This window comes from Carcharhinus amblyrhynchos, chromosome 35, assembly GCF_965287045.1.
Source record: "Carcharhinus amblyrhynchos chromosome 35, sCarAmb.v2.hapA, whole genome shotgun sequence".
NCBI lineage: Eukaryota > Metazoa > Chordata > Chondrichthyes > Carcharhiniformes > Carcharhinidae > Carcharhinus > Carcharhinus amblyrhynchos.
This window is the reverse complement of record NC_137358.1, coordinates 3,765-284,383: the sequence shown is the minus strand read 5'-3', so window position 1 is coordinate 284,383 and position 280,619 is coordinate 3,765. Positions and strand designations below refer to the sequence as shown.

The 280,619-nt window shown below is 44.2% G+C and overlaps 4 protein-coding genes across 7 annotated transcripts; 3 read left to right on the top strand and 1 right to left on the bottom strand.

The window, feature by feature from the left end:
- Positions 1-15,138: 15,138 nt before the first annotated feature.
- On the top strand, positions 15,139-22,537 carry LOC145361760 (galanin peptides-like). The gene is made up of 5 exons (XM_080217714.1): positions 15,139-15,219; positions 16,378-16,432; positions 19,761-19,859; positions 20,356-20,430; positions 22,476-22,537. Exons 1-5 carry the CDS (start codon positions 15,139-15,141, stop codon positions 22,535-22,537), a joined length of 372 nt encoding a protein of 123 aa, XP_080073840.1.
- A 16,644-nt stretch (positions 22,538-39,181) lies between these two features.
- On the bottom strand, positions 39,182-41,679 carry pth2 (parathyroid hormone 2). Its single transcript, XM_080217718.1, has 2 exons — positions 41,573-41,679; positions 39,182-39,647 (listed from the first exon to the last, which is right to left on the bottom strand). The coding sequence occupies exons 1-2, from the start codon at positions 41,677-41,679 to the stop codon at positions 39,182-39,184; spliced, it is 573 nt and encodes a 190-aa protein (XP_080073844.1).
- Positions 41,680-72,859: 31,180 nt separating this feature from the next.
- LOC145361488 (glycogen [starch] synthase, muscle-like) lies at positions 72,860-162,369 on the top strand. Its single transcript, XM_080217300.1, has 16 exons — positions 72,860-72,917; positions 73,010-73,191; positions 83,094-83,285; positions 86,462-86,650; positions 103,665-103,809; positions 112,418-112,535; positions 114,054-114,174; positions 115,947-116,053; positions 119,645-119,704; positions 125,241-125,319; positions 127,638-127,751; positions 133,215-133,341; positions 137,332-137,427; positions 137,755-137,918; positions 142,952-143,032; positions 161,463-162,369. The coding sequence occupies exons 2-16, from the start codon at positions 73,081-73,083 to the stop codon at positions 162,174-162,176; spliced, it is 2,418 nt and encodes an 805-aa protein (XP_080073426.1). The 5' UTR covers positions 72,860-72,917; positions 73,010-73,080; the 3' UTR covers positions 162,177-162,369.
- Positions 162,370-165,328: 2,959 nt separating this feature from the next.
- LOC145361697 (circularly permutated Ras protein 1-like) lies at positions 165,329-270,574 on the top strand. Of its 4 annotated transcripts, none has more exons than XM_080217609.1 (20): positions 165,329-165,505; positions 188,901-189,059; positions 189,140-189,535; positions 193,295-193,465; positions 203,028-203,114; positions 206,546-206,634; positions 209,777-209,956; positions 212,976-213,023; positions 219,870-219,959; positions 227,439-227,590; positions 228,875-228,956; positions 235,985-236,112; positions 240,445-240,529; positions 241,635-241,741; positions 245,574-245,686; positions 250,732-250,843; positions 253,639-253,779; positions 255,019-255,112; positions 261,840-261,908; positions 269,912-270,574. In XM_080217609.1, the coding sequence occupies exons 2-20, from the start codon at positions 188,945-188,947 to the stop codon at positions 270,002-270,004; spliced, it is 2,352 nt and encodes a 783-aa protein (XP_080073735.1). In that variant the 5' UTR covers positions 165,329-165,505; positions 188,901-188,944; the 3' UTR covers positions 270,005-270,574. The 4 variants fall into 4 exon arrangements, with proteins under 4 accessions (XP_080073735.1, XP_080073739.1, XP_080073738.1 ...); XM_080217612.1 differs by lacking the exon at positions 165,329-165,505 and adding an exon at positions 179,131-179,281; XM_080217610.1 differs by lacking the exon at positions 165,329-165,505 and adding an exon at positions 179,414-179,557.
- Positions 270,575-280,619: the final 10,045 nt, after the last annotated feature.

The following is a 280,619-nucleotide window of genomic DNA, read 5'->3' as shown; positions in this document are numbered from 1 at the left end:
GACCCCCACTCTCTGCCTCCTATTTGACAACCAATCCTCTATCCACGCTAACACCCTACCCCCAACTCCATGTCCCCTGACCTTTTGCAATAACCTCTTGTGAGGTACCTTGTCAAACGCCTTCTGAAAATCCAGAAAGACCACATCCACCGGCTCTCCTCTATCCACTGCCCTAGACACATCCTCATAGAACTCCAGTAAATTTGTCAGACACGACTTCCCTTTAATGAAACCGTGTTGCGTCCACCCTATCAAGCAATTCCCTTCAAGATGCCTCGCAATTTCCTGCTTAATGATGGATTCTAACATTTTACCTACCACAGACGTTAAACTAACCGGCCTATAATTCCCCGCCTTTTGCCTGGCACCCTTCTTAAACAACGGCGTAACATTAGCCGTTTTCCAATCTTCCGGCACTTCCCCAGAATCCAGCGACGTCTGGAAAATAACCACCAAGGCATCCACTATCACCTCCGCCATTTCTTTCAGAACCCTCGGATGCATTCCATCCGGTCCTGGGGACTTGTCCACAATCAGCCCCTCCAGTCTGTCGAGCACCACCTCTCTAGTAACAGTAATGTCATTAAGACCCTCCATTCCTACCACCTTTCCATCGCTAACACCCGGCAAATTATTCACGTCCTCCTCCGTGAAGACAGAAACAAAAAAGTTATTCAAGACCTTCGCCATATCCCCATCCCCTACCACTAGCTCCCCTTTCTCATCCTCTAAAGGATGAACGTTCACCCTAGCCAGCCTCTTCCTTTTTATATATTTATAAAAACTCTTGCTATCCTTTTTTATATTAAGTGCTAGCCCAGCTTCATAGCTTCTCCTACCCTCCTTTATCAACTTCTTTGTCAATCTTTGTTGACATTTAAACCTTTCCCAATCCTCTTCTCGCCCACTGCTCTTAGCTACTCTAAATTCCTCCGCTTTTAATTTAACACTTTCCTTCACCTCCTTCGTTATCCACGGCTTATTACCTCTCTTCCTACTGTCCTTTTTAACCATCGGAATAAATTTCTGCTGAGCACCAAGAAAGATCTCCTTAAAGATCCTCCACTGCTCCTCAGCAGACCTACCTTCCAACACATTCCCCCAGTCCACATTCGCCAATTCTTCTCTCATCCTACCATACTCCCCTCTATTCAAACAAAGGACGCGCGTCCGGGAACCCACTTTCTCCTCCTCCATCTGCACCAGAAACTCCACCATACAATGATCACTCTCCCCTGTTTAAAATAAGTTTAAAGCACTTTACTCTTTGTAGAACTGTTTAAAGCATTTATTTATTGTATTTACTGCTTTAAGAATTCTGAGGGTGTGGTGAAAAGGCATTTGTGGACCAGCCTGCTTAATTATCAAGGGGCCACACGGTGAAGCCTTCCATTGTTTGCTGGAGCTGAGAGAGAGAGAGAGAGACAGAGCTAAGATTTTACCTGTTCAAAACCTGTTTAAAATAAGTTTAAAGCACTTTACTCTTTGTAGAACTGTTTAAAGCATTTATTTATTGTATTTACTGCTTTAAGAATTCTGAGGGTGTGGTGAAAAGGCATTTGTGGACCAGCCTGCTTTAAATCAGCGCCAGGTTTAAAAGGAGGCCTGGTGTAGACAGCGGGCAGCGTCTGAGCGGGCAGCGGAGTGAGGGGGAAGCAGAGTGAGTTAATAGGGCTTAATATCAAAAAGGGCTGGAAGGAAAAAAGGCCAGGTGAGTTTGTTTGAAAAAAAAACAAGGAAAAAAATTTTTTCAAAACTACTACAGCAAGAAACAAGGAAAAAAAAATTTTTTTCCCATAAAAAATTACAGTGAATAATGGAGGGGCATGTGATGTGTGGTTTGTGTATGATGTGGGAACTGGCAGACCCCAGGGTCCTTCCCAGTGACCATGTCTGCAGTAAGTGCAGGTTGCTGGAGGAGCTCCAGCTCAAGGTGGATGAGCTGGCCTCTGAGCTACAGACACTGAGGCTCATCAAGGGGAGAGAGGGTGCCCCTAGACTGGCTAAATCTAAGGGTCAGGGACAAAAGGGGGCTGCTGGGAGGAGGAGGAAGGGGGGTGAGGAGCGGAGGCCTCAGCCTCTTAATCTGCATAACAGGTTTGAGGTTCTTGCTTCCAGTCTGGAAGAGGACGAGGCAGGTGAGGTTGGTGAGCAAACTGCACACGGTACAGTGATGCAGCAGGACATAGGCAAAGAGAAGGGGAAAAGGAACGTAGTAGTGATTGGAGATAGTGGGGTGAAGAGTATTGACACTGTCCTTTGTCACAATGACAAAGTGCACAGAAGGGTGTGTTGTCTGCCTGGTGCTCGGGTACAGGATGTCACAGCTGGGCTGCAGAGGAACCTGGAGTGGGAGGGTGAGAACCCGGTCGTTGTAGTACATGTGGGTGCCGGCGACGTAGGCAAAGTGCGGACTGAGGATCTGCGGAGGGAGTATGAGAAGCTGGGAATGGAATTAAAAAGTAGAACCGACAAGGTGGTCGTCTCTGGGCTACTGCCTGAACTGAGTGCAGACGGGCATAGGGTTGACAGGATAAAGGAAGTGAATGGGTGGCTCAGGGATTGGTGTGGGAGGAATGGGTTCGAATTTATGGGGCATTGGCACCAGTATTGGGGTAGGTGGGACTTGTTCGGGCGGGATGGGGTTGGTCTGAATCGTGCTGGGACCAGAGTGTTGGCGAATCGAGTAAAGAGGACTGTAGACAGGGCTTTAAACTAATTAGGTGGGGGGAGGGTGCGAGGGTAGGTGACGCTACGAGGTCTAAAGTTAAGGATAGGGTACAGGTAAGGGAAGAGGCCGAAGATGTCCCAATTGGTGGCGTTACGGCAAATAGGGTCCAGGTGAAGGCTGGGATGAAAGCGCTTTATCTGAATGCACGAAGCATTCGGAATAAAGTGGATGAGCTGGTGGCGCAGATCGACACAAATGGATACGATCTGGTGGCCATTACAGAGACGTGGCTGCAAGGTGACAGGGACTGGGAGATGAATGTACAGGGCTATCAAGTGTTTAGGAAGGATAGGCAGGAGGAAAGAGGGGGTGGCGTAGCTCTGCTGATTAAGGATAGTATCAAGGTGGTAGCAAGGGATGATATCGGAGCCAAAGAGCAGAACGTGGAATCGTTGTGGGTGGAGATTAGGAACAGCAAAGGGAGGAAGACGCTGGTGGGTGTCGTCTATAGGCCCCCGAATAATGATCTGGAGGTGGGGCGGGCTGTTAACACGCAAATAAGTGCGGCGTGCAGGAATGGGACGGCAGTAGTTATGGGAGATTTCAATCTGCATATTGATTGGTCGACCCATGTTGGACGAGGTGGGCTCGAGGAGGAGTTCTTGGAATGCTGCCGGGATAATTTCCTTGAACAGTGTGTGTTGGAGCCGACGAGGGAGCAAGCTATCTTGGATCTGGTGCTATGTAATGAGGCAGGTAGAATTAGGGACCTTGCGGTGGTATATGGCTTACATTTCTTTTTGTGAATAGAACAGCATTGTATGGAAAATGTGTAAATTTGCCTTGGACCAATGGCCTTCAGAATGGCACCTATGATTTTTCAATATTGCAGCAAAAGTGTCAGTGGCAGCAACAACTGGAACCCCGAGAACGTTTAAGTGCAGTCAACCCCAGATACTTCCAGACCTAGGAACACAGTTCAATTGATGGCAAAGTAATCATTCTTAGGGTATTGTTTGCAGTGTAGCTACATCAATTGTAGTGGTAGATCAATACAATAGTTTGGCAACCAGAATTGTACACAGTACTTTAAGTGCGGCCTAACCAAATCGAGTATAAAAGTTAGTTGTATGAAATGTTGGTTAGGCCACATTTGGAATACTGTGTCCAATTCTAGTTGCCACACTGCCAGAAGGATGTGATGGCTTTGGAGGGAGTATAGAAAAGGTTACCAGGATGTTGCCTGGTATGGAGGATATTGTGGAGAGATTGAATAAACTGGGATTGTTCTCCCTGGAAACATGGAGGCTGAGGGACGACCTAATAGAAATTTACAAAAATTTTGAGGGGCATAGATAAGCTGAATCATTGGAAGATCTTTCCCAGGGTAGAAATGACAATTACAAGGATGCACAAGTTCAAGGTAAGGGGGGAAAGGTTCAGTAGAGATGTGGGGGAGAAGTTTTTACACAGGGGGTGGTGGGGGCCTGGAATGCACTGTCATGTGAGTTGGTTGAGGCAGACACGTTAGTGACATCTAAGACTTATCTGGGTAGGCAGATGAACAGGCAGGATATAGAGGGATACAGGCAGTTGGTCTTGATAGGACAACGTGATCAGCAAAGGGCCTGTTCCTGTGCTGTATTGTTCTTTGTTCTTTCTTATACAGCTGCAACATGATATTCCAATTCCTACACTCAATGACCCAACCAATGAAGGCCAGCTTGCCATACGCCTTCTTGACCATCTTATCCACTTCAGTTGCCACCTTCAGGGAACTGTGGATCTGCACACCTAGATCCCTCTGTACGCTAACATTTCTAAGGGCTCTACCATTTCCTATATATTTTCCTTCTGCAATAGACCATCCAAATCACATCACCTCACATTTGTTTGGGTTAAATTCCATCTGTCAACTTTTGGCTCAGGCCTCCAGCCGATTTATATCCTGCTGCATTCTCTGACAATCCTCCTCACTATCTGCTACTCCCCAGTTTTTCTATCATCTGCAAATTTACTAATCAGACCACCTACATTTTCCTCCAAATCATTTATATATATTACAAACAACAAAGGCCCCAGCACCGATCCTTGTGGAATATTGCTTGTTACACATTTCCAGTTAGGAAAGTACCCTTACATTGCTACTCTCTGCCCACTATGCCAAAGCTAATTTTGTATCCATCTTACCAGCTCACTTCAAATCCGATGTAGCTTCACCTTCTGTATCAACTTGCCATGAGGAACCTTATTGAAGGCTTTACTAAAGTCCATATATACAACATCCATTGCCCTGCCCTGGTCAATTTTCTTGTCACTTCCACAAAGAACTCTAACAAGACCTCCCCTTCACAAAACCATGCTGCCTATTTTTAATAAGCCTATTCTCTTCCAGATGTGAGTATATCCTATCCCTAACAATCTTCTCCAATAATTTCCCCACCACTAATGTAAGGCTCACAGGCCTGTAATTTCCCTGGATTGTCTCTTCTGCCCTTCTTAAAAGAGGAACAATGTTAGCTACTCTCCAACCCTCTGGTACCTTGCCCGTGGCTGAAGAGGACACAAAGATTTTGGCCAAGGCCTCAGCAATTTCTTCCCTCGCCTCTCAGTATTCTGGGATAAATCCTATCTGGCTATGGGGACTTGTCCACCTTAATGTTTTTCAAAACCTCCAATATCTCTTCCCTGTTTTTCTAATCATGTCCTAGAACATCAATATCCTGCTTTCTACAACCACATCCTTCTCCTTTGTGAAGACTAATGCAAAGTACTCGTTAAGGTCCTCACCCATCTCACCTGGCTTCACACACAAATTCTCTCCCCTGTCCTTGCATGGACCTACTCTAAATCAGACACAATTTACCCTTCATAAAACCAAGGATTCTTGGATGGATTGCGCTTTGACTTTCCAAATGTTCTGTTATTACTTCCTTAATAATGGATTCTAACAATTTCCCAACAACAGATGTTAAACCAAATGGTCTATACTTTCCTACTTTCTGCCTTTTTTCTTCGCAAAAACCCAGTCTGCAGGTGCAGCAGGTGATCAAGAAGGCGAATGGGATGCTGGCCTTTATAGCGAGGGGGATAGAATATAAAAGCAGGGAGGTCTTGCTGCAACTGTACAGGGCACTGGTGAGGCCGCAGCTGGAGTACTGTGTGCAGTTTTGGTCGCCGCATTTGCGGAAGGATATATTGGCCTTGGAGGGAGTGCAGAGGAGGTTCACTAGGCTGATACCGGAGATGAGGGGGTTAGCCTACGAGGAGAGATTGAATAGACTGGGTCTGTACTCGTTGGAGTTTAGAAGGATGAGGGGGGATCTTATAGAGACATATAAGATAATGAAGGGGATGGATAGGGTAGAGAGATTCTTCCCGCTTAGAAAGGACAGCAGGACTAGAGGGCACAGCCTCAAAATAAGGGGGGAAAGGGCAGTTTAGATCGGAGTTGAGGAGGAACTTCTTCACTCAAAGGGTGGTGAGTCTCTGGAATTCTCTGCCTGTTGAAGTGGTGGAGGCTACCTCGCTAAATATATTTAAGTCACGGGTAGATAGGTTTCTGATCGATAAGGGAATTAAGGGTTATGGGGAGAAAGCGGGAAAGTGGAACTGATCCACTTCAGATCAGCCATGATCTTATTGAATGGCGGGGCAGGCTCGAAGGGCTAGATGGCCTACTCCTGCTCCTATTTCTTATGTTCTTATGTCCTCCCTCCCTTTTTGAATAAGGGAATTACAATAGCATTTTTCCAATCCATTGGAACTTTTCCTGCATCCAGGGAATGTTGGAATATTATAACCAATATGCCACTTCCTTTTAGTACCCTAGGATGTAGGCTATCAGGCCCTCAGTCCTTGTCTGCCTTCAATCCCAATAGTTTGTTGAGTATTATTTCATATGGGTGGCACAGTGGTTTGCACTGCTGCTTCACGGTGCCAGGGACCCGTGTTCAATTCCCAACTTGGGGTTACTGTCTGTGCAGAGTCTACACGTTCTCCCCGTGTCTGTGTGAGTTTCCTCAGGGTGCTCTGGATTCCTCCCACAGTCTGAAAGACGTGCTGGTTAGGTACATTGGCCTTGCTATATTCTCTCTCAATGTCCTCAAACAGGTGCCAGAGTATGGCGACTAAAGGATTTTCACAGTAACTTCATTGCAGTTTTAATATAAAACTTGTGACACTAATAAATAAAAATAGTCCAGGAATTTCCTCAGGACAGAGGTGAAGTTAACTGATCTGTAGTTTCCTACTTCCTGTCTGCGTCCTTTCTTGAATAGAGGAGTCACAGTTGCCATTCTCCAATCTGACTTGACCTTTCCAGAATTGGGGAATTTTGGAAAATTAAAACCAATGCATGTGCTATCTCAGCAGCCACTGCTTTTAAAAGCTCCAAGATAAAGTCCATCATGACCAAGGGGCTTGTCAGCTTTTGGTATTGGCTTTATACCATTTTTGTAATTGTTTTAATTTCTCCCCCTTTCACCTCTTGATTCACAATTATGGTTGAGATGTTCTTTGTATCCTCTGCAGTAAAGACAGAAGCAAAGTAGTTTCTCAAGTAATCCACCATTTCTTTCTTTTCCATTATTGATTCCCCATTCTCTCTCTCTCTCTCTCTCTCTACAGGACCAAAGATCACTTTACCTTTTTTCCTTTTTAAGATACCTGTGAAAACTCTTACTATCTGCTTTTACATTTCTAGCCTTCTTTCATTCATTCTCTAATTCTCCCATACTCTCACCATAACTACTGTCATACCTTTTCCCCCCATTATTTCTTCCTGTTTACCCTGACCTGCAGTGTGGTTACTTTTAGGGAACCTATAAACCACTTCCACATGTGACTTTTTACCTTTACTATTTCTCATCTGTACCAAACTGATTTTACGTCTTGACCTCCAGAACTAAGATACCTTCTCTCTCATCATCCTAAATAAAACTACTCCTGCACTTATTCCTTGTTTCCTTTCCTCCTTAAATGTCACATACCCTTAAACATTCAGACTGCAGTCTTTGTCATTTTGAACCACATCTCTATAGTGGCTCACAGATCATAGGTATTTATTTCTAATTCTGCTGTCAATTCATCTGTTCTGTTGCAAATGCTGCATGCATTCAGATACAAATCCTTTAATTCTTCTTTTTTTTTGTAATTTCTAGTCTTATCTGCTGACAATGGTTAGTTTTGTACATTCTGTCCCTCCCTGCCACACTCTGAACATTACTTCCCTTATTCCTACCTTGCCCCTTTGCTTTGCCTTCTCTATTTAGCTTATCATATCTCCTCCACTGCAGACCATTCCCTGTCTCACGAGTTAATTTATCATCCTCTGTCCCATCCTAGTTATATTGCTCACCAGAACACTTTTCCCAGCTGGGGAAACAACAATGATTATTTTATGGGTGATGCCAAGCTGCTTTTAAAGAATCCTGAATTGAATCTTCCACAGACTAGTTCATTAATGAACTTCAGGGAAATAAACCTGACACGTCATGTTTTATTTCGCCTATTCTATGTGTGACCTTAGTCCACATTACAGGGCTAATTGTACCTGCTCTTGACTTTTTAGGTGGCGAAGCCGCAAGTTTGCAAGGTGCTGTTGAAGAAGCCTTGGCTACTAGATCAAGAATGCGTTATTTTCCAATGAACTTGGAAAAACACACGGAGGAAAGTTGGCACTTTATTGTAAAATGTCACTTCCATTTCCCCACCAGGTTTTAACTAACTCCACACAAGTGTGCCAGTAAAATGCCATTAGTTTTCTATAAAAGCACATGGGCAATTTACACATGTGAAAGAATCAGCTGGGGTCTGGGTTGGCCTAGTTCGGGCTGGTAGGTTGTTCAGGTGGAGGGGTGATGGGGGGGTGTTAGTGCATGTTTCCATTTCCAATGTCTGCAACAGGCTAGAATTAATTGGAACTGGAGTTACATCTCAGGAAATGGGTTCAAGTCAGGGGTAAAAGATATATTGTGTTAGCTAATTTAACAGCTATCTAATAGCTAATCTATTGGCTATCTAATGGCTATCTAACTGCTATCTAACGGCTATCTAATGGCTATCTAATGGCTATCTAATGACTATCTAAGGAGCTGATCATGAGGATGTTTACACCATAGCTCAGATTTAAATTAGGAGAAATATCAAGAAAGATAAAAAGTAATGCAAAAATTTAACATTAAAAATTGTCCATTTATAAACCTAAGCAGGCTCAGGCAAAGTTCTAGCTATTTTTGTGAGGTTGGCATTCCACAAGTTAATTAGATTAAAGGCACAATTCAAAATATGAAGAATGAAGGTAGTTTATCTGAGCAAAAATCTTGTTTAGGTCAAAACCTGAGTGGAAGGTCTCTTAGTCACTGCCGACCCACTCTGATCCTCTGGCACTGTCAAATTATTATCTGGTGTTTATGAAGTCACTTTAATTGCTCACATTTAATTACAGTTATTACTGCAAAAATTACCTGAGGGAATAATGGGACAATTACTGAAAGAAATGTTCATCCATTGTGATGCATTCAGCGTCTCTTTTGTTAGTGGCACCAGTAATTCAGCCAGTGAAACAATTACTGAAATAATATGACTACTACCTGTGAGTGGAAGAAATTCATCATTGTATAGTGAAGAACTAACCTGATTCATTTATCGGGAAAGCCACTCAAATGAATTAATATAACAGAGAAGAAAACAAAAACTAGGAATCGGGAGAAAACTCTTCACTAGTTGGAGTCATACCCAGTATGAAAGAGGATGATTGTAGTTGGAGATCAATCATTTCAGTCCCAGGACTTCTTTGCAGGAGTTCCTCAGGATAATGTCCAAGGCCCAACTATCTTCAGCTGCTTCATCAATGACCTACCTTCCTTCATAAAATCAGAAGTGGAAATGTTTGCAGATGATCGCACAATGCTCAGGACCATTCATGACTCCTCAGATACTGAGCAGTCCATGTTGAAATGCAGCAAGACCTGGACAATATCCAGGTTTGGGCTGATAAGCAACAAATAACATTTGAGTCACACAAGCACCAGGTAATTGCCACCCTCAACAAGAAAGATTCTGATGAGAAGAGAAAACACTGGAAAGTCTCAGCAGACCTGGCAGCAGCAGAGAAAAGAGCTGATGTTTCGAGTCCAGATGACCCTTTGTCAAGGCTTCCAAAGAACTCTCCCTAACATTCAATGCTATTAGCATTGCTGAAAGTCCCACTATCAACATCCTGGGAATTACCATTGTCTAGACAAGCCATATAAGCACTGTGGCTATCAGAGAAAGTCAGAGGCTGGAAACTTTGTGGAGAGAAGCTCATATATTGAGTCCCCAAAGTCTGTCCATCATTAACATGGTAAAAGCCTGGACTGTGATGGAATAATCTCTATCTGACTGAGAGTACAGCTTCAACAAACTCAAGAAGTGTAACACCATCTAGGACAAACAGCATGCTTGATTAGCACCCCATCCACCTCCTTCAACATTACTCCCTTCACCACTGATGTACAGTAGCAGCAGTGTGTACCATCTACAACATACACCTCAGCAACTCACCAAGGCGCCTTCAACAGCACCTTCCAAGCCCACAATCTCAAACACCTTGAAGGACAAGGGCAGCAGACACATGGGAATACCACCATCTGGAGGATCCCTTCAAGTCACTCACCATCCTAACTTGGAAATATATTGGCTGTTCCTTCACAGTCAAAATCCTGGAATTCTCTCCCTAACAGCACAGGGGCTGTAACTATACCACATCGACTGCAATGGTTCAAGAAGGCAGTTATTACCACCATCTCAAGGGCTAACAGGGAAGGACAATAAATGCTGGCCTTAGCCAGTGATACCCACATTCCATTTTCTCTTGATAGCCATGTGCTGGGTTGCCAATGAGGGCACAAAGACTGGAGAGAATCAGAAAACGTGAATCTAACCGGCGAGATCGTGATTTCGATTTTCAAACCCCTTGCTACTGGAGTAATGTGAAAAATGCAGCGGAAGCCTGGGGCCCTCATTTAAATACATTAGCATGTCATTAGCCAGGACTATCTCACTGAATATTCAGCGGGCGCCAACATGACATCATACTGATGCCATTTACAACAGCTTTATATAAATGTAAACCTGGCAACTTCACTTCCTAAGGAGATATCAGAACTCAGGCCGCCATCATCCTCCAGGATGTAAATTTCACAGCTGGGGGTGGGGGAAGGGGTCAGTCTTGTCATCTCTTAAGGAGAAGTCACTCACAAGCCTTATAATGATGCATTGCATAATGACTGGGCACCCTCTGAGTGCTTTTTTGGAGCATTCCTTCAACAGTCCAGGTGCCGGAACCACATCTTCAGCAATCCAATTGCCTGCTCAATCAGGACACCCATTGATGCATGAGCCTCAGTGGGTGCTTGTGGCCTCTGCAGTGGTATCATCAGCCACTTCCTGAGGGTACCTCCTTTCCTTTTGAGTGCCCCAAGATGTAACTGTCATCAATGCTTGCTGAGAAATGGACACACATTGCATTATGTACATCGTGTGGTCACAAACGAGTTGGATTTTGAGAGAGTGGTATCCCTTACAATTCATGAATGGCGCTGCATGCCAACATGGAGACCACAGCGCCACATGGGTGCAATCAATTACACCCTACACTTGAGGCATGCCTACTAGGCTGGCGAATCCCATGGCCCTGTCATTCTGGTTCATCTGGTCCTGGTCCAGTTTATACACATGTGGGCCCTCGTGAATAGAGCATCTGTTACCTCTCTTATGAATTTGTGTGTGGCACACATCTCCAGTTCTGCTGAGCTCCACGACTTGCCGCTGCTCTTACTCTGTCCTACATTTATTCAGTCTTACTTCTTCCCCAATCCCTACACTTATTGGCCTGCTGTTCCGGTTCCCACCCTCCTGCCACACTAGCTTAAACCCTCCTGAGCAGCACTGGCAAAATCCTGCCCAGGATACTGGTACCCCTCCAGTCTGCAATCAGCAAAAAATATGCTTGCGAAGCATCTACAGTTTGTTGATATCTTTTAGTGCCTGGCTTCTGCGGTTCCACTAAACTTCTGAAGAGATTAACCATTTTCTCACCATCAGAAACATCAGCATCCTAATATCTTCTGTTATTTTCTTTGCCTGTGCAGAATAGTCAAAACGCTCAATATAGAAGTTCCATTTATCCACATTTTCAGCAAAGCTTCCCACAATGCTGAAAACTCCCAGTTTCCTGAGTAATGGTGTTTCCCTGTATGTACACTTTGCAATGTGTTTCCAGCAGCTACCTTCATTTTTTCCATTTAAACAAGATAGCAACCAAGCTCCAGTCACTTTTTAAAACACTGAGCTCTCCGTTTGCTCTGTGGAGGATCATTACTCAAGCCCGTTATATGCAGAGTACGTACTAAGAACTTCTCTTCAGTTTTCTTTTCCAGACTTTGTCACTAATTTTCCACCTCTCTGTTCAAAATCCTTGTCTCACAACACCAGGTTAAAGTCCAACCAGTTTATTTGATAGTAATCCCACAAGCTTTCGGAAATGACGTTCCTTCACACCTTCCGCACACCTGACGAAGGAACAGAGTTTCCGAAAGCTTGTTTAGTTTTAAATTTGAAAGTTTTCTGTCAAATAAACTGGCTGGACTTTTACCTGGTGTTGCGAGACTTCTTACTGTGTTTTCCCCAGTCCAACGCCGGCATCTCCACATCATAAAATCCTTGTTACCAATTTTATGTTGTAAAATGGAGAATTGACACTAGGAAACACGGAGGATTAAAAATAACAGAGCTTTATTTAGTGTTAGAATATTAGATTTCTTTTAGTAATTGTCCCATTATTCCCTCAGGTAATTTTTGCAATAATAACTGTAATTAAATGTGAGCAATTAAAGTGACTTCATAAACACCAGATAATAATTCAACAGTGCCAGAGGATCAGAGTGGGTCTGCAGTGACTAAGAGACCTTCCACTTGGGTGTTTGACCGGAACAAGATCTTTGCTCAGATAAACTGCCTTCATTCTTCACAATTAGAATTGTGCCTTTAATCTAATTATAATAATTTCTGGCATGCATGTTGTGTTCACTACGTGGCTGCTTCTTCACTCTGGCAGTTTCCCATGCTAGCGACCAGTGATGTTACTTTTGGTGAATACATACATGTGTTAATATACAGCTACCAAAAATCAATATTAATATATAACATCCCTGGGTGCATGAAGAAGGTCATTCACCTTGTGGCACAGTTGCCCCATCCACTTCTGAAAGCGAGCTGGCATTCACTAAGGCTGCCACTGCTTCTCAGGCAGGGGTGGTGATCTTGTTGGAAGTATGTCTGTATGAATGCCAGTGGAGGACATCCCACTTCTGCTCCACGTCATCCAGGAGTTTGATCAGGGCTGCCTCTGAGAATCTTGGCATTGGTTTCCTGGAATCCATCCTCCCACATGGGCCTGGAACAAATGCTCGGGAACACTATGGAGGCACTTAAATGGAACCTTCCACATATTGCAAAGATTAAGTGGTCCCAGGTCGAGCAAGTCAGGGACAAGCTGCCAAAATGCAGCGTGATTCACGTCGCTAGAAATTTCTTTTGAAATGGAGGCTGCAATATTGTGTGCAATCGCCTGCTGCCGAGTTGATTCGGACTGGTTTTCACACCAAGGCCAACACTGAAAATATCTGTGAAGATTCCCTCCTTTTTCATTTAGCTTATTTTTGTCTCTTTAATCCTTCACATTTATAGACACGTTTTCGCATTTTTTTTTCTGCAGGAATTTTTATCTTCTATTTGAATTTCCATGCTTGTTTTCTTTCCCCCAATTTCTCACACCAGCTTTCTTTCACTGTCTTGACATTCCATTCTTTCCACTATTTTTCTTTGCCATTTCCAGATTTAGTTTCACATTTTAACTAAACTGTCTCACTTCTACTTTCTGTCTCGCACCACTTTGTTTTTTAGGATGGTTGTGATGGCTCTGACACATTTTGACACTGATACTCGTCCTCCTCCGGTTTACTGAAAAAAATCTTTAAAAAGGCACTTTAAAAAAGGCACTTTCCTGTTAACCTCCAGCCTGAACATGAGTCAATTATCAATAATTACCTCCATTTGCTGACAGAAATTATATCTGAAATGTAGCACATGCTTTAATGACAAGCCTTTTATGCTTCTCAAAACCTGGGTGCATTTACGTAAAAAGAAAAAAACACATAATGAGGACGTTAATTTTTTTCCACAAATAAATAGGCTTCCCCGCCTCTCCTCAGCCATTCGCACATTGCCACTCCGAACTTTGCTGTTCCTAAATCTGGGCTTTGTGCTAGACTATTTTTCAAATAATTATTTGACAAATCTCATTTTTTAAAACATTAGTTTACATTTTAGAGAAGAAACTTCAAATTTTTTCTACATCTAGATAAAGGTAAAATGATTTTATATATTTGAGTATTTACGTGTAAAGTTACTAATTGTTGTTATTTCCACCAGACTATTGTTGCTGCAGATATTGTGTGTAATTGACCCCAGGCTGGCGACACAAGATTGCCAGAGACTGATTGTATCAGATGAGCAAACATTGTGCTTGAACTGTGTACAATTGTGTCTGCAGCAGGTGTACAAATTGAAGAATTGAAAAATCAGCTGATTTTATTGGCTTGTGAGTTGCTGCTATTCTCAGGAGACTGTTTAATGTTGAGATTTCACAGTTAAAAGTGGAGAGTTGAAAGATTTGTCACCGAGCTATAGATTCTGCCCATTGAACTGATTATTGGTGACTACTTGGAAGTTAGTGTACAGTATCATCCACTGAAGTCTGCATATTGGAGGTCAATAGGTAATTTCATCACTCCCATTCCACAACAATTATATCCATTTAATTGCTTTCTGGACCCTTTCCCATCGAGAAAGAGCAGCTGATGGTGCATGAGCTCTCCATCGCTGTTTTCCTCACTGTGTCCCCTCTTAGCATAGCATTCCATCACCATACTCTCCCGAATGATACTTACTCTCATTATAATCTCTTCCCCTTTACCGAATTCCCGTCCCTGACCATTCACTCCTCACTGTACTCCTCTCATTGTACACCCCTTGCCATTCCTCCTCTATGTATTATCCCCTCATTGTACTACCCCCTCACCGAATTCCACTTCACCATTAGCTGAGCTGCCTATAAACTTTGAAGCAATAAACCAGTAATTCACTTAAATTAGAAATGTAGTGCTTTTTTTCAATAGCAATACTTTTAAATGAAACTGATCTAATTCTGGTAAAAGAGTAGAAACTCTGTCCTTTGGGGCCAAGTCAGAGGGACAGGAAGAGGCCATGAGCAATTTCTCTGAGTTTTCAGCTTACATTCTTTGTTAAATCCAACACAATTTGAGATTTGACATAAGCTTGATGACAAACTCCGGTGACAGTGAATCACCTTTCACTTTATTGCAGATCTACAATTTAATACTATTTTCTTTTCTCTTCAGATGTATAAAGGCAGGACCCTGATCTGTATGTCTCTGATCCTTTGTGGGTTAGTAACTGAATGCTTTGGATTAATTATCATGGTAATTATATTTATTCTCTAATGGACTGTTATTGGGGCTGAATTTGAATCAGAACAGGGATAGGAGTAGAGTTTTCTGTAGGAACAGATCAGTCTGAGATTGCTCCACAATGTCAATTAAACCAAACTGGCTGAAAAGTTTCGATAAGTGTTTGAAAATGGGAAGATTTTCTCACTTTTCCTTCAGTGTCATTTTAATTGTAGCAGGTCAGGTGTAGGAAGAATCGTGTCAATATGTGACTCCTAGGATCAAATATAAAACTCTTGGGGAATATTATGGCCTTGATGTTAACTCTGTATCTTTCCTGACTCACCAGAAATATCAGCATCTCCAAGTTAGAATAGAACTAGAAATTTACTGGAATCTCACTGGACTATCATCATTGCTAGCAGAGACACCTAAAGATAAAGTTTATTTATTAGTCACAAGTAATTAGTCTCAAGTAGTTATATTAACACTGCAATGAAGTTACTGTGAAATTCCCGTTGTCGCCACAATCCAGCACCTGTTTGGGTCAATGCACCTCACTGGCACGTCTTTCAGAACATGAGAGGAAACTGGAGCACCCGGAGGAAACCCATGCAGACAAGGGGAGAATGTCTGTACAGAGTCTGCACAATGACCCAAGCTGGGAATCGAACCTGGGTCCGTAGTACTGTGAAGCAGTAATGCCAACCACTGTGCTACCGTGCCGCCCCAACCTAGTTGGGCTAGTTAATTTTTTATCATGAGGTTCCTCACTGTGGGAGGACTCACTCACTCATGGCAAAACCCATTGAGATGGCCCTTACTGCGGACATGGTCTCTCTGTGATAAGAGGTTATTATAAAAGGGGCTTTCTTTGTAGAGTTGACCTCTCAAAGTTGACCTCTCTCTGGAACTAGGTTTTGTAGAGCTGATTTCTCTTTCTCCTTCTCTCTGTCTCCAGAGTTGGACCCTGTAGAGATGAGGGGGTAAGGGACTGTTCAGCAGAGTGAGTGTTAAGTTGAGCTCTGTGGAGAATTTATTTTTATCTGAGATCTGTGGATGTGTCCTCCAGTGTGGTAGTGCATCTCAGAAGAAACAGTAAATTAGTGGTGAAGAAAAGAAAGAAAATTATGAATCTTAGGAAAATGAAAAAAAAACCAGGAAAGTTCACCTGCAAAATCTGTTTTTCAGCCCAAAGACAAGAGAGGTTGGACATTGAACAGTGCCGGTTATCTGTTAGGTCCACGTGAGTAATGTCGTCACCACTTCAGACTCCATTCTGCTTATCCTTAAAACATTGCATGGATGCTCCAAGGAACAGTATAATCTAATGCTCAGTGATGTGTTTCCTTGTAACTAAGGGAGAAAGTACAGAAACATGGTTTTATGTAGTGTCCTCATGACATGTCATGGCATTTCACAATCGATGAATTATTTTGATGTACAGAAGTAGAAAGGTGAATATCCAGCGAATCAGCTCATTGTTGTTTTCAGGCTGGGCCACACGGCAAATTTCTACCACTTAAATAGTAAAATGCAGAGGGATTAACACAGTCCGTCCAACACTGCAGCACCCTTTCAGTGCTATGAAACACTTCCATAGATTATATTCTCAAATCCTGAAGTGATACCTGAGTACTATATGTGTGACTCAGAGCTGAGAGTGCCGAGCCAAGCTAACACTACTGCAAAGCACAAAATGCTGAAGACCCCGGAGACTTGAACTAAAAGCAGAAAATGCCAGAAACACTCAGGTTAGGCAACGTGTATGGAATGAGATACAGAATTAGTGTTTCAGGTCCTGCCATTGGTTGTTCGAATGTATAAGAAAGTTAGGTCTGTTCTGAATGAACTAATGTCAGAGTTAAAAGTTATTTGCTTATATTTATATTTATTTTCCTTGATTTGAAAAAGTTAACATATATTTGGAATATTCCCCTTTAGTTTTTATAAAATGGTTTATAAAAGGTTTATAAGATGTTGAGAGGTATAGGTAGGGTGGATTGTCGGAGGCTGTTTCCCAGGGCTGAAATGGTCGCTATGAGAGGACACAGGTTTAAGGTGCTGGGGAGTAGGTACAGAGGAGATGTCAGGGGTAAGTTTTTCACTCAGAGGGTGGTGAGTGAGTGGAATCGGCTGCCGTCGGTGGTGGTGGAGGCGAACTCGCTGGGGTCTTTTAAAAGACTTCTGGATTGGGAGTTACAGATAGTTCTATGGCCTGGTAGGTATGGATATGATCGGCGCAGCTTGTGGGCCGAAGGGCCTCTTTGTGCTGTAGTGCTCTATGTTCTATGTTAATTTGAGACACATTTTGTCCCATTTAGATGTTGCAAATAGGAACAGAGTTTGTCTGGCTGAGAGCACCTTTCCTGAGGGATAGAACTTCATGCATTTTATCTAAACACTAAGAAGACTCCAGCAAACTGTCATTGGAACAAATGTGTAAATTCTTCCTAGTTTGCGGTGTATCCCTTTTTAGTCACATTTTTTCACAATGCCTTAAAGAGATGAAGCCATTTGAAACTTCTGACAATGAATTTCCCGGAAATGTAAATGTTGCATTAATTGTTATTAAACATATTAACTCCCCAGCCTTTGGGAAAGGTGGAACTGGGGCAGTTCAAACAGCCTGAAGGAGACTGGTCTCCCTGTTGCAGCGACTGTAGTTTAAGACTGCAGGCCAGAAGAAAGCAGCCTTGAATCAGGAATGAGTAACAATTAAACCTGCCTGGATGAATCATCTTCTCTCTATCAACCTCCAATACCCTTCCTCATTAACACTCATCCTCCTTCAACCTCCCTCCCACACTGTCCCTCACACACACTGCCTCCCACGCCCTCCCCCACACACCCCCACAATCTCTCCCACACCCTCAGACACCCCCACAGTCCCACACACACTCCCCACAGTCCCTCACATACTCACATACAGCCCCTTAGTGTGCAGGGATGCATAGGTCAGTGGGATTAGTGGGTATAATCTGTAGGGATATGGGGGTAGGGCCTGGGTGGGATTGTGTTCAGTGCAGACTCGATGGGCCGAAGGGCCTCTTTCTGCGCTGGAGGGTTCTATGATGATTCTATGAGCTAAGACTGTACTGTATACCCTCCCTCACACACCCCCACAGTCCCTCACATACCCTCCCCCCCAACCCCCTCCCTCACACACTCTCCCTCACACACCCTCCCTCACACACCCTCCCTCACACACCCTCCCTCACACACCCTCCCTCACACACCCTCCCTCACACACCCTGCCTCAAACACCCCGCCTCACACACACACTGTCTCACACACCCTGCCTCACACCCTCCCTCACACACCCTCCCTCACACACCCTCCCTCACACACCCTCCCTCACACACCCTCCCTCACACACCCTGCCTCAAACACCCCGCCTCACACACACACTGTCTCACACACCCTGCCTCACACCCTCCCTCACACACCCTCCCTCACACACCCTCCCTCACACACCCTCCCTCACACACCCCGCCTCATACACCCCGCCTCACACACCCTCCCTCACACACCCTCCCTCACACACCCCGCCTCACACACCCCGCCTCACACACCCCGCCTCACACACCCCGCCTCACACACCCCGCCTCACACACCCCGCCTCACACACCCTCCCTCACACACCCTCCCTCACACACCCTCCCTCACACACCCTCCCTCACACACCCTGCCTCACACACCCTCCCTCACACACCCTGCCTCACACCCACACTGCCTCCCACCCTCCCCACCTCACACACCCTACCTCACACACCCTACCTCACATACCCTCCTCACACACCCTCCCTTACACCCTCCCTTGCACATACTGCTTACACACCCTCCCTCACACACACTGCCTCCCACCCACCCTCCCTCATACACCCACACTCCAAGACACATCCTCACTCTCCTGCACTCACTCTCCCTCACATGCCCTCACTCATTCTCTTCTCACTCTCAAACCCTCACCCTAAGTCAATCTTGTCTTCACTCATCTTTACCCTCACTCACCTTCTCTCATCACCCTCTCTCTCACTCACCTTCCCTCACAAACCCTCACACTCCCTCACTCACTCTCCCTCACATATCGTCACACTCTCACTCACCCTCTTCTCACTTACCCTGCCTCGCAATCCCTCATCCTACCTCACTCAAACTTGCCCTCACTCATAATTGCTCCCACTACCTTCTGTAGTCACCCTTTTTGTCAGTTGTCTCCCCTCACACACCCTCACCTTCCCTCACATATCCTCATGCTCTCTCACTCACTCACTCTCCCTCACACACTCTCATCTCCTCTCTCACTCATCTTCCCTCATTAGAGGAGCTAATTTTACTGGCAAATGGGTGGATATTTTCTGAGAGTGAAGAAAGTTGCTGGAAAATTGAAATTAAAACACAAATTTGGCAAAATCACATTTGATTCCATCAGGAACTGATAAACTAAACAATTGGTTAACATTTTGAAGTGAAGTTATTGTGTCTGATTCATTAGTGAGTGGAAGTGGGTGCAGTGACTGTGGCTCTTTCAATCATTAGGGATGTTTGAAATCTCTATCCTTCCTTTTCAGATGCTGCGAATGGCCACAGATCACTGAATGACAAGGGGGGCCTTGCTGGGAAGAGAGATACATTTGACGACAATTACAAATCCGTTGTAACAAGTTTTGGTAAGAATGGCTTCACTGAATTGTTTCTGCACCTTTATGGGGTGTAATAGCTCCTAAGAGCTCAGGCAGTCTGCAGTCAATCTCCTTAGAGGACGCAGATTGGAGGGGCTGAGGGAGACCCTCTGTATGGGTCACAAGGGAGTCCATTTAGCTCAGTTGGCTAGACAGCTAATTCGTGATGCAGAGCAGTGCCAACAGCACCGCTTTAACCCCTGTACCGGATCAGGTTATTCTTGAAGGTCCCACCTTCTCAACCTTGCCCCTTGCCTGAGGTGTAATGATGGTCAGGTTAAATCACCATCAGTCAGCACTCCCCGCTCAAAATGGAGAGCAGCCTCTGGCCATCTGGTGTCAGAGACAATTTCATACAGACAGCCCTTGGTGGAGGCTTTGAATAGAACTGACAGAGATTGTCTGGAGGGTTTATGAACTGCACTGTTGACTGGGAATGATAAAATGAGTGGTGTTACCTGATAATATCTTCTTGTGTTTTAAGATAATCCACAGAATTCAGTTGATGAAAATGCCCTTCAGACACTGATAGAATTCCTGAGCTACTTGCGTCTGAGAGGTGAGTTTAAAAGAATTTTAAAAACATACACTGGTAAGGAGGGTGAACCATAGTTCAGTGTCCTTCAGCGTGTTGACATGTTTTGCAATGTCATATTGGACCATTCAGGTATTTGTTCGTTTCCACCTGAGTAACCGAAGCAATGCTTTAATTCGCTGTCAGGCTCCTGGACTAGATTCAGGAAATCTGCCAGAGTTCCCTTCCCGCTCCTGATCTCTACACCGTGACCACTTATGAATATTGCGTCAGGAAGGATTAGGACAGGCTGGCTGTTCTATTGGGCAATATATCAGGGAATCCCAAGATTTATTGAGACACAATCCTCGAACATCAGGATGTACTTACGGTTGGAAAATCAGGAAGTGCATTTTTTTGTTGGCAGTCAGCTGGATTGACAGGCTGTGGGAAGGTCAGCTCACTGCCAGGCTGCAGCTGGGGAGGAAGGAAGGGCCAGATGGTAGAAGTCAGACAAGGATGTGGGTGGTGTGATTGGAAAGATTAGGAGATAGGGGAGATGAGAGAAGCTGGGCTTGTGTAGAGGACAGGTGAGATGGCCAGAGGAATCTGAGAAAGTGGGTTAAGAACATAAGAAATAGGAGCAGGAGTAGGCCATCTAGCCCTTCGAACCTGCCCCGCCATTCAATAAGATCATGGCCGATCTGAAGTGGATCAATTCCACTTTCCCGCTTTCTCCACGTAACCCTTAATTCCCCTGTCTATCAGAAACTTATCTATCTGTGACTTAAATATGTTTAGCGAGGTAGCCTCCACCACTTCAACGGGCAGAGAATTCCAGAGATTCACCACCCTTTGAGTGAAGAAGTTCCTCCTCAACTCCGATCTAAACTGCCCCCCCCTTATCTTGAGGCTGTGTCCTCTAGTCCTGCTATCCTTTCTAAGCAGAAAGAATCTCTCTACCTCTACCCTATCTATCCCCTTCATTATCTCATACGTCTCTATAAGATCCCCCCTCATCCTTCTAAACTCCAATGAGTACAGACCCAGTCTATTTAGTCTCTCTTCATAGGCCAACCCCCTCATCTCTGGTATCAGCCTAGTGAACCTCCTCTGCACTCCCTCCAAGGCCAATCTATCCTTCCGCAAGTGCGGCGACCAAAACTGTACACAGTACTCCAGCTGCGGCCTCACCAGTGCCCTGTACAGTTGCAGCAAGACCTCCCTGCTTTTATATTCTATCCCCCTCTTTATAAAGGCCAACATCCCATTCGTCTTCTTGATCACCTGCTGCACCTGCAGACTGGGTTTTTGCGACTTGTGCACAAGGACCCCCAGGTCCCTCTGCACCGTAGCATGCTGCAGCTTTTCACCTTTTAAATAATAATCCCTCCTACTATTATTTCTGCCAAAGTGGATAACCTCACACTTGCTAACATTGTACTCCATCTGCCAGGTCCTCGCTCACTCGCTCAGCCTATCCAGATCCCTCTGCAGACTTTCCACACCCTCCACACAATTTGCTTTTCCACTCATCTTCGTGTCATCAGCAAATTTCGTCACCCTACACTCAGCCCCCTCCTCCAGATCATCTATATAAATGGTAAACAGTTGAGGCTCCAGCACCGATCCCTGCAGCACTCCACTAGTCACCAACCGCCAATCAGAATAGCACCCATTGATACCAACTCTCTGCCTCCTATTAGACAGCCAAGACAGTTCAGAGCAAGAAAATCAGAGGGGTTGTTGACAAGGTTAGAATTTGGAAAATTCTAGAATTGTGGGAGTGGCCTGATTGTAAGGGACTTGAGAATTATGCCAACTATATGGGTGGGACCCAGGGTCATGCTAAAGGGCCCAGAGTCACAATAAAGATCACAGAGTCAATGTGAGGGGCACTGCTGATGTTGAAATGAGTATAAGACTAGATACAATAAATTAAAAAACAGTATTTAGATAATCAAATTCTGATGTTAAAAGTCTGTAGATTGTAGGAGGAGGGAAACCTGGTAAAATAATAGTTTAATTCTTCAATGAGTTGATTTAATGGACTGTTTAAATGTTTTAATACTTTGTCACTATTTTGACAGAATCTGGTGTACTGGATAACTCCGCAGTGTCATTCTCAGCAGACCAGACACAACAAGCATAAGCTTTTGGATTTTGATTCCTCGCATGTAAAACTACTAATGTTTGAAAGAGAATCAGCCCCCATCCTATTGTGATTACTTACACGGATTCAAAGGTTTGAGTTTTGCTGTTGAAAAATGTTCCTAAAATAAAGTAAAGCAAAGAAGTTGAACCTTTCTTCAGTTTTTATCTTTTTGCCTTTGTGTCTAAGTATATCTCATTTATCTCATTTTAAAACTATAGCTTTACACCGAAATGCTCTGAACTCTACCATGGCTGGGATTCTGCGGTGTTACTGAAGTGAATGGAGTTTTGAATGAAATACTGAATTCTCTATTCACACTTGTAGTGGGGTGGGCTGGACAAGATCAGAGAATCCCGCCCTTAATCTGTAACCATGGTCAGAGATCAACCCAGACAGAGAAGCGAAGGATAATCATTGTAGGAAAGACTAGTTAGCTCAGCTCAGTTCATACATGCAGAAAAACAAGTATAACTCCATTGAATGACCCTACACGTCTATGCTGTATACAAAAGCCTTTTTCATTTCCTGAAACATTAAGGGGCCTTTACAGATGTTAACCTTAACTGTATCTTTTATCACTTTGTTGCCTTGTTTTGCAATGCATTTAGTTAATTCCTGCATCGTAAACCATCACATAAACTTTGAGAAAATCATATCTCAGGTCAGTCGATTCAAGATCAGGAAGGCTAATTTTCTCTAGTCTTTCATTCTAGTTTTGATACTTGAGGTTTGGGATCAGCCCTAGTTTTCTTTATTGTTTTGTGTCCAGGGTCCTTTTAGTATCAGTGACCAGAACAGGACACAATGCTTAGCATGGCTGTGGCCGTACTGGACAGTGCTGAAGGCCGATATGTCCTGATGGAAGTTGAAGGAGAATTAGAACGTTGAGCCTGGGCAGAGTGACAGATGGATCAAGAGACTTTCTTCTCAGTTCTAGTTGCTGTAATCTGATCTAACATAAACAGTTGCTTCTGCTGAGTGTAAGGATCCTTCCAATGAATGTTATTTCAGCTCATTGCGAGCTGATGGGAGAAGGGTGTTCCATTGTTCACAATTAAATAGGAAATCTCAAGGAGGATAGTGCAAGGAGTAGAAAATGTTGCATAGCTGCAGAAGAAATATTTTTCTTGTTTAAATTGATGTATGATGTTAGGGTGGTGTGCAGGGAGCTAAACCACTCGTCTGTACTGTATCTGACAGGGAGAGGTTGGAAGGACATTATAAGAACTTTACTCATCATCTAATCAACACTGGAGAATCCTCAAGGGCTTGGTGGAACACTGCATGGGAACATCGCTTGTCAGTACTTGGAAATGAGTAGCCTAGGTATTTCTATTTCTGTGTGTTACCTTACTTGAAGTAAATTTAACTATTGCTTTTAGCTTGAATGAAAGATGTCTGATTGTGTGGTATTAACTGCTTTTCAAAGTAGAGCAAGAGTTTGTGGGACAATGCAACATGTTAAGGAGCAATGCTAGATTCACTACAATAATAACTTCGAGTTATTTAGGGCTTTTAACTGAGTGAAGTGTCACAAGGTATTTCATTGAATATTGCAGAATTCTTCCAATGTGGAAGGATGTCAATTGGGCCATCATGTCTGCACTGGATCTCCAAAAGTGCATCATGATTTGGTGCCATTCCCCTGTCTTTTCCCTGCACACCTACATATTGTTTCTCACAAATAATCATCCAGCCGTGATCTGGTTGAATGGTGGAGCAGGCTCGAAGAGCTGAATTAGCCTACTTCTGCTCCTAATTCCTCCGTTCCTATCTAATGCTTTCTTAGATGCCTCCATTGAACCTGGCTCCACCACACTATCAGGCAGTACATTACAGATCCCTACACTTACTGCGTGAAAAAGTTTTTTCTAACATCACATTTGCTTCTCTTGTAAGTCAGTTTAAATCTGTACCCTCTTGTTCTTGATCGTTTTACGAGGAGGAATATGTGTCTAGGGCGGTGGATAGAGGAGAGCCGGTGGATGTGGTCTTTCTAGATTTTCAGAAGGCGTTTGACAAAGTACCTCAGAAGAGGTTATTGCAGAAGGTCGAGGGACATGGAGTTGGGGGTAGGGTGTTAGCGTGGATAGAGGATTGGTTGTCAAATAGGAGGCAGAGAGTGGGGGTCAACGGGTGCTATTCGGATTGGCGGATGGTGACTAGTGGAGTGCCCCAGGGGTCGGTGCTGGGGCCTCTGCTTTTTACCATTTATATAGATGATCTGGAGGAGAGAACCGAGTGTAGAGTGTCGAAATTTGCTGATGACACCAAGATTGGTGGAACGGCAAATTGTGCGGAGGGTGTGGAGAGTCTGCAGAAGGATCTAGATAGGCTGGGCGAATGGGCCAGGAAATGGCAAATGGAATTTAATGTTGGCAAGTGTGAGGTGGTCCACTTTGGTAGGAAGAATGGTAGGAAGGACTATTACTTACGGGGCGAAAAACTGCAGCAGGCGACGGTGCAGAGGGACCTCGGGGTCCTTGTGCATGAGTCGCAAAAACCCAGCTTGCAGGTGCAGCAGGTGGTCAGGAAGGCAAATGGGATGCTGGCCTTCATAGCGAGGGGGATTGAATATAAAAGTAGGGAGGTCTTGCTGCAGCTGTATAGGGCATTGGTGAGGCCGCAGCTGGAGTACTGTGTGCAGTTTTGGGCACCGCACCTGCGCAAAGATATTTTGGCCTTGGAGGGAGTGCAGAGGAGTTTACTAGGCTGATACCGGAGTTGAGGGGGTTGAGCTATGAGGAGAGGCTGAATAAACTGGGCTTGTACTCGTTAGAGTTTAGAAGAATGAGGGGAGATCTCATTGAGACGTATAAGATGATGAATGGGATGGATAGGATAGAGGTGGAGAGACTCTTCCCGCTGAAAAAAGACAGTAGGACTAGGGGGCACAGCCTCAAGATAAAAGGGGGGCGGTTTAGAACGGAGTTGAGGAGGAACTTCTTCACTCAAAGGGTGGTGAATCTCTGGAATTCTCTGCCCGTTGAAGTGGTGGAGGCTGCCTCGCTAAATATTTTTAAGACGCGGGTTGATGGGTTTTTGATAAGAGAGGGGATTAAGGGTTATGGGGAGAAAGCGGGAAAGTGGAACTGAGCAGCGACAGATCAGCCATGATCTTATTGAATGGCGGGGCAGGCTCGAAGGGCTGGATGGCCTACTCCTGCTCCTATTTCTTATGTTCTTATGTTCTTAATAGTTTCTCCTGATCTTCTCAGTACAGCCTACACACGACTTCAGACATCTCTATCAAATCTCCACTTAGCCTTCTTCTCTCCAGGGAAGAACTCTCCAATCTATTCTCATCTATCATCCCTGGAACCATTCTTGTAAACCTCTTCTGCACTCCCTCCAATACGTTCACATCCTTATAGTGTGGCACCCAGAAGTGAACACAATATTCCAGCTGAGCTAAGTAGTGTCTTGTAAAATTCTAAAATGAAGTATGTTGTTTATCCACATCAGGAAATATTAGGTCAAATGATCAAAAGTTTGGACAAAGAGGTAGCCTTTAAAAAGCATTTTAAAAGAGGAAAGCATTGTAAATTGACAGTGATGTGTATATAGGAACACAGGAGCAGGAGTAGGCCATTTGACACTTCAAGCCTGTTTTCTCATTCAGTAAGGTTCTGGCTGATGTGATTGTGGTCTCAACTCCATTTTCATGTCTGCCTCTTAAAACCCTTGACTCATTTGTCTAGAAAACCATCTACTTAACTCAGCCTTCAGTAGAATCTGTGACTCAGCCTCCATACTTTCTGAAGATCTCTGAGAAATAAAATCTCCTCATTTCAGTTTTAAAAGGAAGATCCCTTATTCCAAAAGAGGCCAAATACTGGAGATGCTGGAATCTGAAACAAGAACTGAGAATACAGGAAAAAAGTGAGCTTTTTCTGGCATTCTCTGTTTTTGTCTTCTTTTAAAACTGTGTCCGCTAGTTCTAGTCTCATGTTGAGCATCAGGATTTTCCAGAATCCTGGGAAGAGGTTCCTGAAACCAGGAAACAACTTCTATGAAACCGCCACCCACCAATAGACTCATTGGGTGGGATTTTACAGCCTCGCTTGAGTGAGACTGGAAATTCAGTTCCGAGGTCAATGGACATTTCCGTCGTCTGCCCCTCACCTGTTCCAATTCTGTGGCGGGCGAAGCAGGAAAATTCCAGCAATTATGTCCATGTGAACTATCAGAAAGGACTTTACATTGGGATTGTCATATTCTGTAATGCTCTGTATAAATTGTAGTCATTATATGTAAATAGGTTCTTCCTTGTTTGTATATATGTTCTCAGTTGGGGGACATTATGGATTTAAGGGAGAAGGGTGTGATATGTGTGTAAATAGTATAGAGAGGGCTCAGATCCTGCAGAGATGGGCTGAACACTTTGAAGCCGTCCTCAACCGACCGTCATCTATTAACGATGAGGCAATAGACAGGATTCCACAGGTCGATATCAACAGCGCCATGGATGACCCACTGGTAGCAGCCAAAGTCACGAAAGCTGTCAGCCAGCTATCCAGTGGCAAAGCCCCAGGGGCAGATGCCATACCTGCAGAGATCTACAAAGCTGTTGGTCCTGTACTTACCGAGAAGCTCACCAAGATGTTCCAGTCCTTTTGGAAGCAAGGATCCATTCCTCAGGAACTTAAAGATGCTTCCAACGTACACCTCTACAAGAGGAAGGGCAATCGGCAAGCATGCGACAACCACCGAGGAATCTCGCTGCTCTCCATCACAGGAAAAACCCTTGCAAGAGTCCTGCTAAGACGCCTGGTCACTCATCTAGAGCTAGGCCTGCTTCCAGAGACACAGTGTGGCTTCCGCAAAGGTCGTGGGACTACTGACATGATTTTTGCTGTGCGCCAACTTCAGGAGAAGTGTCAGGAGCAGAATCATGAGCTCTACACAAACTTTGTTGACCTCGCGAAAGCCTTCGACACTGTAAGCCGACAAGGCCTGTGGAGGATCACGTCAAAGTTCAGCTGCCCTCCCAAATTCATTCAGATGGTACACCAGTTCCATGATGGCCAGAGTACTGGATAGCGGAGAATCCTCTGGGGCATTCCCAGTCACCAATGGCGTCAAACAGGGCTGTGTGCTCGCACCCACACTGTTCAGCATGATGTTTACTGCCATGCTGAATGATGCCTTCCAGGACAGTGTTGCTGGAATCAGCCTCAAGTAGAGTGGCTGGGAAGCTCTTCAACTTGAGGAGACTTCAAGCTATTACCAAAGTGAAAGAAACTGTTCTGAGAGATTTCCTCTTTGCCGATGACTGCACCCTGCATGTTGGCTCAGATGATGTGGGTATGCTGGCGTTGGACTGGCGTAAACACAGTGAAAAGTCTGACAACACCAGGTTTTAGTCCAACCTATTTATTTGATAATATACTCACAAGCTTTCGGGGTTAGCCCCTTCGTCAGGTGAATGGAGAGTTCTGGCCTCAGACAGAGCATATAAAGCACAGACAGTTTAGAGATCACTGATTAGAATGCGAATCCTTACACCTAACCTGCTGTTCAAGACCTGCACTTCAGGTCTTGAACAGCAGGTTAGGTGTAAGGATTCGCATTCTAATCAGTGATCTCTAAACTGTCTGTGCTTTATATGCTCTGTCTGAGGCCAGAACTCTCCATTCACCTGACGAAGGGGCTAACCCCAAAAGCTTGTGAGTATATTATCAAATAAATAGGTTGGACTAAAACCTGGTGTTGTCAGACTTTTCAGTGTGTTGGCTCAGAGCCAGAGATGCAAGTCAGTATGGACAAATTTTCAACGGCTTGTGACAACTTTGGACTCACCATCAACATTAAAAAGACCAAAGTCATGCACCAGCCTGCTCCTCATGCATTGTACACAGAACCCATAATCACAACCAAAGGGCAGAAACTTCAGGCAGGGGACCGGTTCACTCATCTTGGCAGCACCTTCTCCCAAGCAGTGACTATTGATACAGAAGTTAACTGCAGAATAGCAAAGGCAAGTTCTGCTTTCGGTAGACTGCGCTCCAGTATATGGGAACGTTGAAGAATCAGTCCAGCAACAAAACTGAAGGTCTACAGCGCCGCGGTACTCATGACCCTCCTTCCTGTATACCTGTGAAACGTGGACTGTGTTTCGAAGGCATGCAAGACAGCTCAGTCATTTCCACATGACTTGTCTTCACAGAATATTACGCATCAGATGGCAAGACAAAGTACCAGACACTGAAGTTCTCTCTAGAGCAAGTCTGCCATCAGTCCACGCATGGTTGATGAGAGCGCAGACCCGGTGGGCAGGTCATGTCATCCGTAATGCCAATGAGCGCATATCCAAGCAGCTCATTTTTGGGGAACTCTCTGCTGGAAGACATAAGAACATAAGAAATAGGAGCAGGAGTAGGCCATCTAGCCCTTCGAGCCTGCCCCGCCATTCGATAAGATCATGGCTGATCCGAAGTGGATCAGTTCCACTTTCCCGCTTTCTCCCTATAACACTTAATCCCCCTGTTTGTCAAAAACCTATCTACCCGTGACTTAAATATATTTAGTGAGGTAGCCTCCACCACTTCAATGGGCAGAGAATTCCAGAAATTCACCACCCTTTGAGTGAAGAAGTTCCTCCTCAACTCTGATCTAAACTGCGCCCCCCCACCCCCCCCCCCCACCCCCCCCCTCCCCCCCCCCCCCCACCCCCCGCCATCTTGAGGCTGTGCCCTCTCATCCTGCTATCCTTTCTAAGCGGGAAAAATCTCTCTACCTCTACCCTATCCATCCCTTTCATTAGCTTATACGTCTCTATAAGATCCCCCCTCATCCTTCTAAACTCCAATGAGTACAGACCCAGTCTATTTAGTCTCTTTTCATAGTCCAACCCCCTCATCTCCGGTATCAGCCTAGTGAACCTCCTCTGCACTCCCTCCAAGGCCAATATATCCTTCTACAAGTGCAGCGACCAAAACTGCACACGGTACTCCAGCTGCGGCCTCACCAGTACCCTGTACAGTTGCAGCAAGACCTCCCTGCTTTTATATTCTATCCCCCTCGCTATAAAGGCCAGCATTCCATTCACCTTCTTGATCACCTGCTGCACCTGCAGACTGGGTTTTTGCAACTCATGCACAAGGACCCCCAGGTCCCTCTGCACCGTAGCATGCTGCAGCTTTTTGCCCTTTAAATAGTAATCCCTCCTACTATTATTTCTGCCAAAGTGGATAACCTCACACTTGCTAACATTATACTCCATCTGCCGGATCCTCGCCCACTCGCTCAGCCTATCCAGATCCCTCTGCAGACTTTCCACACTCTCCATGCAATTTGCTTTACCACTCATTTTCGTGTCATCAGCAAATTTCATCACCCTACACTCAGCCCCCTCCTCCAGATCATCTGTATAAATGGTAAACAGTTGAGGCCCCAGCACTGATCCCTGTGGCACTCCACTAGTCACCAACCGCCAATCAGAATAGCACCCATTGATACCAACTCTCTGCTTTCTATTAGACAACCAATCCTCTATCCACGCTAACACCTTGCCCCCAATTCCGTGCACCGTAACCTTCTGTAGCAACCTTTTATGAGACACCTTATCAAACGCCTTTTGAAAATCCAAAAGCACCACATCCACCGGTTCCCCTCCGTCCACCGCACTAGTCACATCCTCATAGAAATCCAATAAATTCGTCAAACACGACTTCCCCTTAACGAATCCGTGCTGCGTCTGCTCTATCAAACCATTCCTTTCTAGGTGCCTCGCTATTTCATCTTTGATGATGGATTCAAGCATTTTTCCAACTACAGACGTTAAACTAACCAGCCTATAATTCCCTGCCTTTTGCCTGCTACCTTTTTTAAACAGCGGAGTAACATTAGCCGTTTTCCAATCTTCTGGCACTTCCCCGGAATCCAGCGAATTTTGGTAAATAATTACTAAGGCATCCACTATCACCTCTGCCATTTCCTTCAGAACCCTGGGATGCAGTCCATCCGGTCCTGGGGACTTGTCCACCATCAGTCCCACTAGTCGATCAAGCACTACCTCTCTAGTGACAGTAATCGCATTCAGGCCCCCAACTCCTACCATCCTTCTAACTTTAATATCCGGCAAACTATTCACGTCCTTCTCCGTGAAGACCGAGGCAAAAAACTTATTTAAGGCTTCAGCCATTTCCTCATCTCCCACCACTAAATCACCCCTCTCATCCTCTAAGGGTCCAACATTCACTCTAGCCAGCCTCCTCCTCTTTATATATTTGTAAAAACTCTTACTGTCCTTTTTTATATTTAGTGCTAGTTTAGCTTCAAAGTCTATCTTTCCTTTCTTTATCAACTTCTTCGTAATTCTTTGTTGATTTTTAAATCTTTCCCAATCTTCTAATCGCCCACTACTTTTAGCCACTCTGAATGCATCAGCTTTTAATTTAATACTCTCCTTTATTTCCTTCGATAACCATGGCTGGTTATTCCTTCTCCTACATTCCTTCTTTACCATCGGAATATATTTCTGCTGAGTACCGAAAAAGATCTCCTTAAAAATCCTCCACTGTTCCTCAGCCGTCTGAGGAACACTTGCATGGAGGGCAGAAGAAACGTTTCAAAGACACACTCAAGGCCTCCCTGAAGTCGCTTGACATTGGAACGACCACCTGGGAAACGCTGGCACAAAACCGCCCTACCTGGCGCTGCCTCACCCACAAAGGCTGTCAAGCTCACGAAGCAAGGTGTATTACTGAAGCACAACTTAAGCGCGAGCTGCACAAGTCCAGAGCCACCAGTGCAACAGCTACAGCGTCTACACAAGTCTGTCCAATATGTGCCAGGACATTCCGTGCCCAAATTGGCCTGATCAGTCATCTTCAGACACACTGCACCCAGCCTCAAAATGACTAATGGTGTCAAGTTCCTCATCGACAACGACGGACGAACAACCAACCAAATATGTGCTCAGTTGGGGGACATTATTGGATTTAAGGGGGAGGGGTGTGATATATGTGTGCATAGTATATGTCGGGGCTTGGGGTGCAGACTGCCCCTTTAAGAGTCTGAGTCAGGTGACCCCTGGGTAATTAGCTCCTCCCAGTGTGGGAGCCTGTTGGGATGTCTTAGACCTGACCGTGATTGAGTTCACACCTTAAGTAAAGAGCTCCCGATGTTCAAGTTATCAGGTCTACCTTGCGATTGTTTATGCATCCTTAGTCCGTAGGGGCATATATATCTTCTGCTTCTTTTCCCAAACTCTCTTGTATTTTGTTTTTTCTTTTTTAATGTTTAATTCTTAATTTGTTTCAAATTGTTAACCAAAGCTTCTTTGGTTCTATATCGGTTCCTCAGATCCACCAAGATTTTTAAAATCTCTCATTTTTAATAAGTTAGCAGAATCTCTCCTTAGTACTTCTGTTTCCTGCTTTTTTCTCTCATGTACAATCATCAGTTCTACGTCTAATAATAAAATCCACAAACTTTTGATGTTTCTGTTCTACTTGTATTTTGCTTTGGACAGGAGCTAACTCAGGAAACTGAGGAATGAAAAGATAGATTTAGGTGAAAGGACATGGTGAAAGTGCTCTGCTGTCTGTGTGAAACAGACAGTTCCATAACCAGTGCTGGACCTTTATAAAGGGCATTGCTTAACCTTACCAACCCCATGCAATTTCAAAATCCATTTGCCTTTGATGTATTTGATGGGTTTGGTCCCTGTCGTTGAAAAGGGCAATGTTTGAGACTATGTGATAAAACAGAACAATTTCATTTTGCAGAAAACACCTTTACAACAAAATTTACCGATGAATATCTAATGCAACAATAATTTGTAACAAAATTAAGGGAGCAAGTTTTACCGTACTGCCTGCCACGGGAATCAGAGTGGGCGAGGGATGGACCACGGAAAGGTCTGTTGACCTCAGACTGGATTTTCCTGTTTTGGGGCGAGTGCAGCCAGAAAATCCTGATCAATATAATATTTAAATTTGTTATTTCATGGGATGTGAGTATCTGTAGCAAAGGCAGCATTTATTGCTCATTCCTAACTGCCTTTGAACTGAATGACCTGCTAGACCATTTCAGAGTCAACCACATGGTCAAGCAGGTCATTCAGGTCTGGAGTCACATGTAGATCAGACCAGGTAAGGATGGAAGGTTTCCTTCCCTGAAGGACATTAGTGAAATAGGTAGGTTTTCACAACAATTAATGATCGTTTCATGGTCATTAATGTTCAGAGAAGTTCAAATTCCATCATCTGGCTTATTGGGATTTCTCCAGAGCATTAACCTGGGTCACTGAATTACTAGTCCAGTGAGGTTATCACGATGCCACAATCTGTAGTGTTGAAGAGCAGAAGGATCTTGGGGTCCGGGTCCACAGGACTCTTAAATCGGCCTCGCAGGTGGAAGAGGTGGTCAAGAAGACGTATGGTGTACTTGCCTTCATTAATCGAGGGATTGAGTTTAGGAGTCGGGAGGTAATGCTGCAACTTTATAAGACCCTTGTCAGGTCTCATTTGGAGTACTGTGCACAGTTCTGGTCGCCTCACTATAGGAAAGACGTAGAAGCTATTGAAAGGGTACAGAGGAGATTTACAAGGATGTTGCCTGGACTGGGAGGCATGCCTTATGAAGTTAGGTTGAGGGAGCTGGGTCTCTTTTCCCTGGAGAGACGAAGGTTGAGAGGCGACCTGATAGAAGTTTATAAAATGTTGAGAGGAATAGATAGGGTGGATTCTCAGAGGCTATTTCCCCGGGTTGAAATGGTCGCTACGAGAGGACACAGGTTTAAGGTGCGGGGAGGAAAGTACAGAAGTGATGCAGGGGTAAGTTTTTCACTCAGAGGGTGGTGAGTGAGTGGAATCGGCTGCCGTCAGTGGTGGTGGAGGCGAACTCGCTGGGGTCTTTTAAAAGACTTCTGGATGAGTATATGGGGTTTTATGGGATTGGGGGTTATAGATAGGTGTTGATGTGATCGGCGCAACTCGTGGGCCGAAGGGCCTGTTTGTGCTGTAGTGTTCTATGTTCTATGTTCTATCTCTGCTGGTCAATTCCTTCCAACAAATTTCATTCTTCATCCATGTTATTTAGACAACATTCCAGGATGCATCACAGTTTACCATTCACTTCCACGCACACTGTTCCTCGTAGTAATATTCAATGTTTAGCCTATTTTCTGTTTTAAAATATTCAGCACATTAAACCTTGTAACTGAATAAGTGTTAATTCATGTTTTAAGGTTTTGTTGGTGTTTTTGTTTAAACTGAGCTGATGTGAATGATTGAAGGGTCTCGGGGTAAATCTGCTTTGACATTTTAACAAAACCTATTGCTAATGCCTGAAAAAATTAAATGTAATAAATTGCTGTTTAGAAAATCTGCTCTTTTATGAAATCCAGACAGTTTATTCTGAGCATATGTCCTTTAGCATCAAACACAGTTATTGGAACAACTTCTTCCTCATCGTGTCTCTGCCCACTGTTAGAGGAGCTCCATCTCCATGCACAACTATAAATGATTCATTTTCCACACTACCCATTCCTAGGTGAGACCGTATGCCACTAGATATTAGAAACGGGATCAAAATGGACAGATTGATTTCCTAAAGAACCCAGACCCTTCACATAACCCACTGATTACCTCTCTACATTGACCATTTGATAATATTCTGTCTTAATGTAAGTCAGCTTACATTAACCTTGCAATGACGTTACTGTGAAAATCCCCTAGTCGCCACATTCAGATTTACCCCGAGACCCTTCAATCATTCACATCAGCTCAGTTTAAATAAAAACACCAACAAAACTTTACAATATGTATTAATATTGATTCAGTTACAGGATTTAATGTGTTGAGTATTTTGAAACAGAAAATAGGCAAAACATCGACTATTACCAGTATTCAGGTGCACTGAGGAAGAATGTAGCATGGCCAATGCACCTAACCAGCATATCTTTCAGACTGAGAGGAAACTGGAGAACCTGGAGGAAACCCATGTAGACACAGGGAGAACATACAAACCGCACACAGACAGTCACCCAAGCCAGGAACCAAACCCAGGTCCCTGGCACCATGAGGCAGCAGTACTAACCATCGTTCTACCATGCCTGCCGCTCCTGCTAATCTCCTTAGGGAAACAATGGGGACACTTAATTTTGAATCATTCCAATGCAAAATATGGGGATGCATTTCAGAAAGAGGATGGAAATCATCTCAGAACAAAGATCAAAGTCAACCAGGCAGTGGTTCTCACAGCACTTCTTTCTGGATGCAAGAACTGGACAACCTACTGAAATCACATAAATAACTAGAAGCATTTCATCTTCACTGTGTGAGGTCTATTTGCAGCATTGGGTGAGTAGCAATTGGAAGGATTGTGACCATCAGTCAATATATAATGAAGTAATTTACTTACAAGCAGATGAAAATCAAGAGTACTTTTACGATGTTAACATTCCCAGTTCTAGGATCTACAGTGACTTCAAAAGCCCACACTCTGCATCAAGATCTCCATACTCATTCTCCATTGGGTAATCAAGTTGTATGATCCTCCTGGGGCCAGCTAGTACAGGGTGGCAGAACAAAATACTCAGCAGCAAGGTTCTTGCAAAGTTGTGTTTATTAGACCTTGAAAGCATGTTCACCAAGCTATGTTTTGCTGGGTTAGTCCTGTCATTCAATACTTTACAGTTAGCTATCCATGGAAACCCACAGTGCAGGATGTCCCACACTCAGATATAAAGACAATGTTGGTGGATTGCAGCAGGGCATTTTATTGTTGGCACTGCTGCCACTGTAGATCAAATAGAACTGAACACTGTATGGTCATCGGTAATCATCCCCCCTTCTGATGTTATGATGAGGGAAAGTTAATGAATGTGATTGGGTCTAGAAATTGTTGGAATGTTCTGGGACTGAGATGATTGGCCTCTAACAACCACAGCCACCTTTACTTTTACTATGTACAACTTCAATCAGCAAAGTCTTACCAGTAGTGTCCTTGATGCCAATGTAGTCAAATGCCACCTGATGTCAAGGCAGTCAGTCTCACTTCACCTCTTGAGTTCAGTGCTTTTGTCCAGTTTTAGACCAAGGCTGTAATGAGGCTAAGAGCTAAGACATGTGAGCAGGTTACTGTTGTGTAAGTGCTGCTTGATAGCACTGTCACCTTATCTCTATGTTTGAGAATGGAGATACTTGCGAAACTTCCATCTCTAATTAGTTGTTTAACCGTCTACCGCCATTCACAACTGTCTTTGGCAGGACTTCAGAATTTAGATCTGACCCATTGGTTATGGGATCACTTAGCTCTGTCTATTTCAGCTGTTTGGCATGTTAATAATTTGTGATGTAGCTTCACCATGATGACACTTCACTTTTAGGTATGCCTTGTGCTGCTTCTGGCATGTTTTCTGCACTCTTCATTTAATCAGGATTCATCCTCTGGCTTGATGGTGATGGTAGAGTGGGGGAATACACTGGGCCATGAGGTTGCTAATGACCCCTCAATTCTATGGTCCACAGTACGCATTGCACCATAGGAAAGCACGGTACTCCCTCTGCCTGTGGGTTAGCCTCGGTCAATGGATCAGCCAGGATTGAATGGATTGGGTTAATTTGCATTTTCCTGAGTTAGGGATAGATTGTTTGGAATAGTGCGAGTTTGTAGGAGTCACTTAAATTGGCCATGTTACCCTGGACCAGTATGTGTTGGATTGGTTAAAATTATTTAGCTAAGATTGACTTAATTTGGACTACTTGATCTATCATGGGTGAATTGGAATGGCTTGATTAATTGCAGTTCAGATCAGAGAACGTATGGCATGGAGACAGGCCCTTCAGTCCAAACTGGTCTATGTTGACCAAAATACCCATCTAAGCTAACACCATTTGCCTGCATTTGGCCCATATTCCTCTAAACCTTTCTTATCCATGTATCTGCCCAAATGCCTTTTAAATGTTGTCCAGGTTAATCTGGACTGATTGGTTTAAATTGGGCTGCTTAGCTTACTCTGGGTTGATTAACCACTTGGCAATCACCAGGCAAGAGTCTTCTTTTCCTGTTGGTGAACACTTCAGCGGTCACGGACATTCACCCTCTAATCTTCGGATAAGTGTTCTCCAAGGCGGCCTTCACAACACACGACAGCGCAGAATCACTGAGCAGAACTTGATAGCCAAGTTCCGCACACATGAGGATGGCCTCAACCGAGATCTTGGGTTCATGTCACACTATCTGTAACCCTCACGACTTGTCTGGACTTGCAACATCTCACTAACTGTCCCGGTTGGAAACAACACACATCTTTTTAACCTGTGCTTAACCCTGTCTCCACTCACATTGTCTGTACCTTTGAGACTTGATTACCTATAAAGACTCGCATTCCAACCATTATTTTGTAAATTGAGTTTGTGTCTTTATATACCCTGTTTGTGAACGGAACTCCCACTCACCTGATGAAGAAGCAGCGCTCTGAAAGCTTGTGGCTTGAGGTACCAAATAAACCTGTTAGACTTTAACCTGATGTTGTGAGACTTCTTACTGTTGATTAAGTTAGCATGAGTTTGTCAGGTGAACCTGTGTCAGCCTTTTAATCCAGGTAGTCACTGAGTTAGCTCCAGCTGTAGGCCTGTTAATCCAGGTAGTCACTGGGCTAGCTCCAGCTGGTGAGCTGTTTTATCCTGAGTTAATCAGACTGGGTTAGTTTGAATAAGCCTGCCTGTTAAGATTAGTTTGCAGTGATGAGTCATCTTACTCTAGTGGGACTTTTGGCAGCAGGAGGTAGTGACGTTGGAGGAAAGAACTCAGCAGGAGAACTGGTTGGTGCTTTGCAATGTCTTTGACAAGCTGAAGGGCGGAGCCCGATGCCATGATGTTAGGTAGAAAACAAATCCAGTTTATGAATAGCAGTATGGCAGGTGCCTGGGAAAGCTTGCGGTCCCTCAGGGTGGCTAAAGAACCAGGAAAGGATTTGTACACCTTGTCATCATTGAATCCCTACAATGTAAAAAGAGGCCATTCAGCCAATCTAGTCTGCACCAACCCCACAATCCCGCCCAAACCCTATCCTCATAACCCCCCACCTATTCAACCTAACTCGTTTCCCCTGACATTAAGGGGCAATTTAGCATGGCCAGTCAACCTAACCTGCATATCTTTGAACTGTTAAACCAACTGTCAGTACCCCAAGTCTGAGTTCGGGGGGTTTGAGTTTAAGAGTCGTGGGGTTATGTTGCAACTATACAGGACCCTGGTGATACCACATTTGGAATATTGTGTGCAGTTCTGGCCACCTCACTATAAGAAGGATGTGGAAGCATTGGAGAGAGTGCAGAGGAGATTTACCAGGATGCTGCCTGGTTTGGAGGGTAGGTCTTATGAGGAAAGGTTGAGGGAACTGGGGCTTTTCTCCTTAGAGTGGAGGAGGATGAGAGGCGACTTAATAGAGGTTTATAAGATGATGAGGGGGGATAGATAGAGTGGACGTGCAGAGACTATTTCTTCGGGTGGATGTAGCTGTTACTAGGGGGGGCATAACTATAAGGTTCATGGTGGGAGATATAAGAGGGATGTCCGAGGTAGATTCTTTACTCAGAGAGTGGTTGGGGTGTGGAATGCATTGCCTGCTGTGATAGTGGAGTCGGACATTTAGGAACTTTCAAGCGGTTATTGGATAGGCACATGGAGCACACCAGAATGATAGGGAGTGGGATAGCTTGATCGTGGGTTTAGACACAGTTCAGCACAACATTGAGGGCTGAAGGGCCTGTACTGTGCCGTACTGTTCTATGTTCTATGTAAGCCTCAAAGAGAGTGAGAGAACAGGACTCAGCCAGGAGCAGAACGAGTTTGGTGAGTGACTGTATTAACAAGCTGAATTCCTGAAATCAACATTGATTCTTCTCTGGGAGTTACATTTTCTCTTCAGAATTGATACTGCCAATGGATTTTTGTGAAGTACATGTGCTTAAATTATGCATTAGATTGCTTTTGATTGAATAGGCCATGCAGCCCATCATGCTAATGTCAACTCTTTGAAGGAGCTATCCAATTAATCCCATCACCTGCTCTTCCCCATAGCCCTGCCAAACTGTCACATTCAAATATAATTCCCTTCTGAAAACTATTGAATCTATTTTCACCATCCTTTTCAAGCAAAGCCATTCACATCAAAAAAATGCCTTCTTCTTCCCTCTGGATCCTTTGACCCTGCTGCCTGTGCAATATGCTCTCCCTATCTACAGGTACTTTTATCATTGTATTTTTAATTTTGAACACATTTTTACTTTCTTTATTCTAATGAGAACAATCCCAGTTCACCAGCTGGGATCATACACACAAATGAAATTCCAAATCCCAGGGCAGCCACCTCACGTCCCCTGTCCCTGCATCCTCCCCACTCCATGCTGACACCCTTATCCCCATCTCCTCCATCCCAGTAACTCTGAACCCTGCCCTATCCCATTCTACACTCAAGGCTTTAGGATCTAGTCTTCAGTTTCAATCAAAGCAATTTTGTGAATGACATCCAAAAAGAGGTGTTTTCATGAGATGATAATTGAAAATATAAAACTTGCAAGTTTATGGTGTCTTTTAAGCGAAGTTTATTGCAGTTAGATAATGAATTACATTTCTGCATTTGAAACACTCACAAACACCAATGATCCATAAATTGTTCTACATCTACTTTTTATTAATCACAAGTTGTCTCATCACAGAGTTCAGCCATTTCTGCCGCTGCATTGCTGTCAGGAACTTGCTCTTTTCTCGAAAAGCGACATCATCAGCCACAACAATGCTCCTCTTTACTTCTTCATTGGTACTTGGTTCCAGCCAATCAGATGACAAGCTTTTGCCCAGGGTAACCCTGGTCAGACCTGCATCATCTGCAAGTGTCATGTGTGATTGACCACCACGATTTCTAGAAGCTACTGGGAATTTTGTAAACCAACCTCGTCGTCTTAAAGTGGGAATCCACCAGGATTCTGGGAGTCCTTTGAGTGTGCGAAATGATGACATCATCTCAATGCCCCAATCACGCAACGAGCGAGATGGACTCAAATCTGGGATAAGCTGCAAACTGCTCTCCACTTCTTTAGCCCCCGACAGTCCCTGCAAAGTTCCACTTTTCCAGGATCTAGGTAGGGAACTACAATAATACAAGATCATTCATCGTCAATGTATCTAAGCTCTATCTCAGTCCCAGGTTTCATTATACTAAATATTATGTTACAGAATGGTTGCAAGTGTTATTCATACTTTCCCATTTCTCAGTAAACTTGTTCCTCTGTCCAATCCACCACCACCCTCTTCCCCCCACCCATGCCTCCTGGAACAGGCAGAAACAGACATGGGCCTGTAAATAATGCAGGTAACAAACTGGAAAATCTGGGATTGTTATCCTTAGAACAGCAATAGGTAACAAACAAATTAATAGAGGTGTTCAAAATCATGAAGGAATTTGATAGAAATTGTTTTTGGTGACAGAAGAGTCACTAACAGAGGGATGCAGATTTAAAACAATTGGCAAAAGAACTAGTAGCGATGTGAAGGAATAAAGCATTTTTGCAGCAAGTTGTTGTGACTTGGATTAAAATACATTAAATGGAGTGGCAAAAGTAGATCCTCAGGTCTGAAGAAAATTCAAATGGACTTGAGACATTAACTTTGTTTCACTCACTACAGATGCTGTCGGACCGGTTGAGTTTTTCCAGCATTTTCAGTTTTAATAGGAATAAGAATGATCAGACCACCCAGTATTAAACTAGGCACTGGACTTGATAAATTTATTTTATGCTCAGTCAACCCCATAAAATCATCCTCACTTTCATCTGGGGACTTGTATTAAAATTGGGAGAGTTGACCCTCAGACTACTAGTGGCTCTGGGAGAACTCAACATTGACTCAAGACCCATAAACTCTCATGCAAGAGGTTAAACACGGACAAAGGAACCTCCTCAGAATTTCCACCGACTGCCCTCCTTGATTAAGATTCCAGGCTGTGATGTATTTCTGGGAATTCCTTCTTTGTACAAACCACCCAGACCCTTAATTCATTCTTTACATTGAAAGTACAAAGGATGTAACTAACTGTTGTTTGACATTGATTTGGTACTTACTGATTAGCTACTTGTCAAAGACCATTTGTCCTCACATTGAACCATTGAGCAATACAGCATGGAAACAGGCCCTTCAGCTCACCATGGTGCCCTCCAGCCAGGACAATTGTTCACTATCTCTCTAATCTTTCCCATCCATGTTCTTATCCAAATACTTTTTAAATGTTGCCATTGAACCTCCCTCAACCACTTTCTCCAGCAACTCACTCCATACATGCACCACCCTCTGCGTGAAGAAGTTGCCCCTCAGGTCCCTTTTAAATCTTTCCCCTCTCACCTTAAGCCTATGCCCTCTAATTTTCAATTCCCCTATCCTGGGAAAAAGACTGTGTTCATTCTATCAATGCCCCTCATAATTTTATACGCCTCAGTAAGGTCATGCCTCATTCTCCTATGTTTCAAGGAATAAAGTCCTAGCCTGGCCAACCTCTCCTAACTCAAGCCCACTGGTCCTAGCAACATCCTCATAAATCTTCTTTGCACTCTTTTCAGTTTATCAATGTCTTTCCTATAACGGGGTGACCAAAACTGTACACAATACTCCAAGTGCAGCCTCACCAATGACTAATACAACTGTAACATAATGTTCCCAACTCCTGTACTCAAAGCTCTGACTGAAAAAGGCCAGTGTGCCAAATGCCTTCTTTATCACCCTGTCTAACTGTGATGCCGCTTTCAACAAATTTTCAACTTTCAAAGGTCAAGGAACACCATGAAACTTAGCTGAAGTCTTTCGACAATTTTTGGAAACCAAAGTCAGATTAAAAAGGGAAGAGTGTGTTTTTCAGGCATCTGAAGTAATGGACCTCAGTTACAGAGTTAACAAAGATGGACTACATCTCAGACAAAATTTCAGGCCAAAGAAAACTCAAACCCCACCAAATATTTTGAGATAAATTTATATTGCATGGAAATTGTGCAAAATCAGCAATTGATGTCCTGACAGATGTTTTACCTTTGAGTGTGCCTGAGCATGGGTGGAACAGCTCCTGGACAGGGAGCCAGGACATGGCTTAGAATCAGTCCCAACAGTAGCACCCGACCAGTGGGCAGAGGCTCCATATCCTGAGGAGAAAAGGCAGAAAGTCAACTCCACCCAAACATTATTTACATCTCTGAATTCTGATAAAAGATGAGACAACATTTAGAGGAGATGTATTATCCTCTCAAACAATCGAGTTAAATCCAGATGAGGCAGAATTTCACTGCCTCGCCTGTAACAGAATTGGAGCTGTCAAGGGGCAGATAATGGAAATGTCCATTGATCTCAGGCAGGATTTTACAGTTCCAGGACAAGTGAGGTTGTAAATGATGTCTGTAATCCGGGTGATATTTAAATACACACAGGCGTAATCCCACACAAATACCCGCATACACGCATCCTGACGAACACTCAGACTCACACTCAGAATACTCTTTGAGACACATCCCCAGACACAAATCCTGACCTGTACCCAAACATCCTGACAACATTCCAACACACTCTGACACACGAAGTTAAAAAGTTGAAGTTTATTTATTAGTCACAAGTAAAGCTTACATTAAACTGCAATGAAGTTACTCACCACACTCCAGCGCCTGTTTGGGTCAATGCACCTAACCAGCACATCTTTCAGAATGTGGGAGGAAACTGGAGCAGCTGGAGGAAATCCACGCAGACATGGGGAGAATGTGCAAACTCCATGCAGACAGTGACCCAAGCTGGAAATCGGACCCAGATTCCTGGTGCTGTGAAGCAGCAGTGCTAACCACTGTGCCACTGTGCCGCCCCAATGAAGCACCATGAACCTGACATGATCCAGACACAAACCTGACAAATTCAGAAACACACCCCTGGTATCCTGGTAACGTCTCTCACATGCACACATACACACATGCACACACACACATACACATTCTAAAATTTAAAGTTTATTTTTTGGTTACAAGTAGGCTTACATTAACATTGCAATGAAGTTACTGCGAAAATCCCCTAGGGACCACACTCTGATGCCTTTTCAACTATGCGGAGGGAGAATTTAGAAGGCCAATACACCTAACCAGCACGTCTATCGAACTGTGGGAGGAAACTGGAGCACCCAGAGGAAACCCATGCAGACAGAGGGAGAACGTGCAGACTCGACACAGACAGTAACTCAAGCCGGAAATCGAACCCAGGTCCTTGGTGCTGTGAGGCAGCAGTGCTAACCCACTGTGCCACCGTGCTGCCCCATTCTCAGACTTACACTACTTCTGCTCAAGAGCAATTAGGGATGGGCATCAAATGTTAGCCTAGCCAATGACGGTCATACCCTGTGAAAGAATTTTTAAAAGCATCCGCACCTTGGTCTAGACAAATAACCAAACAACCAATCAGACACACCCCAGGCACTGTACCTAATCAAGGAGGCCTGCTAGCCCCTTGTGTATCTTCTGGCTTTCTGAAGGAGCAGTTCGCATACCGTCTTTTCCTGGTAAATCTGCAAATTTTCCCTCAAAACCCATGAAACTATTGGATTGCTGTAAAAACCCAGCTGCTTCACTAACGTACTTTAGGGAAGGGAATTTGCCTGTCTTATCCAGTTTGGCCTACATGTGACTTAGACCCAAAGATGTAGAGTGCTCTTAACTACCTCTGAGAGGGCTTAGCAAACCACTCCATTATGACAAATCACTACAAGAAATCAAATACGAATAAAGCAGGATAGACCACCCAACATCCACCCAGGCAATGGAAATGATGAGGGCACTTCCTGCTCAGCCAACCCTGTAAAATTCTCCTCACTGACACATAAGGACTTGTTCCCAAATTGGGAAAGATGTCTCTCGGACGAATCGAGCAACATTCTAACATTGTACGCTCGTTGAATCATCAAACTCTTCCACCAGCACCCCTGGGTACATCCTTTCCCACCATCTGCACAGAGGTGGCAGCACAGTGGTCTGGATGGAGTGACACTGAATGTCTTTGATATTGACTGAAGTCTCATTCTGTCAGGTCAAACGTGAAAACTTTCCACTGATTATCACCTTCTGCCCTCCCTCAACTGATGAGCTAGTACTTCTCCATGTTGAACTCCACTTGGGAGAAACACTGAGCATAACTAGGGCAAGGATGTATTCTGGCTACAGAACTTCAACAACTGTCACCAAGAATGGCTCATTGTCACGATGTCTGATTGAACCTGAAGGGTATATCTATTAGATTGGGCCAGCAAGTCATAAGAGAACCAACACTTGACCTTGTCTTCACCAATCTATCTGCTGTAAATGCATTTGTTTGTGACAATATTGGTTTGAGTGATCACTGCATAGTCTTTGTAGAGGGAAAGCTCCATCTTCACATTGGGATGCTGTCTAAGTACAGGATAGATCTATCAACTCAAAACTGGGCATTTGTGCAGCACTAAAGGCCATGAGTAGCGGCCAGCTCTGAAGTAAAGTTATATTGGACTTAAAATGTTAACTCTGGTGCTGTGACCTCTGTCCCCACCCACTGGTGGGATCTACTGGTCCTGCTGATTTCACTGGAGATTTGTCTGGCTTTCCACATCTGCGGTGGAACATGCCATGTGGGAGCCAGAAAATAAATCTTGGTTTCTCTCTCCACAGATGCTGCCAGACCTGCTGAAATTTCCAGCATTTTCTGTTTTTATTTCAGATTTCCAGCACCTGCAATATTCTGCTTTTACTTCAGTGGAAGAGAACATGCCAGGAGGAGCACCAGACACAATGAGATGTCAATTTGCTGAAGGACTGCATACGTACTAAGCAACAGAAGCTACAGACCGAGCTAAACAATCCCACAACAAACAGTTCTGCCTAAACATCTGCAGTCCTGACACACCCAGGCATGATTATCCATGGATAATGAAAGAACTGACTAGAGGAGGAGGCACTGCAGATAGCCCCATTCTCAATAAATGGGAGTGTCCAGCACATCAGTGCAAAATTTCAGGCTGAAGCATTGGCAATCACCTTCAGCCAGACGTGCTGAGTGGATGATCCACCTCGGCCTCCTCCTGAGATCCCCAACATCATGGATGCCAGTCTTTGGGCAATTTGATTCTCTCTCAAGAAGTGGCACTGGATACAGCAAAGGCTATGGACCCAGCTATAACACTGAAGACATGTGTTCCAGAACTTGCAGCACCCTAATCAAATTGTTCCAATACATGACAACACTGGCATCTACCCAGTAATGTGCAGAATTGCCCAGCTATATCCTGTCCACAAAAAGCTGGACAAATCCAATCCAGCCAATAACTGTCCTGTCTTGTTTTAATTATCAGCAAAGGGATGGAAGGAGCCATTGACAGTGTCATCAAGCTGCACTTACACTGCAATAACTTGCTCATTGATACTCAGTTTTTAACCTAATCATAGTCTTAGTTCAAACATGAACAAAAGAGTTGGACTGCACGGGTGAGGTAAGAGTGACTGCCCTTGATATCAAGGGCATTTGAGCGTGGCCAACACACCTAACCAGCACGTCTATCGAACTGTGGGAGGAAACTGGAGCACCCAGAGGAAACCCATGCAGACAGAGGTAAGAGTGACTGCCCTTGACATCAAGGGCATTTGAGTGTGGCATCAAGAGACTCTTGCAAACCTGAAGTCAATGGAAATCAGGGAAAAACTCTCCCTTGGTTGGAGTCATACCTAACACAAAGGAAGATGGTTATAGTTGTTGGAAATCAATCATCTCAGTCCTGGGATATCACTGTAGCAGCTCCTCAGGGGAGTGTCCTAGGCCCAACCATCTTCAGTTCCTTCATCAATGATTTTACTCCCATCATAAAGGTAAGAGATGCAGTTGCTAATAGCTGATTGTGCAATGTTCAGCACCATTCGTGACTCCTCATATCCTGTAGTAATCCATGTCCATAGGCAGCAAGACCTGAACAATATCAACCTTGAACTGATGAGTGGAAAATAACATTTACACAATGTAAGTGCCAGCAATGAACATCACCAACAAGGGACGGTGTAACCATCACTCCAGGACGTTCAGCATTACTATCACTGAAACCCCACCATCAACATTCTGAGGGTGAATAATAATTAGACTAGCCATATAAATATTGTGGCTAGGAGCACAGAGGCTGGGAATTCTGAGGTGAGTACCTGCCCTTCCAAAGTCTGTCCATCGTCTACAAGGCACAAGTCATGAATGTGATGGAAGGCTTTCCACTTGTCCTGGTGGGTGCAAGAGATTTAACACCATCTAGGAGAATGCAGGGTTCTTGGTGGGCACCCTATCCATCACCTCAAAAATTCTCCCTTTACCACTGATGCACAGTGACAGCAGTGGATATTATCTATAGTACGAGGTGCATTGTAGCAACTTACCAAAATTTCTTCAACTGCACCCTCCAAACCCATGACCTATAACACCTCAAAGAACAAGGGCAACAGATCCTTAGTAACACCATCACCTGTAGGTTCTTCTCCAAATTGCACACCATCCTGACTTGGAAATGTATCACCGTCCCTTCATTGTTGCTGGGTTCAAAATGCTGAAACTCCATATCTAACAGTACTGTGGATATACCTACACCACATGGACTGCAGCGATTCATTCACTGTATCTGAACTGCTCTCAAGAGCCTGTTGTAATCCACTTGGTGGTCCATAATGCAAAATAGCCACATTTGCATGAAGAAATAGGAGACCAAATTTCACTTTTTTAACATTACTTCCATTAGAATCAAAGGATTACAAATTAAATATGAAGTAGCAGGTAAATCATGGTCAGTTCAATCTGTAAATGAAACAGTGGAATAGCAGATACAGTCAAAACTAAAATTCACGGAATTTTGAGTCAGTCCATTTCACCTGTACAGCTAACATAGTCACCCACAAAGTTCCTGCAATAGGATTTTAGTTCCTTTCCTTCAAAGACTTAGCTAATTTCCTGGAGGCAGCCACCTTTGTGTATACAAGATTTTCCATGTGGTACACTTCTTTACAGAATCTTCTCAGCTCTCAGCTTCCACCAGTCCTGGTAGCATGGATCTATTGGAACCCCTTTCTCTGGCTCTCAACGTCCAGTAAGAAATCTCATAACACCAGGTTAAAGTCCAACACGTCCCATACAACTTCCACATTTTAACATCCTTTAACGTTGCAAAGGTGACTAGTACTTGTTATTACCCAAAAATTAGAATCAAACCCTTTACAATTGATACAAACTCTTAAAAGTTCATTTTCAAATATTTTCCATAACAATCACGGATTCCCCAAATATTTTAAAGTAATTGTTTATTTTCCTTATTGGTTACAGTTTCCAGGTCAATGTCTGTTCACATGTCAATGGCTTTGTTTGAATTTCTTTCCCCATGGAACTGGACCACATGGGCATGTCTCTTGAGTTTAGGTGTTTATCAGGAATTTTAATGGCACATTTCAAAACATAACCATCTGGTGAAGTTCAGTGTTTATGACAAGTCTAAAATGACAAATTCACAGAAGGGCTTTTAAAGTGCTGGATGCTAATAATCAACAGACTACTACATAGAACATAGAAAAACTACGGCACAAATAGGCCCTTCGGCCCACAGGTTGTGCCAATCATATCACTACCTACTAGGCTTACCTATAACCCTCAATCCTATTAAGTCCCATGTACTCATCCAGAAGTCTCTTAAAAGACCCTATCGAATTTGCCTCCATCATCACCAACGGCAGCCGATTCCACTCATCCACCACTCTGAGTGAAAAACTTACCCCTGACATCTCCTCTGTATCTACTCCCCAGCACCCTAAACCTGTGTCCTCTTGTAGCAACTATTTCAGCCCTGGGAAATAGCCTTCGAGAATCCACCCTATCTATACCTCTCAACATCTTATACACTTCTATCAGGTCACCGCTCATCCTTCGTCTCTCCAAGGAGAAAAGACCGAGCTCCCTCAACCTATTCTCATAAGGCATGCCACCCAATCCTGGCAACATTCTTGTAAATCTCCTCTGCACCCTTTCAATAGCTTCCACATCCCTCTTGTAATGAGACGACCAGAACTGAGCACAGTACTCCAAGTGGGGTCTGACCAGGGTCTCATACAGTTGCAGCATTACCTCCCGACTCCTAAACTCAATCCCTCGATTGATGAAGGCCAGTACATATGTCTTCTTGACCACATCCTCCACCTGCGAGGCCGATTTAAGAGCCCTATGGACCCGGATCCCAAGATCCTTCTGATCCTCTACACTGCTAAGACTCCTACCCTTGATATTATACTCCTTCAGCCCATTTGACCTGCCAAAATGGACCACTACACATTTATCCAGGTTGAAGTCCATCCGCCACTTCTCCGCCCAGTCTTGCATCCTGTCTATGTCTCGCTGCAACTTCTGACATCCCTCCAAACTATCCACAACACCACCAACTTTCGTGTCGTCGGCAAACTTACTAACCCATCCCTCCACTTCTTCATCCAGGTCATTTATGAAAATGACAAACAGCAAGGGTCCTCAAACAGATCCCTGGGGCACTCCACTGGTGACCGACCTCCATGCAGAAAAAGACCCATCTACAACCACTGTCTGCCTTCTGCAGGTAAACCAGTTCTGGATCCACAAGGCAACAACCCCTTGGATCCCATGCCCTCTCACTTTCTGAAGACGTGTTGCATGGGGGACCTTACCGAACGCCTTGCTGAAGTCCATATAAACCACATCCACTGCTCTCCCTGCATCAATGCGTTTAGTCACATTTTCAAAGAATTCAACCAGGCTCGTAAGGCATGACCTTGACAAAGCCTTGCTGACTACTTTCAAGCATACTAAACTTCTCTAAATGTTCATAAATCCTGTCCCTCAAGATCTTCTCCATCAGCTTACCAACCACTGAGGTTAGACTCACCGGTCGGTAATTTCCTGGGCTATCCGTATTCCCTTTCTTGAATATAGGAACAACATCCACAATCCTCCAATCCTCTGGAACTTCTCCCATCTCCATTGACGATACAAAGATCATCGCCAGAGGCTCAGCAATCTCTTCCTTCGCCTCCCACAATAACCTGGGGTACATCCCATCCGGTCCCAGCGACTTATCTATCTTGATGCTATTCAAAGTTTCTAACACATCCTCTTTCTTAATGTCCACATACTCAGTCTTTTGAGTCCACTGCAAGCCTGCAGTACAACCACCAAGATCTTTTTCCACTATGAATACCGAGGTAAAGTATTCATTAAGCACCTCTGCTATTTCTACCAGTTCTGTACAAACTTTCCCACTTTCACATTTTATAGGTCCTATTCCTTCACATTTCATCCTTTTACTCTTCACATATTTATAGAATGCCTTACGGTTGTCCTTAATCTTACCCGCCAAGGCCTTCTCATGACCCCTTCTGGCTCTCCTAATTTCCTTCTTAAGTTTCTTCCTACAAGTCGTATACTCCTCCAAATCCCTAACATTACCGAGCTCTCTGAACCTTTCGTACGCTTTCCTTTTCTTTTTGACTAGGTTCATTACAACTTTCGGGCACTACGGTTGCCGTAACCTACCAAAACCTCCCTGTCTCATCGGAACATTGTCGTGCAGAAATCCAGACAAACATTCCTTGAAAATCTGCCACCTTACTTCGGTACTTTTTCCCGAGAATACCTCCTTCCAATTTACTCGTCTAATTTCCTGCCCTAGGGAGGGATTTTCCGCTCACCTCAAGGCTGGAAGTTTCTGCCCGTGGTCAGTGGACGCTTGCATGGTCTGCCAATTTTTCTGTCCCGTCTGCTACGATTTCTATGGCGGGCGGGACAGGAAAGTTCCTCCTCTAAACTATGGTAGATCCGTCTTCTCTGGGTATCCAACAGCATTTTCTAAGAGGAGTCACTGGTTGTGATCAGGAACCAAAACTCTGACTCATTTTTACTCACCGCGCCCCACCCAATACAATAAAACTTGCCAGATATATGCTTCCTTACAATTGTCCAGGAGACAGCAGGTAAGACCAGACAAAGCAACTCTGGGATGTGAATCAAATGTACTCTAGGCAGAGATAACTTCACATTGAATAGTTAAAGTTGTCATTGGGCAGGTTTATATGAAGGAGTTGGGGATCAGGGGGTTACAATGAGGCTTGAGTAAGGAGCACAGATAGAAAAAGGCTCCATTTCTAGTGGTCAATGGCTTCACTTGAGCCTCTCAATTGGATCACCATGAGATATCCAATCCACTTCATATCGGTTCTTCCTCCTATCCATATTGGTAAAGTCGTGAAGAAAAGAATTTACTCACCGCTGAAACGTTTTGTTTCTTGTTTCGGTACAAATGGTGGTGTTGGTTGTTTGGGTGCTCAGAACTGACATTCTCTGCCTTGCTTGGTTTATATAAGACTCCAGGATAATGACATCAATGTCTTCATAAAGGAAATAAATTGCTAACAATGTCATGCTTTAAAGCTTGAGGAAACAAATTTCAAAAGACAACTCAGACGTAACAAGATGATGGGGCAGCTGTGGGACTTCCTGTGTGAGGAGAGTCAGGGACATTTATTATAAACTTCTCTGACCTTCAACAATTCTCAGTGACCATGATTTTAATGAGTCTGGAATATTTCAGATCCTGAACAGCACTTGAAATAGATGCAGAAACAATCTTATTCAAATCTTTGATACAAACATGAAATGGAGGTTATTCCAAATCTTGGACTCGATGATGGTGAAAGATCTTGTTACATCTCATTAAAAATTGTTTTGTATGCCTGTATTTTGTCGTAATTGAAAGCTGTCTTTACGTGAGGAAAAGATGTGAGTCATTGCCATTAACCCAAGGAAGAGACACTCGGTCTGGAGTTAGTATAAGCTCTTGACATGATTTCATTTACTCTGATCATTAATTCATGTTTCTTCAGAATGATATTTGCTTTATAATGAAGTGCAGATGAACTGAACATATTTTCAACAAAAAGTTTGCATAGCTGATCAGCTAGAATCACAAGTTTCATTCAGAAAAGTTAATGTTGTGAGTGCTGGTTTTTATCTGTTAACTTTGCATAAATGCCTCTGACAGATCAATGAAACAAGACTCCACTAAAAGTCCCTCAGGTTATCAGAATTACTTCAGGATCAATGACTGGAGCCTCACATTAGATTTCAATCTCCTTAGCTACAGATGACAAATGGCTGCTAAGGTTAAAGATGGAAATTGCCTGAGTGGCCTAGTAGGTTAGTAGGGTTTGTGCTCGACCAATTTTTGATGTGATGTCCCAAAGGCCATTATATGAGTTTACTGCCAAAAGCTCTAACTTCATCTGGGGTTGGACATGTGCAGTTGGGGCCAGACACTGGCATGACCAGAGATTTTAATACCTATAAATACACTCAGCAGGAATGGATTGCCAATAGGCAAAGCAAGTTGCCAATGAGTGGGACAATCTTGTCAAGAGGTAGGACCACGTTATCAGGTGGAGGGACCAGGAATTTGAGACAGGGTAAGATTGTGAGGAGCCGAAAGGAACCTTCCTGATCCTCTTTATACAGCACAAAATTCATCCCTTACCAGAAGAATATATTGCTGCAAACAAAGAATTTTTAAAGTAGAATTCCACAGAATGCTACCTTCAAGAGAAAAGAGAATCAATCAGCCACAACTGCAGAGTGACTGCTTCAGTCAGAAGCCAAAGTAATCGGGGAAAGTAACCAGCCACCAGAGAAAGTGATCTCTTAACGTGAACAAGCATTCAGCCAATCTGTGAAGATTGTTTTCAGACTTTATTTATTTGGCCAAGTTTCAACATTTGTTACTGTGTAAAGTTTTATTTATTTTTCTTCATGTCTGAGAAAGGCGTGCATGTGTCTGTGTGTGTGTGTATATGTGTGTGTGTATTATGTTCATTTCTGTATCTTTACCCTAGCAGGTTTTAATAATAAGACTAACTCATTACTTGTTAAAGCAAGGAATCTGACTGGCTTAATTCTTAAACCAAACTGTACATAGATGGAGTGGTAATATCACACTAAAAAAATCAAACTCTGCTGTAAGCAACCCCCCCGAGTGGGACAAAGAGAAGTCAGCTTCCTCTTCTTAACCTGTTTGTAGTAATTCACTGGGGGTTTCTACACCTACCATCCATTGGGTAGTGCATTCCAGACCATCAAGCCCATCCTACCAGGATACATTCTGTGCTCTTCCCACCCTCAATCTTTCTTCCAGGTGCTGTTCAATATGGAGAAGTACTGATTCATCAACTGAAGGGTGGTAGCTGTTAATCAGCAGGTTTCCTTGCCTGTACCATGCCATCACTCTTGATTGTACACCAGAATGTCACTCTCTCTGGTAGGTCTGTCCCACTGGGGAGACAGACCATACCCAAGAATGGCGTTGGCCTTTGCAGATAAGTTAATCTTTGAAATATCAATGAAATATCAATGCTTAGCCCTGTGAAGCCCTGCAGGGAACAACCTTCCAGTCATACAAATACTGCCAGCCCTTTGCTTCCTGCCACTTCTGAATTCAACTTGTCACTTTCCCATAGATCCTCAGCTTTTGATTTTCTGATCAGTCTGCCTTGCCAAGATCCATGTAGACTGCATCAAACATACTCGTCAACCCTTCTTCCTAACCCTCAAAGAATTGAATCAAGTTAGTCAGATGTGACCTTCCATCAACAAATCCATGCTGATTGTTCTTAATTCAATGTTTCCTCCCAAGTTTATACTATCAAAGGGTGGTGAATCTCTGGAATTCTCTGCCCATTGAAGTGGTGGACGCTGCCTCGCTAAATATTTTTAAGAAGCGGGTTGATGGGTTCTTGATAGGAGAGGGGATTAAGGGTTATGGGGAGAGGGCGGGAAAGTGGAACTGAGCCACAACAGATCAGCCATGATCTTATTGAATGGCGGGGCAGGCTCGAAGGGCTAGATGGCCTACTCCTGCTCCTATTTCTTATGTTCTTATGTTCTTATCTCTCAGAATTTTTTCAATGACTATCTTTAATCACTCAAGCTCTCCCTTTCTCTCTGCTTCAATGTAAAATTCTTCAATATGACACCAGTAACCTGGGAGGATTAGAAAATGATGGTCAGAGCTTCCACTCTGGAAGATCTACACGACATAACAGGCTACAAGGTGAAGGTGTTTAGAATCGCTGGTACCAATGCACTCCTCCCCGATAAGCTCAATGTATTCTATGCCTGTTTTGAGCAAAAGGTCAATGAGAGCATGCCCTCCACCCAGGAAGCCTCAAATGAACTCATATCTGAAGTCACCAGCATAGGCATCAGATCAGCCTTCTTGAAGGTCAACCCATGGCAAATGAATAGCTGGCTGGGGTACCCAGACCAGCAGTCAGATCCTGCACAGACCGGCTGGCTGGGGTATTCACAGACATTTTAACCTCTCTTTACACCAATCTGAGATCCCTATCTGCTTCAAGAAGACAATCCTCATCCCTGTAGCAAAGAAAAGCCAAGCAGCATGCCTTAATGACTATCGTCTGGTGGCCCTGACATTAATTATTATCAAGTCCTTTGAAAGGTTAAAAGTTAAAAGGAAGGAGAACTCAGAATACGTTATTAATGGAGATGTTAGGATTCAAAAAGAAGATACAAACCTAGCATTAAGGGCACTTTATCTGAATGCTCGTAGCATTTGAAACAAGGTAAATGACTTGACGGCACAAATCATCGTGAGTGAGTATGATTTGGTGGCCATTGCAGAGACATGGTTGCAGAATGGTCACGACTGGGGTATCAGACTGGAGGGATGGACAGGAAGATAAGGGAGATGGTCTAGCTCTGATATTTAAGGATGACATCAGGGTGGTAGTGAGAGATGATATAGGTTCTATGGTAAAAAAGTTTGGGTGGAAGTTAGGAATAGTAAGGAGATAAGATCACTGATAGGCATAGTCTATAGGGCACCAATAATAACATCATGGTAGGGCAAGAAATAAACAAAGAAGTAACTGCTGCATGCCAAACTGATACAGCAATTATCGTGGGGGATTTTAATCTACATGTTGATTGGTCAAACCAGGTTTGTCAAGGCAGCTTAGAGGAGGAGTTCATAGAATGTATCTGCAATAGCTTCCTTGAACAGTATGTAATGGAATCTACGAGGGAGCAAGCTATCCTAGATCTGGTCCTGAGTAATGAGACAGAATAATTAATGATCTTATAGTTAGGGATTCTCATGGAAGAAATGATCACAGTATAGTTGAATTTAAAATACAGATGGAGCATGAAAAGATAAAATCCAATACCAATGTCTTGTGCTTAAATAAAGGAGACTATAAAGGGATGAGGGAGGAATTGGCTAAGGTAGACTGGGAGCAAAAACTTTACGATGGGACAATTGAGGAACAGTGGAGGACTTTCAAAGTGATCTTTCACAGCACTCAAAAAAGTATATCCCAGTGATAAGGAAGGACTGTAGAAAAAGAGATAAACAGCCATGGATATCGAAGGAAATAAAGGAGGGAATCAAACTGAAAGAAAATGCATACAAAGTGGTAAAGATTAGTGGGAACTTAGAGGACTGGGAAATCTTTAAAGGTCAGCAGAAAGCCACAAAAAAAACTATAAAGAAAAGTAAGATAAATTATGAGAGTAAACTAGCTCAGAATATAAAAACAGACAGCAAAAGTTTCTACAAATGTCTAAAACGAAAAAGAGTGGCTAAAGTAAATATTGGTCCTTTAGAGGACGAGAAGGGGGATGTAATAACTGGAAATGAGAAAATGGCTGAGGCATTGAACAGGTATTTTGTGTCAGTCTTCACAGTGGAAGACCCAAATAACATGCCAAAATTTGATGACAGGAAGGCTATGGCAGGTGAGAACCTAGAAACTATTATCACAAAAGAGGTTGTGTTGGGCAAGTTCTGGGGCCAAAGGTAGACAAGCCTCCTGGCCTTGATGGAATACATCCCAGGATACTAAAAGAGATGGTGGGAGAAATAGCAAATGCACTAGTGGTAATTTACCAAAATTCGCTGGACTTCTGTGGTGGTTCCCACAGATTGGAAAACAGCAAATGTGACGCCACTATTTAAAAAAGGAGATAGACAAAAGGCAGTAACTATAGGCCAGTTAGCTTAACTTCTGTAGTAGGGAAAATGCTTGAATCTATTATCAAGGAAGAAATAGTGAGACATTTGGATATAAATTGTCCCATTGGTAAGATGCAGCATGGATTCATGAAGGGAAGGTCATGTTTGACTAATTTGATGGAATTCTTTGAGAACATTGTATGTGCAGTGGACAATGGGGAACCTGTGGGTGTGGTGTACCTGGATTTCCAGAAGGCATTTGATAAAGTGTCGCACAAAAGGGTGCTACGTAAGATAAAGGTACACGGTGTTACGGGTAATGTATTAGCATGGATAGAGGATTGGTTAATTAACAGAAAGCGAAGAGCGGGGATAAATGGGTGTTTTCCTGGTTGGCGATCAGTGACTAATGGTGTGCCTCAGGGATCAATGTTGGGACTGTAATTGTTTACAATTTACATCGTATAGTGTGTCAAAATTTGCAGCTGATACTAAGATGTGTGGCAGTGCAAAGTGTGCAGAGGACGCTAAAAGTCTGCAAAGGGATATACTTAGTCTAAGTGAGTGGGAAAAGGTCTAGCTGATGGAGTACAATGTTGGCAAATGTGAGGTCATCCATTTTCGTAGGAATAACAGCAAAATGGATTATCTAAATTGTAAAAAAATTGAGGATGCTGCTGTGCAGAGGCACATGGGTGTCCTTGTACAGGAATCACTAAAAGTTGGTTTGCAGGTACAGAAAGTAATGAAGAAGGCAAATGGAATTCTGTCCTTCATTGCTAGAGGGATGGCGTTTAAAAACAGTGAGATTATGTTGCAGCTGTATAAGGTGCTGGAGTACTGTGTACAGTTTTGGTCTCCTTGAGAAAGGATATACTGGCACTGGAGCGAGTGCAGAGGAGATTCACTAGGTTGATTCTGGAGTTGAGAGGATTGGCTTATGAGGAGATTCTGAGTAGACTGGGGCTATACTCATTGGAATTCAGAAGAATGAGGGGAGATCTCATTGAAACATATAAGATTATTAAGGGAATAGATATGATAGAAGCAGGGAACTTGTTTCCACTGGCGGGTGAAACTAGAACTTGGGGGCATAGCCTCAAAATAAGGAGAAGCAGGTTTAGGACTGAGTTGAGGAGGAACTTCTTCACCCAAAAGGTTGTGAATCTGTGGAATTCCCTGCCCAGTGAAGCAGTTGAAGCTACCTCATTGAATGTTTTTAAGGCAAGGATAGATAGATTTTTGAATAGTAAAGGAATTAAGGGTTATGGTGAACGGGCGGGTAAGTGGAGCTGAGTCCACAAAAAGATTAGACATGATCTTATTGAATGGTGGAGCAGGCTCGAGGGGCCAGATGGCCGACTCCTGCTCCTAGTTCTTATGTTCTTATGTTAGTCATGGCATGAATCAAAGTAGAATTTTTTTATTAGTCCCAAGTAGGCTTACCTTGACACTGCAATGAAGCGACTGTGAAAATGCCCTAGCCGCTACAATCCAGCACCTGTTCGGGTACATTGAAGGAGAATTTAGCATGGCCAATTCACCTAACCTACAAATCTTTGGACTGTGGGAGGGAACTAGAACACCCGGAGGAAACCCACAAAGACATGGGGAGAATGTGCAAATTCCACACAGACAGTGACCCAAACAGGGAATCGAACCTGGCTCCCTGGTACTGTGAGGCACCTGATGAAGGAGCAGTGTTCGGAAAGCTAGTGGCTTGTGCTACCAGTAAACCTGTTGGACTTTAACCTGGTGTTGTGAGACTTCTTGCTGTGAGGCAGCAGTGCTAACCACTGTGCCACTGTGAATCAATTCCAGCCTCCGAGATTTCCTGGGTCTGCTCCAATTTGCCTATTGTTGCAACAGATTCACAGCAAATGGCCCTACACTCAACCCTGGAACACATGGATAACAAAGACACCTATGTCAGACTCCTATTTATAGGCTACAGCTCAACACTACTATTCCTACAAAACTCATTGCCAAACTCCGTGGTCCAGGGCTCGGCACCTCCCTCTGCGACTGGATCCTAAACTTCCTGAAGCAGACTGCAATCAGTAAGGATGGGCAACAACACCTCCTCCGCAATCATTGTCAACATCAGTGCCCCACGAGGCTGTGTCCTCAGCCCCCTACTATACTCCTTATACACGTATGACTGTCTGACCAAATTCCCCTCTAACTCAATTTTCAAGTTTTCTGATGACACTACCTCAGTGGGTTGGACCTCAAACAATGATGAGACGGAGTACAGTAAAGAGATAGAGAACCTGGTGAACTGGTGCAATGACAATAATCCCTCCCTCAATTTCAATAAAATGGAGATAGTCATTGACTTCAAGATGTGTAGTGGAGGGAATGCCTCTGTCTACATCAATGGGGATGAAGAGGAAATGGTTGAGAGCTTCAGGGTTTTAGGTGTCCAGATCGCCAGCGACATGTCCTGGTCCTTCTGATGCTATAATTAAGCCCAGCACCGCCTCTACTTTCTCAGGCTAATGAAATTTGGTATGCCTGCTACGACTCTCACCAACTTTTACTGATGCACAATGGAAAGCATTCTTTTCTGGTCATATCACAACTTGGTGTGGCTCCTGCTCTGCCCAAGACCACAAGAAACTATAAAGAGTCCTGAACAAAGCCCAGTCCAGCATACAAACCAGTTTTCTGTCCAATGACTCTGTCTACACTTCCCGCTGCCTCGGAAAAGCAGCCAGCATAATCAAGGACCTAATCCTAACTCTAACTCGCTTTCACTTTCTGTCGGGAAAAAGATATAAAGGTCTGAGGTCATGTACCAACCGACTCAAGAACAACCCTGCTGCCGTCAGACTTTTGAATGGACCTACCTCATATTAAGTTGATCTTTCTCAACACTCTTGCTATGACAGTAACTCTACATTCTGCACTCTCTCCATTTCTTCTCTATGAACGGTATGTTTTATCTATATAACGCGCAAGAAACAATACTTTGTACTTTATACTAATACGTGTGACAATAATAAATCAAATCACTATTTCTTCCCTTGCTTCCTTAATAGCTTGAGATACATTTCAACCACATTGGAGGATTTATCCAATTTTCACATTTCCTGGATCACTATGTTTATCCCATCCTGATTTCAGACTCTGCCTTCTTAACTACTATATGCTTTGTCCGTCCTTTTTGTGAAAATTGAACCAAAGTTACTTCTTTAGTCTCTATCAGCCATATTTCTTATTTTTTTCTCTTGCTCTGCATGCTTTTCTAAAACATCTTTGGGTTTTCCTTGATTTTACTTGTCAATATTTTTCATGCCACCTTGTTGTTTTCTAAATTTCCTGTTTGATTTCTCCCCTGCACTTTTTATATACCTGCAGACTTTCTTCAACTCTTGGTAGCTGACATAAGCTTTGTTTTCCCGTATCCTACTCTTTGGGCGTGATCTTATGACCCTGTACCGCCCGACTTTTGGCAAGGCGAGGTACTAGGATCGGGCGAGAGATGAAAAACGGGAGGTTTCTTGCCTCCCCCAACCTTACTGGCCCTGTTTTGCCGGCGGAATTGGCTTCACGCCCTTGAAGTTAACTTAAATATTAATGACATGCTTAACAATGCTTAGCATGTCATTAATGAGTCCCAGATGCTATCGTCCAGGCTCACTTACCTTAACCACTTGCTCGTTGAGGTTCTCCCTGGCAGAAATCCCAGATGGCCCCCACCAGCAAAAGCCAACATGATGGCCTTGCCAGTGGGATCAGAGGCCACTGAATCCCCCCCTGTTGGTTGTGGGCCGGGCTGGACTGTGCCCATCAGGCACCCTGGCACTGCCCACTAGCTACCACAACTGTGCTAAGAGCAGTGCCAAGAGGGTTGGGCTTGAGCGGGGTTGGAGCCTGTGGGGGTGGGGGGAGGGAAAGGATGCTCCACAGGGGTGGGATGGAGCAAAAGGAAGTCTGATGGGTTGGGGGGAGGGAAGTCTGCAAATGGGGGCCATCTCCGGGGGGAGGGGTAAGAAGAGAACTCTGCAGGCGAGGGTGATTGGGGAGGAGGTGGTGGTTACTACATCCGTGAGGCAGGTGAGGGGAAGCTAAAGGAGATCTCTGGGAGATTGGGGCCCCAGCACAATGGCACCCCGAGAGCTCAGCAGCCAGCTTTCCGGTGAGCTCAGGCTCTGCACTCCAGCTCCCCCCCCCTCAATCACGAGAATCACATCCTGGCACTTCTTTAGCGCAAAACAATGAGGCCCAAAAATCCAGTGCAATTCTCTCCCATTTTCTCACTCATTGGGTACTTGGAATTTTTTGGTTAAATCACATCCTTGGACATGCAATGTAGTCTAGATTTGTAAGTCTCTTTGCAGCTCATCCAACAATCCTATGTTTGTAATGTTAGCCTAGTTTCTGAAATAAACTATAAACTCTACGTAACACGGTCAGGGAAAGAAAACCTGGTAAAATGAGCAGAAGGGAAAATCTCCAACATTGTTGAATTTGGAAATAGTTTTTAACCTAAGGAAATGGTGGGATACTGAGGGCTCAGACTGTGTGACAGCCAGTCAGTAATGGGGTTGTGTTTAATGCCGGGCCCCCTAAATTCACAGATAGAGTAATCCTGACTCTGCCTTCTCCGGACTGAGAACACTCTGTCTGTGCACAGATTCAGGACAGCATGTCATCTAACTCAAAGAGGCACAAGACATTAAGTGACCCCCTTCCTCTCTCCTCCCAGCAACTGCCACCTGTGTAAACTAGTGAGGAAACGATAAACTGTTCTGAATGATTCCTGACAATTACTGATTAGTGTTGGTAGGTAGTGGACTGGTTACTGAACTTTGAAGTGAATAAGGGAGGCACAGTCCATCGTATGGAGTCGGGAAGGTTGCAGTCATGGAGTGGGCAGGCAGTTTCTGATTACAAGGCAGATCCCCCAAGTATTGAATGGAAAAAATTTGCAGGAATATGGGAATAAAGTAAAGGGAGGAGGGTAAATTCAATGTCTCTATCATAGAGCTAGTACAAGCACAATGGGCCAAATGGCTTCCTCTTGTTCTACGTCATTTTACGATTTGTTCTTTCAGTGAGATGGACGGATTACACACTGTGACTTGTACCAAGGGGTTATAACAGTACATAGACTCAAACGTAGTGTTCTGCTACTCTTTCACTCACCTTATCTGATTGCCTCCCCAACTTAAACCTTTCTTAATTCAAATTTACAAGAGTTTGAAAAGATAGGAGCAAAAACTCGAACAGAATTCAATTCAGGAACAAATACTTCAGAATGTAAGCCTGCACATTATTTGTGACCTATGATAAATTAGTAATAAAACATCAAGTCTGTGATGATCTTGAACAGACAAGATCATAAATAAAAGTCTGGAACTGCTCTGTGGAATCAAACAGACAAAATGCTGGAGCGTGTATCGCCACAGCTGGATCCACAGACACTGGTTAACTCCCATAAACTAGCTGATCACTAGCTGAGCACCCTGAATTAACAGCTTGCTAAGTAACTGCCTGCTGGTTAGTTGCTGTTGGTCAACTATGTTTTGGTTAACTGTCAATGCTTAACTGCCCACTAATAACCTGCCCACTGATTAACTGCTGCTGGTTAACTATGTACTAACTAGCTGAGCACTGGGGAATTGTCCTTAAATAACTGCCTGCTGGTTAATTACTGTTGGTTAACTGTGTTTTGGTTAACAGTTGCTGGTTAATGGCCCATTAATTAATTGCCTGTTAACTTAATTAACTGCCAACTAATTATCTACCCACTAATTAACTGCTGTTAGTCAGTTGTTTGCTAATGAACTGGCTGTTTATTAACTGCCTATTAATTAATGACTAATTTACTGCCCATTAGTTAAGTTCTCACTGGCTAACTACTTTGTTCAGAGGATGCCATTGGCAAGATCTCTCATTTCTCATCCCATCTGACCGACAGGTAGTGGCGAGGTAATAAATTGCTGCTAGTTACCTACCCACTAATTAATTATTCATTGGTTAACTGCTGCTTGTCAGCTGCTGGCTAATTAATTGCAACTTGTTAACTGCCCATTGGTTAACTCCCTATTGGGTAATTCCTAGCGATTAACGACCACTGGCCTGGATTGTGACAACAAATCCTGCAATGTAAATACAATTTCTCTTCTAAAATACAAACACAAGCAAGTTAAACCTTACTGTATTTTCCTGGTGATACAGCAGAACAGCGTCTCCCTCTTGTCTGAACAATCCCAACACGGAAAAGATGAGAAAGTGGGATTGTTGGAATGAAAGTGGCTGAGTGATGGGAAATGAGATCCCGATGTTCGATCAGTGATGACAGTGAGGCAATATTCAAGTCTTTGTCGCACAGGTTAGATGTCAGGTGGGATTGAGCTGACTGAAAGTGACTGTTCCATTAGTCCTCCTGTCACCACTCTCAGACTGAATTCTAATATAGACCCACCCCTTCCCCCTCACCTGTAGCATTATCTCTGGGAATTGTTCAGTTGAGGTGGGGGATGTGGAGATTTTTCCATTTGTGTTGAGAGACTTGTGAATTATTTCTTGCATTATATCATCACTGACACAGAACTACTTTAATATTTCATTCTTCAACTTATTTATTGTAATAAAGGTGTATTCTGCTGAAGATATTGTTAAAATAATATTTCACTTTTTTTCAATTAGGACACAGGAACGTATTAAAGTAAAGAAATGAATTAGGAGAAGTTGGAACCAAGGTATGGGAGATTTTAAATAATTTGCATCAGGTTTTATAAATGTTTTATAAATGTTTTGAAGTGAGAATGGAGCTGAAGAGGAAGAGAATCTGGAATAAATGTTTGATGCAATTGTAGATGAAGAAATGGTTCTGATAAGATAGCAGAACTGGAGATGGAACTGTGTCTGGATGCTGCTAAAAGAAGCTGTTATAAAACATTCAAGAGCCATTTGGATAGATACATGGATAGGCACGGAATTGAGGGATGTGGACCATGTAGAGGCAAGAAAATATTCGAGAGGCATCTGTGTCAGCACAGACTTGGTGGGTCGAAGGGCCTGTTTCTGTGCTATACTGTTGTTTGCTCTATGTGACAATAATAAATCAAATCAAATCTGCCTAATTTTTTGCCAACTCACTTAACCTCTCTATATTCCTTTGCATACACTCTGCCTCTTCCTGACTTACTTTCCGACCTATGTTGTTGCCATCCCCAAATTTAACAACATCAATCTCTTCACCCACGTCATTGCTGTGAATTGTAAATAGTTGAAGGCCCAGCGTTGATTCCTGTGGCACTGTACATGTACATCTTACCAACATGAAAAAGATCCTTTTATCCCTACTCTCTGCTCCCTGTTAGCTAACAAATTCTTTATCCATGTTAATGTTATCTCTTATACAATGCAATCTTCTATAATGTAGTAACCTTTGGTGTACCACCACTGCGGCACAGTGGTTAGCACTGCTGCTCACAGTGCCAGGGACCTTGGTTTAATTCCCGATGGGGTCACTGTCTATGTGGAGTCTGCACGTTCTTCCCGTGTCTGCTCCAGTTTCCTCCCACAGTACAAAAGCCATGCTGGTTAGGTGCATTGGCCATGCTAAATCCTCTCTCAGTGTACCCGAACAGATGCCAGAGTGTGGAGACTGAGGCATTTTCACAGTTACTTGATTGCAGTATTAATGTAAGCCTACTTTTGACAATAATAAATAAACTTTACCAAACTTTACCTCTAGAAATTCAAATCACAGAAATCCTACAGTGCAGAAAGAGACCATCTGGCCCATCGACTCTGCACTAACCACAATCCCACCCAGGCCCTACCCCCATATCCCTACACATTTACCCACTAATCCCTTTAACCTAAGCATCCCTGGACACTAAGGGACAATTTTAGCATGGCCAATCAACCTAACCCCCACATCTTTGGACTGTGGGAGGAAATTGGTGCACCCGGAGGAAACCCACGCAGACAGCAGGAGAATGTGCAAACTTCACACAGACAGTGACCCAAGCCGGGAATTGAACCCAGGTCCCTGAGCTGTGAAGCAGCAGTGCTAAGCACCTTGCTACTGTGCCACCCAAATGGCCCATTTGATGGGCTGATTGGCCATCTCCTCTGCTGTTATTTTCTATAAATCTATAGCAAATCTCCTCACTTTATCCAATGAGAACCTCAGAGGGACCATTCATAATAGGCAAATGAAACATCCAAATAATTCTGCCGTTGACATGCAGGTGGAGAATGTCCCAATAACATCATCTAGATGCAAAAGCACATGAAAAAGTATCCAATATTGGGTAGGCTCCTGGAAATGCTTTTAAGAGAAACATCTTTGGACCACAAAAGAAGAATCCTGGCTTCACACCTTTTATATTGAAAGAATTTGAATTAACAGTCCAAAAGGAAGTATTGCTAAGGGGAATTAGGGTGATCATCCCTCCATGCTTATGAAACCAAATCCTGGATCAACTGTACAAAGGTCATCCAGGGATGGTGCAGATGAAAGAGCTCACACAAAGTTATTTTTGGGGTTGGGATTTGACTCAGAAATAGAAGAGAAAGTTAAGCAATGTCAGTCATGTGCTAGAATTCAGATTTCCAAAATAACCTTGGCAGAGGATACTATCGACTTTGTGAGATCCATTGAAGGTAACCTGTTTCTTGCCCTAGTGGACACTCACTCAAAGTGGATGATGAAATCCACCCTAACAGAAAGGACTGTCGAGGAGTTGGATATGTTGTTCGTAAGATTTGGACGGCCTGAACAACTAGTCAGCGATAATGGAATGCAATTTACATCCCAGGAATTTGTGGATTATCTCAAGATCACTGGTATACAATCCATAAGAACTGGCCCATCTCATCCATCCACTAAATTGGCTTGATGACAGATGACAGAAGATGCTTGTAGAGGATTGTTTTACAGACTAAAGGCCTGGAACCAGCAGTGTGCCTCAGGGATCAGTGCTGGGTCCACTGTTATTTGTCATTAATAGGATGAGAAAGTTTGCAGATGATATAAAGATTGGTGACATTATGGACAGTGAAGAAGATAATCTAAAATTGGATCTTGATCAGTTGGGTCAGTGGGCCAGTGAATGGCAGATGGAGTTTTAGATAACTGCGAGGTAATGCATTTTGGTAGATTGAACCGTGGCAGGACTTACTCAGTTAATGATAGGGTACTGGGGAGAGTTATAGAAGAGATCTAGGGGTATATGTTCATAGCTCCTTGAAAGTGGAGTCACATAGGGTGGTGTAGGAGACATTCAGCATGCTTGGTTTCATTTGTCAGAACATTGAATACAGGGTGCCTTGTACAAGATATTGGTACAGTCTGCTCACCCTATTATGAAAAGGATAATATTAAACTAGAAAGAGTACCGGGCCGTTATGGTTTGAGGAATAAAGAGAGACTAGATAGACTGGCACTTTTTTCCTTGGAGCTTAGGGGTGATTTTACAGAGGTCTGTAAAATAATGAGGGGCATGGATCAGCTAGTCAACATCTTTTCCCAAAGGTAGGGGAGTCTAAAATTAGAGGTCATAAGTTTAAGGTGAGAGCGGAGGACACAAAAGGGTCCAGAGAGGCAATTTTTCATGCAAAGGATGGTGAGTTTCTGGAACAAGCTGCCTGAGGCAGTAGTAGCAGCGGTACAAAATTTTAAAATGCTTTTTTAAAAAGCATTGACACAGTTGCATGGGTAAGACAGGTATAGAGGGATATGGGGCAAATGCTGGCAATTGGGACTAGCTTAATGGATAAAAACTGGGTGGCATGGACAAGTTGGCCTGAAAGGCCTGTTTCCATGCTGTAAACCTCTATGACTCAATGACTATGATACTAAGAGCTTGGCGGAGAGGTTAGTACAGTCCTTGAAACATGTCATCAAACCGTCAAAAGATGAAGGTTTGTTATCCTATCAGAACACGACTCACGTCACCACACAATGTTGTTCCGGAGAAGGAAACCGATGACTAAATTTGATCTACTCACACCACCTGATACAACTGCAACAGGAGAGCAACAACAACAAGCACAAGTTACTCGCTGTGAACAACGATTGAAACTGAGGAATTTTAAATGGAGAAAGAGTTTTGGTGAGAAACTACAAGTGAGCAGTGGGTATCTGCAACCATTCCAGCTGAGACAGGTTCGATTTCTTATACAGAGCAATCTGATGATGAGAAAATATGTCAGAGGATCAAATCCTTACTCCAAGAAGTGAATTAGTGGAAACAGTGTCAGAAAGGTTTATGTCAGATATGCAAGGCTTTGAAATCTCTGAACCAAAGACTACTACAGAAAGTTCAGGTTCTACTCCAGAAAAACAACCAATATCTCTGGAAACTGGCAATGAAGCAACTACACAAGGTGAAGTATCTGATGTTCATGAGGAACTGGCCATCGAGGATATCAAAGATCAGACTCCAGAACATCAGAGCTTACCAAAATGAAATCAATGTCTATCAAAAAGACTCTCGTATTAATTGTACATTTGTAGATAATATTAGTTGGTAATGTGACTGATGTTCATAGTGGATAACCATTAATATTTAAAAGTTTATTGTACTAGTAAAGGAGAGGGCTGTTATGTATGGTAAAGCAATGCGTCGCTGTGTATTAATCACATGATGTGCTGAGGCATTTGTGAGTTTTTATCTCTCTCCCTGTTGGGCTTCAATCTGGCAACAGTTCTTAAATAAATCTGTGCTGATTTGGTTCAAACACCACAGTGTAGCACCTTATCATCTTTTGTCTTGTTAGTACTAATGGTCAAAACATCTAATATATAGCAGGAATAGTAGGCTGTAAACCAAATGATAAACACTGCTTCCACAGCCAACAAGCCCTGGAATGGGACTTGGACCAAGAGCTTCTAACTCAAATGCCAGGGCGAGCCACAGTACCTCTTGTGTTTGGAGATTGATCAAGCACCTCAGGTTCCCCATGATGACACTATTTGTCTAACTGACACAGTGTCGATTACATCTCGTGTGTGGTTTGCTGTTTCGTCAGTCTTGACAGCTGAAACTGGTTAATCACAGATTGGATTTGAATAAATTGAGGTGCCTACGGCCTATGCTGTTTGTTTTAATGTCAGTAATAGGGATGGGAGCTAGAAGGTGGTTGGCTGGGTTAACTATGCTTTTCTATTCTTGTAATTCACAACTTGTTGTTGGTAAGAAGCATTTAACAAAGGGATACAAGGTTATTAACTGAAAATGATTGTTATGAATTTGCTTGCAGATAAATCTAAAACTTGTATTTTAATTGCTTCTTTAGTCATCATCTACCTTGACTGCATTTTTACTAAAAAGGCTGTACAATCTGGGGTTGGGAACGACTTGTAGGTACTGTAAATATATCTTAATTACACATTCCTACTTTAAAAGATCTAACATTGGTGTTGGAGTTCCACCTGGCTGCACTACTGCTGGTTATGAATCACTTGGTGATGTGTGTAATACCAAGAAGAATGATGTCACCAAACCTAAATAGAGCTTCTGGGGTAAAAGCTTAGATATGAGACACTCAGGAAAATCTTTACTTGAGAATCCTATTTCCTTTTTAGTTCCCTTAACCTGTGAAGGTGTTTCTCTTGGAGCAAAGACTGACATCAAGTCCTGCTTGTGAGACTCTAGTGTACAATCTAGGCTGACTCCTCAGTATTGATTGGATTAAGTATTAAATAAATGAAAGATCCAATATCTCTACTTGAAGGGGTATAGTTGTCCCTCAACCATAATGGATTATAATGTCACTTTTACTTCTATTTGTGGACCCCTCAATTGTGCAAACTGATTGCTGCCAATCATATTTTTGTGGTTTGTATTATGTTCACGGTTACTTTTAGTTTAAACAAGAAGAAGAAGAATGATCTGTGTTTTAGGAAGGTTGGAATTGGAAGGGAGGAAACTTGAGCAACGCATAGACCACCTCAACTTCTGGTTGTTGGGGTGTCTACACTTGCCCCAGAAGAATTGAATTATGTAAAGTTCCTGATTTGCTTAAAATAAGGTTGTAAGAAGGGAGTTGCTTGGTGGGATTTGTAAATGTGGTGGGGGTGTGGTTGGGGTGGGGGTGTGGTGGGGGTGTGGTGGGGGTGTGGTGGGGGTGGGGGTGTGGTGGGGGTGTGGGGGGTGGGGTGGGGGGGGTGTGGTGGGGGGGGTGTGGTGGGGGGAGGTGGGGGGAGGGGGGGGTGGGGTGGGGGGGTGTGGTGGGGGGAGGTGGGGGGAGGTGGGGGGGGTGGGGTGGGGGTGGGGGGGGGTGGGGTGGGGGTGGGGGGAGGTGGGGTGGGGGGGGTGTGGGGGGGGGTGTGGGGGGGTGGGGGGGGGGGGTGGGGGGGGGGTGGGGGGGGGTGTGGGGGGGGGGGGGTGGGGGGGGTGGGGGGGGGTGGGGGGGGGGGGGGGTGGGGGGTGGGGGGGGGTGGGGGGTGGGGGGTGGGGGGGGGGTGGGGGGGGTGGGGGGTGGGGGGGGGTGGGGGGGGGGGTGGGGGGGGTTGGGGGTGGGGGGGGGTGGGGGGTTGGGGGGGGGGGGGGTGGGGGGGGGGGGGGGGGGGTGGGGGGGTGGGGGGGGGGTGGGGTGGGGTGAGGGGGGTGGGGGGGGCAGTGTGTGTGGTGGTGGAGGTGCAAAAAGTGAATGCTAATGGAGTAGAATTATTCACATGTTCACAGAATCAAAGGTGAAAAAATAGTCTAAATTTCTATTTGGAACATACTAGAGCATTGGTGGTTTGCAGGGAACTGTCCTTTAAGGATTTTTATCTGCTTAACTCAGTTGAGTGGTTCAGCTTGGGGAAACCAAGTTTGTGAGTGGAGGCCTTAAGCCCTGAGTCAACAAAATGAGTTATAGAGCAGGTGACAATTGGGCCTTAAGCCCTGAGTCAACAAAATGAGTTATAGAGCAGGTGACAATTGACTGGGTATGGAGGTGTTTCTAATTTTTTTGATCCTTGAACAGAAGTTGAAGTTCAAGTTTACTTCTAAATAAGTGGATAGCCTCCCAAATCTGAAGAGCTGAGACTTTTTGGGGGAAAGTTATGATGGGTGATGGAAGGTTCAGTTGATTTTGGTCTGCAAAGTGTACACTTTGTACAATAGTTTACTTAATTTTAGTAAAACAAATTTAAAACGTGGAACCTTGTGGCTTCATCTTGCAGTAAATAATGAATTTTGAATTTCTCATTAAAGATTAATTTCTGCCAAGATTGTAACTACATCTTGCTGTATTAACACAAGTTTGCAGCTATCTTGGTTTGTTTTGGTTAGTCCTGTAGATGTTTTTAAGCTTTATGATCATGTAGTAGTTTAGTGTTTCTGTGGTGGCTAAAGTATAACAGTTTTGTTAGAACCCATTTGACTTCAGCTATTGTACCATTTTTCAGATTTCAGGATTGTGCCTTGCAATGGTGATTTGTCACGACTTGCTACACTTGTCTGGCTGCGACCTGCCCACTGTCTGTTTGAAATGTGGGCTGCACAGAGAGCTGACCAAATAACCACTGATCCATTCTCCGCATTCATTATTGTGGAGATTTTAAGAGCAGGTGAGCTTAATTTAATCTTTGGAAACATTTTTGTATTCCAAATCCAAGAGGTCAACAACCAGATTCTCATGCTGAAATCCATCTCATTTCCTCATCTGAAATTGTTAATTAGTCCTACAGTTTTGAACATGTTCTTATTAACAATGGCCAGAAAAGGAGTTTGTTTAGGAGTTAATTTCTGCATTCTTTGCTTGCAAAGGATTGAGTAGGACTAAGATATTGGTATCAATAACTTTTTATACTGAGATGTCTGTATTTGAAACTGTCCTATAGATGTGATTGTAGCCCTTTGTATGGCTGAGAGTTACTAACTTGTGCTTGGATTAATCTGTTACCAATTACTCACTTTCCCTCAACAGAAACTTTTGTGGTTAAAAGAACAAGGCTCAGAATTCACATTTAGGTGGCATGTTAACAAAACCCAATTTTAATTGATTCACCTTCCTTTGGCAGACAATAGCACTTTTGTTTTGACCCGGAAGTATTCTGTTCCCTCTTGCACCTACTTTTCTCCTGAGCCAGCAGAATTGGCCTATCAGATGGGACCTAGCATTGCTTGTAAGAATGGCAGCTGCATTGAACATGTATTGCCAGGACAGAGCTTCAGGTAAGTGTCTCCAAACAAAGATAACATGCTGACTGTATTATGTGCTGCTCCAATTTTCGTCCCATCAGACAGATGAAAAAATTGCTGCCGAGTGGAGCAATGTTCAATAATTCATTCATTTGGGTCATTGTTTCCACCAACCTTTAAACTATGTTTCCTCTTGTGGGGCATAACTAGAGATCAACAATATCGGATAGCAACCAAAAAATTAAATGGTGAATATCTCCTTTTAACTGAATTTAGAGCTCTTATCTGAGTGGTTGATGGGGAAGGATAAACAAGTGAGGACACAGAAGAAATAAGGCTTGTGATAATGGACAGTAGTAAATTTGAATAGAGGATAAGAACAGTTTGGGTTGAATGGCCTGGTTTTGTGCTCTATGCTCTAATTCTGCTGCAGCAAATCAGCTTCCTGCTATCTGTTGAGAAGTGGGGCCATATTTTGCAGATTAAAGATTTGCTTCTGGAGTGAGTGGGCCTGACTAAAGTTTTAATTTATTAGTGTCACAAGTAGGCTTACATTAATGCTGCAATGATTTTGCTGTGAAAATCCCCTACTTGCCACACTGTGGCATACACTGAAGGATGATTTTAGCATAGTCAATGTGCCTAACCAGCACATCTTCCATCCCACCCTTATTTCACCTCCTCTTTCCCTCCAAACCTCAACTTGCTACTGAAAATCTGGTCTGCGGTTTCTTTAGCCATTGGATCATGATTTTGGTTATTCCTAGATTGATTTTTGATAATTGAAATAAAATGCAATAATGACTGCAGTGCAATTTGATTCCATAACATTCCATTGCTTTTTTTTTCAGGGTTCGTTATGTTGTTTTGGACTCGTCTGCAAAACCCTTAGTCATGACTCAGTGGTCGGATTCCATAACAACTAGAGGCAAGTTGGCAGTTTTATGTTCTGGAATAGTTGATTACCAAGAATATGCTGTCACTAAAGTGGAGTGATATTAAAAAGGGCACAGAGGTTTAACTTAAATTTGAGATTTCTTAAATTTTGATTTTGATTTTTGCACAAATGAGTTCCTTTTCCTTCTGCACAATCTATTCCCACCCAACATGTGCTCCATGAAACTAGAGCACTGACTTAACCTTGCATTTTCTTTCTGCAGATGACCCTCCAACCTATCTTTCCATCCATGTTTGGGATGCTGGAATGCGATCTGGAAATATGATTGTGATCACTGTGCTGCTGGTGGTGGCACTTTTCCTCTTCCTCTTGCTTCTTGGGTTTGCTGCCACAATGACTGTCAAATGGAAATAAATTGTTTTTTATTGGGCTGGATCAGTCATTTGAATATTCAACTTCTAGAATATGTTGAATTGTTACATGGCTATACAGGTGGTTTGTCTTAAAGTTTTTACCCCTCCCTTTGTGCTTGGTTAATTAGATGTACAAAATAAATCTGCTCATTCATGTCGGACCTGTAATTTCATCAATCCAAGCCTCACTGAGGGTCATGGGGGGAAGGGTGATTTCGGTGCTAAAACTTCTCTCCAACATCCATAGGTTTTGAGGTAATACCCTGTTAATCATCTAAACATGTCAATCTTTAGACAAATAAGATGCTCAGTTTTTAATGTGGTTCTGGTAGAAAACTTCCAAACTAGCATCAATTATTTATTATAATTCTCCTGGAACCTCAAAGGCAGGAGATTTATGCAAAAGTCAAGCAATCCTTTCTCCTCTTGTCCAATTTAACAAACTAGTTACTAAATTGTTAACTAGTCTAAAGGAATGACTGCAAAGCTAAGTTTCTAAAGAACAAGTTATGATGTGTGATAGTGAAATTCTCAATTTGAGTTAATATGTATTCTCATTGTTGAAGAATTTAGGGGTGTGCTGTCTTGCCTGTGCTACTTGTAATTACATGAAATTCCACTCATCTTGCATCTGTTTTTTTTCCCCTTTAAAAGCTGCCACTGTTCACTATCTTGCTGAATATTTCCCACTATAGTTCTGTTCCTGTAGTGTGGGGGACATTGTTACAGTCACTATCCAAACATAAATAGCGAGGGGATTTCTTAATGGTAGAATAGGCTTGAGGAACTAAAAAGCCTACTCCTGTATTTGCCGATACCAGGAGTTCCTCAGGCTAGTGTCCTTGATGCCCTTCCCTCCATTATGAAGTCAGAAATGGGGATACAGCCTGTGCCCATACAGCTCAACACTCAGCCTTGGCTTAGCACCACACAAGTGGCAGGTATTGACTATATCCAATGAAAGATCCAACCATCATCCCTTGATGTTCAATAGCATTACCATTGCTAAATCCTCCACTATCAACAGCTTGCAGGTTATTATGAACCAACGACTGAACTACACCAGCCATATAAAAGCCGTGGGCTATGAACGTGGATCACAGGTTGGGAATTCTGCAGTAAGGAGCTCCAGTCCCTGTGGTCTGTGCTACCGTTGACAACAATATCTTCCCAAACCTATGTCCTCCATTACGGCAAAGGGCAGGGGTAGTAGATTCCTGATAATACCAGAACGTGCACGTTCCCCTGTTTTAGCACTGTATCGGCTGTTCTTTCATTATTGCTGGATCAAAATCCTGGAATTCTCTCTCTCTCTAACATCCCCGAGTCAACACACAGCACACGGACTGCAGTGTTTCAAGAAAAGCCAGTGCTAGCTACACTTGTGCGAAAATCAAGAAAAACTGGAAAGTGACAATTCTTTTAAGTTGAATTGTTTGATATTTCCTGGCCTTGGGAAGATGTAGCTAACCTCACTAACCCTCAAGTCTCAAACTCATTCCCGCAAATTATTAACAGCTCAATCAACATCTGCTCAGATTATTGCCACATCCTCTTTCAATATAGTTGCACAATTAAAAATGAGCCTTTAAGAGATGAGCGCTGCCCTCGGTGTTTATGAGGTTTGATCTGATTGATGTGCTAGTCATATTAGGGGCGGAGCCAGTTGCTGTAAGTCCCGCCCTCCCATCAACTTGATTGGTTAGACGTTCTCACCCGGGCCAGTGATTGGTAGGGAAGGGGGTTTGTCAGTCATAATCATAGGGCGCTCCTGATTGTCACTGACTCCTAAGTGCCAGTGTCATCCCTTCTCTACCCGCTCCGGCTCACAGTGCAGCATTGCCCAGGGACTGGCATCTCTCCATGGTCACAGTGTAGCATTGCCCAGGACCTGGCATCTCTCCATGGTCACAGTGTAGCATTGCCCAGGACCTGGCATCTCTCCATGGTCACAGTGCAGCATTGCCCAGGACCTAGCATCCCCCCCGGGTCACAATGTAGCAGTGCCCAGGGCCTGGCATTTCTCCATGGTCACAGTGCAGCATTGCCCAGGACCTGGCATTCCCCCCCCGGGTCACAGTGTAGCATTGCCCAGGGCCTGGCATCTCTCCATGGTCACAGTGCAGCATTGCCCAGGGCCTGGCATCTCTCCATGGTCACAGTGCAGCATTGCCCAGGACCTGGCATCCCCCCGGGTCACGGTGCAGCATTGCCCAGGACCTGGCATCCCCCCGGGTCACGGTGCAGCATTGCCCAGGACCTGGCATCCCCCCGGGTCACGGTGCAGCATTGCCCAGGACCTGGCATCCCCCCGGGTCACAGTGCAGCATTGCCCAGGACCTGGCATCCCCCCGGGTCACAGTGCAGCATTGCCCAGGACCTGGCATCCCCCCGGGTCACAGTGCAGCATTGCCCAGGACCTGGCATTCCCCCCGGGTCACGGTGCAGCATTGCCCAGGACCTGGCATCCCCCCCGGGTCACAGTGTAGCATTGCCCAGGACCTGGCATCCCCCCGGGTCACAGTGCAGCATTGCCCAGGACCTGGCATCCCCCCGGGTCACGGTGCAGCATTGCCCAGGGACTGGCATTCCCCCCGGGTCACGGTGCAGCATTGCCCAGGACCTGGCATTCCCCCCGGGTCACGGTGCAGCATTGCCCAGGACCTGGCATTCCCCCCGGGTCACGGTGCAGCATTGCCCAGGACCTGCAACCCCTTTTCCTTAAAACTTGTGTTCAGCGCTTCTTCTGCTTGTATCTTGTTGTTCTGATGCATTTTGATTGCTCTTCCCAGTGGTCTGGAGATGTCCATTCCTGGCGAAATGTCCGGCGGTGAGCTGGAGGACTCCACGATAGTATCCCGTGATGACGTTATCCTGATCGAGGTGGCCTGGGAAGTGACCAACAAAGGTAAGGAACTGTCCACCTGTGGATCAGATACAGTCTAACTGCACCGACACTCTCAGACAGTTTAACTGTTTTCCGGCTCTGTCCCTCTACAGTTGGAGGTATCTACACTGTGATTCAAACCAAGGCAAAGGTTACAATTGATGAATGGGGCGAGAATTACGTGATGATGGGTCCATATTTTGAGCATAACGTGAAGACACAGGTGGAGCTGACGGAACCACAGAACCCTGCTATCAGGCGGACCATCGAATCAATGAATTCCAGAGGCTGTAAGGTATCACACTGACAGAGACGTGAAACTAGAACTCACTTTGTGTTTAATCGCATCAGACACCGAGAATTACAACTTCAATTCGCATTTTCACAATACTATCAAAAAATGTACAAAAGAAATGATTCAATATTCAATGAAATGGGAGTGGTCTGGAGCCCCCTACATATAAGCTTCCAAGGTAAGAAAATGAGGTGGAGATGCCGGTGTTGGACTGGGGTGGACACATAAGAAGTCTCTCAACACCAGATTAAAGTCCAACAGGTTTATTTGGAATCACAAGCTTTTGGAGCACTGCTCCTTCATCAGGTGAGTCCTCCATCCAGGAGGCCTGGGAAGTGATCAACAAAGGGAAGGAACTGCCCACATTTGTGTCAGAAATAGTCTAACTGCACCAGAACTCGCCTGATGAAGGAGCCCGCGATTCCAGATAAACCTATTGGACTTTAACCCTGATGTTGTGAGACCTCTCACTAGGATAAGAGGGAGAAAAAAAAGCTCATGTCAGACACCAGCAACTCAATACTAGAGAAAGCCGAAAGAAGTGTAGGAAGTAGACGGTATAATCAAAAATAAAGAATGGATACAAAATATTGTCAGAAGGCAAAATTGAGGAGAATTCAAAAATGCTTTATCAATCCACCAATTAGGATAAGAAGGAAAGAATTGGACTCATAAAAGACCAAACATTAACATGCATATAGGCAGTAAATGTGGGAATGGCTCACAAAAGAGGGGGATGATGCAGAAGCAGGAGTGATGAAAGTTAGATATGACAAACAATAGGAAGTGAGAATGTACAAAAGGAATTAGCATTCAGGTAAATGGGATAAGTCACCAGGGTGGGTGAAATGTACTTTAGGCTGTTATTAGAAGCCAGGGAGGAAATTGCAGAGGATCTGACCATCATTTCCCAACCCTCACTCAATGCAGGTGTGGTGCTAGGCAGTTGAAAGTCAGCTAATATTGTACCTTTGTTTAAAAAGGGAGCCAGGGATTGACTGAATAATTAAAGTAAGAAGTCTCACAACACCAGGTTAAAGTCCAACAGGTTTGAAACCTGTTGGACTTTAACCTGGTGTTGTGAGACTTCTCACTGTGTTTACCCCAATCCAATGCTGACATCGCCACAAGATGAATAATTAAAGGCTAGTCAGTCTGATCTGTGATGGGCTGACTATTGGAATCAATTCTGAGGGACAGGATACACTGTCCCTCAGAAACAGATTCATCAAGGATGCATTTTGGTGGATTGAACCAGGACAGGACTTATTCAGTTAATGGTACGTCAAGGGATACAGATTCATAGCTCCTTGAAAGTGGAGTCAAGGTGGACAGAGTAGTGAAGAATGCATTCAGCGTGCTTGGTTTCATTGGTCAGAACATTGAATACAGGAGTTGGGACGTCTTGTTGAAGTTGTACAAGACATTGGCAAGGCCGCACTTGGAATACTGTGTACGTTCTGGTCACCCTATTATAGAAAGGATATTATTAAACTAGAAAGAGTGCAGAAAAGATTTATTAGGATGCTACCGGGACTTGATGGATTGAGTTATAAGGAGAGGCTGGATAGACTGGGAATTTTTTCCCTGGAGTGTGGGAGGCTGAGGGGTGATCTTATAGAGGTCTATAAATTAATGAGGGGCATAAATCAACTAGATAGAACATAGAACATAGAACACTACAGCACAAACAGGCCCTTCGGCCCACGAGTTGCGCCGATCACATCAACACCTACCAATCTATAGACCTATCTATAACCCCCAATCCCATAAAACCCCATATACTCATCCAGAAGTCTTTTAAAAGACCCCAGCGAGTTTGCCTCCACCACCACTGACGGCAGCTGATTCCATTCACTCACCACCCTCTGAGTGAAAAACTTACCCCTAGCATCACTTCTGTACTTTCCTCCCCGCACCTTAAATCTGTGTCCTCTCGTAGCGACCATTTCAACCCGGGGAAATAGCCTCTGAGAATCCACCCTATCTATTCCTCTCAACATTTTATAAACTTCTATCAGGTCGCCTCTCAACCTTCGTCTCTCCAGGGAAAAGAGACCCAGCTCCCTCAACCTAACTTCATAAGGCATGCCTCCCAGTCCAGGCAACATCCTTGTAAATCTCCTCTGTACCCTTTCAATAGCTTCTACGTCTTTCCTATAGTGAGGCGACCAGAACTGCGCACAGTACTCTAAATGAGGCCTGACAAGGGTCTTATAAAGTTGCAGCATTACCTCCCGACTCCTAAACTCAATCCCTCGATTAATGAAGGCCAGTACACCATACGCCTTCTTGACCACCTCTTCCACCTGCGAAGCCGATTTAAGAGTCCTGTGGACCCGGACCCCAAGATCCTTCTGCTCTTCAGCACTACTAAGACTTCTGCTCTTGATAGTGTACACGTTCATCCCGTTGGTTCTGCCAAAATGGACGACTACGCATTTATCCACGTTGAAGTCCATCTGCCACTTCTCCGCCCAGTCCTGCATCCTATTTATGTCCTGCTGCAACTTTTGACATCCTTCCAGACCATCCAGAACACCACCGACCTTTGTGTCATCAGTGAACTTACTTACCCATCCCTCCACTTCCTCATCCAGGTCATTTATGAAAATGACAAACAGCAAGGGTCCTAGAACAGATCCCTGGGGCACTCCACTGGTGACTGACCTCCATTCAGAAAAAGACCCATCCACAACCACTCTCTGCCTTCTGCAGGCAAGCCAGTTCTGGATCCACAAGGCCAAAGGCCCTTGGATCCCATGCCCTCTCACCTTCTCAACAAGTCTTGGATGGGGGACCTTATCAAACGCCTTGCTGAAGTCCATGTACACCACGTCCACGGCACTTCCTTCGTCAATGTGTTCAGTCACATTATCGAAGAACTCAACTAGGCTCGTAAGGCATGACCTCCCCTTGACAAATCCATGCTGACTATTCCTGATCATGTCAAACCTCTCCAAATGCTCGTAAATCTTGTCCCTCAGATAGGGACAAGATAGATAGTCAATATCTTTTCCCAAAGGTAGGGGAGTCTAAAACTAGAGGACATAGGTTTAAGATGAGAGGGGTGAGATACAAAAGTGTTCAGAGGAGCAATTGTTTCACACAGAGGGTGGTGAGTGTCTGGAACAAGCTGCCAGAGATAGTAGTAGAGGTGGGTACAATTCTGTCTTTTAAGAAGTATTTAGACAATTACATGGGTAAGATTGGTATAAAGGGATATCGGCTAAATGCAGGCAGTTGGGACTAGCTTTGGGGTTTAAAAAAAATGGGCAGCATGGACAAGTTGGGCTGAAGGGTCTCTTTCCATGCTGTAATCCTCTATGACTTTATGATAGTCAGCATTGAATTATTAAGGGAAGGTTGGGTCTGATGTGTTTGATTGAATGTTTGGATGAAGTAACATGGTAGATTATTGGGAGTAGTGAGGTAGATAAGGTCTGCATGAATTTTAGCAGAGCTTTTGTTAAGGTCCCACATGACAGACTGGTTAAAAAGAAAAGCCCATGTGATACTGGTGAATGAATCAAACTGGTTACAAATTTATCTCGATGGCAGGTAACAAGGGTTAATTGTTAATGCATCTTTTTGTAACTGAAAGCCTATTTCCAGTGGAGTTCCACAGGGCTCAGCTCAACTCCCTACTTTTTGTAGTATATATTAATAATTTGTAGGGAGCATGATCAAGAAACTTGCAGATGACACAATAATTGGCTGTGAGATAGTGGGTGGGACAGTGGTTATGCCTTACAGTTCCAGGGACCTGTGTTCGATTCCCGGCTTGGGTCACTGTCTGCATTGTCTAAGCAGAATCTGCTCATTCTCCCCATGTCTGTGTGGGTTTCCTCTGGGTGCTCTGATTTCCTCCCACAGTTGGAAAGGCGTGTTGGTTAGGTGCATTGGCCATGTCAAATTCTCCCTCAGTGTACCTGAACAAGTGACAGAGTGTGGCGACTAGGGGATTTTCACAGTAACTTCACTGTAGTGTTAATGTAAATCTACTTGTGACACGAAATAAACTTAAAAAATTACAAGGAGATTTCTGGAGACTGCAGAGAGATGTCAATGGATTGATCAGGTAGACAGAAAAGTGGCAAATGGAATTCAACCCAAAGAAATGTGAGGTGATGCATTTGGGAAGGTCGAACAAGGCAAATGAAGACACACAATAAATGGGAGGAAACTGAGGTGTAGAACAAGTGACAGAATTGGAGTGATATTTTAAAAATCTCTTGTGGGATTTTGATGTTGCTAACAAGGCCAGCATTTGTTGCCAGTCCCTTGTTACCCTTAAACTGAGTGGCTTGTCAGGCTATTTCAGAGGCAGTTAAAGGTCAGTCACATTGCTGTTGGTCTGGAGTCACATGTAGGCCAGACCAGGTAAGGATGGCAAATTTCTTTCCCTAAAGGTTATGAGTGAACCAGATGGGCTTTTACAACAATCAGTAATGGTTTTGCGGTTACTGAGATTATATTACAAAGAAAAATAGAGCGCGGGAACAGCACTTTGGCCGATCAAGTCTGTGCCGACACAGGTGCCTTCCCACTCTAATATTTTCTTGCCTCTGTGGTCCATATCCCTCTATTCCCGGCCTTTTCATGTATCCGTCCAGGTGCCTCTTGAACATTGTTATAAAATCTGCTTTCTCCACCTCCTCTGGCAGCGCGTTCCAAGCATTCAGCACCCTCTGTGTGAAAAATCTGCCCCTTACATCTCTTTTAAACTTCCCCCCTCTCACTCTCAACCTATGCCCCTGAGTAATTGACCTTTCGATTCTGGGAAAAAGACTCTGACTATCCACACTACCCAAGCCTGTTATAATCTTGTAAACCTCTGTCAGGTCCCCCCTCATCCTCCGGCACTCAGTGAAAATAATCCAAGTTGTTCAACCTTTCTTCATAGCCCGTGTCCTCCAAACCCATTTTTCAGCACTTGGTCTGTTGCCTAGTCTGTAGCCTTGCTGCTATTTTGTATCAACGTTCAATGGTGTTTCATCTAAATGCTTCTTAAATGTTGAGAGGGTTTCCGTCTCTATTACCCTTTTCAGGCAATGAGTTCCATATTCCCACCACCCTCTAGATGAAGAAGTTTTTCCTCAAATCCCCTCATCACCCATTACCCTAAATCAATGCCCCTCGATTATTGACTTTCCTCCTGAAGGGAAACATTTCTCCCTGTCTACCCTTTCCCTGTCCCTCAAAATTTGTATACCTCAAAGAGGTCCGCTCAGCCTTCTCTGTTGTAAGGAAAACAAGCCCAGTCCTCTGCATCCTCTCTAGTGCAATCACATCTTTCCTATGGTGTGGCCAGAACTGCACGCAATACTTTACTCCTGGCCTAATGAACATTTTATACAGCTCCATCGTTACTTCCTGCTTTTCTATTCAGTGCCTTGGCTGATAAAGGCAAGCATCCCATACGCCTTTTCAACCATGTTATCCTACCTATTCAGCTGCTTTGAGGGACCTTTTCGATACATCTGATCCTCTGCACTTCCTACCATTCGTTGTGTATTCCCTTGTCTTGTTTATCCTCCCAAAATACATTACCTCACTCTTCTCAGGGTTAAATTCCATTTCCCACTGTTCTGACCGGCAATTCTAGGTCATTCTATAATTTAAGACTTTTCTCCTCACTATTTACCTCAGCACCAATTTTTGAATCAGCTGTGAACTTAGTGATCATATCCACCCATATTCACACCTAGATCATTAATGTATACTACAAACAACAAGGGACACAGCACCAATCCCTGCGGTACACAACTGGACACAGGCTTCCACTCATGAAAACAATCTTTGACCAACACCCTCTGCCTCCTGCCATTAAGACAAATTTGGATCCAATTTGCTAAACTGTTCTGGATCCCTTCCATGCTGACTATCCTTGATTTATTCCTTGTCTCTTCAAGTGGAGTTTGAATCTGTCCTCAGAATCCTTTTTTTATTAGTCAAGATATAGAATATAAGAGCAGTGTGGTTATGCTGGAGTTGTATAAATCATGAAGTCACATCTTGAGTACTGTGCACAGTTCCGGTCACCTCATTACAGAAAGGATGTAATTGCATTAGAGAGGATACAGAGGAGATTTACCAGGATGTTATCCGGACTGTAAAATTACTGCAATGAGGAAAGATTGGATAGGCTGCAGCTATTTTCCTTGGTATAGAAGAGGCTGAGGGGAAATTTGATTGAGATGTTCAAAATTGAGGGGCCTGGATAGAGTAGATTTGGAAGGTCCTATTTATTTTAACAGAGAGATCAGCGACTAGAGGGCAGAGATTTAAAGCAATTGGTAGAAAGAGGAGGAGAAATGCTGAAGATGTATTACAGCCAGAGGGTTGTGAGGATCCAGAACCCCTGCCTGAAAGGTTAGTAGAAGCAAAAACCCTCAAATCATTTAGAAGGTATCTGGATATGCGTCTTAAGTGCTGTAACCTGTGGGGCTTGGACCAAGTGCTGGAAAGTGGGATTAAAGCAGGCGGCACATTTTTTGGCTGGTACAGACAGCCAAATGGCCTCTTTCTGTGCTGTAAACCTTCTACAATTATACAAATGTATCAAGATGTACATTCGGAGCAGGAGTAAGTCACCTGCACCCTGGAGCTCCAACATTCAATAAGATCGTGGCTGATCTGATTGTAACTTCAACCCTACCTTCCTGCTGACCCCGATGACCTTTCACTCCCTTGTTAATCAAGAATCTATCTCGCTCTGCCTGTTTAATTCACCCACCGTAGCCCTAGTTTCCATGACCAATTCCCTAGATGCACTTCCTACGGGACCAATGTTCGCTTTGTTAACACTTTTATTTAAATATCTATACAAAATTCTGACTGTCTGTCTATATTACTGGCTAACTTTCTCATTCTCCAGTTTTGTTCCCTCCTTATCAATCTTTTGGTCATTCTTTGATGTCCTTCCCAATCTTCTGACTTGCCAATTGTCTTTATGCAAATATATGTATTTTCTTTAATACTATTTTTAACCATTTTACCAAACCACAGATGATGGTCCCTCCCTTTGGAATTTTTCTTTCTTCTTGGAATGTATCTATTTTGTGCTCTCTGAAATATCCCTTTAAATGGGGAGGTGATGGTCGAGTGGTATTATCGCTAGACTATTAATCCAGAAACTCAGCTCATGTTCGGGGACCCGGGTTCAAATCCCACCACAGCAAATGGTGCAATTTGAATTCAATTTAAAAAGTCTGGGATTAACAATCTACTGATGACCATGAAACCATTGTCGATTGTCATAAAAACTCATCTGGTTCATTAATGTCCTTTAGGGAAGGAAATCTGCTGTCCTTACCCTGATCTGGCTAACATGTGACTCCAGAGCCACAACAATATGGTTAACTCTCAATTGCCCTCGGGCAACCAGGGATGGGCAATAAATGCTGGCCCAGCCAGCGATGCCCATGTCCCATGAAGGAATAAAGTGAAATGTCTGTCACTGAACCTCTATTGATCTATCCCTTAAGCATATTTTCCAGTTCATTTTCATGAGTTCTGCTTTCATGTCCTTGTATTGCCCTTATTTAAGTTTAAAATGCTAGTCTTGGTTATACTCTCCTTTAAACTGAATGTAAAATTCAATCATATTATGTATGATTGCTGCTACCTAGGTACCTTCACTATGAGGTTATCAGTTAATCCTATCTCATTGCACTTTATCTCATCTCAAGACTGTACAGACCTTGTACAGTCTGCATGCTGGTTGGCTTCAAAACATGCTATCCTAAGAAACTGTCCTGAAAGCATAGAATGAACCCTTCGCATCATAGAATCCCTACAATGCAGAAGCAGGCCATTCAGCTCATTGAGTCTGCACCAACTCTCAAAGCGTACCTTACCCAGGTCCACCCTACTGCCCTATCCCTATAACCCTTCACATTTGGTATGGCTAAGCAACCTAACTTACATATCTTTGGCCTCTGGGAGGAAACCAGAACACCTGGAAGAAACCCACGCAGACATGGGAAAACATGCAAACTCCACAGAGACAGTCACCCAAGGTCAGAATTGAACCCAGGTCCCTGGAACAGTGAAGCAGCATTGCTAACCACTATGCAAACTACGCTACCTTTGCCCATCTGGTTTTTCTAATTTATGTTGTATTAAATCCCTTGTGATTATTGCTGTATCTTTCTGACAAGCTCCTATGATCTCTTCTTTTGCACTTTGTCCTACCGTTTACAATGAGGGGGCTTGTGCACCATTCCCACAACTGACTTCTTGCCTTTACAATTTCTCATCTCAGCCCAAACTGCTTCCACATCCTGGTTTCCTGAACTTGGGTCATTCTTAACTTCCTGTCCTTCTTGGAGGTCAAATACCCTTCAACATTCAGCTCCCAATCAATGTCACCTTGAAGCCATGTCTCTGTAATGGCTGGCCAAATAAACTTGCTGGCCTTTAACCTGGTGTTGTGAGACTTCTTACTGTGCCCATCCCTGTCCAACACTGGCATCTCCACATCTGTAATGGCTATTAGATCGTACTTACTGATTTCTGTTTGCACCATCAATTCATCTGTTTTCTTTTCAATGATACATGCATTCAGATGCGGAACCTTCAGTTATGTCCTTTTTTTTATTTTTGCAGCATAGAAGCTTAGAAAATAGGAAGAGGAATAGGCCTTTCAGCCCTTTGAGCTTACTACACCATTCATTATGATTGTGGTTGATTATCCAACTCAGTAACCTGCTCCTACTTGCCCCATATCCTTTGACCTCACTATAAATAAGAACCTGTTGGGAATTGTGGGGAACTTGGATTGGTCCAGGGCAAGGCTCCAAGTTTGGAGTAATGAAGTTTCTTTACTAAACCCTTTCTTTGATTTATAAGTTGGAGTAAGTTTTGTTATATTGTTATTGTCAGCATTTGAAGAGTTCCCTCTGAAGAAACAAATATAATCCTAACCGACTTAGTCTCTCCTCAGATGACAGACCTGCCATCCCAGGAATCAGCCTGTACTCCCTTCGCTGTGCTCCCTCTATAGCAAGCACACCCTTCCTCAGACAAGGACACTAAAACTGCACACAATGATCCAGGTGTGGCCTCATCAATGGCCTGTCCAGTTGCAGTAAAACATCCCTATCCCTATACTCAAATCCTCTTGCAATGAAGGCCAACATACTCCTTCCTCCCCCACTTTTTGGAATGTTGTTACAGTTTCTATTTCAACAAATGCAGTAACAACTTTGTGTACAGCAAATTCTGACAAAGAGCTGGGAGAGAAATGATCAGGCAATCTGTTTTGGTGGTCCTAACTGAAGGATAAATAGTGACCAGGTTGCCTGAACAACTCTTTGTTCTTTGGAAAAAGTGCCAGGATATCTTTTATATCCATCTGAGGAGGTAAATGAGCCTCGGTTCATCTTTTCACCTCTAACAGTATAGCACCCTTTAACTATAGTATTATCAGAAAGGACAAAGGATATTTACATCTTGGACTCAGATGTTAACTTACAATCTTCTCACTCAGGGTGGCACAGTGTTTAGCACTCCTGCCCCATAGCATCAGGGTCACTGTCTGTGTGGAATTTGCATGTTCTCCCCATGCCTGCATTGGGTTTCTTCTGGGTGCTGCAGTTTCCTCCCAGAGTCCAAAAGACGTGCTGGTTAGGTGCATTGGCCACGCTAAATTCTCCCTCAGTGCACCTGACCAGGCATCGGAGTGTGACCACTAGGGGATTTTCACAGTAACTTAATTGCAGTGTTAATGTAAGCCTACTTGTGATTAATAAATAAACTGAAAACGTAAGCGCTGGTATGATCAATGGCTGAAATTTATTTCCCTCGTGGATATAATTTCAAATAGAAACAGAGTTGGGGCAGCACCACAATAATCAAATCTCTTTAACAATTTGTCCCTCTCCCTTTCTCTGCAGGTCTACTTTGGGCGTTGGTTGATTGAGGGCAATCCTTGTGTTATCCTGTTTGATGTTGGAGCCACAGCTTGGAGCTTGGACCGTTGGAAAGCAGAATTATGGGAATGTTGCTCCATTGGGATTCCCTGGTATGACCGAGAAGCAAATGATGCTGTTCTCTTCGGTTTTCTCATCACCTGGTTCCTGGGAGAGGTCAGTGAAATCCACATGGGGTCATAATCCCATAGAATAGCTCGAATCATAGTCACCCCAGCACAGAAAGATGCCTTTTGACACAATATGCCAGCTAATCCCACTCTTGTGCTTTCTCCATGAAGCTGAGAAATTTCCCACTACTCAGGTACTGAGGAAGATGATGGCTTCGTGGTATTATCGCTAGACTATTAATCCAGAAACTCAACTAATGTTCATGACAGATGGTGGAATCTGAATTCAATAAAAAATATCTCAAATTAAGAATTTACTGATGATAATGAAATCATTGTTGATTGTCGGAAAAACCCATCTTGTTCATAATGTCCTTTAGTGAAGGAAATAAGAACATAAGAAATAGGAGCAGAAGTCGGCCATCTAGCCCTTCGAGCCTGCCCCGCCATTCAATAAGATCGTGGCTGATCTGAAGTGGATCAGTTCCACTTCTCCCGCTTTCTCCCCATAACCCTTAATTCCCTTGTCTGTCAGAAACCTATCTACCCGTGACTTAAATATATTTAGCGAGGTAGCCTCCACCACTTCAACGGGCAGAGAATTCCAGAGACTCACCACCCTTTGAGCGAAGAAGTTCCTCCTCAACTCCAATCTAAACTGCACCCTCCCGCCTTATCTTGAGGCTGTGCCCTCTAGTCCTGCTGTCCTTTCTGAGCGGGAAGAATCTCTCTACCTCTACCCTATCCATCCCCTTCATTATCTTGTAAGTCTCTATAAGATCCCCCCTCATCCTTCTAAACTCCAGCGAGTACAGACCCAGTCTATTTAGTCTCCCTTCATAGTCCAACCCCCTCATCTCCAGTATCAGCCTAGTGAACCTCCTCTGCACTCCCTCCAAGGCCAATATATCCCTCCGCAAATGCGGCGACCAAAACTGCACACTGTACTCCAGTTGCGGCCTCACCAGTACCCTGTACTGTTGCAGCAAGACCTCCCTGCTTTTATATTCTATCCCCCTCGCTATAAAGGCCAGCATTCCATTCGCCTTCTTGATCACCTGCTGCACCTGCAGACTGGGTTTTTGCGATTCGTGCACAAGGACCCCCAGGTCCCTCTGCACCGTAGCATGCTGCAGCTTTTCACCTTTTAAATAATAATCCCTCCTACTATTATTTCTACCAAAGTGGATAACTGCATATTTGCTAACATTATACTCCATCTGCCAGGTCCTCGCCCACTCGCTCAGCCTATCCAGATCTCTCTGCAGACTTTCCACACCCTCCACGCAATTTGCTTTTCCACTCATCTTCGTGTCATCAGCAAAGTTCGTCACCCTACACTCAACCCCCTCCTCCAGATCATCTATGTAAATGGTAAACAGCTGAGGCCCCAGCACCGATCCCTGGGGCACTCCACTAGTCACCAACTGCCAACCAGACTAGCACCCATTGATACCAACTTTCTGCTTCCTATTAGACAGCCAATCCTCTATCCACGCTAACACCTTACCCCCAACTCCGTGCACCCTAACCTTGTGAAGCAACCTTTTATGAGACACCTTATCAAACGCCTTTTGAAAATCTAAAAACACCACATCCACCGGTTCCCCTCCGTCCACCGCACTAGTCACATCCTCATAGAAATCCAACAAATTCATCAAACGCGACTTCCCTTTAACAAATCCGTGCTGCGTCTGCTCGATCAAACCATTCCTTTCCAGGTGCCTCGCTATTTCTTCTTTGATGACAGATTCTAGCATTTTTCCAACTACAGACGTTAAACTAACTGGCCTATAATTCCCTGCCTTTTGCCTGCTACCTTTTTTAAACAGCGGCGTAACATTAGCCATTTTCCAATCTTCTGGCACTTCCCCGGAATCCAGCGAAGTTTGGTAAATAATCACTAAGGCATCCGCTATCACCTCCGTCATTTTCTTCAGAACCCTGGGATGCATTCCATCCAGTCCTGGGGACTTGTCCACCATCAGTCCCACTAGTCGATCAAGCACTACCTCTCTAGTGACAGTAATCGCATTCAGGCCCTCATCTCCTACCATCCTTCTAACTTTAATAAAATCTACTGTCCTTACCCGGTCTGGTCTACATGTGACTCCAGAGCCACAGCGATGTGATTGACTCTCAACTGCCTTCCAAGGGCAACTAATCCTGGCCAGCCAGCGGTGCCCATTTCCCACAAATGAATAAAATAAAATTCATCCAGTTCCCTTTTTAAATCCAAGATTGTATCTACCTCTACCACACGTAGACATTGCGTTTTAGATCCTAATGACATGCTGTCTTAAAAATAACAGAGAAGGATAAATTGAGTTGAGATACAGAACAATCATGATCTAAATGAATGTTGGGACAGGAATGAGAGGATGAATAACCCTCTTTGTTCCAATGGTACATTCTAATACACTAGTGAACATTGACAATGTCTCTGGCCCTTGTTTGCCTCCATACTGGATAAGTAAATAGGAGCCGCAAGATCTGGCACTAAAGCTGCTGTAAATAATTCAAGTTGTAAAATACACACTTTAGGACAGTGGAACTGATCCACTTCAGATCAGCCATGATCTTATTGAATGGCAGGGCAGGCTCGAAGGGCTAGATGGCCGACTCCTGCTCCTATTTCTTATGTTCTTATGGGGAGGTGGAAGATTTAATTACATTAAATGGTGCATTAATTTATTTTAAAATGTTGAACTTTGATTATGGAAGTTCCTTGTGATGGTGGACCCAGATAAAATATCTAGCTCAAGACTCAAAACAACAGCTAGCTTAGAAGAAATGTTTATGTAATGTACCAGTAAGACCTGGACTATATGACTACATTGCAAAGATGATTATTAATGAGTTATTAACATTGGAATACCTGATTATATTAAGAAGACTAGAATAGACAACTATATTAAATAGTAACATCTATATTTCATAGGAATGTATGAACAGTTGCCAAAAAAGAGCAGGAAATAGGACGCAAGTTTGGTATTCTTTGTGAGCTGAAATATACTGCAGTGTCTGCACTCTTTGATTCTGTTTACTCAGTCTATTTTGGAAATAATTCTGAGACATGCATGAACCACACAATCTAAAACATGAATACATGATTACCAAGCGCTGACAGAGAGAAACATGATGCGTAAGACTTGATAAGATTAAAGATGTTAGATTTTTTACTTTTCTAGGCTTGACTCATCTGGTTTCTTTCCTGTTTAGTTTGTTGATCAGTGTGGCGGGACCTGCCCATTTATCATCACTCACTTCCACGAATGGCTGTCTGGTGTCGGTTTGATTATGTGCCGAAACCGCAAGATTCCTGTTGCCACAATTTTTACGACACACGCTACGTTACTGGGACGCTATCTCTGTGCTGGAAATGTTGACTTCTACAACAATCTCACTAATGTGCGTAACATCCTTACTCGTTCATTCAGTCAGGAACAGTTCCAAACCTTCCCAGATATTCTCATGCCTACAATACTTCTTCAGTTAAAGTGGTTTTAAGTGTAGAAATGTCATATCTTTGATATCTGCTGGATCTTTGGATGAGGTCCCTCAACATTTTGTTGCCTGCTTTGAACTTTTAGAGTTCATTTTTTCTTGTTCTCTGTTCAGTGAAGTATTTTTGAAGTTTGTAGGCTGCTGGTCAGTTTGGTAGGCATGAACAAGTTTTTGTAGTCAACATTTAATTTATTGGCTTCGAGAATTATTTACAAATGTATCGGCAAGGTACTGGAAATTCACTAATTCCCTTGTTTAAGAAGGGAAAGAGGCAAAAGATGGAAAAGTTAGCCTGAACTTTATTGTTGGTAAGATTTTAGAGTCTGTTATTAAGAATGAGATTTTGGAATATTTGGAAGTGCGCAGTAAAATAGGATGAGATCAACATGGTTTCATCAAGGGGAGGTCATGCCTGACAAATCTGTTAGAATTCTTTAAGGAGGTGATGAGCAGGTTAGACAAAGGAGAACCAGTGGGTGTCATCTACTTGGATTTTCAGAAGGCCTTTGACATGGTGCCACACAGGAGGCTGCTGAATAAGATAGCCCATGATGTTAGAGGCAAGATACTGGCATGGATAAAAGATTGGCGACCGGCAGAGAATGGGGATAAAAGAGTCCTTTTCAGGATGGCAGCTGGTGACTAGTGGAGTTCTGCAGTGGTCAGTGTTGGGACCATAACTTTTCACTCTATACATCAATGATCAACGTGAAGGAACTGAGGGCATTATGGCTAAATTTGCAGATGATACAATGATTGGTGGAGAGACAGGTAGTATTGAGGAGGAAGGGAGGCTGCAGAAGAACTTGGACAGGTTGGGAGTGTGGGCAAAGAAGTGGCAGATGGGATACAATGTGAGAAAATGTGAGGTTAAGCACTTTATTAGGAAGAATAGAGGTATTGCCTATTTTCTAAATGGGGAGACAATTCAGAAACCAGAAGCACAAAGGCATTGGGAGTCCTAGTTCAGGATTCTCTTGAGGTTATCTTGCATGTTGAGTTGGTTGTTAGCATTCATTTCAAGAGGACGAGAATTCAGAAGTTGAAATGTACTGCTGAGGCTGTATTAAGCTTTGGTCAAACACATTTGGAATATTCTGAATAATTTTGGGCTCTATATCTACAGGAGGATTGCTGGCCCTGGAGAGGGTCCAGAGAAGGTTTGTGAGAATGATCCAGGGAACAAAAGGCTTGACGTATGAAGTGTGTTTAAAGACTCTGGATCTGTACTCAATGGAGTTTAGAAGGATGAGGTGGGGGGGTGGAGCATCATTGAAACTTACAGAATACAGAAAGGCCCAGATAGCGTGGATGTGGAAAAAATACCTCCATTGGTAGGAGAGACTAGGATCCAAGGGCACAGCCTCAGAATAATGGGATGACCCTTTAGAACTGAGTTGAGGAGGAATTTCTTCAGCAAAAGGATGGTGAATCTATGGAATTCATTGCCACAGAAGGTTGTGGAGACCAACTCTTTGAGACAGATAGATAGGTTCTTGGCTGGTAAGGGGATCAAAGGTTACTGGGTAAGGGTAAGAGAATGAGGTTGAGAAACATATTAGCCAAGATCAAATGGCAGAGCAAACCCAATGGGCTGAATGGCCTAATTCTGCTGCTGTATCTTATGGTTTACTGCAAATGTATTTTAGTGATTATAGGTTATTTTTGTTTTACGTTGTTATTACTATTGTATATTTACATTGTCATTACTACATTATCACTACCCCATCTCCCCCTTTGGGTCATTGTCTACAAAGTTTCAGGCTGTCTGGGGGCTGAAAATCTTTTTTGCATCTGCCCTACTCTGTGGCTGCTGGTTCTTCCTGTACGTTTGGAAGTTGTTCTGGTGTCTGAGTATGTTTTCATGTTTTTCTTCCATTTTTTTCGTGTTGAACTTTGTTGGCGTGGCTGTTGTACTGGTTGGCGTTTGCTATGTGAACTCATTTTTTGTGAGGCAGACAAACATTCTAGTCATCTTCTTGTTATATCTTTTGCTTCCTCTGCTGTTAGAGTCAGAGGTTTACAGCATGGAAACAGGTCCTATGGCCCAACATAAACCCCTAAACTAATCCCAATTGCCTGCATCTGGCCCATATCCCTCTATACCCATCGTATCCATGTAACTGTCTAAATGTTTTTTAAAAGACAAAATTGTACCCGTCTCTACTACTACCTGTGGCAGCTTGTTCCAGACACTCACCACCCTCTGTGTGAAAAAATTGCCCCTCTGGACACTTGTGTGACACTCCTCTCTCACCTTAAACCTACGGCCTCTAGTTTTAGACTCCCCTACCTTTGGGAAAAGATATTGACCATCTAGCTGATCTGTGCCCCTCATTATTCTATAGACCTCTGTAAGATCACCCCTCAGCCTTCTATGCTCCAGAGGAACAAGTCCCAGTCTATCCAGCCTCCCCTTATACCTCAATCCATCAAATCCCAGTAGCATCCTAATAAATCTTTTCTGCACTCTTTCTGGTTTAATAATATCCTTTCTATAATAGGGTGACCAGAATTGTTCACAGTATTCCAAGTGTGGCCTTACCAATGTCTTGTACAACTTCAACAAGACATCACAACTCCTGTATTCAATGTTCTGACCGATGAAACCAAGCATGCCGAATGCCTTCTTCACCACTCTGTCCACCTGTGACTCCACTTTCAAGAAGCTATGAATATGTACCCCGAGATCTTTATTCTGTAACTCTCCCCAATGCCCTACCATTAACTGAGTAAGTCCTGCCCTGATTCAATCTACCAAAATGCATCACCTCGCATTTATTTAAATTAAACTCAAACTGCCATTCATCAGCCCACTGGCCCAATTGATCAAGATCCCGTTGCAAACCAAGATAACCTTCTTTACTGTCCACTATGCCACCAATCTTGGTGTCACCTGCAAACTCACCTGCATGCCTCCCATATGCTCATCTAAATCATTAATATAAATGACAAATAACAATGGACCCAGCACTGATCCCTGAGGCACACCGCTGGTCACAGGCCTCCAGTTTGAAAAACAACTCTCTGCAACCACCCTCTGGCTTCTGTCATCAAGCCAATTTTGTATCCATTTAGATACCTCACACTGGATCACGCAAGATTTAATATTATGCAACAACCTACCAGTACTACCATGTAAGGCCTTGCTAAAGTCCATGTAGACAACATCAATGTTATGTAGGTGCTGGGGACTCATCTTGATGTATGTGAATGTTAACATTTCAAAATTGGATCCCTTGTTTCCACTTGCTTCACAATTTGATTCAAATCTTTGGCTACTTTTTCTCTTCTATTAGCTCTTTGAGCTTGCCTATCTTTTCAGTCAGCTCAGTATCTACTCTGGTACATGTCTGCAAAACTCACATATATAAGTTTGACAACTTCACCAGGGCATTCAGGGATTCTGTTCGGAATCTTTCTTCCACAGTCACTGAGTGTCCCTTGGACTCTCTTCATTTCACTCATTAGAACATCAATCTGTTTTGTAGAGTTTCTTTCTGAATTTGCTCCTTGATATTGTACATCTCAACTGAATGCAAGTTCAGTAAATTAATCAGTTTTGGTTGTTAACTTTGCTTTCAGGTAATTATTCTGATGCACCAACAATTCTTTTTCTTGTTCTTGGCATTTTGTCCAGTGCTTACTAGAGACTTCTGATGTTTAAGTTTTAATTGAAGATGTTTGTTGCACGTGCTTCTACAAATTCATCACTCAAGTGTTTCAAGTCCTTTTTGTGTTCTATTCTCTTGAAGCAGCAGTCCGGTGTTTGCATCAGTTCTTATTTTCCCTTTCAAACTCACCTCTCATACATGAAAGCTGGTTCTCTACACTAATCAGCTTTTCTTCAGCACAGTACAAGTCTCCCGCACTATTCTTTAAGCTCACATTTGGTCACTTCTGCTCATTGTTTCTGAATCTCTTTGCACTCTTGTGTGAAGCTCTACTTGATCTTGCCATTCTAGGTTCTTAATTTTCATCTCTTCACACAATAAATTTGGAAATTTATTGTTCCAAATGTGCAATCATTTATCCAGCTCTGTAGACTTTTTATGCTGCCTCTTCCTCATGGAACATAGAACATTCTTGATTCTTTTCCGCTAACTGCTTTGTTAGTTCCATCAGAGTGGCAATCCATTCATTTTACTTCACTTTGTAATTTCCTAGAGAGACACATTTTTGATCTGAGGAATCTGTGCAGCATCTTTGCAAAGCTGTTACTTTTTTCTTGTTCGGCTTTTGCCTTTCGCTTTGCAGTTCGGTGCATTATTTTGTCACTATTGATTGTTCCAACGCAGCTTTCTCTGAAGTGGTAGTCAACTTTTTAAAAACTCTTCCTGTTCTTCTACATTGGCTCCTCAAAACGTCTTTCAGACCCGCATGTTCTTTGACGCTTTCTGCCTGCTGTTGTCCCTGGCTGTATTTCTGATTGATTTTCCTCAACTCCTGTTTTGATTTGCCAACAGTGGAATTCACAGTTGCTATTTCCTCTAGGAACCTGTAGGAAACCTCAAACTTGTTTGTTTGAATCTTGAACAATTTGGTTCATTGAAGACTTTAGTTTATTAAATGTTTTCAAAGGTACAGCTTGTATTTTGTATTTCGAGTCTTCAGCTTTTACACAATCATTGACAAACTCAGCAGGTCCAGTAGCGAGAGAAACGAGTTAATGTTTCAAATCTCTATGACTCTTCTTCAGAGCTCAGTTTTCAGAACCATAGTTTTAGTATTCTCCGAATATCCCCTACCTGTTCTCCTTAATATCTTAAACTTTGACCAAACCACCTTGTAATCTGTAGTTTGGCCAATCTCCTTGTAGATGAATCCCTTGAGGCCAGGTACCAATCTAGATAATCCATGTTATACTCTCCTGGATCACTGTATCCTTCCTAATCCGTGATGGCACGGAACTGCTCACAGTTGTCCAACTGTGGTTTTGTACAGCTACCTCACCTTACATTCTGTTCCTCGTGATATGTAGGCTAGCATTCCATTAACCTTTATAATTTTTTTTGTATCTATTCATGATATTTTAATCACCTGTGTACCTGGATCTTCTCATATATAACATAATATATATATACAATATATAATATATGGATCCCCCATTATGTCTCATTTCTCACCCTTTAGGAAGTACCCTCTTTTATTTGGGCCAAAGTGGATGCTCTCACATTGACTAATACCGTCAGTCTTAAAGTTGTAGCATTCCTGAAAATCACAACTTTAAATTCAGCAAGTTTCAATCAATCACAGGTTCTCCTAGAAATCAGAGTTTCCTTCAGACGTACACACTCAGCAGTAGGACACCAGGAAGTACAGAAGACCAGGAAACTTGTAGTGCTTGTCCATAGATTCCTGAAGACAGCAAGTCAGGTTGATAAGGTGGTTAAGAAGGCCTTTATTAGCCAAGGTGTAGAATATAGGAGCAGAGAGGTTATGATGGAATTACAGGAGTTGTTTATTTAGTGTCACAAGTAGGTTACATTATCACTGTAATGAACTTATTGTGAAAATCCCCTAGTCACCACACTCTGGCACCTGTTCAGGTACACTGAGGCAGAATTTAACGCGGCCAATGTACCTAACCAGCATGTCTTTCGGACTGTAGGAGGAAACGGGAACACCCAGAGGAAACCCACGCAGACACTGGGAGAATGTGCAAACCTCACACAGACAGTGACCCAGGGCTGGAATTGAACCTGGATCCGTGGCGCTGTGAGGCAGCAGTGTTAACCACTGTACAACCGTGCCACCCTGGGTCCCTGGCACTGTGAGGCAGCAGTGTTAACCACTATGCTACCGTGTTGCTGTGAGGCAGCAGTGCCACTGTGCCGCTGCTGCTGAGTGATGAAATTCCTGCTAAGGCAGGCCAGTAATTCTGATGGTTGCAGCTCCTCCAATGACAGGCCTAACTATCAGCAGCAAACATGGGAAAGAAACAGGCTGTGATTGGAAGAGCAGCAAATGATGGCAGTTGCAATTCTGTAATGGTGAAGAGACTCAGGCAGATGGGGCCTCCAGACACCACCCTTTCCCAATGCTCCGGCTGCTTTGCCTCCTGCTGCCCTCTGGCCTGTGTCCTGGCTTCTATCTCTAGCTGCGTCCCCCTGGTTTTCCTCGCGTTCCTCTGCCTCACCTGGCTCCTTGGTGCTGCTCCACCTCTCTCCCTCTCCTCTGTGAGGGAGGAGAAACATGGGGATAAGAACATAAGAAATAGGAGCAGTAGTCGGCCATCTAGCCCCTCGAGCCTGCCCCGCCATTCAATAAGATCATGGCTGATCTGAAGTGGATCAGTTCCACTTTCCTGCTTTCTCCCCATAACCCTTAATCCCCTTGCCTATCAAAAACCTATCAACCTCCGTCTTAAATATATTTAGCGAGGCAGCCTCCACCACTTCAACGGGCAGAGAATTCCAGAGATTCACCACCTTTTGAGTGAAGAAGTTCCTCCTCAACTCTGATCTAAACTGTGCCCCCCCCCCCCGTATCTTGAGGCTGTGCCCTCTAGTCCTGCTGTCCTTTCTGAGCAGGAAGAACCTCTCCACCTCTACCCTATCCATCCCTTTCATCATTTTATACATCTCAATGAGATCTGCCCTCATCCTTCTAAACTCTAACGAGTACAAGCCCAGTCTATTCAGCCTCTCCTCATAGTTCAACCCCCTCAACTCCGGTATCAGCCTAGTGAACCTCCTCTGCACTCCCTCCAAGGCCAAAATATCCTTGCGTAAGTGCGGCAACCAAAACTGCACACAGTACTCCAGCTGCGGCCTCACCAATGCCCTATACAGCCGCAGCAAGACCTCCCTACTTTTATATTCTATCCCCCTTGCTATGAAGGCCAGCATCCCATTCGCCTTCCTGACCACCTGCTGCATCTGCAGACTGGGTTTTTGCGACTCATGCACAAGGACCCCCAGGTCCCTCTGCACCGTAGCATGCTGCAGCTTTTTGCCCTGTAAGTAGTAGTCCTTCCTACTATTATTCCTACCAAAGTGGATAACCTCACACTTGCCAACATTGTACTCCATCTGCCAGGTCCTTGCCCACTCGCTCAGCCTATCTAGGTCCCTCTGCAGACTTTCTACACCCTCCATGCAATTTGCTGTTCCACCTTGGATTTCATGGCCAACAGTAACCTGCAGCTAAAGGAGTGCATGTTCACCCGGGTACCCAGCCACCAGCTCCCCCAGTCATTGTCTGTTCCGCCTGTGAGAGTCTGCACTCCTCAGCGACTGCCAACAACTGAGTTTTCATTTGGAATCAGATCCTCAGAGGCAGGGCTCAGTCCGAGGAAATGGGGCAGATCAGTTTGGATGGAGAGGGGGAGTGGCCAGCCTTGGAATTCACTGCCACAGAAAGCTGTTCAAGGTTGTTTTCAAGAAGGAATTAAATATTAGCTGTTGGGGTGAAGGGGATCAAAGGATATGGGGGGGAAGGAAAGATCAGGCTATTGAATTGGATGATCAGCCATGATCATAATAAATAGTGGAGCAGCCTCAATGGGCCGAATGGCCTCCTCTTTTTCTTGTATTTTCTTTGTTTCTGTCTCAACTCCAAGGGACGACTTAAGAAGTGTGAGATTGAGTGAGGGTAAATGGGTGAATAGTTGGGTGTGGTCCAGACTTACTCCCAGTCTTGGGATGTCCATTCATACAGCGTTGTAATGTTCTATTCACCCTCATCCCCACACACCAACAGATGCACTCACAGTGAGGGAGGCTGTGAGGCTGAGTGAGGGAATGAGGGAGCACCCTGAGACTGAGTGAGGGGGCGCCCTGAGGCTATGTGAGTGAATGAGTGAGGGAGCACCCTGAGGCTGAGTGAGTGAGTGAGGCAATGCCCTGGGGCTGGGTGAGTGAGGGAGCGCCCTGAGACGGGGTGGGGGAGTGAGGCAGTGCTCTGAGGCTCAGTGAGTGAGGCGGTGCCCTGAGACTGGGTGGGCGAGGGAGGATGCTGGCAGGGGCCCTGGGGCTGTTGGGGGGCGGGGGAGGAGGTGGAGGTGGGGGCAGGGGCCCCGAGGGTGGGTGGGTGAGGGAGGGAACGAGCACACTGGTACTGGATGATTGAGGGAGCGAGTGAGGCAGTGCCCTGAGGCTGGGTGGGCCGGACACTCTTGTCCTTTCACACACTTGTGGTCATTATTTCTTACTCATTTTTGACATTGTCACTTAATTATTGTGACTTCGGTTTTGCTCAATAAGTTGCTTTGTTTCCTACATCAGCTTTTGTTTTTGAAATTTGAAATCATTTGTAATATTGTGTTAAACTTTATCTTTCCAAAGTTTGCTGATTGCTGCCTTTACCCAGTGAGTGAGGCCTGACCTGTTTGACAGTCATCAGGCCCCATCTAGTGGCATAGGCTGGTTGGTGCAGCTGAAGTTCTGCACTGATCAACTCTTGCCACTTAATGGAGCCGGCAGACGTTCCCTCACTCACCCGGGGGGACGCAGTACCCTTCGTCGTCCAGTATTTCCCTGGAGCAGAGAAGCTCCAACATCTTCTCCAGAGCCTTCAACATGTCATTGATGAAGATGAACATCTCGCCAAGGCCATCCCCACACCCCCATTTCTTGCCTTCAAACAACCGCCCAACCTCAAACAGACCATTGTTCACAGCAAACTACCCAGCCTTCAGGAGAACAGTGACCACAACACCACACAACCCTGCCACAGTAACCTCTGCAAGACATGCCGGATCATCGACATGGATGACATCATCTCCCGTGAGAACTCCATCCACCAGGTACACGGTAAATACTCTTGCAACTCGGCCAATGTTGTCTACCTGATACGCTGCAGGAAAGGATGTCCCAAAGCATGGTACATTGGGGAGACCATGCAGACGCTACGATAACGGATGAATGAACACCGCTCGACAATCACCAGGCAAGACTGTTCCCTTCCTGTTGGTGAACACTTCAGTGGTCACGGGCATTCAGCCTTTGATCTTCAGTAAGCATTCTCCAAGGCGGCCTTCACAACACACAACAGCGCAGAGTCGCTGAGCAGAGAATGATAGCCAAGTTCCACACACATGAGGACGGCTTCAACCGGGAACTTTGGGCTCACGTCACACTATCTGTAACCCTCACAACTTGCCTGGGCTTGTAAAATCTCACTAACTGTCCTGTCTGGACACAATACTCTTCTCCCCACTCACATTGTCTGTACCTTTAAGACTTGATTACCTGTAAAGACTAACATTCCAACTATTATCTTGTAAATTGAGTTTGTGTCTTTAAATGCCCTGTTTGTGAATAGAACTCCCACTCACTTGATGAAGGAGCAGCAAGCGTTGCAAAAGCTAGTGGATTTTGCTACCTAATAAACCTGTTGGACTTCAACCTGGTGTTGTGAGAATTCTTATTTGATGGAGCCCAGGACTGGTGAGCTCTGAAGATGCAGCATAAGGACTTGGGCAATGACAGGCTCGGAGGCAAGGCTGAGAGTCAATGAGGCTGGGAATAGCTGGGAGTTAGCCAGGACAGGGAGGAAGAGAAATTGAGGATGAGAGTGCAAGGACTGCAGGAAAAGTCAGAAATAGTTCCTGGAAGTGGAAGTTTGTGGCAAATGGTGTTAAAGTGAAAGCAGGTACGTTAAACAATATATAGATACAACATAATTAATGATGCTAAAGGGAAGCAAAACTGAGTGAGTTTCAAAATCTGTTTATCCCACTTTTGCCAATTAGTTTGGTCAATTTCTTGCTGATCTGGTCAATCATTTGCTTTGAATTTCCTGAGGTTCCACAACTCTGCTTCTTTCTCTCTCCCTTGGGACTTCCCCTGGGAATTCTGTCAAGGCAGATCTGAGTCCCTCAGAGAAAGGAGATGTAGCAGCTAGTTCCATTGATGTTCTGGGAGCTCCACAGTCTCTGCAGAAGGGTCAGCAGAAGATTATTCTTATTTTACTGAACTTGGCAATGCTTTTTCTTAAAAATTCAAACTACTTCTATCTGTTCAAATGGCTCTGTAGGAAGTGAGCTGATTGACAGTAGACAGAAAGTTGGGATAATAGGTCAATGCTATAATTTGTAGGGTGACCCACAAAGATCTATTCTATTTATCAACAACTTAGATGCAAGGATAGATAGCCGCATACCCAGATTTACTGACAGTGCAAGGATTTTCATGGCATGAATCAATTCCAGCCTCCCAGACAATCTGGATCCACTACAGTTTGCCTACCACTGCAACAGGTCCACAGCAGATGCCATTTCCCTGGGCCAGCAATCAACCCTGGATTACAAGGACACAGATGTCAGACTCCTATTTATTGATTACAGCTCGGCCTTCAACACTATTATTCCCACAAAACTCATCTCCAAACTCCGTGGTCTGGACCCCAGCACCTCCCTCTGTGACTGGATCCTAAACTTCCTAACTCACAGACCGCAATCAGTAAGCGCAGGCAACAACACCTCCTCCACCATCATCCTCAACACCGGTGCCCCACAAGGCTGTGTTCTCAGCCCCCTACTATACTCCTTATACATCTATCACTGTCTGACCAAATCCCCTCCAATTCGATTTTCCAAGTTTGTTGATGGCACCACCGTAGTGGGTCGGATCTCAAACAATGACGAGACAGAGAACAGGGATGAGACTGAGAATCCGGTGAACTGGTGCGGCAGCAATAATCTCTCCCTCCATGTCAACTAAGGAGATTGTCATCGACTTCAGGAAGCGTAAAGGAGAACATGCCCCTGTCTACATCAATGGGGATGAAGTGGAAAAGGTCGAGAGCTTCAAGTTTTTAGGTGTCCAATCACCAATAACCTGTCCTAGTCCCCCCCATGCTGACACTATAGTTAAGGAAGCCCCACCAACACCTCTACTTTCTCAGAAGATTAAGGAAATTTGGCATGTCCGCTACGACTCTCACCAACTTTTACAGATGCCCCATAGAAAGCATTCTTTCTGGTTGTATCACAGCTTGGTCTGGGCTCCTGCTCTGCCCAAGACTGCAAGGAACTACAAAAGGTCGTGAATGTAGCCCAATCCATCTCACAAACCAGCCTCCCATCCATTGACTCTGTCTACACTTCCTGCTGTCTTGACAAAGCAACCAGTATAATTAAGGACCCCACACACCCCGGACATTCTCTCTTCCACCTTCTTCCTTTGGGAACAAGATACAAAAATCTAAGGTCACAAACCAACCAACTGATGAACAGCTTCTTCCCTTCTGCTGTCAGACTTTTGAATGGACCTACCTCGCATTAAGTTGATCTTTCTCTATACCCTAGCTATGACTGTAATGCTACATTCTGCACTCTCTCATTTCCTTCTCTATGAACGGTATGTTTTGACTGTATAGCGTGCAAGAAACAATACTTTTCACTGTATATTAATACATGTGGCAAAAGTAAATCAAATCAAGATGATGGCATTATAAATAGTAGAGATCATAGCTTCTCTACAATGCAGAAGGAGGCTATTCAGCCCATTGAGTCTACACTGACAACAAACCCATCCAGGCTGTATCCCTATAAACCATAGTATTTACCCTGCTAGTTCCCCTGACAATAAGGGGCAATTTAGCATGGCCAATCCATCTAACCTGCACATCTTTGGGCTGTGAGAGGAAACCAGAGCACCCGGAGGAAATTCGTGCAGACACGGGGAGAATGTGCAGACTCTGCACAGACAGTGACCCAAGCTGGGAATCAAACCTGGGTCCTGGTGCATGAGGCAGCAGCGCTAACCACTGTGCCATCCATTTATGGAAACATAAAAGTAGAAATATGAAATTTACCAGGTCTACAGGACAGTTGGAGAAAATGGAGGGAGGTTAAATAAATTTAATAATTCAGGATAAATGAGGAATTTATGGGGGTGGTAAAGTTAAGAAACATAAAATAATTTCAGACTGTAGTGTGAGTTGTGTATAATCCCAGGTAGCAGTTGTGAAGTGGTACATTGTAAATATATAAACTTTAGACAAGCATGCAGCAAAGGTTGAATAGTTTTAATGAGAGATTTTACCTTCCATACAGATTGGAACAAGCAGACTAGAACATGTAATTCTGTTGAATTTCTGGAATGTGTCCAGAATAGTCTGTTGTAACATTTGGTCCTAAAATTGACAAAAGACAATGCCATATTAAACACATCACAGCACTGGCATCTACCTGACAATGTGGAAAATTTCCCAGGTATGTCCTGAATGCAAAAAACAGGACAAATCCAACCCGGCCAATTACTGCCCCAACAGTCCACTCTTGATCATCAGTAAAGTGATGACAAGGTCATTGACAACGCCATCAAACGGCATTTACTCAGCAATAACCTGCTCAGTGATGCTCAGTAAGGGTGCTGCCAGACCATGCAGCTCCTGATCTCATTACAGCCTTGGTTCAAACATGGATAAACGAGCCAAGCTCCAGAGATGAGGTGAGAGTGACTGCCTTTGACATCATTGCAGCATTTGACTGAGTGTGGCATCAAGGAGCCCTAGCTAAATTGGAATCGGGAGGAAACTCTCCACCCGACAAGATAATTGTGGAGATTGGAGGTCAACCATCTCAACTCCAGGACAACTGCTACAGGAGTTCCTCAGGGTCGTGTCCTCGGCCCAACCATCTTCAGCTGCTTCATCAATGACCTTCCTTCCATCATAAGGTGTTTATTGTTAGATTATCACAATTTTCAGTATCATTTGTGACTGCTTAGATACTGAAGCAGTCCATGTCCAAATGCAGCAAGACTTGGTCAATATCCCGACTTGGGCTGACAAGTGGCAAGTAATAGGCATCGATCGTCTTCAACAAGCGATCTAACCGTAGCCTCTTGATATTCAATGGAATTAGCAATGCTGAACCCCCACCACTATAAACATCCTGGGGTTACCATTGACCAGAAACTTAACTGGACTAGCCATATAAATAATGTGGGATGCTCTGTAGGAGACTCACTGTGGGATTCTATGATGTAGGCTCGAACCCTCTTAACATTAAAGTGGCTGAGGCCTATGCTTGCTTTTGGTGGCACAGTGGTTAGCACTGCTGCCTCACAACACCAGGCATCCAGGTTTGATTTCTGGCTTGAGTGTCTGCACGTTCTTCCCACAGTCCGATGAACATGCTAGTTAGGTGCCTTGGCCATGCTAAATTCTCCCTCAGTGTACCCGAACAGTGTGGTGACTAGGGAATTCTCACAATAACTTCACTGCAGTGTTAATGTAAGCCCACCTATGGCGTTAATAAGTAAACTTAAATAAACTTTAAAGTGTGCCATTGAGTAAGACAGGGTACCTGTAATATGTTCCCACCTGTAACCCCATTTGTAATTCTGCTTGTAGGAGATGGGTCACGCGGGCTCGGGGGCCACGCGGGCTCGGGGGTCACGCGGGCTCGGGGGTCACGCGGGCTCGGGGGCCATGTGGGCTCGGAGGTCATGCAGGCTTGGGCCTTGCAGCCTTGGGTTAGCGATATGCTTTGCTGAAAGTTTGCACAGTCGGATCAGAAGTTTCCCTAAACTCCTTTGCTTTATTCTTTTTATGCTTTAAGACACTCTTCAAAATCCTGTTCTTTGACTAAGCTTTTGGTGATTTATTTGAATATTTCCATCTGTGGTTCCATTTCAAATCTCCATACCTGACCATTGTACACATGAATAACTCAATGTGTTTTACTTGTGCTAAAGTTACTTCATAAATAAAAATAATTGTTGATAAAATTTCAGACAAGAATATATGTGGTAATACATTAGTGAAAAAGAGTAAAGAATGAAAATATTCTTAAATAATAGTCAATGGAACAGCTGATCATTAAAATGTCCAAGTCAAGAGCTGAAATTCTCCCAGGGAAAATGAGATTTGAGATGAAAATTGGGATTGTGGGAGCCCAGAACTGAAGGCTGAAGAGAAGATCTGTGTTCAGACACTCACCTTGGGGTCAAACACAACACCAAAGTCATGTGCAATTTTATTTGGCTTCAGACAATGGTCAAGGAGTAGAATGGAATTGGAACAGAGATTGTGGGCAAACTTTTCCCAAAAAATGACTAAAATGTCATTTTGGGCAAGAAATTTGCACTAGGAGTGCTGGCGTACATCAGATCACAAATTTCCTACACTTTGTCATGTTTTGAGAGTGGTGAATTTTGTATTGGTTCTGAGAGGAACAGGGCCTCAGTCTGCTGGTAACACTGGCAAGCCTGGCTTTGTACTGCCAGTGCTAGATTGGCACTGGCCAACCTTGTCCACGATTACCGGAGCCTCCCAGTTCTCCTGGTGTGGCCATCACACCTGGTCTCCATTTTTGGACGGCAGTAGTGATTCTTGCCAGGTTCCTGCTCTACCCGAGCATTGGAAAACCCTGGGAGCGTGGACAATCTGGCCTGAAACAGACCCTGCAGTTTTATAAGCTTATTTAAATAAGTTGATCTGGTTCCTGCTCTTTCTGGGTGGGGACCAGATTCTGTCTGGGAGTGGTGGATGGGAAGATACCAACAAGGTTTGGCACCGGCGAGGAATGTCCGCGATTCTCTGGCCCTGCTTTGCTCGGATGTGTTCTGTGCCGGGTGCAGCTGGAAAATTGCAACCTGTGTCTTCCACTTATCTGCCAATTCTTCCAACCAATTATTTACCTTTTAAGTTTGCTACTTAAAATTTAATATCGTTATCAAGCTTTGATATCCAGTCTTTAGCTCTAGGTTGTTTATTTACATTTAATACCTAGGGAGTTTTACTAGCTGTATGTTTATGAGATATTAATTAATCATATCCATTTGCTGAATCCCTTGAATCGTTTGTCTGTCTGTTCCATCACACTCCCTTTTATGTCATTTCCAATCTGTTTCTGTTGGAGTGCTATACAAGATACAATTTATTAATCCACATAGACTATCTCATTCCTTTGGCTACACATTTTGTTCTTTCCAAATACTCTATGATGCTTGTAATCACATGACTACTCTCCTGATACAACTGTTAGAGATTTCTGATCAGATTCTTCCCTTTGTAGATATTCATTTAGAGCTAGTGGGAGATGATGGTGTACGTAATGTCATTGGACTAATAGTCCAGAGACCCAAGCTAATGGTCTGGAATGTGGCAATATCACGGCAGAAAGCTGTGCTCAGAAATAGTGACCATGAAACTGTCACCAATTGCAAGTTAGGCCTTTGGCTTTGTCGTTATCAGGAGAAAGTAAAATTACTGGTAAAGTACTTTTGGAACTGAATATGGGTGACTTGGTTACTGAAGAGGGATTAACACAATTACAATTTATGGACAGACTCGACAAGAAAATTAATTTGTTGGGAGCCGATGAAGTATAATTCATTTTGCTAAATTTATGACAATCAGTCCATGAAAGAGTATTTTATGGACTTTGATTGGTTGTATACGAGATAGCTCGGTCCAACTTTGGCAATCCTGGAGTCTGTGCTTCCATTCAGGTAACTGGATAATGCGTAGATTTCACATTTGGATAGAATTCTGGTAGTGACGGTGGTTCAATTTCATGGAAGAAAATCCTCTCTCAGACCGAAAGGCTGCTGCCTTAGGAAGGTTTTGGGAAAGCAGTTATTTCCAGCTACTTTCAAATAAAACACAGGCAACTCTATAGGCTTACAAAGAATGAAGTGGTCTGAAGATGGCCAATTTGAGAATCAAGACACAAAGCAGATCTGTAGGTGCTTGAACTCAATAAATAGACAGGAAATGATTAATGAGGTGCAATTGTGATTCCAAATAGGCCAAAATGAAAATAACTTGTGTCCTTGAGGTAATCACAAAGCAGGTGATACCATTGCTGCAAATGTTAAGGATGATTGACCTGAAGGAATTGTATTATTTATTGGGAGCTTGAGTCTAGTGATGAACATTTTGGTTGCTGTTTCATTCAATTGTACACTGCTGGATATCCTGTGGATTGGTTCAATTATTGTTTGGAAACTCTCGGCAAGGGAGATTGCATAAGGAAGAGTATGAAAACTCCACCTGCTTTAGGTTTGGGAAAAAGAGCCAACTAAAGTCTTTCAAAAGAGTGGTCATCCAATATAAGTGAATTCCTTTAAGAGCTGATGGAACGTTCAAAGCCCGGAGTTTCCCAAGGATAACAATGAAAACATCTACAACTCCGCTGAGAATCCAGAATTGTTTCCTTCATTATCAACAGGAGAAAGTGAAATAAATCTTCCAAGATTGTTAATAAAGAACTGGAAAGACCTCCAACAAATTAATTAAGAATTGAACCTTACCATGTTGACTGATAAACAATTGATAAAATTCCAGAAATGTATTTCTGTGGGATAAGTATGACATCAGTTCTAACATGGTCTCTCATGAGCTACTTTTATTCTGTAATATCCATGCAGATTTGCTCTGTTATCTTTCTCCAATTATTTGGAGGCCTATAAAATACTTACTGTTAAAATAAATGTACCTCCTTTACTTCTCAACTTGAACCAAATAGATTCTGTCCTTTCTCCCTTGGGGACATTTATTCTTATCTCTTTGCAGTTTAGTAATTTTGTTGCTTGGTTTTATCTCTTCTTGTTGAAAGATTGTGAAATATTTGTCTTACTTTTGTGAGAAATACATTTCTAAAAATGGCTCTCTCTTCTACTCATTGGATGATTAAGTCTGTGTTATGTGGTTCTGGAATTTTATTAATTGTTTATCAGTCAACATGATAAGATTCAATTCTTAATTAATTTGTTGGAGATCATTCCAGTTCTTTATTAACAATCTTGGAAGATTTGTTTCACTTTCTCCTGTTGATAATGAAAGAAACAATTCTGGATTCCCAGTGGAATTGTAGATGTTTCCATTGTTATGCTTGGGAAACTCAGAGCTTTGAACGTTCCATCAACTCTTAAAGGAACTCACTTGTGTCCACTTACTGGGCATTAGTACATTGCTGAAACCCATGTGATGGTGATACTGATGGTCTTTGTTTCAGTTTGATGTAGATCGGGAGGCAGGAGAGAGGCAGATCTACCATCGGTACTGCATGGAACGTGCAGCTGTGCATTGTACTCATGTCTTTACTACAGTGTCACAAATCACAGCAGTGGAGGCAGAACATCTACTCAAATGCAAACCTCGTGAGTGAAGCACATTATTGTTCATCAATTAGGGGAATATCTAATGTATTACTGAGTACAGTTCTAGTCACCCTATTACTGAAAGGATATTATTAAACTAGAAAGAGTGCAGAAGAGATTTACTAGGATGCTACCGGGACTTGATGGATTGAGTTATAAGGAGAGGCTGGATAGACTGGGACTTTTTTCTCTGGAGTGTAGGAGGCTGAGGGGTGATCTTATAGAGGTCTATAAAATAATGAGGGGCACAGATCAGCTAGATAGTCAATATCTTTTCCCAAAGGTAGGGGAGTCTAAAACTAGAGGGCATAGGTTTAAGGTGAGAGGGGAGAGATACAAAAGTGCCCAGAGGGGCAATTTTTTCACACCCAGGGTGGTGAGTGTCTGGAACGAGCTGCTAGAGGTAGTAGTAGAGGCGGGTACAATTTTGTCTTTTAAAAAACATTTAGACAGTTACATGGGTACGATGGGTATAGAGGGACATGGGCCAAATGCTGGTTATTGGAACTAGCTTAGGGTTTAAAAAAGAAAGGGTGGCATGGACAAGTTGGGCCGAATGGCCTGTAATCCTCTAAGACTCTTAGGGCTTGATTTTACCATTTTCATTCTAAGTGCTGAATCTGGGTGCAATTCAGATCTGACTTTGAAATCTGTTCTCACGCCCTCCTATATGCTCTCAGCCTGGAAAAAAATCACGAGTTGGAATCGCACTGTGTGTGTGGGTGAGGGGGGCCCGAAATGCTACAGCTCCGATCGAAGGATTGAACTCCGCATACACAATGATAAAAAAAATTGAAACACGCACCCCTGTCACATTGCTCCTGGACCACAAAAAGTGGATAAAGTGGCTCAAAGCAAAAAACAGGATATTGCCCCAGCCCCACAACATAACTGTCCCCCTTATTCACCCAACCCCCCGCTACCCACGCTAATCATGACCCCCTGCCCCTTCCCTCCCACCCCCCCGCAAAGATCGCCTGCAGAGTGGCAGCAGACCCCCCGCCTCCCTGTTTCCCTCACCCCATCAGAGAATGATCGGGCCTCCCCACCCCCCTCGCCCATCCTCCCCCACTGTCCTCCCCCCAACAGTGATACATGTGACCTGCCTCCTTCTCCACCCCCCTCACCAGACAGAGATCTGGTTTGCCTCCCTCCCCTTCCTCACCACCAATCTGAGTCAGTGAGCCGTTGGAAGCTCTGAACTTACCACGTCGGAAGCTGGAGTGCCTGAAACAGAGGTTTGTGGACCAAGTCTGTTTCACACCGAATCTGGATGGGCGAACGCAGTAGTAAAGGGGGAAATACTGGTAAAGTTGGGCGGGTAGTTCATTAATTCAAATTAAATGCATGCAAATCGCCGTTGTGCCCATTTTGGGTGTGATTCGGATTGCGTCCATTTTCAGGCCCTGGTAAAGTGGACATCTGCGTGGACGTGGGCACGGATCGCGTTAATGGCCTTATGCCTGACTTCTCCAAGTTACGGGTGTGATGCAATGGTAAAATCAGGCCCTTTGTGTTTAAATGATCAAATTTAAGAGCCTTGTTATCATCTTGTGTGAATTATTCTAATAATACTCCTGCTCTACAGCGTCAACTTTAACGAAAGCCAAAACCATATTTTTTATGATTGTATAGTGTATTATCCTTATTTGTCTTCCTGTAACAGTTTATTTGACATTGATGGCCAGATAAACTCTTTCATGTTCAACCAGCTGTAAGGGTACTCCATTAACAAGCAAGAAAATAACTAACTTCATAAAGTAATAAATATAGAAACTTCATTCTGCCACTGCCTGGACCAATCCCTGGGCCATAAATGCTCCCTCCAATCCCCATCTGCTTTCTATTTATATGGGGTCAGCTGACCACATCATTTTGATGTTGGTTATATTATAACAGATTCCCCTTTCTTTAAATTAATCTTGGGTAACCATCCTCGGTTTTCTCAACAATTTTCTGGTACCTGCACCTCTTTTATAAAAACAGTTAGATAATTGTAGATTTGCACTAACTCAGTTTGGCTTTGAAATGTCCTTTATTTAATGCTGGCCAAATTGATTCTCAAGTCGCTTTTCTGTTACACTTTTTGTAGAGAGTCAGCGTTGTCCCTAAGGGCTGACTGTCCGCATAACACTCAACTGGTACCTTCTTTCCCGACGTTGCCTCTGTTAATGTGTCAGACAGATACATCCCCACATCAGCTGCCTCTACCAAAGCTAAGGTTTCCGCAGTCAATGTACCTTTGACCATCATTTTTACTTCCCAGGCCAAGGGGCAACATTTTTCTTACCTACCAAGAATATTATGAATATGGCACCATTCGGATGTCCATCAGGTAGATTGGCATGTGAAGCATTAGTAAACACAACTTCATCTCTTCCAGTTCTCCCAGTGTCAGGAATTGAATTACACATTCCTCTAGTTTTAGCTTTTTAAAATTTCAATTTGGCTGCAAAATCTCTCTGACTGAAGCATGTCTCAACATATTACTTTGCTCCAGGACATTATAGCTCCCATCCGGTTCTGTCTGTCTGCTTAGCCAATTTAACTGTCCTATCATACTTCTCAACTATTCAGTTTCTTTTTCATTGGCCGATTCCTCTTTTTTTCCCATTTGACCTTTCTCTGGTTATGGGAATAGGATTAATGCTGTCTGGATATCCCTGTTGATTTATCATTTTCCTGGATTTACTTTGTTGTGTATTGAGACTGAGATATCGAAAAGCATCGGCAGTTTGACTCCCCACTTTAAATTCTGTCTTCAACCTATTAATTACCTCCTCAAATTTGTCTGTGCCACCCCATGGGACATCATCAACATACGTCACAAAAACTCTGGCCAATTTTCCTCCAGACTTCCAGTAGAACATTGCAGGATTCACTGTTAACTGGACACAGCCAGTTTTCAGCAATACAGATTATACAGAAAAATATTTTAAAAAACGGCCTGATAGGTTGCTCAATCCTTATACACATTTGTTCAGTTTCCACAACCATCCCTGTGTATTAGCTGCCTCTTTGGACGGCTTCAAAGAATATTATTCTTTGAAATGTTTGGCCTTACAGAAATGCTGTGTTGTTTTCTTTTGACTTTCCCACTTATTAGGGACTAGGACAGCGAAAACCAATTTCAGTGTCACTTTCCCTGACGTGAGTGAATTAACCTGAATGTGTCTCTCCTCCAAATGTTGCTCGTACTAATCTGGCCTTTGCTTTATACATCCCATTGTGTAAAACTTTCTCTGTGTAAACCCACCAATGGGACAGGGCAAGCTGCCCTTCATCTGGTACCTTGGTTACACCCCAAGCTCTTTCCAACTGTCCAATTCTCTTTGTTTGGCTCCTCTTATTTCTATAAGTTCCATTTTATTGGCAGCCACCAACACCTCCCTATCATGGGGACTTCTGCTCCTATTCCTGTCAGTGATTTGATTCCTAGCCTTTCTCATTAAACTCTGGCCTCTACTGCCATGTTTGTCCTTGTCAGGGCTGCTACTCTCAGACATCTGTTCTTTGTTAATCGAACTTCACTCGCAGATTTGTCACCTTTCCTTGGGTTCACGAGTGCTCACTGGCTCCATCATCTGAACATAAGCCTTGCATTTTTGCCTTCCATCTTTCCAATCTATAGCTTTCACTGTTTGCTCTTGCTTTTGGCATTTGAGCCAATGTTCATATTCTCCTGAGGTTTTTCCTGCTCTGATTACAGTGGCATCCCTCCATTCACTCAATCCTTTGGGTATGTATGATACCACTGTGACCGCTTTGAGTAGCTGAACCTTTGAAGTAACAGCCTCATCTCACTGTTCTTTACCTGATCATCAGGTTCCCCCTCATCTACAGCTGTTTGATTGTCGTAATGGTCAAGTTGTGTGGGTGTGAGGTACAAGGTGTCCCTTGTATTTCTACATCTTGTTCAGATGCTCCAAATTCATAATCAACTTCCACTACTCTTGAAGAGTAGCCTTGCAGTGTCTGGTTACTATGTTGTAGTATAACTACTTTGCCATCATCCCTATCACTTTCCTCTCTTTCATAGTAGACCATATCACCTTTCTCGTTATGTACGCCGATGGTCTTATGCGATGCCTTTGAGCTCATTGTATCCACTCTGAAACCTTAGCCTTAATGAAGACCTTTCTTCCTGCATGAATGTGTGGAGAAAATAGAGCTAATGCTTGTCCCTTCTAATACCAGAGAAGCATCCATCAATACTGCTGGTAGTTTCATTTACCTGCTGTATACCAGTTGGTTTGGACTGTAACCCCCACCATTTGTAACGTACTGCCCATGCTATTGTAATCTGCAATTTACAGCCCGGTTGATCGGCCAAAATCTTATGCAGCATATCACCCAACGCTGTAGGGTGGCACAAGTGGCACAGTGGTTGGCGAAGCTGCCTCACAGTGCCAAGGACCTGGGTTCGATTCCCGGCTTGGGTCACTGTCTGTGTGGAGTTTGTACATTCCCCCCATGTCTACATAGGTTTCCTCTGGGTGTTCCAGTTTCCCCCCACAGTCCAAAGATGCGTGGGTTAGATGGATTAGCCATGCTAAATTGCCCCTTAATGTCAGGACGACCAGCTAGGGTAAATACATGGTGTTTGGGGATAGGTCTGGGTGGGATTGTGGTTGGTGCAGACTCAATGGGCTGAAAGGCCTCCTTCTGCACTGTAGGGATTCTATGATATACTTGTATGATTCCAATCAGAGACCATTGCAGAATGGGCTTTCTGCTGCTGTGTGCATCACCACAGTATTTAAATTTTCACTCATATCTTGGAACTCATCATTTGCAAATTCACATCCTTGTTGTCCGTTAAGAATCCCCAACTTTGTTCCAATCCAATAAGTCCTCATTTTGTCCACAATCATCTTTGCTATAAATCACTGTAGACATACTGAACCAGGTGTCAATATCCACCAAGTTTAGTAAATAAATGCCTTTCTTTTCATCCCAAATCTTCAAATCCATTGCCACTACTTTGTTGAATCTCCAAGACAATGGTAGACTCACGATTAGACACAAATAAATCCTTCTATATTTTGTCCAAATCTCACATTGGACTGATATTTGCTATTTAGCCATTATCCAGCACACCTCCATCCTGAGGCCGTGTTTTCAGTCTCTGTGGTGCTGATTGTGTAAACTGTTACCATGTTTCAAAAGAATCTTCCTTTTGTCCATCAAACTGCTGTCTGTAATTGACACTAATACATCATGAATCCTCTGGTTAGATATTTTCAGTTCATTTAAGGGAAAGCAATAGTGGCTTGAGCTCAAGATGCAGATCTACACATCTTCCAAATACCGCAGCTTTGTCACTCTTCAGATCAATAGTCAGCTGAGCTTTCTTCAATTGCAGACCTGCTTAATAACAAAGGCATGTCACTTAAAACAACATCTGTATTAATGAACAAACTGATTCCTGCAATTCTACAGGGGAGAACAACCCTTTTGGAAGAAGGTAAAGTATTATCATCTCCAAATCAAAAACAGGCGGAATTGTTACATTCTTTAACTTTCTTTTGATCTTTATGATCAAGGGACCCTTATTAGCAAATTAGCCAATCTTAGCCTTAGATGGTTGATGTTCATCTACTATCCAACACTGCACAGTTACAAGAGTCTATCATCAGTACACTCATTACTGGGCTCAATTTCCTGTGACCAAAGCAATGCATTCATGGCCCTTACCTTCATCGCTGTCAGTTTCTACACATACTGTTTCATGCGTGGCTTCAAAGACACAATTTCTTCTTTTTGGACAATTCATTATGTAGTGATACAGGGAATCACATTGGGAACAGTGATTCACCATCCCTTTACCATTTCTGGTTTCCAATGTGGGTGCCATAAACATAGACATGGGTCAAGGGTGGAAGAGGAAAAGCACAATGTTAAAATGGCAGCGTGGTCTCGTTAGGCCGAAGGGCCTGTTTCCTGTGCTGTGTTGTTCTTTGTTCTTCAGTTTATCACCCTCATGTCTTTTATCACCCTCCCACGTGTATCTTCTCCGTTGTCAGACTGGTTATATCCAGTTTCAACATCAGCAGTCTGCCTCTGTTTGGGGGCCTGTGTTTACCATTTGATTGAGCATACGGCTGAGCTACCATCATATCCTCTACTCTGGGAGCTATAGCATTCTGATCTGCATTGGAAAAAGTGATGGGGAAGATTGTTTCCCAAAACACTTTTTCTAATGTTACCATTTGATCAAAGAGGGATTCTGGTCCCTTAAATTGTACTCCAGGCATTACTGGAAGACTATCCATCCAAGGCAAACATACACAGTCCAACAACTTAAAGGTTAATACCGCATCTGGAATCGTCAAATTAAATTTCATTAGCCTGTTACGGCCTTTACCAAATTCCAAGATATTTTCCTCCAGGAACTGATTTTCTTGTCTCCTAATCCTATCAAAAATCACCCACCCTTCATAATTCTCAAAAACATATCTTTTTGATAAAACTTATCCAGGTATTGCTATAGGGGCTGTAACCCTTTTTTTATTTAGGCATCTGCAGTCCAGTTAGAAAATACTTTGCTTCTTATCTTACTTCTAGCCAGAAGTGAGAAAGTTAATGCCATACCTTGCTTTTTCTTCAGTATTGCGGTGACAAGGGTCCATATTTCCACCTCTGCCTTCCATTGCTGGTACGATTAAGCATCCGAAATACAGGGGGACAATCAAACCTTCTGTCATGGTTGTGTCCAGCATCTGTGGCACCTCTTCAGGCCTTACAAAACAAAAACCAAGCTACGATGGGTTTTCCTCTGCTACTAGAAAGGAATAATTTGATCAAGGATAGTCAACACAGTTCTGTGAAGGGTAGTCGTGCCTCACAAACCTTATTGAGTTCTTTGAGAAGTTGACCAAAGAGGTGGATGAGGGTAAAGCAGTTGATATGGTGTATATGGATTTCAGTAAAGCGTTTGATGAGGTTCCCCACTGCAAGCTACTGCAGAAGGTATGAAGGCATGAGATTGAGGGCGATTTAGCGGTTTGGATTAGAAATTGGCTAGCTGTAAAAAGACAGAGGGTGGTGGTTGATGGGAAATGTTCATCCTGGAGTTCAGTTACTAGTGGTGTACCGCAAGGATCTGTTTTGGGGCCACTGCTGTTTGTCATTTTTATAAATTAACCTGGATGGGGGTGTAGAAGGATGGATTAGTAAATTTACAGATGACACTAAAGTCGGTGGAGTTGTGGACCGTGTGGAAGGATATTGTGGGTTACAGAGGGACATAGATAAGCTACAGAGCTGGGCTGAGAGGTGGCAAATGGAGTTTAATGTGGAAAACTGTGAGGTGATTCACTTTGGAAGGAGTAACAGGAATACAGAGTACTGGGCTAATGGTAAGTCACTTGCTAGTGTGGATGAGCAGAGAGATCTCGGTGTCCATTTGCGTAGATCCCTGAAAGTTGGCAGCCAGTTTGATAGGGTTGTTAAGAAGGTGTACGGTGTGTTAGCTTTTATTGGCAGAAGGATTGAGTTTTGGAGCCGTGAGGTCATGTTGCAGCTGTACAAAACTCTGGTGTGGCCGCACTTGGAGTATTGCGTACAGTTCTGGTCGCCGCATTATAGGAAAGATGTGGAAGCATTGGAAAGGGTGCAGAGGAGATTTACCAGGATGTTGCCTGGTATGGTGGGAAGGTCTTATGAGGAAAGGCTGAGGGACTTGAGACTGTTTTCATTAGAGTGAAGAAGGTTAAAAGGTGACTTAATAGAGGCATATAAGACGATCAGAGGATTAGATCAGGTGGACAGTGAGAGCCTTTTTTCTCGAATGGAGATGGCTAACACGAGGGGGTATAGCTTTAAATTGAGGGGTGATAGATATAAGACAGATGTCAGAGGTAAGTTCTTTATTCAGAGAGTAGTAAGAGTGTGGAATGCCCTGCCTGCAACAGTAGTGGACTCGCCAATATTAAGGGCATTTAAATGGTCATTGGATAAACATATGGATGATATTGGAATAGTGTAGGTTAGATGGGCTTTAGATTGGTATCACAGGTCGCTGCAACATCGAGGGCTGAAGGGCCTGTACTGCGCTGTAATGTTCTATGTTCTAATGTTCATCCAGCGGTAAGGATACTCCAGCATGCAATAAAATAACTAACTTCACAAATTAAATCAATGTAAATGTTTAATAAAAAAACTTCATTACACCACCACTTGGGCTTCACCCTGGGCACAAATGATCCTCACAATCCCCGTCTGATTTCTATATTTAAACCTTCAGCTGACCACATCATCTTGCCATTGGTTACATTGTCTACCAGATCACAGCATGTTACCATTATTTACTTTATAACATTCCAGTGCGATTTCCTTCATTGTATATCTTCATTAGATTGTCTTTGTTTGTTTCTACTTTGGCCCCTGTGGTAGATAAGAGCCTTGAGATTGGCTCCCTGTGATTTGCTCCTGGTGTACAGGTTGGCTCCAGTGTCCAATTGTGTAGTCAAAGGCATTACTTCAGGTACAGAGTAACTGAATTGTGAAGGCCCTTCACAGGATCACCAAGGTAACAGTGACTCTTTCAGTTAATTATTCTTCAGTGTTGAACCTTTCAATATTCAATTCCATTTTCTTTCCATAGATGTAGTGACACCAAATGGACTGAATCTGAAGAAATTTTCTACAATGCATGAGATTCAGAACTTACACTCAAAGAACAAGATGCGGATTCAGGAGTTTATCAGGGGTCATTTCTATGGGTAAGATGAGGCGTTTCTTTAGTCAGATTTATGTTAAAAATCTAGTGTGATACTTATTGGCACAGTTTCTGCTAAACAGCAGACATTGAATTGCATTATTCTCCCTCACTCTATATCTGTTAAGATTTTTCTTTGTATTTATTTAGTTTTGTGAAATGTCATGATTGATTAAACTTTAATTGTTATTGCGGTAATGCATTCTTTTTGTAAATCATTGTATGAAAACCTCCAGCCTCCTCACTAGGCTTTGAGTATTAATGTAGGTTCCTGCCCCTTGTTAAATAATCTTTCACTTTCTATCTATCAAACTCTTTCTTTGAAAACTTCTGTTACATCCTTCTGCTCTCCTCAATGCCCTACTTACACTCTCTCATTATTAGTATCAGCTGAGTAAACTTATTGTTCATCTATCTCATAGCTCTAACCCATTGTCCCAGAATTTTAAAGGTTGATTTCCAACAGTGTAAATCAGGCCTCAAATTAAAATGGGAATAGCTGGAAAAATAAGATAGAGACAGTGGCCCAGAAATTTAAAGCAGGCAGCAGCAAAGGTAATGACACGCTAGAGCAGCTGCACGATCTATAAACTTCCACTCCATCTTTTCAACTCTTTCTTGGCTTTGACTTGTTTCATTGTCTCATGTGACATCATCTATTGGTGTTGGACACAGGTTATCTCATCAGGATTGACTCTCATCTCTCCTTCCCTTTCTTCTGATTCTATTGAAATGTATGTTTGAGTTCAGATGAAGGACTGAGCATCTGTATTCCTCACCTCTGCTAATTCTGTACTTTCAATATGTATTGCTTTTGTTTCAGCTATTTAACCATATGTTTACAGCTTATGCTTTGGCCTTGCCTTGGAGTACTGGAGTACCGCAGCTGGAGTACTGTGTGCAGTTTTGGGCGCCGTACTTACGCAAGGATATTTTGGCCTTGGAGGGAGTGCAGAGGAGGTTTACTAGGCTGTTGCCGGAGTTGAGGGGGTTGAGCTATGAGGAGAGGCTGAATAGATTAGGCTTGTACTCGTTAGAGTTTAGAAGAATGAGGGGAGATCTCATTGAGACGTATAAGATGATGAATGGGATGGATAGGATAGAGGTGGAGAGACTCTTCCCGCTCAGAAAGGATAGTAGGACTAGGGGGCATAGCCTCAAGATAAAGGGGGGGCGGTTTAGAACAGAGTTGAGGAGGAACTTCTTCACTCAAAGGGTGGTGAATCTCTGGAATTCTCTGCCCGTTGAAGTGGTGGAGGCTGCCTCGCTAAATATTTTTAAGACGCGGGTTGATGGGTTTTTGATGAGAGAGGGGATTAAGGGTTATGGGGAGAGGGCGGGAATGTGGAACTGAGCCACGACAGATCAGCCATGATCTTATTGAATGGCGGGGCAGGCTCGAAGGGTTAGATGGCCTACTCCTGCTCCTATTTCTTATGTTCTTATGTATCTCCACCCTAGATTTGTGCTCTGTAAGTATTGGGTATTAACTCTTAAATGTTTTTGCCTTGATTCTTTCTAGTCATTTGGACTTTGATCTGGATAAGACTGTCTATTTCTTCATTGCTGGGAGATATGAATTTACCAACAAAGGTGCAGATGTATTCCTGGAATCATTAGCCCGTCTCAACTATCTCCTCCGGGTAAAATAACCTTTCTGATTTCACATTCTATATGTGTCATTATGATGGCAATTGGAGAATGACGAGATTCTGTTGGCTGTTTGTGGTTTGTGGCTCATTCTGCCCTGTAATTAATTGTGTTATTTTAGGGATCTTTGTTCTCAAAGAGAAGTCACTGCTCAATGTAACGATAACTCAGGATAACTCATAATCCTCTATGAAGCCACAGCTCAAAAGCAACAGACTCTGATTAGAACAGAGCAGGAAAATCCAAAGTTGGATCTTTAGTGTGTGTTGAGTATCGAAATATTGAGGACAGTATTATGATCACTGCTAAACTTGGTGGTATTAGCACAATCCTTCATGCAGATCAGGAGATTGGGGGCCTAGACTAGTGCATCAAGGACACAAATTCAAATAGCAGCAGGCATTTAAATTCAATTATTTAATAATGAAACTGGAATAAAAAGCGATCATGTAACAAGGGATTATCATAAAAACCTATCTGGTTCACTAATGTCTTTTAGGTAAGGAAATTTGCCGTCCTTACCTAGTCTGGCCTACACGTGACTCCAGACTCACAGCCACGTGATTGACTCATTAATTGCCTTCTGAAATAGGCTAGCTAGCCACTCAAAACACTACAGAAAGGTAAAAGTAAAAAAAAAAGAGACTGACCACCCATCATCAATTGGCCCACATGATCTTACCAAATCTGCTGCACCAGTATCTGGATACCGGAATTGGGAGAGCTGTCCCATCAACAGCTTGACATAGTCATACTCATTGAATGAAACTGATATCCAACATCCCAGGCTACAATTTGCAACTCTTTTTTCACATGCTGGTAATTGCCTTTATTTAAGTTTATAACACTAGTTTCAGTCCCAAGTTTCTCATCCATAAATTGAAAAGTAAAATTCATCATGTTATAATCACTCTTGCCTGGATAATCTTTTGCCTTGAGATCATTAATCTTTTATAACGTCATCCTGAAGGCAACCTTTGCCAGTTTGATTCATCCAATCTATATGAAGATTAAAATTGCCCATGATTTTTGAAATACCTTGGTTACAAGCCCCCATTATTTTTTGATTTTTACTCTTTACTATAGCTTAACTGCTGTCAGGGAGCCCAAAACCTGTTCCCACCAGTGGCTTCTTTCCCTTGCTTTTTTTCAAATCTCCACCCAAGCTGATTCTACATTTTGGTTTTCTGAACCAAGACTATTTCTCACTATTATACTGATCTCATTCTCTATGATGTGGAGATGTTGGCGTTGGACTGGGGTGGGCAAAGTAAGACGTTTCACAACACCAGGTGACAGACCAACATGTTTATTTGGGAGCACGAGCTTTCAGAGTGCTGCTCTTTCCTCAGTGCTCTGAAAGCTTGAGAGCACTGAGGAATGGAGAATTGGGTTCACAAACATGGCATATACAGACAAAGATACTTTTGCAAGATAATGGTTGGAATGCGAGTCTTTACAGGAATCAAGTCTTTCCAGGTACAGACAATACGAGTAGAGAGAGGGATAATCACAGGTTAAAGAGGTGTGAACTGTCTCAAGCCAGGAGTTTACAGAAACTAATAAAACTAATAAAGAGAAAATAGAATATGAGAGTAAGCTAGTGAGAAACGTACTAAATGTTTTGAAATGTTGGCTCTATTCTCTCTCCACAGATGCTGATGGACCTGCTGAGATTTTCCAGCATTTTCTGCTCCTGTCTTTCAATTTCTTGTTGGTTTTATGAAAATGACGCACTATAAAAAAAAATTCTCTTTTGTTGCAGGCTCATCAAAGTCGTATGACGGTGGTTGCATTCTTCATCATGCCTGCACGAACCAACAACTTCAACGTGGAGACATTGAAAGGGCAAGCAGTTCGTAAACAGCTGTGGTGAGTAGTTACATCAGAAAGAACTTATACAGTAAATCCAGCATATAAATTGACTGTTTTTCTTGGAGCTATCTGTAACTTCCTTACATATTTGCTCTTCAATTTTCTGCTGACTTTGGGGACCTATAGTACAGTGCGATCAAAGTGATATAGAACATAGAACATAGAACATAGAACACTACAGCACAAACAGGCCCTTCGGCCCACAAGTTGCGCCGATCACATCACCTACCAACCTACAGACCTATCTATAACCCTCAATCTCATTAAACCCCATATACTCATCCAGAAGTCTTTTAAAAGACCCCAGCGAGTTCGCCTCCACCACCACTGACGGCAGCCGATTCCATTCACTCACCACCCTCTGAGTGAAAAACTTACCCCTAACATCACTTCTGAACCTCCCTCCCCGCACCTTAAATCTGTGTCCTCTCGTAGCGACCATTTCAAACCGGGGAAATAGCCTCTGAGAGTCCACCCTATCTATTCCTCTCAACATTTTGTAAACTTCTATCAGGTCGCCTCTCAACCTTCGTCTCTCCAGGGAAAAGAGTCCCAGCTCCCTCAACCTAACTTCATAAGGCATGCCTCCCAGTCCAGGCAACATCCTTGTAAATCTCCTCTGCACCCTTTCAATAGCTTCTACATCTTTCCTATAGTGAGGCGACCAGAACTGCGCACAATACTCCAAATGAGGCCTGACAAGGGTCTTATAAAGTTCCAGCATTACCTCCCGACTCCTAAACTCAATCCCTCGATTAATGAAGGCCAGTACACCATACGCCTTCTTGACCACCTCCTCCACCTGCGAGGCCGATTTAAGAGTCCTGTGGACCCGGACCCCAAGATCCTTCTGCTCCTCAACACTTCTTATTTCTCCCCCTTCTTATTTCTCAGTTTTTAAATTTGATTTTGATTTGATTTACTATTGTCACCTGTATTAATATACAGTGAAAAGTATTATTTCTTGTGTGCTATACAGACAAAGCATGCCATACATAGAAAAGGAAAGGAGAGAGTGGAGAATGTAGTTTACAGTCATAGCTAGGGTGTAGAGAAAGATCAACTTCATGCAAGGTAGGTCCATTCAAAAGTCTACCCATATAGACTCAGAGAGCAAACCCTCAGATATATCCCCTCTCAATACTGCTGTGTTGTTTTCCCTAATCAAAAACGCAACTCCCCCGCCTCTACCTGTTTTATCTTTCCTATAGCTTCTGTACCCTGGAACATTGAGCTGCCCGTCCTGTCAATCCCTTAGCCAAGTTTCAGTCATAGCTATAATATCCCAGTCACATGATTCCATCTACCTTGCCCCTCAGGTCTCTTGAGTTGAAAGAAATGAAGTTTAATCTGGACTTCCCTTCTCTGCTCTGTTATTGCCTGATCTGTCGGGTACTAGGATTACTGAAACTACCTTTACTATTTAATATGCTCCCTTTAACTTCTGTGCTGCCCTCAACCTTCTCTTCTGTCTCCTTACTGCTTTGGGTCCCAGCCTCCTGACAAACTAGTTTAAACCCTCCTGAGTGGCTTTAGCAAATCTCTCCACCAGGATAATAGTCCCCCTCCAGTTCAGGTGTAACCCGTCCCTCTTAACAGGTCACCCCCTGCCCCCTGTACCAGCTCTCAAGCCACACATTCATCTGCCTAATCTTCTTATTCCTATTCTCACTAGCACATGGCACTAGCAGTAGTCCAGAAGTTACTACTGTCGAGGTCCTGCATTTTAGCCTTCTGCCTAACTATATTCACACTTCAGGACCTCATCCCTTTTCCTACTTATGTTGTTGGTACCAATATGTACAACGACCTCTAGCTGCTCACCCTCCCCCTTAACAATGTCCTGCAACCACTTAGAGAAATCCTTGACCCTAGCACCAGGGAGGCAACACACTCCATGGAGTCTTGATCGTAGCCACAGAAATGCCTGTCTGTGTCTCTGACTAGCAAGTCCCCTATTACTACTGCTTGCTTGCTCTTTGCCTGACCCTACAGCAGAACCAGGTGTGTTGCCACAGGCCTGACTGCTGTAGGTATTTTTCCCTGAGAGGCCATCCCCCTCAACAATTTCCAAAATGGTATACCTGTTTGAAAGGGGAAATAGCCACAGGAGACTCCTGCACTACCTATCTGCCTGGCGGTCACCCATCTACCTGACTGAACCTGTGGTGTGATAACCTCCCTGTAACTAGTGTCTATCACTCCCTCTGCCCCCTGTGTGATCCACAGTGCATCCACCTGCTGCAACCGAACAATGTGATCTGTGAGGAGCTGCAGCTGGACACACTTTTTGCAGACAAAGTTGTCAGGGAGACTAGATTGTGCTCTGAATTCCCACATCTGGCAGGAGGAGCATACCACTGTCCTTTTAGTTAGAAGGATAAAAGAATCTCAACTCACCTTTCCGTTGCTTGTGGTCCTGACAGTGACTTTGTATGGTTAGAGGAGGAGGTAAGGAGGGAAACACTGAAGTAGTGTTTGGGTTTAACTTTCCCTTGACAGCAGTTCCTTCACAAACTACTATCTGGGAGCAGTGACTGCGCCAATGCAAATCTTCCCCACGACAGCCAGTCGGGATCAACATAGAAACAAAGAAGATAAGAGCAGGACGAGGCCATTCAGCCCTTCAAGCCTGCTCCATCATTCATCACGATTATGGCCGATTATCCAACTCAATAGCTTCATCCTGCTTTTTCCCCATAACCTTTAATTCCATTTACCCTGTGTGCCTTTTCCAGCTGCCTCTTGAATATAAGAGATCTGCTGGACCTTGATTGATCAGCCTGCAAAAAATGCCAAAGATTACATAATGCTTGCTCCGTGAGCTCAAGGCTGTAATGCATTATATCATTTCAATGGGGTTTGTAGCACCTGTGTTTCACAGACAGAGAATCATTTGACAAGGTTTGATTGTAGGTTTCACAATGTTCAGCGATTCGCAACAGTCTATTTGTTCAGAGTTCTGTCCTTTTCTTCCTTCATGCCCAGCACTAAAGGTCAGTATTCCATTTGCCTTCCAAGTTATTTGCTGCATGCTAACTTTCTGTGATTCTTGTACAAGATCACTCAGATTCCAATAATGCAGCATTCTGCAGTCTCTCTCTATCTCTGCTTTCTATTCTTGTTATCAAAGTGGACAACCTCCCATTTCCTTACGTTTCCTCACATTATCCTCCATCTGCTGGCTCAACCTATCTATATCGCTTTGTAGATTCTTTGGGTGGAATCTTGTAACCTGCCCCTTATTGAGTTTAATGGGTGGATTTAGGATGGACAGTGGTGGGGTGAGTTACTACCTTCCTCTCTCCATTCCAACTCAGTCTATGTCAGAAAGGCCTATGAACAAATGAACTCTCATTAGTAAATGATAAAATGTGTGCTATGTTGTTGCAGTGTGTCCAGCATGAGAAATTTCTGCAAAGGGTAGATTTCAGACTTTGGGGGCAGGATTACAGGCCACGCTACAGACTGGCCTTTGCCTGCACTGTAGGGATTGCATGCTTCAATGGTACAATGTCGGTAACACAAAGTTTCTTGTGGATATACTGTTTGATTGACAACCTCAGTCTGCTTTTTCTTTGCCTCCAGGGACACAGCAAACACTGTGAGGGAGAAATTTGGGAGGAAGCTGTATGAATCCTTGTTGGTGTAAGTATTGTCATGCAAGAGTGATGAAAGCATGCTAATATGAGATTAAATTACTAGAACTAAAGTAAAACATCTCTGTTATAAAGAAAGACAGCCTCGATTTCCATTCTGGTCAAGGTGGAACCCTCCTGGTTTTAAACTGACTCTTTACACCCAGTTTTCTGCAGTAAACTCAATTGGTTCATGAGTAAATTTGGATGGTTCCACTGAACATACTGTTTAGCACATAAGTGAAATGTAGAAAAAAATGGACAATTAACAGGGACTGTCTGAATTAGCAAAAAATCTAAATGTTTTTCAGAAGCTTCAGAAACCAATCTCAACCTGTTAGTCATTTTTGCCGATATATTGAACGGCTAAGGGTGAGGAAGCAAGACATGACAGTTGAACATTAAAATAGTCTTCCAGTAAGTGACCGAGAAGCCGAGCACCCCACATTATTTTCCAGTTGTTGAAATGGTAATTGTTAATTTCTGCCAACCTGCAGTGCCAACAAAGGTCAGCATTGCCTGGAGCTATAAGGACATGGTGCTAAACCTCCATTTAGTGGATTAGTGGAATCAATCCACTAATTAATTCCACCAAAAATTAGTGGAATTCCCAGCCAATTTTGTGTAATAGCTGCAGATTTCACAAAATCACACAACTGTTACAGCACAGAAGGAGGCAATTTGGCCCATCTTTCTGTGCTGGCTCTCTATTGGAGCAACTTACCCTGATGCTGTCTCCTTGAGCCATGCACATTCTTCCTTTTCAGGTAACAAGCAAATTCCCTCTTGAATGATGCGGGTGCCACTAAAATAGGTGGGATATTCAGTTGTGAAAATTAAATAAAAAATTTACAAATGGATAAGATAGGTTAAGTCAAAGGGGCAGATGGAATTTAAGTGTGAGGTTATCCATTTTGGTTGGAAAAAAATTTATTTATTATCTAATTATTATCTAAATTATCTGAATTATTATCTAAATGTAGAGGGATCGAGATGTCCTCGTGCATAAATTGCAGAAAACTAGTATGCAAATACAGCGGGTAATAAGGAAGGCAAATGGAATCTTGGCATTTGTTGCTAAAGGAGTAGAATACAGGAGTCGTGAAATGTTGCTGCTACAATACAAAGCCTTACTGAGACCGCACTTAGAATATTGTATACAGTTTTGGTCCCCTTACTTGAGGAGGGATGTAGTGGCATTGGAGGCAGTTCAGAGGAAGTTGAGTCCAGAAATGAGGGGATTTTCTTCTGAAGAGAGATTGGGCAGTTTAAGCCTCAACTCCCTGGAGTTTAGAAGAATGAGAGGAATTTTAATTGAGGTGTACAAGATAAAGTTTATTTATTGGTGTCACAAGTAGGCTCATGTTAACATGACAATGAAGTTACTGTGAAAATCTCCTAGTCGCCAACTCTGGTGTCTGTTTGAGTACTCTGAGGATGAATTTAGCGTGATTAATGCACCCAGCATTAATCTTTAGGATTGTGGGAGGAAACTGGAGCACCCAGAGGAAACCCATGCAGACATGGGGAGAATGTGCAGACTCCACACAGACAGTGATGCAAGCCGGGAATCTAATCCTGGTCTTTGGTGCTGCGAGGCAGCAGAGCTAATCATTGTGCCACTGTACGGTGATAAGGGCTTTGACAAAGTAGATGTGGAGAGGATATTTCCTGTTGTGGGGCGATCTAGAACAAGAGGGCATAGATTTAGGATAAGGGGTGGCAGATTTAAAACCAAGATGAGGAGAAGTTACTTCTCTCAAAGGGTTGTTAGTCTATGGAATTCATTTCCCCAGAGTGCAGTAAATGTGAGATGTTGAGTACATTTAAGGAAGAGGCAGTAGCTTTTTAATTAGTAAGAAATGGGCCGGAAAGTGGAGCTGAGGCTGTGATGAGATCAGTTATGATGGTATTGAATGGTAGAGCAAGCTCCAGGCACTGAATGGCCTACTCCGGCTCCTAGCTCTAGTCTTTTGATGAATGTCTCTGTTGAACTGATTTCCACATCCTAACACACGCTAACCACTTGTTGCGTGAAAAAGTTTTCCTCGTATTGTTAATCCGTGCCCTCTCATTCTCGACCCTTCTGCCAACCCTTATTCCTATCTTCTCTGCCCAGATCCCTCATGATTTTGAACACATATCAAATCTCTCAACCATCTTTTTTCCAAGGTAAACAGTCCTAACTTCTCTAATCTATTTCCTCATCTCTGGAAAAAAATCTCATGAATCAAAACAGAAAATGCTGGACTATCTCAGTATCTGTGGCAAGGGAACAGTGGGTTCAGAATGACTCTTTGTCAGAAGTCAATATGAATCTTCTCTGTATTCCCTTGAACTGTCTGCAGTGGAGTGGCCTGGTGTGACCCTTGAGGCAGGTTTATTGGCCCATCACATTCTTCAAGTACATAGGCAGGTCACAGTTCAACTGCAAACCTTCTCAAAGCCCACTCAGCCAATCACAGGCTGGTCCCAGCATGTACTGACTGCCAATAGGCTCACCTATTGGGATTGGATGGGAAGTTTTTGATATCTTTGTTCCTGGCTGGGGAGCAGAAAACTAAGTTCAGTGGGAACGGGTGGCTTTGTGGTGATGGGAATTGAGAGGGGGCTGGGGGATTGTTGGTCTGCTCGACTCAACCTCAAGTAAGGACAGCAGATTTCCTTCTATAAAGGGTTGGTCATTAGATTTTTAATTGCAGATTTTTATTGAATTCAAATGTCACCATCTGCTGTAGTGGGATTTGAAGCCAGATCCCCAAAAGGAGTATGCTGAGTCTCTGGATTACTAATCCAGTGACAATACCACTCCTCCACTGCCTCCCCATTTCTACATGGCTGTGAAGCAGACTGTTCTAATTATCCAATGGCGGGGCCCTTAAATTTGAGGGAAAATGTAATTCTAATGAGTTGTATTTTTAATGAGAATTCATGTGTCACAATTGGTTACAGATATGATTCCCTAACCTTTCACCTGCCCCGAGAATTAGGAAAACAACATCCCAAATGAATTTCCCACCAGCAGGATATTGGCTTTTGCCATCACTGCGAATATTGTGTCTCTGTCGCCACTAGACTGGAGGAAGTGAAAAATTCCATCCGATGATCATTCACTTAATGGGTGGAATTTTCCCATCATTTGCCAGAGTGTCAGTCTCTGACTGAAAGCCGGTGTGTATCTCTCCAGATACATAGCTGAGTTTTAAGATCTGACCTTGGGCCACTCGGATATAAAAAATAATTGGGCATTTAGTTGACACTGTCACTTATTGTGATGGGGTCTGATAGAGCCAGCAAGGTCGGCTCCTCACAGACTGGATTGCCACTCTTAAAGAACACCCTGATCAGAAAAGAGGTTAAACTCTCTGCAGACTCCTCTGCCCCCCTGCCCCTGCCCCCCCCTCCCCCCACTTCAACAACCACAAAGATATCGAGGGCTCCTCCCACCCCCACAACATAGGCTCAACACCGCACCCCCCCCCCCCCCCCCCACCCCCCACCCCCCACCCCCCCAACCTCCACAACGTGGGCTCAACAGCCTCTCACTGCCAAATGTAATGGGAGTCTCCCTCCAACAGGGTTCCCCAGAGGGCCAGCCCCTGTAGCAACCTCTAGCTGGGCACTGGCTGGACATGTCCCTCTTCCCTAACCCTTTCTAGGCGAGAACCTCGTTACGTCACAGTGTGGAAAATCGGGAAATGAGATCTTGCTTGTGAGAGTCTCGGTCTCCGACTGCCAGTATTCTGTGTCTGCGTCACCGTTCTTGCTGGTGCAAAAGCAGATGCAAAATCACCAGCAGAGTTCCAATGAAACTGATGATTTAAACTGGGGGAAGAGACTGAGAGAGCTGGATTTATTACATAATTATTTGAAGATAGCAGGACAAAGCTACTGAAAAAAAAGTAGATGGGCTGCTTGGTTTTAAAAACAGACATCAGCTCGATTTTCCTGCCGTTACTACTGGTGGGACACACCCCCCCCAGCTCCATTGATGGTAACCCCCTCACAGTGGGTGTCAGACAGTCAGGGGTTGTGTGGGTGTTGATTCTGAGTGCCTCCATCAGGTGCTAAATGCTGCCAATGAGGTATGTCCCCTATGGTGCCACAGGAGGCCTGGGGGAGGCAAACGGATCTGACACAATCCCTGGAACGTCACTAAATTACAGAGGACTCATTAGTATCAAGTGACTTATTAATGATCCTAATTGACATCCCAGATTGGGCCCTTCCCGGCCTCATTTTAATGTTTTTCCTGATGCTGGGAGCCTGATGTAGATACTTTTGCCAATTCTCCCAATGTCTCCCCCTCCTGCAATATGCCAGCTCCCAAGGCTTAATTAAATTTCACCCATCCAACTTTGAATCTTACATCAATGATTTTCTGAGGATTAATGCTGAGGTTTCCCATCCAACCTTCAAATCATATCTTGTACAAAGTCTCGTTCTTCTATCATCTCTATGTGCAGACCGAGATTAGTTCCCAGTCTCCATATACCTCTACTCTCTATAACGTCCTCAAGCCTGTCAACCATGCGCAAATTATAGAATCCCTACAGTGCAGAAGGAGGCCATTCGGCTCATCAAGTCTGCACCAACCAAATCCCACCCAGACCCCATTCCTGTAACCCCACATATTTACCCTGCTAATTCCCTGACACTAGGTCAATTTAGCATGGCCAACCAACCTGACCCGCACACCTTTGGACTATGGGAGAAAACCAGAGCACCCAGAAGACACCCACACAGACACGGGGAGAATGTGCAAACTCCACACACACACTGACCCGAGGCCAGAATTGAACCCAGGTCCCTGGCACTATGAGGCAGCAGCGCTAACAACTGTGCCACTGTGACATCTGCTTTTGGGAGAGGTTTGTCTCTCTTTTCCCCTGCCCTCTTGTATCTCTCCATCCTTTCATCCAACCTTAAGACATTTAGGACTAAAGCAATAGAATTCTTTCCTTAAATCTCTTTGGCTCTGTACCTCCCTCCCTTCCTTCCTTCCTTTAAAACACTTCTTAAAACTCACTTCTTTGTCCAATTTTTTTGGTCTTTCTCCTGATATCCCTTCTTTGGCTTAGTGTCAGTTTTTGTCTGTGATGCATCTTGAACTTCAGTCAAATTGTTCTAACTCTCTATGGCGTCCTGTTATCTCATGCTCATTTATCTAATGCCAATATAGGAGTAAATTGGCTAAAAAAAACTGGAGAAGAGGTTCATAAATATCTGATTGGGAAAAAGATTCGAGGTGGGAGGGTTTGTTGAGACCCAGGTGGGAGCTCAGAAGGTGATTCTGCAGGTTGTAGGAATCTTGTGAACAGGTGACGTTTGGCCAATCAGTTAGTCCGAAAAGCTGATTGACTGTAATGGTGCTTGTTAAAATAACAAATTGTTTCTGTCTGTCTGTCTGTCTGTCTCTCTCTCTTTCTCTCTCTCTCTCTCTCTCTCTCTCTCTCTCTCTCTCTCGAAGGCTGTGTGAAAGGAGCAAGCTTGATAGGCTGAATAAACTACTCATTCCTTGCTTCTTTCTTTTTGTTTGAGTGCAGTGGAGAGTTACCACAAGCAAATAAAATGATTGATCAAGAGGATTTTGTTATGATGAAGAGAGCTCTGCTCTCTACCCAGGTGAGGAATACCTAGTAAAAGATATGGCAAGGTTAGGAGAGAAAATAAGATCTGTCCAATTAATTCTGTTACCCAGCTCATTCTCCAAAGTCCTGCAAATTGTTACCTAATTCACAATAAGGTCACAAATTAATTCCATTCTTCTCACCTCCTGCCATTGTCTTAAATTTTCTTCCCATTGTCATGATCCTCTGTTAGTGGAACAAATTTGTCTTTATTTACCCATCAAAATCCTTCATTATTTTGAGTATCGATATTCAATCACCCACAAACTTTTTCTTCTTTAAAGTTGATTTATTAGCGTCACAAATAGGCTTAAGTTAACACTGCAATAAAGATACTGTGAAAATCCCCTAGTTGCCGCAGGCTGGCACTTATTTAGATACACTGAGGGAGAATTTAGCATGTCCAATCCACCTAACCAGCATGTCTTTCGACTGTGGAAGGAAACTGGAGCACCTGGAGGAAACCACCCCAGACACAGGGAGAACGTAGAGATTTCACACACACAGTGACCCCAAGCTGGGATTTGACTCCGAGTCCCTGGCGCTGTGAGGCAGCAGCGCTAACCACTGTGCCACCCTCTAAATTCACCTGCAGTTTCTGTAGCTTTTCTGGGTTTCAGATCTGTAGTAAATCTCCTCTGTATGAAGGGTTTGACATTTTTTCTAAATGGTCAACAAGAGGCTAAAGAGAGTGAGGAAATTGGGAAAATAATATCAGCATAGGTAAAGAATCGGAGAAACTCAAGGGACAAAAGTGTGACAAACCCAGGGACCTGCTGGCCTACGCCCTAGGGTTTTAATGGATTTGGCTGCAGGGACAAATCACTTAATGTTTCTCTGGGTTAGATTTCACCTGTCATATATTTCCATTTCAGTAATCTATCTTTATTCTCCTGAAACCTGGCACTACACTCCTCATTGCTTCCTACAGTTTCATGTTTTGCGTCATCTACAAACTTTGAAATTATACGTGACATGCAAGTCTAGGTAATTAAAACGTATCAGAAGGAGAAGTGATCCCAACACCAATCCTGGAGAATATCACTGAACAGTTCCTTCCATTCTGAAAATCAATTCATTACTGCTTCGAATCACAGAATATATGGCATGGAGACAGACCCTTTGGCTCAAACTGGTCCGTGCCGACCAAAATGCTGTTTTAATAACCTGTTCCCACTTTCCCCCTAACCTTTAATCCTTTAAGCCCCGAAAGCCATATCATTGAAACCAACAATGTTTTGGCCTGAACTGCTTTCTGTGGTAGTGAATTCCACAGGCTTACCACGCTCTGGGTGAAGAAAATTCTCCTCATCTCGCTCCTAAATGGTTCACCCCGTATTGTCAGACTCTGACCCCTGGTTCTGGACATCAGGAACATTCTTCTTGCGTCTGCCTGTCTCACCCTGTTAGAATTTTGTAGCTTTCAGTGCAATCTCCCCTCGTTCTTCTAAACTCCAGCGAATACAATCCTAACCAACTCGATCGCTTCCCATACATCAGTTCCATCATCCCAGGTATCAGTCTGGTAAACCTTTGCTGCACTCCCTCCGTAGCAAGAAAATCTTTCCTCAGGTAAGACACAATACTCCAGATGTGGCCTCATCAATGCCCTGCATAACTACAGCAAGAGATCCATGCTCCTATACTCGAATTCTCTCTCCACAGATACTGCCAGACCTGATGGGTTTTTCATGCATTTTCTGTTTTTATTTCAGATTTCCAGCATCTGCAGTATTTTGATTTTCTTTTAGGAATTATATAATCACTGATAAATGTAGTGAAAAGCTAAGGCCCCAGGATCTGTTGAGGGAACACTACTAGAAACATCCCAACAATTGGAGTTACCTACTGTATCTATGACAGGCTAATTATTGCCTGGAATTTTAATAGTTCTTATTTTGTGAAGTCTCTTTTTGTGGAACTTTGATAAATGCCCTCTGGTGGTCATTATCATTAAAATTAAACTCCCTGTCTACCCCACAAAAGAATAAAACTGTCTTCATCAGACATGACTTATCCTTTATAAATCTATGCTGGCTCCCTGATCAGTTCATATTATCCAAATGAACTGTCACATTCCCTTGTAACATCTAGTACATGGGTGAAAAAAATTAGTAAATGGATTTGAGGTACAGATTAACCCTGAACTAACTAAAAATCAAACAGACCTTAGGGGCAGAATGGTTTCTTCCTGTCCCTGAAAAGTTTCTGCCTTATATTTTAAATTTGGCAGATTTTATAAAGATGGAAATGTGCTAATCTTTGGAGTAATATTCAGTGGTTCTTTAAGTTTATATTTCTTGCTATTTTCAGCGCCACTCATTGCCTCCAATTTGTACTCATAACATGCTTGATGACTCTACGGATCCAATTCTGAACACGATCCGGCGGATAGGTTTGTTCAACCATCCCAACGACCGAGTGAAGGTGAGCAACTGGACTGGGTGCGTTTTTCAATTGAAGCCTTCTCAACTCTTACCTCAATATTAGTCCACTCCATTGGAGGCTTTTAATTCCAGCAACATATTATGATTATGTGTATTTTCATTATGTTTTTGTGAGATGTGGACATTACTGGCTAGGGCAGCATTTACTATCCATCCCTGATTGCCCTTCAGAAGGCGATGGTAAACTGCCTTCTTGAACCACTGTAGATTAGGACGAGAGCTCCAGGTTTTATGATGTTTTGAAGGTACTTATCCCTCACCCTGCTGGACTTCATCCTAGGATCTTAAAAGAAGTGATTGCTGAGATAATAGATGCATTGTATTGGCTAATTATGTGCTGGGTGCTAGTTAGTATGGCAAGAGGAATGGGTTGAATAAACACTAAACGGGTTGGGGCTGCAGTGCTTTGTAAAGGTTACTGGTGTCCATCATCTGCTTTGGAAACTGAAGCATGTCAAGGTCCCAAATAAAGTTCTGGATACAGCAGAATGTCCTGCTGAATGTACAGACATTCCTGCTCCAAAATGGAAAGAAGTCCTAGATCATAGGCAGCCTGGGGGCTATGTGAACCTCACAGTCTGAACTCGGAGACTGGAGAAGTGCAGTGGGCATACAGCAGGAGCAATCATTGGAAGCAAGCTGGATTCCAGCTGCAAGGAGGGGCAAGGGCTGTGTTCTCCACAGGAAAAATGCACAGCTTGTTATGTAGAGTTGTCCTACATATTCCAAGATGGGCTCTGTACTGGGCTGTAGAGGGTATTATGGTGGTGGTTACCTGCAGGTGCTGGTGCACACAGCATGCAGATGGGATGGATACAGATCCACGTGAATCATAGACGCCTCTCAGCTGTGGATTGCAGGGGAAGTGTCAATTTCTGACATGGCAAGATCCAAGATTAGTGGGAGAGGCTGAAGAAAAACAGGCAATATCTCTACCTGCAGCGGAGGTATGTGGTCAGTGAGACAGAGGGTGGAACTGCATCCTGTAATACAGATCAATTCTACCTGAGAAGGGTATGATGAAGTGTGGGAGGACCAATTAATAGGGCTCGGGGGCTCCTTTTTGGAATGCATACTGACTTGGTGATGCCACTACAGTGGACAGGGTCCAGATCAATAACACAGGACACAAACCTCATCACCCAGGAAGCAGCAACAATCCAGATTTCTAAATTTGTGCTGTTAAAGGGATAGGCACAACTCAGTAGCCCTGTGTCAAATTTAGAAAAGCTACAAAGTGGAAGGCAGGAATGCAGCCTGGAGTGTAAAGGAGAGAGTGGTGTTATAATTCAGGTTAGAAACTCCAAAGTATTTTATGAAGCCTGTATGGATTGTAAGTTTTGCACTTTGAATGTGGCTAGGATAAGCATGATATGTTTTACCTCGGGTATGATTCCACTAGGGAGCTTTTCTCATACAAAGTTTATTTAAGAACATAACTAACATATATGGAAAGAAAATTAGCAACAGCTTTAATCAGTTACAAACAAAACCAAACAAACACATGATAATGTATAACCCTTAACAAATATATCTAAAATGTTCTAATCAAACAAAATTTCCCATAGATGAGAAAAACCTTTCCACAGGTTTAACACAGCAAAGGCTAATGCTCACGTGATACTGAGACTGAGTCCTTTGGATGAATGCTGCAGTTCTATCGATTCACACGCAGACAAGCTTAGAGTCAGAACAGCTTCTCAAACACCAGGGAGAGACTCTGGTTGAGTCACCAACAGCAAATTCTGTACTCCAGGAAGGCAAGAAGCAGAATTTCCAAAATCAAGCAGAGAGTGAAACAATTCTTTTTAGCTTGATATCCCTTCTAAATCAAGATTGCTGCCAGCCATAAGAGACAATGAAACCTTAAATTCACTAGGAAGGGAAAAAAACTGTCCAGAACATATGACCTTCCTCCAAACAATACAGGGTCATAAAAAATCCCAGACTAAAAATAAAAACACCCCATTTAAACCACTGAAGGACTAATAAAAAGACTTCTAGCAGCCAGCCCAGCAGTAATGAAACCAAAACTGCTTATAGCTGCAGAGAACATGATTTTAAAAAATTTCTTAAAGATACACTAACATCACAGTGGAGAAGACACATCAATTCTGCCATCCCATCAGTGAAGGAGAATTACGGTTTAATAATTAATCCCATTCATCAGTGGCCAAATGGATTACATTCATTTACTGTTAGCTAAATGAATACTTATAATTTTCACAGAGTCAGGGAATTGTTATGATGCAGTAGGAGGCCATTTTACTCATTGACGGCACCAACTCTCCAAATGAGCATCATGACTTAGTGTCATTCTGCTGCCTTTTCAACACCCCCCCCCCACCCCCCATGCATTGCTTCTATTGATGTAATCATCTAATGCCCTCTTGAATGGCTCAATTGAACCTGCCTCCACCACACTTCCAGGTAATGCCTTCCAGATCAGAACCACTCTGGGAGATCGGGGGGAGGGGAGGTTTGGGGGTGGTGGTTTTCTCTCTCATTTTATGCGGTGTAAATAATGATAGGAGCACATTATGATGTAAACTTTGTTCTCGACAAAGATAGCCAGGCTCGGAGATTCATGAGCTTTGCAGCTGGAGTGCACCCCTGGGTGTGTCTGGACTCGCTGGCAAGTGCTTCAATTCCATCATGTGCAGTTGGTGTGTGACAATCGAATGTCAATGTTTCACATGGTGCACGGTTCCCAGGAACTTACCACGTCTCTGACATCCTCAGTCACCCTCAGGTGCTGGGGACCTTTAAGAGACCAGAAGGTTTGCAGGGCTGATGACACCATGTGCCACCCTCGGACTCCAGCTGAGGAAAGAGCGCTGATCATTCCACCACATGCCACACTACCAGAAGGAGGTGGATGCTTTGAATAGCGTTCAAAGAAGATTTACCCAGGATGCTTGGTCTCAACAGTGTTGGCAATGAGGAGAGGTTGAGTAAACTAGGATTTTTTTCACTGGAAAGACAGACGCTGAGGGCTGACCTGATAGAAGTCTACAAAATTATGGGAGGCATAGATAGGTTGATAGTCAGAGCTTTTTCCCAGGACGGAAGTGTCAATTACAAGGGGGCACAGGTTCAAGATGAAAGGGAAAGTTTAAGGGAGATGTGAGGGGAAGTTTTTTTATGGTGGGTACCTAGAACGCACTGCCAGAGGAGGTGGTGGAAGCAGGCATATTAGCAACATTTAAGAGGCATCTGGATGGGTACACGAATAGGGAGGGATATAGACCGAGTATGGGCAGAAGGTTTTTTAGATTTAGTTAAGGCATCATGATTGGCAAGGGCTTGGAGGGCTGAAGGGCCTGTTCCTGTGCTGTACTTTTCTTTGTTCTTTGTCTTTGTTCTCATGCAGAGGGATTCCTCCATTGTGCATTCTACTCTGATGAGTGACTCTCCAATCTCTGCCTGATGTTCCATTGCATCCCTTTGCACCTCTACCAATGAGCTGGAAGCTAGTCCTCTGATTGGGACTGAGCTGGTGGCTGGTCTCCAAAAGCCCCCCAAATGCCTGAGGCCCAGGCCATTTCTGCCTTTGACTATCAGAAGTGTTCTCCACAAAATCATTGGGTCAGAGATGGGATCAGGGAGTGGGCTAAAATCTGGCAAATGGACTGTAATGTGGGCAAATGTGAACTTGTTCAATTTGGCAGGAAGCACAGATGATGAAAGATTGCTGTGGTATACAGGGATCTGAACATCCTAGTGCAGGAATCAGATAAATTAGCCTGCATATACTGCAACTGATTAGCAAGGCAAATGGAATGTTGCAATGCATTGCAAGGGGAATGGAATATAAAAGTTGGGATGTTTTGTTTCCGTATAAGGTGTTGGTGAGACCATACCTGGAGTACAGTGTACAGTTTTGATGGTCCTTATTTAAGAAAATATGTAAATGCATTGCAAGCAGTTGAGAGAGAGAATATCTTATGGGGAAAGCTTGGACAGGCTGGGTCTGGATTCATTACAGTTTAGAAAACTGAGATGATCTAATCGAACCAAGTAAGATACTAAGGGAATTTGATAGTCTGAATGCTGAAAGGAAGTTTCCCCTTGTGGGAGAGACTGAAACTAGGGGACACAGTTTAAAAATAAGAAGGACCTCATTTAAGATGGCAGTGAGGAAATTTATTTTTGTCTGAGGGTCATGAATTTTTGATTTGATTTATTACTTTCACATGTATTAGTATACAGTGAAAAGTATTGTTTCTTACATGCTATACAGACAAAGCATACCATTCATAGAGCACATAGGAAAAAATGAAAGGAAAAGGTGCAGGCTGGAGTGTTACAGCGTAGAGAAAGATCAATTTAATATAAGGTAGGTCCATTCAAAAGTCTGATGGCAGAAACGAAGAAGCTGTTCTTGAGTTGGTTGCTTTATGACCTCAGACTTTTGTACCTTTTTCCAGACGGAAGAAGGTGGAAGAAAGTTTGAGCGAGCATGGGATCCTTAATTATCTGAGATAGTGAGAAATCTAGATAGAGTCAGTAGATGGGAAGCTAGTTTGCGTGATGGATTGGGCTACGTTCACGATCCTTTCTAATTTCTTGCAGTCTTGGTCAGAGGAGGAACCATATCAAGTTGTGATACATCCAGAAGGGATGCTTTCTATGGTGCATCTGTGAAAGTTGGTGAGAGCCAAATTTCCTTCACCCCCTGAGAAAATAAAGGCATTGGTTGGCTTTCTTAACGAGAGCATCAGTGTGGAGGGACCAGGACAAATTGTTGGTGATTTGGACACCAAGAAATTTGAAGCTGTCAGCCATTTCCACTTCATTCGTGTAGATGTAGTCAGGGGCATTCCTCAACCATGCTTCCTGAAGATTGGAACTTGTTGGATTCAGGATCACTGAATATTTTTAAGGCAGAGGTAGACTGATTCTTGATTAGCAAAGGAGAGAAAGGTTATGAGGAGTAGGTGTAAATGTGGAGTTGAAGCCGCAATCGGATCAGCCATGATCTTATTGAATGGTCGAGCAGGCTTCTGGGGCCAAATGGCCTTCTGTCCTAATTTGTATGTTCTCTTCTTGCCACTTGCATGCTCACTGTGTTTCCTCCAGAGCCCTTCACACTCGATCCTACCTGTAATTTCTGGTGTACATGTATGTTTAAAAATGTGCAGTGAAAAAGCAGCTTTCTCTTTTATTCCCCAAAGATGGAACTTAACACACTTTTTCCCAGGGCCCACTGGTGCAGTAGCAAGATATGAGCAGCCTACACTTCAATTCCATATATGTATGGCAAGCAACTCAACACTTGTCTTGAAATTGGCATTTGGACTCACAAACAGTTTTCATTATAAATGTGAAATGGACCAATAGACTGCATAGCAAACGGTGAGTGATAGGTAATATCTGTATACGGTGGTGCACGGGTGTTCAGTCTGAAAGATACGGAAATAAACATTTTCTCATTGTTTAGGTGATTTTCCATCCAGAATTCTTGAGTTCCACAAGCCCACTGCTCCCACTTGACTATGAAGAATTTGTACGTGGCTGTCACTTGGGGGTATTTCCTTCATACTATGAACCATGGGGTTATACACCAGGTGAGTGCTGTGGTACATGCTCAACACTTAAACTGGACTTGTAGTTGGAAAGAGGAAATGTCCTGTGTGGCACAAGCCGTAATCGGGGAGCTTTCTCCCAGGACAAACAGTCAATTATGAGGGGACACAGGTTTAAAGGAGGTGTACGAGGCAAATTGTTTACACAGAGGGTGGTGGGTGCCTGGAACTTGTTGCCAGGGGCAGTAGTGGAAGTGGATACAATAGTGACTTTTAAGGGCCGTCTTAACAACAAATACATGAGTAGGATGGGAATAGAGGGATATGGTGTCCAGAAGGGTAGGGTGTTTTAATTAAGTCAGGCAGCATGGTTGGTGCAGGCTTGGAGGGCCGAAGGGCCTGTTTCTGTGCTGTAATTTTCTTGGTTCTTTGCTACTGGATTTAGCACGTTTACAAAAATATTGACCATTATTTCTACTAATATCGGCCAGGAATTTTCACACAGGCACATGTGCATTTCACATGGAGATTCAGAAATTCCTGTCCCAAGGTGTGCTGCCCTTCAAAAAGCTCCCTGGAAAGAGTATTATTGTACCATCTGGTTCCACATTCAAATGTATTGGAATAATGTGAAGCTTCTTTACTGATGGTGTAGTAAACTTACTGCAAAAAGTTTGGTTGGCAGCAACTTATTGTCTACAGATAAATGTAACTGTAACAGTTATGGAAGATCCAATGAGAATAGTATGTGCAATAGTTTGGACTAAGTGAGAAATCTCAGACTTTCCATTAGCTGAAAGACTGCAGCTGCTAAAAAGGCCACACAAGGAAAGAGGAGAAAGGCAGAATTTCAGGTAGGACACTTCTGTGACATGTTATTAACAAGCTGTAAATCTTCTTCTAGTTAAAAAAGCCAAGCTTTTTAGGGGGTGAATTGCATAGATGCCCTTAAATAACCAAACTTAATGATTGGAGATGAAGCTGGCCACCTTGGACAGTATTAACGTTAAAGAATCATGGCATCTCACAACATGAGCATCCTCATTCACAATGGGGTGTTGGTTGTCAGAGACCAGCTACACATTGAGGAAGTGGTGTCTCTTTTGTTAACCTAAACACGGGATGATGTAGCCATGTGATCCTTGGAATTTGAGGAACAGGACCACAGTTGTGTCCTGCTGATTCGGAACATCCAGAAAACTCAAAGCATTGACTTGCTCAAACAAACAAAACATTAGTCACTTGCCTGCTCTGGCTGGCTGGGAATCAGGTAAAAATGTAACCCGTGGGGCGTGGGTGGGATTGTTGTCAATACAGTGTCAATGGGCTGAATGGCCTCCTTTTGCACTGCAGGGATTCTGTGATTCTATTCTATGATTCTAAAACATAGCTCTGTCTGACACTAGAATAGCTCCGAGGTTTGGTTCATGTTTTCTGTGTGGGTGGTACTGACCCACATTAACCTTTTACCTGGGTAAACTTTTTTACTACAAAGATCAATCATCTCAGTTCCAGGACGTTACCTCAGGGTAGTTTTCCAACACAAGCATCTTCAGCTGCTTCATCTATGATCTCTCTATCGCAAGGTCAGAGGTGAGATCACTTCTTGGCCTTTTGGCTAAGCTCACGTGTTAGATCAAGGCCAATGGGGGTGCAATGTCCTTTTTTGTCGGCTTGAATCTTGTATGTCTCTCTTGTGGGGACCATGAATTGGATTCAATTTGAACTTGGAGCAAGCCAAGAGGTGGGTTTAGGTCCATCCAGTCCACTCTGTGCATTGACTTGGTAACTTCAGAATGGAGTAAAAATGTTTTTTAAAAAAAGACAGAAGTACCATTTACAACTCCTCAGAGACTGAAGTAGTCCATCTTATTATGCAGTTAATCATGAACACCATCCAGACTTGGGTTGATAAGTAGCAAGTAATATTCTTACCAGACAGATCCAATGAATGATCCAGCCATATTTCCTTGACATTCAATGGCTTAACTATCGCTGAATAAAAGTTGCCATAGTCAGAGGACCATGGCTGCTCTCCATATTTAAGAGGAAACTGACTGGTGGTGATTAAACTGATGATCACCACACCTCAGGCAAGGGCAAGGTTGTGGAGGCAAGGCCTTTAGGGATAATCTCAGCCAAGAGGGAAATTAAACTCGTGCAATTGATGCTGCTCTGCATCACGGAACCAACTATCTACCCAACTGACGACCCAACCCCCCACTGAATAACCAACCATTAATCATTAGCGTTCTTTGCATAGCCATTGACCAAAAATTGAACTGGAATAAACACATTAATGTTTTAGTAAAGCAGATCAGAGACTTGGAACTCTGTGGCAATCAACTCCTGATTCCATCATCTACAAGGCACAGATCAGGAATGTGATGGAATACTCTCCACTTGATTGGAAGAGAGTTTGCCCAATAATGCTCAAGAAGTTCCATACCATCCAACACAAAACAGCCCACTTGATTGTCCCAACCTCCACCTTAAATACTCATTCTCTGCACCAGCAATACATACAGGCAGTAGGCTGTACCATTTATAAGTTGCACTGCAGCAACTCACCAAGGCTCTTTTGACAACAATGTCCAAACCTAGGACTTTGACCGTCTAGACACATAAGGCCAGCTGACGTGAAATCAGTACTACCTACAAATTCCCACAAGAGCAGGAATAGAATAAGATTCCCCTCCAGGTTGCACATCTGGCTTAGAATTATATCACTATCCTTCACTATTGCTGGGTTAAGATCCTGGAACAATCTTCCGAACAGCACTGTGGGTGTACTTGCATCACATGGGGGAAGATTTTCACACAGACAGTGGTGGGTGCCTGAAACACACTGCCAGGGGACATGGTGGAAACAGGCACATTAGCAACATTTAAAAGTCATCTGGATGAGTGCGTGAATAGGGAAGGAATAGAGAGATACGGTCTGAGTAAGGCAGAAGGTGTTTTTTAGTTTAGTTGGGGCATCATGATCAGCACGGGCTTGAAGGGCCAAAGGGCCTTTCCTGTGCTGTACTTGCCTTTGTTCGGACTGGAGCAGTTCAAGGAGGTAGCTCATACCACCTGCTCAGGGACAATCAGAGGTGGGTAACAAATGTTGCCTAGCTAGCAATACACGTATCTCATGAAGGAGTAAAGAAAAGTATAACACAATAACAGAGGATATTTGCCTAAAGGTGAAGATTGGAATCCAGAGTGATTTATGGCACAGTGAGGCCACTCTGGCCATGAAGTCTGTGTTGTCTCCATTTCCCAATTCTATCCCCATAGCCCTGCAAGTTTGTCTCCTTCAAATGCCACACATTCTTTTTAATTTAATCTTTCTGAAATCATTGATTGCCTCTGTTTCCACCATGTGGCCAGTGAATTCCAAGTCATTATCACTCACTGAGTAAAAGTGATCTCGCTCACATTCTCCCTGAATTTCATGCTCTATCTGTGTCCTTGTACCATTAGCTGAAGAACCAGTTTTTCTTTGTCTACCTTATTCTAATCTGAGATAATCTTGCACACCAAAGAAAAATAAGAACATATTTTATAAACAAAAACTAAAATCCTGGCAGTCATTATGGAAAATAGCAGAAAGTAATTTGTTTGGGTATAGCTTCAAGGACTCTGGTGCTAACTCGCTCTTGAACAGACTTTTAAATTCCCTATACAGCTTCATCAACCCTATTCCCTGCTTCATCAATCACGGTGTTTGTAATCTATCTTAAGACAGATCCCAGACAGATTTCAAATAGACTGATCAAATTGTCGGATCAGAGAATGTGTGTTAACTGGCCCTGTGATCAGTCTGATCAAAGTCACATGTGGTGTCTGTTGATGAATGGGATAGGGATCAGGAATCTAAATCAAAACATTGAGTCTAATTTTATAGCCCCACACACTGTAATTAGCATAGACTGGTGATTGAAGCTGGGAGGGTTTTGGTTGGTATGATTCCATTGTGTAAGAATCACTTTTTAATGTTTATATGGTTTTAATTCTGTTTCTAAACAATCCTTTCTCTCCTAGCGGAATGCACGGTGTTGGGAATTCCTAGTATTTCCACTAATTTGTCTGGCTTTGGCTGCTTTATGGAACGACACATCACAGATCCTTCTGCATATGGTGAGCTTCTGTAATCAGTGCCCTTTGGCTCTATCAGTATTCAGGCCCACAATAAACCCCTCCAGTCTGGGTGCCCTCTTTCCATTATTCTCTGAATTAAATACTCATAGATGTGTCGGTTCCAATTGTCTAGAAAAATTAATCTTTGAACGTCAGAAAGAGAGAAATTACATCCTTTTAGATACTAAGTGCTTTAAATAGACATGAGTTCAGTGATGTTCAGAGAATCCAAGAGAGACCTGCTCACCTGATGCTCAGAAACACCCTACTTGATCTTACCTATCTGAGGAAATTATAAAGCTAAAATTACTGACACTTTTCTGACAGGGATCTATATTCTGGATCGCCGTTATAAGAGCCTAGATGAATGCTGCAATCAATTAACCTCATTCCTCTACAGCTTCTCCCAACAATCACGTCGGCAACGGATCATTCAGAGAAATCGTACAGAACGACTATCTGATTTGCTGGATTGGCGCTACCTTGGCCGGGTAAGCACACACTTGGAAGAAATCAGACAAAATTGTAGAGATTTTAGTAAATAACTCAGTTCCTGTAAATTACGAGCTGTGGCTGGGCTTCGGTTCCAAGGGCACCTGGTGGGATCTTACCAAGTGATGTGTAGTGAATAAAGTATCACAGAGACAGCTACGTAATGCTATGGATTAGTTGGAAAATTGGATCAGGAATTAGTTGCATTTGCATTGGCAGGATTTTATTAATATAACTGCAGTGAGAACAGTTGTTAGTGGATTCCCTAAGGAAATGTGTTCAAATCATTGCTTCTTACCATCTATATTAATAATCTAAATGAAGTTGTGAGGATATCTGTCAGGGTACTGGACCAGAACACCAAGGTATATTCTGTAAAAAAGACTCGACCTGAAAATATTTTCTATTTTGGCATAAATGTGAAGATAGGATGTTTTGCTGCTTTCACAACAGTTTTGGGTGTGAAGGGGGCAGTGCCAGCCTGTGCCCCCGGCAATGTCCAAGGGGCAAAATCCCAATGTCCAGGGGCACCTTGACACTGCCCATCAGGCATGCGCAGCATGGTGGCAAAATGGTTAGTACTGCGGTCTCACAGCACCAGGGACTCGGGTTCAATTTCAGCTTCAGGGCACTGTCTGTGTGGACTTTTGCACATTCTTCCCATGTCTGTGTTGGTTTTTTTCTGGGTGCTCCAGTTTCCTCCTACAGTCCAAAGATGGGTTAGGTTGATTGGCCATGCTAAATTGCCCCTTAGTGTTGGGGGAATTAGTGAGATACATATGTGGGGTTATGGGAATAGGGTCTGGATAGGATTGTGATGGTGCAGACTCAATGAGTCTAATGGCCTTCTGCACTGTTGGCATTCTATATCAATTGCATTACTATCATCACAAAAACTCTGACAGATAATTGAATGATATGTGTTGGCATTCAGAGTTTAAATGAGAAAAATAGATTATACGCCGGCCTAGGTTCAATGGGGGAATGGGTGTTCATAGTTGAAAGTTGTAATGTATGTAGTGAGGAGTAGAACAAGCTTGTGTAGGACAGTGTGTAGAAAGTTTCAGAGCAGAAGAAAAACCATGGTGCTGTAGTTTGTGAATATCTGAAGGTTTATAATTCACTTTAAACAACAGAAGTGAAGGGTGAGATTGATGTAATTTGTAGCTTAATGATAACACTTTGTCTTCAGAATCAAAACCACCCCCTCAACATAAGCAGATAATTAAAAGTGACACAGAGTGCAAGCATTGTCAGAGACCAGTACCAAGGGAGAAATCCACTGATGGAGGGATAGGACAGAATCAGTGCTGCTACACTGTTGGAAGGAAAATATCAAGGGAGTGCTGCACTATCAGAGGGTCTGTGCTGAGGGAGTGCCGCACTGTCAGAGGGTCAGTGCTGAGGGAGCGCCGCACTGTCAGAGGGTCAGTGCTGAGGGAGTGCTGCACTATCAGAGGGTCAGTGCTGAGGGAGCGCCGCACTGTCAGAGGGTCCGTGCTGAGGGAGTGCTGCACTATCAGAGGGTCAGTGCTGAGGGAGTGCCGCACTGTCAGAGGGTCCGTGCTGAGGGAGTGCCGCACTGTCAGAGGGTCAGTGCTGAGGGAGTGCCGCACTGTCAGAGGGTCAGTGCTGAGGGAGCGCTGCACTGTCAGAGGGTCAGTGCTGAGGGAGCGCCGCACTGTCAGAGGGTCAGTGCTGAGGGAGCGCCGCACTGTCAGAGGGTCAGTGCTGAGGGAGCGCCGCACTGTCAGAGGGACAGTGCTGAGGGAGTGCCGCACTGTCAGAGGGTCAGTGCTGAGGGAGTGCCGCACTGTCAGAGGGTCAGTGCTGAGGGAGTGCCGCACTGTCAGAGGGTCAGTGCTGAGGGAGTGCCGCACTGTCAGAGGGTCAGTGCTGAGGGAGTGCCGCACTGTCAGAGGGTCAGTGCTGAGGGAGTGCCGCACTGTCAGAGGGTCAGTGCTGAGGGAGTGCCGCGCTGTCAGAGGGTCAGTGCTGAGGGAGTGCCGCGCTGTCAGAGGGTCCGTGCTGAGGGAGTGCTGCACTGTCAGAGGGTCAGTGCTGAGGGAGTGCTGCGCTGTCAGATGGTCCGTGCTGAGGGAGTGCTGCACTGTTCCACTAGGCAGCTTTTATCAAATTTTATTTAAGAATACTGTTAACACAAAATAAAGCAATTCACAATAATTTCTACCAATTACAAACAGGGGATAAAAAACAAGCATGATATTGTATAACCCTTAACAGCTTCAAATACTCTTCTAACACACGCACCTCTAAAAACATACACCCATATTCCAAGCTTAATACAGAAAATAAGTATGCTCACATGGTGCTGGGTCTTGCAGCTTTGCAACACTTGTTGTGACTTAGACCTTTCAATAGAGAATTGAAACTTTGACTTCCCCATCCTGGAGCTTCAGCACACTTTGAGGTAGATATAGAACCACTGCTGGCTTCTAGCTTTTCTGTGGAGATGTTGGCATTGGACTAGGGTAAGCACAGTGAAAACACAACACCAGGTTAAAGTCCAACAGGTTTATTTTGCAGCACGAGCTTTCAGAGTGTCAGTCCTTCTTCAGGTGAGTGAGGAGTTGTAAACACAAACAGGGCATATACAGACACAAACTCAATTACAAGATAATGGTTGGAATGCGAGTCTTTACACGTAATCAAGTCTTAAAGGTACAGACAATGTGAGTGAGAGAGGGTTAAGTACAGGCTAAAGAGATGTGTATTGTCTCCAGCCAGGACAGTTAGTGAGATTTTGCAAACCCAGGCAAGCCATGGGGGTTACAGATAGTGCGACATGAACCCAAGATCCCGGTTAAGGCTGTCCTCATGTGTGCAGATCTTGGCTATCAGTTTCTGCTCGGCGATTCTGTGTTGTCGTGTGTCATGAAAGCCGCCTTGGCTTACCTCGGGTAAGCGTTCTCCAGAGGCTGAGGGGAGATCTGATAGAGGTCTACAAAATTATGAGAGGCAAAGACAGTGGATAGTCAGAGGCCTTTTCCCAAGGTGGAAGTGTCAATTACAACAGGGGGCACAGGTTCAAGGTGAGAGGGGGATGTTTAACGGGGATGTGTAGAGTAAGTTTTTCATGCAGAGAGTGGTCGGTGCCTGGAACGTACTGCCAGAGGAGGAGGTGGAAACAGGCAGATTAGCAACATTTAAGAGGTAACTGGATGAGTACATGAGTAGGAGGGAATACAGTAAAGGCAGAAGGTTTTTTTGAGTTTACTTAGGACATCTTGATTGGCATGAGCTTGGAGGATTCGAGGGCTATTCCTGTGCTGTGCTGTACTTTGTTCTTTGTTCCGAGTATATTCCTTAAAGGCATGGGGGAAGAGCAATAGTGATGGATCATTCTGTAGTTAGGGGTATGGGTAGGAAGTACTGTGGCATTCGGTATGACTCTGGGATGGTGTGTTTCCCGCTGGGGCTGGGGACCAGGATGTCACTGGCTACAGGGCATCCTGAGGGACGAGGGTGATAGGGCAGAGGTCATGGTACATGTTACATAATAAGATCATAAGAAATAGGAGCAGGAGTAGGCCATCTAGCCCCTCAAGCCTGCCCTGCCATTCAATAAGATCATGGCTGATCTGAAGTGAATCAGTTCCACTTTCCCGCTTTCTCCCCATAACCCTTAATTCCCTTGTCTATCAGAAATCTATCTACCCGTGACTTAAATATATTCAGCGAGGTAGCCTCCACCACTGCAATGGGCAGAGAATTCCAGAGACTCACCACCCTTTGAGTGAAGTTCCTCCTCAACTCCGATCTAAACTGCCCTCCCCCCTCCTTACACGTTGATACCAATGTCATAGGTAGAAAGAGGGATGAGGTCTTGCACCAAGAATTCAGGGAGTTCGGCAATTGACTAAGGAGCTGGGCCTCTTGGATTATAATCTCGGGCTCACTCCCAGTGCCATGAACTAGTGAGTACAGCAATAGGAGGACAGTGCAGATGATTGCGTGGCTTTACAGTTGGTGTAGGATGGAGGGTTTTATATTGCTGGATCACTGGGATCATTTCTGGGGAAGGTGGGACCTGTACAAACAGGATGGTCTACATTTCAAAAAGAGGAGACTTACATCCTTGTTAGTGGGTTTGCTCATGCTATTGGGAGGAGTTTAAACTAACTCACGGGGGAGGGCACACAGACTGGGGTTTTGATCCCTTATGTCCAGTTATAAGTTCCTGGTCAATAAAACATCCACTTGTGGGGTGAAAAATTAACACTGACTATTAATGTAACGAGAGCATATTGTGGTTGGAAGAGAAGGTTAATTAATACATTTGTATGTATACACATCTATAAAAACATGATGTCACTCACCTGATGAAGGAGTGGTGCTCCGAAAACTTGTGATTCCAGATAAACCTGTTGGACTTTAACCTGGTGCTGTGGGACTTCTTACTATAAAAACATGATTTTAGAAGCTGACAGAGTGAGCTTGTTTTATATGCCTGGTTGTTTTTTTTTCAATGGTACATGCTTGGGTCTTAATGTTCCAGCACCCAATTTCAAATCGAACCATTTAATTCAAATTGCCCCTTTTAATTTCTCTTTCCTGTATGTATAATTTAGAATTTCTGCATTAAATTTCATCTGCCACGGTACTGTGAATTTCACCTGTTTGCTATCCCTGAAATTCACTAACATCCGCTTTGCTCATTACATTTCCAAGCTTTGTTTTTGTGCATTTTATGATTGCCTCTGGGGATTGGAAGAAATTTTGTCAGATATTTTCCACAATTAGTTTGGTTTTTTTTGCCTCAGCCAAGAGATTGTGTGGCTGGTGAACAGGGCTGATATTGTGCATAAATTACTCCATGCCCGAGTTGAACAAGCTTGGCAATCCAGCTGCTCTTTCCTGCATTGAAGAAAGTTAATTTGGGTTGCATCTATCTATATTTGAGGACATAATTTAGCATTGTTGGTCATTATACTAACTCCCATTGACCTAACTTACCGTGCAGGGTGCATTGTTGATTAAATTGTGCATGTTGTCTTTCTCTCTCTTTCAGTACTACGCCCATGCCAGATTTATGGCCCTTGCCAAAGCCTTTCCCAGTAACTTCAGCGAAGATCTAGCAGAAATTTCTGCAGTAAGTACTTCTAGATTAAAAATGCACAACCATTGGGAGACAAAAACAGAGCATACTGGTAAATTTCAGTGGGTCTGACAACATTGGCGGAGAGAGAATAGAGCCAATGTTTCCAGTCTTGGTGATTCAATATTTGTTTCAGTGGGTTTGAACAATGTGCAAGTCATCCTATTCATGTTCAGATGAAGGATCCACGACAGCCATAAAAGAACCGTTTCAAGTTACAATTTTTAGATGCACCGACTGGTTTCCCTCATGGTTAAGAGTTGATGTTCCTGCTATTGGCAAAGTGTTGATGTAAATGGAGATAATCAGAGCAGACAATGGGCATGAGATAGGGTTGCCACCTCTAGTTTGAATAATCTGGGGAGTTTTGATTATGTGACTTCTGATCACATTGGCATTCAGACATGTGGCACCACTTGTGGTCTTTAATCCCATGGCATTTGGTCACTTTTCACAGATATTCTTGCATTTACCTTGAGTTTTTTTTGTTGATGCATGGAGATGTAGGTGTCACAAATGAGGCCAGTATTTATCCTTAGTTGTCCTTGACAAAATAGTGTGAGCTGCCTTCTTGAAGCGCTGCTATCCGTGTGATGTTGGGGAAGGAGTTCCAGGAACTTGACCAAACGATGGTAAAGGAATGATGGCGATATGTTTCCAAATCAGTATTGGTGGGGGGTTGGGGGGGCGGGTGAGCATCTTCTAGGTGGTGTGTTCCGGAGCAGATTGACTTTGCAGACTAATTTGGACAATGTACTTTATGTATTGAAGCAGTTTATGAATCAAAACTCTTTGGGTTCAGATGGTGGATATTGTGGAGTTTTCCCCTCAGACAGAGAGCCCTTTTGTTTTTGTGGAACTTGTCCTGTAATTACATGCAGCTAATTGAACTGGGGAAGTTAATCATAGGAGCAACTAAACAAATGGGCACAAGTAACAAAAGTGCCGAATGCAGTTGTGGCAGAGTGCACTTTAAAACTGATTAGTCTGATGTTGGCCAGTTGCCTAAAACAATTGGAACCTGCTTTCTAATTGAACAGCCCCTCTGACGCCAGCCAAAATAATTTTGACTGAACTCCCTTTGGTTCACCACTTTAATTCCATCCCATTCCAACATGAGCCTTTGATTGCATCTTGTTTTAATTCTTCACTCTGCTCTGAGCCCTCTGTCTGCAGCTGCCTACACTGTTTGAATAAAGCTCGGGGAACATCACCAAATTTGGGCATTTCAGCTTTCTGGACTTGATATTGACTGCAGTAACTTGGGATCAGAACCACCCACCCATTACTTTTTCTTAGACACACACTCTGGTTCTGTTGCCATTTCCAGCTTCTGTCCATCCATCTCTTGTTTTTTTTCTTGTCTCATTACCACAGTCCCCAATCTCCTTGCTCCGTCATTTTGTTTAATCTCTCCTACTACAGACCTTCCCTTCTGAAGCAGTGATTACACCACTGAGAGCTTTTTTGCAACACCTGCACTCCCAAAGCTTGTAATTTCAGACCCTGGACTACAATTCACTAATAAAAGTTCACATCATCACATGGATTTTTCCACACTACCACTGCACCAAGATACCCTCAAACAAAATAAAACTGCAAGAGGAGTGCATTCGCTGAAAGCATTTACTAAACAAGAATAGTGAAATCCAGCTTGCACTTCTAAGCTATCATTCAGCCCCTCTCCAAAGTGGTTTAGCATCATATGTGCAAAGATTAGTCCAAAGATGTGTGGGTTAGGTTGATTTGGCCATGTTAAAATTGCCCCTGAGTGTACTAGGATGCTTAGGTTAGAGGGATTAGTGGGTAAAATATGTGGGGATATGGGGGTAGGGCCTGAGTGGGAATGTGGTCAGTGCAGACTCGATGGGCCAAAGGTCCTCTTTCTGCACTGTAGGGTTCTACAATTCTTCTATCTCTTGTCAGAGCACAGCCATTGGAAATGTTACCTGGGAAATGTCTGCCCCTTGTTTGCAACAATAGCTTGTATACAGCACCTGTGTTGGATGTTGTCAATGTCCATTTCACAGATGGTGCCTCTGCGTTGATGGGCAATACTTAGATTTACAGTATGTATTAAAACAAGTGCTCCAAAACTGGAACTGGAGCTTCTGGAACTTGTAATCAATTACCATGGCAGCAGAAGGCACAACCTCAGGATTTGATTCTCGGTTCTAAACAATTCCACGTTTAAACTCACTGCCTGATATATGATTGAAAATCCCTGCTTCTAGCTCCTGCTTCCCTCCCATCAGACATTGACTCCTGGTCATGGATTCCCATTCCTTGAATACAGGGCGTGGACTCTCAAACCCAGCCAAACATTTGCTCTTTAGCTGGAAGATTCTAGCCTTTGGGATTGGAGATTGTTAGATTATTGCCCAACTGAAGCACATTTTTAGCAATCTCATCCTTTACCCAGTCAAAAACATTTGATATTCAAAACTAGCCAGATTAAATTAATTACAATGGCAACTTTCCATCAACATTGGTTCAGTGTAAGCCTTTGAGGAGATTCTTAAAATTAAATAGTGCTGTTATTTATTCTTCCGCGGGACGTGTGTATCTTCTGTGTTTATCACCCAACCCTCATTGCCCTTTAGAAGGTGGTGCTGAGTGCCTTCTTGAACCGCTGCAATCCCTGAGATGTAGGTACACCCACAGTACTGTCAGGGAGGAAATTTCAGGATTTTGATCCAGTAACAATGAAGAATCAGCGATAGTCTCATCTTAAGATGATTTGTCATTTGGAGGGGGATTTGCAGGTGGTGGTGAAAACATGTATCTGCTGTCCTTGTCCTTCTGATAAAAAGTCTCACGACACCAAGTTAAGGTCCAACACTCACCTGATGAAGGAGCAGTTGATTCCAAATAAACCTGTTGGACTTTAACCTGATATTGTGAGACTTCTTACTGCACCCACATTAGTCCAACATCAGCATCTCCGCATCTTGTCCTTCTAGGTGATAAAGGTCATAGGTTTAGAAGACGCTGTCAAAGCAGCCTTGGTGAGTTGCTGCATTGCACTGGTGGAGGAAGTAAAAGTTGAATGTGGTGGATGGAGTGCCAATTAAGTAACCTGCTCTGTCCTGGATGGGACTTCTTGAGTGTTGTTGGAGCTACAGCCATCCAGGCAAGTGGAGAGTATTCCATCACACTCCTGACTTTTGCCTTGTAGATGACACAAAGGTTGGTGGATTTGTGGATAGCGATGAGGACCATCAGAGGATACAGCAGGATGTAGATCAGTTGGAGACTTGGGCGGAGAGATGGCAGATGGAGTTTAATCTGGACAAATGTGAGGTAATGCATTTTGGAAGGTCTAATACAGATAGGAAATGTACAGTAAATGGCAGAACCCTTTAGAATATTGATCGGCAGAGGGATCTGGGTGTACAGGTACACAGGTCACTGAAAGTGGCAAATGCAGGTGGAGAAGGTAGTCAAGGAGGCATACGGCATGCTTGCCTTCATCGGCTGAGGTACTGAGTTTAAAAATTGGCAAGTCATGTTGACACTTTATAGAACTTATTGAGGCTGCACTTGGAATATAGTGTTCAATTCTGATCGCCACACTACCAGCAGGCTTTGGAAAGGGTACAGAAAAGAGGATGTTGCCTGATATGGAGGGCATTAGCTATGAGGAGAAGTTGGAGAAACTTGGTTTGTTCTCACTGGAGCGACGGAGGTTGAGGGGAGACCTGATAGAAGTCTACAAGATTCTGAGACAAAGTGGATAATCAGAAGCTTTTTCCCAGGGTGGAAGAATCAATTACAAGGGGGGCGTAGGTTTAAGTGCGAGGGGCAAGTTTTAAAAGAGACGTACGAGACAGATTTTTTACACAGAGAGCGGTGGGTGCCTGGAACTCGTTGCTGGGGGAGGTAGTGGAAGCGGATACGGTAGTGACTTTTTAGGGGCGTCTTGACAAGTACATGAATAAGATGGCAATAGAGGGATATGGTCCCCGGAAGTGTAGGGGGTTTTTGTTGAGTCGGGCAGCATGGTCGGTGCAAGCCTGGAGGACCGAAGGGCCTGTTCCTGTGCTGTAATTTTCTTTGTTCTTTGTTCTTTAGTGGACAGGCTTTGGGGAATCACGAGATGAGTTACACTCTACAGAATTCCCAGTCTCTTACCTGCTCTGGTAGCTACAGTATTTATATGGCTGATCCATATAAGTTTTTAGATTCAGGCCGATGAATAAGCAAATTTTATAACTGTTAAAAATTTACTAAGTGTTATGATCCCTGTTATAACTGGATGGGAAGAATCATAGGGTGCAGAGGAGATTTACAAGGATGTTGCCTGGACTGGGAGGCATGCCTTATGAAGTTAGGTTGAGGGAGCTGGGACTCTTTTCCCTGGAGAGACGAAGGTTGAGAGGCGACCTGATAGAAGTTTACAAAATGTTGAGAGGAATAGATAGGGTGGACTCTCAGAGGCTATTTCCCCGGTTTGAAATGGTCGCTACGAGAGGACACAGATTTAAGGTGCGGGGAGGGAGGTTCAGAAGTGATGTTAGGGGTAAGTTTTTCACTCAGAGGGTGGTGAGTGAATGGAATCGGCTGCCGTCAGTGGTGGTGGAGGCGAACTCGCTGGGGTCTTTTAAAAGACTTCTGGATGAGTATATGGGGTTTAATGAGATTGAGGGTTATAGATAGGTCTGTAGGTTGGTAGGTGATGTGGTCGGCGCAACTTGTGGGCCGAAGGGCCTGTTTGTGCTGTAGTGTTCTATGTTCTATGAAACAAACAAGTCAGAGGGAGTGCAGCTGTATTAAGTTTCAAGGGAGTAAGGCCAGACTGGATGGTCCCAACTTTAACACCAGGAGCATTGCAGGTAAAACGGGTGAGTTGAAGACGATATTGTCACGTGGAATTCTGATATAGCAGCTATCACAGAGACATGATTAAAGGAAGGACCCGATCGGCAACTCAACATACGAGGATAGAAATTCTTCAGGTGAGACAGAGGAGGTAAAAGAGGAGGAGGCATTGCATTATTAGTTAAGGAGTCAGTTATTGCAGAAAGGAGATTTGATCCCTCGGAGCAGGCATCATATGAAGCTTTGTGGGTAGAGCTTAGGAATAAAAAAAGGGGCAGCCACATTGACAAGTGTTATAGACCCCCAGAGTCAGAGGGATACTAGGGAGCAGTTTGTGGAATTGTGTAAAAACAATAACAATAGGGTTATGTTATTAGGTGATTTCAATTTTCCCAACATTAACTGGGATATATATTATGCTAAGGGCTCGGATGGAATAAATTTTGTGAAATATGTACAGGAGAATTTTTTAGATCAATATGTGGAAGGAACTCGTTACGGACAAGGAAATAGACAAGCTGCCAAAAATTAGTTTTGAATGGAGGTGGGGAGAAAGCAGATTTCAGTAAAATAAGACAGGATCTGGCCAAGGTAGACGGGGAACAGCTACTAATGGGGAAATCTACAGAAGAACAGTGGGAGTCGTTCAAAAAGGAAATGGGGAGGGGACAAGTTTATCATGATCCCTCTAAGGTGATAGGTAGAAATAACAAGACCGGCGAACCATGGATGACCAGAGATAGTCAGGATAAAAGAAAAAATGGGTTTTTATCAGATACCAGGGGAATAAGTCTGTGGAGGCATTGTGAAGTACAGAAAGTGCAGGATGAAGCTTAAGAATGCAATTAGAAAAGCAAAGAGGAAATATGAGAATGCTCAGGCTGGTAAAAGTAGGGAAAATCCTAAGATATTCTACAAATATATCAATAGGAAGAGGATAACCAGGGAAAGAGGAGGGCCCATTAAAGACCAAGGAAGCAATCTGTGGGTGGAGCCAGAGGACATTGGTAGAGTGTTAAATGAATACTTCACATCTGTCTTCTGCCAAGAGAATGAGGATGATGGTATGGAATTCAGGGAGAGAGACTGTGAAGTTCTTGAGCAAATGGACAGGAGGAAGAACATAAGAACATAAGAAATAGGAGCAGGAGTAGGCCATCCAGCCCTTCGAGCCTGCCCCGCCATTCAATAAGATCATGACTGATCTGTCGCTGCTCAGTTCCACTTTCCCGCCCTCTCCCCATAACCCTTAATCCCCTCTCCTATCAAAAACCCATCAACCCGCGTCTTAAAAATATTTAGCGAGGCAGCCTCCACCGCTTCAACGGGCAGAGAATTCCAAAGATTCACCACCCTTTGAGTGAAGAAGTTCCTCCTCAACTCCGTTCTAAACCGCCCCCCTTTTATCTTGAGGCTGTGCCCCCTAGTCCTATTGTCTTTTTTGAGCGGGAAGAGTCTTTCCACCTCTATCCTATCCATCCCATTCATCATCTTATACGTCTCAATGAGATCTCCTCTCATTCTTCTAAACTCTAACGAGTACAAGCCCAGTTTATTCAGCCTCTCCTCATAGCTCAACCCCCTCAACTCCGGTATCAGCCTAGTAAACCTCCTCTGCACTCCTTCCAAGGCCAAAATATCTTTGCGCAGGTGCGGCGCCCAAAAATGCACACAGTGCTCCAGTTGCAGCCTCACCAATGCCCTATACAGCTGCAGCAAGACCTCCCTACTTTTATATTCAATCCCCCTCGCTATGAAGGCCAGCATCCCATTCGCCTTCCTGACCACCTGCTGCACCTGCAAGCTGGGTTTTTGCGACTCATGCACAAGGACCCCGAGGTCCCTCTGCACCGTCGCCTGCTGCAGTTTTTCGCCCCGTAAGTAATAGTCCTTCCTACCATTCTTCCTACCAAAGTGGACCACCTCACACTTGCCAACATTAAATTCCATTTGCCATTTCCTGGCCCATTCGCCCAGCCTATCTAGATCCTTCTGCAGACTCTCCACACCCTCCGCACAATTTGCCGTTCCCCCAATCTTGGTGTCATCAGCAAATTTCGACACTCTACACTCGGTTCCCTCCTCCAGATCATCTATATAAATGGTAAAAAGCTGAGGCCCCAGCACCGACCCCTGGGGCACTCCACTAGTCACCATCCACCAATCCGAATAGCACCCGTTGACCCCCACTCTCTGCCTCCTATTTGACAACCAATCCTCTATCCACGCTAACACCCTACCCCCAACTCCATGTCCCTCGACCTTCTGCAATAACCTCTTGTGAGGCACTTTGTCAAACGCCTTCTGAAAATCTAGAAAGACCACATCCACCGGCTCTCCTCTATCCACCGCCCTAGACACATCCTCATAGAACTCCAGTAAATTTGTCAGACACGACTTCCCTTTAATGAAACCGTGCTGCGTCTGCTCTATCAAGCAATTCCCTTCAAGATGCCTCGCAATTTCCTCCTTAATGACAGATTCTAACATTTTACCTACCACAGACGTTAAACTAACCGGCCTATAATTCCCCGCCTTTTGCCTGGCACCCTTCTTAAACAAGGGTGTAACATTAGCCGTTTTCCAATCATCCGGCACTTCCCCGGAATCCAGCGACGTTTGGAAAATAACCACCAAGGCATCCACTATCACCTCTGCCATTTCTTTCAGAACCCTTGGATGCATTCCATCCGGTCCTGGGGACTTGTCCACAATCAGCCCCTCCAGTCTGTCGAGCACCGCCTTTCTAGTAACAGTAATGTCATTAAGACTCTCCAGTCCTACCACCTTTCCATCGCTAACACCCGGCAAATTATTCACGTCCTCCTCCGTGAAGACAGAAACAAAAAAGTTATTCAATACCTTAGCCATATCCCCATCCCCTACCACTAGGTCCCCTTTCTCATCCTCTAAAGGACCAACATTCACCCTAGCCAGCCTCTTCCTTTTTATATATTTATAAAAACTCTTGCTATCCTTTTTTATATTAAGCGCTAGCCCAGCTTCATAGTTTCTCCTAACCTTCCTTATCAACTTCTTTGTCAATCTTTGTTGACATTTAAACCTCTCCCAATCCTCTTCTCGCTCACTACTCTTAGCTACTTTAAATTCCTCCGCTTTTAGTTTAACACTTTCCTTCACCTCCTTCGTTATCCACGGCTTATTACCTCTCCTCCTACTATCCTTTTTGACCATCGGAATAAATTTCCGTTGAGCACCAAGAAAGATCTCCTTAAAGATCCTCCACTGCTCCTCAACAGACCTACCTTCCAACGCACTCCCCCAGTCCACATTCGCCAATTCTTCTCTCATCCTACCATACTCCCCTCTATTCAAACAAAGGACGCGTGTCCGGGAACCCACTTTCTCCTCCTCCATCTGCACCAGAAACTCCACCATACAATGATCACTCTCCCCAAGAGGATCCTTCACCACAAGGTCCCTAATTCTACCCGCTTCATTACATAGCACCAGATCCAAGATAGCTCGCTCCCTCGTCGGCTCCAACACACACTGTTCGAGGAAACTATCCCGGCAGCATTCCAAGAACTCCTCCTCGAGCCCACCTCGTCCAACATGGGTCGACCAATCAATATGCAGATTGAAATCCCCCATAACTACGGCCGTCCCATTCCTGCACGCCGCACTTATTTGCGCGTTAACAGCCCGCCCCATCTCCAGATCATTATTCGGGGGCCTACGGACGACACCCACCAGCGTCTTCCTCCCTTTGCTGTTCCTAATCTCAACCCACAACGATTCCACCTTCTGCTCCTTGGCTCCAATATCATCCCTTGCTACCACCGTGATGCTATCCTTAATCAGCAGAGCTACGCACCCCCCTTTTCCCTCCTGCCTATCCTTCCTAAACACTTGATAGCCCTGTACGTTCAGCTCCCAGTCCCTGTCACCCTGCAGCCACGTCTCTGTAATGGCCACCAGATCGTATCCATTTGTGTCGATCTGCGCCATCAGCTCATCCACTTTATTCCGAATGCTTCGTGCATTCAGATAAAGTGCTTTCACCCCAGCCTTCACCTGGACCCTATTTGCCGCAACGCCACCAACTATACTCACGCCCCCTACTCCCTCTATTATTGGGACATCCTCGGCCTCTTCCCTCACATGTACACTCTCCTTAACTTTAGACCTCGTAACGTCACCTACCCTCGCACCCTCCCCCCCCTAATTAGTTTAAAGCCCTGTCTACAGTCCTCTTTACTCGATTCGCCAGCACTCTGGCCCCAGCACGGTTCAGACCAACCCCATCCCGCCCGAACAAGTCCCACCTACCCCAATACTGGTGCCAATGCCCCATAAATTCAAACCCATTCCTCCCACACCAATCCCTGAGCCACCCATTCACTTCCTTAATCCTATCATCCCTACGCCCATCTGCACTCGGTTCAGGCAGTAGCCCAGAGATAACCACCTTGTCGGTTCTACTTTTTAATTCCATTCCCAGCTTTTCATACTCCCTCCCCAGATCCTCAGTCTGCATTTTGCTTACGTTGCCGGCACCCACATGTACTACAATGATCGGATTCTCACCCTCCCACTCCAGGTTCCTCTGCAGCCCAGCTGCGACATCCCGGACCCGAGCACCAGGCAGACAACACACCCTTCTGTGCACTTTGTCATTGCGACAAAGGACAGTGTCAATACCCTTTACCCCACTATCCCCAATCACTACTACGTTCCTTTTCCCTTTCTCTTTGCCTATGTCCTGCTGCAGCACTGTACCGTGTGCAGTTTGCTCACCAACCTCACCTGCCTCGTTCTCGTCCAGCCTGGAAGCAAGAACCTCAAACCTGTTATGCAGATTAAGAGGCTGAGGCCTCCGCTCCTCACCCCCCTTCCTCCTCCCAGCAGCCCCCTCTTGTCCCTGACCCTTAGAGTTAGCCAGTCTAGAGGGGGTGGATGTCACTTGCACCCCATTGACAATGGCACCCTCTCTCCCCCTGATGAGGCTCAGAGGCCAGCTCATTTACCCTGAGCTGGAGCTCCTCTAGTAACCTGCACTTACTGCAGACATGGTCACTGGGATGAACCCTAGGGTCCACCAGTTCCCACATCATACAGAAACCACACATCACATGCCCCTCCATTATTCACTGTAGTAGTTTTGAAAAAATTTTTTTTGTTTTTTTTGTTTTTCAAACAAACTCACCTGGCCTTTTTTCCTTCCAGCCCTTTTTGATATTAAGCCCTAGTAGCTCACTCTGCTTCCCACTCACTCCGCTGCCCGCTCAGACGCTGCCCGCTGTCTACACCAGGCCTCCTTTTAAACCTGGCGCTGATTTAAAGCTGATGGCCCACAACTGCCTGCTAACCACTCCCTCAGAATTCTTAAAGCAGTAAATACAATAAATAAATGCTTTAAACAGTTCTACAAAGAACAAAGTGCTTTAAACTTATTTTAAACAGGTTTTTAACAGGTAAAATCTTAGCTCTCTCTCTGCTCCTTCACTCGTCTGCTCCAGCAAACAATGGAAGCAAACAAAAGAACAAAGTATTGAAGGTGTTTGCAGGCTTAAAAGTGGACAAATCTTCAGGTCCAGATGAATTGTGTCCCAGGCTGCTGTGGGAGGCAAGGGAAGAGATTACAGGGGCTCTGACCCAAAGTTTTAATTTCTCTCTGGCCATGGGGGAAGTAGCAGAGGACTGGAGAATAGCTAGTATAGCTCCACTACTTGAGAACGGTTATACAGATACACCAGAGAATTTCAGACCAGTAAATCTCACGTCAATGGTAGGGAAACAGTTGGAGAAAATACTGGAGGAGAGCATCTATCTCCACTTGGAGAGGCAAGTTTCGATTAGGGATAGTCAGCATGGCTATGTCAGAAGGAGGTCATGCCTAACAAATTTGATTACATTTTTGAGGAGGTGACCAGGTGGGAAGATGAGGGTAGTGCAGTTGATGTAGTTTATATGGATGTCAGAAAAGCCTTTGACACATGGGAGACTTACAAAGAAGGTAAATTCATATGGGACACAGGGTAATTTGATAAACTGGATTCAAAATTGGTTCAATTGTAGGAGAGAGAGAGAGTGAAGCCAGAAGGCTGCTTTAGTGACTGGAATGATGTGGAGATGCCGGCGTTGGACTGGGGTAAACACAGTAAGAAGTCTCACAACACCAGGTTAAAGTCCAACAGGTTTATTTGGTAGCAAAAGTGGCTTTTGCTACCAAATAAACCTGTTGGACTTTAACCTGGAGGAGTGTCTTGTGCTACAAGAAGATGTAGACAGAATGGTCAAATGGGCAGATACATGGTAGATGGAATTTGACCCTGAGAAAAGTGTGAGGTGATGCACCTTGGAAGGAGTAATTTGACAAGGAAGTACGCAATAAATGGCACGGTACTAGGAAGTCCTGTGGAACAAAGGGACCTTGGTGTATTTGTGCATAGATCTCTAAAGGTGGGAGGGTATGTTAGAAGGGTGGTGAAAAGGACATATGGAACACTTGCCTTTATTATGAAGTCGTGTTGGAGTTGTATAGAACTTTGGTGAGGCCACAGCCAGAGTACTGTGTGCAGTTCTGTTCACCATGTTATCGGAAGGACGGGAACGCATCGGAGAGGATGCAGGGGAGATTCACCAGGATGCTGCCTGGGGTGGAACATTGAAGTTATGAAGAGAGGTTGGATAGGCTCGGATTGTTTTAGTTGGAGCAGAGAAGATTGAGGGGTGACCTGATCGAAGTGTACAAGATTCTGAGAGACATCGACATAGTGGATAAGGAGCAGCTGTTCCCCTTAGTTGAAGGGTCAGTGATGAGGGGACATAGGTTCAAGGTGAGGAGCAGGAAATTCAGAGGGGATATGAGGAAAACCCTTTTCACCTAGAGGGTGGTGACGGTGTGGAATGCACTGCCTGGGAGGATGGTGGAGGCGGATTGCCTCACATCCTTTAAAAATCACCTGGATAAGGACATGGCACATCATAGTATGAGGGCTATGGGCCAAGTGGCAAATGTGATTATGTGGGAGTTCAGGTGTTTCTGCTGTGTTGGTGTGGACTCAATGAGCCTTCTGTGATGTATGTTCTATGATTCTAAATTTCCAAAATGGAACTCTGGCTCAAAAGACTGTAATTAGTTTTCACAACAAGAAAAAAATTATTAAACATGGAAAACTTGGATTAGGATTCAAAACTCCTTTGCTCCTCCTATTAGATTAATAAATACAGCCAGATTTTAAAAATAACATTGATTACAAAGTATAATTTAAATAACAATGGTCTCAGCATCCCTTTAGACACACAAGATGGCTGTAATCAAATATATTCTCGGCTCTAAACTCAGGTGAATATTTGTGAATTTATCCTCAGAGCCCCCCAGATAATTATTATGACAGTTTCCAAACTGCACTCCCAAAAAACACGCTTTAAAATTTTCTTATACAATAGTTTATTTATTAGTGTCATAAGTAGGCTTACATTAACAATGCAATGAAGTTACTGTGAAAATCCCCTAGTTGGCACACTCCGGTGCCTGTTCAGGTTCACTGAGGGAGAATTTAGCACAGCCAATGCACCCTAACCAGCATGTCTTTGGACTGTGGGAGGAAACCAGAGCACCTGGAGAAAACCCATGCAGACACGGGGAGAATGTGCAGACTCAGCACAGACAGTGACCCAAGCTGGGAATCGAACCCAGATCCTGGCGCCGTGAGGCAGCAGTGCCAGCCAGTGTGCTGCCATGCTGCCCATGCTTTCCATTGACTATATGCATTCCAGAATACAGTCCAAGTTTTCCAAATGACTCTTTAAACAGTGCTTCTGCTCTACTTTTAACAGCAAATCCAATTTCCAGATTTTACACTTCCTCTTTCATGATTTCTTGTTCTTTGTTGTTCTACAAAGTGTTTACGCTTGTTTTAACTCTTGATCCCATGACTATATTAAAATCACATCCAACTCTTGATTTCCCTCTGAAGCCTGCTTTTCACTTTAAATCTGGTCACTGCAATAGCCTCTTTAACTCAGAATGCCTGTACTCTTCCTTGAATTCTTCTGAACAATAATTTTGTCTCTTTTCTCTTTCAGTTGGCATAAGGCATTATTTCTGTCCCAATTGTTACTTGAACTTTTACTGGTTCTTTGGGCAAATCTTCCTCTTTGCAGCTCCTTTATCCTCTTCAATCTTTCTTCTGGCAGAGTTGAAAGAAGATGGTCACTCCCTCATGTCCTTCTTCAATTGCCAACGAATTCAGCTAAACTAAGAGCAGAAAACCTGTCTACCTTAAAAGGGCTTCTGGTGTGCATATTGTTCATAGCGTAACCCTCTTTAAGCACAATCAAATTACAGTGGGAACTTTACCAATCCTCACAAACACCTTTGTCCAGCATGAATCTAACCATAGTTTTTACCCTTCTTTCCACAGAAATAGTAAATTAAATTCACCTAAAACTATACCTTATTTTTAATGTTGACCAATACAAACTTAAATTCCTTAAAACTACCTTGTTTACATAGAGTCACTCAGTGCAGAAAAGGCCCTTTGGCCCATCAGGTTTGCACAGACAATAACTACCACTAAAGGTAGTTTGCTTACATAAGAAACTAACTACTGACAGTATATCAAAGTAACTAGCAAATTGTTCCAAAGAACAACACAGCACGGGAGACAGGCCCTTCAGCCCAACAAGCCCGCGCCGCCATTTCAACATTGTGAGTCCCCTGTCCACCCACGACCCTTATCTATGCTTATGGCACTCCACATTGGAAACCAGGTTGAGGGGAGACTAAGTTAGGGACAATTTGTTACACCAGTCAGCCTAAGAGCACATCTTTGGGGTGCGGGAGGAAACTGTAACACCCGGAGAAAACCCACGGGGAGAATGTGCAAACTCCCACAGACACCGGCCCAAATCCATGTGTCTGCACAGCAAACAGTGATAGTCACTGAGCTGTCGTGTTGCCCAGCATCTGGTCCAGTTTAAGCGTACACTAATGACATGAAGCACTAGACTACTCTCGAAAACATCCAAGAGCAGCCCTCGTACAACCCACCGTGTGTATGCCCCTCGTTGGACAACAAGGCGGATCGAAGAACCTGTGGATTAAAAGAGAGAAACATCAATAACATGCACGTCCTTATACAAACATTCAAGGGAATCCCCAGAAGCTCAAAAGTAAAACAAGTGAGCCAGAAAATATGTTGGAAGGTCCATAGGAATCGATTGATTCCCAGGGACATCCCAAGGCTCCTGAACCTATTTAAAACAGTCTCCTATATCCCTCCATCTCCATCCCGCTCATGTGCCTATCTAAGTAACTCTTAAACAACTCCAGCGTGCCTGCCTCCAGCATTCCATACCCCCACAACCCTCTGTGTGAAAAACCTCCCTCATCTGAATTATACCTCCCCCCCCCCCCCCTCACCCTAAGCCCATGGCTCTTCGTAATGTGTGTTTACAATCTAGGAAAAAGCTTACCACTGTTTACTCTGTCTGTACCCTTCATAATCTTATATACATCTATTAGATCTCCCCTCAGTCTCTGTCTTTCTAGGGAAAACAGCCCCAATTTGCCCAATCTTTCCTCATACCCCAGTCCTTCCATACCAGGCAGCATCCTGGTAAACCTCCTCTGCACTCTCTCCAGAGTCTCCACGTCCTTCCGGTAGTAAGGTGACCAGAACTGTACGCAGTACTCCAAATGCGGCCCAACCAATCTTCTATACAACTGCAACATTAGACTCCAGCTCTTGTACTCCATACCCCTTCCCATAAAGGCTAACATACCAAAGCTTTCTTCACAACCTTCTCCACTTGTACTGCCACCTTCAAAGACTTGTGCACTTGCACCCCCAGGTCCTGCTGTGTTTCTCTACTCTTAATAGGTCTACCCTTTATCATATAACTCCCCCCCTACATTACTTCTTCCAAAGTGCATCACCTCACATTTATCAGGATTAAATTCCATCTGCCATTTATCTGCCCAATATACCAGCCTATCTAGATCCCATTGTATTGCCTGACACTGCTCCTCACTGTCTGCCTGTCCAGCCGTCTTAGTGTCATCTGCAAACTTGCTGATCACACCACGTACGCCCTCTTCCAAGTCATTTATGTATATTACAAATAGAAGAGGTCCCAGTACTGAGCCCTGCGGCACACCACTAGTGACAGACCTCCAGCTAGAAAAAGACCCTTCCACTACTACTCTCTGCCTCCTCTTAGCAAGCCAGTTATCAATCCATCTAGATACCTGTCCTTGTATTCCATGAGCCTTAACCTTTTCAACCAACCTACCATGAGGAACTTTGTCAAACGCCTTACTGAAATCCATAAAGACGACATCAACGGCTCGTCCTTCGTCGACCGTTTTTGTTACCTCCTCAAAAAATTCTACCAGATTCATAAGGCGAGACTTCCCCTTTACAAAACCATGCTGCGTATCCCTAATCAGATTGCAACGCTCTAAATGCTCATACATCCTATCCCTAAGAATCCTCTCCATCAACTTCCCTACCACTGATGTCAAACTCACCGGCCTATAGTTACCCAGGTTATCCCTACTACCCCTTTTAAACAACGGTACCACGTTCGCTATCCTCCAGTCCTCTGGGTCCTCACCTGTGTCCAAGGAAGAGACAAAGATTTGCGTCAGAGGCCCAGCAATTCCATCTCTCGTCTCCCTAAGCAGCCTAGGATAAATGCCATCAGGTCCTGGAGATTTATCAGTTTTAATGCTACCTAAATGCCCTAACACTTCCTCCCTCGTAATGGATAGTTCCTTCAACTGGTCTACAGCTCCCTCCAAGACAGTACCGAACATCAAGCCCTTCTCCTTCGTGAATACCGATGCAAAGTATTCATTCAGGATCTCCCCCATTCCCTCGGACTCTAAGCACAGTTCCCCTCCTCTGTCCCTGAGAGGACCGATTTTTCCTCTAACCACCCTTTTGTTCCTGACATAGGAGTAAAATGCCTTTGGATTTACCTTAATCCTGTCTGCCAAAGCCATTTCACGCCCCCTTTCTGCCCTTCTAACTCCCCGTTTGAGCTCCCTCCTACTCTCTCTGTATTCCTCCAATGCTCTCTCTGTTCCCAGTTGCTTAGACCTAACATACGCCTCTCATTTCTTCCTGACCAAGTCCTCAATATCCCTAGCAATCCACGGATCTCTAATTCTACCTTTCCCATCCTTCCTCTTAACTGGCACATGTCTTTCCTGCAACCTTTTCAGTTTTCCCTTGAAAGACTCCCACATGCCGAACATGGACTTGCCCTCCCACAGCCTATCCCAGTCTGTATCCCTAAGCTCCTGCCTAATCTGGCTGTAGCTAGCCTTCCCCCAATTTAGCACCGTCCCCTTAGGACAGCACTCATCTTTTTACATTAATATCCTAAAGTAGACGGAGTTGTGGTCACTATTAGCCACATGTTCGCCTACTGCTACCTCAACCACCTGACCTGGCTCATTACCCAGAACTAAATCCAGTATAGCCCCCTCTCTAGTCGGGCTATCTACATACTGCTCCAAGGACCCTTCCAATACACATTTTACAAATTCCTCCCCGTCTGAACCCCCAGCTCTAGGCACCTTCCAATCCACCCCAGGGAGATTAAAATCCCCCACTACAACAACCCTATTCTTCCTGCACCTATCCAAGTTCCATGTTATCTTTATTGTCATTTTCAGTTATCTGATACTAGGTCGCTCATAGTTGGCAGACTCAAGACTCAAATTTAAAACACTTAAAATTAGTTTCAGCTGTATGAATAAAACTGAACCAGGTCACAATTCATTTCTTTTAAAATTTACATCAAGGTATCTATTTTCCAAAATTTTGGCCAAATTTGTTAGTTTGTGGCAGATTTTATATTTGCTGATATGCAGATAAATTTGAGCAGAGACCCAAAAGGTAAAAACATTCTCAGGCACATTTTGCATGTATCCAAACATAGAACATCTATTCACAGACTTTCTGGAAATTCCAATAGACCACCCAAGCTCTGGATAAATGTTTGTAGCAAGTCTGGCTTGCTTCAATGTGGCTAAAGTCATTGTAAGTCAGAATTTCCTACAGCACCCATTTCAAGAGGTGGTCACTCGTGTATATAGCAGGGTAGGAAGAGTAGAGCAAGCAAGATAGGCAGGGTAGGAAGAATAAAGCTGTTGAACTTTAACCTGATGTTATGAGACTTCTTGTTGTGCTTACCCCAGTCCAATGTCGGCATCTCCACATCAGGATAGGAAGAGGCAGGGATTCCAGAATACTTTGAGTGCTGCACTTAGTAAATAGTTTTCAGTGCTGAATACAGTCAGGGTGACACCAGCTTAAAAGAGTGCACTAACTAGCTCTATGGGGAAGTTTGAATTTGGTAACAGGCTTTGATAAAAGGATGAAACATTGCAGAGGAGGAACAAGGTGTACTGATACAGAGAGACAGATAGTAAAGAATGGTTCAGAATGAGATGGGTTGGACAGGAAGGGAATGTGTGACAGTCTCTAAGTTGGGTGAGGAGTGCCTGTTTGTAAATATATGAAGTGTGGTAAATAAAGTTCTTGGGCTGCAGCTACAAGTTGCAGTAAGGGGCTATCATATAATGGTAATAGAATTGGCTGAAAGACAGTTTGGAGCGAGAGAACCAGGGCAGCCAGGCCCACTTAATCATTGGAAGAGCCCCACATCAGTCTCCTTGTGGCAACAAAACCTCCCCTGACTAAATGGGAGGGCAGAAGAAGTTGACAATGCATTCCTGGTCATCAGGGTTCAATGCAGCTGAAATTTAGTGATGTCTTTGGGATTAAATGGGAATCACGCCACTTGAAGGCTGCTCTGATTTGCTAGTCGCTTTTGTGGTGGGGACAGTTAGTGACATTCACTGATCCTAACAGTGGGATTGTGGGGGCGACACTAAAAGCAACTGAAAGCATTTTTAGTCATTGATTGTTTCCATTATCCTCGTAGGCAGCAAGTTCCAGGTCATTACAACAATGTATAAAGATACATTCCACTCTGTATTGCTTGCTCCAATCTTTAAATCAATGTGTCCTAGTCCTGGCATAATCAGTTAATTGCAACAGCTTTTCTTTGTCTATCTTATCTAAACCTGTCATAATCTTGTACACGTCTACCAAATATTTTCTTAATCTCCTTTGTTCCAAGGAGAACAACCCCAGTTTCTTCAGCCTAAAATACTAAACGAAAGTATCTCATCCCTGGAACATTCTGGTAAAGATCCACTGCAACCTCTCGAAGATCCTCTTTTCCTTCCAAACTTTGGTGACCAGAATTTTCTGCATTTCTCTTAACCAGGCTTATTCAATTCTGAATAAAGATGAAATCAGTGATTTTTTTTCACATTGATAGAGCAATCTGAGCAGGTTTAGTTTAACTTGTATGTTGAGTGTTGATTACTTTATTAAGTGAGTTAATTTGGAGAAGTGACTTGAGTATGGAGCTAAACTAAAATTGTTGAAATGCCCAAGATTTTAAAAGGATCCTTGTTAACTTTCAATGTGAAAAATATATTAAAATAATTTTGCATTTTAAACAGGGTCTGATGAGATTTAAAATTAATTCTGTTGATCCCTTTTGATCTGTCCTATGTGATGAATATTTTTTTTCATTATTTCAGAGCTTGCAGTTTTCAAAACCTGCATCATCCCCACCATCTCCAGCTTTCTCTTCCCCCTCGACTCCCCGTTACAGTGACAATGAAATAGAAACATACATAGAGGAGGAAGAAGCTGAGAAAGATCTGAAAAGTATCAAGCTGGGCAGCATACTGGATCTAGTTCATCAACAGGACAAAAATACGGAAGACACTTCTGCATCAAAAAGAAATTCCAATATTAGTAACCTTCGCACAATCGCTAAGTCAATTCTTCCAATTAATGCCACAACAGGGGCTAGCTCTAGCAAGCTTACCACTCCAAGTGATGCAAACAAACCTACCAATCTCATCCCCTCGAGCACTCCTGACAATCCTGCTCAACCCAGTGAAGTCAACAAACCTACCAATCCCATCCCCTCGAGCACTCCTGACAATCCTGCTCAACCCAGTGAAGTCAACAAACCTACCAATCCCATCCCCTCGAGCACTCCTGACAATCCTGCTCAACCCAGTGAAGTCAACAAACCTACCAATCCCATCCCCTCGAGCACTCCTGACAATCCTGCTCAACCCAGTGAAGTCAACAAACCTACCAATCCCATCCCCTCGAGCACTCCTGACAATCCTGCTCAACCCAGTGAAGTCAACAAACCTACCAATCTCAGCACCACAGTCAGTCCCAGCAAGCCCACCAATCCCAGCAATGCCAGCAAGCCTTCTAATTCCAGTAGCTGAAACAATCCAAGTAATTCCAGAAATGCCAATAAGCCAAGTCATCCAAACAGGGCTATCAATTCCAACAGTGCCCAGCAATTTCAGAGATACGAGTACACCTACTTGTTCCATTGAAGCCAGGAAAGTCTCTCATCTGGATAGTAACAGTGAACACTATTACTTTCATCTTTCACCTATCAGAATGCAACCCAAGTTGAACCCAAATAGGGAGTGAAAGGATAGAAACTTTCAATAAAACAAGTGTTCACTGGTGCAACAGTGTGTCCCTTGACAATTGATGCATGTTGGCCATACTGATGGAGGGGAACATTATGTTGGTTCAAGTGAAGTAGACTGGGTTTTACACGTTTTCATAGAGAAGCAACTCTATCTTCATCTTAGTGTTCAGTGCGTTCTACATTGCGCAATTCCAATATGTCCAATATGTGCTGATGGTGGAGGAGAGCTCTACTGTAGCCTTACCATGTGGGAGAACTTTACATGAGTTCTGTTGATTTAGATGACTGGAAGGTCTTACAGCACCTGTTGGTGTAGAAGAAGCTCTAAATCTCTTTGCTCAGAAGGCTGTGAAGCTTTGGACTTTTCCATCTCAAAGGGCTTTGGATGCTCAATCATTGTGTATATTGATTTTTTTTCTAGCTTTGCCCCTTCAGCATAAACCTTGCTTGGGGTGCCCAGTTTTCTTAGGCAGCAGCACAGCTGGATGTTGTGTAAAACCCCATCCTGAGTGATCATGACCGTAGCTTCTTGAGTGCCTCGTTGTGGCAGATGGCAAGTCACAGGAGATGGGGATGATGCAGATCCTCTTGCCCTGGCTTCGTTACTCGCCAGCTCGACATCTCAGTGGTCAGGTACTCCAGCTTGGCGGCGAGGCAGACTCACCCAGCACTCACCCTCGCTGCAGAATGGCCCTTGCAATCAACCTGTGAATGTGAAAAATAGGGAACTTGAGACAGGCTGTGAAGGAGCAGGTCTTGGCCTTAGCACAACTTTGTCTCTGGTCTTACCATCGCCAGACATGGTGTTGCTGCTGCTCCTGAAAACTTTCACCAGCCTTTCAAAGCTGATACAGATAGATGTTAAACTCTCCGAAAACCAAAGGATATTGGAATCAGGCGACAAGTAGAATTGAGGTCAGCGATCAGCTGTGATATTTTTGAATAGAACAACAGGTTTGAGGGAGTGTATGGCTTCCTCTGGCTCCTATTTCTTAGGTTTTAGGAGAAAATCTACATTGCCTCAAATGTGACAGATCCACCATGAATGTTCATGCTGCTCAAACAGAACACTATCTTGTTGCAGTTTAAAGCAGATTTCCTTTGCCTTGAGCTAATACAGTCCTGGCTCCAGTAAAATACAACAATGAGACTACAATGCTGAACAATATACTGGAGACCAAACAATCAACTAAACTTCTGGAAATCTTGATTGTAGTCTTTGTAATGGTGTCTTGAATACAGCAGGATTAGCTCAGAACTTGTTCAATGTTGCTGTACAAACTGTATCCAATCACGGCTGAGTTGACAGTGGGAAGCTTTGGAACTACCAGTGCACCATTTGAACTGTTGTGAGGTAGCAGAGAGGGTGGGGATTGGGGGGTGTTGTCACAGGAAAGTATAAAGTTGTTTGGCCAGTAAGTGCTCAGTGTAAGGGGCAGTATGTGAAAAACCAACCTCTGGAATAAAGGAAAGTTAGAGCCAATATAAGGTAGTAAAGTAATCCAAAGTAGAATAAAGTTAATATAAGGGAAGTAAAATTACATTCCACAGCAACTCAGTTGAGTGGAAAGCATATCCTGTAATATTTGTAAAGTCATGAATGTCACTGGTGTCCTAGATGAACGCAAATGCAGGAAGTCCCACCAGCTGCAGAAACCTGAGATCCGGGTTACAATCCCGGATAATGTGACGATAATGGTGCCCTGGCCATTAAATATTTCTGGCTGTAAACTTTTCACAGGAGAAAAGAAGGAGAGCAGTATTAATGATAGTGCCTATTACAGTGTTGATTAGGGATTATGTCCTGGAGGGATCAAGGGCAGAATCTAGAATGAAAAACAATAGGGGCATCATTATGGATCTGTTGTATTTATAAACCAACAACTTATGGGAAAACATAAAGCAGTAAATTTATGTAGAAATTAAAATGAGATGCAAAAAAAAGTGATAATGGGGGACTTTAGTTATTATGATATACACTTAATGTAAAGCAGAGAGAGGGGCAAGAGTTTCTTGTGTGTTCAGGAGACTTTTCTTACCTACAAGGTGGAAGGAAGCATTGCTAGGTCTAGTTCTGTAGAATGAGGAGGTTAAAGTGGATCAAATATCAACAAGGAAATAGTAATGGGTCAGTGATGAGAAGGTTTTGATTAAGATCAAGTGTAGTATTGACCATGCTGTGCTTGGTTGAAGTCATTAGGTTACATTTCAACTCCATTTGAAGCAATTTTTAAAAGCGGCATCTCGGCCTTTTGGCGAAGAGGCAAATGAGATCAAGCCTCGGAGGAGGAGCTCTGCCTGATCCAATCAGCTTGGATCATGTAGATCAAGCCCAGGACAGGAGGTGAGAGCCCTGTCTTGTCAGCTTGGATCCAGAATGTCCCAACTTACTGAGACTCTGAATTGGAATAAAAACAAAAAAAAAATTGGGGCAGTTGGGTGAGCAAGGAACTGGCCCAGGTAAATTGGAATCAAAGGCTGACAGACAAAATGAAAGGATGAAATAGGATGCTGTGAAGAGCGGGGAGGTGAGATAATTGAAATCTGGATGAGGAAAGACAGTCTCTAAGATGAAGATGACAAGAGGGTTTGTATGGTAGATGCCGGGTTGATATTAGAAATGAGAACCTGGCTGAATATAGACAATCCCGAGGGGAAGTACAAAGGAAGATGGATGTATTGTGAGAAGAGACTACGTGAATGCACTGTGCAACGGTGAGCGGATCCCCAATGGGAGTCCTGTCCAACTGGTGGCTCGATCCCAGATTTTTTTCAGGCAAATTTGCCATTTATAAAGTGAACGGATCATACTCACTCCCAGATAGTGTCTGCCACAAATATGAACCAATTAAAGCGCGCAATAACTTTGTATTTAGGAGCGTCAAACAGTGTGCACTTCCTGCAATCCTCACATATGCAGAGATAGTGTTGGTGCCGCTATGTACCTGGCCGCCAGGTGTAGCTCACCAGGGCAGGTGCAAAGTTTCAGATTCAGAAACACGGAAACGAAACTCAGCAGATCCAGAACGGCTGCCTTCTGCGTCAGGTTTCTGTTTCCCGGTGAGAAGTTCTCCAGAAACGTGCCCAAAGTCTTTATCCTGGCTTTAAACAGTGAGTACAATCTTATTCCGTTCACAGCAAACTCCACATAAACTGTTACAATCATTTTAATTTGGCAGGAAGTGTAATAAAGTGATATCCGAATCTTTATTCAGAATATGACTGTCCTATTAATACGTGTTCGCAGATACCTTTTTAATTACCTTTCTGCCATGTACTGTAACTGGAGGGTTTCTGTTCGAATATAAAGCTGGAGAACACTTTCGGTCGCTGTGAACCTTTCCATTGCGGTAGTGTCTAGTTCAATAGCTCACGAAGCACCTGTCGGATATAACGCTTGGTCCCACTCAGCAATACCTCCCGATATCCCTTACCCCAATTTAATCACCCATTATTTCACTGGTCTCCATCTCTATAACCCCCATCCAATTGTAAAACCACAAAGCTCTACTTTCTCGAAAATAAAACTAAATGCGGGAAAACTCAGTAGGTCTGGCAGCATCTGTGGAGACAGAAACGAGTTTAGAGTCTTTAAGACTCTGCAGAGTTGAGGAGGGATAGTAATGTGGTGGGTTTCATGCTGCGGAACAGTGTACTTTCCCGACTGTCGTCATTGGGTGCCTATAGTTCCTTAATCAAAATGGCAGTTAGCCATCTAGACTACTCAGTCTGGAATTCCTTCCCTAAACGCCTCTCTCTCTTCCCTCCTCTCACACCCCTTTTTAAAGGCACCTCTTTGAACCAGCTTTTGGATCATCTTTCCTACTATCTCTTCTCAGTCTGTGCTCATTTTTGTCTAATTATGCTCCTTTGAACTGTTAATGGAGCCATTTGCTCCAATCAGTATATTGCCAATGTTGAAGCTTCACTCAAGCTTCTGCAATCTATTCTCATCTAAATCTACCATCTTAGATAGAAAAGTAGAAACTAGAAGCAAGAGTAGGCCATTCAGCCCTTCGAACCTGCTCCAACATTTAATTTGATCATGGCTGATCATCAAATTCATTATCCCAATCCTGTCTTGCCCCATATCCCTTGATCTCCTTAGTTGCGAGAGCTATACCTAATTTCTTCTCGAAATCACTCAATGTTTTGGCCTCAATCACATTCGGTGGGAATGAATTCCACACATTCCCCACCCTCTGGGCGAAGAGATTTCTCCTGACCTCAGTGCCTAAAGGTTTATCCCTTCAAGTTTTCAGGTGTCCAGATCACCACCAACCTGTCCTGGTCCCCCCATGCTGCCACATCTGTTAAGAAAGCCCACCAATGCCTGTACTTCCTCAGAAGACTAAAGAAATTTGGCATGTCCACTACGACTCTCATCAGCCTTTACAGATGCACCATAGAAAGCTTTCTTTCTGGTTGTATCACAGTTTGGTATGGCTCCTGCTTTGTACAAGACAGCGAGAAACTACAAAGGGTCATGAACAAAGGCCAGTCCAGCACTCAAAATAGCCTCCCAGCCATTGACACTATCTACACTTCTTGCTGCTTCACAAAAATAGTCAGTATAATCAAGGACCCCATGCACCCTGGACATACTCTCTTCCATTGGGAGAAAAATACAAAACTCTGATGACTCATACCAACAAATCCAAGAACAGCTTCTTCCCTGCTGCCATCAGACTTTTAAATCTATCTGCCTTGCATTAAGTTGATCTTTTTCTACACCTTAGCAGTGACTGTAACACCACATTCTGCACTCTTGTCTTTCCTGCTCTATGAAAAGTATGCTTTGTCTGTATAGCACGCAAGAGACAATACTTTTCACTGTATGTTAATACATGACAATAATAAATCAAATCAAACATTATCCTTAAACTATGACCCCCCAGTTCTGGACTTCCCCACCATCGGGAACTTTCTTTCTAAATCTATCCTGTCTAATCCTGTTAGAAGTTTCTATGTGATCCCCTCTCACTCTTCTAATACAACTCTAATTGAATTAGTCTCTCCTCATGCATTAGACCTGCCATCCTGGGCATCAGCCTGGTAAATCTTTGCTTTACTCCTTCTATAACAAGGACATCCTTCCTCAGATAAGGACACTAAAATTGCACAAAATACTATAGGTGTGGCCTTCCCAACGCCCTGTATAATTGCAGTAAAACATCTCTATTCCTATACCCAAATCCTCTTGTTATGAAGGCCAACATACTACCTGCCTTCTTTACTGCCTGCTGTACCTGTGCGCTTACTTTCAGCGACTGATGCACGAGGACTCCAAGGTCTCAATGAGTATCCATCTCTCTCAATTTACATCCGTTCAAGTAATAATCTGCCTTTCTACTATTGCTATAGAAATGGATAACCCCACATTTATCCACATTATACTGCATCTGCCATGCACGTGCCCACATACTCAGCCTGTCCAAATCACGCTGAAGTTTTTCTGCATCCTCCTCACAGCTCACCCTCCCACCTAACTTTGTATCAATGGCAAATTTGGAGATAATACATTTAGTTCCCTCTTCCAAATCATTAATATATAATGTGAACAGTTAGGGTCCGAGCACAGATCCCTGTGGAACCCCACTAATCATTGCTTGCCAATTGCAAAAAAGACCCATTTATGTCAACTCTTTGCTTCCTATCTGCTAACCAGCTTTCTATCCATCTCAAGGCATTACCTGCAATTCCATGCACTTTAACTTTACATAGTCATCTGCTATATGAGAACTTGTCAAAAGCCTTATGACAGTCTAAATAAACCACATCCACTGGTTTCTCTTGGCCAACTCTACTAGTTACATCCTCAAAGATTTCCAATAGATTCATCAAGCATGATTTCCACTTTGTAATTCCAGGTTGACTTTATCTGATTAAGCTGAGCTATGAAATCCTTGATAATGGACACTAGCAACTTCCCCAGTACTGGCATTAGGCTCACAGGCCTATAGTTCCCTGTTTTCTCTCTATCCTCCTTTTTGATTAGCAGGCTTACATGAAAGGGAACCAGTCCAGAGTCCAGAGAATTTTGAGAAATCACCAACAATGGATCTATTATTTCCAGGGCCATTTCCTTAAGTACTCTGGGATGAAGATTATCAGGCTTTGGAGATTTATCCATCTTCAATCCCATCAATTTCCCCAAAACCACTTCTCTACTAATACTGATTTTCTTCAGCTTCCCACTAAAACCTGTTTCTCTCTGATACATTATACTCCTAAATTGGCCTCGCAGGTGGAGGATGTGGTCAAGAAGGCGTATGGTGTACTGGCCTTCATTAATTGAGGGATTGAGTTTAGGAGTCGGAAGGTAATGCTGCAACTTTATAAGACCCTTGTCAGACCCCACTTGGAGTACTGTGCGCAGTTCTGGTCGCCTCACTACAAGAAGGATGTGGAAGCTATTGAGAGGGTGCAGAGGAGATTAACAAGGATGTTGCCTGGATTGGGAGGCCTGCCTTATGAAGATAGGTTGAGGGAGCTAGGTCTCTTCTCCCTGGAGAGATGAAGGTTGAGAGACGACCTGATAGAGGTTTATAAAATGTTGAGAGGTATAGATAGGGTGGTTTCTCGGAGGCTATTTCCCAGGGCTGAAATGGTCGCTACGAGAGGACACAAGTTTAAGGTGCTGGGGAGTAAGTACAAAGGAGATGTCAGGGGTAAGTTTTTCACTCAGAGGGTGGTGAGTGAGTGGAATCGGCCGCCGTCAGTCGTGGTAGAGGCGAACTCGCTGGGGTCTTTTAAAAGACTTCTGGATGCAGCAGGCGACGGTGCAGAGGGACCTCGGGGTCCTTGTGCATGAGTCGCAAAAACCCAGCCTGCAGGTGCAGCAGGTGGTCAGGAAGGCGAATGGGATGCTGGCCTTCATAGTGAGGGGGATTGAATATAAAAGTAGGGAGGTCTTGCTGCAGCTGTATAGGGCATTGGTGAGGCCGCAGCTGGAGTACTGTGTGCAGTTTTGGGCGCCGCACCTGCACAAGGATATTTTGGCCTTGGAGGGAGTGCAGAGGAGGTTTACTAGGCTGATACCGGAGTTGAGGGGGTTGAGCTATGAGGAGAGGCTGAATAAACTAGGCTTGTACTCGTTAGAGTTTAGAAGAATGAGGGGAGATCTCATTGAGACGTATAAGATGATGAATGGGATGGATAGGATAGAGGTGGAAAGACTCTTCCCGCTCAAAAAAGACAGTAGGACTAGGGGGCACAGCCTCAAGATAAAGGGGGGGCGGTTTAGAACGGAGTTGAGGAGGAACTTCTTCACTCAAAGGGTGGTGAATCTCTGGAATTCTCTGCCCGTTGAAGTGGTGGAGGCTGCCTCGCTAAATATTTTTAAGAAGCGGGTTGATGGGTTTTTGATAAGAGAGGGGATTAAGGGTTATGGGGAGAGGGCGGGAAAGTGGAACTGAGCCACGACAGATCAGCCATGATCTTATTGAATGGCGGGGCAGGCTCGAAGGGCCAGATGGCCTACTCCTGCTCCTATTTCTTATGTTCTTATGTTCTTATGTTCTTATGAGTATATGGGATCTAATGGGATTGGGAGTTACAGATAGTTCTATGGCCTGGTAGGTAGGGATATGATCAGTGCAACTTGTGGGCCGAAGGGCCTGTTTGTGCTGTAGTGTTCTATGTTCTATGTCTTCTGTTTATGACCGTAAGAGGCCTACATCTGGTTTTGTCAATCTTTTTCTCTTTAAAACCAAAATAAATGTTTACAGTCAGCTTTTATATTCCCCACCAGCTTGAATCTATTCTTATAAAAAATGTGATATTGAATATTAACTCTCAGGTTTCTGTCTGTTAACCAATTCTCAATCCACACTGATACATTTTGCCCTGCCCACGCACTATAATTTTATTTACTAATCTCCTATGTGGGATTTATCAAAAGCCTTCTGCAAATCCCAATACACCACATCTATTGGTTTTTCTTTAACAATGCTACAAATAATATGCTCAAAAAAAGTCCAACACAATTGTAAAATATGATTTCCCTTTCATAAATCCAGTATTATTATTATTTTCTAAATGTCTAGTTATCATGTCCTTTGTATAGATTCTAATATTTTCCTTGGCGCTAATATAAACTAGCAGGTCTATAGTTCTCTATTCTTTCTCTTCCTCCCTTCCTCAAAGGCAGCAATTCAAGTTGACAGGGTTGTAAAGGAGGCATATAGAATGCTCTCTTTCATTGGCAGAGGTATAGAATATAAAAGTAAGAGTGGATTGTTGGAATTGTATAAAACACTGGTGAGGCCAGTGGAGTATTGTGAGCAGTTCTGGTCATCAGGAAGGGTGTAATTGCTCCGGAGAGATGGCAGAGAAGGCGACAAGAATGTTGCCAGGGCTGGAAAAGTGAGGGGAGATTGGATAGGTTGGAGTTATTTTCCTTGGAACAAAGAAGGCTGAGGGATGACTTGATTGAGGTGTACAAAATTATGAGGGGAAGAGATAGAATCTTCTCTAACAGTTTTACTATCATTGACATCAGGCTCACTGGCCTATAATTACCAGAGTTATACTTGCTACCCTTCTTAAATAACGGACAACGTTAGCTATCCTCCAATCCTCTGGTCCCTCACCGATGGCCACGCAGAAACAAAGATTTCTGTTAGAGGCCCAGCAATTTCATCCCTTTTCTCCTCCACTAATCTGGGATAGCTGCCATCTAGCCCTGGGGATTTGTCTGCTTTAATGCTTTCTAATTCACCTTCCACTTTCATAATGATGCTTGATTGAAAGGGTTTACACACCCCTCCAAGACACCATCACTCGACATGTCCCTCTTCTTTGTGAATACTGATGTAAAGGACTCATGAAGAATCTCACCCACTTCCTTTGGTTTTACATGAAATTTCCCTCCTTCGTCTTTGAGTGGACCAACTCTTTCTCTAGCTACCCTCTTGTTCCTAATATATTTATAAAATACCTTGGGATTCTCCTTAATCCTGTCTGCCAAGGACGTTTTGTGACCCCTTTCTTGCCCTCCTAACTCCCCGTTTGAGTTCTTTTCTACTTTCCCTGTATTCTTCAAATGCTTCATCTGTTTTTAGTCGCCTAGACATCATGCATTTTTTTTTTGCCTAGACTAACAATTTCCCTGGTCATGCACAGTTCCTGAACCCTGCCTTTCCTGTCCTTCCTTTTCACAGGCACATGCCTGTCTTGCTCTCCAATCAACTGCTCCTTAAAAGACTCTCACGTGCCAAATGTGGATTTGCTCTCAAACGGCTTCCCCCAAGCACCAGCCTCCAAATCTTACCTAATGTAGTTGTAGTTAGCCTTATCCCAATTTAACACCTTAACCTGAGGACAACACTCGAGCTTTTCCATCAGTATCCAAAAGCTTATGGAATTGCGGTTACTGCTCGCCACCTGTTTCCCCACTGCAACTTTGATGACCTGGCTGGGTTCATTCCCTAGTGCCAGGTCCAGTATAGCCCCCTCTCAGGGCAGACTATCCACATATTATTCCAAAAAACTTCCTCATTGTCTGGACCCTTAGCCCTAAGGGATTGCAGTCAATACAAGGAAAATTAAAGTCCCCCACTACAACAACCCTAATATTTCTACATCTGTCCAACATCTGCTTACATATCTGTTCCTCAAGTTCCCATGGGCTGTTGGGTGACCTGTAGTACACCCCCATCACAGCCCGCTTCCTGTTTCTGAGCTCTACCCACAGTGTCTTGTTACATGATTCTTCCAAGGTGTCCTTCCTCTGTACGGCTGTAATATGTTCCCTAACAAATATTGCAACTGCCCCACCTCTTTTATCAACCCCTCTGTCACTCCTGAAACATTTATATCCTGGAATATTTAGCTGCCACTCCTGCCCCTACTTTTAACCAAGTTCTCTGTTTTCGCAGCCGTATCCAAGTTCCGTGCATGAATCAAGTCTCTACGTTCATTATTCTTATCTGTTATATTCCTTGCATTGAAGCAGATGCACTCCAGGCCTCCTGGCTCACTGAGTTCAACCTCCCCCAGTCTCTTCCGCTTAGCTAGCCTGGCCTTGTTCCTATGCTTATCCCCAGTCTCTACACTTGCTGATGTACTATTCTGATTCTGCACCCCCACTCTGCCACATTAGTTTAAACCCAGCCGAACCATATTAGCAAACTTCTCAGCCAGGATATTGGTGTCTCTCCAGTTCAGCTGTAACCTGTCCTTCGTGTACAGGCCCCATTTTCCCTGGAAAACATCCCAATGATCCACAAATCTGAAGCCCTCCTCCTGCACCAGTTCTTTAGCCATGTGTTCAGCTGTACCATCTCCCAGTTCCTAGCTTCACTAGCATGTGGCATGGGGAGTAATCCTGAGATTACTACCCTAGAGGGCCTGCTTTTCAATCTTTTACCTAGCTCCCTAAACTGCCGTTGTAGGATCTCGCTACTCTTTCTACCAATGTCATTCATGCCATGTGGACAATGACATCTGTCTGATTTCCCTCCCATTTTAGGATGCTTTGCAGCTGCTCAGAGACATCCAGGACCCTGGCACCAGACAGACAAACTACCGTCTTGGAGTTCCTATCACGGCCACAGAAGCACCTATCTGTGCCCATGACTATGGGATCCCCCACCACTTTTGCTTTGTACCCCCACTCTGTGCAGCAGCGCTAGCTGTGGTGCCTTCGCTCTGTCCCCGAGTGGACCTTTCTCCTTATCAGTATCCAGAATGGCATACTCATTAGATAGAGGGACAGTGACAGGGAACTCCTGCACTGTCAGCCTACACCATCTGGCAGTCATCTATCTATCTTCCTACACCTTGGGTATGACCACATCTCTGTAGCTATTGTTTATAACAATTCCAGCTAATTATGTGCTCCTCGGTGCTTCCAGCTGCTGTCTAACCGACCCATACACTTGCTGAGCATCTGCAATTGTATACACTCCCCACAGATGTAGTCCTCAGGGACACTTGAAGTGTCCATGATACTCCACATCATGCAGGCTAGGTTAAGGAGGAGATTATGAGATGCCTTACATACTTTATTCATAAATAAATCTCTCAAATAAGCTATTGCAAAGCGTCAGATCCAAAAATTATAGACAGTGCAAAAGAATCATTTTTCCAGTACAATACTAAGCTTATTTACGTGACACTACATTTGTTACATTTCATTGCTTAAGAATATATCCATGCCTTAGATTTTACTGTGTGTCGTTAGTGCTCAGATTGGCACACAGTTACGCAGGTCGAGGGTATTCTGCAGTTCCTGGGCCCTCGGTCTGCCTCCGTTAAAAGGCCTTACAGTGTGGCCTTTCCCCATTGTGCCTTTGCGGCGGCTGCCCCAAGCTTCAGCCCGTCCCTCAGCACGTAGTCCTGGACCTTGGAATGTGCCAGTCTGCAACACTCAGTCGAGGACAGTTCTTTCCGCTGGAAGATCAGCAAGTTTCGGGCGGACCAAAGTGTGTCCTTCACCGAGTTGATGACCTTCCAGCAGCAGTTGATATTTGTCTCGGTGTGCGTTCCCGGAAACAGCCCGTAGAGCACAGAGTCCTGCGTCACCGAGCTGCTCGGGACAAACCTCGACAAATACCACTGCATCTCACTCCAGACCTCCTTTGCAAAGGCACATTCCACATGGAGGTGTGTGACCGTCTCATCAGCCCCGCAGCCACTTCGAGGGCAGCGTGCGGTGCTACTGAGACCTTGAGCGTGCATAAAGGATCTGACGGGGAGTGCCCTTCTCACCACCAGCCAAACCAGATCTTGGTGCTTGTTTGAGAGTTCTGATGATGAGGCGTTCTCCCAGATGACACTGACAGTCTGCTCAGGGAACCATCATAGAATCAGAGAACCCTACAGTGCAGAAAGAAGCCCTTCGGCCCATCGAGTCTGCACCAAACACAATCCCACCCAGGCCAGGCCCTACCCCCCCACCCCCTCCAATCCCTACATATTATACCCACTAATCCCCTCTAACCTACGCATCCCTGGACACTAAGGGGTAATTTCTTAAGCACGGCCAATCAACCTAACCCGCACATCTTTGGACGGTGGGAGGAAACTGGAGCACCCGGAGGAAACCCACACAGACATGGGGAGAATGTGCAAACTCCACACAGACAGTGACTCGAGCCAGGAATCGAACCAAGGACCCTAGAGCTGTGAAGCAGCAGTGCTAACCACTGTGCTACCTTGCCTCCCAACCATCTGACAGGATCCGCCATCTCCTTTTCTCTCAGGGCCTCAAGAACATTACACACTGACCACTGCTTAATCGCTATGTGGTTAAAGGTGTGTTTGCAGAAAAATTTCTCCATGAAGGACAGGTGCTGCGGTATGGTCCAACTACTCGGAGCGTTCCGCGGCAGTGTGGCCAGACCCATCCTTCGCAACACTCGGGACAGGTAGAACCTCAAAAAGTAGTGGCACTTGCTGTTAGTGTACTGAGGATCTACACACAGCTTGCTGCAGCCGCACACAAAGGTGGCCATCAGGATGAGGGCGGCATTGGAAGCGTTTTTCCCTCCATTCTCTGGAGATTTGTGCATCGCTTCCCTCCGGATGCGATCCAGTACTATTCCATTTACCATCAAATCTTTTAGTGTATTCTCCCAGTCCACCATGGCCAACTTGTCTCTCATAACTTCATAATTTCCTTCCTTCACTTTTAAGGTGGTGGTTGCAGAATTAGCTATAATCATGTCCAAGCTTAATGTAAAATAGTATCATGTTCTGGTCACTATTTCCCAAAGGTTCTTTACAGCAATGTTATTAATGTTTCCCATTGCACAACAGAAATCCATCATAGTCCAATCCCTAATTACCCTGAAAATACAGCTCCAGAAATTCATCTCAGGCACACTCTGGTAATTCTTCCTCCACAAAATTAGTGCTGATTTAGTTAACCTAGTCAATGTGTAAAGTGAATTTGCCTGTGTTACATCTCTAATTCCCTGCTTCATATCGCCGTGCCTGATAGTCACAGAAGAGTTTGGAGACTTCTAAACAACTTCCGCTATTGTTTGCTGCCCTCTGCTGTTTCTTAGCTGATTTTACATCTTAATCCTTCAATCGAAATTCCTCTCTCAGTATAGTCTTTATTCAAAGTGCTGCCCAATCTCTTTTCCTTTTTGCCTATCTCTCCTAAATGCCAAATATTCTTGGACATTCAGTTCCCAATCTTGCTCACCCTGTAGCCACATTTGCCGGGAATTATAGACCGGTGAGTCTTACTTCTGTTGTGGGCAAGGTTTTAGAAAAAATTATTAGGGATAGGATTTATAGTTATTTGGAATGTAATGAATTGATTAGAAATAGTCAGCATGGTTTTGTAGCGGGTAGGTCGTGCCTTACTAACCTTATTGAGTTTTTTGAGAAGGTGACCAAAGAGGTGGATGGGGGCAAGGCAGTTGACGTGGTATACATGGATTTTAGTAAGGCGTTCGATAAGGTTCACCATGGTAGGCTTCTGCAGAAAATGCAGATGTATGGGATTGTGGGTAATCTAGGAAGTTGGATCAGGAATTGGCTATCAGATAGGAGACAGAGGGTGGTGGTGGATGGCAAATATTCATCATGGAGTACAGTTACGAGTGGTGTGCCTCAGGGATCTGTTTTGGGGCCACTGTTGTTTGTAATTTTTATTAATGATCTGGATGAGGGTATAGTTGGGTGGATTAGTAAATTTGCTGATGACACCAAAGTTGGAGGTGTGGTAGATTGTGAGGAAGGGTGTCATAGTCTGCAGGAAGACTTAGATAGGTTGCAGAGCTGGGCCGAGAGGTGGCGGATGGAATTTAATGCGGAGAAGTGTGAGGTAATTCACTTTGGTAGGAGCAACAGATGTGTCGAGTATAGGGCTAACAGGAGGACTTTGAATAGTGTGGATGAACAGAGGGATCTAGGTGTGTGTGTACATAGATCCCTGAAAGTTGGGAATCAAGTAGATAAGGTCGTTAAGAAGGCATACGGTGTCTTGGCGTTTATTGGTAGGGGGATTGAATTTAGGAGTCGCAGTGTAATGTTGCAACTGTACACTACTCTGGTGCGGCCGCACTTGGAGTACTGTGTGCAGTTCTGGTCCCCGCATTACAAGAAGGATGTGGAGGCGTTGGAGAGGGTGCAGAGGAGGTTTACTAGGATGTTGCCTGGTATGGAGGGGAGGTCCTATGAGGAGAGACTGAGGGATTTAGGGTTGTTTTCGTTGGAAAGAAGGCGGCTAAGAGGGGATCTTATTGAAACATATAAGATGATTAGAGGTTTAGATAGGGTGGATAGTGATAGCCTTTTTCCTCGGATGGAGAAAGCTAGCACGAGGGGGCATGGCTTTAAATTAAGGGGGGATGTCAGGGGTAGGTTCTTTACCCAGCGGGTGGTGAGGGATTGGAATGCCCTGCCTGCTGCAGTTGTAAATGCGTCTAGTTTGGGGGCGTTTAAGAGATCTCTGGATAGGTTTATGGACGAAAAGGGATTGGTATAGGCTAGTGGGTCATTGTTTTTGTAACTGGTCGGCGCAACATCGTGGGCCGAAGGGCCTGTTCTGCGCTGTAATGTTCTATGTTCTATGTTCTCTATAATAGCAATTACCTTAGATAAGGTGCAATAAGGTGTCTCATAAAAGGTTGCTACAGAAGGTTAGGGGGCACGGAGTTGGGGGTAAGGTGTTAGCGTGGATAGAGGATTGGCTGTCTAATAGGAGGCAGAGAGTGGGTGTCAATGGGTGCTATTCTGATTGGCAGTTGGTGACTAGTGGAGTGCCGCAGGGATCGGTGCTGGGGCCTCAACTGTTTACCATTTATATAGATGATCTGGAGGAGGGGGCTGAGTGTAGGGTGTCGAAATTTGCTGATGACACGAAGGTGAGTGGTAAAGCAAATTGTGCGGAGGGTGTGGAAAGTCTGCAGAGGGATCTGGATAGGCTGAGCGAGTGGGCGAGGACCTGGCAGATGGAGTATAATGTTAGCAAGTGTGAGGTTATCCACTTTGGCAGAAATAATAGTAGGAGGGATTATTATTTAAAGGGCGAAAAGCTGCAGCATGCTACGGTGCAGAGGGACCTGGGGGTCCTTGTGCATGAGTCGCAAAAACCCAGTCTGCAGGTGCAGCAGGTGATCAAGAAGGCGAATGGAATGCTGGCCTTTATAGCGAGGGGGATAGAATATAAAAGCAGGGAGGTCTTGCTGCAACTGTACAGGGCACTGGTGAGGCCGCAGCTGGAGTACTGTGCGCAGTTTTGGTTTCCGCACTTGCAGAAGGGTATTTTGGCCTTGGAGGGAGTGCAGAGGAGGTTCACTAGGCTGATACCGGAGATGAGGGGGTTGGCCTATGAAGAGAGACTGAATAGACTGGGTCTGTACTCGTTGGAGTTTAGAAGGATGAGGGGAGATCTTATAGAGACGTATAAGATAATGAAGGGGATGGATAGGATAGAGGTAGAGAGATTCTTCCTGCTCAGAAAGGACAGTAGGACTAGGAGGCACAGCCTCAAGATAAGGGGGGGTGCAGTTTAGAACAGAGTTGAGGAGGAACTTCTTCACTCAAAGGGTGGTGAATCTCTGGAATTCTCTGCCCATTGAAGTGGTGGAGGCTGCCTCGCTAAATATATTTAAGTCACGGGTAGATAGGTTTTTGACAGACAGGGGAATTAAGGGTTATGGGGAGGAAGCGGGAAAGTGGAACTGATCCACTTCAGATCAGCCATGATCTTATTGAATGGCGGGGCAGGCTCGAAGGGCTAGATGGCCGACTCCTGCTCCTATTTCTTATGTTCTTATTAGATCCATTTACCTCAATTTCATAGAACCCTACAGTGCAGAAGAAGGCATTCGGCCCATTGTGTCTGCACCAACCACAATCCCACCCAGGCCCTATCCCCGTAACCCCACGCATTTACCCTAGTCAGTCCCCCCTGACACTAAGGGGCAATTTAGCATAGCCAATTTACCTAACCCGCATATCTTTGGAATTTGTGCATTCAGATCAATCTTTCTCAAATGCCATGTGCAATTAGATAGAATGCCTTCAATTCCACTTTTTTAACATTCTCTATTCTGATCATAGAAACATAGAAGAACTACAGCACAAAACAGGCCCTTTGGCCCACAAGTTACGCCGAACATGTCCCTACCTACTAGGCTTACCTATAACCCTCTGTCTTACTAAGTCCCGTGTCCTTATCTAAAAGTCTCTTAAAAGACCCTATTGAATCCACCTCCACCATCACTGGCAGCCGATTCCATGCACCCACCACCCTCTGAGTGAAAAACTTACCCCTGACATCTCCTCTGTACCTACTCCCCAGCACCTTAAACCTGTATCTTCTTGTGGCAACCATTTCAGCCCTGGGAAATAGCCTCAGAGAATCCACTCAATCAATGCCTCTCAACATCTTATACACCTCTATCAGATCACCCCTCAGGCATAGACACAATGGGTTGAAGGATCTTTTTCTGTGCTTTGTACCTTAATGACTCATGAGTATCCAAAAAGGAAAATTGATTAGTGAGCAGGGAACTCAGGAGGTTCCTGCAGTACCTTCCTGCTTCTCTTGGACTGCCTGGTGGTCATCTATTTCTTTTCTGCCTCTATACTCCGAGCCTGCATTGTAACCACCTCTCTGTGCTGTCCACCTAGCTCTCAGCCTCTTAATGCACCACAGTGACTCCAAATACCAAAACCCAGAGCTCAAGTTTCTGCAGCTGGTGATACTTCATGCAAATGTAGTCACTTTGGTCACTAGTAGCAACCACAACTTCTCACGTTATGCAGGACATGCATTTCAGGTGACTGAGCTGCCCTGCCAACTCTTTACTTTTACTCACATTAATTGTTCTTGATCTTGGTGTAATAAACCCTAGAGCTTTACAGCTACCCTGGAGCAAGCTGAGTGGAGGAGTGATTTGTGACTGATGCAGTCAGGTAAGTGATTGAGTATATTTTTATTTTTTCGCAGGTTTTTTCTTTTTACAAGTAGTTTAATTGTAAAGCGGAAGTAAGTCGCAGGGTGAGCTGGGAAGGGTGCGCAAGATATAAAAGGAAGGCTGCACTATACGGTGGGCAGTGTCGGGAGCGGGCAACGGAGTGAGGGGGAGCAGAGTGAAGGCTGAAAGTGCTTTGGCTCAACGGGCTTCAGCGAAAACAGACAAAGGCAGGGCAGGTTGTGGTTTTGGTTCTTCCAAAACTATAAAGGAAAGGGTAAGTATGAGTGAGAGACCAGTTTGTTGCTTTTGGTGTCGAATGTGGGAGTTCCTGGAGATGCCCTAGCCTCCCGGAAGTCCATATCTGTGCCAGCTGCGTGGAACTGCAGCTCCTGAGGGACCGTGTTAGGGAGCTGGAGCTGCGGCTCGATGACCTTAGTTTAGTCAGGGAAAATGAGAAATTAATAGAGAGACGTTATAGGCAGATAGTCACACCAGGGCCTCGGGGGGAAGTCACGTGGGTCACAGTTAGGAAGGGTAAAAGTCAGAAGGGTGACGTACCAGAGAGTACCCCAGTGGCTGTCTCCCATAATAGTAAGGGCTGGGCGACAGATGGGAGAGGGGAAGGGAGTGAGCAGTCAGTGCAAGGATCCCCTGTTGTTGTCCCCCTCCAAAATAGGTATATCGTTTTGGATACTGTGGAAGGGGATGACCCTCCAGGGGTAAGCCACAATGACCAGATCGCTGGCACAGAGTCAGGCTCTGTGGCCCGGAAGGGAAAGAGGAGAATTAACAGAGCAATAGTGGTGGGGGACGTGATGGTTAGAAACACGGACAGGCGGTTCTGTGGGCGCGAGTGAGACTCCAGGATGGTACTCTGTCTCCCTGGTGCAGGGGTACTGGATGTTTCTGAGTATACAGGAAGCATATTAAAAGAGGAAGGTAATCGAACAGATGTCATTGTACACACTGGTGAAAATGACGTAGGTAGAAAGAGCAGGGGGATCCTGCGAGAGCAACTCAGGGAGTTGGGTGCTAGGCTAAAAAGTAGGGCCTCTAGGGTAGCAATCTCTGGACTGCTCCCAGTGCCTAGTGCTAGTGAGGCTAGGAATGGTGGATTGTACAATTGAACGCGTGGTTAAAGGACTGGTGCAGAAGGGAGGGTTTCAAATTCATGGATCACTGGGAAGTCTTCAAGAGAGGATGGTATCTGTACAAGACTGATGGGTTACACCTTAACTGGAAGGGCACAAATGTTCTGTCTGGGAGTTTTGCTAGAGTGTTTCGGGAGGGTTTAAACTAAAGTGGCACGGGGGGGAGGATCAGAATAGGTCAGTAAGCACAGAGGCTGGGGATGAGCTTGGGGCCAGGACAAGGCTAGCTAAGAAGAAGAGCATTCTGGAGGAGGATGACCTCTGTGGGCCTGGAGGTCTGGAGTCCATCTGCTTCAATACGAGGAGTGTAACAGGCAAGACAGATGAACTTAGGGCCTTAATGCTTACGTGGAATTTGGATGTGGTTGCAGTGATGGAGACTTGGTTAAAAGAAGGACAGGACTGGCAGCTGAATATTCCGGGGTGTAAGTGTTTTAGACGAGACAGAGGGGGGTGCTAAAAGAGGTGGGGAAGTAGCAATATTAGTTAGGGAGCATATTACAGCAGTGCAGAGTGCAGAGGGTGGACAAGTTAGAAGGGTCATGTAATGAGTCGCTGTGGGTGGAGCTCAGAAACAGGAAGGGCGCAGTCACTATGCTGGGGGTGTACTACAGGCCTCCCAACAGCCCACGGGAAGTGGAGGAACAGATGTGTAAGGAGATTCTGGATAGGTGCAGAAAAAATAGGGTTGTTGTAATGGGAGACTTTAATTTCCCTGGTATAGACTGGAAAGTGCTAAGGGCTGGGGGTCTGGACGGGGAGGAATTTGTAAAATGCATACAGGAATGGAACAATATGTAGATAGCCCAACTAGAGAGGGGGCTATACTGAACCTAGTACTGGGGAATGAGCCCGGTCAGGTCATCAAAGTTTCAGTAGGGGAACATGTGAAAAATAGCGACCACAATTCTGTTACTTTAGGACAGTAATGGAAAAGGGGAACCAGTGGATGTGGTGTTTTTAGATTTCCAGAAGGCATTCAATAAGATGCCTTCACAAAAGGTTGCTGCAGAAGATTAGGGTACATGGAGTTGGAGGTAAAGTGTTAGCATGGATTGAGGATTGACTGTCTAACAGGAAGCAGAGAGTTGGTATCAATGGGTGCTTTTCTGGTTGGCAGTTGGTAACTAGTGGAGTGCCACACGGATCGGTGCTAGGACCTCAACTGTTTACCATTTACATAGACGATCTGGAGGAGGGGGCTGAGTGTAGGATAACAAAGTTTAACACGAAGATGAGTGGGAAAGTGAATTGCGTGGAGGACACGGAAAGACTGCAGAGAGATCTGGATAGGCTGAGCGAGTGGGCGAGGACCTGGCAGATGGAGTATAACGTTGGCAAATGAGAGTTTATCCACTTTGGAAGGAATAATAGTAAAATGGAATATTATTTAAATGGTGAAAAATTACAACATGCTACGGTGCAGAGGGACCTGGGGGTCCTTGTGCAGGAGTCGCAAAAACCCAGTCTGCAGGTGCAGCAGGTGATCAAGAAGGCGAATGGAATGTTGGCCTTTATAGCGAGGGGGATAGAATATAAAAGCAGAGAGGTCTTGCTGCAACTGTACAGGGTACTGGTGAGGCTGCAGCTGGAGTACTGTGTGCAGCTTTGGTTCCCTTATTTGCAAAAAGATATATTGGCCTTGGAGGGAATACAGAGAAGGTTCACCAGGTTAATACTGGAGATGAGGGGGTTAGGTTATGAAGAGAGATTGAGTAGATTAGGCCTGTACTCATTGGAGTTTAGAAGGCCAAGGGGGGATTTTATAGAGACATATAAGATAATGAAGGGGCTAGATAGGGTAGAGGTAGAGAAATTCTTTCCACTTAGAAAGGAAACCAGAACTAGAGGGGGGGTCAGCTTAGAACAGAGTTGAGGAGGAACTTCTTCTCTCAGAGGGTGGTGAACCTCTGGAATTCTCTGCCCATTGAAGTGGCGGAGGCTACCTCGTTGAATAAGTCACGGGTAGATAGATTTCTGATAGACAAGGGAATTAAGGGTTATGGGGAGCAGGCGGGAAAGTGGAACTGATCCACTTCAGATCAGCCATGATCTTATTGAATGATGGGGCAGGCTCGAGGGGCTAGATGGCCTCCTCCTGCTCCTATTTCTTATGTTCTTATGATGAGTGTTGTCCTACAGGTAAGGTGCTGAATTGGGGAAAGGCTAACTATAGCCGGATTAGGCAGGAATTGGTGGCCGTTGATTGGGAGAGGCTGTTTGAGGGTAAATCCACATCTGGCATGTGGGAGTCTTTTCAGGAACAGTTGATGGGGCTGCAGGACAGGCATGTGCCTGTAAAAAGGAAGGATAGGAGAGGTAGGATTTGAGAGCCGCAGATAACCAGGGAAATTGAGCGTCTGATCAAAAAGAAAAGAGAGGCGTATGTTAGGTCCAGGCAGCTAAAAACAGATGGAACTCTGGAGGAACAGAGAGAGTAGGGAAGAACTCAAACGGGGAGTTAGAAGGCAAAAAGGGGTCATGAAATGTCCTTGGCAGACAGGATTAAGGAGAATCCCAAGGCATTTTATTCATACGTTAGGAACAAACAAGTTGTCAGGGAAAAAAAATGGGACCTCTCAGGGACAAAGGAGGGGGATTATGCTTAGAACCCAAGGGAATAGGGGAGATCCTAAATAAATACTTTACATCAGTGTTCACAAGGGAGAGGGATGTGTTGACTGGGAGTGTCTCAGAGGGAAGTGTTGACCCGTTAGAGAGAATCTCCATTACAAGGGAGGCAGTGTTAGGTTTTTTAGGGAACATTAAGACTGATAAATCCCCAGGGCCTGATGGCATCTATCCGAGACTGCTCAGGGAGACAAAAGATGAAATTAATGGGCCTCTGATGGAAATCTTTGTCTCTTCATTGGATCCCAGAGGATTGGAGGATAGCGAATGTGGTACTGTTATTTAAGAAGCATAGCGAGGATAACCCGGGTAATTATAGGCCGATGAGCTTGACGTCTGTGATAGGGAAATTGTTGGAGAGGATTCTTAGAGATAGGATGTACGCACGTTTAGAATGGAATAATCTCATTTGTGACAGACAGCATGGTTTTATAAGAGGGAGGTCGTGCCTCACAAATTTGGTGGAGTTTTTTGAGAAGATGACGAAAGTGGTTGAGGAGGGAAGGGCCATGGATGTCGTCTATATGGATTTTAGTAAAGCATTTTACAAAGTCCCTCATGGCAGGTTGATGCAAAAGGTTAAATCTCATGGGATACAAGGAGAAGTGGCTAGATGGGTAGAGAGCTGGCTTGGCCACAGGAGACAGAGGGTAGCAGTGGAAGGGTCTTTTTCCAGCTGGAGGGCTATGACCAGTGGTGTTCCGCAGGGCTCTGTACTGGGACATCGGCTATTTGTGATATATATAAATGATTTGGAAGAAGGTGTAACTGGTGTCATTAGTAAGTTTGCGGATGACACGAAGATGGCTGGACTTGCGGATAGTGATGAACATTGTCGGACAGTACAACAGGATATAGATAGGCTGGAAAATTGGGTGGAGAAATGGCAGATGGAATTTAATCCAGATAAATGTGAAGTGATGCATTTTGGTAGAACTAATATAGGGGGCAGCTATACAATAAATAGCAGAACCATCAAGAGTAGAGACACACAGGGGGACCTGGGTGTGCAAGTCCACAGATCCTTGAAGGTGGCAACACAGGGTAAATGGTAGGACTCTGAAGAGTGCAGTTGAACAGAGGGATCTGGGAATACAGGTACAGAATTCCCTAAAAGTGACATCACAGGTGGATAGGGTTGTAAAGAGTGCTTTTGGTGCATTGGCCTTTATAAATTGGAGAATCGAGTATAAAAGTTGGAGTGTTATGGTGAGGTTGTATAAGGCATTGGTGAGGCTGAATTTAGAGTATTGTGTACAGTTTTGGTCACCTAGTTACAGGAAGGATATTAATAAGGTTGAAAGAGTGCAGAGAAGGTTCACAAGGATGTTGCCAGGACTTGAGAAGCTGAGTTACAGAGAGAGATTGAATAGGTTAGGACTTTATTCCCTGGAGTGTAGAAGAATGAGGGGAGATTTGATAGAGGTGTATAAGATTTTGATGGGTATAGATAGAGTGAATGCAAGCAGGCTTTTTCCACTGAGGCTAGGGGAGAAAAAAACCAGAGGGCATGGGTCAAGGGTGAAAGGAGAAGAGTTTAAAGAGAATATTAGGGGGGGATTCTTCACACAGAGAGTGGTGGGAGTGTGGAATGAGCTGCTGGATAAAGTGGTAAATGCGGGGTCACTTTTAAATTTAAGAAAAACTTGGATGGGTTCATGGATGAGAGGGATATGGTCCAAGTGCAGGTCAGTGGGATGAGGCAAAAAATGGTTCAGCACAGACAAGAAGGGCCAAAAGGCCTGTTTCTGAGCTGTAATATTCTATGGTTCTATGGTTAATATTGAGATATACAAAATTGTCAGGGATCTGGATAGAATGGATGGGAAGGACTTGATGTGCTTTGGGATCCTTTGGTTCTATGGTTCTACCATAGGGAAATGAGCTAACCTGTTTAATGAGTATCTGGTAAATAGTTAAGATAGTTTCCAGTACTAAGGTTTAAAATAGTTTTTATTCCAATTCAATCCAATCAAGTCTGATTCAAAGTCTCAACAAGTTGAGGCATTCTCGATCCAAGCTGACAAGACAGGGCTCTCCCCTCCTGTCCTCGGCTTGATCTACATGATCCAAGCTGATTGGATCAGGCAGAGCTCCTCCTCCGAGGCTTGATCTCATTTGCCTCTTCGCCAAAAGGCCGAGATGCCGCTTTTAAAAATTGCTTCAAATGAAGCTGAAATGTAACCTAATGACTTCAACCAAGTGCAGCATGGTCAATACTACACTTCATCTCAGCCAAAAGGCCGAGAAAAATGGTGTACAAACTGATGTTAATGTTAATAAAATATGTAATAAAGCAACATAAACGATAATGTAATTAATGAAAACACATTAAGGATGGCAAGACAGGTGATTTGTTAAGACTGCAGCATGTGGGAGCTCCTGGATGCGGCTGTGATTCAGGGTAGTAAGTGTTTGTGATTCCTGGTGCGTCAGCTCAGAGTCACTGAGCTCGAGGTTCAGCTACAGACAGGACAATACATCGGGGAGAGGAAGAATTGTTTGGATGCTTTGTACCAGAAATAGTCACACCTGTTAAGACAGTCTCTTGTGATTTGTTCAGGGACAGGAGAGTGTGACTGTGAATGAGACAGGTCAGGGGATGCAGAGTGCAAGAATAACAGCCTCTGCAACTGTCCAATAGGTTTGAGGATTTTCTCAACTTGTTTGGATGATAGTGGGGGCTGCAGGGGGGATGAGCTGACTGACCTTGGCAGTGTGGTAGAGGAAGCCATTTAAGTGGGGGGAACAAAAAGGAATGTAGTGGTAGTAAGGGACAGTATAGCGAGGAGGATTGGCACTGTTCTCTGCAGCAAGAGTGCTGATGGAGGCTGTGTCCCTTCTTGGTGTTAGGGTTTGGGACATCTACTCAGGCTGGCGAGGAATTTGCATTGGAGGAGGAGGATCCAGTTACTGTGGTCCACATGGATACCAATGATGTCGGTAGAATGGGGAATTATAGAAATATAGAAACCCTACAGTACAGAAAGAGGCCATTTGGCCCATCAAGTCTGTACCGACCACAATCCCACCCAGGCCTTACCCTCATATCCCTAGATATTTTATCCACTAATCCCTCTAACCTACACATTTCAGGACACTAAGTGGCAATTTTTAGCCTGGCCAATCAACCTAACCCACATTTCTTTGGACTGTGGGAGGCACCCGGAGCACCCCCACGCAGAAACAAGGAGAATGTGCAAACTCCATACAGACAGTGACCCAAGTCAGGAATTGAACCCAGGTCCCTGGAGCTGTGAAGCAGCAGTGCTAACCACTGTGCTACCATGCCGCCCGGAAAGAGATTCTACTTGGAGAGAATGAGGAACTAAGCACTAAATTAAAAACCAGAACCACAAAGATTATAATGTCTGTATTATTACATAAGCCATGTATAAATTGACACAGGGCAATTAGAGAGGTGAATACGTGGCTCAAAGACTTGTGTGGGAGAAGTGCATTCTGGTTTGTGAGGCACTGGCATCAATACTCGGGAAAATGAGGCTGTACTGTGGGACTGGCGTACACCTGGACTGTGCGGGGGGGCTGGCGTACACCTGGACTGTGCGGGGGGGGCTGGCGTACACCTGGACTGTGCGGGGGGGCTGGCGTACACCTGGACTGTGCGGGGGGGGCTGGCGTACACCTGGACTGTGCGGGGGGGGGCTGGCGTACACCTGGACTGTGCGGGGGGGGGCTGGCGTACACCTGGACTGCAGGGGGGTGGGGGGGAGGATTGCTGGCGTACATGTGAGCTTCATAACAAGGAAGTAGAGGTAGTTTTCAACTAAATTGTAGGGAAAGCAATCTAATCTGTGAAGATGCTACAAAGTAAAAAGTAGAGACAAGGCAAGAAAGGATGAGATGTGATAAACAGAATGTGACAGGAAGAGATAGAGTGTACACGTCTAAGAATAAAACAGTTTAAGAAAGTCATTACAAAAACAAAAGGATGAAACTCAAGGCTGTGGATGAGATTTTTCTCCCTCTCCGCAGAGTGATTGGTGGCAGAGAAGGTGGCACAGCACTCGCTGGTGGCAGAATCTTATGGTCTCGACATTGTCTACAGGCTTTCATGTTGAATTCACCCCTTGCTGTTGAGAAACCCGCAGTGAGGGTCTGCTCTGGGTGGAACAGTTCCTGCTGGAGTAAACGGGGCCACAGATGTTTCCTCTTGTGGGAGAATCTACAACTAGAGGTTACAGGTTAAAAATGATGGGTTGCCCATTTAAGGAAGATGAGAATTTTTTCTTCTGAGAGTTCGGAGACTTTGGAAATCTTTTCCTCAAAAGGTGGTGGAGGCAAAGTTTTTGAATTTCTTTAAGGTTGATGTAGATTGATTCTTCATAAACAACAGGGTGAATGCTTATCTGTGTGGGCAGTATTGTGAAACTGAGGTTAAAATTAGATCCACCATTGGGTAGCACAGTGGTTAGCATTGCTGTCTCACAGTGCCAGGGACCCGGGTTCGATTCCTGGCTTGGGTTACTGCTTGTGTGGAGTTTTCATGTTCTCCCCGTCTGTATGGGTTTCCTTCCATATTCTGAAAGACGCGCTGGTTAGGGTGCGTTGACCAGAACAGTGGCAACTTGGTAAAATTTCGCAATTACTTCATTGCAAAGTTAATGTAAGTCTTACTTGTGACTAATAAATAAACTTTATGTGGCCCTACTCCTGCTCTTCATTCGTATGTGTGATGATTTCTGTGTATCAGTCACTTGCATGTCCATGATGCTACTGTAATCTTTAATTCTATGAGCTATAACTGCTCACAAGTCTGTTGTGTGGCACTGTCTCAAATGTTTTTACCAAGTCCTTCTGTATGACATCAAGGTTAGCCTCATCAACTATCTTAGCTCAAAAAGTCTCTAGTAAGTTACAAATAATTTGCACTTAACAAATTCTGATCCCCCCCCACCCCCCCCCCCCCACCCATCCACATGCCAGTCTCTGAAATCAAGAACTTGGTGTCAGAATAACCCGTTTCAGAAATAATCAGAGTGACACCTGAAACCCCACAATTAAATCCAGTCCCTTCAGCGTCCAATGCCTGAGTAATTTCTTTCCGTTGGTAGTTGCTGAGAAACTTGGTTGTCATAGCAGCATTGGGCACATATAACCGGTTCAGCAAGAAACGTGTCTGACACCTGAAGAATAATTCTCCCAGATTGGAAACAGCCTTTTCAGAAAAACACTTTCTAAACCGTTTAGAAATGTATTTTTATACACAGTACATTGCAGTACTTAAATACCCCAGCAGCGCTTGTGTGAGCCAATACCTAGCTATCCTTTTCATAAAGAAAGGTTTAATTTTACAGATGCTTTATGTGCAGGATAACAAGGTGGACAGTGTTGAAATACAGTGACGTCAATGCTTTGTTTGGAATAATGATTGATTTATTTATTCTCACATTCTGGCAGGTAATTTTAAAAAAAAAACCTATCCCAACGTAAGGGCTGTTTTATCCCAGGGAAGGAAGCATAGTGCCGGAAATAAGAGAATACAAAATAATCTGGATTAATAAATCTGTAGGTTTAAACTATAAGAGAATTGGGGAATTTGAGATACTGAGATGGAATGAATTGCAGTCTGGTGCCAGCTTCCTGTTTTTCAAATCACAGATTCTGCACATGAAAAGCTGCAGCCTGTGAGCCGCACCCTCCTGTCCAGTTCACAATGTCATTTCCATGTACGCACCCTGCTGGCAACACTTGCAAACTTGCTCTGAACCATTGGATTATTAACACCATTGTGTAAAGGGATAATTTCATAATGAAAAAAATTCATTTAACGACACATAATCTCCGTTTCTAAATCATTATTTAACTTTACAGATTTGAAGGTGTGATCTCATTGTCGGATTGGCTGGCCTAGCGAGATGGAGTTTGCCAGTAGTCACATTTACATTTCTTACCCAGACAACACAAACCAGACACAACCACCTGGTTTTTACAGAAATTACCCAACGGGGCCTGTGAAGAACACCGTCTCTGGCAAGTATTTGGAAACAAGAATTTTTTAAAATGTATCCCAACACTTAACTGTGACCAGAATTATTCTTGACTGTTGATAGGTGAGCATCCAGTGGCCCATCTCTATGACCCAGTAACAGGCAGCAGCTCAACACCTGAGGATAAGAAACTTGTCGAAGCCTCTTTCTATGATCCTGTGGAAGGTGGAGGCCCCGTGTATGATAATTGGACCCCAGCAATTGTTGTAGCTCCGAAATCTGACTCTGTTTATGACAATAGGTCTGGCATTAGCCTGGATACTGGATTCCATGGCCAGGCAGTCAGTAGTCCTCCAGCTCCCGGCAACATCTCTGTAGCAGGGCGGGTGTATGATGTGGCAGAAGGTTCAGCCAATTATTATGAAAACAGGAAGATGTCAGACTCTCAAACGATGCAGCACCTGACCAACCCGCCACCTCTGCCACCCCCCCGGCATCAGATTAGCAACAATGGCCACGGTAAGCTTCAAAATAATTACCTTGCAAATAATTATTTATATTCTCAAAATTTCAAACCAGGGATCACCTCGCTGGACGTGTCTCGCTGTCTGATGAAGCCTCTGTTTGGGCCTAAATCTCTTTCTGATCATTTCTCAGGCCTTCGGTGTCTGTTTAACATTTGCTCTTTAATGGTGATGTCACTCTGCCAATTGTATTTCTCATGTCAACTCGCTCCATTCGCTGCCCGGATATTTTTGGGATCAGTTATTGACATTTAATATTTTATTATTATTCTTTTGTCTCTGGTAAGGTTCATAAGGATCCCATTCATGGCCTTCCACATGTGACTCTGCCTAGTGTCCTGTCTCTGCCTGATGCCACTCTTTCTATCTGTGTGTCCCTTATCTCTGTGCAAGGCCTGACTTTCAAAACCGATATACGAGAGGCCTGTATTCTGACATCAGTAAAGCCTCCATGTAGAGTGCTTTGGAAGCATGGTAAATGTGTGGGGAAGCAGGGATAGGCCTGAGCAATTGGGAAGGTCAGCAAAGCTCTTGTATTTTTAATTCTTTTGTGAGATGTGGGTGTTGCTGGTTAGGCCAGAATTTGTTGCCCATTCCTAACTGCCCTTGAGAAGGTGATGGTGAATCGCCTACTTGAACTGCACCTTCCATTCAGATAGACTCGGTGCTGGTGGGGAGGGAATTCCAGGATTTTGATTGAGTGATTGTGAAGAAATAGCGATACATTTCCAAGTCAGGGGGGGAACTTGTAGGAGGTGGTGGCGTTCTCAAGCATTTGCAACCTTTCTCTTTCTCTATGGTGGAGGTCACGAGTTTGGAAGGTGCTGTCAAAGGAACCTTGGTGAGTTGCTGCAGTGCATCTTGTAGATGGTACACACGGGTGCCACTGTGCATCAGTGGTGGAGAGAGGAAATGTTTATCTTTGTGGATGGGGTATCAATGAAGCAGGCTGCTTTGTCCTAGATAATCTTGAGGTTCTTGAGTGTTGTAGGAGCTGCACCCTTCCAGGCAAGTAGAGACCAAAGACGTGATTTGTGCCTTGTAGATAGTGGATAGTTTTTGGAGAGTCAGGAGATGAGTTACTGGGAGACACTCAGTGAAGTTCAAGCCCATGGGATCTAGGGCAGTTTGAAAGACTGGATCCAAAATTACTCTAGTAGCAGGAGGTGATGGTCGAAGGTCGTTTTGTGACTGGAAGCCTGTGCCCAGTGATATACTTCAGCCATCAGGGCTGGCTTCCTTGCTGTTACTGATCTAGATGTGAAAATTAGAGGTATAAGAACATAAGAACATAAGAAATAGGAGCAGGAGTAGGCCATCTAGCCCTTCGAGCCTGCCCCGCCATTCAATAAGGTCATGGCTGATCTGTGGCTCAGTTCCACTTTCCCGCCCTCTCCCCATAACCCTTAATCCCCTCGCTTATCAAAAACCCATCAACCCGCGTCTTAAAAATATTTAGCGAGGCAGCCTCCACCACTTCAACGGGCACAGAATTCCAGAGATTCACCACCCTTTGAGTGAAGAAGTTCCTCCTCAACTCCGTTCTAAACCGCCCCCCCTTTATCTTGAGGCTGTGCCCCCTAGTCCTACTGTCTTTTTTGAGCGGGAAGAGTCTCTCCACCTCTATCCTATCCATCCCATTCAACATCTTATACGTCTCAATGAGATCTCCCCTCATTCTTCTAAACTCTAACGAGTACAAGCCTAGTTTATTCAGCCTCTCCTCATAGCTCAACCCCCTCAACTCCGGTATCAGCCTAGTAAACCTCCTCTGCACTCCCTCCAAGGCCATGATCAGTATCAGTAAGTTCACAGATGGCATGATAATCGGTGGTGTGATAAATAGTGAGGAGGGAAAAGCAAGATTACAGATTGATTTAGAGGGGCTGGTCTGATGGGCAGAACAGTGACAATGGAATTTGACCCTGAAAGTGTGAGATGATGAATTTCGGGAGGACTAATAAGGCAAGGGAGTACCCAACGAACAGTAGGTTGCTAGGAAATAGAGAGGAGCCTTGGGGTGCATGTCCATAGACCCTGAAAGCAGCAGAATAGATCGATAAGATGGTTAAGAAAGCATATGGGATACTTGCATTTATTAACTGAGGTATAGAATATAAGAACAGATCAGAGGCTAGGAATCCTGCAATGAGTAACTAACTTGCTGACTCCCTGTCATCTAGAAGGCACAAGTTAAGTGTGTAATGGAATACTCTGTACCTACCTGAAGGAGTGCAGCACCAACAACACTTAAGAAGTTCAACGCTATCCATAGAAGCATAAAATCCTTACAATGCAGACAAGGCTAATCAACCTATCGAGTCTGCACAGACTTTCTGACAGAGCATCTTATCCAGGCTCTCTTCCCCTGCCTTATCTTTGCAACCCCACACATTTACCATGGCTACTCCGTCTAATCTTCACATCTTGGGATACCAAAGGGCAATTTAATATGTCCAATCCGTCTAATCTGCAAATCTTTGGACTGTGGGAGGAAACTGGATCACCAGGAGGAAACGCATGCAGACATGGGAGAATGTGCAAACTCCACACAGACAGTGACCCAAGGCTAGAATTGAACCTGTGTCTCTGGAGCTGCGAGGTCGCAGTGCTAACCACTGTGCCACTTTACCACCTCAGGACAAAGCAGCCCCCTGATTGGTAACTTTTCCACAAATGCTCACTCCATCCACCACTGACAAACAGTGGCAGCCGTGTGTACCGTTTACAAAATACTCTGCAGGAACTCACCAAGGCTCCCTTGGCAGCATCTTCCAAACCCATGACCACTACCGTGTGGCAGCAGATATCTGGAAACACTATTAATGTGTCAACAAATCAGCAAGTACATGCTTTGGCAATTGCATTGTTAAGCTAATTGTTTTGTTAAAGGCATGTGATGATTATTGGCTCAACCTACAGAAGAGTATAATGGACACAACTGCAACATTTGGGATGGGGAACCACAAGATATTTGTATCTCAGCTGCAATCAGGCTAAACTTGCCGAAGGTAAAACACTGTATTACTGTATGTAATACAGCTGTATTACTCCTCCATTATAGACTAACATTTGTTGTTAACAAACACCACTGCCTCCGAGTCACTCGCCATCCTGATTTGGGAATATGTCACTGTTCCTTCAGTGTTTCTTGGTCAAAATTCTGGAACTCTATTCCTAACAGCACTGTGGCTGTACCCACACCACATGGACTGTAGCCATTCAAGAAAGCAGCTCATCACCAGCTAACCAAGGGCCATTAGAAATGGGCAATAAATACTGGCCAGCCAGCAAGGCCAACACAGTGTAAATGAATTAAAAAATCCACAGAACTGGGCATCCTTGGGCTAGAGTTTTGAGTTGCATTTTTGGGACAGTGGACAGTGATTGGATGTGAGTGGGGCAATAATTTTTGAGATATGGTTAATATAACCAGATTGGCATTCTATTGGCCTGTAGGATGGATTACATCACATCATCAGCTTAGAACAAGGGAGTGAGAGTGCAGCCAAGCTGTATTAGGGTGTCAGTGCAGCGCATATTTACATAATAACCAATTATAGCAAAGTTAAAGGTAAACTTTGACAGAGCCTGATGGTCCTGTGACGGGATTATTTGATGAACTAGATGGACTGAATGGCTTCATTTTCTGATATCATTAATAATAGAGACCATTTGGACAAAATATCCTTGGTTTATTCTGTAAATTTGGTGTATGTAAATTAATCTCTGTACCCATTGTGTTATTGATCAGGGCCACCCCCTCCGCTCCCACCCAGACCAAGGAATATGAAACGTGTACCTGATTATGTGGAACTGATTCATTCAACTTCCACTAAAGGTCCTGGGCATCAAGTATTGTCAACACCCTGTGTTCAGCTCCAGGCTGCTTCGGATTCTCAGCCCCCTCCCTTGCCTAATAGAAGTAAGTACATTTATTGAATGAGGAGCTCAGTGTGTGTCTTTCAGGACAAGGAAGACATGAAATGCAATCGAGCAACTAAATATACCAGGATTGTTGAGAAGTACAGACAGTTTCATAAACTAGCAATCTGGATGATGTTTCCATTCTAAACAGAAAGAAGAATGTTCATTTTATTGTCTGTTGGATGTGTGACATGTGCAAAAATTCACCAACACTTGAGTCTCTGGATGAAGTTACTAAAACTGCAAGGATTATTGACATTTTCAATTTGTACCGTCTGGATATTAGAGTCATTGAGGTATACAGCATAGGAAAAGACCCTTCAGCCCATCACATCTGCACTGGGCAAAGACAAACCACCTAACTACTCTAATCGGATTGATCAAGGAGGGGAAAATACAGTTTGAAAGTAAGCTTGCAGGGAATATGAAGACTGATGTTAAGAGTTTCTATAGATACGTGAAGAGAAAGAGGTTGGTGAAGACAAATGTAGCTCCCCTACAGACAGAAACAGGGGAATGTATAATAGGGGACAGAGAAATGGCTGAGCAACTGAATACACACTTTGGTTCTGTCTTCACAAAAGAGGACACAAATCAGATGCCAGAAATGTTGGAGAATGCAAGATTTACTGAAAGGTAGAACTGAGAGAGATCAATATTAGTAGTGAAATGGTGCTGGGAAAATTGATGGGCTTGAAGGTGGATAAATCCCCAGGGCCTGAAAATCTACATCTCAGAGTACTTAAGGAAGTGGCTGTAGAAATAGTGGATGCATTGGTGGTCATCTTCCAGGATTCTATAGACTCTGGAACAGTCCCTGCAGATTAGAGGGGAGCGAATATCACTCCAATATTCAAAAAGGGAGATAGAGAAAGAAACAGGGAATTATAGACCAGTAAACTTAACATCGGTAGTGGGGAAAATTCTCAAATCCATTATCAAGGACTTTATAGCAGAGCATTTAGAAAGCAGTGGCAGGATCAGACAGAGTCAGCATGGATTTATGAAGAGGAAATCATGTTTCACAAATCTGTAGGAATTCATTGGAAATGTAACTAGTAGAGTTGACAAGGGGGAGTCAGTTGATGTGGTATATTTGGACTTTCAGAAAGCATTTGACAAAGTCCTGCACAAGGGATGATCATGCAAGAATAAAGCACAGGGGATTGGGGAAATGTATTGAGATGGATAGAAAACTGGTTAAACACAGTAGGAAGTCTCTCAACACCAGGCTAAAGTCCAACAGATTTATTTGGTAGCAGATGCCACTAGCTTTCGGGGCTAGTGGCGTTTGCTACCAAATAAACCTGTTGGGCTTTAACGTGGTGTTGAGAGACTTCTTACTGTGTTTATTCCAGTCCAATGCCAGAATCTCCACATCATAGAAAACTGGTTGGCAGAGAGAAAGGAAAGAGTAGGAATTAGTGGGTGCTTTTCAAATTGGCAGGCAATAACTAGTGGGGTGCCACAGGGATCGGTGCTGGGACCCCAGCTATTCACAATATATATTAATGATTTAGATGAGGGAACAAAATGTAACATCTCAAAGTTTGCAGATGATACCAAGTTGAGTGGGAGGGTGAACTGTGATGAGGATGCAGAGATCCTTCAGAATGATCTGGGTGGGTGAGTGGACTAATCAATGGCAGATGCAGTATAATTTGGATGAATGTGAGGGTATTCACTTTGGAAGCAAAAACAAGAAGGCAGATTACTACCTGAATGGCTGTAAATTGGGAGAGGGGAGTGTGCAGAGGGACCTGGGTGTCCTTATGCACCACTCACTGAAGGTAAGCATGCAGGTACAGCAGGCGGTAAAGAAGGCAAATGGTATGTTGGCCTTCATTGTGAGAGGTTTCGAGTACAGGAGCGGGGGATATGTTGCAATTATACAGGGCCTCAGTGAGAGTATTGTGTGCAGTTTTGGTCTCCTTTTCTGAGGAAGGATGTTCTTGCTCTTGAGGGAGAGCAGCGAAGGTTTACCAGGCTGATTCTGGGGATGTCAGGACTGATGTGTGAGGAGAGATTGACGGGATTAGGATTGTTTTTGCTCGAGCTCAGATGAATGAGGGGGCACCCCATAGGGATTAATAAAATTCTAACAGGTCTAGACAGGATAGATGCAGGGAGGATTTTGCCAATGGTCCAGAACCAGACGTCACAGTCTGAGGATTCAGGGTAGACCATTTAGGACAGAGTTTCTTCACCCATAGAGTGCTGAGCCTGAGGAATTCATTACCATGGGAAGTAGTTGATGCCAAAACATTGAATGTATTCAAGAGGTGGTTGAATATAGCACTTGGGGGCAAATGGGATCAAACGTTATGGGGAAAAAGCAGGATTAAGCTATTGATTTGGATGATCAGTCATAATCTTAATGAATGGCAGATTAGGCTTGAAGGACCAAATGGCCTCCTCCTGCTCCTATCCTCTCTGTTTCTATGTGTCTGTGAATCCCATTTTCCAGCACTTGATTCACAACCTTGTGTGTCTTGGCATCACAAGTGGACATACTTCTTAACTGTTGTAAGAGTTTCTGCCTCCATTATCCTTTCAGGCAGTGAGTTCCAGACTTCCATGATCCTTTGGGCGAAAATATTTTCCTCACATCCCTTCAAAACCACCTGCTTCTTACCTTCCATCTGTGTTCCTGGTCACTGATCCCTCCACCAAGGAGGAAAAGTTTCTTTCTGTGCACTCATAATTATACATCTCAATCATGTACCCTCTCGATCTCCTCTCTTCTAAGGAAAACAACCCCAGTCTATCCAATCTCTCTTCGTAACTAAAACTCTCCAGCCCAGTCAATAATCTGGTAAATCTCCTCCGCACCCTTTCCAGTGCTATCAAATCCTTCCGATAATGTGGATTCCAGAACTTACTCAAGCTGTGGCCTAACCAATGTTTTGAAGCCTGTTAGCTCAGTTGGCTGGACAGTTGGTTGTGATGCACAGCAATGCCAACAGCACGGGTTCAATTCCTGTAACAGCTGAGGTTGTTCACGAAGGCCCACTTTCTGAACCTTTCCCCTCACCTGTAATCTCGTAATCCTTGGGTTAAATCACCACTAGTCAGCTCTCCTTATTGTCACCTGGGACAATGGTGACATTACTGTGTTTTTACAGCAGTGCCTCAGCCAATAAAAGCAAGTATTCCATAATGCCTTCTTCACCACTTTGACCACCTTTACTGCTACTTTAGAGACGAGTGTATGTGCATAGCAAAGCCGCTCTGATCCTCAGAGATTCCCAGGGTCGTGTCATTCATCAGGTTTCCCTGGCCTCGTGTGTCCTGCTTCACACTAATCCAGATTGAATTCCATTTCTCGCTGACCAACCCATCTGACCAGCCTGTCTATATTCTCATTTCATCGAAGGCTATCTTCCTCAGTAGTTACCACCTCACCAATTTTTGTCTTATCCACAAACTTACTGATCAATGTTCCCATATTCAAGTCCAAATTGTTTTTATAAGCCACAAATAGCAAGGGACCCAAAACTGATTCCTTAGGACCCCACTGGGCACAGTATTCCAGTCAGAAAAACATTCCTCAACTATCACCCTCTGCTTCCTGCTACTCAGCCAATTCGGGATCCAATGTGCCAAATTTCCTTGGATCCCATGGGTCTTACCTTCGCTATCAGTCTCCCATATGGGACTTTATAACACAGTTAAAATATAACAAAAACAAGTAGCATAACTTTTATCAATTACAAGACTTAAACATGACACAATACAATTCTTAACAGCTAGCTATCTCTGTGGTTCCAATATAAAGGCAATAGGCCAAAGGCATACACCCTTCTTCAGGATTAGTTAACATTCAAATATGCTCGTGTAATGGAAAATTTCCAGCTTTGGTATGTGGAGCTGTGGTTTCTAAGGGACCAGGTTAAGGAACTGGAACTGGAGCTCGAGGACCTTCGTCTCATTAGAGAGAATGAGGAGGTAATTGACAGGAGCTATCGGCAAGTGGTCACACCGGGGCAACGGGAAGAAGGCAAGTGGATAACGGTTAGGAAGGGGAAAGCTCACGTGATGGAGAGCATACTGGTGGTTGTCCCCCTTCAAAATAAGTACTCCCGTCTGAGTACTGCTGGGGGGGACAGCTCACCTGGGGGAGGGAGCGGTGGCCGGGTCTCTGAAGCTGAGCCTGACCCAGTACTTCAAAAAAGTAAGGAAAAGAGCAGCAAGGCAGTGTTAATAGGGGACTCCATAGTGAGGGGTCAGACAGGTGGTTTTTGCGGACGCAGACGGGAGTCGCGGATGGTGGTTTGTCTCCCTGGAGCTGGGATCCGGGATGTCTCTGGGCGTGTTCCAGACATCCTGAAAGGGGAGGGTGAGGAGCCGGAGGTTGTGGTACATATCGGTACTGCTGATGTAGGCAGGAAGAGGGAAGGGGTCATGAAAAGGGATTATAGGGAATTAGGTAGACAGCTGAGAAAGAGGAATGCGAAGGTAGTAATCTCAGGATTGCTGCCTGCGCCGCGGGAGAGTGAGAGCAGGAATGGAATGAGGTGGAGGGTGAATGCGTGGCTGAGGGACTGGAGCAGGGGGCAGGGATTCTGGTTCCTGGATCATTGGGACCTCTTTAGGGGCAGGTGTGACCTGTTCAGTAAGGACGGGTGGCACTTGAATCCCAGGGGAACCAATATCTTGGCGGGAAGACTGGCCAGGGCTACTGGGGGGGCTTTAAACTAGAAAGGTTGGGGGGAGGGAACAGAGATGAGGAGACTGAGACCGAGGAGGTTGGCTCCCGGGTAGGGAAGGACTGTAGACAGTATGAGAGGGAGGTTAGACGGGTGATGGAGAAGGGGAGCACCCAGACCGAGGGTCTGAGGTGTGTCTATTTTAACGCCAGGAGTGTAGTGAATAAAGTGGATGAGCTTAGGGTGTGGATTGCTGCTTGGAAATGTGATGTGGTGGCCATTACAGAGACTTGGATGTCTCAGGGACAGGACTGGGTACTTCAGGTGCCGGGATTCAGATGTTTCAGGAAGGACAGGGTTGGGGGCAAAAGAGGTGGCGGAGTGGCACTGTTGATCAGGGACGGTGTCATGGCTGCAGAGAAGGAGGATGCCGTGGAGGGACTATCTACAGAGTCTCTGTGGGTGGAAGTTAGGAACAGCAAGGGGGTCGATATCTTTGCTGGGTGTTTTCTATAGGCCGCCCAATAGTGACAGGGAAGTTGAGGTGCAGATAGGGAAACAGATCCTAGAGAGATGTAGTAATAACAGAGTTGTCGTGATGGGAGACTTCAATTTCCCAAACATCGACTGGAATATCCCTAGGGTAAGGGATTTGGATGGGGAGGAGTTTGTTAGGTGTGTTCAGGAGGGGTTCCTGACACAGTACGTGGATAAGCCTACAAGAGGAGAGGCTGTACTTGACCTGGTGCTGGCTAATGAACCAGGACAGGTGTCGGATCTCTCGGTTGGAGAGCATCTTGGGGATGGAGATCATAATTCTATCTCCTTCACAATAGCATTGGAAAGAGATAGGATCAGGCAGGCTAGGAAGGTGTTTGTCTGGAGTAAGGGGAAATATGAAGACATCAGGCAGACAATTGGACGAATAAACTGGAAGGAGGCGTTCTTGGGAAAAGTACAGAAGGAAGGTGGCGGATTTACAAGGAATGTTTGTCTGGAGTTCTGCACAACAACGTTCCGATGAGACAGGGACGTTTTGGTAGGTCGCAGGAACCGTGGTGCACAAAGGCTGTGATAAATCTAGTCAGGAAGAAAAAGAAGGTATACAAAAGGTTCAGAGAGCCAGGAGATGTTAAGGATCTAGAGGAGTATACAGGTTGTAGGAACAAGCTTAAAAAGGAAATTAGGAGAGCCAGAAGGGGTCACGAGAAGGCCTTGGCGGGTAAGATTAAGGAGAATCCCAAGGCATTCTACAAATATGTGAAAAGTAAAAGGATGAGAAGAGAAGGGATAGGACCTATAAAAGGTGAATGGGGAAAAGTCTGTGTGGAACCGGAAGAAATGGCAGGGGTGCTTAATGAGTATTTTGCCTCGGTATTCACGGTGGAAAGTGATCTGGGTGGTTGTACTACAGGTTTGCGGCAGACTGAAAAGATTGAGTATGTGGATGTTAAGGAAGAGGATGTGTTAGAACTTTTAAACGCTATCAAGTTAGATAAGTCACCGGGACCAGATGGGATGTACCCCAGGATACTGTGGGAGGTGAGGGAAGAGATTGCAGAGCCCCTGGCGATGATCTTTGCGTCGTCGATGGAGATGGGAGAGGTTCCAGAGGATGTGGAGGCTTTGGAGAGAGTGCAGAGAAGGTTTACCAGGATGTTGCCTGGTATGGAGGGTCTTAGCTTTGAGGAGAGATTGGGTAGACTGGGGTTGTTCTCCCTGGAAAGACAGAGAATGAGGGGAGACCTAACAGAGGTGTACAAAATTATGAAGGGTATAGATAGGGTGAGCAGTGGGAAGCTTTTTCCCAGGTCGGAGGTGATGATCACGAGGGGTCATGGGCTCGAGGTGAGAGGGGCGAGGTATAACTCAGATATCAGAGGGACGTTTTTTATTCAGAGGGTGGGGGAGGCCTGGAATGCACTGCCAAGTAGGGTAGTAGAGGCAGACACGCTGGCATCGTTTAAGAATTACCTGGATAGTCACATGAGCAGCCTGAGAATGGAGGGATATAAACGAATGGTCTAGTTGGACCAATGAGTGGCACAGGCTTGGAGGGCCGAAGGGCCTGTTTCCTGTGCTGTACTGTTCTTTGTTCTTTTTTTTTTTATCCTCATGCCTTATGTTTTCCTTGTGTTTTGGGTGTTTTGGTACTTGAATGGATTTTTGAGTTCTCAATGAACATACATGATGAGGTTTGATGAGGTCCTTCTTTGCGAGAGGGATGGAGTTTAAAAACAGAGTATGTTGCAGCTGTATAAGGTGCTGGTGAGGCCACACCTGGAGTATTGTGTACAGTTTTAGTCTCCTTAATTGAGAAAAGATATACTGGCACTTGGTGGGGGGGGGGGGGCTGGGCTGCAGAGGAGATTCACTAGATTGATTCTAGAGTTGAGACGTTGGCTACTGAGGAGAGACTGAGTAGACTGGGGCTATACTCATTGGGATTCAGAAGAATGAGGGGAGATCTTATAGAAACATATATGATTATGAAGGGAATAGATGAGATAGAAGCATGGAAGTTGTTTCCACTGGTGGGTGAAACTAGAACTAGGGGGCATAGTCTAATAAGAGGAAGCAGATTTAGGACTGAGTTGAGGAGAAACTTCTTCACACAAAGGGTTGTGAATCTGTGGAATTCCCTGCCCAGTGAAGCAGTTGAGGCTCCTTCATTGAATGTTTTTAAGGCAAGGATAGATAGATTTTTGAACGGTAAAGGAATTAAGGGTTATGGTGAATGGCTGGGTAAACTGAGCCCATGAAAAGATCAGTCATGATCTTATTGAATGGAGTGGTCAAATGGCCTACTCCTGCTCCTACTTCTTCTGACTGAGAACCCAGAAATCCACTAGCCTTTTGAAGCACGACTCAATTGACTGCTCTGGCTCTCTATTCTATGTTGTCAGTTTCAGACGGTTTATTTACACCAGGTAAAGATATTTCAAGTGCTTACAGCTTCAGCTATTGATGCTTTGTCTGGATGATTGATATTTTTATTGGGCTGTCATGAAAATATTATTTTTAGAAAGTGGAAAATTATCAATTTAATTTTTTTTCCAACATCCCTCTGTCATTATAGAGCTTGTTAGTTCTATACACTGTATAATGCACATCCTCATTAACAGCCTCATTTTCTACAACTTCAGCCAAGGTTCTTCGGGGATAACAGACTGATGTATGAGGAGAGATTGACTAGGTTAGGATTGTTTTCATTGGAATTTAAACAAATGAGGGTGGGATCTCATAGAGACTAATAAAATTCAAACAGAACTAGATAGGGTAGATACAGGGAGGATATTCCCGATGGTGGGGGGAGTCCAGAACCAGGGGTCACAGTCTCAGGATTCAGGGTAGACCATTTACCACGGAGATAAGGCGACATTTCTTCACCCAGAGAGTGGTGAGCCTGTGGAATTCGTTACCACAGGAAGTAGTTGATGCCAAAACATTGAACATGTTCAAGAGGCGGCTGAATATAGCACTTGGGGCAAATGGGATCAAAGGTTATGGGAAAAAACAGGATTAGGCTATTGAGTTGGATGATTAGTCATGATTGTAATGAATGGCAGAGCAGGCTCAAAGGGCCAGATGGCTGCCTCCTGCTCCTATCATCAATGTTTCCATAAAACTGAAGTCAACATATTTAGCTATCAATAACATAGTACAATATTGTATTCACTAACTGCCATTGTCTAATCAAGCTACCTACAGTTTAGAAAAAGAAGTGGCAACCAAATATATTCTCTCTCTCTCTACAATTGATTTCCAGTATGGCGTTTGTCCTTTGTCCCAGTTCATTCACTTATCTCATTTCCTCAGCTGCACACAGGGAGACCTGCAAAGTTCTCCATGAGTTTGTGAGATTGAGTGAATCCTCCCTGATGCTAACTCCTGACCCACATGTTAAAGCAAGCTTGAACCAGACCACATCTAAAGTGAAGCATTTGAGGGTGTTTTATGGAAGTGGGTTAATTTGCCTTCTTTAGAGAGGCAGTAACATTTGCACCCATTCCTTGCAGCACACTGGTTGCCCTACAGTTTCTGTGCTACTGGTCAGTTAGTTCCTTGGCAGCCTGCGTATAGAGTCATGTAGAGCACAGAAGGCCCATCCAGACTGCACCAACAATACCAACCACTGAAGTCACACTAATCCCATTTTCTAGCACTTGTCCCATACTCTCAATTGTTATGATATATTAAGTGTTCATCTAAATTTTTTTAAAGGTTGTAAGGTTTCCTGCCTCCACAATCTTCCCAGGCAGCACATTCCAGATTCCCACCGCCCTCTGAGTGAATTTCTGAATCTCCTACCACTCAACCTAAAACTATGCACCTTTGTAATTGACCCTTGAATCACGATGAACAACTGCTCCCTACTCATCCTGTTTATACCCCTCGCAACCTTATACCCCTCGATCATGTCTCTCCCTCCTCAGCCTTCTCTGCTCTAAATAAAACAATCCAAGCCTATTCTTTGTCCTTGTTAACACATTTTCCAGAGCTCATCCCATATGACTGTGCAACTGCACCCATTTGCTAGTAGTCAGACTTGCCAATATCTGCAAAAGCCTCATTGTTACCTGATTTGCCGAGACCTTGTTGATTGCTTCATGTTTGGTTCAGACTCAACTCAGTTAAGTGACAGGGTCTCTTCCCTAAAGGATATTATTGGTTAAATTATGTTGCTATGACAATCTGGCCTGTTAAGCGAATTTCACTTTTGCAAGTTTCCATCATAATTGCAATCATCAGCAATGGGTTCCAGAACCATTACCAATTCATTACTGCAGCTCCTTCTTTTGAATGGAAGTATGTTTTATAATTCTAGGCTTGGTGTCATTAGTGCCTCAGCTTGCAATGTGTTTGCTGGGCTGCTGAAACACTAACTTCTTTCTTTGCTTTCTTTGGCAGCATTTTTGAAACAACAGAAACAAGAGATAAAGGGAAGCACCAATGTAGTGTTGGTGAACCTGGGGAAGCTAGTCGACATGAAGAACGGTGAATATTACAATTAAGATTCACTGATCCTATAATCACACTACTACGTAATTTATTACAGAGAGGGAATGCTATACAGTATTAGTTACATAAAACATTGCTGATATTTTCCTGTATTTGGTGTGGGAATTTTCACATTCCATTGGGGGAAGCAGTGATGTCATGAGCATATCACTGGACTAATAATCCAGGCTAATGGTGCTGTGGGATCATGGGTTCAAATCCCACCATTATCATTTAAATTAATTCATAAATTGCCCATGGAAAATTATATTTGATGGAAAAGTCCATCTGGTTTACAAATATTCTTTAGCGAAGGAAAGCAACCAAGCCTGGATTAAAGCTTCTCTACTTTGATATTGCATTTCCTATGTAATAAACATCAAAGAATTCATAAGATCTTTACAGTGCAGGAGGCCATTCAGCCCATTGAATCGGCACCAACTCTCTGAAAAAATTTCTTACCCAGCCCCTCCACCCCACCCACCTCCCACTGCCCTAATCCTTGTAACCCTACACATTTACCATAGCTAATCCACTTAAACTACACATCTTTTAGACACTAAGGGATAATTTAGCATAGCCAATCCGTCTAACCTGCACATCTTTGGACCAATATTCCATTATACTCCACTTGCCACCTTTGGCTCAATAATTGGACAGGTATATATCCTTTTCCAGCCTTATTACACCCTGCACAAAGCTAGCTTACCTTTACACCGAGCAATGTACCATCTAAGTTATTATCATGGATTGTAAGTAGCCAGGACCCAAACATTTATCATTGTGTTACAACAATACAGCCTGTCATCCAAAAATGATCCATTTTACTGATACACACTGGGGTACAAACCCAAAATGCTCCCCAGTTTGGAAAATCTTGGGAACTCTTCCAAATGGATACCCCATTTCTCTTTTAATACATCCGGGAACTGAGCTTTCATTGGGACCAAGAAGGAGAAAATTCTACCTGATATTATTGTCATGCTCCACAACCACCACATCTTTCATGTCAACTCACCCACTGTCCATCATAGACATTCCTCAGGCACCATACAGAGAGAGAATAAAATAAAATTCTAAATATCTATTATAGACGTTCACTAAATTAGAATACTCCCATTTTTGAAACCTCAGTCAATCCATATAAACTGCCTCAAGTACTTAAAATGAATATTTTGATTCATAACCACACATTAAAGACAGCTAATATTTTAATATTTTTGAACTTCAATCAGTTGTGAACTTACAACCTCTGTTGTGACAATGATAGGTTGTGGACAAGGGCAGCACATACGTGGGGATAACAACCCTGGTAAACTCCCCTCCAAGGCACATACTATCCTGACCTGGAATAGTATCACTATTCCTTCACTGTCACTGGGTCAAATGCCAGAATCTCTCCCTGACAGCCCATGGGTGTGCCTGCATAAACTGCAGCAGTTTGAGAAGATGGCTTACTACCCACTCAAGGGTAATTAGGGATGGACAATAAATGCTGGTCTTGCCAGTGACACCACATGCCATGATTCGCAGGGATCTGTACTGGGACCTCTGCTGCTTGTGACATGTATAAATGACTTGGATGAAAATGAAGATGGGTGGATTAGTAAGTTTGAAAATGACACAAAGATAGGTGGAGATTGGATAATGTAGAAGTTACAGAGGATATAGATCAATTGCAGATATGGATGGAGAAATGGCAGATGGAGTTTAATCCGGGCAAGTGTGAGGTGCTGCATTTTGGAAATCAAATGTTATCTTGGGGTTCAAGTTCATAGCTTCCTGAAAGTGGCCACACAAGTAGATGGGGTGGTAAAGAAGGCTTGCTTTTATTGGTCAGGGCATTGAGTACAAGAGTCAGGATGTCATGTTGCAAATTTATAAAACTTTGGTTAGGCTACATTTAAGAGTATTGTGTTTAATTCTGGGTGCCACAGGAAGGATGTTGAGGCTCTGGAGAGGATGCAGAAGAGGTTTACCAGGATGTTGCCTGGATTAAAGGCATTGAGCTATAAGGAGAGGCTGGACAAACTAGGGTTGTTTTCTCTGGAGCGGCAAAGGCTGAGGTGAGACCCGTTAGAAGATAAAATTGAGAGGCATAGATAGGGCTGACAGTCAAAATGTTTTTCCCAGAGTTGCAGTGTCTTATACCAGGGGGTACGCGCTTAAGATGAGAGGGAGAAAGTTCAAAGGAGATGTGAGGGGCAAGCTTTTATACATAGAGTGGTAGACATCTGGAATGCGCTGCCAGGCATAGCAATACAATAATGGTGTTTAAGGGGCTTTTAGATAAGCACATGAGTATGCAAGGGCGAGAGGGACACGGAGCGAGGGCGAGAGGGACACGGAGCGAGGGCGAGAGGGACACGGAGCGAGGGCAAGTAGAAAGGCTTTGTTTAATTTGGCATCATATTCAGCACAACATTTTGGGCCAAGGGGCCTGTTCCTGTGTTGTACTGTTCTATGTTTGAGAAACTCTACAGCGCAGAAGGAGGCCATTCAGTTCATCAAGTCTGCAGGGACAACAATTCCACCCTATCCCCACTCATCCCCCTGATATTAAGGGACAAATTAGCATAGCCAGTCAACCTAACCTGTACATCTTTGGACCATGGGAGGGAACCAGAGCACCTGGAGGAAACCCATGCAGACACAGGGAGAATGTGCAGACTCCACACAGGCAGTGACCCAGGCCGGGAATCGAACCCAGGTCCCTGGAGCTATGAGGCAGCGTACCAGCTCTGCCAGCGTGCTGCCCTCAATGAATTAATAAATTTTAAAAAACAATCAGCTGCTGATGGTGCCTAAATGATAGTGCTTAGTAATATGTTAACAAACAGTCATTGAAAGTGATAGAACAGAATTTTTTCAACTCACACTGGCAAGCAGTGTTATTGCCTAATATTTAAAAGGCTGACCATTTAAGTAACTTGATAGCTGATAGTTTTACAGCTGTATCTGCCCTTCAAGAGCCTTTATGATTTTTCTAGAGATTTGTAACAGTGAGGGAAAAGGTCTTTTCACCTGTGAAAATAGGTTCTGTTTGAATACAGTTCAAATGGTCCTGCTGAGTTTGGGTTTCCCATGTGTCGGAGTCATGCCCTGCCCTACCCTTCAACTCCATCACACATTCCAGCAAAAATAAGGCCTGTTAGAAATGGTGAGGTTCTGGTGACTTCTGGATCAGAATCCTGCTTGTCATTTTGATAGGTCCTGGGCTCTCCAAAACTCCACAGAACTCCAGGCCTTGACATTTGAGATGCTCCACTTTGAGATTAAGCCATTGTGGAGTACAGTTTATTTCTTAAAGTTTGAGATATAATAGAATAAATTATTTATCTATTTGCAGTCTAAGCTTGATGTGAAATAGACACAGATTTTGTTTGTTGTTGTCTATGTGGTCTAGCATTTAACGTTTTGGTTTGCAGTGAAGCCACAGATGAGCGTTCCAGTCTACTGCCAGAATTGTTCAGCTGCTATGTCAACTCTCAGTAAGGTACAAGATTTGCATGCCACGGTAAGTGAGACAGACTCTGTGCGGTCTGGTTGAACCTGGGAGATTGAGTAAGAGAAGGAATGGTCAGCTTCCCTTTAGATGTTCACCATTAGGACCCGAGAACAGAATTTTGCCATTTTTTTGGCAAAGTATCACCTTGGGCAGGAAAAGTGCAGGGCAGCCCGCTTGCTGTGTTGGTGTATTTTTGATCACTTTCTCAAAAAAGACCTTTAAAGAGTGCCCTGATTTAAATAAATGATTCATCACAAAACCACGGATGGACTCGCTGTGAGCCAATCTGGACACCACGCTTTGGGAAGGATATATTGGCCTTGGAGGGAGTGCAGCCTAGATTTACAAGAGTGATATCTGGACTTCAGAGGTTAAGTTTTAAGGAGAGATTATATAAATTGGACTTGTTTTCTTTAGAATTTAGAAAGTTAAGGAATGATCTGATCAAAGTCCTCAAGATAGCAACAGGAAAAGACAGGACTAGATAAAGATAAACCATTTCCACTGGTTAGAACTAAGGAGCATAGCCTAAGAATTAGGGCCAGACCATTCAGAAGAGATGTTGGGAAACACTTCTACACACACCAGGTAGTAGAGGTTTGGAACTCTCTTCAACAAACAGTAGTTAATGCTGGATCAGTGGCTAATCTTCCATCTGAGAGAGACAGATTTTTGTTAAGCAAAGGTATTAATGGATATGGGCCAAAGGCAGGTATATGGCATTAGGCCATAGATCAGCCATGATCCCATTGAATGGGCAGAACAGGCTTGAGAGGCTGAATGACTTACTCCTGTATCTATGGTCCTAATTTGAAATCATAGAAATCATATCAACTCTACGATGACAATGAGGCCATTCAGCCCATCCAGTCTGCACCGACAACAATCCCACCTCAGGCCCTATCCCCACAACGCTACACATTCACCCTGCTAATCCCTCTAACCTACACATCCCGGGACCCTAAGGGGAAATTTAGCACAGTCAATCAACCTAACCTGCGCATCTTCGAAGTGTGGGAGGAAACTGGAGCACCCGGAGGAAACCCACGCAGACACGAGGAGAATGTGCAAACCACACAGACAGTGACCTAAACCGGAAATTAAGCCCAGGTCCCTGGAACTGAGGCAGCAGTGCTAACCACTGTGCCATCGTGCCACCCATTATCACTAGGAATATTCATTTAGCTTACAGTTGATCTGGACTTGGAATCTATTTACCAAATCTGTTCCATATCCCCTGATCCATTTGGAGTACCGGAAGGATGTTGATGCATTGGAAGGGGTGCAGATGAAATTTACCAGAGTGTTGGCTGTATTGAAGGATATGGACTATGAAGAAAAGTTGAACAAACTTGGATTGTTTTCACTGGAGCTTTGGAGGATGAGGGGGGGAACCTGATAAAGGTTTACAAGATTATGACAGGCTTGGGTAGAGTGGATAGTCAGAGTCTTTTCCCCCACTGTTGAAGGGTCAATTATTCAGGGTATAGGTTGAAAGTCAGAGGGGGAAAGTTTAAGAGGGATGTAAGGAGCAAGTTTTTCTCACAGAGGGTGGTGAATGCCTGGAATGTACTGTTGGAGGAGGTGGTGGAAGCAGATTCTATAACAATGTTCAAGAGGCATGTGGATAGATACATGAATAGGGAGGGAATAGAGGGATAGGGACCACGTAGGAGCAAGAAAATATTACAAAGGCATCTGTGTCGGCACAGAGTTGTTGGGCCAAAGGGGCTTGTTTCTGTGCTGAACTGCTTTGATTACCCTGAACCAACAGAAATCTCGACCGTGAATGTTCCAGTTGACTCAATTTCAGATTTCTACTGCCTTTGTGAAATAAGCACTTCCTGATTTCACTTCAGAATGACTTGGTTTGAATTTGGATAAAAGTCACCTTGTTTATGATTATTCCGAGAGAAATAATTTCACCTTATGAAATCCTAATAATATTACTTTGAATATTTTTATTAAATCACCCTGAGAATTGCTACAGTCACTTGTTTAGAACATAAGAACATAAGAAATAGGAGCAGGAGTAGGCCAACTAGCCCTTCGAGCCTGCCCCGCCATTCAATAAGATCATGGCTGATCTGTCGTGGCTCAGTTCCACATTCCCGCCCTCTCCCCATAACCCTTAATCCCCTTTCTCTTATCAAAAACCCATCAACCCGCGTCTTAAAAATATTTAGCGAGGTAGCCTCCACCTCTTCAACGGGCAGAGAATTCCAGAGATTCACCACCCTTTGAGTGAAGAAGTTCCTCCTCAACTCCGTTCTAAACCGCCCCCCCTTTATCTTGAGGCTGTGCCCCCTAGTCCTACTGTCCTTTCTGAGCGGGAAGAGTCTCTCCACCTCTATCCTATCCATCCCATTCATCATCTTATACGTCTCAATGAGATCTCCCCTCATTCTTCTAAACTCTAACGAGTACAAGCCTAGTTTATTCAGCCTCTCCTCATAGCTCAACCCCCTCAACTCCGGCATCAGCCTAGTAAACCTCCTCTGCACTCCCTCCAAGGCCAAAATATCCTTGCGTAAGTACGGCGCCCAAAACTGCACACAGTACTCCAGCTGCGGCCTCACCAATGCCCTATACAGCCGCAGCAAGACCTCCCTACTTTTATATTCAATCCCCCTCGCTATGAAGGCCAGCATCCCATTCGCCTTCCTGACCACCTGCTGCACCTGCAAGCTGGGTTTTTGCGACTCATGCACAAGGACCCCGAGGTCCCTCTGCACCGTCGCCTGCTGCAGTTTTTCTCCATGTAAGTAATAATCCTTCCTACCATTATTCCTACCAAAGTGGACCACCTCGCACTTGCCAACATTAAATTCCATTTGCCATTTCCTGGCCCATTCGCCCAGCCTATCTAGATCCTTCTGTAGACTCTCCACACCCTCCGCACAATTCCTCATTGTTATTGAAGTGAGGAATATTTTACCATTGGGAGCAGTTGAGGCTATCGGGAAAGCACGGGTAACTGGATTACTTACGATTAATTGAGCCAGGAGTTAGGTAGCATTTCTGCTTTCTTTAGATTTTTACGGTTTTAGGATTAATTTCATCTCTTTTATCCAAACACGGATTTTTTCTTTCAAAGCCATCTATCTCATCTTCCTCTGTATCAGCTGACAAGAATTCCATTTGCCCTCAGGTGTGGAAATGTGAATTTTGCAACAAAGATAATGCTCTGGATTATCGTTCTAATGAAGCCAGACTTGGGGATGATCAGACTTACATCCATGTCCCTAATCCAGTGGCCTCTGAGGATATCGATGATTCACTGGTCGTTTTCTGCGTTGATATCTCCGGCAGTATGAGTGTGACATTTGAGGTGAGATTGAGAGCCTCCGTGTGTGGTGTGAGGTGGGGAATGATCTTTCCAATGGTAGTTCTGGTTGTTGATGCAGTGTGATAATGTGTTTACATTGTGCTGGTGGACTTTAATACACATCCATTTCTTTCATCAAAATTCTTAAACTTCCTTCCATTTGCAACATTATTCTTACTTTAATTTATCATTAGAAATCACAGAAACTTTACAGTTCAGAAAGAGGCCATTCAGCCCATCGAGTCTGCACCAGCCACGATCCCACCCAAGCCCTGCCCCCATATCCCTACATATTTACCTGCTAATCCCTCTAACCTACACATCTCAGGACACTAAGGGGCAATTTTAGAAAGGCCAATTCACCTAACCCGCATATCTTTGGACTGTGGGAGGAAACCGGAGTACCCTGAGAAAACCCATGCAAACACGAGGAGAATGTGCAAACTCCACACAGACAGTGACCCAAGCCGGGAATCGAACCCAGGTCCCTGGAAGTGTGAAGCAGCAGTGCTAACCACTGTGCTACCGTGCCCCCAGTTTACAAAAGAACATTTAATGCGAGGGGCACTGGATGATGCAATGTAATCTAAACAATGATGAGAATATTCAACACTTGTGTTTTTACATGGGAGTAGTGTATGAGACTGGTGGTTGTCAGTGTTCTTAAACAGTCTCTTTATAATGGCTGTGATTCTCCCATCCCACTGCGCTAATTTTTTAGTTCAGTGGGCCAAGAGATTCTGGCATTGGCCAATTCGTGCCGGAAATCAGCAGGGAGACGCAAAGACCATTTAAATGGTCATTTAAATATCATTTAAATGAGATTAGCAGGCCCGAGACTGAAGTCTTTGTGCCCACTTGCATCTCCCCCGCCCCCCCCCCCCCCCCAACCCCACCCCCGCTGGAATGGTTCATTCCAGCGGGGTTTAGAGTAGCTCCCCATTAACGGGGAACTAACGGCTTGGCCTCCCTGGGGTGAAGGGGAGGCAATGGGCCCCCCCAGAGAGTTGGGCGGAGGTGGAGGGTGCCCCTGGGCATTGGCACCCTGGCAGTGCCAGCCTGTGCCCCAGCATGCCCAAGGGGCAAAATGCCAATATGCAGAGGCCACCTGGGTGTGGGACCTAGGGAGCAGGGTCTGATGGCATGCAGCCTAGGGGGCGATTGGTGATTTGTGTGGAGGCCCCGATGCCACTTTGCAGACAGGATCGGCGGGAGAAACAGATCCCAGTGCTGACGGATTGGGCCACTGTGCATGCACCAATCAGGGCTGACTTCCGCCTCTCCGGTGGGAATAGGCCCTGCCCCTGGTGGTCTCTGCAGTGCAATGTGGGAGATTCTTCTCTGAACCCCCACTGAAAAAAACAGCATGAAATATTCCAATTTTCATGCAAATTCGACATTGAGAATTTTTTTTGGGAGAACTCTGGCCTACATGGTTATTTGGAATAGAGGCTCAGAAAAGAATTTTAGCTTCCTCCACCATAGGGATGAAGGTGGAGAGTGGCCACAAAATTTATTCTTCCCACTACATCCTGTTCACCCGACCTCTTGATTCATGTTATGCTGAGGTGGGCAATGCCTGGCCTTGTTCCAGTTGAACCCCTTTAGTGGCTAATTATTGATCAGTCAAGGACTGTTTCCAGCCCAGCCTCAGTTTTCAGGTTAGCAATGGGAAGCAGTGTGAGTAGCAGTAGCATCTCCTCCAGTTAATGAACACTTGTTGGAACGTTGTGGAACGATTCTCCCAGGAGATTTCTGCAGAGCCGGATTAGCACAATCTGCGCTGGGCATCCAGTCTTGAGTGCCTCTGCCAGTGCCACGCCTGCTCCATGCCAGGAATGGGATTTAAATCTCCAGGGCTCCCATCATCTCCAATCCCGCTAGGAACGTTTCACTCCAGTGGTGTTTACAGTATCTCCCCACTTTCAGAGAGCTAATGGCCTGGAGTGAAGGGGGTGCAATCAGGGTCCCCCAGAGGTTAGGGCAGTGGTTGGGCAGGCGGGAGTGGGGGGGGGATGTGGCTGACCCTGGGCATTGGCACCCTACATTCCAGCCTACATGGCTGTGGGGGAGGCAGTTTGTTGGGGATATGTTCTCTGTTAACTCCTCAGATTCCAGGAAAGCAAACCTGCCAACCTAACACTCATGGCCTTAAGCTTTCATTGTTACTCATAGTCAGCTTCCAAGACCAAGTTGTTACATACAGTCAGAATCTTATCAAGAGTGCAAAACAAATCAAGACCAACAATAAATTCCTCAGTAGGCTGGTACTGGGGACAACAGGCCAAGATCCTAAGGACCTTTGCTCTTGCCATCACATACTGAACTGCAGAATATCACGTACCAGTATTGTTTCAGTCTACCCAATCTAAACTTATCAATGTGCAACATCAAGGGTACTCTTTGATGAACTGACTTTGCCTGGCTGTCAGTTCTGAGCTACGTTGCCCCCAATTCCTCAAGGCTATTGACAACCTTGGTGTCAGATTGGATCCTGAGATGAGTTTCCAATACAATTTCCTCTCCACTACCAAGAGCACCTATTTCCACTTATTACATTACCTGAGCCTGGTCATAGTTCAGCTCACCTGTTGCTGAATAACTCATCTATATCCTTGTTATTTCCAGATTTTAGTGCAGAGTTATCCTGTCTCCCTCCCTCTTTGCATCTTTGGATAGAACAATCCAAGAAATAAACAGCACTGAAGAAGCTCATTGTAATGTTCAGCTTTGAGATAGCTGCCGTGATTTGGACCCAAGTCCCAGATTTCTGTTCACAAACCTACCTAAATTTTTCATTCTTGAGTACCTGTCTGATTTTCTTTTAAAATTATTTGTGTTCCCTTCAATGCAAGATAGCATTACGTTGTGACCCAGGATAGCCACCTCTCTGACCAGGGTTCATGTAACTATATATCAAAAGAAGCACTGCACGATGTATTGAGGTTGTGAACGATGTTGGCTGTTGTTTGTAATTCCTTCTAGAAATATCCTTTAATTACTTGAGCTGTTTTGGTTGCAGGTAAATAGAAGCAGCAACTGCAAATCACTCTACATGTCTCGTTTACAGGTACGAATCATTCAAACTTTTAAACTAGAAAAGAATGCAGAATAAAGCACATAATACTGCCATTGTCATCAAAGCGTCTTGACAGAATGTCTATAAGATTTTTGACTGGAATTGCAGAGACACCTACTTTGTTGTTCTACTACTTATGGCCAAATGACTTGAGACGACCGGAAATGAAATTTGCTGTCCTCCCTTGGTCAGAAACACAGACATCACCATTAGTGTCCATTGGGACAGCAGTGGGGGAGAACAGTTAAAGGAATGTGGAGATGAAAAGAGAAACATCAAAACAGACAGATAAAATCATCACAGTCTTTGAAAAAAACAAGATATTTTAACCAACTGGCAGGCTTTGCCAAGTATGATGTGGGGTGAGTTACCAACTTATCAGAACATCAAGTGAAAGAAAACACAGTGCAGACACTATCTAATAGATAGATAGACATAGGCTCCTGACACACAGAACACATCAGCCCTTCGGCCCACAATGTTGTGCTGAACATGATGCCAAGTTAAACTAATTCCTCCTGCCTGCCCTTGGTTCATATCCCTCTATTCCTTTCATATTCATATGTTTATCTTAAACACCACTATCATACCTGACTGCACCACCACCACCCCTGGTACCCTGTCTAATGGCTGCTGCTGGAAGTGGTGCTGCCTGAGGTAACATGCTGATGTCACTTGACGCTGTCAAGGAATCCGATTTACATCATGTTTCCAGTGTGTAGGAAAGCTTATGGTTAATTGCCTCGGCTTGTGCTGGTCCAATGCATTGTAACTCTTGCCGTGGTACATTTGTCTTTCTGCTGATGTCAGAAATTTGAGTGTTTTTCAGCCTGAGATGGTCTTTATATAAAAACAGAGTAAAATGGCATTTAGTGCCCTATATCCGACAGCATAGGAACAAGATGGAGGTGAATAATAAGGTAACTCTCACAATGTGGATCTGTGTCTCCTCCTTTCATTAATCTGACTTGATTTCATCTCTATCTTGGCTAATCTGCTGCTGAAATCCTCATTCATTATTTCAATTCACGTCTGGATGGTTTCTCATTTGCCTCCTCCCATGAACTTGAGTTCACTCCAAACTCTTCTCCCACATACTAAATTGTAGTACATTCTCTTCACTCCTGTGCTGACCTACATTGGCTTTGGGCCTATCAACTCCTCAATTTTAACATTCTTCTTTTCATTTACAAATTCCTCCATGGCCTCAGTCCTACCTTTTTCTTCTTCAGCCCCACAAAGCTCTAAGGTTTCTTTATTCTTTCATTTCTGGCCTTTTGTGATTCATAATTTTAATAACTCCAGCATTAATGGCGATGCCTTCAGCCACCTCAGTTTCAAGTGTGGAATTCCTTCCCCGATCCGCTTGACATCAGTTAATCTTCACATCTTTCACACTTATTCTAAAAGCCTTAATAAACTCAACTGACATCTCCTTATGTGGATAGGTGTCCAATTTCATTTGGTAAAGCTGTTTCATTGGGTGTTTTATAATGGTAAATGCAAGTTTATTTTTATTCATCCATGGGATGTAGACATCGTTAGCAGGGTATGCATTTATATTACCCTTTTAACCTCACTGAAATTAACACTCCTCCAATTAAATATTATTTTTGGTACCTTTCCAGTGCTAACCTGCAATCACTGATTTGATTTGATTTTGATTTGATTTATTATTGTCACATGTATTAGTCTACAGTGGAAAGTATTATTCCTTGTGCAGTATACAAAGCATACCATTCATAGAGAAGGAAAAGAGAGAGTGCAGAATGTAGTGTTACAGTCATAGCTAGGGTGCAGAGAAAGATCAACTTAATGCAAAATAGGCCCATTCAAAAACTTGGCGTCAGGGAAAAGCTGTACTTCAGTCAGCTGGTACGTGACCTCAGACTTTTGTATGTTTTTCCTGATGGAAGAAGCTGGAAGAGAGAGTGTCCAGGGTGCACGGGGCCCTTAATTATGCTGGTTGCTTTTCCGAGGCAGCAGGAAGTGTAGATGGTGTCAGTGGATGGGAGGCTGGTTTGAATGATGATGGGCTGGGCTTTGTTCATGATCCTTTGTAGTTTCTTGCAATCTTTAACAGAGCAGGAGCCATACCAAGCTATGATACAACTAGAAAAAATGCTTTCTGTGGTGCACCTGTAGAAGTTTGTGAGAGTCGTAGCAGACATACCAAGTTTCCTTAGTCTTCTGAGAAAGTTGAGGCATTGGTGGGCTTTCTTAATTATTATGTTAGCATGGAGGGACCAGGACAGGTTGGACACAATGTTCCCAAACATGTGGATGGCTTGACTAGAACGGGGACAAAACCTGACCTCCTCTTGGGAAGGGCAGCTGACAGAAGTATTAGTGAGGGACCACTTTGGGACCAGTGACCACAAATCCATTAGTTTTAGTATAGCTATGGAGAGTGATAGGTCTGGCCCAAAAATTAAAATTCTAAATTGGGGTAAGGCCAATTTTGATGGTATTAGACGGGAACTTTCAAAAGTAGATTGGGGAAGTCAGTTGGCAGGCAAAGGGACAGCTAGTAAGTGGGAGGCTTTCAAAAGTGTGTTAACCAGGGTTCAGGGTAAGCACATTCCTTTTAGATGAAGGGCAAGGCTGGTAGAACTAGGGAATCCTGGATAACTGAGGATATTGAGGCCCTGATCAAGAAGAAGAAAGAGGCACATGACATCCATAGGCAGCTGGGATCAAATGGATCCCTTGAAGAGTACAGATGGTGTCCAAATAAAGTTAAGAGAAAAATCGGGAAGGCAAAAAGGGAACACAAGGTTGCTTTGTCAGATAAGGCAAAAGAGAATCCAAAAAGTTTTTACAAATACATAAAAGAGTAACCAGGGAGAGAATAGGGCCTCTTAAGGATCAACAAGATCATCCATATGTGGATCCACAAGAGATGGGTGAGATCCTATATGAATATTTCTCATCAGTATTTACTGTGGAGCAAGGCTTATATGTTAGGGAACTTGGGAAATAAATAGTGATGTCTTGAGGAGTGTACATATAATGGAGAAGAAGGTGCTGGAAATCTTAAAGTGCCTTATGGTACATAAATCCCTGGGACCTGATGACCAGGATGTTGTAGGAGGCTAGGAGGAAATTGCGGGTCCCCTAGCAGAAATACTTGAATCATTGACAGGCACAGGTGAGTTGCCTGATGATTGGAGGGTGGCAAATGCTGTGCCTTTGTTTAAAAAGGGCTGCCGGGAAAAGCCTGGGAATTACAGGCTGGTGAGCCTCACGTCTGTAGTGGGTAAATTGTTAGAAGTTATTCTGAGAGATAGGATCTACAGGCATTCAGAGAGGCAGGAACTGATTAGAGACAGTCAGCATGTGAGTGGAAAATCATTTCTCATGATAATTGATTGAGTTTATTGAAGGGTAACCAAGAAGTTGCAGATGATACCAAGATTGATTGCATAATGGACAGAGAAGAAGGTTATGTAGGATTGCAATAGGATCTTGGTCAGTTGGGCCAGTGGGCTGTTGAATGGCAGATGGAGTTTAATTTAGATAAATGCGATGTGGTGCATTTTGGTCAATTGAACTGGGGCAGGACTTTGTTAATGGTAGGGCGTTGGGGAGAGTCACAGAACAAAAAGATCTCGGGGTACAGGTTCATAGCTCCTTGAAAGTGGAGTCACAGGTGGACAGAGTGGTGAAGAAGGCATTCAGCATGCTTGGTTTCATCGGTCAGAACATTGAATACAGGAGTTGGGACGTCTTATTGAAGTTGTACAAGACATTGGTAAGGCCACACTTGGAATACTGTGTACAGTTCTGGTCACCCTATTATAGGAAGGATATTAGTAAACCAGAAAGAGTGCAGAAAAGATATACTCGGATGCTAATGGGACTTGATGGTTTGAGTTATAAGGAGAAGCTGGATAGACTGGGACTTTTTTCCCTGGAACGTAGGAGGCTGAGGGGTGATCTTATAGAGGTCTATAAAATAATGAGGGGCAATGGATAAGGTCAACATCTTTCTCCAAAGATAAGGGAGTCTAAGTGAGACTAGGTTTAAGGTGAGAGGGGAGAGATACAGAAGTGTCCAGAGGGGCATTTTTTTCACACAGAATGTGGTGAGTGTCTGGAACAAGCTGCCAGAGGTAGTAGTAGAGGCAGGTGCAGTTTTGTCTTTTAAAAAACATTTAGACAGTTACATGGGTACAATGGGTGTAGAGGGATATGGGCCAAACACGGGCAATTGGGACTAGTTTAATGGCAAAAACTGGGCAGCGTGGACAAGTTGGTCTGAAGGCCCTGAATTGCTGTTAACCTCTATGACTATAACTGTTCTCAACTGACACTTACGGCACTTCATTCCATAGAATGTGATCCAGGAATGTCATCTTCTTTGCCTGGCTAAAAACATAATTGTTAAGATTCTTCAGGGAAACTGTTTCCTTTCTCTGCTGTTTAATTATCTGAGTATAAACTGGAATATTAATGATGTAAATTCTCCCATGATCACTGCTCTGTTGTTTCTTTACTTTTCACCTATTTCTCTGCAAGTGTATTCCTCGATTTCTTTTCACTGGGCTGGAGTTTAGGGCCCCTCCACTGGCTGTACTTCTGGAGGGAAATGTAAATTATCAGCAGTAGCCAGCGCACCACATTCTTGCTGAACCACAGATACATCCCTCGTGGTAGACCAGGTGGGCTCCGAAATCAGCATGTTTTCAATTAACAGTTAGTTGAGATTGTCACCAAGTCAACTGACTGGATACCATGCTACCCTTGCTATAAAACGGTTGGAATGGACAGGTGAACGGGAGTGGTCAGTATGTTTTTGAGGCCAGGTTGAAACAAGGCAGGAGAGAAGTTGGGGGAGGGCACAATGTGTGGGTGGGAGGGGGAGTGCATTATGTTTATCCTTCCTAATACCATATCCTAGCTCCCACCTAACAATGAACTTAGTTTAAATCAGACGTTACCATGGGGGGTAAGCTATTGGCTGCTGGTGGGACTTTCTGGTGCCATTAGTCAATGGCAATTTGCATGGCTCACAGTCCCTGCCACCACTGAACCCATGGTACGGGATCCCGGACCATCCCCTCCAGGGGGAAGGGCAGGGAAACACCAGCCAATGTCAATGCAATAAATCAATAATTGTGAATAGACACGAGTAATGAGTAAAGATGACAGTGAGTGAGGGTGAGTGGGAGCATTTGGCTCACTCCCAGTCTCAGAGTGTTCACTTATTCATTCTCGCCTGCTGTAAGAGTGGGTTAGAGAGAAGATTGCTGTGTGAGGGTGAATGATAACTGTGGGACTGGGAACAATGCAGAATTATTCTCTCTCCCTCTCCCTCTGTCTCTCTCCCTCTCCCTCTGTCTCTCTCCCTCTCCCTCTGTCTCTCTCCCTCTCCCTCTGTCTCTCTCCCTCTCCCTCTGTCTCTCTCCCTCTCCCTCTGTCTCTCTCCCTCTCCCTCTGTCTCTCTCCCTCTCCCTCTGTCTCTCTCCCTCTCCCTCTGTCTCTCTCCCTCTCCCTCTGTCTCTCTCCCTCTCCCTCTGTCTCTCTCCCTCTCCCTCTGTCTCTCTCCCTCTCCCTCTGTCTCTCTCCCTCTCCCTCTGTCTCTCTCCCTCTCCCTCTGTCTCTCTCCCTCTCCCTCTGTCTCTCTCCCTCTCCCTCTGTCTATCTCACACATGACTCATAAGAACATAAGAACATAAGAAATAGGAGCAGGAGTAGGCCATCTAGCCCTTCGAGCCTGCCCCGCCATTCAATAAGATCATGGCTGATCTGTTGTGGCTCAGTTCCACTTTCCCGCCCTCTCCCCATAACCCTTAATCCCCTTTCTTATCAAAAACCCATCAACCCGCTTCTTAAAAATATTTAGCGAGGCAGCCTCCACCACTTCAACGGGCAGAGAATTCCAGAGATTCACCACCCTTTGAGTGAAGAAGTTCCTCCTCAACTCCGTTCTAAACCGCCCCCACTTTATCTTGAGGCTGTGCCCCCTAGTCCTACTGTCCTTTCTGAGTGGGAAGAGTCTCTCCACCTCTATCCTATCCATCCCATTCATCATCTTATACGTCTCAATGAGATCTCCCCTCATTCTTCTAAACTCTAACGAGTACACCCTTGCCTGCCTTCACCTTTTCACTGCCCCTGGCCCACCCCTTGCCCTCTCGCCTGCTGTGGCCCTCTGGCACGCCTCTGGCCCGCTCCCCTTGCCCTCTCGCCCGCACACACTCCTGTCCTGGAACACAGTCCTCCATGCTGTTGCCATGGGCATGGATCTCCTCATTGTGCACAGGCCCCAGCTTCCCCACTTTTGTTTGTGTCTGGTTTGGTGGTGGATTCTTTAGTGGGAGTGATTGTGTATTGGGACAGCTGACCACATGTAATCTCCTGCCTTTCAGCTCATTACCTGCCTTTCATCTGTAGGTAACTTGATAAATTTTGTTCCAGGAGCTGGCAGGATGTTGCCACCTCCAGGGTTACCTCTTGGCATGATGGGCTGGGTGCCATATTTAAAGGGCACCCAGTTAATCTGCACCATCCCTTCCAACTTTGCCCAATCATCTTACATCAATCCCTGCTCACCCTTCCTCCCTTGGTCACCCTCCACCAAACTTGCAGTGGCCTCACCCAGTCCGCTGGCACTGACTGGCATTTACAGATACTCCCCAAAGTGGCTCACCTTTCTACTGCACCTGGTGCTGACCAGAGTCAAATGAAATGGAATAAAAGATGTTGAGAAACATCATGGATAATTAGGGAACTGACAGGAAGAGTCTCAAATGACCTCTGTGTAAATGGGGTGGGTAACTGTGAAGCAAGCCGCTCTTTCCTAATCAGTTTATTTTTGTTACTTTTTTACAGGCTGTACAAGAAGCTGTAATCCAGTCTCTAAACTATCTGTTTGAAACATCACCTCGAACAAGAGTCGGCTTGATTACCTTCAACAACGAGGTAGATGAGGAGAAATGGAATGGCCAAACTGTGAGCCTGGAGCTGTAAAGGCCATCCTCCCCCTGAGAGATGTATACTTGATATGTTCTGACATGCAGTGATGGCAAAATCCTGACCAGTGATGGTCAGGATAAGGTGTTAGTGATTCGCACACTTTGTTAAAGTATGCTGGGCATCATGCTATAGTCAAGGCCCTTCTGAAAACTTTTACCCCTTCAGTAAAAAAGTTGTCAAATTTTAATTGGGAACATAGGAATTATGAAAAGTTTATTCACTACTTGGACCTATTTTACCATCAATTAGATTACCATTGAACCATAGAATCCCTACAGAGCAGAAGGAGGCCACTGAGCCTGCACCAACTCTCTGAAAGAGCATCTAATCCAGGCCTTCCCCTCCGCCTTATCCCTGTAACCCCTGGTGTTTCCCATGGTGAATCCCCCTAACCTACACATCTTTGGATAAGGGGCAATTTAGCATGCTTAATCAACCTACCCTGCACTTCCTTGGACTGCGGGAGGAAACTGGGAAAACCCATGTAGACACAGGAAGAATGTGCAAATTCCACGCAGAGTGTCACCCAAGGCCGGAATTGAACCCCAGTCTCTAGAGGCAGCAGTGCTAACCACTGTGCCACCATGCCATCCATTTCTATTCCTTCAAGTATTTCTCCCATTCTCCTCTGAAATTTATTAGTGAGTTGGTAGAAGCAAAATCTGGGCATTTTTAAGGCACAGGTGGATAGATCCTTGATAAGCAAAGGGGTGGGGGTGAGGTAGACAGAAGGCTCCAATCAGATCAGCCACAATTATTTTTGAATGGAGGAGCAAGCTCGAGGGGCTTAGTGCCAAAGCAGCCACTTGATCAGCATTGCAATCACCACCTTAAGTATTCACTCCCTCTATCTTTGGTACACTGGCAGCCGTATGTACCATCTGCTGAATCCTTTGCAGCAACTTACCAAGATTCCTTTGACTGCACCTTGGAAACTCGCAACCTTTATCACTGAGAAGGACAAAGGCAGCAAAAGCATGAATCATCATCACTTCCAATTTCTCCTTCAAGTCACACACAAACCTGAGTTGGAAATTGAACACTGTTACTTCACCGTTGCTGAGTGAAATTCCTGGAGTTCGTTATCTATAAGAGCTCTATGGGGGAGTACCTTCATCACACAGAGTGAAACTCACCACCACCTTCTCAGATAAATGATGGCCTTGTCAGCAAAATCCAAATACTCTGAATTATGAAACACCCCCTGAAACTTTTTCGAAACCTTCATGTCCTTCCTGGTGTGTGGAGTTGGTCACAGATGGGCTGAGGTTCATCTCTAAGCTGGTAGCCAAGGTCAGAAATTACCCAACTCGCCATATGGGACAGGGTGGGGGGAGCTTGGGGTTCTCCCAGGCACTAGTTGCATTTGAGCCCCCTCGTGTGACTCTGTGACCATGACACGATTTGTTCCTGGATGCATGGGGCTGGAGAATCATCCCATGGTTTATATTCGGGACGTGTGCGGTTAACAAAAACCACCTCAGAAAAAGTTTGGAGACAGCACAGGCTGCTGGGAACAGTGGTGGACTGATTACTAGATCTGTCTTGATGCTCTGGCATTTTGTCCACTCCCAAAATAAAGAACCGACCTCTAGCCCTCAATTGCCCCCGCCTCCCCCCCCACACACACACAAATGTACACACTCCCCATACCTCCTCATACTCCTACCCACCCTATAGCTCTTCATGCCCTCCATACCAAGCCAAGGCACTTCCATGTCCATTCACCCTATATACACTCTGTACAAAACTAATGAACATTCTAGTAACAACATGATGGGTACAAAACATGTAAAACCTTTTTCATAACGTTTTATGTTCTTATCAGAAAACCTCCTTACATTAATACCCTATAAATGTGTCAAACATCCAGTTTCTTTGAAGTATCAGTAGCAGAAACAGCAAACATTTGAAATATCCTTCTTTATACAAAGGAACATTACGCAATTGACTGAATGGATCAGAGAGCAAGAGCTATCAATCAAGCAATGTTTGCCCTGGGCCTCAACTGTTTCAACAGTTAATGTATGTCTGGACACTCAAGCAAACCTCATTATGTTTGTGTGACTGAGAGCCTAGCTATACATTAGACTGTTTAAACAGCTGCATCACAGAAAACATTGCTTGATTGACAACTCTTGCTCTCTTATGAAGAGTATGAGGAGTCATGTGGCTTCCATGGAACCAGCATGTTGATTTGATTTGATTTATTATTGTCACATGCATTAGTATGCAGTGAAAAGTATTGTTTCTTGTGCGCTATACAGATAAAATATACCATTCAAAGGGAAGGAAAGGTGAGAGAGCTGAATGTTGTGTTACAGTCATAGCTCGGGTGTAGAGAAAGATCAATTTAATGCAAGGTAGGTCCATTCAAAAGTCCGATGGGAGCAGGGAAGAAGCTGTTTTTGAGTTGGCTGGTATGTGATCTCAGACTTTTGTTTTTTTTCCTGACGAAAGCAGGGGGAAGAGAATATGTCCAGGGTGCATGGGGTCCTTGGTTATGCTGGCTGCTTTTCCGAGGAGAGTCAATGGGTGGGAGGCTGGTTTGAGTGCTGGATTGGGCTTTGTTCACAATCCTTTGTAGTTTCTCGAGTTTTGGACAGAGCAAGAGCCATACCAAGCTGAGATACAACCAGAAAGAATGTATCTGTAAAAGTTGGTGACATGCCAAATTTCCTTAGTCTCCTGAGAAAGTGGAGGCGTTGCTGGGCTTTCTTAACTACAGTGTCGGCATGGGGTTGTTGGTGATCTGGACACCTAAAACTTGAAGCTCTCAACCATTTCTACTTCACCCCCATTGATGTAGACAGAGGCATGTTCTCCTTTATGCTTCCTGAAGTCGATGACAATCTCCTTCATTTTGTGGACATTGAGGGAGAGATTCTTGTTGCCGCACCAGTTCACCAGATTCTCTATCTCACCCCTGAACTCTGTCTTGTCATTGTTTGAGATCCGACCCACTATGGTGGTGTCATCAGCAAACTTGAAAATCGAATTGGAGGGGAATTTGGCCGCACAGTCATAGGTGTATAAGGAGTATAGTAGGGGGCTGAGGACACAGCCTTGTGGGCACCTGTGTTGAGGATGATTGAAGAGGAGGTGTTGATGCCTATCCTTACTGACTACAGTCTGTGGTTAGGAACTCTAGGATCCAGTTGCAGATGGAGGAGCTGAGCACCAGGCCACAAAGTTTGGAGATGAGTTTTGCAGGAATAATGATGTTGAAGGCTGAGCTATAGTCTATGAATAGGAGTCTGATGTAGGTGTCTTTATTAGCTAGGGTTCCTGGGTTGAATGCAGGGTAGGGAGATGGCATCTGCTGTGGACCTGTTGTAGTGGTAGGCAAACTGTGGTGGATCCAGGCAGTATGGGAGGCAGGAATTGATTTGTGCCATGACTAGCCTTTTGAAGCACTTCATAATAATGGATATCAGAGTCACAGTGCGATTGCCATGAAGACATGCTGCCTGGCTTTTCCTTGGTACTGAGATGATGGTCATGATTAACCCGCACTCCTGACCCATGAAAATGGGAGGTGTGAAGATTGGCCTTCAGAATTCCTGAAGTGGGTACTGGCTGACATTTATAAACCTCCAGAGATGCTCCACTCCCTTAACATCCAGCTCAATATTTCAGCTGTGGCAGAACAGACATTTTAATATAGCCTGAACATAATTTCTAACGTCTAAAACCAGAATACTATATGTTTCATTAAACAACTTTGTGGCATAGTGGTTAGCACTGCTGCCTCATCACGCCAGGGACCCGGGTTCGATTCTGGCCTTCGATGGCTATCTGTGTGTAGTTTGCACGTTCTCACTGTGTCTGCGTGGGTTTCCTCCCAGTGCTCTTCTTTCCTCCCACAGTTCAAAGATGTGGAGATTAGGTGGATTGGCCGTGCTAAATTGTATCTTCGTGTCTTAGGTTAGGGGGATCAAGGAAGTAAATATTTGCAGTTATTGGGGAAGGGTCTGGGTAAGATGATCTTTTGAGGAGTCAGTACAGATTTGATGGGTTGAATGGCCTCTTTCTGCACTGTAATTCTATGATGTGTTGATTAGCCCTGTCTGTTTCAAAGTGTTGTGCAGAAGTATACAAGGTTTTGGTGCTCTCACACTCCTTGTTAAAACTTATTTAATTTATATTGTCACCCATCATGTTTTCAACATTTGTGTTGAATTTCATCTGCTGTTTGTGTGCTAGTTCCACCATTCTCTTTATATTCTCACTGTTCATTACACTTTAAAGTTTCATATAATCTGCAGATTTAAAAAATATACCAGTAACCCCAAGAGCAAATCATTGATGCATATCATATACAGCAATGATCACAATGCTGAATGAGGGGGAACAGGACCAAAAAGCAATTGTTTTTCTTTCCCCATCTCTATTTTGTATCTATTTGCTATTTTTACTATGGCTTTTATTTTTTGGACTTCAATTTGTGAACACAAACCAAATACATGGCACGTTATGAGCAGGTTAGGTAGATTGGCCATGTTAAATTGCCCCTAGTGTGCAGTTTAGGTAGATTGGCCGTGTTAAATTGCCCCTAGTGTACAGTTTAGGTGGATTGGCCATGTTAAATTGCCTCTAGTGTACAGTTTAGGTGGATTGGCCATGTTAAATTGCCCCTAGTGTACAGTTTAGGTGGATTGGCCATGTTAAATTGCCCCTAGTGTACAGTTTAGGTGGATTGGCCGTGTTAAATTGCCCCTAGTGTACAGTTTAGGTGGATTGGCCGTGTTAAATTGCCTCTGGTGTACAGTTTAGGTGGATTGGCCGTGTTAAATTGCCTCTAGTGTACAGTTTAGGTGGATTGGCCGTGTTAAATTGCCTCTAGTGTACAGTTTAGGCGGATTGGCCGTGTTAAATTGCCCCTAGTGTGCAGTTTAGGTGGATTGGCCATGTTAAATTGCCTCTAGTGTACAGTTTAGGTGGATTGGCCGTGTTAAATTGCCCCTGATATGCAGGTTAACATAGGAACACAGAAAATAGGAGCAGGAGGAGGCCATTTGGCCCTTTAGTGGAATGCTCCACCATTCATTACAATCACGGCTGATCATCCAACTCAATAGCCTAATCCTGCTGTCTCCCCTTTGATCCATTCACCCCAAGTTGCCTCTTGAACACATTCAATGTTTTGGTATCAATTACTTCCTGTGGGAATGAATTCCACGGGCTCACCACTCTTTGGGTGAAGAAACGTCACCTCATCTCTGTCCTGAATGGTCTACCCCGAATCCTGAGACTGTGACCTTTGGTTCTGGACTCCTCCACCATCAGAGATGTCGTCCCTGCATTTACCCTGTTAGAATTTTGTAAGTCTCTATGAGACACCACCCCCCTCCACCCCCCTCCTCATTTGTCTGAACTCCAGCAAAAACAATTCTAACCCGGCCAATCTCTCCTCATAATCCCCGGAATCAGCCTGGTAAACCTTTGCTGCACTCCCTCAAGAACAGGGACACCCTTCCTCAGAGAAGGTGATGAAAACTGCATACAATATTCTAGGTGCGGTCTCACCAAGGCCCTATATAATTGCAACAACACATCCCTGCTCCTGTACGTAAAACCTCTCGCAATGAAGGCCAACATGGCATTCGCCTTCTTTACCACCTGCTGTACCTGCATGCTTACCTTTAGTGACTGGTGCATAAGGATACCCAGGTCCCTCTGCGCACTCCCCTCTCCCAATTTGCAGCCATTCAGGTAGTAATCTGCCTTCTTGTTTTTGCTTCCAAAGTAAATAACCTCACATTTATCCAGATTATACTGCATCTGCCATTGATTAGTCCACTCACCCACCCAGATCATTCTGAAGGATCTCTGTATCCTGGTCACAGTTCACCCTCCCACCCAATTTGGTATCATCTGCAAACTTTGAGATGTTACATTTTGTTCCTTCATCCAAATCATTGATATATATTGTTTATAGTTGGGGGTCCCAGCACTGATTCCTGTGGCACCTCACTAGTTACTGCCTGCCAATTTGAAAAACACCCATGAATTCCTAATCTGCTAACCAGTTTACTATACATCTCAATACACTTCCCCCAGTCCCATGTACTTTAATCTTGCACAATAATCTCTTATGCGGGACTTTGTCAAACACTTTCTGAAAGTCCAAATATACCACATCGACTGGCTCTCCCTTGTCAACTCAACTAGTTACATTTTCAAAGAATTCCAACGGATTTGTCAAACAAGATTTCCCCTTCATAAATCCGTGCTGACTCTGTCTGATCCTGCCACTGCTTTCTAAATGCTCTGCTATAACGCTCTTGACAATGGATTTGAGAATTTTCCCCACGAGGTGGATTGGCTATGCTAATTTGCTCCTTGTGAGGAGGTTGGGTGGGTTAGTTATGATGGATATCTGGATTGTGGGGTATTAGCTGTAGGCCACAAGGGTTGGTGCAGACTCAATTGGCCTCCTTTTGCATTGCAGGGATTCTATGATTTTGATATTGAGCCACGACAGATCAGCCATGATCTTATTGAATGGCGGGGCAGGCTCGAAGGGCTAGATGGCCTACTCCTGCTCCTATTTCTTATGTTCTTATGTTCTATCTTTTGAAAGTTTATATACAGCGCACCATCTGCACTTCCTTGTCTACCCTCTCTGTTACTGCGTCAAAAAAGTCAAGTTGGTCAAAATCAGTGTGACCAGTTCATGCTGATACTCTGAGTGCTGTCATTAGCACAGGCTTGGCGAGCCAAAGCTGTTCATTATTTCCAGGATTATTGTTTCCCAAAGCTTCTCCACCACATTGACCTTAAACTGAGGCCTGCAATTGCTATGTATATTCTTCCCTGCTTTTTTGAACAAGAGATTAACTTTGCAATCCTACACACTTTCAGCACTACTGTTTACCTTTGGCTCCTTTCCCTGTCTATTCTGTCATCACTGGCCTAAAGCCCCACTTATTTAATGGTAGGCCCAGGTTTGTTCAGCTCTGAGGCTGCCTCGCTAAATATTTTTAAGAAGCGGGTTGATGGGTTCTTGATAAGAGAGGGGATTAAGGGTTATGGGGAGAGGGCGGGAAAGTGGAACTGAGCCACAACAGATCAGCCATGATCTTATTGAATGGCGGGGCAGGCTCGAGGGGCTAGATGGCCTACTCCTGCTCCTATTTCTTATGTTCTTATATTGAGGGCTAATGTTGGGGATGCATTAGGTGTAACCATTTTGATGGCGGGCTGTAGCAAATTCCTAGGCCATTGTGTATTGGTTTGCATGATGCAAAATACTTATTTGAATAATTCCAGCAGTTTTTGAATCATCCATAAATATCTAAAGCTAGGTAACTCCATCAGTTAATTTCTCATTCCATTGAAGTTTGCCATATTTCATTTTAATCTCAGCAAAATTGCAATGTAAAACAATGTTAGACATACCAAATTTGATTGGTTTCACAGGTAACAATTTATGGAGATGGACTGAGCACCCCGCAGACTCTACAGGACTTTGAGTTAATTGATCAAAATTATTTGAAGACACAAGGTGCCCAGGCAGCACTACCACATTGTGTTTTAGAGAGCAGGGATGCCCTACATCGTCGCATACACCTGTGAGTAACTTTCTCGTAAGGATTATCCGGTGGAACTGAGAAAACATGAATGTTGGAGATAATTCAACAGAAAGATCCTTGAGATTTGTATACTCTGTGACTCTATAACATATTTCCAGTGGAACCAAATTCAGATGAAAGGTTTAAACCAAAAGTATTGAGAGCTGTCTCTTTATCTCTTTCCTATTTGGACTCTGCTTCCAACTGTCTCTTTCTCTCTCAAGGTCTTGTATTGTTACAGTCCCTGCAAGGGTGAAATGCCGATGCCACTGCTTCCCTCCTTAGGAGGATGATGAGAAGAAGGTTGATGAACTTGAGAAGAAGGTTGATGAACTTCCAAAGAAGTTCAAATAAATTGCATGGTTAATATATCTTAGAATTTTCCCAAATTTGCATTGGTTTCTTTTTAAAAGATGGATTGATTTCACGGGCAACACTGATGAGAGAGAGACTAACCTCCAACCCTCGGGCTCTCCCCTGTTCTAGTTCTAAAGATACAACTCAAGCTCCTTTTATGTCCAGTCCAATCTCTCTTTGGTCTTTATTGCCAGAATCAATGGTACCATCTTCTCAGTAACTGTCTGCCTCTCTTTCAAAACCATTACCAGGATCTTCAACTCTAAACACCACTAATCTAATTGTCGTTGCAAGATATTGCCCTAACTCAACCTTTCTTTCCTCCCCAAAGTTCTTGAAAGTGTAATTCATTAACTGCCCACATTCATCTTTCTCATAGCTCCATATTTGAATCTCTCCATTCTAGTTACATCATTGTAACAACTGTAATCAGTTACAAGTGAATCCAGCAGCTAAGACTATAGTTCACTAATCTTCCCGATCTTCCTCAATTTGTTGGTAGCTATCAGCATAGTCTATCTTCCATCTGTACCCAGCAAAAGTCAGCACTGTACCCAAGTGAGAGTATGTAGAACTGGTACCTTAGTGAAAGTTAGTGTACTAGGGGCTCCAATGAGGGCTCTGGAAGCAGGACGCAACCTCGCTTCGGTCATTGTGGGACCCTCCATCCCCGAAATTGGAGAAATGAAATGAGGCATTTGCTTGTGTAGTGAGATCCTGTGATATCATTGGAGAATGCAGCATTGGTTGTGACTTTGTGAGTCTTTCTGCTGTCTATACCATTGATGTAGGTGTGGGGGTGTTGTATGAGCGGCTTTCTCCATTACATTGCTTTCGCTTAATCAGAACATAAGAATGTATTTCTATTAATGAGAGGAAATATGTGACTTGTATCTGCGTTGTTCATGTCCTCTGGTGTATCTGCAGATTGCAGGAGTGTGGTGCTACAGCATTGGGTCCAGCAGCACTCATATCCATAGCGATGGCTTCCCAGAAACAAGGCTCTAAGGTCAGTTGGAATTTAACTATTAGGTTTTTATGTGCACTGACTTTAGTAGAAATATTGTTTAAACATTTAAAAAAAAGGAATGTCAATTGCAGAAAATAAAAAAAGTAGGGAAAAACAGGTTCCCTCAAGTTGCTTTTGCAGGAGGGGGTAAGGATAGTGTATCCAAACAAGCTGATGATGCAAAGTTTGGTAGAAAAGTAAGCAGTGAAGAAGGTGCAAAGGGGCTACAGAAGCACAGTTATAGGTTTAGTAGGTGAGCAAAAGCAGTGTGGCAAAGTATGAAGTTGTCTACATTGGTAGGAAAACTTGCAAATTCAGAATGTATTTTCAATGCTGAGAGGCAGGAAAATGTTTGCATTTAGAGAAGCCTGCATGTCCTTATACATCAATCAGAGAAATTTTACATGTAGCAACACAAGCAATTAGGAAAGCAAAAGGGGAATGTAGGTATTTTGTCACAAGGGGATTGGGGTAGAAGATTAAAGAAGTCTTATTACAGTTATACAAGGTCCTGGTGAGGCTACACCTGGACTACAGCAGTTTTCATTGGAAGGATAAGGGTTTTAGTTCAGTTAGCATGGTCAGTGCAGGTTTGGAGGGCTGAAGGGCCTATTCCTGTGCTGTAATTTTCTTTGTTCTTTGTTCTTTTGGTCTCCTTATTTAAGCAACAACATATTTGCCTTCAGAGAGAATGCAATGCAGGTTTATTAGACTGGCTTTTGAGATGAGGTGATTGTCATAGAGTCATAGAGGTTTACAGCATGGAAACAGGCCTTTGGCCCAACTTGTCCATGCTGCCTTTTTTTAGCCACTAAGCTAGCCCCAATTGCCCACATTTGGTCCATGTTGTTCTATACCCATCTTACCCATGTAACTGTTTAAATGCATTTTAAAAGACAAAATTGTACCCACCTCTTCTACTATCTCTAGCAGCCTGTTCTGGACACTCACCACCCTCTGTGTGAAAAAACTGTCCCTCTAGACCCTGTTGTATCTCTCCCCTCTCACCTTAAACCAATGCCATCTAGCTTTAGGCTCCCCTACCTTTGGAAAAAGATGTTGACTATGTAGCTGATCTGTGCCCCTCATTATTTTGTAGACCTCTTGTAAGGTCACCCCTCAGCCTCCTACATTCCAGAGGAAAAAGGTCCCAGTCTATCCAGCCTCTCGTCATAACTCGTTATAAGTCCCGGTAGCATCCTAGTAAATCTTTTCTGCACTCTTTCTAGTTTAATAATATCCTTCCTATAATAGGGTGACCAGAACCGTACACAGTATTCCAAATATGGCCTTACCAATGTCTTGTACAACTTCAGTAAGACGTCCCAACTCCTGTATTCAATGTTCTGACTGATGAAACCAAGCATGCCGAATACCTTCTTCACCACTCTGTCCACCTGTGACTCCACTTTCAAGGAGCTAGGAACCTGTACCCCTAGATCTCTCTGTTCTGTATCTCTCCCCAGTGCCTTACCATTAACTAAATAAGTCCTGCCCTAGTTCGATCTATCAAAATGTATCACCTCTGCATTTATCTAAACTAAACTCCATCAACCATTCATCAGTCCAATTGATCAAGATTCCGTTGCAATCCTAGATAACCTTTCTCACTGTCCATTATGCAACCAATTTTGGTGTCATCTGCAAACTTACTAACCATGCCTCCTAAATTCTCATTCAAAGCATGAATATAAATGACAAATAACAGTGGACCCAACACCAATTCCTGAGGTACTCCACTGGTCACAGGCCTCCAGTTTGAAAAACAACCCTCCACAATTGCCCTCTGTCTTCTATCATCAAGTCAATTTTGTGTCCAATTGGCTACCTCACCCTGGATCCTGTGAGATGCAAGAACTTACCATACCGTACATTGTCAAAGGCCTTGCTAAAGTCCATGTAGACGACATCAACTGCACTGTTCTCATCTACCTTCTTGGTTACCCCTTCAAAGAACCCAATCAAATTCATGAGACATGTTGTTCCACTCTCAAAGTTGTGCTGACTGTCCCTAATCAGTCCTTGCCTCTCTAAATGCCTGTAGATCCTACGTCAGAATACCTTCTAACAACTTATCTACTATAGATGTTAAGCTCATTGGCCTGTAGTTGCCACCTGCAGCCCTTCTTAAACAAAGACACAACATTTGGCACCCTCCAATCTTCAGGCACCTCACCTGGAATTGCTGATGATTCATGTATCTCTGCTAGGGAACTTGTAATTTCCTCCCTAGCCTCCCACAATGACCTGGGATACACTTCATCAGGTCTTGGGGATTTATCTATCTTGCTGCGCTTTAAGACTCCCAGCATCTCCTTCTCCCAGCATGTGAAGACAGACACCAGTGGATTGAGTGGATGAGACCAATGGAAGGTCCAGTGGTCAAGAAGACGGTCTCTGCAAGCGCCGTGGAATGTGAAGAGCAGAACAAGACATAAAGACGTCCTGGTCATCCACTGCGCCTAGTCCCATCTCCAGTCGTCTTGACTCTTGTCTTGCCGCTGGATCCAGGTGGGAATTGGGAAGAGAGAGCGAGGCTGACACTCTCCCTCACTTTAATCCAAATTAAGCACTAGTCTCGACACCATCATTATCATCATCGTCCTGTTCAACCTTTGAAGTCCTGTGGCGATGGGTAGGTGACGAAGCAGCAGGTGCGGATACACTGGGAGCTATTGTCACAGACCGCTCACACAGGTGGCTCAGGTCAAATGGTCATTTTCTGCTGACCGAAGTAGCAGTGAAACTCGGCGTCTACCTGGGCGACTGAGCAGCTCTCTTCAGGAACACACTGCTCACCTCCATAGAATGAGGAAGGGGCTAGAAAAGGTTCCCTAAACATTGCCTGCTTCACTACACCCTGGCCAGTTTACCACGGCTGGTGGGGATCCCATCTTGCGGCCAAACAAACAAAATAAAACACAAGGTGACACCGCTCACCATTGGCAGTTGGAACGAGCGCTCGCTTTTGGAGAACCCTACAGTAGGCAGACCAGCGACAGGAAGAGCTTTAGTTGCCAGAGAGCTTGCAAGATACAACATTGACATTGCAGCCCTAAGTGAAACTCGTCTTGCCAACGTATGTCAGTTGACTGAAACTGGAGGTGGATACAGTTTTTTCTGCAGCGGTCGCAGCAGCGATGAGCATCGTGATGCTGGAGTTGGATTTGCCGTCAGGAGTCACCTTTTCGGAAACTTGCTAGTCTACCCAAGGGTGTGAACAACCGGTTTATGACATTATAGCTTCCGCTACAGTACAGAAATCAAGCCATCCTGATCAGCGCCTATGCCCCCACAATGAACAAGCCGGACGAGATGAAAGAGAAGTTCTACGAAGAACTAGACGCCGTGCTATCAGCAGTACCAACAAGCTGATCTTCCTTGGCAATTTCATGCAAGAATAGGGTGTGACTCTGCAATGTGGCAGGAAGTCATTGGGAGGCATGGAGTGGGCAAGTGTAACAGTAATGGCCTACTCTTAATGAAGACCTGTGCAGCATACGACCTCCTCATCACCAACACAACCTTCCGTATGCCTACCCGTTACAAGACCTCCTGGAAACACCTCTGCTCTAAGCATTGGCATCTTATCGACTATGTCATTGTCAGGAGAAAAGACAGGCAGGATGTCAGAGTGACCAAGGCCACGTGTGGTGCTGACTGCTGGACTGATCACAGGCTCATTGATTCCAAAATGAGGCTCCTCATCAGACCCAAGAGGCGAACACAAGGAAGCAAGGTTATAAGAAGAATCAGTGCAGCCAAGCTAAAGAATCCTATCATAGCATCACCACTGGCTGAAGACTTAGAAATCAAGCTTGCTCACCTACACCTTGCAGGCAGCGCTGAGGACGACTGGGAACACTTCAGGGGTGCTGTACATACATCTGCTCTGAAGATGCTCGGGGCCTGTACCTGCAAGCAGCATGACTGGTTTGATGAGAATGTTAAGGAGATACAGGCTCTACTCGTGGAAAAGCACCGTCTTCACTGGGCCTGTCAGAAAAACCCATCATCAGCTGCCAAGAAAAATGCTTTTACCAGCATTTGCTGGACAGCCCAGAATAAACTGCATAAAATGCAGGATGCCTGGCTGAGGCCAAGGCAGATGAAATACAAGGATATTCTGACAGAAACGACTTGAAACGGTTCTATGAAACCCTCAACTGTCTCTACGGACCTCAATCTCTCGGGAGCTCCCCCCTCCTGAGTACAGATGGTACAAGTCTCATTACAGAGAGGGCTCAGATCCTGCAGAGATGGACTGAACACTTTGAAGCCGTCCTAAACCGATTGTCCTCAACCGATTGTCCTCATTGTAGAAGAACATGTTTGACTTCATCCTGACCAATTTAGATTATGACTTCAAAGAGCCTCTTCTTTGATTCAACCACCATCCACGGAGCCCATCACCTGCAAAATGATCAAGCTGCACTTGGACCTTTACCCAGCATGTCTGGAGTCTGTGTATCCCCTCTCAGTAAAAGATGTGGTTTCCCTTTGACCTCCTATGTGAGCTGTTCATGCAGCTCGGTTAGGGTGCATTGACCCAAACAGGTGCTGGACTGTGGTGACTCGGGGCATTTCACAGTAACCTCGTTGCAGTGTTAATGTAAGCCTTACTTGTGACTAATAAATAAAGTTTAACTTTCTCGGGGTCCAGCTACCCTTTTTTAAAAATCATTTTATGGGATGTGGGCATTGCTGACTAGACTGGTGTTTATTGCCAATCCAAGTTGCCTTTCAGAAGGTAGTAGTGAGCTAACTTCTTGAATCACTGCTGTCCCTGAAGTGTAGGTACACTCACATTGCTTTTTGAGAGGGAATTCCAAGATTTTGACCCAGTGACAGTGAAGGAATGGAATATATTTCCAAGTCAGGATGACTTGGAAGGAAATCTCTGGTGGTGGAATTCCTGGGTAAGTGCTGCTCCTGTCCCTGTAGATGGTTATGGTCTCGGGAGCTTTGGTGAATTCTTGCAGTGCATCTTGTAGATTCTGCACACGGGAGCCACTGTTCTTCAGTGGTGGAGAGATTGAATGTGTGTGGAAGGGAAGCAATCAAGTGGGGCTGCTTTGTCCTGGATGGTGTTGAGCTCCTTGAGAGTTATTGGAGTTGCTCCCATCCAGGCAAGTGGAGAGTATTTCATCACACTCCTGACTTGTAGATGATGGACAGGCATTGGGGGCTCAGAAGGTGAGCTACTTGCTACCGGATCCAAGCCTCTGACCTGCTCTGGTGGCCATAGTATTGATATGGCTAGTCCAGTTCAGTTTCTGGTCAGTAGTAACCCCTAGGATGTTGATAGTGGGGAATTCCGTGATGTGATGTAATTGAACGTCATGGGGAGATGGTTTGATTCTCTATTGTTTGGAAATGGACATTGTCTGAGGGGATCTCCTCCCTTTGATCTTCCCTCAGCCTTCCATTGTTTGTCTTCTTGTGATGTTAGAATATCTTTAAGAAGTTTTTTTTAAATTATGTACTCTGCAGTTGTAAGCAAACTTTTTCAGTTTGTCTTTCTCCATGTTGCCGGGCTGTTTACAAGAGTCTTTTTATTTCTGCTTAAATGAGAGTTTGTTTATTTTTACTGGGATGTTTATGACTCTGCTAGAATTGTTAGGAGAAAAACTGGTTGGCAGGTCAGGCTAGTTTTTTTTTCATTTTCAGTTTGGAGCTACAGGTTTGAGTTTTAATTTTAGATGGAACATCAAACTGAAAAGAAGTTTCTCTCTCTCTCCCTGGTTTTGGAAGTTCTGCTGGTTAGCTGAAAGCAAACCCTTGCCTTTCTGAAGGGGGGATTGGCTGTTGGTGGTGGTTTACCTAGAGTCCCTGGTGTTTTGGGAAGCTGTTCTGAGTGTTTCAAGAGAACTGCAGACTTCATCCAAAGGACTCAGCTCCAGTATCGCGTGAGCATTAATCCTTTTGTCCAAGGGATTGGTTTGATTAGAACAAATTAGATGTATTTGTTAAGGGTTATACATTATAGTGGTTGTTTTGTTTCTTGTTTGTAATTGATAAAAGTTCTTGCTAATTTTCTTACTATACATGTTGACTATATTCTTAAATCAACTTTGTTTGATAAAAGCTCCCTAGTGGGTTATTTGAATCACACTGAAGTGGCACATATCATGCTTATCCTAGCCAAATTCAAAATGCAAAATCCATCATTCAGGCTGGCTCTATAGAAAACTTTGGAGTTTCTGACCTGAACTATAACATTCTTCATTTACCGTCTTGCTCCTCTGTCATTGTGAGCCCTCCTCCTTGCACTGTGCTCCTTCCACATTGCCCCCATCATTTTTGTTCGGCTACCCTCTCATTCTACCTTCCCCAGGCCTCGCCTTACACTCCAGCTCCAGTGGAACTTTGGACCTTTTGTTGTGCTGGCCACGTGAATCCTGTAGCATATTCCTGTCCAGATAGACACTGATATGTGGAGCCCGGTGCACGCTACTCTTCAGTAATTGGATTTAAACTGACTGATTTCAAGCTGGCGTGATGCAAAATTGGAAGACCTGACTAAATGTCAGTGTTCAGCTGTTTTAATGAGCATTCTTGATTTGCAAATAAATGCAGCTGATGTCTGTCCACCTACCAGTAGAAATCCAACCTGCCATTAACCAGCCATCGGGATAATTGCAACGTGATTTTCGGCCAGCAGCTTTCAAACTTTTTGGCTCCCACTGGATTTTCCATTGTGCCCTCCACCATACCTGCCACGGTCAGGATGGGAGAATTGTGTCCAGACAATTGCATGAGTTTTAATATTGGTGTGTCTATTACGAGGAGAGATTTTCTGTTACTGTAGTGGTGATATGGACTTTATATCATATTAGCTGCTAAGTTAGAACATAGAACATTACAGCGCAGTACAGGCCCCTTCAGCCCTCAATGTTGCGCCGAGCAGTGGAACCAATCCAATGACCCCCTAACCTAAACTATTCCAATATTATCCATATGCCTATCTAAGTTTAAGATGATTTACAGAGAATTCAACAAATTTAGATATTTTGTGTACTTTTCAGGTTATAATTTGTACAGATGGGCGAGCTAATACCATCCTGGGAAATCTGGAGGACATTAAGAATGATAAGATTTATCATTCCTCAAAGTTTTTCTACAATCAGCTTGCAGAATATGCAAAGACACAGGGGTAAGTGCTGTTTACATTGTGACTTGGTAACAGAATGGAACAATGGAGCCTGTCACAGTATCTGCAGAATTACAGGCTCATGTCGTCAGTTAATGAACTTTTTATCCCACCTGCTTTGTCACAGAAAGTCACTAACCATTGCTGAGGTCGGTGCATTGTAAGTTAGGAACTATCAATGTCTTTTGGTGCCTCAGGAGCTGAATCTTATGAATTAGGGAAGTCCCAAAAGGTGCTGTCAGTTGGGTTAGCTTAGACAAGGAATGTGGGTTAGCTTAGACATGGAATGTGGGTTAGCTTAGACATGGAATGTGGGTTAGCTTAGACATGGAATGTGGGTTAGCTTAGACAAGGAATGTGGGTTAGCTTAGACAAGGAATGTGGGTTAGCTTAGACAAGGAATGTGGGTTAGCTTAGACAAGGAATGTGCCAATTGAGACAATAAAGGAACATTAGGATGCAGCATTGTTTTGGGCCCAGTTTACAACAGCAGGTTTCAGAATATAATTCAGATCGTATTCCTGCTATATCAGGGCACCATGCCAGGATAGAAAATTAATGCTGGAAAAATTCAACAGGTTTGGCAGCATCTGTGGAGAGATGAGTCGAGTTAACCTGTTGAGTCTGTGTGACTTCTTCATAAAAGCAATGCTGCGGATGCTGGAATCTGAAACCAAAAGAGAAAACGCTGGAAAATCTCAGCAGGTTTGGCAGCATCTGTAAGGAGAGAAAAGAGCTGACGTTTCGAGTCCGGATGACCCTTTGTCAAAGACTTGCTCTTCAGTTCCAAAGGAGAAGCCCCTACTGGATGGAATAACCAAAACATTATAACAAAGTTGACCTAAAGCCTATGAGAGGTCAGTTTTTATACTCAGTGGAAAAAGGAGCATGGAATGTAAGGATTTTATATCAGGTAAAGCTTCATGCAAGTAATGGATAGAGAATGCATTAGTTTACTAGGATTTGTAGAAGTAAGATACAATTTGATCAGAAGGAAAAGAAGAATCACGTGCTTTATTTTACAGCAGATGGGAAGTAGAGGAATGGAGTAGGTATCCTTGTAAGGAAAGGATACAAGAGATCATTTGAAGCTTACTGGGCAATCTGAGAAAGAGTGATCAGGATTCAGAATGAAGGAAATTCAATTTAAGCTGGTTGTTGAACAAGTTTATTCCTCCACGGAAGATCAGAGTGAGCAGGAAACAGATGAATTTTATGCTGACATTCTGAAGCATAATAATCAAATCAAACTTACAGGTATAATAATAATGGGTGACTTAAATATGAAACTTGGTGAAGGGACATCAGCAACTTACAACAGTCATTATGGCCTTGGATTGAGAAGTGAAAGTGAAGAGAGACTGATGCAGTTTTGTTAAGATGATCTGATGGTGGCAAACACCTTAAAGAACCAAAAAGAAAACTCTCCACTTGGGGAGTTCCAGGCAATGGCATAGAAATAAAATTGATTATATGATGGTGTTTAGAAACAGTATGAAGAACATTCCTGGACATGCAGACAGGGATATATATTCCAATCATTGTCACCTTGTGACAAAAATAAATTTGAAAATATCAAAAAAGAAAAGGTGTGACCATTTTGACATTGACCTATTGTAGAATGAGAACGTCAGAGAGAGACAGTTACTCTTAAAGTAAAAATCAAGCATGAAGGTCTCTGGATGAGGAAACAGAGATCTCAGAAGCAGGAAACAAATGGGGAAATGTGAAAGAGAATATACAAGGAAAAATAACCAAAACAGAAAAGAAAATGAGACAAGGAGTGGATAAGGAATGAGATTGCAGCAGCGATGATAGAAAAGAAACAAGTGAATTTGTGGCATTGAAATGAAAATGAAGAATGCATCAGGCAAGAGAAGAGTAAAATGAGATGTGTGATAAAGTATTCAAGATGGAAATAAATCACAAAATGAAAGTTACACATCAGAGTGTGAAATCATTGGCAAATAGAAGGAATGGTATAACTGCAAATATTGGGTGCACACAAGACAATTTTGGTAAAATATTGGATGGAATATACCACTATTTTGGCCAAGTGTCATTTTGAACTGGGATGTTGTGATTTCACACTGTTATTTTAGGCATTTAAAAAAAAATAAATCCAGGAGATTCATGCCACACTTGTGATGAGATGGCTTTGATTTGCCCACCCGGGGATCAGCTGAGCTTTCAATGAGATGGTGGGGAGGTCTGTGTGACGTTGCATTTAAACACCTCCCTTGTGCTTTTTTCAAAATCCATCCAGAAGGATGACAGCGAGGAAGCTGGTGTGGAGGTTCTCGGAGGGAGCTCTGAGCAGGCTGCTGGATGTGGAGGTTCTCGGAGGGAGCTCTGAGCAGGCTGCTGGATGTGGAGGTTCTCGGAGGGAGCTCTGAGCAGGCTGCTGGTGTGGAGGTTCTCGGAGGGAGCTCTGAGCAGGCTGCTGGTGTGGAGGTTCTCGGAGGGAGCTCTGAGAAGGCTGCTGGTGTGGAGGTTCTCGGAGGGAGCTCTGAGCAGGCTGCTGGTGTGGAGGTTCTCAGAGGGAGCTCTGAGCAGGCTGCTGGATGTGGAGGTTCTCGGAGGGAGCTCTGAGCAGGCTGCTGGATGTGGAGGTTCTCGGAGGGAGCTCTGAGCAGGCTGCTGGATGTGGAGGTTCTCGGAGGGAGCTCTGAGCAGGCTGCTGGTGTGGAGGTTCTCGGAGGGAGCTCTGAGCAGGCTGCTGGTGTGGAGGTTCTCAGAGGGAGCTCTGAGAAGGCTGCTGGTGTGGAGGTTCTCGGAGGGAGCTCTGAGCAGGCTGCTGGTGTGGAGGTTCTCAGAGGGAGCTCTGAGCAGGCTGCTGGATGTGGAGGTTCTCGGAGGGAGCTCTGAGCAGGCTGCTGGATGTGGAGGTTCTCGGAGGGAGCTCTGAGCAGGCTGCTGGATGTGGAGGTTCTCGGAGGGAGCTCTGAGCAGGCTGCTGGATGTGGAGGTTCTCGGAGGGAGCTCTGAGCAGGCTGCTGGATGTGGTGGAGGAGAGGCATAACCCTCAAACGGGCCAGAGAGTATCCTGTACGCTCATGAACCCTGCATTAGAGGCAGTGGCAGCACTGGTCAGTATTAGTGGCCTACAAGGGAAGACAGGCCTCCCCAGGTAGGGAAATGATAATGACCACCTCCGTGCAGCCAGGATAAGTAACTCCTCTCGTTTGTCTACTCACGGAATCGCACATACATCACACGTTCAGTGGGAATTTACTCACTGCCACTACTCGCTCTCCCACATGCCTTCTCATCTCCCTTGCAGTTACTCTCCTCATCACATCCCAGTTCCCACTCACCAACCACGTCTGCCAGGCATCCTTACCACCAGTCACAATCCCACCCAGGCCCTATTCCCATAATTCCACATATTTACCCTGCCAATCCTCTGATATAAAAGGCAGTTTAGCATGGCTAATCAGTCTAACCCGCACATCATTGGATTGTGGGAGGAAACTGGAGCACCAGAAGGAAACACATGCAGTTACAGGGAGAACTTGCAGACTCCCCACAGCCAGTGACCCAAGGCCAGAAGTGAACCTGCATCTCTGGCTCTGTGAGGCAGCAGTGTTAACTGCTGTGCTACCGTGCTCTCCAGATATGTGAGTCAATGTATATAGATCATTAAAATATCATGAACAGGCTATAGAAAATAACAAAAAAAGATGATTGGAATGCTGGCCATGATATCTAGAGGAGTAGAATACAAGGGATAGAAGTCATTCTTCAGATATAGAAAACCCTATTTAGACTATACCTGCAGTACTGTGAGCCATTCTGGGTACCATACCTTAGGTAAGATGTCTTAAGTATGTTCTGTAAATTTACTAGATAGATGCTTGGGCTTCAAGGGTTAAATTATGAAGAGAGATAGAACTAACAAGAGTTGTATTCTCTGGAATTTAGGAGATTAAGGAGGGATTTGATCATAGTTTTCAAAATATTAAAAAAAATAGAAGGATAGGTGGAAGGAAATAATTTCTACCAGTTGGGGAGTCTAAGACTAGCGAGCATAGTCTAAAAATTTAAACAGACCCTACATTTCTGAAATACTTCTAAATACAATGTGTGGTATAAGTTTGGAAGTTTTTTCTGCAGATGGCAATTGATTCTTATTCAGTTGTAAGTTTTATGTCTGAGGTTGATACTTTTTTTTTATGGTATTAGATTGCTTGTCAACGAAGATCTCATTGAATGATGGAACCGGCTTGAGCAGTTAAATGGGCCTCCACCTGACCCTAGGTTCCTATGACCGGGTACAATGTTTCATAAGGAGATTTTAACAATTTAACAATTCCATTTAATTATCTGTGGCAGGGTGATTGTCTCCGTCTTGACCATTGAAGGCACTGACTGCAGATTACCAGAACTCGGACAACTGGCAGATAAAACTGGAGGAAAGGTGAGAGAAGCAGAATGTGAGATGGCCTTTGAAAGTTAGAAGCTAGGAATTGGAGGCTTTGGGTGGCTTCAGTCGCTTGAGCTGGAGTTTAGGATAGGGACAAAAACTTGGAAATATAGAAAATGTGCAGCTCGTAAGACCATTTGATCAATTGTGTCTCTACCAGCAGAACGTAAGCCATTCAGCCTAATTCTATTTTCAAAAGTTTGATCTGTAACCTACAGAGGTTATAGCACTTCACCAGCTTATCCAAATATTGTTTTAATGCAATGAATGTTTCTGCCTCTGCCACTCTTTGAAGCAAGAGTTACAGATCCTGCACCACCATTTAGACTCGATCAACAGCTTGAGGGAGTCTGTAGCCCGCTCCTGTTGTCCACTCCTGTTGCAATTTTTATATTCTTATGTTAACAAATATGCTTCTCTCATTCGCCCTCCCATGTAAATTTTTCAAAAACATCAGTTAAGCGAATCAGATATGCCATCTTTTTAAACAAATCCATACTGATCATTTTTAATTAATCCATGCCTTTTTAAATAACAATTAAGTCCGTCCCACAGAATTTTCTTCCATTGTTAGATCAGTGAGGTTGGTCTGATCTGATTTATCTCTTTATAAACAATGGCATGTGGTTAGCAGTCCTCCAGACTCCTGGCACTATGGTGGAGCCAACAAAGATTGATAAATGAAACACTCAAACTTTGTTTTTTTGTTCTTTTCTTTTTCTTAGAAATCTGGGATACATTTCTGCTCTGTGTATGATTTTCTAGCCATTATTTGACACTGATGCTCCTTAACAGCAAAGTCTGCATCACCCATCTCTTTGTGAAAACAAACTCAAAGTATTCATTAAGGATCATAACTTCTGAAGCCAAATCGAGGCACTGAGATAATCTAACAGTGATGGTGTCCTCAGAGGAAGGTGTATTTGTGCCCATGCACCCATAAGTTCTAATCACAAAGGAGAGAAGGGAAACCAAGGGAGAGTCCACAGTTTGGTCTGGAGGAAGGAGATGTTTGAATGAAAGGGGAAAAACTGAGAAAGGAAGTGTAAAAGTTCAGTAATTTTAATTATTTTCTTTTGCATTATTTTCTCATTCTCAGGTGAACATCACCAACCCTGCTAATTTATACACTGAATTTCAGCTAATTTTAGAAGATGATATTGTTGCTACGAATGTCACCACCACTTTCATTGTTGATGATGGCCTGTAAGTCCTAATGATGAATGGGATGGGTTTGTCATTCTTATTGATATCGGTCAATCCCCTCACCTGTTACTTTTGTTTTGACACAAGTGAAAGAGAACCAGCCTGAAGTGTGGTACATATTTGCAAGTTTGAGTCATTAATTATACAAAGAGAACAAAGAAAAATACAACATAGGATCAGGCCCTTTGGCCTTCCAAGCTTGTGCCAATCATGATGCCCTAAGTAAAAAAAAAACCCGTCAAAATGAACCACTTCACACTTATCACAGATTTAAGGTGCGGGGAGGAAAGTACAGAAGTGATGTTAGGGGTAAGTTTTTCACTCAGAGGGTGGTGAGTGAATGGAATCGGCTGCTGTCTGTGGTGGTGGAGGCAAACTCGCTGGGGTCTTTTAAAAGACTTCTGGATGAGTATATGGGGTTTTATGGGATTGGGGGTTATAGATAGGTCTATAGATTGGTAGGTGTTGATGTGATCGGCGCAACTCGTGGGCCGAAGGGCCTGTTTGTGCTGTAGTGTTCTATGTTCTATGTTCTATCTGGGTTGAACTCCATCTGCCACTTCTCCTCCCAGTCTTGCATCCTATCAATGTCTCGCTGCAACTTCTGACATCCCTCCACACTGTCCACAATACCACCAACCTTTGTGTCATCAGCAAACTTGCCAACCCCTTCCTCCACTCTCTCATCCAGGTCATTTATAAAAATCGCAAAGAGTAAGGATCCCAGAACAGATCCCTGGGGCACTGCACTGGTGACCGACCTCCATGCAGAATATGACCCATCTACAACCACTCTTTGCCTTCTGTGGGCAAGCCAGTTCTGGATCCACAAAGCAATGTCCCCTTGGATCCCATGGCCCCTCACTTTCTCAGTAAGCCTTGCATGGGGCACCTTATCAAATGCCTTGCTGAAGTCCATATAAACCACATCTATCACTCTTCCCTCATCAATGTGTTTAGCCACATCCTCAAAAAATTCAATCAGGCTCATAAGGCACGATCTGCCTTTGACAAAGCCATGCTGACTATTCTTAATCATAATCATTATCTGAGGAAGGATGTCCTTGCTGTAAAGGGAATACAGTGAAGGTTTATTAGGCTGATTCCTGGAATGGCAGGTCTGTCATATGAGGGCAAACTAAATCGGTTAGAAACTTATAAAATTCTAATAGGGTTAAATAGGGTAGATTCAGAAAGAAAGTTCCCAATGGTGGGGGAGTTCAGAACCAGGGGTCATATTTTGAGGAGAGGGGGTAAACATTTTAGAACTGAGGTGAGAAGAAATTCTTCTCGGCGTTCCACCTTCACCACCCTCCCAGAGACGGCATTCCGCCTTCACCACCCTCCCAGGGCTGGCATTCCGCCTTCACCACCCTCCCAGGGCTGGCATTCCGCCTTCACCACCCTCCCAGAGATGGCATTCCGCCTTCACCACCCTCCCAGAGACGGCATTCCGCCTTCACCCCCCTCCCAGAGACGGCATTCCGCCTTCACCCCCCTCCCAGAGACGGCATTCCGCCTTCACCCCCCTCCCAGGGCTGGCATTCCGCCTTCACCACCCTCCCAGGGCTGGCATTCCGCCTTCACCACCCTCCCAGAGACGGCATTCTGCCTTCACCACCCTCCCAGAGACGGCATTCCGCCTTCACCCCCCTCCCAGAGACGGCATTCCGCCTTCACCACCCTCCCAGAGACGGCATTCCGCCTTCACCACCCTCCCAGAGACGGCATTCCGCCTTCACCCCCCTCCCAGGGCTGGCATTCCGCCTTCACCACCCTCCCAGGGCTGGCATTCCACCTTCACCACCCTCCCAGAGACGGCATTCCACCTTCACCACCCTCCCAGAGACGGCATTCCGCCTTCACCACCCTCCCAGAGACGGCATTCCGCCTTCACCACCCTCCCAGAGACGGCATTCCGCCTTCACCACCCTCCCAGAGACGGCATTCCGCCTTCACCACCCTCCCAGAGACGGCATTCCGCCTTCACCACCCTCCCAGAGACGGCATTCCGCCTTCACCACCCTCCCAGAGACGGCATTCCGCCTTCACCACCCTCCCAGAGACGGCATTCCGCCTTCACCACCCTCCCAGAGACGGCATTCCGCCTTCACCACCCTCCCAGAGACGGCATTCCGCCTTCACCACCCTCCCAGAGACGGCATTCCGCCTTCACCACCCTCCCAGAGACGGCATTCCGCCTTCACCACCCTCCCAGAGACGGCATTCCGCCTTCACCACCCTCCCAGAGACGGCATTCCGCCTTCACCACCCTCCCAGGGCTGGCATTCCGCCTTCACCACCCTCCCAGGGCTGGCATTCCGCCTTCACCACCCTCCCAGGGCTGGCATTCCGCCTTCACCACCCTCCCAGGGCTGGCATTCCGCCTTCACCACCCTCCCAGGGCTGGCATTCCGCCTTCACCACCCTCCCAGGGCTGGCATTCCGCCTTCACCACCCTCCCAGGGCTGGCATTCCGCCTTCACCACCCTCCCAGGGCTGGCATTCCGCCTTCACCACCCTCCCAGGGCTGGCATTCCGCCTTCACCACCCTCCCAGGGCTGGCATTCCGCCTTCACCACCCTCCCAGGGCTGGCATTTCGCCTTCTGGATGAAAAAGCTTTTCCTCACATCCCTCCCTAAACTTCTTGCCCCTCACTGTGAACCTATCTCTCCTCATGCCAGACCCTTCAACTAATAGGAAATGCAGCTGCCTATCCACCCTGTCCATGCCCCTCATAACCTTGAACACCTCAATCAGGTCACCCCTCAGTCTTCTCTGCTTCAGAGAAAACAACCCAAGCCTCTCCAACCTCTCTTCATAACTTAAATGTTCCATCCCAGGCAGCATCCTGGTGAATCTCCTACTAACAAGCCCTTCTGCCTTCAGACATCTGTGGACAAACATACCAAGGTCCCTTTCTTCCACAGAACTTCCTAGTGTCCTACCATTCATTGAATATTTCCTTGTTAAGTTACTCCTTCCGAAGTGTCTCACCTCACACTTTTCAGGGTTAAATTCCATCTGCCACTTATCTGCCCATTTGACCATTCCATCTACATCTTCTTCAAGACACTCATCCTCACTGTTAATCATCCATCCAATGTCATCTGCAAACTTACTAATCCTACCCCCACATCGTCATCTATGTCACTTTTTTAAATGACGAATATGACAGATCCCTGTGGTATGGCACTAGACACTGGCTTCCAGTCACTAAAGCAATCTTCTGTCACCAGCCTCTGTCTCCTACAATCGAGCCAATTAGTCAAATATCTGGAGTAGGCAGATTGTCTAAAGAGGAAAAATTGGACGGGATAGGCTTGTACCACTGGAGTTTAGAAGAGTAAGAAGCAACTAAATTGAAACATATGAAGTCTTGTGGGATCTTTTCAGTGTGAATGTGGAAAGGATGTTTCCTTTTGTGGGAGAATATAGAAGGTGGTGCCTAAAATAAGGGGCTACCTTATAAGACAGAGATGAAGAGAATGTTTTTGTCTGAGAGGATCATGAGTCTTTGGAACTCTATCCACAAAAGCTGTGGAAGGAGAATCTTGAAATATTTTTAACACAGAGCTGATAGGTTATTGATAAGCAAGGTGAGAATGGAGTGAAGGCTACAGTCAGATCATCCATTATCTTGTTGAATAGTGGAGCAGGCAAGGGATCACATGGCTTAACCTTTCTCCTATTTCTTATGAGCTTATCACCTTATTCCTTCATTCTGCACAAGGCTTTATTATTTATTTGTAATTGATTCTGTCCCAAGCACTAACCCTAAACCTAACACTGACCTTAATCCTAACACTAAGACTATTTTGTTTCTTGAAGGTACTTTAAATATGAAGATGATGTGAGCAGCAAAAATGTGAAACAGATTGGAAATGTTGTCAAAGACATGGAGATTACCTTTGAATTTGGAATAAAAGAATCCAATCTAGAGAGTGAGTATAGGTCAATCAGAATTTCAAGAGGTATTCAGAGACCGCAGTGTTAGGCTCTTTACCAGCAAGAGTTCCAGTGTGTTTTGTGGAATATCTTGTTATCTGCTGGAGAGAAGCCATATGTAGCAATGTTTACATCATTGTAAAAGTTATTGGGACAAAGTATCCTCAATGGGGGATTTACTACCTCAACTGCACCATCTGCTAATCAGTATCACTCCCGTGAAAACCAACCCAGATTTTTTTCATTGCTCCCATTGAATGGACTTTCCAACAGTTCCCATGTGCACCCCCCTCCCCGCCCTCCTTCACAGTGGCAGAAATGGGCTGCCCTTGGCCAATGGCTTCCCTATTGTTCACACCACCTAACCAGTGAGAGTGGCCAGAGTGTATTCATGGAAGTTCCTCATTCTTCCCCACCCCATCACCCTCACAAGCCGAGCTTAAGAGGAAGCAGCTAGAGATTGGGCTCTTTTATAGGTGGCATTGTACAATGAGAAAGGTCTAATTAACAAACTTGTTGTTAAGGAGACCTTGGGGAAGAGTGATTATAATATGATGGAATTTTAATGAAGTTTGATAGTGATGTAGTTCAAGTTGAAACTATAATCTTTAATCTAAACAGGAAACTGTGAAGGTACAAGAGGCTAGTTGGCTGAGGCTGATTAAGGAATTATATTAAGAGATATGATGATAGGAATAGCTAGCATTTAGCAAAGCAGAACCAAGAAATTTATAAAGAAAGCGAAAACAGAATATGAAATTAAACTAGCCAAGAATATGAAAATGATCTGCAAAAATTCTATGGACATGTGAAAATAAATTCTTACACAGGCCCAACATTTCTTCCCCCCCCATCTCTGGTATCAACTGAATGAATTTTCTCTGAACTGCCTCAAGCTCATTTAAATCCTTTCTGAATAAGGAGATGAAACCTGTGCACAGAAGTCTGGTGTTAATGGTCTTATTTATGAATAGATAGGTTTCCTTCCTGAGGCCCAGCCTCTGCCCAAGTTTGAAATTGTGCTTGCCTTTGAGTAGGTGGCTTCCTGGGGTGGGGTCACACTGGGATCCCACCTGTTCAGTTTTCTCCCCTCCCCGCCCCAGAGTTCACCTTGGTGGCAGGGGGTGAGGGGTGGGGGGAATTCTGCATTTATCTCCTTTCACAATTCTCCACTTTGTCTCATCAGCAAACTTAGCAACCATGTATTCAGTCCATTTCTCCATGTCATTGATATTGGACTAGGATTCCAGAGACCCAAATTTCAAATCCCAATCTGACAGATGCTGGAATATGAAATGAGTAGAAAATCTTGAATGGGAAGTCTAGTGATGATGGTTGTGATAAAAGTCACCTGGTTCACTGATGTCCTTTAGGGAAGGAAATCTGCTGCCCTTACTTGGTCTGGCCTAGCTGTGCCTCCAGATCCACTGCAACATGGTTGACTCTGAAATAGCTTAGCAAGCCAATCAGTTGTATCAAGCCACTAACAAATTTCAAAGGAATGAAACTGTACCAGCCACCTGGCATTCAACTAGGCACTGCCAACAAGAACAACAAACTCAGTCTCATTGATCCTGCAAATTCCTCCTTACTATCATTGAGGGGCTAAAAACTGGGAGAGCTGTCCCACAAACTAGTCAAGCAACAGCTTGGCACAGTCACTTTCACAGAATCATACCTTACAGACAATGTGCCAGACACCACCATCTTTATTCCTGGGTGTGTCCTGTCCCACTGGCAGGACAAATCCAACCAGAGGTAGTGGCACACTGGTATACAGCCCTGGGCATTGGGGAGTCTTCAACATTGACTCTGGACTACATGAAATTTTATGGCATCAATTGAAAGATGGACAAGGAGATCTCCTGCTGATTGCCAAGTGATGAATCTGTACTCCATGTTGAACATCACTTAGAGGAAGCGCTGAGGTGCCAAAGGCACAGAATGTGCTCTAGATGGGGTCTTCTATGGATACCACTCAGAGTGATGCAGTGGTACCAAAATAGACTGAGCTAGTCGAGTCCTAAAGGACATAGCTGCTAAACTAGGACTGTGGCAGGTGATGAGGGAACCTAATAAGAAGAGAAATATACTTTACCTCATCCGCACTAACCTGTCATGGATTTGATTTAATCTATTATTGTCATATGCATAGAACATAGAACACTACGGCACAAACAGGCACTTCGGACCACAAGTTGCGTCGATCATATCCATACCTACCAGGCCTATCTATACCTCTCAATCCCATTAAATCCCATGTACTCATCCAGAAGTCTCTTAAAAGACCCCAGCGAGTTTGCCTCTACCACCACCGATGGCAGCCGATTCCACTCACTCACCACCCTCTGAGTGAAAAACTTACCCCTGACATCTCCTCTGTACCTATTCCCCAGCACCTTAAACCTGTGTCCTCTCGTAGTGACCATTTCAGCCCTGGGAAATAGCCTCTGAGAATCCACCCTATCTATACCTCTCAACATTTTATAAACCTCTATCAGGTTGCCTCTTAATCTTCGTCTCTCCAGGGAGAAGAGACCTAGCTCCCTCAACCTATCTTCATAAGGCATGCCTCCCAATCCAGGCAACATCCTTATAAATCTCCTCTGCACCCTCTCAATAGCTTCCACATCCTTCTTGTAGTGAGGTGACCAGAACTGCACACAGTACTCCAAGTGGGGTCTGACAAGGGTCTTATAAAGTTTCAGCATTACCTCCCAACTCCTAAACTCAATCCCTCGATTAATGAAGGCCAGTACACCATATGCCTTCTTGACCACATCCTCCACCTGCGAGGCCGATTTAAGAGTCCTATGGACCCGGACCCCAAGATCCTTCTGTTCCTCAACACTGCTAAGAGTCCTGCCCTTGATATTGTACTCCTTCATCCCATTGGACCTGCCAAAATGGACCACTACACGTTTATCCGCGTTGAAGTCCATCGGCCACTTCTCTGCCCAGTCTTGCATCCTATCTATGTCTTGCTGCAACTTCTGACATCCCTCCAGACTATCCACAACACCACCAACCTTCGTATTGCTTCTTTCACACCATACAGACATTGTGTATCATTCATAGAGTACATAGGCGAGAAGGAAAGGAGGGAGTGCAGATGTCTTGTTACAATCATAGCTAGGGTGTAGAGAAAGATCAAGTTAATATAATTATTCAAAAGTCTGATGGCAGCAGAGAAGAAGCTGTTCTTGAGTTAGTTGGTAAAGATCTCAGACTTTTGTACCTTTTTGCTGATGGAAGACGGTGGAAGAGAGGATGTCCGGGGTGCGTGGGGAACTTAATTATGCTGGCTGTTTTCCCGAGGCAGCAGGAAATATAGACATCAATAGATGGGAGACTGGTTTATGTGATGGACTGGGCTTTGTTCATGACCCTTCATAGTTTCTTGTGGTCTTGGACAGAGCAGGAGCCGTGCCAAGCTGTGATACATCCAGAAAGGATGTCTCTGGAAAAAGTAGAGGCGTTGGTGGGTTTTCTTACCCATAGTGTCAGCATGGAGGGACCAGGACAGATTGTTGCTGATCTGGACACCTAGGAACTTGAAGCTCTCGACCATTTGCACTTTTTCCCTGTTATGTAGACAGGGGCATCCCTCCACTTTGCTTCCTGAAATTGAAGACTGACTCCTTTGTTTTACTGACATTGAGGGAGAAATTATTGTCCTGTACTCTGTCTCATCATTTGGCCACCCAGTTATAAGTATATAAGGAGAATAGTAATGGGCTGAGAACACAGTCTTGTGGAGGACTGATGTCAAGGATGATCGTGGAGGAAGTGCCTATTCTTACTGATTGTGGTCTGTGGGTTGGGAAATCTAGGATCTAATCAGTGGGAGGAGCCGAGCCTTAGGCAACGGAGTTTGAAGATGAGTTTTGTAGGGATAATGGTTTTAAAGGCTGGCATGGACAAGATGGGCCGAAAGGCCTCCTCTGTGCTGTAACTGTGCTGCAGCATGCTACGGTGCAGAGGGATCTGGGGGTCCTTGTGCACGAGTCGCAAAAACCCAGTCTGCAGGTGCAGCAGGTGATCAAGAAGGCGAATGGGATGCTGGCCTTTATCGCGAGGGGGATAGAATATAAAAGTAGGGAGGTCTTGCTGCAACTGTACAGGGCACTGGTGAGGCCGCAGCTGGAGTACTGTGTGCAGTTTTGGTTGCCGCACTTGCGGAAGGATATTTTGGCCTTGGAGGGAGTGCAGAGGAGGTTCACTAGGCTGATACCGGAGATGAGGGGGTTGGACTATGAAGAGAGACTAAATAGACTGGGTCTGTACTCGTTGGAGTTTAGAAGGATGAGGGGAGATCTTATAGAGACGTATAAGATAATGAAGGGGATGGATAGGGTAGAGGTAGAGAGATTCTTCCCGCTTAGAAAGGACAGCAGAACTAGAGGACACAACCTCAAGATAAGGGGGGGCGCAGTTTAGATCAGAGTTGAGGAGGAACTTCTTCACTCAAAGGGTGGTGAATCTCTGGAATTCTCTGCCCGTTGAAGTGGTGGACGCTACCTCGCTAAATATATTTAAGTCACGGGTAGATAGGTTTCTGATAGACAGGGGAATTAAGGGTTATGGGGAGCAGGCGGGAAAGTGGAACTGATCCACTTCAGATCAGCCATGATCTTATTGAATGGCGGGGCAGGCTCGAAGGGCTAGATGGCCGACTCCTGCTCCTATTTCTTATGTTCTTATGTTCTTAACTTTTCTCTTGCTCAATGGCTGTGAAGGCTTAGTCAAAGTCTGTGTTCAAAGTAGAGGTAGATTTCTAGATACCAATTACATCAAGGGATCTGGGGATAAAACACCTGTGAACTTGCCTCATATACAGTACGCATTTAGCTTGTTCAGGAATTATAATTCCTGCCTTTACACAGAAACAGTCCTCAGAAAATCAAATTGGTAAACCAGTCTGATCTAAGATCACTTGATCAACAGCTATTATCTGAAATCAAAGCAGCAAAGCGCAGTCAATGTGATATTTTAAACTTTTATAATTTTCAATACTTCAATCATCTTTCCTCTTCTTCAGAAATTCAGAAGAAGACTGCACTTCCCTTTCAACTTCAGATTGGCTTCAGGCTTCCAGATGGTAGATGCGCCTACAGAATTATCACCCAGGAGAAACCTGTAACAAATGACAGGTAACTGGAACTGAGTGCAAGAGCTATATAGTTCAATTGTTAAGTTGAATTAAATGCAATTCAATAATAAACTTCAATAGTTCACCTTAAACTGGAAATATCGACCATAATGCTGATTAACGACAGGTGGAAGCAGTTGCAAAGCTCAGATATGTAGAAGGTGAAGATAAAGAAGTAAAACATTCAGTCCATGCTGGCTTCACGTGCATAGAGTCCAAATAATATTTACCACCCAATTTCGATATTTTCTTTATTCCTTCTCCCCCCTTTAAAGCTAAGAGTTGGGTGAGAGTGTGAGTGGGCAGGGAAGTTGAGAGGAAAAGTTGTAAACAGATCTGGAAGTAGGAATATGAAGAATACAGGCCAGGGTGGAGGCAACTTAAGGTAGTTGATCATGAACCAAAGAAATTCTTAAACTCCTCACATTGGTGAGATGAAGAGGAACAAAGGAAGCAAGTTATAGGCAATGGTATGTGGCTGAGCTTGCCCTCCAAAATAATTTTCATAAAGGCAGGAATTGAACGAGGAAACAGGAATGCTACCTTCATTTTAGATGTTCAAGTTAAATCTGACAGGAGACAATCTGCATTTGTACTCCGGCCTGTAACTCTTAGGGAGGATTTTCCACTCCCATTTTCAGTGGGTGGAATCAGTAGTGGGAGCAGCAATTCCTGTGGGAAGAACAGTTGATGCCAGTGGTATTTTCTGTAGTATTTTTCCCACTCTCCCGTCAATGATGTCATGGGTCACCCAAGGTTAGATGGATTGGCTATGGGAAATGGGTGGCGTTTTGTGGGTAGGGCGAGTGTTGGGACTATAACTGAGTCGGTGCAGACTCACTGGGCCAAATGGCCTTTTTTTGCATTGTAGGGATTCTTTGATCCCCATTAGACTAAATTCAGATGTAATTATCAGGTCTTAGTGTCAGATCATCCCTACCAATATATTATCTGCTGTTTCCACTAATCAGCAAAACTAAAACAGGTTATGAATTTTTGAAATTCTCTACCCCAGACCTTTGTGGATGCTATATTGTTCAATACATTTTAAGGCTGGGAAAGGCAAATTTTTGGCTTAAAGAAATTAAGGGGTATTGGGAATAGGTTGTGGGGAGGGGAGTGGGGGGTGAATTAAGTTGAGGCCCAGGATCAGCCAATCATCGTGAATGATGAGAAAGCTTGATGGGTCATATGAACCTACCCCATTCCTATTTCTTGTGTTCTACAGGATTAATTATTGCCCCAAGAATATGGGTGTCAGAAGGTGGGTGGAGTGAAGTAGAGGAGAGAGGAAAATGGAGCAAAAAACAGAGGAATGAGGGGTGAAGGAGAAAGGAGATAGGAACAAGGTCCTGAGTAGTGTGGCTGAGACAGAGGAACGAGGGGCAATGTTCAAGGGCAACTTGTGGAAAAACTAATTTCTAGAAACTTGTGTAATTTTGCATCGAGATTGCTAATTACACTCGGAATGAAAAATCTATCTCAATATGCCATTGAGGTAACATCAGATACCATTCTAGCATTTTCTTTGTACTTGCACAGTCCTGCCTGTGTACCAGCACAACATTGTCCATATATCACATATACATAATAAGATATATATATATATATATATGAAAAAGGATTTGTCAAGTGTAGACATTTCACAGCATGAGCGCACTGCCTCTGTAATAGAGTGTACAAGCATGTATATTTGTTTCACTGTCCACATGGTTCTAATGTAACACTGCCATGTACCAGCATGATTCTATGTGCTACATTGTTGAGAGGGTTGGCTTATGAAGGAAAACTGAGTAAACTGGGACTATACTCATTGGAATTTAGAAGAATGAGGGGAGCCCTTATAGAAACATAAAATTATGAAAGGAAGTGAAGCAGGGAAGTTGTTTCCACTGGCGGGTGAAACTAGAACTAGGGGGTATAGCGTCAAAATACGAAGGAGCAGATTTAGGCTTGAGTTGAGGAGGAAGTAAAGGGTTGTGAATCTGTGGAATTCCCTGCCCAGTGAAGCAGTTGAGGCTCCCTCATTGGATGTTTTTAAGGCAGAGATAGATTTTTGAAAAGTAAAGGAATGAAGGATTATGGTGAGCGGATAAGTGGAGTCAAAGTAAGTGAGTCCTGAGTCAATCAGGTGACATGATGGCACAGTGGTTAGCACTGCTGCCTCACAGCACCAGAGACCTGGGTTTGATCTGTCTGGGTGGAGTCTGCATGTTTTTCCTGTGTCTGCGTGCATTTCCTCCGGGTGCTCTGGTTTCCTCCCACATTCCAACGATTTGAAGGTTAGGCTGATTAGCCATGTTAAATTGCTTCTTAGTATCGGGGAATAGGAGGATAAATATTGGGGTTTGTTGGGTAAGTTTGTTGTCAGTGCAGGCTTAGTAAGATGAATGACCTTCTTTTACACTGAAGGGATTGTGTGATTCTATGATTTAGGACTGAGATGTGGAGAAACTTCTTCACTCAGGTGAACATGTGGAATTATGTACCACAAGGCTGTGGAGGCCAAGTCTCTGAGTGTATATTTAAGAAGGAAATAAACAGATTTCTAAATTCTAAGGGTATCAAGGGATATGGTGAGAGCACAGGAGTGTGGTACTGGTTGGGGATGGAGTTTTGAGATACAGGATATTAGCTATGATGATATTGAATGTCTGAGCAGGCTGTAAGGGCTGGATGGCCTACTCTTGCTCTTACTTTCTATGTTTTATTTACCGTGTGTACCTATGTGGCAATGTTCATGCATTAGCCCTGACAATGTGGCTGAACAAGGTGATTTTTTAAATATATTTCCAGTGCCATTGTTAAAGACCACATAAACCTCAGCGTTCTACAGGTTCACACTGCCCAGATCAGTGCTCGCTTGGCAATGGAGGGCAGGATGCAGGATGCACAGAAGGAGGCTCTGGCTCAGAAGGAACTCATAGAAGAAATACTGTGAGTGAGACAACTTCAATCTTCTTGCACCACTGTGTATTCAGCAGCTCTTGGCAACTCGGGGCATTATTTTCTTTCAGGCATTCAATTCCTGATGTTGGAAGCGGAAGTGGACACTGTTTTGCTGTCTTTCTTTTTTTTGGTGCCCACACTGTAGTGAAAGTACTGCCAACAGACAAGGAATCCATTGCCGGAAGAAGTTTTTTACTGCTGAAATCCACAATCAGCTGACTGTGCGGCTGGCAAGAGCACCAACAGGAGGCTCCGCATCCTGGCTGGGTATTTGCTGTTCAGACCAGTGCCTGTCTTCCCTGGAGAAACAGCCTATGGCTCTGATACTGCCTGCTGCTGGAATTGTGGCCTCTGTTGTTGACCAGTGTTGTTGTTGACCTTTGTCCTCCTGCTGAAATATTTGTTTGTAACCCATTGTTCAATCTCCTGAATCCAATGTGAAGAAGGCAGACAGTGATATGGATTTTACCCAGAGCTGCTGAGAATTTCAACTCCTTCTATTGGTCATAAGCAAAGCTCCTCCCCCTTTCTGGAAACATATATGTATTTGGAGTTACTGCAAAAATGCTCATTACAAAGTTTGAAATAGAACTAGTTCCCTTCCACTCTCCTCAAATCATCTCAAATCACTGGTGGGAAATTTAAGATTTCAGTTTCCACTTCATTGAATCATCCCACCTGCTACATTTCCTGCTCTTGCAGGAAAAGCTTTTATAAACCCATCTTGTAGCCCTGTAAGATGAACTATACTTTGTAAATAATATCCAAATCATTGCAGAGTGTAGAATTCTAAGGATATGAAATGACATCTATAAATGTAAGTTTGTTCCTTTTTAATTCCTTACATCTGCTTGCTGCACCAGGAATGAAAACAATGACACATCTTCATGGATCCACATAAACCACCTTTCATAAACTAACTTTCCACCTTCTCCAGGAAAATTAAGGATTGGGAATAGATCTAAACCTGGCCAACAACATGCCTTTGATTTGATTTGGATTTGATTTATTATTGTCACATGTATTAGTACAGAGGGAAAAGTATTATTTCTCACACGTTATACAGACAAAGCATACCGTACATAGAGAAGGAAAGAAGAGAGTGTGGAATATAGTGTTATTGTCATAGTTTTCCACATCCTGTAAACAAAGTAATTAAAGAAAATACAGATTAAAGCTCATGCAATTAAGCCCAACAGTAATTGAAGAATTCTCTATTTTCCACAGAGCTGGAAAGAATGATTCAGAACAGGGGGCGATTTATGAAAGTTGGGTTCAGTCCATGTCCCCTATTTACGATGCCCTCAATTGTAAGGTACAGGTAATCAAGTTCATCATTTATTTTCTTGCTCTTTCCTCAATTTTCCAACAGTTACTCAGATATGTGAGTATCTTTTACAAATCCTGGAACAGTTGTGACAGTTCGACAAGCAGGATAATGTTTGTCCAGGCCAGATGTAATTCAGATTGTAACCTGTATTCTATGCAAATATCTATGAACAGGTGGGACTTGGGAGGACGAGGAGCTTTGTGTGATTCTCCATCTGTAACTATAACAGTAATTAACATTCATATTGGATGTAAATGAGGGAAGAAACTGGAATTGGACGCCGCCCATAACATTTCCCAGGCATGTCCATGAGAACTCACTGAGCATCAATGTTTTTTTTAAGGAGTCAGTCTGCCTTTAAAATGTGTATTTATTGGTAACTGAATATCATTACTAATGTATCCAACCAACTTTCTAATGATCAGATGTGAAAAGAATCCCAAATGAAAGAAAACAAATTATATTATACAGCTCACTGATATCGTATCAGCATTTACTAAGCCGGAAAATGGCTGCATAAACCCAGAACATATTGAACTGGAACAGTTGCTATGTTAGGACCCCAGTTGAGGTTACTACTGGAAAACACAGTAAGAAGTCTGACAACACCAGGTTTTAGTCCAACCTATTTATTTGATAATATTCTCACTAGCTTTCGAGGGGACAGCCTCTTCGTCAGGTGAATGGAGAGCTCTCCATTCACCTGACGAAGAGGCTGTCCCCTCGAAAGCTAGTGAGAATATTATCAAATAAATAGGTTGGACTAAAACCTGGTGTTGTCAGACTTCTTACTGTGTTTACGCCAGTCCAACGCCGGCATACCCACATCATGACTACTGGAAAAGCCAGACCCCAGAATGGAACTCAGCTTGATAGATCCTAATGTTTATTTATTTTTTGTTTAGAGATGTGGATGAACAAAGGGAGTCACAGGACTGCCTGTGATTAATTTTTTAAACAAGATTAACTGTTATACACAATTCCTTTACCCCAGTATACCTTTACAGTAATAGAAGAATTGTAAGGATAACACAAGTAATGAAATCTATTTTTTACTCTAATGTTCTCAGTAAGCACTCAGTTCATGTAAACCAAAAGGCAAACTGTGGTCAGACACATCACTCTGAGAACAAGTGACAGACGCTACCCAATACAACTTCTGTGGTTTCTCATTAAACCCTCCTAGTTGCTTGTCACACTGCGAGCCAATGCATCTCACTGGAATTCTTGATTTTCACACAAAGATTTCTAAACGCCACTCTCGAAATACACACTTGAATTCTTCTCCCAAACAACACTTTTTCTCATGTGCATTCACCAAGGATTCACCTTCAGGAATTTAACCTCTTCTTTCAGTATTTCTCTGACTAGGATTTCCACATGATTCAAGCTTCCACACAATCTCTCTGGTACCCATCCATGCCGACAGAATGTGACTTATTAATAGGCTGTATTAAGGTGTTGCAAAACTTTTGATTTACTTTGGATGTCTGGCTTCTTACCTAGTTGACTTTAAATCTGGTTCTTGCAGCTAAATTTTTAATGCAGAGCACTTTCGTTGTATTTTACTTAAATTTTCCTGAACTGCTCCTTGTTCAATTTCTTGTTCTTTGTTTTCCTCAGACATTATTTTTGTCCTATTTTTGAGAGTTTCTTTTGTTTTTGTTGATAAATCTGCTCTTTGCAGCTCCAAATGTTGAGATTCTTCTGGCACTGGCTTCCAACTAACTCAAAAGTTTTTTTCAGTTTCAGGGTGGCCCCTGGTTGCTAAGCAACTGCCTCGTTTTTTTTCTTTAAACCCTGTTTGCTTTCACACCATAAACCCTCAACACTATGCATGCGTCTAAGCCAAACTAAAGTCATTGACCCTTCTAAATACAGAAACATAAAATTAAGTTTACTTAAAGCTACATCTTATTTCTTATACGCACAAATTCAAATTTGGATTGTTTAAAATTACCTCTGTTTCCTGACAGCCATTATGCAAGATAAAATAACATCAGTCAATTTCCCTGTTGTTGCTCACTGTCCAATGATTTTGCCTGTAAAGGGCATGTTTGAGATATTTGGTGGATGGCAGTGAGTCTTTCTCCAGTTGAATAGCCTGCCAATATTAAACTACAAGCAAAACACTGCAGCTACTAGAAATCTGAATTAAAAACTGAAAATGCTACAAAAGTCAAACAGGTCTGACAGGATGTTTTGAGTCTACGTAGTTCTTGTTCAGAGCTGAAGAACAGTCACCCAGACTTGAAATACTAACACTTGTTTCTCTCTGAACACAAATGCTACCAAACCTGCTTAGTTTTTAAAATGTTCTGGTTTTTTAAATTCATTTGTGGGACATGGGCGTCGTTGGTTGGCCACCATTTATTGCCCATCCCTATTTGCCCTTGTTCAGAGGGGCAGTTAAGAGTCAACCACATTGCTGTGGTGCTGAAGCCACATGTAGGCCAGGCCAGGTAAGGACAGCAGATTTCCTTCCCTAAAGGGCACTAGTGAACCAGATGGGATTTTCTGACAATTGAGAATGGTTTCATTGTCGCCAGTAGATTCTTAACTCCAGAATTTTTTTGGAATTCAAGTTCCACCATTTGCCATGGTGGGATTTGAACCCAGGTCCCCAGAACATGAGCTGAGTTTCTGAATTAAAATCTAGCAATAATACCACTTGGTCATCTGTCTGGGTTCACTTGTGATGCATTTTTCTATTGAGATGTACTGGAGGATAAGATGTAACTCAATAAAAGATTTTAACAGGTGGTAGAAATATTTGTCATGGGAAACAGCTCAAAGTTTTTACACATCTCCTGGAACCAGCTGTCTTTTAGTTCTTCTTTTCATAGGATTTTCACATCACTGACTAGTCGTCTTGTAAAGGGCTGTTATCTTTCCCTAATTCCCTCGAGATAATGGTGAGTTGTTTTCTTGATGCAGTTCATGTGTTGTAGGAACACCTATAGTGCTTTTAGGAAGGGAATTCCTTGAATGTGACCCAGTGACAATGAAGGAACAGAGGTATGTTTCCATATCAGGATGGTGTGTGGTTTGGAGTGAAAATTCCAGGTTGTGGTGTTCCCATGTATTTGCTGCCATTCTCTTTCTAACTGGTAGAAATTGTGGGTTTGAAAGCTGCTGCTGAAAGAGCCTTGGTGAGTTCCTGTAGTTCACCTTGTAGATGGTTTGCACAGCTGCCACTGGGTGTGGTGGTAGAGGGAGTGACTGTTTGGAATGGGGTTCCAATCACGTGGGCTGCCTTGTCCTGGATGATGCTGAGTTTCCTGAATGTTGGAGCTGTACTTTTCCAGGCAAGTGGAGAGTATTCCTTTACACTACTGATTTTTGCCTTGTAGATGGTAGACAGGCTGTAGGAGACAGGAGTGTTGTTTACTTTTTTACTTCAGAGTTTCACAGAATTCCCAACCTCAGACCTGCTCTTGTATCCGTGATGTGGAGGTGCCGATGTCGGACTGGGGTAAGCACAGTAAGAAGTCTCAGAACACCAGCTTAAAGTCCAACAGGTTTATTTGGTAGCACGAGCTTTCAGAGCCCTGCTCCTTCGTCAGGTCAGTGAGAACTTCTGTTCACAATCAGGGCAAATACAAACAAAAACTCAATTTACAAATAATGGTTGGACCATTATCTTGTAAATTAAGTTTCTGTCTCCATATATCCAAAGATGTGCGGTTTAGGTGGATTGGCCATGCTAAATCGCCACTTAGTGTAGGTTAGAGCGATTAGTGATATAAATAGAAAATAATAGTTTACTTCTAATCACCATTTCAGAGCCATGATTACAATTTGATCATGAATGAGAAATAACATACCATGCTACACCACATTTCATGAAAAGACAGGCAGGATGCAAAAGAGGGATAATACAGTATTGAAGAAAGCAATAGAATTTTTTTAGATTTAAATGTCATTAAGTGATATGAGGAAAAGTAGGAATATAGCATTGAGTTATCAACAATGATCATCTTGAATGGTGGGGCAGACTTGAAGGGCTGAATGGCCTACGCCTGCTCCTAGTTTTTGTGCCTCTATGTAAACATTGGTTCCTTAGAGTTAAAGAGAGAGAAGTTATCATAGAATGAGGAAATAACATTGAACAAATACTTGGTGTCTAGCTTCACAGTAGAAAACACAAATTTGTCTCCAGAAATAGAGGGTAACCATAGGCTGAAAAGGAATAAGGAATTTAATTAGTAGCAGCATGAAAAACGTACCAGAGAAATTTAAAGGATTAAAATCTGTTAAATCCCTGGAACCTGATGGTCTGTCATCTTTTGAACAAATGGAGATAGCTGCAGAAATAGTGAACGTTCCAAAACTCTCTCAATTCTAGAACATTCCAAGTGGATTGGGAGTTAGAAAACCTGATTCTGCTATTTATTTGCTTATATTCTCTGTAAGTACACAATCCGTGTAAACCAACAGGCAACATGTGGCCAGACACACCATACTCTGAAACCAAATGACAAATGCCATCCAATACAATTTCTGTGGATTTTATGAAATCACAACCAGATGCTTGTCTAAATTTGAGCAAATTGATTTCACTTAAACCCTGACTTCCACACGAGGTTCTGCAAACTCTGCACCTGAAGAACACACTTGGAGTGTTCTTCTAAACACGCTTTCTCTTGGATGCTTTCACCAAGGATCCATGTCCAGGATTTCAACACTTACAAAATAGGAGAGTAGGTTCAGGAGTAGGCCATTCAGCCTTCGAACCTGCAACACCACTCATTCTGATCATAGCTGATCGTGCACTTTCAATATCCCACTCTTGCTTTCTGTCCGTACCCCTTGATCCCTTTAGCCACAAGGACCACATCCAGCTCCCTCTTAAATATATCCAATGAACAGGCCCCGATAGCTTTCTGTGGTAGAGAATTCAACAGGTTCACAACTCTCTTAGTGAAGAAGTTCTTTCTCATCTCAGTCCTGAATGGCTTACCCCTTATGCTTAGACTGTGACCCCTAGTTCTGGACTTCTTCAACATCGGGAACATTCTTCCCACATCCAGTCTGTCCAGTTCCACCAGGATTTTATATATTTCTTTGAGATCCCCTCTCACTGTTCAAAACTCCAGTGAGGACAAGCAAGGCCAATCCAGTCTCTTCAAAATGTCAGTCCTGCTGTTCCAGAAATCGGTCTGGTGAACCTTCACTGGGCTCCCTCAGTAGGAAGAATGTCCTTCCTCAGACTAGGAGACTAAAACTACACACAATACTCAAGGTGTGGCCTCACCAATGCCCTGTATAAATGCAGCAAGACATCTTTATACTCAAATCCTCCTGCAATGAAGGCCAGCATGCCATTAGTTTTCTTCACTGCCTGCTGTACCTGTGTGCCCACCTTCAGCGACTGTTCCACCATGACACCCAGGTCATGTTGCACTTCCTCTTTTCCTAAAATGCCACCATTCAGATAATAATCTTCCTTCCTGTTTTTGCCACCAAAGTGGATAACCTCACATTTATCCACATTATATTGCATGTGTCAAATATTTTCCCACTCAACCAGCCTGTCCAAGTCACCCTGCAGCCCCCTAGCATCCTCCTCCACACTGCCATCCAGCTTAGTGTTGTCTGCAAATTTGGAGATATTGCATTCAATTCCTTTGTCCAAATCATGAGTGTATATTGTGAACAGCTGGGTCTGAACTGAACCCTGCGGTTTTCACGATTCGCTGCCTGTTTATTCCCACTCTCTGCTTCCTGTCTGACAACTAGTTCTTTATCCACATCAATACATTACCTTTCAGTATTCCTGTCTCCTGGCACACTCTGTGTATCCAAGCTTCCACACAATCTGTAAGATGCCTTGCAACACCAATGAGACTCCATTGCTTCACTGGCTGTATTAAGGTATCACCAACCTTAGGATTACTTCAGATGTTTGACTTCTCTAGCTCTGCAGCTTGTGCGGGTGGCATGATGGCACAATGGTTAACATTGCTACTTCACAGTGCCGGGAGCCTGAGTTTGATTCCTGGTTTGGGTCACTGTCTGTGCGGAGTCTGCACACTCACCCCGTGTCTGAGTGGCTTTCCTCTGGGTGCTCAATTTCCTCCCACAATCTGAAAGAGGTGCTGGTTAGGTGCATTGGCCGTGCTAAATTCTCCCTCAGTGTACCTGAACAGGAGTGTGGCAACTAGGGGATTTTCACGGTAACTCCATGGAAGCCTCCCCTGTCTTTAACTTCAGTGAACAGTACCTTATTCAGATTACACTACATTGTCCCATTGATTTGAGTCTTTGAATTTCTCTTTTCATTCCTTGTTTCTGACTGTACTTTTGAAACTTGCTTCTGTCTGACTGTATTTTCCTGTCTGCCCCGGCAACTTCTGTGAAAAGTGTCTTGCTTCTGGGTGACCAGGTTCTGTTTTCATTGTGAGCCTCTGATTGCTAAGCAACAACTTAGTCTTCTTTAAAAGCCTGTAATTGTTTTTATGTTGTAAACCATTAATTAAAATACAGGCAAATTTTAAACAAAACTAAAACCTATAGACATGCAGGCATCTTTATTTAACATGAAGCTAACTAATGTGTTAACCCTTTCTTAGCACACAAACACAAATTAAGCTTAAACTTAAAACGGTACATTATTTCTATCACGAGTACAAATATAAATTGTTTAAACTCTCTTTATTTGCTAACAAAAGGCACTAAACAAAGCTGTTTCAATGTGTCCCGACTTCTTTTCCAGGATGCAGCAACAGCACAACCCTTGTATGAGGCACTAAGCACCAAGCGAGACAGGGAATCTGTTGTGAAGGTAAGGACTGATTAGTGCAAGTACCGATATTAGGGCTGGACTTGCAGATCTCTCATTGTAGAGGCTTGTTTGTCATTCTTTAATTAAACTTGTTTTTCTGAAAATAAAATCCTAATTTTTTAGTTTACGTCCTTAATCCTTTTTCATCTATGTATAAACAAGCTCGAATAGTATACACTCTCCATATAAATCATTATGTCATTCAATGCTTTTAAGAATGAAAATATGTTATAAAAAATAAGGTGAGTTCACATTTTCAAATGGTGAACCTGTTAATCCAAGCCTGCATGTGTTGCATTGAAATGATCAGTTCTGGCTCCTAGTGGATAATATTTTGCAAACCTGAGCCTTCCAAACTCAGCTGTCATTTCACAAAATCACAGAGCACCATCACAAAGCTGAGGATATATATGTGTGTATATATACACACACCATCCTGTATGCTTTGTCTATATGTATATAAAGAACAAAGAAAATTACAGCGCAGGAACAGGTCCTTTGGCCCTACAGCCCTCCAAGCCATGCTGCCCGACTGAACTAAAACCCCCTACCGCATCCCTCTATTCCACCCTATTCATGTATTTGTCATGACGCCCCTTAAAAGCCACTGTCGTATCTGCTTCCACTACCTCCCCTGGCGATGAGTTCCAGGCACCCACCACCCTCTGTGTAAAAAATCTGGCTCATACATCTCCTTTGAACCTTGCCCCGCACATCTTAAACCTGTGCCCCCCTTGTAATTGATTTTTCACCCTGGGAAAATGCTTCTGACTATTCACTCTGCATGCCTCTCATAATCTTGCAGACTTCTATAAGGTCACCCCTCAACCTCCGTTGTTGCAGTGAAAATAAACCAAGTTTTCACAACCTCTCCTCATAGCTAATGCCCTCCATACCAGGGCAACATCCTGGTAAATCTTTTCTGTACCCTCTCCAAAGCCTCCACATCCTTCTGATAGTGAGGCGATCAGAATTGAACACTATATTCCAAGTGCGGCCTTACTAAGGTTCTATAAAGCTGCAACATGACTTGTCAATTTTTAAACTCAATACCCCGGCCAATGAAGGCAAGCATGCCGTATGCCTTCTTGACTACCTTCTCCACCTGCATTGCCACTTTCAGTGATCTGTGTACCTGTACACCCAGATCCCTCTGCCTGTCAATACTCTTCTGCCATTTACTGTATATTTCCTATCTATATTAGCCCTTCCAAAATGCATTACCTCACATTTGTCTGGATTGAACTCCATCTGCCATCTCTCCGCCCAAGTCTCCAACTGCTCTGTATCCTCTGATGGTCCTCATCACTATCTGCAAATCCACCAACATTTGTGTCATCCACAAACTTACTAATCAAACCAGTTACATTTTCCTCCAAATCATTTATATATATTAAAAAAAGCAAAGGTCCCAGCACTGATCCCTGAGGAGCGCCTTTTGTCACAGCCCTCCATATAGATTTCCATCCTACTCACGGTTCACATAGCTTCCAATGTATTTTTCACAAAGTTTGAAATTGTACCCTGTGCCCCCAAGGTCTAGATATTAATAAAAATCAGGAAAAGCAAAGATTCCAACACCAACCCTTGGTGAACTCTACAAAGCTTCATGTCCAGTCTGAAAAATATTCATTAACCACTAATCTCTGTTTCCTGTCCCTCAGCCAGTTCTGCATTCATGTTGCTCATCGTATGGTGTACTAGCCTTCATTAATCGAGGGATTGAGTTTAGGAATCGGGAGGTAATGCTGCAACTTTATAAGACCCTTGTCAGATCCCACTTGGAGTACTGTGCGCAGTTCTGGTCGCCTCACTATAGGAAGGATGTGGAAGCTATTGAGAGGGTGCAGAGGAGATTTACAAGGATGTTGCCTGGATTGGGAGGCATGCCTTATGAGGATAGGTTGAGGGAGCTCGGTCTGTTCTCCCTGGAGAGACGAGGGTTGAGAGGCGACCTGATAGAGGTTTATAAAATGTTGAGAGGAATAGATAGGGTGGATTCTCAGGGGCTATTTCCCAGGGCTGAAACAGTCGCTATGAGAGGACACAGGTTTAAGGTGCTGGGGAGCAAGTACAGAGATGTCAGGGGTAAGTTTTTCACTCAGAGGGTGGTGAGTGAGTGGAATCGGCTGCCGTCGGTGGTGATAGAGGCGAACTCACTGGGGTCTTTTTTAAAAGACTTCTGGATGAATACATGGGACCTAATGGCATTGGAAGTTACAGATAGTTCTATGGCTTGGTAGGTATAGATGTGATCGGTGCAACTTGTGGGCCGAAGGGCCTGCTTGTGCTGTAGTGTTCTATGTTCTATCTGCTTTTTATTCCATAAGCTTTATCTTTGCCCACAAGACTGTTGTGTGAAACACTCTCTGAAACGTTTCACAGATGTCCATGTCCATCACATCAACAACTTGCCAACCATTCTGCTACCTCATCAAAAACTCCAGCAAGTTAGTTAAACAGCTAACAGATCGTAACAGATCTATACTGTCTTTCCTTAAGGTACACCCTAGTGGTTATTCATTTAGTCTCTAGAAGCTTCCACTGAAGTTAAATTGATTGGTTTCATTATTTGATTCTCAGATAATTTATTCAGTTTATTAAATGCTAAATTTCAATTGGTCGTTTTCACTCGGTAAGTGAAAACTAACCTGCCGATCTGTAATTTTAACTGTTTAATTATTGTCCTGTTTGTCCCTGTATCCTATTTACCCCTGGATAAAAGCAAATTACTGGAGATGATGGAACCTGAAACCAGAAGAGAAAATGCTGGAAAATCTCAGCAGGTCTGGCAGCATCTGTAAGGAGAGAAAAGAACTGACAAAGATGCTTTGACAAAGGATCACCTGGACCCAGAACATCAGCATTTTCTCTTTTGGTTCCCATTTACCCCTTGCAGGCTTCATAACTTATTCCAAGGCCTAGTTAGAACAATGGAGGAATTCATAGCAAGTATTAGGGTCAGTTACTCCATGCGAGCAAGAAGGTAGAAACATAGAAAAACTACAGCACAAACAGGCCCTTCAGCCCACAAGTTGTGCCGAACATGTCCCTACCTACTAGGCTTACCTATAACCCTCTGTCTTACTAAGTCCCGTGTCCTTATCTAAAAGTCTCTTAAAAGACCCTATTGAATCCACCTCCACCATCACTGGCAGCCGATTCCATGCACCCACCACCCTCTGAGTGAAAAACTTACCCCTGACATCTCCTCTGTACCTACTCCCCAGCACCTTAAACCTGTGTCCTCTTGTGGCAGCCATTTCAGCCCTGGGAAATAGCCTCCGAGAATCCACTCAGTCAATACCTCTCATCATTTTATAAACCTCTATCAGGTCACCTCTCATCCTTCGTCTCCCCAAAGAGAAAAGATCGAGCTCTCTCAACCTATCTTCATAAGGCATGCCACCTAATCCAGGCAATATCCTTGTAAATCTCCTCAGCACCCTTTCAACAGCTTCCACATCCTTCCTGTAATGAGCACAGTACTCCAAGTGGGGTCTGACCAGGGTCTTGTACAGCTGCAGCATTATCTCCCAAATCCTAAACTCAATTCCTCGATTGATGAAGGCCAGTACACCATACGCCACCTTAACCACATCCTCTACCTGCGAAGTTGATTAGAGCATCCTATGAACTCGGACCCCAAGATCCTTCTGATCTTCCACACTGCCAAGAATCCTACCATTAATATTATATTCTTCCATCCTATTTGACCTGCCAAAATGAACCACTTCACACTTATCTGGGTTGAACTCCATCTGCCACTTCTCCGCCCAGTCTTGCATCCTATCTATGTCTCGCTGCAACTTCTGACATCCCTCCACACTGTCCACAACATCTCCAACCTTTGTGTCATCAGCAAACTTACCAACCCATCCCTCCACTTCCTCATCCAGGTCATCTATAAAAATCACAAACAGTAAGGGTCCCAGAACAGATCCCTGGGGCACTCCAGTGGTGACCGACCTTCATGCAGAATATGATCCATCTACAACCACTCTTTGCTTTCTGTGGGCAAGCCAGTTCTGGATCCATAAAGCAATGTCCCCTTGGATCCCATGGCCCCTCACTTTCTCAATAAGCCTTGCATGGGGGACCTTATCAAATGCCTTGCTGAAGTCCATATAAACCACATCTATCACTCTTCCTTCATCAATGTGTTTAGTCACATCCTCAAAAAATTCAATCAGGCTCATAAGGCACGATCTGCCTTTGACAAAGCCATGCTGACTATTTTTGATCATACTATACCTCTCCAAATGTTCATAATTCCTGCCTCTCAGGATCTTCTCCATCAACTTTCCAACCACTGAGGTTAGACTCACTGGTCTATAATTTCCTGGGCTATCTCTACTCCCTTTCTTGAATAAAGGAACAGCATCCACAATCCTCCAATCCTCTGGAACCTCTTCCGTCTCCATTGATGATGCAAAGATCATCGCCAGAGGCTCAGCAATCTCCTCCCTCGCATCCCACAGTAACCTGGGGTACATCTCCTCTGGTCCCGGTGACTTATCTAACTTGATGCTTTTCAAAAGCTCCAACACATCCCCTTTCTTAATATCTACATGCTCAAGCTTTTCAGTCTGCTGCAAGTCTGCACTACACCCACCAAGATCCTTTTCCATAGTGAATACTGAAGTAAGGTATTCATTAAGTATCTCTGCTATCTCTTCCAGTTCCATACAAACATTCCCACCATCACACTTGATAGATCCTATCCTTCTATGTCTAATCCTTTTGCTCTTCACATACTTGTAGAATGCCTTGGGGTTTTCCTTAATCTTACCTGCCAAGGCCTTCTCGTGACCCCTTCTGGCTCTCCTAATATCCTTCTTAAGTTCCTTCCTATTAGCCATATACTCGTCTAGATCTCTAACATTTCCTAGCTCTCTGAACTTTTTGTAAGCTTTTCTTTTCTTCTTGACTAAATTCTTTCATGCACCACGGTTCCTTTAGCCTACCATAACTTTCCTGTCTCATCGGAGCATTGCTGTACAGAACTCCAGACAAATATTCCTTGAAAATTTGCCACATTTCTTCTGTATGTTTCCCTAAGAAAACCTCTTTCCAATTTAAGCCTCCAATTTCCTGCCTGATAGCCTCAAAATTCCCCTTACTCCAATTAAACACTTTCCTAGTTTGTCTGATCCTATCTCTCTCCGATGCTATTGTAAAGGAGATAGAATTATGATCACTATCTCCAAAATGCTCTCCCACTGAGAGATCTGACACCTGTCCAGGTTCATTACCTAATACCAAATCAAGTCTAGCCACTCCTCTTATCAGCTTATCCACATACTGTGTCAGGAAACTCTCCTGAACACACCTAACAAACTCCTCCCCATCTAAACCCCTTACCCTAGGGAGATTCCAATCGATATTTGGGGAATTAAAGTCTCCCATCATGACAACTCTGTTATTGTTACTTCGCTCCAGAATCTGTTTCCCTATCTGTTCCTCAACATCCCTGTTAGTATCGGGCAGCCTATAGAAAACACCCAGTAAAGTTATTGACCCCTTCCTGTTCCGAACCTCCACCCAGAGACTCTGCAGACAATCCCTCCATGGCGTCTACCTTCTCTACAGCCGTGACACTACCTCTGATCAACCCCACCTCTTTTGCCTCCCTCCCTGTCTCTCCTGAAACATCTGAAACCAGGCACTTGAAGTATCCAGTCCTGTCCCCGAGTCATCCAACTCTCTGTAATGGCCACCACATCACATTTCCAAGTAGCGATCCACACTCTAAGCTCATCCACTTTGTTAACACTCCTAGTGTTAAAATAGACACATCTCAAACCATCGGCCTGAGTGCTCCCCTTCTCCATCACCCACCTATCCTCCCTCTCACACTGTTGACAAGCTTTCTCTATTTGTGAGCTAACCTCTCCCGCAGTCACTTTGTTTCGATTCCCACCCCCCCCAACCGTTCTAGTTTAAACTCTCCCCAGTAGCCTTAGCAAACCTCCCGGCCAGGATATTGGTCCCCCTGGGATTCAAGTGCAACCCTCCTTTTTGTACAGGTCACACCTGCCCCTAAAGAGGTCCCAATGATCCAGGAACCTGAATCCCTGCCCCATGCTCCAGTCCCTCAGCCACGCATTCACCCTCCACCTCATTCCATTCCTACTCTTGCTGTCTCGCGGCACAGGCAGCAATCCTGAGATTACTACCTTTGCAATCCTTCTTCTCAACTCTACCTAACTCCCTATATTTTCTTTTCATGACCCCTTTCCTTTTCCTACCTATGTCAGCGATACCATATGTACCACAACCTCTGGCTCCTCTCCCTCCCACGTCAGGATATCCTGGATGCGATCAGAAACATCCCGGATCCCGGCACCAGGGAGGCAAACTACCATCCGAGTTTCTTGTCTGCCTCCACAAAATTGCTTGTCCGACCCCCTCACTGTAGAGTCCCCTATCACTACTGCCTTTCTCCGCCTCCCCTTACCCTCCTAGGCTACAGGGCCTGACTCCACGCTGGAGGCATGGCCACTGCTGCTTCCACCAGGTCAGCTGTCCCCCCGCAACAGTACTCAAGCAGGAGTACTTATTGCTAAGGGGTACTCTCAAACACCTGACCTTTCCCCTTTCTAACCATGACCCACTTGCCTGCCTCCCGTGGCCCCAGTGTGACCACCAGCCTGTAACTCCTCTCGATCACCCCCTCGTTCTCCCTGTCCAGATGAAGGTCCTCGAGCTGCAGCTCCAGTTCCCTAACACGGCCCCTTAGGAGCGGCAACTGGACGCACCCGGCACAGATATGGACGTCCGGGAGGCCAGGAGATTCCAGGACCTCCCACACCTGACACTGAGAACAACAGACTGGCCTCACACTCATAATTCCCCTTTTCTTCAAATTTCACAGGAAAAGTAACTGAGAATTAGTTACCCTGCCTCGCCCGTTTCTGCCTAAGCCCGTTGAGCCAAAGCCCTTTAGCTCTCACTCTGCTGCCCACTGGATAGTGCAGCCTGCTTTCTAAATCTTCCCAGGTCACCCTTTGGCCTATTTCCACTTTACTGTTTAAAAAACTGGGAAAAAAGAGAAACCCCGCGAAAAACTAAGACAAAAAGTCAGTCTCTTACCTTCACACTCCCACCACAAATCGCTCCTCTCGGCCTGCTCTGACAAAGTAACTGAAATCTGAGCACTTCCTGTCGAGTATTTATCAATTATCTTTTAAAAGTTGATACTGAATATATTCGATATCCGTGATCTATTCAGGCAGTGATTTCAGGTTCATTTACCAATCACTTCATATCTGAACCTTCTTGCTACCAACCCTCTGTCGCTGGAAATATTATCAAATATCCTCTTCTTTACTCTATTGAGAGCACCTTTGGAAAAAAAAACTTTTCAGGCTTTGTCACATGACAGAAGTTCTTAATTCCTGATATTATCTGGAAAAGCTCCCTCATTATAATGGCCTGACACTCCTGCAATTTGATATTCAAACAGCCACTGTCCCCTTAATCCCACAGACTTTAATTTTGCTAACGCATCTATTATGTGGTGTTTTATCAACTGCACAATATTGTTTCATGAAAGAAAGGAACTGAGATGGTCAAACGCCAGTTACTAATAATAAATCTAAGCTTCTTTCATTTAATTATTGTCTCAAATTGTTTCCTCACCACCAATAGGCTAATCAGCCTTGAATCAGGCTATCTCACCGCCACCCCCCCCACACCTCCACCCACCATCTTTACAAATAGGCCATCCTCCTGTAAATAATCTATCGGGATCTTAGTAAAAATACCAATAGTATTGAGGTATGATATATATTTGGATGGGCAACTATAGAGTAAGAGTTTGGAGGGATGGGCTTCTACTGGGGAATCGGGGTTCACATGAGGCCAAAGGGTCTTTTCTAATGTATTCAGGGAATGAGTTTTTGTGCAGATTGTGTGATGTCAATGGCATATTTGTCAATTTAAAATATTTAAATGTGTGATCCATATAATATTGTTGTGTACCATATTGTTGTCTCCAGTCTTTCACAGATGACATTGCTAATGTGGTTTATCGGCTAAAGAATGCAAAGAAGAAGATGCTGAAGAAACCAAAGTTCATGGTGGCCCTGTGATGAATACAGACAAATCAGCAACGACTCACTTCTTTTTTCTGGAATCATTTAAATTGCTGGCTCGCACTGGTCTGTGAAGAAAACCTATTGTCACTTTCTCAACGGCAAGCATGGAAGTGCAGCAAGTGTCAGCATTGCTGCATGCTGAAGATAAATTTTAAAAGTGTAACTGAACCTAGATGTTATAAAAAGTAGGCTGAAAAAGTACCCAAACAATTCTGATGCATTGAAAATGTTCACGTATTAATAAAATATTACCCAAGAGAAAGCCTTTGTACATAAAGCAAGTCTCTTTAGAAGTCAGAGTGTTTAGGTGGCACTTTAATTATTGGAGTGGCTTCTTTTTGACATTGCTATTCACAGTAAAATGTTTGATAATAACCCTAAGGATTGTACTTAACACAGAAACCATCCTCTCTGTATCTCAGGATTTAGATGGATTTATGCAGTAAAAAATCTATTTTCACATGGGCAGTTCAGATCCTGTTCGGGAAATGTTAGCATGAATTATCTACTTTACATCTTTCCCTTATCACATTCCTTTTATTAAAATACAGCATTAAATTCTCATTTTCCTTGTCTTATTTTATTTCCTGCTTATGCAAATTATGAATATGTTGTGAATAATATCGTTATAACCCTGAGTCTAAGCAATAGGCAACATCAGAGTTTTATTCTGAAGCTATTGTAAATCCTTGAGAGGGTTTTCTCTCTATACCTCATGCTGCTTTAACAATGGGGGCAGTTAATTTTCCCTCAATCAATCCATGCTGACTTTCCTTAATTATTCTATACCTGTGATTATTGACGTTGACCACAGCTGTAGCTTCCAGACATTTCCCTGTCACTGAAGTTAAGCTGACTTTTGAACCAGGGTGTAACATTCACAATTCTCCAGTCCTCCAGCACCACCCATGCTTAAGGAAGATTCTCAGCTGTGCATCTGAAATTTCGACTCTCACCTCCCTCAGTATCTTTGGATGCATCTCATAGGATTCTAAAAGAAAAGCTTTCTAACACCTCCTCCTTCTCCATTGTGAATTTCTCGAGTGGACCAGTTACCTCCTGTCACTCAGTCTAAGTAGCACCTTCTTCCTTTGTAAAGACAGGTGCGGGTGGTTCCTGTATACTGCCTGTTTTTTCATGTTCACTGCTGTGTTGGATTTCTTGTTCATCTGCTGACTGGGGCTTCTTGTTTCACAGAATCTCAGGATATTTATAGTATAAATAGAAGCCATTTGGCCCAATGAGTCTGTACTGGTTCATCGTAAGGATACTATCGTTAGGTTCTATCCTTTTAAAATGATGAGATATGGGTGTTACTGGCTGGGTCAGCATTTATTGCCCATCTTCAGTTGCCTTTGAAAAGGTAGTGATGAGATGCCTTCTTGAACAACTCAGTCACTGAGGTATAGGTGCTGTTAGGGAGCGAGTTCCAGGATTTTGACCCAGTGCCAGTGAAGGAACGGTGATATATTTTCAAGTTGGGATAGTGAGTGACTTGGAAGGGGAATGTTTAGATGGTTGTGTTCCCAGATATTATGTATGCCCCTCTGGACTGAGGGTGCATAAAGAATCTCAAGGTAGGTTTGATAACTTGAACAATGGGAGCTCTTTATTTAAGAAGTGAACCCTTTCACAGTCAGGTCTAAGACTGCCCAAGAGGGCAGTCACCCAACTTAAATCTTCACTGTCTCCACGACCAGAACACAATAGACAGTGTGTAGTAGCTCAAGTCACACTGCAGCAATTCACCACGCCTCCTGAGATTGATCCTTAGAATCAGAGTTCCATTTCTATAAGGTGGAAATGGGGGGTTTAATGTCCCAAGGTTTAGAAATGAATCATTTAATCTATGGATGTGTCAGTTTTGAAGAATTTATTGCTTAAACTTAGAAACATGGTTGAAGGAGCAAGGGGTAGGATTGACAGCTCGATGTTCTGGCTGAGAATGGGGGAGGGGGCGGGGGCGAGGGTGGTTAGAGTTAGGAGCCAGTTACTGCAGTAAGGAGAGATGATGGGGGCAATTCTCCCACAGAAATTTTACATGTCAAATTCATGCAAAAACTGGAGTAAATCCCGCTGCTTTTCTTCAGCAGCAGTTTTAAAATGAATCTCCCACACTCTGTGCACTTTAGGGTGCCTTAGCATGAATCACGTTGAAAATCCAGTGGCAGGGCCTAGTCCTGCTGGAGAGGCCACTGAGAGCTGAATGGGCCACTGTGTGTCTGCTGACCTGTCTGAACCGAGATCGGCGCATCCATGGTGACCCCACATTGCTGGCCAGCTCGATGGCTGGCTAGCACAGTAACCCTCCATTCCTGACTCTCTGACACACCCATGACCTGATCACTGGCCTCCACAGAAATATCCGGGCCAGCTTCAATATCTGTCCCCATGCCCCCCCCAACAGCCAGCAGGTCAAAAACCCCCCTACCCCCACAGCCCTGAGTCCCTACCCTCCCAGCAGGCTGACCCTCCATCCTCCCATCCCGATCACTGATGCCCAGCTCTGATCACTGGACTCCCTCCCGTCTGTTAACAAGCCCGAGTGCAGAGTGGCAGCAGGACCCACCCATACCCCCATTGATCTCTTTCCGCCCCCCCCAGAGGCTTGTATCCAATTAGGCTCTACCTCCGCTAGGCACCCCTTGGACATTGGCACTTTGCCCTTTGGGCAGTGCCAGTGGACCAGGCTGACACTGCCAAGCTGGCAATGCTCGGGCAGCACCCCTCTGGGCCCCCCAACCCTCTGAGGGATCTCGATGGCCCCCCTTTTACTCCAGTGGGATCAGCTCCATGCAAGTGGGAACTATTGTAAACCCTGCTAGAGAAGGGGAAGAAGCTAGCTGGCCCACTAATAATATTTAAATTGTATTTAAATGCTCATTTACATAATTTATGCAGCTCCATGCCGATTGCTGAATGAAGCTGGCAGTGCTGGAAATCTGGCAGCTGGAGATTTGCAGACACCAACAAACCGCCTGTATCTGAGTTTCCTGACCCACCGCACTACAAAAGCAGTGCAGTGGATGGGAGAATCACCTCTGATATCTCGGAGTGGGCATCAAAAGAAGTTTTGTGTCTAGATCTGAAGAGTAAAACAAAGGGCAGCCACATTGTTAAGTGTTTATTATAGACCCCCAGAAAGTCAGTGGAAATTGAGGAGCAAATATGTGCACAATTCATGGAAGTGTGTAAAAACAATAACAGGGTAATTGTATTAGGTGATTTCAACATTGCCAGTAGTAACAGTATTTAGACAGTGTTAAGGGTTTGGATAGAGTGGATTTGTTGAAATTTGTACAGGAGAACCTTTTAGATCAATATGTGAAGGGTCTGACAAGGGAGGGAGCTGTGCTGGACCTGATTCTAGGGAATGAAGCCAGACAGGTGGTTGAGGTGGTGATGGGGGAGCATTTCACTGATAGCGATCATAACACAGTATAATTTAAGCTTGTTATGGACAAAGAAATGGACAAGTTAGAAAAAAAGTTTTGGATTGGTGGGGAGAGGATTTTCATGAAATAAGGCAAGATCTGGTCAATATGGGGCAATCTACAGAAGAGCAGTAGGGAATGTTCAAAAAGGAAATGGGGAGGGTACAGACCCAACATATTCCATCTAAGGTAATAGGAAGAAATAAAAAACCAAGAGAATCATGGATGACAAGAACTATTCAGGAATGAGAGGAAAGGAAAGGCTTTTAGCAGGCACAGTGGGACCAAATCAGCAGAGGCATTAGTGGAGGACAGAAAGTGCAGGGTGAAGTTTAACAAAGCAGTGAGGGGAGAAAGACAGGATATGAGAAAGCACTGGCTGGTAAAAGTAGGGAAAATCCTCAGATAATCTATAAGTATATCAATGAGAAGAAGATAATCAGGGAAAGAGTAGGGACCATGGGGGCAATCTGTGGGTGGAGCTAGAGAACATTGGTAGAGTGTTGAATGAATACTTCACATATGTCTTCACTGGTGAGAATGTTAATTTGGGGAGAGTGATTGCGAGATGGGTGCTCTTTCTCCCTTTTATTACTGGAGGGGTTTTTCCACTATCCACTGTGTCAACTTCTCCCAGAATGCTCCTCTGCTGGATCTAGTCTGTACAGGTCCCACTTCCCCCAGAACCAGTCCCAAGGCCCCAGGGATCTGAAATCCTCCCCCAAAACCATATTTTCAGCCATGTATTCATCCTGTATATCCTGCTATTTCTGCTCTGACTAACACGTGGCACTGGTAGTAATTCTGAGATCATTACCTTTGAGGTCTTACTTCCCAACTTTCTTCCTGACTCACTGTATTCTGCTTTTAGGACCATTGCACTTTTACACCTTTTTCTCTTTCCCGGAGCAGCAGAGTCGACTGTGGTGCTCCGAATTTGGCTGCTGCTGTTATCCGTTGAGAAGCCATTCCCCTCAACCGTATCCAAAGTGGTTTTGCAAGGAAATGGCCACAGAAGGTTCTGGCACTTCCTGCCTAGTGCTCTCGCTCTGTTTGATGATCACCATTGGAGTCAGCCTGCCATTTGACTACCTCTCTAGAGATGCTATTCTTTCTACTTTCCATCTTGTGGATGCTCCACAGTGTCTCCATCTGCCGTCCCAGCTCCAGGGTCTGGGCTTCCAGGAGCTGCAGCTGGAGACACTTCCTGCACACATGCTGGCCCCGGGCATTGGAAACTTGTCTGGGACACTTTCCTCATCAATCAGGGTATAGATTACAAAAGCAGGGAAGTCATGTTGGAGTTGTGTAGGACTTTGGTGAGGTCACAGCTGGAGCACTGTGTGCAGTTCTGGTCACCACATTATAGGAAGGATGTGATTGCACTGGAGAGGATGCAGGGGAGATTCACCAGGATGCTGCCTGGGGTGGAACATTGAAGTTATGAAGAGAGGTTGGGTAGGCTCGGATTGTTTTAGTTGGAGCAGAGAAGACTGAGGATTGAAGTGTACAAGATTCTGAGAGACATCGACATAGTGGATAAGGAGCAGCTGTTCCCCTTAGTTGAAGGGTCAGTGATGAGGGGACATAGGTTCAAGGTGAGGGGCAGGAGGTTTAGGAGGAATATGAGGAAAATCTTGGTAATGGTCTGGAATGCACTGCCTGGGAAGGTGGTGGAGGTGGATTGCCTCACATCCTTTCAAGAGATGAGCACTTGGTACAACGTAACATTCGAGGCTATGGGCCAAGTGCTGGTGAATGGGATTAGGTGGGAGGTCAGGTGTTTCTCAGGTCGCAGTGCAGACTCGATGGGCTGAAGGGTCTCTTCTGCTCTGTGTTGCTTCTATTATTCTGGTTGAATGGTTCCCTTTTCCAAAGGCTCCACTCTAGGATTCTGACTTAATGAATCATTACAAAGGTTAATATTGCTGAGTTGTGTGGAAGTATTGAGTGATCTTATTACAATTTAAGATCAAAATAAAGACTCACTCCAACTACTACAGGTAAATAAAACTAAAAGCAACATTTTCTCCTCCCCCACAGAATTTTCATTATTACAGTAGATGCAGAGAAAAAAACTTTAATAACATTGTCCTATCAAAACAAAGTCACATAGGAGACTGAAGCATTCCCATAGGGGGGGGGGCCGGGGGTGGTGGGGGGGGGAGAGGGACGGAGGAGGTGGAAAGGCAAGGTTCGGGCTAAGGGCAGGGCAGGGAAGACCCTCCATGGTGAGACACAACATACAAGACATTAATGTAGCTGTATAAGCAGCACAGGCTTGGTTCCAAATATCTTAATGAGCATAAGGACAGTGTAAGGTCTAAAGACCCCACAACAGGGCAGGCGTTCGGAGCTCTAAATACCCCCAGTAAAGAGCAGGTGAGTAGAGGACGATGCTGTTAAAGCCTCAGAGGTACAGGGGAATGAGTCTTTTAATCAGTCCATCGGGGCGGGATCGATCTGTAAGTCCAAATGTCAGCGATTTGATCAAAAAGTGTTGTCAAGATATTAAGCAAAAATTATTTTAAAATATCTGGATATCGATGTGTTGGAAATGTTAACGGGACATTATATAAATGTGTAAATGCTATATATTTGTGGTTAATCTAATCCTGGGTGTTGGCAGTCACACCCATTGGGAGGGGCCAATGAACAGTGAGGGTTATTTTCGCAGCCTGTGTCCAGGGCTCAGAGAGAGATCAGCCCCCCCCAAGCCCCTCGCCCCCAGCCCCCAGCCCCTCGCCCCCAGCCCCCAAGCCCCTCGCCCCCAGCCCCTCAATGTGTCCTGTGAAAGCTCTCTATCTATACTTCTTTCGTCGCTGAAATTTCTGCGAATCTGTTTAGCTGAGTGAGAGCTGGAAATGGGAGTCGAACGTCCACTTTTTTGTTTGGGCGTTTAACACTTTTTAATGTTGTTGGCATGATAATTCCAGACTATGATAACATTATTAGACTATAAAGGAATCAATAGATTTGATCAAGTGTCTGCTGGATCTTCAAGCATCGCTACTATTGGCGATCCAGTCCGTTAACTTTCTGAACGGAGAATTAGCTGTGGCGGTTTTTTACGCTGCAAATGAATCTGCCTCGAACAAATATTCCGGCTGCAGGTTTCAGCCCCTCAATTCGAATTTCTTTATTATTTGCTCGCCAATCGTTCTGAGTGCTAGGGTTCGGGTGACGGTATTAGGGGGTTAGTGTTGGTGGGTGGGCAGTGCAATATGGTTAGGGTTCGGGCAATAGCGTTAGGCTTGGGGTTGGGGTTAGGGTCAGGGTTAGTGCTACATTAGGGTTAGGGTTTAGGTCTGACTTAGGACCAACCGACCCATGTTCAACTGTTGTTCACATGGAACCGTTCTCCACTTCGGACTTCAAAGTTCTCGTTTGAATATTTGCTGCGAGCACCAAGATCTGCACCAGCGGCGGCTCCACGCGGGCTCACGCCCTTGGCTTCCGTGTTCACCGCATCGGCCCTCCTACTCATTGCAGCCTAGGGTTTAGGTGATAGGATTGGAGGTTAGGGGTTAGGGTTAGCCATTAGGTTTAGGGGTTAGGGTGAGCCATTAGGGGTTAGGGTTACTGTGCATTAGGGTTAGGCAATGTGAGGAAGGGTTAGGGGTTAGGGTTACTCTGCATTGGGGTTAGGGTTAGCTATTAGGCTTCGGGTTAGGAAAAAGAGGGTTAGGGTTACTCTGCATTAGGGTTAGGCATTAGGGTTAGGAGAAAGAGAGTTCGAGTTACTCTGCATTACGGTATTAGGGTTAGGGTATGAAGGTTAGGGTTAGGGTCAGGGTTACGGTTAGTGCATTAGGGTGAGGGTTAGTTAGGGTTCGGGTATTGGGGTTAGGGTGAGGGTTAGGGTTCGGGGTTGGGGTGAGGGTTAGGGGTTTGGGGTCGGAGTGAGGGTTAGGGTTAGTTAGGCTTAGTGCGTTAGAGCTAGGGTTAGTGCATTTGGCATTGGGAATTAGGGTTAGGGTGTTAGGCTTAGGGGTAGAAACAGAGGGGGTAGAAACAGAGGGGGGGGAAACGGGGGACTGGAAATGGGGAGAAACAGGAGGCTGGAAACAGAGGGTGAGAAACAGAGGGGGAGAAACGGAAGGGGAGAAACAAGAGGCTGGAAACATGGGGGGAGAAACACGGGGAGAAACAGAGGGGGAGAAACTTGGGGCTGGAAACAGTGGGAGAGAAATGGAGGGCTGGAAACAGGGGGAGAAACAGCGATGGAGAAACACGGGGAGAAACACAGGGGGAGAAGCAGAGGGGGAGAAATAGGGGGCTGGAAGCAAAGGGGGAGAAACAGGGGGCTGGAAGCAGAGGGGGAGAAGCAGCGGGGGAGAAACAGAGGGGGAGAAACACGGGGCTGCAAATTCAGGGGGAGAAACAAGGGGCTGGAGACAGAGGGGGAGAAATAGAGGGGTAGAAACAGGCGGCTGGAAACAGCCGGGGAGAAACAGTGGTGGAGAAACAGTAGGCTGGAAACAGAGGAGGAGGAACAGGGCGTTGGAAACAGAGGGAAAGAAACAGGGGGCTGGATATAGTTGGGGAGAAACAGCGGGGGTGAAACAGCGGGGGTGAAACAGCAGGGGAGAAACAGAGGTGGAGAAACAGTGGCTGGAATAGCAGGGGAGAAACAGAGGGGGAGAAATGCTGGGGCGAAACAGCGGGAGAAACGGGGGCTGGAAACAGAGGGGGAGAAACAGGAGGACGGAAACAGGTGGAGAAACAGGAGGCTGGTAGTACAGGTGGTGAAACAGAAGGCTAGAAACAGCAGGGAAGAAACACAGGGAAGAAACAGAGGTGGAGAAACAGAATGGCAGAAACAGAGGCGGAGAAACAGAGTGGGGCAAAACAGGCGGCTGGAAACAGCTGGGGAGAAACAGGAGGCTGTAAACAGAGGGGGAGAAATAGGAGCTGGAAACAGGAAGCTGGAAACAGAGGGGGAGAAACAGGAGGCTGGAAACAACAGGGGAGAAATAGGAGGCTGTAAACAAAAGGGGAGAAACAGGAGGCTGGAAACAGAGGGGAAGAAATAGTAGCTGGAAACAGAGGGGGAGAAACAGGAAGCTGGAAACAGAGGGGGAGAAACAGGAGGCTGGAAACAGAGGGGGAAAAAAACAGTAGGGTGCAAGCCTCCTGTTTCTCCTCCTCTGTTTCCAGACTCCTGTTTCTACCGCTCTGTTTCCAGCCTCCTCATTCTCCCTCTCTGTTTCCAGCCTCCTGTTTCTCCCCTTTTCCAGGCTCCTGTTTCTCCCCCTCTATTTCCAGTCTCCTGTTTATCCCCCTCGCTTCCCAGCCTCCTGTGTCTACCCCTCTGTTTCCAGCCTCCGCTTTGGCCCCCCCTCCGTTTCCAGCCTCCTGTTTCTCCCCGTCTGCTTCTACCCCTCTGTTTCTCCACCTCTAATTCTCCCCTGCTTTTTCTCCCCCTCTCTTTCTAGCCTCCTGTTTCTAGCCCTATGTTTCCAGTCTCCTGTTTCTCCCCCTCTGTTTCTCCCCCTCTGTTTCCAGCCTCCTGTTTCTCTCCCTCCGTTTCCAGCCTCTTGTTTCCCTCCCTCTGTTTCCAGCCTCCTGTTTCTACCCCTCTGTTTCCAGCCTCCTGTTTCTCCCCCTCTGTGTCCAGCATCCTGTTTCTCCCCCTCTGTTTCAGGCCTCCTGTTTCTCCCCCTCTGATTCCAGCATCCTGTTTCCCCCCCTCAGCTTCCAGCCTCTGCTTTGTCCGCCTTTGTTTCCAGCATCCTGTTTCTCCCCCTCTGTTTCCAGCCTCTTGTTTCTCCCCCTCTGTTTCTACCCCTCTGTTTCTCCTCCTCTGATTCTCCGCTGCTTATTCTCTCCCTCTCTTTCCAGCCTCCTGTTTCTAGCCCTATGTTTCCAGTCTCCTATTTCTCCCTCTCTGTTTCCATCCACCTGTTTCTCCCACTCTGTCTCCCGCCTCCTGTTTTTCCCCCTCTGTTTCCAGTCGCCAGTTTCTCCTCCTCTGTTTCTCAACCTCTGTTTCTCCCACTCTGATTCTCCATCGCTGTTTCTCCAGCTCTGTTTCCAGCCTCCTGTTTCTCCCCCTCAGTTTCCAGCCTCCTGTTTCTCCCCCTCCGTTTCTCCCTCTCTGTTTCCAGCCTCCTGTTTCTCCCTCTCTGTTTCCAGCCTCCTGTTTCTCCCCCTCTGTTTCCCCCCATCTGTTTACAGCCTCCTGCTTCTCCCCCTCTGTTTCTCCCCATCTGTTTACAGCCTCCTGTTTCGCCCCCTCTCTTTCCAGCCTCCTGTTTCTACCCCTCAGTTTCCAGCCTCCTGCTTCTCCCCCTCTGTTTCTCCCCCTCTGTTTACAGCCTCTTGTTTAACCCCCTCTATTTCCAGCCTCCTGTTTCTACCCCTCTGTTTCCAGCCTCCTGTTTCTCCCACTCTGTTTCTCCACCGCTGTTTCTCCCCCTCTTTCCAGCCTACTGTCTCCCCCTTTGTTTCCAGCCTCCTGTTTCTACCCATCTGTTTCAAGCCACCTGTTTCTGCTCCTCTGTTCCCAGACTCCTGTTTCTCACCCTCTGTTTCAGGCCTCCTGTTTCTCCACCTCTGATTCCAGCATCCTGTTTCACTCCCTCAGTTTAAAGCCTCTGCTTTGTCCCCCTCTGTTTCCAGCCTCCTGTTTCTCCCCCTCTGTTTCTACTCCTCTGTTTCTCTTCCTCTGATTCTCCCCTGCTTTTTCTCCCCCCGAGTTTCCAGCCTCCTGATTCTCCCCCTCTGTTTCCAGCCTCCTGTTTCTCTCCCTTTGTTTCCCACCACCTGTATCTCCCCCTCGGTTTCCAGCCTCCTGTTTCTCCCCCTCTGTTTTCAGACCCTGTTTCTCCCCCTCTGTTTCCAGCCTCCTGTTTCTCCCCCTCTGTTTTCAGCCTCCTGTTTCTCCCCCTCTGTTTCCTGCCTCCTGTTTCTCCCCCTCTGTTTCCAGCTCCTGTTTCTCCCCCTCTGTTTCCTGCCTCCTGTTTCTCCCCCTCTGTTTCCATCCACCTGTTTCTCCTCCTCTTTTTCCAGCGTCCTGTTTCGCCCCCTCTGTTTCCAGCCTCCTGTTTGTCCACCGAGGTTCCCAGCCTCCTGTTTCTCCCCCTCTGTTTCCAGCCTCCTGTTTCTCCCCTTATTTTTCCAGACTCCTGTTTCTCCCCCTCTATTTCCAGACTCCTGTTTCTCCCCATCTG

What these genes read in the sequence shown, in the direction of transcription:
- LOC145361488 (XM_080217300.1), top strand. Translation starts at nt 73,081, where the DNA reads ATGATGGGTCCATATTTTGAGCATAACGTGAAGACACAGGTGGAGCTG. An exon ending in ATCCCAACGACCGAGTGAAG is followed by an intron (nt 127,752 to 133,214) that starts GTGAGCAACTGG and finishes CTCATTGTTTAG; the next exon opens with GTGATTTTCCATCCAGAATT. An exon ending in ATCTAGCAGAAATTTCTGCA is followed by an intron (nt 143,033 to 161,462) that starts GTAAGTACTTCT and finishes TCATTATTTCAG; the next exon opens with AGCTTGCAGTTTTCAAAACC.
- LOC145361760 (XM_080217714.1), top strand. Translation starts at nt 15,139, where the DNA reads ATGTATAAAGGCAGGACCCTGATCTGTATGTCTCTGATCCTTTGTGGG. An exon ending in GCTTTGGATTAATTATCATG is followed by an intron (nt 15,220 to 16,377) that starts GTAATTATATTT and finishes TCTGTTTTTCAG; the next exon opens with CCCAAAGACAAGAGAGGTTG. An exon ending in ATCCGTTGTAACAAGTTTTG is followed by an intron (nt 19,860 to 20,355) that starts GTAAGAATGGCT and finishes TTGTGTTTTAAG; the next exon opens with ATAATCCACAGAATTCAGTT.
- pth2 (XM_080217718.1), bottom strand. Translation starts at nt 41,679, where the DNA reads ATGGAGCCTCTGCCCACTGGTCGGGTGCTACTGTTGGGACTGATTCTA. An exon ending in ATGCTCAGGCACACTCAAAG is followed by an intron (nt 39,648 to 41,572) that starts GTAAAACATCTG and finishes GTATTATTGTAG; the next exon opens with TTCCCTACCTAGATCCTGGA.
- LOC145361697 (XM_080217609.1), top strand. Translation starts at nt 188,945, where the DNA reads ATGGAGTTTGCCAGTAGTCACATTTACATTTCTTACCCAGACAACACA. An exon ending in GAATATGCAAAGACACAGGG is followed by an intron (nt 236,113 to 240,444) that starts GTAAGTGCTGTT and finishes TATCTGTGGCAG; the next exon opens with GGTGATTGTCTCCGTCTTGA. An exon ending in GAACTCATAGAAGAAATACT is followed by an intron (nt 253,780 to 255,018) that starts GTGAGTGAGACA and finishes TATTTTCCACAG; the next exon opens with AGCTGGAAAGAATGATTCAG.